We start from the raw sequence: 288358 nt of genomic DNA on the forward strand, positions 1-288358 counted from the left end.
TAATTACATCATCATAGAGAACCCACAAATGAAAGATCACACTTCTAGTCACGGTACAGTTATATGGGTGCAAAACCACTTTCATAAAACCGTCTAAAACTAATGCCTGTTTCAGCTATACTAAAAACAAAAACAACCCACAGTATGAAGCCAGCCTTTCCAAACTTGTATAACTAGCTTTAGAATAAAAAATTATGAGAAAAATTCGTTCTTTGTCATATCCCTCTTGTCTATGTAAAACAGGCATATTCTGACAGATACTGTTAAAATGTATCACTTCTTCCTGTGGCACCAAACATGTTTGAAAAGGAGTCCAGCACTGACCTTCAGCTTTCTCCAGAGTGGAATTTAAAGTGAAAGGACATGTGGCCCATTTTACCATCAGCTGTGAAATTCTGACCTTTCATTGTTTTCTACTAACTATAATCTTCTCTTTATGTTGTTTTCCATTAAATATTTTCATCCATGACTCTGAGGAATTTATGCAGTTCCTAAAGCTTCTAGATTGTAAACTTGAAACACAACACATTATGAAGAGTAAATATGTTTCTGTCTATCAGCCAAAACGTTGTGACTGAGCAAAAAGTACTACGAACCTCCCTTACAGTGTAGCACCAACAGACAGCTAGGATAAGCCCAAAATAATATGCTGCAAACAGTAAGCAAAAGCCAAGGGGAAAGAGAAGATCTGTTGGGCTTTAGTAGCCTCCAACTGTATGATTTTTGGGGAGGCTAAGTGAAAGATAAAGTAACTATTATTATGCTGAAATCAAAGTCAGAATGTGGGTATGCAAAGAGATGAATTCTGGCAGATCAATCAGACCTGCAACACAGGTAATCATATTGCCACATGAAGCTGAACTAAGCAGTTAAATTCGTTTTACACTCAGAAATATAGTTTCGTATCTCACCTTTACAACAGACAGACCATAAACTTCAGACCAAAATTGCCCATGCTTCAAAACAAATTCAGCAGATAAATCCCCTCTGGCAACACGCTGAAATGGCAAATCTCAGAAGAGCGACTGATATTGCATAGCAAAATAAAGCTTTGTGGATATGTAGCCCTCAATTTATCTGGCACAGCTGCATTCAATTTGCCAACTACTCTAAGAAAAAATGACACTCCAGAATACACACATACAAACAAGGCTGCCCTTGAATGACTTCCTCATTTTGTCTATTCATTTAAGAAAGTATGGGGCACTCAGCCCTCTCACCATTTTCAAATAATGTTGATCTTTTTATCTGCTCTAAGAACCATGTAACTTTTTTTGTTTGTATGATTCTAGGGACATGTATTTATTGGAAGAAATCCTGTCACGAGACACCATTTGTCTATTATTATTTCACATGTTGTGACAGAAGCCCATGTTGTAATGCAGTGGGAATTTACTAGCAGACACTTTTGAAGAAAAACACGGTGCCAGAGTCTCAAGAGGTTCATAAAGTATTTGTAGAGCAAATCATCCCTCCAAAGAGCAAAGGGCAAAAGCATTACTAATGCACACTTGAGACTCCTGTTCTAATGCTGTGGTTTAAAGTGCTGAGGGCGTTCCTGCACTTAAGAGATTACTTTTGCTCTCTTCACCCCAGACACCCCCAAGGTAAACTCCCTCTGCCACTGGCTGATTTGTTATATATTACAGGGCCTGGCAACAAAGCATATGGGGATGAACACAGTGTTGGTCCTGAAAGGCGAGCAAATCCCCTAATACCCAAGAAAGCTAGAAAATGAATGTCTCGAAGACACTCCCAACTCACTCACACTCAGTGACTCATGCTCATTTGCTGTAACACAGCTTTGCTGGCAGAGGGATTAAAGCAACTGGCCTTATTTGCAATGTACGTCACACTCAGGCAGTTGCTGATCAGAGATATCACTAGTGCCAAAAGCAGTTGGGTGGCAGAGTACAATTGTGCTCCAGGGTAAAGGAGGAGGGAAGCTGTCCTGCATAGCAGAAATAACCTGCTACTTTTTGCATGAAGACTGTAGGAGAGTTGAAAAATTGAAAGCATCAGATGTGGATAACTGCTCTCCCCATCGCTTCTACTTATGTCAGAGATGGGGCATTGCTTACTAGATTCATCCTATGTCAAAAAAGACTCACGATATGTAAATAACTTGGGGGAGGAGGAACTGTTGCCACACTCCAGTGGACTTGGACTGAAATAAAGAATGTCACTTTTTTCTGACTAACAGGAATATTTCTCACTGTATTGAAATAAAAAGCATATAGACATTAACGTCCCAAGGTGTAGGCTAACTATTGAAGGAACATTTACAATATGCAGTAACATACAGCAGTATTTTTGAAGGAAGCAAAGGAAAAAAGAATATACACATTCCCTTTCTCTGCAAGGTCTCTTTCTGGCTAGGTTCATACAGCATACTGAAGCAGATGGCTCCAATCCAGTGTGGCAATTCCCGTTTCGCAAGCAGCACAGCCTCTTTTTTCTCTCTGATTACAGAGGATATACAAATACACTACACTGTTATACAGCCTTTACAGCGAGACAAAGGCTCTTCACTCCTTTTACAAAGTACAGCTTATGTGTAGTAAATGATAGCCCTCTATGGAAGGAAAGTGTTCCATTCCTTTCTCCCCAGATCAGGGCGTGGGTGGACTGCTGAGAGAACACACGTCGGCGTTTTTCTTGCACGTTTCCCATTTACCAGAACGAAGGGAAAAATCTTGCCTTTGCAGTTAGAGCAGGTGGAGATTTTGGTGTCTATCCCTAAACCCGTGGGAGGAGAAACACGGGGCAAGGGACGAACACAATGTTTTCCCTTCAGGAGAGAAGGGACAGGGCAGAGCAGTACTGTTTCTCCCCCCCCACCAGCGGGAACTTCACGAGTGTTTGTGGCTCTAGGGTGGGGAAGAACGGCCCATTTCTCTCTCACCGTCTGGGGAAGGGCTGATCCCACACCCGCCAAACGCACGGCACGCAGGTGACCGAAACGCTCGCAGGACTGAGCCCCGGCTCTGGCCCGACATACGGGCTCCTCCCTCGCCCCTCCGCCCACAGTCTCAGCCGAGAAAGGCCGCGGGGAGCCGGGCGCAGCGCTGAGGCCGGACACGGCCACGCGTGTCCCGGCGGCTGCAGGCGGGCCCGCGCCAGGAGCGCCCATCGCGTGTCAGAGCACGCTCCGCCCCCGCCCCTCTATTAATAGCGCCCTGGCGGCGGCGGGCGAGGCGCGCGGGGCACCCGAGGACAGCGGCGGCGCCCGCTTAAACGGGCAACGGCGCCTCGCCGCCCCGGGCCACCTCCTCGCGCCTGCCCGCCGGCCGCACCCGCTCCGGCCCTCAGCCGAGACGCACACCGACTGCGGGCCCCTCTCGCTGCGGCGGTGTGGCCACCGCGCTCCCCTCTGGCCGGGGAGGCCGCCTCGCCGCCGCGAGCTCCGGCGCTTTCGGAGCCTCCCCGGCGCTGCTGCTGGCGGGGGGTTTTGGGGTTTTCTCCCGCACGTCCTCCCCTCCCCTGCCGGTGAGGCTGGGCTGCCTCTGCTAGACTCCCACATTGCTTGCCCCTTGAGTCCTCGTGTTTTAATTGCTTTAACGTTAAATATATCCCAGGCAATCTGGTAAGACTGTGCCTAGTAAACAAGGTTATACTGGAAATGGATATCAAAAGCACCCACAATTCACATACTCCCTCATTTCTAGCAGTGACAAATGTAAAAAGGAATGTATCTGAAGACCAAGAAGCAAAAGTTTCTGTGGTTTGATCTTCTCTATACCAGTACTTCTGCAGAAACTTGCCTAGAGTTAGGCCTGAGTACCACTTGTAGTGAGGTATATACATCAGTGGAAATTTCCACTTGGTTGGAGCCCAAACAAATTCAGAGGTAAACTAAGCCCCTACTTTGGGATAACATAATTTTTTTGATTAGTAAACTTATTTAGCCGTGTGTGTATGAATGGGTAACGGTAACAGAAAAAGAGGGGAAGAATCCTTAAATGGGAAGCAAAACGGGCTAAATTCTGTAGATCGTGAGACAGAATGTGACCAAAGGAGGATTGGGACAGTACAGAGACAGGTGATACCAAGGCCTGTCCTTCCACATGGCTGCTGATGGCCACTTGCCACCACGTACTGCTAGACTTCTCAGATGTCCGGGTCTGGCAAGAGCTGTCCAGATTACGGTGCTACCTGGACTGTTACAGGGCTGCAGACAAGCAAGCTGAGTCAGTCTACACACTGAACATTCTTTACATGGGGGTTTAAACATACTTCACTCAGTGTTGTCCCATTCAGAAATAGAAGGTTGTGCCTGGCAGCACCACATTCATCATTCTAGCCAAGACTCAGGAAGGCAAAGGTGCTGTTTGCACATCTGGATATGGTCCAGATCAGACCTCAGCTTTGGTCCGGGATACTCTGGGAGGTAATATACACACATTTTGCTTTAGGATCTAGACAACTCTGGCAAACGCGTGTACTTTTGGAAACAGTTGCTCCTCCTGTCAACAACAGCAGTTAGCCCATACAGAGCATGGGGTGCACCCAGGCCCATACCACCCCCTGGGTAACTAAGCCTTAAATAGCTTCCTCCTGGGCCTATACAGATGGTATTCTTGGCTAGATTGTAAAAGAAAGAAGCCTTGGGGACTCCTATGGGGAACTGTATATGCAGACCACGTGAACCATGGAGCACTCACTCATTCACTTGATTACCTGTACAACCCTGCACTCCATCTGTTGTAGTGCAAAGTTATTCCAAGGAGCATCTACTCACTGACCATGACTAAACAATGAAAAATTATGGGAGAAGACAAAAGCCAGAACATATGCTTAATAAAAATGAGCGGTCCTCCTTCTTTTCATCTTGACATAAATGAAAATGTTGGAGAGACAGAGGGGGAGCTTTACAGTGCTGAACCTCCCTCACTATACTTTTGCAAGATAGAAAGCATTGCACTTTTATGATCTTCCATCACCTTTCCCCTAGCTCAGCTATAGCTGCTATTACTGGTGACATTCTGATTCCATATGACACATACATCCAAATCTCTCAAAATTTCACATATTTGTGGAAGGCAGGATTGTACACACTGGATCTAGCCAACTCTCACACCATTTTGTCCTTGTAAGCCTCCAGACATGCAAAAGACATGCATTACTCTTCCTCATTGCAAGTTATTTTCACTTCTTAAATTCGTGAATTTAAGAAATTCGTGAATACGGAGAAAGCCAACATACCATGCTTTCCTTGTCCATGGTGGGTCCCTTCCAAGACCAACACCATGCAACCTGCTTAACTCTGTGACATTTCCAAAACATGCCAAACCCATAGTGCTAAAGGAGAAATCTTAGTTCAGTTGTGCTTACTGAAAACCCAAACAAACAATCAAAACACACACACACAAAAACAAACCTGAAAAAATAATAAAAAAGCCAAGGCAGTTTAGCAAGAAAAAAGACAAGATACCTGTGTGTATAGCTATAAAAAAATAAATAAAATGAGCTACGTGAGCTTTTTGGAGTCTGTCAAACTGATAAGAAATGGCTGACACTGAATGGAAATTCAGCAAGAGAACTTAATTCCTTAAAGTATTAAAGAATGTACACAACATTCTTTGTTCTTCTTGGTTTTGATATCTATAAATAGTAGTTTGAACTGCAGTAACACCAAATTCAAATACCTCTCCATCTAATAAAGACTAGTACTCAATATAGTATGGCATTATGTGGCAGCATGGTTAGAAATGGTGACATTACCATCTTGTTGTAGGTGAGGCTGTAGCAGTTGGGATGAAAAGCCCAACATTTACCAGAGTGCTCTTTAGTTTTAGATTTCACAATTTTGGGAATAGGATATACAGACCACCACAAGCCCAGGTGGAAGCTATTAAAGTTTTGTACTTCATTTAGCAGTCTCCAACTGGCCACCCAAAGTTAAAAGTCAAAAATGAATTAAAAGTTTTGAAATAGTTGAGATTAATGACTTGGCAAAGGCCAAACAGGAGATTTGGCATCTAGTGGTTTTACTACCACCTTACTGGGAAAAGCACATACAGCAGGCGTAATCTTCAGTGGGACTTAACTGTTTCAGTGGTGCATTTCCTGGATTCAAATAACATAATGGACAAGATATGTCTATAAGCAAAAAGATGAATGGAAATAATCTTTTAAGCTTACATGCTTTTAAGAATGTTTCTTAAGAAGGAAATAGTTTTTACCATCCTAAAAACATTATCTGTGAGGCACCATAAGGGCATGCTGCTGAATGCAAGAGTTTCACAGCTTTCAACTTCTCCAATTTCATACCAAAGCAGTCTGTTGATCTTCCAATGTTAAGTTCATTTAAAATAGAAATTGAACATCCAAAACCAAACTTGCAATTTCCTTACTGTTCTGACAGTACTGTCACAGCTTTCATGCCAGGCAGGAGGGTTGGCCACTTCTTCCTGAACTACACCAAAGCAACAAGTAAGTGATCCTGCAGACAGGCTGCTGACAAAGCCTGCAGTGAGGATATGCACAATCAAGCCTCCAGCAACTACCACCTGGAATTGGAACAGTTATCCTCATGGAAATATCTGGGCAGAACAACTTAAAAACAAACCTCTCACTGTATTAACACACTGCCTGGCTAGATAGGTATGGGCTAGGAAGAAATCACTGTTTGCAACACAGGAAGCAATGCATCAACCAAATTCATACTTGCGCCCCAAAACTGAATCCCAAAGAAAAGTAAAATGCCACTTGGAGATATTGAAAACACTTAGAAGACATTTTTTGCCATGAATGCTAATTCCCAGCTCCCACAGATGAGATATGCTGTTAGGATTCTGCATAGCAGAGGTTGAGCCACTAGAGAGCTATATAGTTGCTAACTTTAAATAGAATTGGATTGTTTTACTTGCAACTTTTTGTTTCCAGTCTTGTACCTCAAATGTCTGATTTAAATACCTCTCCAGCATTCTTTGGAATTTGGGACAAAGTGAACCAAGGTGAACTACACAGTAATATGACGAGTTCAAGTAGTTTGGTTCATAGGAATCCCCAGGGGATCTGTAGCACCAAACATATTCAAGCAATCCAAGGCCTGAAAATTGTTTACTTTTGCACTGTACAGGGACATTGCACAGACTGATACTACTGAGGGAAAGAATTCCCATAACAAGCCCAAACCCATACCTGTCCTGTGAGGAAAATGCTTTGGAGTTGTGGGCAAATCCTGAATCATCAGCATTAACTCAAGTTATGTATTTTGCCTAGCCATAGCATAGGTAGAGAGATCAGACAGACACATGACACTCTTACTAAAGATTTCTTAATCAGTTCATATTACAGCAATGCATATTACCAAGATGTGATCCTAATTAGGGTTTCTGTGTGTCCTGTGCTATGAAACGCTTGGAGGAGTATGTAGATCAACCAACATATTTTTTGTAATATGCCGCTTCTTTCCCACAAACTCCATATCCCACAGGGGTTAAATGGTAAAGTAACAGAGTTAAAATAGGCACAGGAAAGAGCACGAGACTTAAAAATAGATGAGCAATCCAGGAGGCAAAGATACAGGAAGAGGTCTCTGAGACAGGCTGCAACAAGACCATGGAGGGCTTTGAAAAAAACAAAACTTGAGATTCTTTACCTCATTTAAGTCAGTATGGGTTTTGCCATTGCCCTTTTACTGAGGCAGTACTTCATCTAGAGAGATCAACCTTGGATTTGATTATCAAGTGAATTAAAAGCCAGTGTAGTAGGAGACAGTGACAGTCACAATCACAAACATTTCACTGTTTATGTGGAGTGCAGAGTGCAGTGGCCCTTGAAAGACACAGTTTGGCTTCAAGTCTGCCTTTATGCAAGCAAGTCTGACAGCTTTTAAATAAAAATATTAGAACAAGATATACTTTCATTCTGCATGGGTATGATTCTCTCCCCCTTGTGTTTTTAAGGAAAAGCAAGGCTGGAGGAAGTCTCACTAGGTTTGAAACCATGAAAGCTATTACTTTACGTATCTTTAGTCTTAATGCAACACTGCAGCTGACTGCTTAAGGGCTAAGGTAGTAAGTACAATGCATGCTTAGACACAAAGAACAACAAGACTAAATACTTCAAGCTGAATTTGCATACATTTTGCAGTTAAATTCTTCAGGCTCTTTTACCTACAAGTGACTGAACTTAAACCCCACAAACTGTAACCATTAGTTACTGTACCAGTAATTCCTCAAACACATAGTTGCATGTGTTGACACTGCTGAAAGGAAGGCTGTTGAGTAGTTGTGCTGGGAAATGAACATTGCCTAACCCTGAAGAGTAACCACAAAAACAGAAAAACAAGTGTTACTGAAGCTGGTGTCTTCCTTCCACAGCACTAGTCTCTGACTACTGAAATAAAAGGATTAAAAGTCACCTGAGGGTCTACCTGATATTTAAGTAACTTTCTTGTAACTATATAAAGCTTGCAGTTCAAGACTCACTTTCACCCCATAACCCTCACCCCTCCAAAAAGTCTGGCTACTGGCAAAACAAAATGTTTTCTCTCAAAACCTTTTCTACTAGCTAAACTGCAAGTTTAGCCCTGATCCTGGCTGATGAAGACATGAGGGACAGCATAAGTTACTTGTCCTCAAGCAAAGGAATGACTTCTTGCACATTTTGGACAAGGAAGGAGAGGAGGAAATCTATTACAAGAGATGGTCTTCCTCCTCATGCCCCTGTTTGTGTCATGTACTAGGACATGCACATGCAAAGGCTGAATTACTGTGCTACTGGTGCCTAGTCTCCTTCACGAATGAAGCTGCATCTGACTTTGCAGGCTAGTTTACTTTTCAAGAAGCAGGTTAATTCAGCCTGCTCTCCATTACAGTTGCTACCTCCACACTAACTAAAGAGCTTCTTGTGCAGACTATATTTACAGTCACCAAGTGATCACTGCCCATTTTACACTCTGATATTTAGTCAGTTGGATGAGAAAGTTAGTCTAACCCAATGAGTCTTAAAATATGTGTATTATCTCATCAGAGTCAAGCTGAAATAACTGCTTATTCTAATATTTGGGTTCATGAGCCTGGTAGATACAAGTGTGTGGCCCAAAATGGAATGCAGCTGGAATCAATTTAGAAAACTCTGATGAAGAATTTTGAAATGTTTTCTCAGAGAAAACCATGAAGTCTTCTACCAGTTAATATCCATTACTATTAGAATGTTATGCTGGAGGATACATGGTGTTGGCTCAACGGGAGTGGAGATGGCCAGAAATCAATAGAATCTCTCTTTGCCCTGATTATTTTTCAAGGGTTGGGTTCAGTTTATCTTTTCACTTTGAACTTGGTGAATAATCTTGAAAGAATCACCTGAAACATCATGAAAGGATCTCATCTGCCATATGTAGATGAATGATCCATGAACCGTATGTGACAATTTGCAGAAACACTGGGCTTACAGCAAATGTGTGACAGTGCCTCAGAACATTTCTGTTTGAAATTTGGAACTGGAAATAAACAGCAAATATAACAAAAGAGCATCCCAGGAACTTACTTCCACATGAGTATTACGCAAGCATTTCAGAGGTTAATATTGTCTTTCCCTCAAGCTATAGAATGAGATGGTAAGAATGAGATTCACCAGCAGATCTAGCTTTTGGCAATAAAAAAGGAAGAAAACACGTCAGGGGTTGAGCATGTCTTCTTTCAGTTGTGGCTCTACATTGCAGATTGGGGAGAAGAATCATGTCCCAAATACTACCCACAATTTAAATCCCAGGTCCCTTCTGGATGAGAAAATGTCCATGAACATTCTCCCTCCCCACCATGTTTTCAGGGGTCAGATTCCCTAAAATCACTATTGTATTGTAGTGGCTGGAACAGAAGAAACAAATTTCTGCAGTGGGAAATAAAGTTTGTGAAGTACAACACAGTAGTATGCTCCTCCACTCATCCAAAGTCTCATGTAACAGAAGCAGCCCCAAGCTGACAATTCAGCCTTTATTAACAGGTAACGATTTCCATTGTTTATAGCTCATACATACATGAGATGTAAGCATCATAAGTGCAACTGACTAGCACACTTCCAAAATTCAGCACAACAAAAGATTACCAGATGTTAATCCAGTGGTGAATATGATCCTACATAATGAGACTGGCCCATGGGAGAAAAAGAAATGCGAAAAAGAAAAGCTGTGCCGTATGTTCCACTTTTAGCCAAGAGTAAAACTGAAGCAAATGGCAGGAATTATATGCTTGCTATGAGGCATGAAGCCAGAGCTAAAAGAACTGCTTCTATTCAGTGTCTCAGCTTTAGAAACAAGGAGTGGATAAACAATTAGACAATGGGTTTGGTGTACAATTTCATTGCACTGAGTCAGAAGTGGTGGAGATGTATAGACTAATACTCTTGGAGAACCAATACTTGCATGAGGATGAGCTGCACCACCCATCTCTTCTGATCCATGAGAAACAAAGAAACCTGGCAGAGATTGAAAAGCACCCCTTCCCCACGCCATGGGTACCACTTACTTCCAAAGCATTCAGAGAGCTCAGAATGCCTGCTACAGCTCTGCAATGCCAGCATTAGACTAAACTGCATAGTGTATTAAACACAGGGAAAACACATTACAAAGCCCTTTGACTGGAGGGGCAGGATTTCCATACTTTAAAGCCTTTGGCAAGTACAGTCTTCAGCCAGGCCTTATTGCAATCATGACTGGCTACTTTATTCACCTATTTCTGTAGACACTGGCCTTTCTCCAGGTACTGCTAATGCTTTCAAAGCACACTGTGCTTTCCAGCAATTCCCCTCATGTGCCTCCAGCAGCCATCCTGGGCCTCTGCAACAGCACACTGCCTGGGCCATGAATGGGCTTGCTGCCTGGCCTGTCACAGCACTGCCAGCTGAGCACTCTTGTTTTATCAAAATTCTGCAACTTTGGCCAAAGTTTTCAGTTGCTCCTTAAACAAACTCTGAGGTTCAGGTCTCATACCTGCAGTAGCACATGCTATAGAAGATAATGTTCCTTAAAGCTGGGGTTTTCAGTACCTGTGAGTTAATCTTTTGTTCTCCAGTTTCTAGCTGTTCTTCAATGCATTTAATGGGAAAAGCCTTGTGTAGGTACCATCTACGTCCTTATGTCAGCACCTCTTGGAAGAACAAGTTCTGGTTCAAAGCTGCTTTCTACCAGCAGACAACCAGCAATAGTGGATATCCAACTGCATTATCTAATCTACTTCCCAGTTACTAAGGTCAGCCTACTATTTCTTTCCACTGGCTAAGTGTTCTTAAAACTAGATACAAATAGTCTTGTATAATCCGGAGCTTACTTGAGATGCTGTTGCTGAGCAGTGTTACACAAGAGGATTTCATGCAAGATTTCACAATTTCCTAAATTAGACTGTGCTGGGAGTGGAAGTAGAAGATGGGGAGAGAAGAATGCAATAGTTGATAGAATTAATTCAGTGTGACACACAGTCACATGCATCTCAACATCTGATTCAATTACAAACTTGAAAACAAGGATTTGAAACTTATTTTGCTTATTTTACACCCCTATTAGATATTTGTCACTAGATATATTTGCCACCTACTGCTATCCACTTGGGGGAAAGAGAGAGAAAGAAAGGGCCATATATTCTGTGAATACTGAAAAACTCAAGCAATAATCTCCAAAATCCTTCTCTTTACATGCCATTTCCTGCTCCTTATGTCTTACCTTTGCTCTGCTACATGTACTCTCAGTTCTTCATTCACCTTTTATTTTATTCCTTTAACATCCTCCACTTAGAAGGCCCTTCACTGAACAGTAACCTAGCAAGCATTCATAAGGGCCTCTCTGCAATCATACTGACTAGAAGAGCCAAACTTACTCCTGGTGAAGCATGTCACAAATGATGAAAGTACAGCCCTTCAGGATCAGATGGCCCGAAATGCATCGCACAAAGCTGCTACACTATTCTGACTGCCAGCCCCTCTTAGAATGTCTCATCCTTCTTTTTCATCTTACTGCATATGCCGCTTGTTAGATAATGATAAAGATTACTTATTTTCACTTGTAGCAAGGGAAACAAAATGCATCACAACCTATACGCAGGAAGTTACTCAGAGATAACTGTTCTTGTTTTTTTTGTTCCTCTGAGGTCTATGAATCCTAAAACTAATGTCTTCCTTTTATCAGACAAATGGCTAGCTGCAAGCATTCCCTGCCTGTGCGCTGCCTAGGCACTACCCACACATCTGGGTAGACATGGAGTCACCAGGTTTTAAGGAGGGGCCACAAGAGGGATGTCCAAGCACAAATCCTGTCCTAAGATGACAGGTTTCTTTCCCCCTCCCAAACATTTTTCTCTATCTGTACTGAAGTTACAGAGACCCCCATGTTCATTTGCCAGATACAGTCTGCAAAGTAGCTCCTAATCTTCCTCCAGGGCCCTAAAATCTGACAGAATAACCACAGCTTTTATGTTTTAACCCTGCCGTAAAATACAGACCTGACCCTTCTGTCACCTATGGCTGGGAGCTGGCATGGGCAGGAAAGGGGCGGGGGGGGTGGAAACAACAACAGCAGCAGCATTGGGGGAAGATGTCATGGCAACAAGCAGCCACAACAAAGTGATTTCCACTTCCGCTACCCTGATAAACGTCCATTTTCCTCTCCCTGACAGAGCTACCAGCTAATTAGGTAATGGGCAATTTCCATGAGGTTAATAAAAATCAAAGACATTTGTTCAGCCTTTCTGAGCCCTTGACTCACTCGACCTCTCACTGCAGATAAGCAAAGCACCAGATGCTCTCCCTCCTCTCTTTGCCAAGAGCCCTGCTCTAAGAGCAACAAGCCTTCTTCCATGCCAGCACTCACATAGCCAAACTACTACACTTGCCTCAACAGAAAGCCAGATGCTGCCTTCCTGCTCCTTCTCTTCCTCCAAACCCACCACAGTCACACCGAGCTCTTTACAAGGCAATTGTTTTCCATTACCTTCTCTCCTGTCTGTCTCTCAGCCTCTGCCTCAGCACCTGCTGAACTAGGAATTGCCTGTGTCTCCTGCTCATTTTAATAGGAAGATCTGGAATAGATGGGACTTTCCCCCAGACCATGAAGACTACCAGCAGTGCACTGATTCCAGACCTAAATGCAGGGGAAGCGTTAACTCATGATAGTTGCAAAGACCTAGAGACTCCAAATTGCATGGCATAGTAGAGAAAGGAGATACTAAGTGTTAAATGGGTCATTGATGTATGTTATGGAAATGTTTTCTCAACATCTTTATCAGATAATTAAATGGGCAGTCTTAGTTTATTTGTGGATATCCTACATAACGGATACAACAGCAGGATAAAACTCCACTGTGCTAAGTGTTCTTCTTCTGTCTCTGACCCACAGCTCTGGGTTTTGCAGCAGCTTGCTGGAAAAGTGACTTCTGCAAATATTTATCAGACCAAAGTTAAACAGAATTATGGCAGAAAGGCAAGGAGGGTGTTAAAAAATAAATTGGAGAATTAAGGAAAGGTGACATGGTGAGCCCATTCCAGATGGCAGGAAATGATAGAAAGGAGACTCATAACAGTTTGCCCACTGAATGCAAAACTGTAGGACTTCCCTATTCTCAATACTGCATAAGCTATGCACAGGAAATATTCATACAAGGTAAACTGCAGTATTTGCTTAAGCAAAATTTACAGTCAAGTTTTCACAGCCCTCCCTCATCTTGAGTGTCAAAGCATTTTTATTTACAACATGGAACATGCTAGTTAACAGTGTGATGCTTTATTGCTCAAATTCTGAGACACATTCCATAGTCTTTGTCTGTAGTTGTGCCACTTACTACTTCTCCAAACCCCCTCTGTTCTCCTCCTGCCAAACACCTGCAATGGAAACCACAGCATCTCTGCAATTAATTCTCTCTTTACCTGTGAGGAAAGATAGATTTTCCCTTAGTAACATTCTGTCACAGTTTAACCCCAGCCAGCAACTATGCACCACACAGCCACCCACTCACTCCTCCCCTGGTGAGCACAGATTTACATTTATTTTCTGGGTTTTAGTGTGCTTAACTAATAATACCTAGACACTGCAACAGTTGCTTGTCTAATTTATAATGTTATCTCCATTGTGGTTATTCTGTTTTCAGTATCTTTCTTCTTATCAGATAGCTTGATGTTAGGAATGAGGGTTGCGAGTGCTCTGCATGGCAGGTGCTCGCTAATTGCATGTGTTCATCTCACAGCTGCCAGTTTTCTTCTGTCCAGCTGAGCACATCAGGGTTCATCTGAACCATGACTGTGGTCAACAACAGCCCAGAACAAGGGACTGCTTGTGCCACTGTGGTGACAGAAAAACGCCACGGGGCAGTGTTGGCTGTTTATCAATTCTTGATGATTTTGCGTAGCACAAGTGCTGAACAAAGCACAGTGAATGAGTGACATGATGTAATGCAGTTTCCAAGAAACTTAGATAAAAGAAAATAATAATAAATCTCTTCAGTAAGTGCTTTTTGGGGAACTAAGTGGGCTGTACTCTGCAGCCTCCAGCAGCAAGGGTGCTGCCTTTCTGATAATAATGTACTTATTCCATAGTGCAGAACTGCCATGCTGTGTCTAAGAATAAGAGCAATAAACTCATGATATAATCCTGTTCAGTTACTTATGATGTGTTTGTGTCCTTCTTCGGTAACTGCCTATTTTTTCAGTTGCAATGTGAAGGCTGATGCTTGTGACAGAAACGTTATACTGGCAAAATAAGGATACAGGCTTAATTACTCGTTGCACTAATTAGTACACTGCCATGACAGCACTTGTTTGTAAATTAGAAACCTGCATTTAAAAACTAAGTTAGATTTTATTTTTATTCTGTATGTTTTGAATGTTGTAACCTGCAATACCTTTCAGAAATAATCCCGTATGGGTAGTTCAGGTTAGAATGTGGTGGTGCTTAATAGCACATGGAAATGCCTTAGTGATTATATGACAAAAATGTTTAAAAAATGTTAAATAAGACACTTAATGCCATTGTTTGGATGAAAAGCGTTAATGTGTGTATTATGAGTCAGAGTACACACACTCTAGCTCCACCTCACAGAAGTGGAGGAGATGCCTTTGTATTTGAAAGTAGCTGCATAGAGAGGGCTGACTCCCTAACTCATCTTTGAACAGCAGGTTTTCTTTGGGCTAAGGGATTTCACAGCTGAGAAGCCCTGCAGATCAGGAAGCAACAAGCATGCTGATGCAGAGGCAGTTAACAGCAACTGACCCTTAGTGAAAGGGCAGGTGAGCTGTGGTTTTCTCCGTGCAGGAAGGAATCGAGGTTCAGCATCTGACAGCTTCTGATCAAACAACTGCCTTCGGAGTAAGGAAGGAGCTGAGCTGCATCTCTGGGAAGCTAATTTTCCAAGTCAAGCAGCGACCACCTGTGTCTGTTTATAACAAGGAAAAAACGCCAGGTTTCTACTCTTCATTCCAGTCTATTCTTTTCCACCAGATGCTTGTCTTAAATGGGGCCCTGCTTTCCACCTTTTCTGCCTGCCACCAGTGAGGCTTTTTTACTTCTCACATCTGGCTTTATTCCTTGAAGCTGTCTTCCTAGCAGTGTTCCTGGTTTGGAAACACAGCTGTATTCAGTAAGGGCTCGCTAATTGCTTCCTAAAGGTCCACCAAAATCAGCAGTGTTTTTCTGAACTAGGACCTTGAAGTTTCTCACCCAGGCAGGGAGTAGAGCCAGTGGCATGACTCTGCACTGCCCAGGTACAGCATCCCGAAAACAAAAATATTTAATAAGAGTAAATGAAACAAGTAAATTCAAATAGGGAGAAAATACAAGGAAACAAAGGGGACAGAGAAGGCTAAGTATGTAAAAAATAACAACAGCAGCAAAGAGTCATTTTAAGATAGGCCAAGCACTGTCTTGAGTTTGGAGAACCCTCTTCTATCCCAGCTCTCTGAATTTCCCAAAGCTGTCTTCAGGGGATACATTATATATGTTATGGACTTTGCTCCATCTTTTATGGAGGTTACTAGAAGGACTTTCTGCCAATAGCATATGACACAATTAAAAATGCAACAAGCATTTTTAATGTGTTTTGGAGGCTTGGTGTGAACCATGGGGCAGGGATACAAGGTTCTAAGAGGGCCTTTTCCTAACTTTGGAGCTCACTGCTCATAACCCAAAGGATTAGCTCCAACATACAAAGTGCCCATTGTATTCTGCACACATACTGTTCATGTATATTTCAAGAGATGTAATGCACTGTAGTAAGTGGCACAACTACAGACAAAGACTATGGAATGTGTCTCAGAATTTGAGCAATAAAGCATCACACTGTTGACTAGCATGTTCCATGTTGCAAATAAAAATGCTCTGACGTGCAAGATGAGGGTTGCTTTTAGAGATAAAGTTGGTCCTGCCTTAAAACCAAGCAGGAGCCTTTAAAAACCCACAAACCTCTCATTCGCATCAGGCAGACCAGAAACTTGGTACTTCTGCAAATGAAGGGTTTAATTCATCATTCTGAGACTTAATGACCAAGTACAACAATAGAAATAGGGGATTAAATGCTGAACTCTTTACTGGTTATCATTTTCACAAACTACAGCTAGTTGACCTTTTTATTGCCTTTCTAAGAGGTTCTTGCCCTGCTTCTGCCCCCTGCCTCCTGGCCACAGGTGTCTGCCCTCTCATTTTTGCCAGAAACTGAATCAGCGATCTTTTTATGGCCTGTCTCTAACAAAAGTCTCCTTCCCTTGTGGGTTGGTGGGAAAGGATGATAACTGGCAGTTACTGTTTGTGCCTAATGCATTACTGCCCAAGTGGCATTTACAAAAGTAACAGCACTCTCTGAAGCTAAAGCAGGATGCAGCTAGGAGTCACGAAAGTCCTGTCATTATAGAAGTATATTAAGAAGTTGGTGTCAATTTTGTTGTCTCTTGGTGGCACAAAAGACCCAGTGCTAAAAGAAAGACAATAAAAGCTGCCATATGTTACTTTGCTGATTATAAGCTCTGATTTACTCCCTTGTTTAGCAATTTGCAAAAGAAGGTCTGCTGTGCCATTCAGAGGATGTATGGAGGCTTTGGTACCTGTCCAGGTTGGTCCTAGGGGATAAGGTCTGATCCTGCCCCTTAATCTGACCCATGCTAGCTTTCCCTTCCCTATCTCAGCAGCTTAGGTGTCCATGCCATTCTCCTGCCCCTTGCTATTGCAGCTCCTCTCCACCGTATAAACAAAAGAGAGGTTCACACTCCCTCAGATGTGAATGGAGCTGGGACCATTGGCTGGAAACCCTCAAATCTGAAGAATGATCCAAACTGATGGTTCCAGCCAGAGGCCCCAGCACTGTTGGGGGACAGATGTTCAAAAGCTGCATTTGGGCTGGGAGGGGATTAGCATCCTGCTCCATGCCCACAGTATTTGCCTTACAAAATAGTCACGTATTTGGGTTATTTTCTGCTACTAACTAGAAGATGCTTATTTTTAGAAGAAACTACTCACAAACAGTAGGTTTTCCTGGTCATATCTGCTGATAGAATTGTCTGTATTGCAAATGGCAGTATGTCTAATCCCCATGAGACAAATTTCCTGGAACTGAATAGAAGACAAAATGCAAATGTCACAGCATCGTTTAAGTAACTGTGCTTGTTTAGTAAAAAATCAGTCAGAAATACAAAACAAGAATTTTAAAAAGCAGTGTCTTGGACATCCATTTTAAGTTGTAAATAAACAGCTCAATCTTTCTCAAGCTAGTTGTGGCTGCAGAACCAAAACAGGGTAATGAAAACATAGGTTTGTACTGGGAATTAATGAACAAATTACTTGCTAATCACAGAGATGTTTCTTCACTGACACAGCTAGATGCCCTCTGGATTCTTTTCCTTCTTGAACCACTATAGTGATGAAACAAAATAAAAGTCATTACTTGTGGGAGAATTACTAGCTCAGAGCTAGATTGCAAGCCAGCAGAACAGGGTCTCGAAGGGTCTCTCCTGTCAGCTTTCTCCTTATTCAGGCTGAGTGGACCAGCTACTAGCTTTCACAGACAGGCAATCAACAACCAGATAGAAACACTACAGCTCTAATAAGACATACTTACTAGCAAAAGGCAATGCCTGATGAATCAGTGTCTTTCAGATTAGCCATAGCTACATCAGAATATTGTAGAACAAAATATATTCTATAAATGGGTTGAAAAAAAAAGTCAGAGAAAGAAAACTGAGGTTTTGGCTGTCCTAAGAGATCAGGACTATAATGCTGGTGTAAAAGGGTTTCTTATTTATCTTTTAACATTGCTTGATAACTGGGAACTCAGGAAGAGTATGAGTCGGTGTTCTAAAACTTGTGAGACCTGTATTTTATGGGATGCTAGGATCTCCATCCTGTGGAGCCTTCTACTCAAAAAAGGCACAAATAAGAAAAAAAAAAAGCACATGTGAAAACAAAACATAAAAACAAAAATAGGAAACAAAACCCCCTAGAAAGACTTCTTTCATCAGGAAGTACCACAAATCGTCACAAAAAACCAAAACACGAGTACCTCCTGAACGAGATGCTAGGACCTCTCCCTCTCAGAAGACAATCCCTCTCCAGAACTATATGTCGACTCTGGAATCCAGTCTAGAACCTTCAAGTGAGTTAGAACACAATCTAGAACCCTCAAGTGACCCAGAACATGCTCTAGAACCTTCAAGCGATCCAGAACCCAAACTAGAACACACTCTGTAAACCTCAAGTGAGCCAGAACCTTATCTAGACACACACCCGCTCCCACCAAACCAAACCAAACAGCTCCAGAATTCATACCTGCTCTAAAAACAACTGCATCAACACCACTCTAGCTCTACAACCAACCAACCCCCCAAAACCAGCCTCTGGAATGGACTCAGACTCTGGGGCCCGCCCAGATACCACTCAGAGCCAGGAAAAGACTTTTCATCTTCAGTCATGAAAACACTTGAACTATGGATGCACTGTCTTCATTGGCATACTCTTCCACGTTTAGCTTGTTGCCTTGCTTTAGAGGACAGAGGGATTTTTTTCAGTGAATGGGTTTCTGACATTTTTGGCAGCAGAGCTGCCTGGGACAGTGGAGGGGAGTGTGTGTTTTACTGCAATCTCTTATCTGATTTTGAATTTTATTTAAATTAACTTCATTTTTTAAGGTACTTATTTTGTCTACACATCCGTCTCACTGAGACTGTCCTGAGGTCTCTAGCTTTTGAGTCATTCATAACAACATTTTCAGGCAGCTTTTCACGGCTATTGTAGTGTTAAGCTTTATAGTACCAGACTTAGAAATGTTGGGATATGACTTAGCTGGGCACGTGCTGAGTGGCCCTGGTACCTTTTTTCAGAAGCCAGCAGAAGACCAAGTCTGTAATGATAGCCGACATAGCACTCTTAGATAGGACTGGTTTAAGGCTTTATTTTATTGGAAATGTAGCTACTATTTTCATTTTGTACCTAGGATGGGCATTAAATTAAAAAGCGTGGCTGCTTTCAATTATACATTAATGTTCGGTATCAAGATAGCTTTAATTTTTCATGGCATTTCGCAGTTGCCCTGCGCCCTATCCTGCTGGCTTCTGCAGTGAGAGCTTCTAAGCAGTTGGGAATTACATAGGGATGGAAATTAATACATGTTATTCATTTGCCACCTCTTATGCTTTGGTAGTAAAATCCTGGCATTGTAGAATCATTTGAGTCAGCGGCGAGCAACAAGCACAGCAGCGACTACAGAGCAACTGTGGGAGATTTAAACACGGTGAACCAATGTGCACAGCAGCGGCTACAGTAAGAGCTGAGGCTGGGCACAAACTGGGGAGGCAAGGGGGAACATTTTGGTAGTTTTGAAGACACATTTCTGCCACTGTCCTCTGCTTTAGAGATATGATCTATCTTCTGCATCAGGAACGGACTCAGGGGAAGAGAGAATTCTGTCACATTAAATGATGCCATTGTCACCTAGTGTCCCTGAAAAACAAGACAACTTTCTGAAGTCTCTCTGCATATGACACATAACAAAATGTCCAGCACTGAATCCATTTAATGGAATAAACTATGCCATTAAAAAGTGCTTACTTTTCAGGTGTCAGCAAAACTTGTGCCCAGTGCCCCGTGGCTGGACATTTCTGAAAATGCAAGGATCAGATTTTCTACCTATACACAAAGGTATCACAGTTCTCATCCTAGAGTGTTGCTTGGCTGGGCTTCAGAGTACCTTTTTCTAGTTTATATTAGCTTCCAACATGGATTAAGTTTGGGCATCTGTGAACTGCTATGGGGTAACTCATCCTATCTCAGTCAGAATAATCTGGGTTTTAGACATCTGTAGGGCTGGTAGTCAGGCTTCAGTGTGCAGATATCAGGGTTATTGTAAAGATTAAGAGAAGTCATAACACTGTCATGAAAGTGAGCTATGCCAGCACAGTGGCTGTGGAGCAGGACACATGGACCAAATGCAGGTCTTGTACTGATAATCTGGATATAGTGCAAAGATGGGCAATAAACAAGAAGAAAATAAAAGCAGAACACAGCTTCATAAGTGACTTACATTCATAAGGAATTATACAAACACCGCATTTAAGAGAGTACATGTGTTAAATGCATAGGAGACAATGAATCATGGACTTCACAGTAATATAAGGCAGTGGAGCTGCATACATTCACAGATGAGAAAGAAAGCTTGGCTTAGCTTCTCAGGCCCTGTTTCAGGGAGCAGGGTTATCTGCTGGATTAATCTCCTTTGCAGAAGTGGCAATAAAAGTTCTTGGCTACATAAGAACTGATAGTGGTGCCAGAGAAAAAAACCCATCAAATCTCATAAAGTGAGGCAAATCTCCCATTGCTGCCAAGAAATCCACAGCAGAGCAGGAGTTACCAAAAGCCCTGGGTTGGAACAGCCAAAATAGAGCACCAGGACACTGCCCAGTGGAGAGAGGATAAGGAAAAGAGACTGGTTGTGGTTAACACCAGTAGGCAACTAAGCCCCACATAGACACTCCTTCACTCCCCCCACAGTGGGATGGGGGAGAGAACTAGAAGTGCAAAAGTGAGAAAATGTGTGGTTTGAGATAAAGACAGTTTAACAGGGAGGGAGAAAAACAAAGAAAAACAAGTAACGCGAAAGCAATCACTTACCACCAGCTACACCAACACCCAGCCAGTCCCCAAGCAACAGCAACCCCTGGAAAATTCCCCCCAGTCTTATTGTTGAACATGATATTGTACAGTATGGAATATCTTTTTGGTCAGTTGGGATCAGCTGTCCTGTCTGAGCCCGTCCCAGCCTCTTGCCCAACCCCAGCCCATACACTGCAGAGGCAAAGTGAGAAATAGAGAAAGCCTTGATGCTGTGTAAGCACTGTTCAGCAATGATGAAAACATCCGTGTGGTATCAACACTGTTTTGTTCACAAATCCAAAGCATAGCACTATACAGCTGCTGTGAAGTAAACTGACCCAATTTCAGGCAGACCCAGTACAGTGACCCACTTGCAGACCATTAAAGCTGACTGAACCCTTTCAACAGTCACTATCCCATGGCACATTCAGCCCCCAGCTGCACTTATGTAATGGTTTCCAGGGGAGGGGAACTCAGGCTTGGGTGCTTCATTCTGCTTTAACGAATCAATGAGAGACGGATTTACTTATTTTACAGGAAACTCAGTGAGCTGACTTGCACAGCTTACACAGAAGGCTGTGTGGATGATGGATAGACTATGTAGCTGGTATAGTGACCTCGATACGAACACAGTCTAAAGATGGGAATTAAAGGAAAATTCACAGCACAAAGGTCAGTAAAGTTGAAATCTGTGCTGATAAACTTCTAAACATAGGGCACCCACTTAAGCACTCTGTATTTCTGCCACAGCCCTGGGTAGCACCCCCTCAGTTGGACATTTTGCAAACTCTGGTGGATTTGGACTTTGCCACAGCGGTGCCACATGCTCTTGACAGGAACAGGTGGCCAGGGCTCTCCTACCCTTGGGAACACACTTTACAGAGGTGGGATCTCACAGCCCCATTACTTTCAGTGTTTTGAAATAGGTCAAAGTTTTCCAGCTAAGTGCACATTTTGGGTCAAAAGTTTGCTTCTTCAACTGCAGTCTTTAGGGAAAGCAAGCAAATATACAGGTCACATGAGACTGCTGAAAATCAATTAGTTTTACTTTAGATATCACAAGTTATAGGCATAACTAGACATGACAACAACCACCCGCATGCATTTGGTCACTTTTTCAGCAACCTCACAACAGCTCTCTAACATCAGTGGTCTCTGAGCTACCTAGGTCAGTGACATTGTCTCTTTCTCTCTTCAGTTGACCTTTGAATCAAGCAGCAACAAAATGGATTTTTCTCTCTCCTGCCTGTCCTATCTTTCCTCTACTGGTAATATGCTTATACTCATCTTAAAAGGAAAGAAAAGGGCTATTTAGAGATGCTTTTATGTATTATAACTTGCAGTTACTTTGCTAAGCAGTTCACTCATCAGCCTCATCATGTGATCACCTATTGTAAATCCCCATTACACCCTCACCCTTATGTCCAGGTTCAGATTATAAACAATGGTTGGCCATGGAAAGTAGCCATTTTCTTTACCCATGCATTCTGCGCTGGGATGCACAGCTATCAACATTTTACCACCTCATTATGCTATCTGAATTAATTTCTTTTGTTCCTTGCACTGACTCAATTCAGAGGCAGGAGAAATTTGATAAAACACCCTACTCCAAATTTAGTTTGCAGTCTAACACAAACATGCACACCAAGCGCCCAACAGCAAGCATTATACGTCAACTGTACCCAAACATCAGATCTCTTCATAATGATTTTATAAATATAAAATGCCAATTTTCAAGCATTGACCAGTTCAGTAAGCCAAACATATTACTGATCTGACACTATAATATCTGCTTGAGATAGCACATTGGAAAAATATTTAGCCGAATATTTTGCAATGGTATTTGCACCTGCAATTCATTCCTTGCTTGCAAGCATGTACGTGAATAAATGTTACACAACATTTATTGAATAAGCTACTAGATCAATTCACTCGTCTGAGAGCTTCCTGGTGACATGTCAGTATTTTCTGTGGTTTTGAATGAAAAGCTTAGCAAAAGTGGTAACATACAGTAGTCACATTGTAAAAAGCACACGAGTGTGGAATTTGGAATTATAAGTGGGTAAATTGTAAGAGACCAAAATCAACACTAAAATGACTTAAACAGAGCTCAAAATAATGATTATGTGAATCAAATTGAGTGGAAGTGACTATTCTCAATGCATGGCTTCTGATTTCATCACTTTCTGCTTTATAGCTGGCAAAATCTGACAGAAGTCTCAGGCTTCTGTTACAGGGACTGAAAATAGAGAAATCGATAATTTTATCCTTTACCTTCCCATGTTCGCTTTACGTTAATCTGAACATTCTCCTTTTCCCTGGTATCGTTATTCAACTTGCTGTTGCGTTTAAAATAACTTATTTTCTTCTTTTTTTTTGACCCAATTCCTCACAAATATGCACCAGATTAAAAACTGGATTTTATCATTACAAGTTCCATGGTCTTTTTATGGCAGGAAAGTTACATTCCATCAACAGTTAAAAGACCATTTACTGGTATAGCTGCTAACTTGTTATGACTGGATGTCTCAGAACCACTGGCCACCAGATATTACTCCTTCACTTGGAAGTTTTTTCATAGAGTGTTACAGACCACTGACCTACAGCTTTACTCTCATTGAATTGCTTTTCTGTAATGTATGATGAACAGCAACCTTATGAAAATTAGGAGACAGAAAGGTAAAAAGGAAGATGAAAAAGAAAATTAAAAGCAAAAAACCCTGAATGTTTACCTGTGGGTCACCAGTTCAGAGGTCTGACCACAGCAGAAAGGCATGCCTGTACCTGGAAGTGAACCAAGACACTCTCATGCCTCAACTGCAGAGGTCAGGCACACTATGGAACAGTCCTGCTTGGTATATTCAACAATCTTGATCAGCATGAAGGCTTTTAGGATGCCCTGCTGATCACTATTGCTAGAAACAGCATTATCATCTTAAAAAAGGCCTCTCTGCCTGCTTCATGGCTGAAAGAAACCAGAGAAACAACTGTACACAGCCTTGGGTATGATATTTCTTTGGTCACAGCTTTCTTAGAGATTATGTGTAAAAAAAGAACACCATTAGCATAGCAACTGCAGATGTCTCCTGTGCTCTGCCCAGTATCTGATGTCTGAGAGCTAAAGCAGAAAATGAATTTCATTAATCAGTTTGCTGCTCACAAAGTGCTCTACTTCTGCATCTGGGCTTTCCAGTATGGAAAGGGCCTTGCCCAGAAGCCACTGAACCTTACAAGCATAGAATCCCTGTGCAGCTAAGAGGCACGGGGATCCTGGCAGTGATGCCAGCCCCCATATGCAGAGGTGAAGAGAGCTGTGCTATGGAGAGAGAAGCTGGAGGAGTCCACATGCACCACTCTATAGGTTTGTTCAGAAAAGTCAGAGGCAAGTCTATCTTTGCTATACAGCCAGTTCATTACAGAACACCAAGAAAGGCTAATAAAGGGGGGAGAAAAAAGAAAATTAAAAAATAAATCAACATTTCAAAACACATCTGTCTGTTTACAACATTGTGGTAAGTGGTATCTGAGAAATAAAAATGGAGAAAATTATTGAGGAAGCGAAGAACCAGGGCTGGATTCCAAAATAAAAGCACCAAAATAAAACATTTCCCCATACAAGAAGGTTTCACTGAGCCTTCCTCCCCATCTTTCTCCTCTCAAGAGGATGTAAAAATATATAAATAAAAAAATAAAATAAATCAAGCCCTTCTCCACACCCTACAGCCCCCATTCAGTTTTGCTGCCTAGAAATACACAGGTATTATTTGCACACAGAGCGGCTGTGATGATTATGTGGATAGTCTCACAAAGAGTCCTTGCAAGAAATCCCTTTAAATGGATACAGTTTGCATACAATATCATTGATGCTCATTTGTAACATCTAAACTATTATTTCATGCTCTGTTGCAGAAAAGGACTAAGTATTGAACAACAACTGTGCTTTAGTTTCTCAGCTTTTATAATTTTTCACAAAGACACAACATTATACAATAAATAATACTTCACTCAGTGGGAGGGAGTCCAGTTAATCCTCTCCATTTCCATGTCCCTTACATTGCCATACTGATCACATCAGTCTCCTACCGTAAAAACAAACTGATGCAAAAAAAAAGTACTTAAATAACTATGTTTAATGCAAGAACATTTTCACACATATATTATACTCTCTTTTCCACAGCACACAATAGCCCAAACCACTATAGTACAGTAAAGAGAACACAGTCATTTTAGTGTCCCATCTTCCAAAAGTATCAAAACAAGTCTCAAGTGTGAGGGTTTTTTGCCTTCAGAATTTACTTTCCTAACTACTCATTTATCTGTGCCATGCCAATACTGCCTTCTGCCATTTTGCATCCAATCATTAATTACAATAACACTTCCATAGTTTTAGCATAAAGGAAGAACAATACTCAAGAATTTAGACATCTCTGTCCATCAACAGAAGCCATCAAATTACACTGAAAATCAAACAGGATAGTTTGCAAAAGCAATTTCATGAAATTTCCAACAGGCTTGGATTCAACCAAGCTAGCAAGATGGCCAGACCATTGATTTGGACACTGTTCTGTCATTTTTTATTGCTCTCACAGCCAGTCCAGGAAGCTCAGTGACACAGCACATGGCTGTCACTATAGCTTACAGTGCTTTCTCAGCCCTCCAAAACAGCTTGCAGTATTTCTGAAATGTCAAAGTTGTTGACTCTTAGACACCATGTGTAAATGGCTTCTTGATTTTTTAAATATGCAAGCCTTACCTCCACTCTTTGCAGAAGTATTGTCAAGCTTAAGCCACTAGATGGTTGTTTTTTGGTTTTTTAACAGGCCGAGTCTAATAGCAAGAGACTTACCGGTGATGCTGATACGCATTCAAGCGATTACTTGCTATAATACAGCCATTTCTCCAAAGTAAAATGAGCTAAAGTGATTTTGAAGATGAGGGTGAACATGTGATACTTACTCTTTTATTAGGTCACTGGAAGCCGTAGCAAAAACAGCACCGTGCAAACATTCACCGGAGAGCGTGGCCCATCACTTCCTCCCTCTCTTCCCATCTTCTACCAGTTCTGCATTATTGTTAACCTGATACCAACAAGAGAGGTATCATTAGGCATGCTTATCTTTGAGAGAGCTACAAGCCATGGGCTTCACAATTCTGTCCCCTTTTATTCCTATGGCTATGGACTACAAGGACACAGAGGTGCTGCAACATGTTCAAAGAGCAACAAAACTGGTGAGGGGCCTGGAGCACAAGTCTGATAAGGAATGGCTGAGGGAACTGGGGCTGTTTAACTGGGAGAGAAGGTGGCTGAGGGGGGACCTTGTTGCTCCTTAGAATGATCTGAAAGGAGGCTGTAGCATGGAGGGTGTTGGTCTCTCCTCCCAAGTAACAAGTGACAGGAGAAGAGCCTCAAGTTGTGCCAGGGGAGGGTTACATTGGATATGAGGAAAAAAATTGTTCACTTAAAAGGTTGTCAGGCATTGGAACAGGCTGCCCAGGGAAGTGGTGGAGTCACCATCCCTGAAGATATTTAAAAGACGTGTAGATGTGGTGCTTTAGGGACATGGTTTAGTGGTGGGACTTTGCAGTGTCGATAGTTGGACTTGATGATATCGAAGGTCTTTTCCAACCTAAATGGTTTTATGATTCCATTCTATGACTCAAACAACCACTCTTATACAGCTCTTTCCAGAGTCCCCCTCAAACCATGGAACCATTAAGGAACAACCACAGGAAAGCACCAGTAAAAACTAATATTCTACCAAAATATAGGATTGCGAATACAGGTACTGTAAGAAGGCAGGCAGAGATGTCTGCTGTTTTCTCAGTTTCGTTTTTTTCCCCTTGTTTCTTCAGTTTTATTGGACAGTGAACTTTTTACATAGACAAAAGAAAAGGGGACTATGTCTTTTCAGCTTATAGCTGCTGTGTAGGAACTGAAACAGGGAGGGAGACTACACGGCCTTTTACCTTTTCCGTTTTTAAAAGAGCTTCCTGAGGTGAAGTAAAATCACGTAACTGCACTGAAATCCATAGCACTCCCATTGACTGAATCACACACACAAAAAGTGTAAAAAATCTAAAGCAGAAGTGTATGAAAACAGAAGAAATTATTAAGCAAACTCATGCAGGAAAAGTGCTGATGAAGTGTCTGCTACTATAAAACCGCATGTTTAGATCTTATGCTCTTGGGAATAGTACACTCATTTTTCTCAGATGAAATTCCTCGTATCTTCCCCTCATAAAATTCCTGCTTCAGATTGCCCAATTCTGCATGCTGCAGACTTCCACTACTATTTGTTTTAAAAGGATGTAATACTACAACATCTTTTTACCTGAAAAAGCATTTTTATGCCCATTATGAAAAACGTTGCTGTAGCTCCTCCCCCCCCCATTATTTTGGCCATGCAAAACGAAACATCAACTGATTTTGAAGTCTGGCACTTGTATAAGGACTTTGTACTATTCTGTTTAAAGTTCTTGTTAATAGAGTTCATAAAACTATTTTCATTTCACAAAGCATTTTAGAGCTTCTTATTCCTGTAATTTTAGAAAATGAGCTGTTTTGGGAGGGGCAGAACAAGGTGGATTCGATTTTAAATTATCCACTGCTATGTACTTGTAGCTAAACAGAACTCTATGTGTTAAGAAAACACTAAATATTAAAAATGCTTGCCAAAACCCAGGGTGTATTACTTGAGTGGATGGAAAAATAGTGCCATAATAGAGAGACAAAAATCTCACCGAAGTCTGTGGGACAAATGCCTGCAGGTGAGAACACATCAACAACATAAAGAGGGAGGTAGGATATATTTTTATTAAATGTTTTTGGTAATCTCAGTTTCCAAATTCAGCTCATTTGGTGAGAACAAGTTAACAGTTGCAGGACATTCAACAGAGGTGAATGTAATATTTACTGTGTACTTACAGAAATTCACTTTTACACTTGCTCAGAGAAAATAAATATGCAACAAATAATAACAATGAACAAACAGGCAAGTAAATATATTATCACTATGGAGATGATAAATGGGCGCCATATTTGGACTAGTGATTTTCTATAAAATCCTTTTGTACTATTGATCTAATGACTGAAATTTCTTACAAAGACTCTTCACTGCTGCTTGCAGGGAGGCTATTTGCTATTGTTAGTTCACACAGAAGCATTTAATATTTGCAATCCTGCACTAAAAGCCAAACCTGCTTTCATTGGGCTGCTGGAATTTTCATATCCAGATGACAAACACACTTACTACACATCGCTCTTGTACATGCAAAGAGATAGTAACTGTATCATAGTGATAATGTGCAAGACAGGGCAATTTTTTACTTCTAGTCAGCTCTTAGAAAGTCAGAGGCATATTTCCATTCATAGACATAATTTAAAAGAGAGCAATACATGAAACTGGGCTGCATATACACCTACCAAGTATGAGGTAAATGCTCTGCTGCATTAAAACCCCTTCCTGTTACAAGTAACCTTCACAACACTGCTCTGCCCCAAATGAAGAAGTCACACCCAAAGCATTCATCCAACCAAAAAAGGAGTAAGTTCTCATCAAAACAAACCTCCCCTGAGCCACCCTGCCCCAGCAGCCTGCCCTTCAGCAGGCAGAGCACAGCCAGTGCAACACTTCCAGCCTCGTATCGAAACAAGCATTCAACCACAAAATTGCAGAAGTACTAGAGAGTTCACGAGGTCCACTAGGGACTTGGTCACGGCTCTTAATTCTATATGAAACGCACACCTACGTAACAGGAGGACAAGGCTTTAACCTAATAGATCTGCTGAAAGAGAAAGTTAGGACTTCTCCTGGCCATCAGCTATAGCCAGCCATTACCTCCTCTCAGCACACCGGCTGCAGACAGGCCCAGCTGTGTGCATGATGCGGTGCCTCTCTCCTCTGGCCAAAAACTCCAGGATCAGGGTGAACTGTGTCCTACCTGCTCACCTAACGAAGGCAAAACACACGCAGCCTCAGAGATCCAGACACCAGCATGGTGCCCGCAGAACCCTCCACTGAGGAAAACCCCGCACCTCAGGCGAGGTCCCTTCCTGATTGGCTTGCCTGCTCTGGAAGGTTCCAGAAGGCAGTGGAGCAGCCAATCATAGCTCTCAGAAGGGCTCTCTCCTCACAGCAGGCAGACAGGCAGCCATGATGGGGGGAGCTCTCAGCACTTGCTGGACTTGCTGTTGGCCTCTGGCAGCACCTCTCTTGTAGCCAGGACCAGGCCACCCCAGCCCTTCTGAGCCACTGGAGTCCTGGAGCAGCTGCTGCTACACAGCAGGGCTGGCAACAGGCCCAGGACAGGCTGCGGAGGAACATCGCAGGATGAGACGGTGGTGAGGAGAGGTGGTAGGAGAGGGGCATTGCTGGGGGGGCATGGGGTGGGGGCACAGAGACATCAGGGTGCCTCTGGAGCCCCCTGTCAGTGCTGAGACAAAGCCTGCTGGTGGTTGGCAACCAGGATAGCCCAGGTGTCCCTTTTCTTGTCCATTTACTGATAATGGTCCTTGACACTGTGGTAAGTACTGAGAGCTTGGGCACAAGCTCTGTCCTTTCCTTACTCCCCTGAAAATGGCCCATGTTTCTGCTCAAATTGGAGACCTGCAGGGTTTCTGCTCTCAGTCTACAACTAATTCTAAAGAACTGCCAGGCAGGTCTATTTAAGCAATCATCCTTTGAGGAGGAGGTTGAGCTTGACCTCAAATAAGATTACTTATAAAAAAGTTTTCCCCAGAATTCCTTTTTCATCTAGGAACAAATAGGTAAGTCCCAAACTTAAACTTTTTATTTGGAAATGTGTAAACACTTCCTGTAGATATGCTCAGCATGGTATGTTATGCCTGCATCAAAACGATCTGGCTCGATTCAGCATTAAACCACATCCTCCCGCGCTGGCTGTGTGCCGTGTTCCTCCCTTGCGCAGTGAGTCCAGCCCCACGTAGCGCTGCAGGCTGCACGAGCAAGAGAACAGACACGGAGCACTGTGGTAGACACAGGTGACCAATGAGCCGGACCCAGGGGGGATGTATGGCATGAGAACCTAAAGCATGTTTTTCATAAAGAGCACTGGTAGCATAAGCAGATGTTGCCATTGAATAAGGCATTTTCATGTGAGTTAAACCAACTTTTTACTCAGCCTAACGCCAAAACTATTTGAGTTTCTGCAACAGATGTTCACTTCCTCTCACACCCCCTCAAACTCCAAAACTTTCCATCCAGAAAGAAAGGCTTCCAAGGAAGCCCTCCTGCTTTCTGACAACCCCTGTCTCAGAGAAAAGGTCCATCTGTACTAAAGATGGGGATTTCACAGGAATTAGTCTGGAAAACATGCTCCAACAAAGGTAAGGAGCACCACAGACCTGCCGCTCTCAGGTCTGAATTCAGATGCGTTTCTTTTGCTTGGTAAGTTAGTCACACATGCAACCCTTTTCATTCTGGCATTAATCTCTATAAAACTGGCTGAGCTGTATGTTTTGCAAGCTGAGGATAACAATGAAGTTATTTTCATTTGTACTTTTAAATAATTTAGAGGCAGCAGAGTGCTGTAGTGAGGAAAGTGTTGACAGAAAAGAAGGTCTACTTCAAGTGTATTCCCTGGCAGGCAGTTAAATCTGTCACAGCCTATTAAAATCCACACACGATCCATCTGTATAGCTGGAGACCAACGGTGTAGTCTCGCTCTTTCTTGTCACTTATATCAGTTCCAATTTTACAACCTTTTACTTAATCCATCTCCTCCTTTTAACAGTTCGGCGCCTGTTAGATTGTCCCTAGCAGTACAAGCTCTACTATGGCACGCCCCGAATCGGTAACACCCGTCAGAGGGAAGGGCCTTTGCAAAGGGCCGGCAGCTTAACGATCGCACAGCCGCGGCTGCCGGCGAGGCTGCGCGTCCTTTCCCGCCGGCGGAGGGGTCCGCGACCGCCGCTGTGCGCGCTGCGGCTGTGTGGCGCGGGGTGGCTCCGGGACACGGCGCGGGGGGCGATTGGGACGCGCGGCGCGCCCCCGCGCGCCCCCCCTCTCCCCCGCCAGCCAATCGGCCGCGTCCTTTCATTTGCGGCCGGGTGCTCCGCGCGCAGGCCGCGCTGGCGGGCACAGCCCCGCTCGCGCGCCGCCAACCTGATCGGCGCAGGATGTGGCTTCGCGGTGACGTCAGGGCCAGATGTTTTCCCAGGCCACGCCCCCGCAGGCGTCCGGGCGACTCCGAGGAGCGATAACGGGGAAAGCTTATTCTACTGTCACCGCGCAATGGGAGGACTGGGGAAACCGCACCTTTATTTTGTGGCTTTCTCGAAAAAACAGCATTAATTCATACCGCAAGCAACAAGCTGCCAGTGCCAGGATCTATCTGCTCCTCTTCTTCTCATGAATTGGACTTCCAGCGCTTTTTTGATTTAGGGACAAGCTGGGTGTGATCGTCACGAACAAAGTGTTGTTTTGATGGCTGCTAAATCAGCCTTTACTTCTACAAAGAGATCTTAAGAAATAAGAGGGGAAAAGCTGATCACATAATCTTTTTAAAAAGAAAAAAAACAGTGGGGTTTTTTATTTGTTCTTTTTGTTGTTGTTGGTTGTTTTGTTTTCCTGCTCTCTCCTGTTTGGATCTCTTTAAACTTGTGAAAAATGGCAACAGCAGCATTCGTGGATCATTTTGCAGCAGAATGCCTTGTTTCTATGTCCAGTCGTGCTATTATCCATAGTCCCAAAGGGGAGCCTGATCCCCAACCTGATGCAGCAATAACTCCTTCATCGAATGGAGAAGATAAGCGGGAAGTCAGAGAAACCGGGAAAGACAATGGATCATCATTACTTGTGGTAGCTAGCATTTTAGCAGATCTGAACCAGCATGTACCAAACTCACACACTCTAAAGATGGAAAAAAATGAGACCTTTGGTATCGCAGAAAAAATACACATTTCTATTGCTCCTAAGGAGTTTGGGGAAGAAAGTGTGTCTTCGGCTGGTAAGCGTGGAGGAGGAAGAGCGGCCACACCTACTAGCCTGGCTGCAGTAACTGAGCCAAGCCCCAGACAAAAGAACAAACGCACGAGAAGCTGGACTGACCCTGGATCACCCCAGAAAAAGCACAAGTGCCCCTATGGGGGGTGTGAAAAAGTTTATGGCAAATCTTCCCACCTTAAAGCTCATCTAAGGACCCACACAGGTTAGTTACAATCCAGCCAGAGATTTATTTGTTACAGCTTGGTAATTAAAATGAGTGTTGAAAAAACAAAAGCAAACAAACTTATATTTGGCCACAATTATGGTTTCACCTCTCAGAACTCAGGCTCAGGAATACCAAACAACAACAACAAAAAAACCCTCTGGGAAGAAACCTTTACTAGGCATAGATTCAAAGCTAATGTTGCCCTTTTTTATTACTTAACGTCACAGGGAGTGGTGTGTGGGTCATCTGTGTGAATCGTACCAAGCTGTAATTTTTAGCTGCTAGCCTTCTTGTTCGGTGTATCTTCTACTTCCCTTTCCGATGCTTATTACCCTCCCCCATCTACTTTTTCCTACCCCATGCTCCTGTCACTACCTTTACACCAGCTTATCACTTCCCATACATCAGTACTCTTTATATTTTAAAATTAAATGTTCTAGAGGCACCTGAATGACTGTGTGTCTGTTTCTTTCTTTAGCAGACACTTGTGTGAAAGCTAGAGTAGGCATGAAGGCAGTTGGGAGGAGACATTTATCGTAAGCATAGAGAGGGAACATGGGCAGTCTCAAAAAAGCTTTTAGTAGCTGGGTGAAACCAATTTTGAAACAAAAAATCACTTGAATGCAAACACTAACTTTTTCTGATGGGTATTCAGTGTTTGCTTCTTTGGTGAAGCCTTATCTGACCACATCTTTTCTTGCTATTATAATTTATGAGATACACACATAAAAGAGTGGAACTCTTTCAAGCACTATGAAAATTATGTACTGAGAATATTAGGAAGGCCATCTTGTAACAGACCCCATGACTTGCCAGACCTCATGCCTCTGGCTGGTGCTGGGGAACAGGATGGCTTCCAGTCAGACAGGGAGCACCAAAAATTGAGGAGACCGATCTCTGCTGAAGGCACTGATCATAGCACATGTGGTGAGGCACCACACGGACTACACCAGGCTTGTACAAGCTGTTCCACTGAGTAATTTCAGACAACAAATTAGTTTACTAAGATCTATGGTCAGTTCACTGAGCACATTAACACAAAGATCCTTAGAACTAAACATGACCTAATGGCTCTTGAACAGTTTTAGCTCAGAGGTGGCAGCCTCACCCACACCTCTTCAGTATGCCTTCAGCTTTTCCTGCTGCCTTCCTGAAATAAAGCAAGAGCCCTTCTAAATTGAAGGTGTGTTTTGCTCTCTGTGGAAGAAAATAAAACCCCATCCAATCTGAGCATATGGCTGGATAATTCACTGTGCTGACAGCCAAAGGAATAGCGTGTTCCTGGCACCCCAGGCAGCCTGCCCTGCTTTGCACTGTGTAACTGCTTTTTGCCTCCTTGGCAGTTACACAGAAAAGGTACTTCCACTTGGCTTGCAGGGAATTGTCTCCACTAATTTTCAGTTCTCTTGCTTTCTTATTTCTGGCATTTGCTGCTATCCTAGAAGTGAAAGATAAATTTAGCAGTGTTTCTGGGCTCCCAAACCAACTAGAGCGCAAAAAGGGGAACTCCTGTCCTTGATAAAGAGCAGAGGGCTGGGCCATGCCCGCCCTGCGGGGAGAGGAGAGGGAGGGCCGGCCGGGTGGGGAGTGTCGCTCCGGGCTGCCGGCTGAACCGAGTCATTCGAGGACGCTGGCTTGTCTCCAAGTTCTCTGTTTTTTTTTAACTCTTCATTTCCTGTATTTTTTCCAGGTCTACAGGACTTAATTGGTTATTACTGTAGCTAATGTAACTGAGAGAAGAGGGTGCGTGCATGTGTGTGAGAGCTAGAGGAAAAGCAGGGAAGGAACGGGCTTTGCCCTGGGAGTGGCAGGACCCTCGGGGACTAAAGCTGCTTTGTTTTCTTGCATCTCCAGTGTCTGTGTGAGAAGCTTTAAACAAAGCTGCCAAGTTTCCCTCTTCACTGGCAACAGGTCTACTGAGTTTTAAACAGGCTTAAAATGCCTCGTCTTGCAGAATGTTTTCCAACGTGTTTGAATTTTTTTATTTCTTTAAAAGAAATTGTGACAGGCTTGAAAAAAGTTTATATGACACTAGGAGTTAAGCTAACAGAACAATCGTGACTTCCAGGACTGGCAAATGTTTGTTTTTATGAAACACGTAGTGGGTTTTACTGATTTAGAACAAGGGTTTGGGTCTCCTCTGCTCTCCAGTGGTCCTGAACTAGTTAAGTAACATGTACACATCAGTCTGTCCATCTGTTGAATGGACAGGGTGATGGCTATCCACTCCACCAAGCAGTAGTAAAAGTACTCCAGGCAGACATGGCAAGGTGCTTTAAACAGCTACCCCACTGACTTCCAAACCTGTTTACTAAGAAACAATCAAAAACTTCTGCTATGGAGTGGAACTTTTTCCATGTGCCGTATGACCAGATGAGCTGGTATTTAAGGGTGAACTGAAGGCCAAGAAGATACTGCAGGCTAGAAGATACTGATAATAGTGCTAGAGATATTTTAATGGTGTAGTTTATGACCTGCTTTAGAAACTTGCTTGCCTTTGTATGCTACTATGCTCAGAAACTAAAGGCTTTGCTCTTCATGCTTGCAGGGAGGACAGATTAGATCATTTGGCTTATGGTGTGGCAAAGAGATACAGAGCCTTCCAAGTACTATTGGGCCAAATCCAGTCCACATTGGTAGGGACCGAAAACTGATATGATTTTCCAGCTGTTTGGTGCCCTGTGTGGAATCCTGATAGTTACAGCTAGAATTCAGTGCTCAAACACCGAAAGCAAAAACCATAGTGCAGAGGATAATAATTATCCTATTTAAACCAGAAGAAACAAGATGGAACCACTACGGAAGCAGCATCTGCCTTTTGTCCTTAGGCCCTTGTTCCAAGTACTGTGTTTTAGAATTAAGTTCTCTATTACAACATAATGTGCTAGAACAATCCATAGTTTCTTGTGTTTGGTACACTAGCAGTTAATCTATCTCAGCCTTATGAATGCATCGTCTTTATGAAATCAACAAATCCTTGAACCAGGCAGAAAACATTAAGTCACCAAAATCTTTGCCGTTCTCTCCACCAGCTTTCAAATCCTTCCCCTCCCCCTAGGTTTCTTTTCATGTTTATGTTTTCCACCCTGCTCTCTCACTGGATGTCCTGGTGTTCAACGTGATCGTCAGCCACAAAGCCCTTGAAGTTTTAATGTTTACCAGAAGGTTATATTTAGTGTCAGTGGGTAGATGTCAAGTCCAAATTCTTTTCCACTGCGGTCCATGTGGACCTCAGAAGCTGTGTTGTGATCCAAAGACATTGCACCCTGTTTATCCTGAGCTATATTGATCCCATTGATACAAAAATTTCACTGGCACACCGGTTTTAAAAAATCCTCTCCACTCCTGAGAAAATTCCTAAACACAAAAGACTTTCAGAAAATCAGATAAACCGTTTACATGACAAAGTTCTCCTTTCTCTAAGCAGGTCTTTCAGCATGGGGTCACTAGGAAGGTTTGGAAATTCTCCGGAGTCACTGGAAAGCAGTTTGTCTCTTTTGATGCACCAGTGGAAAGAGTGCAGAGCATAATAGCCATCTACAGGCTACAACGTCATAAAGCATTGTCCACACCTACTATGTTCTCAGAGGCTATAGAGAGCCCCAACTTATTGTGCTTACTACGTGTTTATATGCAGAGAAAAACTGATTGGATTTTGGGCAGGGATCACGAGAATCCTACATACTGCAGCCCCCCCCACCAATCGCTGCAACCTTGCAAGCTTTTAGCCATCCTCATTAGCATGCCATCATGAATGCAGAGAAAGCATAAAAGAAACCTTCATTTAATTCCATTGAAATGTCCTTCTAAACTTACTAGTTCTGCTTGCCAAGCAGTACATCATAATGCAGAAACAGCTTTTCAGTCATCAGAACTAAATGCGTTTGTACAAATTAGCAAAAGCTAAGGAGGTGTGGCCACCAGTCTCGGTCTGGAGTCTTACTATGGTAAAGTCTTGCAGTGAAACAAACTTGGGGGCTGGGTGGCTTAACAGCAGCTCCTCTGTACTACTGCTAAACTAGGTGACTTCTATATGGCTGTCAGGCCATCCTAATTGTATTATCCTTGCTCACAGATATCAGGACTCATCCAAGAGAAAGTGGTCAAGACCTTTTGTTGCTCTCTAGCTGGCAGAGTGAGCTTGGGCAGCTGCATATTCAGCCTGCTTAACCTTGCAGTTATGGAGAATATGTTAATTGTTATCTGTTGTTCTTTTTAGTCTAACCCTTATTAATGAAATATTAGCAGAATTGAAATAGGTAGAAAAGACTGACTCACTTCCATTCACCTGTAAAGAAATTTCAATTTCTTTACATTAAATCTCTCTAATTGCATTTTTGAGGACAACGCTAATGAACCCATACAAAAAAAAAAAAAAAGCTTTTAACTTATTTACCCTTTTTTCACCCTCAATTATTATATCTTGTTTCCCTAAGCAAATTTTTTCTGTTGACTTTGTAACTGGGCTATGGGTACCATTGGTTCAATCCATCCTCTGAGCCTCCAGCTAGGCTGCTCCAGATGCTGGGACTGAATGGGAAGCTGTGCTTCCTCTGAACAAGATGCCACAAGGAATTAGAAAGGCCTTTCCCAAATGCTCATTTCCCATGGGCAACAGTACAGACTACGTAAATTTGGCCCTCTGCAGGTTGCTTAGCAATTTCAGTTTTAGTGGCTAGGCCTCCTGGTTTTGACTTCTTGTGTTAAAAGTTAGAAACAGCTAGCTGGCTCTGCATGCCTATGACACTGTCATACACCCAGATTATCAGAAGGCTCCAGGGTGCCTCTAGGCCACTCTGTCCCATAATGTTCTTCTACTGCCTTCCACCTCCTCTCTTTACTGAGTGCATCAAAATCTTTCTCTAAGGTTTTTCTCTGAGATGGGCTCATGTGGTAGCATCAGGACAGCTTCAAATGCCAGCCTCGTGAAACAGCTGTCTTTCCAGCCTAAGCCACAAACATTCTTTCTCAGTGTTAAATAGTTCAGCAGCCTGCTCCTGCACTTTTCTGAAAACTGATGGTCTTAAATGTCTTTTAATAAGCCTGCTTTTTTAAAAACAATACAAAACTGCAAAGCATTGTTTTTGTTTGCTCTGAAAAAGCAACTCTTTTCTTAGTTCCTCTAAGAAAGTTTCAACACATTAAAAAAATTAGTCAGTTGAAAACAAAACAACTTCACTTACAGCCCTGCCTAAGTCCTCACCCGAACACACAATTCCAAAGAATAAAGTTATTAGTTAAAAGTTTAGATCCTAAGCCTAGAACAAACAGTCTGTGTTCATTGAAGATACCAAATAAAAAGCACATATGCTGAAATAAGTACAGGCCATAAATTTCTTTAAAAAGTACGCAAGTTTTAAAACTTACCTTTTTCAGAAGGAGCTCAAGTCAGGAAGAAAGCCAGAACTACTCCTACTCACTCCTTTTACCTGACTAGTTCAGGATTGAATAATAGGATTCAGTTAATTCAGCTGCAAAAGAGTGAGGATTACATTGGTTGCATGGAGAATCCAATTGGCTGACACACACCTGAGTAGTATTAGCTACTAGAGAGAACTAAATCACCTGATAATCGTACAGGTTTTTCTGTGAAAGGCTTCCTTTCTCTCCCCTCTCTCCCCAGTCTTTATGGAGATCTTAATAATGCAGAAATCACAGAAATAAAGCTTCTGGTAACAATTAACAGAGTTTAGGTAGTGTAGCTAAAAAGCCTCTAAAGAAACGCTGTACTTATAGTTGTCATAACTGTAATGGAGAAAGGGTCTACTATTAAAAATACTCTCTTCTTTTTCTCTCTTCGCCATTGTCTTTGAAACAGATATATTCAGCATAGCTACATATTTTCTTTCCATAGTTTTTCACCACTTTTCCACTCCTTGCTTTTTGGTGAGTGAGGAGGGAAGAAGATTATAACAATCTGTTTAAAGGACAAATGAGCATTGCTTTGAATTTGAGAGGACACACAAGGTCGTGTTTGGACCGAAACATGCTCAGTAAACCAGAAGCAAAAACATTGAAAGAAAATGAATCAATTTGTGACTTCCTTAATTCTTTGGCAATCACCGTTTGCTGAGACTAAGACAGTTATTGAGACGAGTCTAGCTCAGGCAGTGACTTGCCAACTTGTGTGACCTGTGATCTTACTGTAATCGAGCAGAGGGTAATTAACAAAAAAATATCCCATCTACTACAGCTGTTGCAGTCAACATCATTAACAGTGTTCAGAGACTGCCTTTTCTATACTGTGAAAACTTTGGGTATCTAGTGAAAAATCAGAAGCTTCATAGAATTCTCTTTCCACAAGCTGTCTGCCTTTTAGCATGGAGGTGGTATTTGGGTCCAGTGTAATGAGACCTATTAATATTGCAAGTGGTGAGGATGGATCACCTTCCAGTTGTTTTCCTCATCTGAGACACTGGTAGCAGCACTTTTCTTCTCAGTAGCAAGACCAGCAAACAAACTTTTTAATGAATGGATTATTGCAATTGATAGCTTTGTTTGTATTGGAAACTAATCACAACCTTATGGAAAAAGTATTCTAAATGATCTGTAGAATATTTTTCTGCAGTAGCACATACTTCTTTGCAGGACACTATAAAGTATTTATATGTGGCATGAGTTGTGCATAAACAAATGTTTTGCTAAACTGGAGTTCTTTATGAAACAAACTCACAATTGGATTCCATCTGAAAAGAAAGCACCTTTAACCATTTAAAATACAACTGTTGCATTGTGTTATTGCCTGGCTGAACATGGTTATGGCACGTCCAAGAGCAGAAACCTGGAACTTGTTTATATTGGACATGTGGTTTCTAGTTCTGTTTTATAAGTTAAGCCTGTTCCACCTTCTTCCCTACCCCCTTTCAGTCTTGGATCAGCTGTTTGGAAGTCAGTGCTGACAGAGCCAAAAAAATACTCTGCTGTTCAAATGCAGGACAACCTTTGAAGGGTCCTTTCTCTAGAATTTCTATAGGTATACTTTTTTTCCTTTGTTACCCACTTGGCTTTTATTAGGTAGATTCGAATGGGCAGTGAGATCATTATCTTGCTGTGTTCAGTTTAACAATAGCTAGACAATGTGGGTTATTTAAGTACAGGCACTGAAGTCAGACACACATATCCTGTATTTTTCAGGTCTTGCAGATTCAGCAGATCTTACAGGGCCTCCACTTAATATAAACGAAAAGTTTTTAAAAGTTCAGAGTGCCACTGTTGTAATTACTGGTAGAAAAATGACCTCAGAAGCTTTTTTGCAGCCCTAACATAAAAAAGCATTTGCTAACCAGGAACTTGGCACAAGTCAAATAGTATTAAAGTGAGCATATCCTGAAATGACCTCCAGTGCAAAAAAATATTTTCTGTAATCAGTTACAGCACTTTCATAGTGCTTTCAGGAATTACAGGCAAAGTATTTGTAGCTGCGTATCTGTTGATATTGCCGGCGATGGATCAAGAAGATATCTTTGATTTATTGCACACTTTATTTCTACCAGACTGCTCTATATGATTTGGTTTTAAGTTATATGAGGTTTTGGAATAGAAGCACCTGAAAAATTCTCATGAGAGAGCATTGTGTTGCTGCTACGTGTTTTGCACCTTTCTGTCTGCTTTGGTCCTGCAGCCAGCTAGAGGATCCCTGGACAGCAAATACACAAGCAGAATGGGTGTGCTGGTTACGTAGCCTGCACTGCCTTCAACAGCAGCTTTTAAACCTGGTCAAGGAGAGAGGCAGAAATGCTAACTACTTACTTCCAGCGTAAGATCAGCTGAGGTGCAACAGCCCAAAAGGATGTATTGAGCTTTTAAAACTAAACAGCTGTCAGTATTTCTACCAGAAGAACTTACAGTGGAGCTGGGTGAGAAGGGTTAGAACATGATAGCCTAGTCCATCTTCAGATGTTTCCTGTGAAATTTTGCTGAAATAATGAGCTGTTTGTTAATAGATCAAGGAAATATTTGGTTTGCATTTTGAGGGTAAATAAATGAAATTACATTAATGCAAATTTGCATACTAGACCGGGCTTTATAGATCCTTGCAACACATCACAGTGCATATGAACTTTTTGCTTTCTTAATCTGGTAGTTTAGGATCCTGCTATAACAAATACGAACAGGGATGCAGCTAAAATCTCACTGAACCACAGACATATTCTTGTTATATATTGTGGGGACTTACTGAATTTAAATTTGCAATTTATTTTGAATGCCAGCAGAAAGACTGCAGACTAGCATTAATACATCATTGCCTTCACAGTTTTTGATTGTTCTGGCAACTGATATATTTTCTAAAATCAATGTGAAGTGTATACAGCTTTCTTACGCGTACATGTGAAAGTCTGATAGAGTACTGAGAGCCCCTCTAAGTCAATGGAAATTTCCATTTGGTGTATACATGTCCATACAAGCAGTGCCAATAGTATGTTGGCAGATGGCTAGTCTTATTGTATAATAAATCCAGGGTATATTCACAAAGAACGTGGCCAAACCAAAACTGAATTTCTTAGATACCCCAAAGGTTTACATCTCCGTCAGGATTCTCATTGATACATTTTCCCTGCTTTGTGCAGAGATGTACAGTATTTGCAGCTTCCATTACTCCAACTTCCATCATTCTTCGAAACAACTGAATTCTTCTCATTAAGATTTTAGATATAGTCTTTCTCAGATTGGCAACAACCAAATTCCAACTGAAATAGAAATATATGAGCAAAATTATGAGCAATCAGAAACGCAAATGCTTTGGAATTTATAGATGCCCCTATATACTATTATTAGCATAAATACAACTGTAAGAAATGGATTTAAAAGCTCATTTTTTCAACAAATGGCTGAAAAGATGTAAAATTTGGTCACAGGATAAAGTAATTCTATACCATGGGTTTCATAGATGCTATGGTGTGGATTTAGTAGAATCAGTTTTACTTCAAGATCTATGATATGAAAGACAAGACTATCTCTAGCTAATCACCTATACGTTGTCTTAAAAAAAAAAAAAATCTGTCACTGTCCCTAATAAGGAACATTTATTTAGTTATTTATTTATTTAAGCACAGAATTTTGTGTTTCATTTGGAAAGCACTTCCTCTGCCCACCACCTGCACATATAGTAATATATGTGTTGATAATATACATAAAAATACTTTTGCACAGAGTTAAAGATCACTTATTGTGAACCCTAACTCTGATTCTGTCCCTCCTTCATGTGCTGATAAGACTTTGAAGGGGGAATAGGGCTGTAGATTAGACAGGTAGATAACTCAGCATTGCTCAAATACTGGGACATGCTGCCTGGAGGGAGGATTCTTCCTCTCTTCACTATCTCTAGCTCTTTCCTGCTCTGCAAGAGTAGGTGATACTGTTGAAAATACAAGCTTTAAAATGGCAGACAGGTATGATGGCTGCCAGAGCTTGTACAGGGCCTGAAACAGTACCTTTAAGAGGAAAAATGTCTCAATTCATAACAGCGAGTTTTAACAGATGCTACTGAAGGTATGTTAGAGGTTTGGCATCTATCTATGGTATTCAGTCCCACTACTTTCCGGTCAGTTTCATCTATGATATAGATCCCACATAATCTGCACACTTTCAAGTCCAGAGGACTGAAGAGAATTGTGATATTTGCACCGTAAAAATCTGTTTAAAACTGGTAAAGTAAAAGGAAACTGTACACATGTATCACAACTCCTCTGTAATCCTGATAATCATGATTTATGAAAGATCTGTAGAAGCACAGATACACGAGCGGGAGTGTAGCTGAATGTTGCAGGAACACAATGGCACTCACAATTCATTCTACTACAGTTATATTCTATGCCTTTCTTAACACCTCATCTGCAAGTAAGTTCAGGCATCACACAAGACCGGGGTAATTATCCATGCTGAAAGACTCTTTCACCATTTTTCTACATTTTCCTTCCAGCTTAAGTGAGTTTTGCTGTGTTGGTATCTCCTTTCATTCTGTGGGACAGTATCATTAATGGCACCATCTCATTGACCAAATCGGACATGATTTAAAGCAGCATCTGTTGGAGTATGTGAAAGCCTAACTTCTGGAGAGATATTTTAATTAACAACTCTCATGGGTAGCTTTCAGAGGATGACATGGTTGGGCAGGTTACAATATCATCTTTGCTGTGCTCTTGAAGTAAGCAAACATTGTACAACAGCTGGCACAAATGCTTTACCATGGACCTTGTCCCAGACTTCTACAGCTGGGAGAAGTACAGATGAAATGTGTTTAGGAACATGATTGTCAGACACCTTATACTGTATAAGGTGATAATTTATGAAGCTCTCATTATATAACGCAGAGCCAAAGCTGCAATGAGAAGCAGGTTTTAAACGCTGCTTGTCAAAGTACAAATGTTCAGCACCAGAATCTTCTAAGCAAAGTTTCAGGCAGTCCCCAAAGGGGAGGTTTTGTTTGTTTGTTTTTAATTGTAATTCTGTTTCTTACCCTAGTTTCAGTATATGGAATTGATGAATGCTTCTGGTAAGCAGTGTAGACTTAACAAACATATTTTCACTCCAAGTGTAAACTCTCTACTGATTCACACCACAGGATCCTAGATGATGAAGGGCTATTCATTTTTAAAGACTTTTTTGCTAACATTGCTTAATGGTGAAAACCCATGTAGAACTCACCTGTTTTCGCTGCATTTCTGCATGTGATATTTTTAAGTAGAGTTGCCTCTGGAGAAAACAATATCACTGACATTACTAAACCAAAATAATTTATGTAATAATACACTATTTTAAACCTACATCTTTGACTCTATACTTCCTTTCCCCTATAATTTAATAGAATAATAATAAAGATTTGAGTACTTTCCCACCTGTCAGTCTAACACCACACTTTTCAGTGAAACAATCCTTCTCTTCATTTGTCCTTATGTTCATTGGTGTTCTTATAGACTGTTTGGAGGAACATAATTCAATTTTTATATGCGATAGACTACTCCCTTTTGAATATACAAACCACTATATTATTTTTTGTCACTAAGGCAAAACTTACTAAAATTCAATTTTTGTCACAAAGAATGTAATAGGTTATGAAAAAGGTCTGAGAATGCTATCTGGCTGGTGCTTTACTTTTGTGATGAGTTCTTGGGAAAACAGCTGTACTTTCTTAGGATGTATCATCAATAGCCTGCTTTGTGCTGCTAAGTCTAGTGCTGTGGGCAAGTTACAGGCTAATTCTTTTGGAAAAGCATATGACACCTGTGCTGAACTTCTGAGCATGTTTGCTTAAAGCTTCTTTCCATGAGCCAACCCTGGTTTTGTGTATAGTGTACCCTTGAATGTTTCCAAGTTTCTGGATTACATTTCTGTGTTATACACCATAAACTAGGTATGATGACTGTTGTTTGCAAGAGACTAAGACTCATTTGGTATAAGGTGTGTTTTTCTGGTGTTTACATTAAAATTGTTGCTTAAATGTTTAGACTAATTTCTTGCAGTAAAGCAAGGAACTGATATGATTGATACACTTGATAGTTTTTCTCCTTGAATGCAGTGGAGGAAATGAGCTCCATTTACTTGCAAAGAAATCCAAGTTACTATGGAACTATTTTCTTGCCCAAGTAATGGTAAAGAGTCTGTAACATTCTCATGGGTGCTCTGCAAGTTCTGTGGTATTCCCTTTATGCAGAAGTGATTGTGCTAGCACACTTCATTTGAGTATGTTCATGGCAGTTTCAAGGACAAATACAATAAGAACAGCAATTAACTCCCATTGCACAACTGTTTTTCACTTGGAAATCAGACTTTGTTTTTTTTTATTATCTAATTAAAAAAAAAAAAAGGTCCTAAGTCAAGCTTGTGTTTGACTCTTCTAAGACACAGTTGCAGCTCCTTCTGTACCTTCTGTACAGAACTCCACTGACTCATCAGTAGTCAGTGAGTAATCAACTCTAAACTGTCCAGCTTCTCTGTTAGTTTCTGTGTGGATGTTCCTTGTGTCTAGTTCCTTCTCCCATCTATTAAAGCATGGGAACAGGCCCTAGCCACCTCTCCCAGAGTGGTGAATTTATTCTCTTAACAGCATTTACAGCCTTAAGTAATAGAACCAAGGGGTTACTCTGAAAGGTGATTTACAGATGTGCATCTATGAGCATGTAGGCAGCTCTGTGTATATAGCTTTACAGTGCTGAGGTTATGTATCTTCTGCAAAAAATAGTAAACACATACCCATTTGTGTGCAGTATTTGTGTGATGTATCATTTTTCCTAAGACTAAGATTTTCTCTTGTCCTGTATTCACAAAGAGTAACAATCTGGAATTTGAGCTGTAAAAACTTTTCTTTTTAAAAAGTAGTAGAAACAGGTTTCAAAGACATGAGTTACATTCGAGGTCAAAGTACTTTGTGCATCACGTCTTTTGTAGGAATAATAATGTGTCCTGTTTTGCACTGTCAAGCTGCAACAGTAGTAGTCGGATCATCTCAATCCCCCAAAGCTAATTCAGGATACAACACAGCTCATGAAGCTGCAATTCCTGATTGCTTTTATTTAGTCAGTCTGTTGTAACAGAACCTCCTGATCACTCAAGTTTATGAGCCTTGCAGCTCTGCATACTGCAAAGGAAGTCAGGTTCAAATGGTTTTGTAGTTCCCAGATTTAGGACTAAATTGACTGGGAGTCCAAATGGACATAAGAACAGCTGGGAACTTCTATAATATTTTTCAAAGTAAAAATTATGTCCCCTGCATAAGGTTTTAGAGCTAGCCTGCAGACTTACATGGCAGGGATATCTTTTAGAATTTTTATTTTAAAATAATGTGCATTTCCTATTATGTTTCACAGAACTTTTCCATCACAGGAAGCTTCTGAAAAGTCTTTGGCCACAGTAAAATCCTGTGTATTGCTGAGTATTTCATTAACCCCTCTGATTTGGGCATACAAAATGTGGTCAACTAATTTCCTGCATAAGCAAGAAACAGGTGAACCATCTCAAAAAGGCAGAAAGGCCAGCAGGTTTCCTCTCCCCACCCCAAAAAGCAGGCCTATTAGAGAGCAGACCTGCTCACTTCTTAAATGAAGCAGAGCAGAGCATGAATAAATGTGCCTCAGGCACTAGTAATTTATGTTTTGGTAAGTAACAGGGATCTTTCTACTAGAGCTTGTCTACCTTTACAGCAACTGCATTTTTACATGATATGTATGACCCGTACAATTCAGAATCTCTGCTAAGGAATCACTCACACAGTAAAACATCAAGAGGCTTTTCAGGTGCTTATAGAGAAAATGGTGGCTGCTGGCCAGCCTTTCTAGCATAATTCAAATGTATAAACCACATTCTGTAGTTAGATATTACAGAACAGTCTAGCGTTAAAACCAGTTAAGGCAAGCAATGAAGACATGAGCATGGCATGCAAGGCAAAACAGAGTTCTAGTTGATAGAGAGGCCATTCTTCTATATAATTTGGTAAAAATCAAAATAGTAAAGGTGTTCCTTTCAATACTACTTTGAAACAGGAAAGTATTGAAAGTAGTACTTTTCTTTTGAACAAAAGGAATCCAGTTGATTTCTGTATGATGAGATAGTTGCCTCAATAGTAGTGGTGTTTTCAAAGTTATATATACCAAGATGCCCTTGACAAAGCTGTCTTTGAAATATGTCCATGTTCTATTTAAGATCTTAGCTTTTCAGTTATGTTTCATATTCAGAGTCACACTCAGATGACTGTCTCCTCACTTGTACTCCTCTGCAATCACATAGTTCATTCATTCATTTCCAGCACTCACCATGGCCTCTCTCCTACGCCATGACCCCACACGTCACACACAGCTGGTGAGGCCAGTCTCCCTAGTGACCCTGCAACCTGCTATCCTACAAAATTATTGTAAAGCATGGAGAGATAGTGGAAGCTAAGCTGCATATAGGGTGCGCTATACTGTGGGTCTCAGTGCTCAGATAAATGGTGCATTAGCAGTGGTGCTCCTCTTTGCAGTCTAATAAAACAGCCTTCTCTCCTGTCACATGATGTACCCCCCTCCATGGGACTTGTTGATGCCTGAAGTCTTGCAGGCTTAGTGAGGAGTTGCTTGGCAAGTCTGTGTAAGGAGGAATGCTAAGGGAATTTCATTGCAACATCTCATTAATAGCCATTTCTTTCTGTTTTGTATAGAATATGACCAAGGTGATAACACATGCTCTCAGAAATTATTTGAGACATTGGATAGGAGCCTGATTTTTCAGAGAACTGCCTGTTTATCCCTACGGGTTAATTCCAGTGATTAAAACATTAAGACAGCCAAAATTAAAAGACAACCTGATCAGTGATAATTGTTGAAAACCTTCTGCAATTTATTTTCTGCTTATATATGAGAATGAGGCCTAGATGTGTGTGTGCTTACACACATTTGTAGTTTTAAAGCACTAACACATAGAAAAGATGGGAAAACAAGATGAAACTAGAAAAGGCCAGGTAACTGATGCTGTTTTTTTCTTTCCATACAGCTGTGGTTGAAGGAGACTGCTAGATGGGGAGATGCAAAATAAATGGGGAAGGTATTGTCAGAATAGAACATTTGAGACTTCCAAGAGTTGACTGTTCAACTGCAAATATTATATTTTCTAAAAAGCTGACCTGCTTTAACAGTGAGCGTATTAGAATATCTGTTATCATAGAATCAGATTCCTTTATTAAAAACAAAAACCTGAATCCTGGTTTAAACAGAAGTGTGGCTTTACAATCTACGCAGAAGATTTTCTGAAGTGTATGCAATGGGTTTATACATACCTTGAATGGTAGCTGCCTGGCGTCAAGCAGCAGACTTACTATTTGATTACTAACCCATAAAACTACTTTGCAGAGCTGCCCCTTCCCTGAAGCTGGATGCTCTGTATTGTCATCGGCTGATGCTGCTCATAAACTACTTCAGCACTGCCTTGCTCTCTGGCACAACAATCCATTCAGAATGAGAATAAAAGGAAATTCTGACTCCTTCCTCCATACAGTTGCAATAAACTCTCAGTATCAGATTTTTCACTGAGCTTTACAGCTTTAGCTGTACTCATAAATGCTGAAGTCTCATGTTTCATGCATGCTGTGTTACTGTGAGGTTGTTGATTAAACAGTTGAAAAGTTCACAAACATTTCACAGTTACAGGCCAAAGGCAACTTCACTAACTTCTGTTTGCTTGGCTTCTAGCAAAATGAAATCTCATCCTGTCCCCAAATCCTGGTAGATGCTGTGCACATAAAATGTCGTAACTTACCTGCAATGTCTATTCATGCCAAAGTACGTGGACTTCAGTTGGAGGCAGATGACATTGTACATCTTCCAGAATTCAGATAAATGAAATACAGGTTTCAGTTTAGATGAAAAATCCTGTAGTATTTTATATTACATAGCAGGACAACCCTTCGTTAATTTGATAAGACTTGCCTTTACAGGTGCTTTTCTGCTTTTAGTAGAATAATAAAAAATTTCTTGATATGTCAACAGAGAAAAGACTGATTTATGGGGCTATAAGATTCCTTCTTTGCAGTTATTCACACAAGTACTGGGTAAAGCTCATGGAGCCAAAGTTTCACAGTTTCATTATTAATTCATCCACAATTCACACCAGATCAATATAATTTGTCATTACCTATTTAATTGCTCTCCCACTTAAAACGTTTAAATTGTTACAGCAGAGATGAGGAACATTACCATGCAATTTTTTATGAAAGCCACCACAAAAATTTTTTGTGAGAAAGCAGTCTAAGCCACTACAGAGGTTGTTTCTGTGTTCATCATACAGACAGGGCTGTTTTGTGATGTTTCAGTTTGATTTCAAACATCATTGCAATACAAGCATATTTGGGTTCAGGCTTTTAGGTTTGAACTAGCTTTTAAGTTCCTACCACCCACAGTGATCAGAACTCAGATAAATTAAAACTCAAGACCATCTAAGTAAGCTAACCAGTATTTTCCAACAAGGACTAGAAAACAGAATTTTCAGGTAGAGAGAGGAGACCCTTGGGTTGGTAGAAGAGCAAGGAATAACCTGTGTCCCACATTGAAGGCTGAGGAAAGATAGGTCATCACATTGATCAAAAAAGGAGCACAGTTATCTGTGGATATATGTTCACAAGGGAATCTCCAAAGCAGCAGTTATAACATTTAGAAGTCACTATGTTGCATTTTTGGTTCCTGCCATTCAACCCATGTATACCTACTGGTTAATTCTGCCATGCGTGTAATTTTCTGTGTAAAGACCACACGATTGGGAATGAATGGCTTGACAGGCTGTCAGCTCTGTTGGGATGTAATCCTAGGTTTCAATAAAAGGTAGCACAGATTGAAAGAAGAGAGGGAAGTGTTCTATAGTAAGCATGGCATCTTTTTTTCCACTGTAAGAGTGGGCTGGAGAAAGGCAGGATGCCAAGGAGTGTAATACTGTTTAGAGCTCCCATGGAGCTGCTAACAGATGTCTGATCTGGAGCTGGTCGGAGTCTGCAGAGTGGGCTGGGTAACAGAGTGAGCAAAGTGGCACAGGAAAGATCCAGACAGCAGTTTGTAATGGAAACCTTGTGTTTCTCTTGGTACCTTAACTATACATTCCCTGTAGATGCATTTGGTTCACTTATACCAGCTATGGTTAAGATTTTTTTCCCTCCTGGAGGAGGGAGAATCAAGTCTGGGGAGTTTTATTTCTTGGCTTCAATTGCTGTCTGCATAACATTTTCATTAATCACTTTATTTGCTTTAACAGAGGGTGAGTGATCCAGCTGAAATCATCAGCTTATAGCAGACAACAAATGAGCATGCTAGCATGCTAGAACAGAAGTAACATGAGACTGCAAATGACTAAACAAGATCTCAGTCCAGCATATATATTCATCAAGGTCTATATTATTATTTTCCTTTTCAATTTTAACTGGACACATTTGTTAAAAACACTGTGTTCGTTATTACGTACATTTGGAGAGCTCTTCTCTAGTCCCTTTTCACTTTAAAAGGTTTGAATTGGGTCATCAACATGACAGAAAAAGAAAAACAAAATCTCATATATCTTCACTGATGTTTGTCTGTTAGTTTTTAAGAGGCCAGACTTCTCTGACCTACCTGATGACACAAGCTTTGTACGCAGGAATGAAGAAAACCCCTTAAACAACAAGTTTTTGGCTCAAGGCAAGAATTCTAGGCTGAAGTTCCTTTGCTGGAGTGATGCAAGAGGTCAGATTTGCTGATTAGCACTTACATTTTTTGGTTTTGCAACCCCAGTATTTTTTTGAGATATATTTATTAAAAAGTATAATTGAAAATGGAAAAAGAAAAAAATGCTCCATCTTTTAGTTTTGTCATTCAGTAATACCCAGATGTGTTTAGAGGCTCTATTTATAGTGTTTCTTTCATTTATTTACTATTCACAATAGAGGTTTTAATGATCATCTTCCTTTCTTGCATTTATAGATCTGAGTAGAACAAATTAGAGTAATAGTTATAGAAGGGCTACTGTATTAAGCTCCAGAGTCCCCTTCTTTGCAAAGAGTCTGATAATTCAGTGTGTTTTGTAAATGACACAAAGCTAAGACACATATTCCTCTCCCCAGAATTCATCACTTCATCATCTCAATGTAACACATTTAATTATCTTGCATTTAAGTGTGAAGTCAAAGGGTCAGCTATTGATCTCCATTCTTGGAACAAGCCACAGGAGAGACAAAATCAAGTGGAAGTTACTGCTCTTTTAGATAGTGGCATTTCAGCTGTTTTACTGAGAACTAGTCTAGGATTTAATGCCTCAGAGATCAGGAGACCCAGTAAGACTTTTAGGCTTACTGAACAGAAATTACATACAGCAATTGCAGGTGCCTAACTTTGACAGAAAACCCAACATTTAGTTTGCATTAAAATATAAGCTCTCTGACACTGAGGCTGTTGCCTTTCATTTTTCAAGAGTTAGGCCCGTCATTGGTACTCAGTAAAAGCGCATTGTTTACTCATAGATTCCAGCAGCAAAAGGAAAAATTGCTAGGTTTACATTAGGAGGTGGCAAAGGTCCATGTAAACAAAGCCACTGCACTTAATGGAAGCACGATCGATGGAAGTTATTCCTGTGGGGCCCAGTCTGCACTCTCACCTAGACATGGAAGTTGTCCCTGCTAGGTAGGTTAAGTTTCTGACCTCATGGGTATCCTAATGGCTCAGATGTTCCTCTTTTTTAAGATGGGTGGTCTCCATTTTGGTTGTGCGTCAGAACTTTTGGGAAAGAGAGTGAAATGGTGAACGTTAAGCTTTAAAAATAAGAGCAGCATTAGATAACAATAATAAATCCATATAGAACTGTAAGGAGATTTATATCTTAGCTCTGAAATGGCATGCATGGTAAACACCATCTCATGTAATTGTGTAGCATTATGATTTTTCTGGTTGACGGATTCCTACCTTTGTCAGAGATAACTGAACTTTTTATTACTCACAATTTTGGAGACTAAGAGGTATCGCTGTACTGATAGTGCATTTAAACTTTACATGCTATCAGTGCAGTCACATAGCAAGACTACAGCAAATAAGACAGAAAAGAGTCACTGCGTATATAGTTTTTGACAAGGCTATCTAGAAGATCTAGCACTAACACAGATACTACCATGGAGTTGTGCATTGTCTTTTCTAGCCATAAAAAGAAAACTTCACTTGCCCTCTGAGACACAGGAAACATCTTCCATGCATATTATACTATGTGAAGAGAAAACATACATATGCATCTCTTTCTTCCCTGACATGGCTTACCCAAGGTATTAATGAGCAAATTTACATTGGAAAATAATGCTCTTACTGCATTTGCATATGATCAGTAACTCCTGGGAAACACTTTGCTAAAAACATCACAAAAAGTGAAGAAGAAAACACCACACCAAATGTCCAGCTCAGTGAGGCATCCTGGCCTTCAAGTGTCCAACACAAGCACTACATAGGGTCAGGAAATGGAAGATTTGTGTTCTAGCTGTTCACTGATCTAGGCTAGAGAGGATTCTTCCTTCATCTCTCCTGTAAGATCTGTGAAGCCAAGTGGCATTTACAGCAGCTAATCCATACATACTAAAGACACAGTATAAATGGTACAAGTGATATTGAGTTCCTAATTTAAACTTAACAGTATTTGTTCCAGGAGAGTTTTCACCGAGACTGCTATGGTGCATAGTTCTAGAAGTGGACAGGGGCATACTTTGCAACCAGATGGGCTGACTTCACTGTAAGGCCACAGAATTTCACCTGCAAGCCCTTTCCTCTTGTCTCTCTCACTCTTCTCCGATTTTCTCCTGTTCCTTTTAACTATGCCACATTTCAGACTAGCGAGAAAAAGATGACTGGAATGGTGACGTTTGTCTGACACCATACTTCACTGCCATGTATTTCCTCTCTACTTTGCAACTAACCTTATCTACAACCTCAAACACAACACAGCTCTGACTACAGAAAGCAATGCATTAATTGCTGATGATTAACATATTCAATGATATCACTTGTACAAAGAAGAGAAAAGAGAATCAGGTATAATGCATTAGATATTTTCATGGAATTTCAGCAGCATTCATATACAGATATTATTTAGAGCTGTTTTGCTATATGTAGTGTTTTGGATACCAACAAGAATATTGTTTATTCTTGTCATGGCTAGAAACAGTTTTGTGATGGGAAGCTAGGGAAGACACCAAGACAAGAATGCCTGATCTTTCTTCACTGAATGAATTCCCTTCATTTTGCTAGTAGTTGCAGACAGCCTGTGACCCTTGGTTAGAAAAATGATGAGGACTCTCTAAGCCATAGGAGTGGTTTACAAATTACGCATATCTCTCGTTCCCTCACTTTGTTAGCCTTTAGTTTCAGAGTTGTCTTTCTGCTGGCTTTTCTATTCCACTGGATTCTACTGATGCATGAAATTGAATCATCATATACACACATTTTGACCCAGGTGGTAAGCATATGACCAGGTTAATTAATTATTCAGAAAGTTATAAAAGTGCCTTTGGTTCAATGATTTATTCAGTATCTTTGCTAAAGTAGCTTTAAATACTCCTGTTAATTCTAGTAGGGAGCATGTATTTCAAAGATTTGTCTCTATATATCTAGACCCCATCATAAAAGGAAGGAATCTTGAAGGCTAAACTGACCTTAGCGATTTTCTGTGTTTCAAAAGAAAAAAACTCTTTAACATATTTAACACACACAAATGTAACTATTTTTATAGAGTCCCAGTTTTGATGTAGTCCGTATAATTGACTTCAGAGCTTCAGAAGCCCCTGGCCTAGTGCAACAGATCTGGTGTAGTTTCAAAAGAGGAAGGAACATACAGGACAGGGAGGGGTTGTGTAAGGAAAGGAGAAGAGATAAAGCGGGAACTCTTCAGAAACCAGGAAGTAACAAACTGCAGAGGAGAAAGCCTAATATTAGCAATGACAAACATTGTGCATCATAGTACAAAGATGCAATAAAACAAGTAGCATCAGACTCTTCAGTGCCCAGGTCTACAGACACAAATGTGAATTTCAAATGGTGGAATTCCTGAAGGGTTTTTTAAGAAGTTTTATGGTCTTAAATTGATGGGAGAGAATTTCTCAGATTTTTGAGTACTCTCTAGCAGAGAGAGACTACAATGTAAACGTAGCTAGAAAGAAGAAAACCACATAGAGTTCCCAGTCTTGTACTTAAGATGCTGTAGGGAATCACCTAAGACTCCTTGGGCCATATTGCAATGCTAGAGAGGCATATTTTCAGTCACACTCTTAGCATAGATCTGAAATCTATTCCAAGATTTCTCTGTGAAGGGGAGAATAGACTTTCATGGTCCTTACCCTTGTTGGCTGTCTTTGAAAATCCCTGTGGTAAAAATGTGGGGAAATCTGGTGGAAGTTGAAAACACACATGACATTGTTCCCTTAGAAAACCAGATCTTCAGCTACTCACCTAATAAAAATATCAGGCATTTAATCCTCAAGGACGGAAAGCTACCAAGAAATGTAAGTGGACAATAGTAATAACTTTTTATTTCTTTATTAGCGAGAACTATTGAAACTATATTTTTGGTGAGCAATTGTTCACTGATGGGTAGTCTTTTATGAAAACAGGTATGTATGTCAGTTAAATTCAGCAAATAGCTTAGGCCGACGTCTTTTATTTTAGAAAAGCCCTGATAGTGTGTTTCGTTGATTAATTTCAGATTAACATCACCATTGTGTTGAAAATTGCCACCAAAGCTAAATGAAATAAAAAAGTGTTACAAAAAAACACCCCAAAAGAAGTAAAACATTTTGGCCAACCAAAAATAGAATTACTATGGGCTTCTTGGTTTGTTCAATTCTTCTGCAATTCAGAGGTTTTTTTTAATTTTTCAACTGAGCAGAAAATAAGCTATCCACAGAGCTCTAGCCTTTATTTCACTCTTTCAATCAAAACCTTAGCAAAAGATGTAGCAATATTTCTTTTTAGTAAATTCATGGCCATTTCATTTTAAAGCCAATTTGCTTGAAGATTTATTTTCCAGATCCTGGAACATAACTTTCAGCTACTTACTGGTTGTTTGTGTGAAGTGGTCTGGAACTAGGCTTTAGCTGGGAGTGGAACACGGAGCTTAATGTACTGAACACACAACGATGCACTTCAGCAGAGAGAAAGTGAGAACTAAATGGAAGTCAAACAGGGGTTAACACAGTAGGCAAAAAATGACTTGGTAAAGATAACAGGTTCAAATTTCAGGTTCTTAATTCATTGTGCAAAAATACAGGATAAAAACCATGGGTATTTTAAAAGTGCTAAGCTATAGAAACTCACACAGACAGAGCAGATCAGGCTTGGACATCCCAGTTTGAAAAGGGATTCAGTAAAGCCATGGAATGCATTTTTTAGACAACAGAAAGATTATGTGATTGAGTGTCCTGGGGGAAAAAAAAAAAAAAAGACAAAAAAGGCTAGAATTATTCTGTCTTGACAAAAGAGAAGCAAATATTGCTGATAAAATACAGTAAACTAGCTAAAATTATTATAAACGGAGATCTAAGATCTGGCTGACATTACTGAACAAGTTTGAAATAAAAGCCTAGAATATAACTGATTGAACATAATCTGTTAAAAAAAAAATTAAAAATTGTTTCCATTATAGTAAAAGTGAGTGGTAATATTTTTAAGAAGGACCAGATAGCTGCATGGAACATACCAAATCACTTATTTTATTTTTGGGCAGACCTGACTGTGGTTAAGGCTAGAGGAGGAATTTTAACGCTACTTACATTTCTCTGGCATTGTAGCTATTATCATTATAGTAACTGAATGTATGTTCATCATATACTATTTGAGTTGCTATAGTTAGCTGTGGTTATATAGGTAAGTCCCGTGGTGGAACCTGTGCTCCCAGATGGAACAATACAAGCACTTTCAGAGCAAACAGCAACATACATTCACTTAAAAAGTAAACTTGCTGCTTGGAAATTCCCTTTTCAATAAATATTCATATATGTCTAGATAACTCAATGAAAATGTTAAGGTACAGAAAATAAACCAAGGATTGAAATAATGGATGTTATGGTAGCTGTTGCAGCTCCAGTTCAGTAGTAGTTTCCTGTGCATACAGTAAACATAAGATCCAATAATTTATCAATGTAATCACTAGATTTGTTAAGATTAAAATAAAGATGCCCACACTTTGAAATGGGGTTGTACTTGATGCCTGAGTCCCTGCCTGCTGGAAATCTGAGAACTCCAGTTCCTAAAAAAAGGCCACATCACAGATAATGGAAATAGCAGGAACAGGCCTGCTTCTGTCAGCAGGTACTAATCCAGCCTAGCTCCTTGTTGCTGTGTGTCCCAGGGGCTTGGAGGAGTCTTGTGTCCCAGTGTCTAATAACGTGTGAACTCTGACCAAAGCTTTCCTTGGATTTGGGCATTCATACCACACTCCCACACTGGGTTTCTGGTGTCTAGTGACTGTCAAATTCAGCCTATAATGTTTCTTTTCACTGAGAACATTACTAAAACTTCCTTATTTTCCTGGAACTAGTCAAGCTTAATATTACTGAATTCACTGCCTCTGTTAGATAGCTGTTGAAGGTAGCTGAGACATTCAAAAGCTGTTGGAGAGGCACACAAAAGTGGATGCAAAAATATGATTGCATTTGGCTTGTTTGGTTATGAAATGTCACTCCCCAAATCATTAATTTAAAACTAACTGGTTTCAATTTATAGGAACTTGGAATTGCGAGCCTTTGGAATTTTTTGATCCCTTTAAAAATACTTGATAAAGAAACCACCATTCCTCTAACATCAAAGTTAATAAAATATTCATACATACATATAAGTGCTGTTGAAGGATTACTTTTTTTTTTTTTTTAAATAATAGGCAGTCTCGAGAAACAGTCTGCTTGGCTGAATGTTTTTTCCCAGGATAGTATTTCCTCTCTTGGAGGAAAGCTGCTTCAGTCACATCTCTATTTAACTGTCTGCCCCTCATCCTCCCCACCCAGCCTGCTGATCTGTGTTTCCAAATATACCCTTAATTATGTATATGAAAAAGTAGAAATATAAAAATAGCACACAGTGGCATGTTCAGGTTTCTTGTCTGTTTTCATAACAACACTCAATACTGTTTTGCGAAGCAGCAGAACAGATTAAAGATCACAGAAAATTGTTTCTGGCTTACTGTTTCTGGTTTTGCAGCCACTCGTGGAATTCCCAGGATACAAATTACTGCATAGCCTTGGCATATGCTTGAAAATGTCGTCTGGGGTTAAACCACGACAAGTAGTTGGGTCTGTGCCACTAGAATGAATTCAGGTGTCAGCACACCTGCAGATCTCACGTACTTTTACTCAGTGAGCACTGCAAGTTACTTAATGCACTTTTACTGACATGTTTTCTTTGGACTGGGTGGAGTTCAGGAAGAAGCCAAAACTGTTCTTTCTTGTGTAATTTTCAGTCACGATCAGTTGAATTTGATTCTCGAATGTGATGTTTTTCTGTCATCTTGTGTAACTCTAAACACAAGTTATGTGATGTCATGCTCTGGCAGAGGAGCTACAAAGGTTACAGTTTAGTGGGATTTGGAACATGAAAATCCAAACCTATTTGAAATGGTTTAAAAGAAAAATTACAATATTCCTTACTTTTCAAGGCATATCTTGCCTGCCTCTCTGAAGAGTAAAGAAGCCTGACCTACTTTTTGATTCCTTTATTTTCAAGCATCTTTATCTTTTGGAGCCTTACCTCTCTTTGAGACCTGCTAGTAATGTTCATAATCCACAAAAATACTGCCGCTGCCTAGGCCTTAAGACTCTCAACATGTTCCCTGCAATATCTAAGATATTTGATAACATTTCCACATTAATTTATGGAATCAAATTCTGTAGCCATTGTATAAAGGTAAAATTCTGACTTGAGCATTGCCTAAGTGGAGTTGAAAGTCTCTATTGTGTTGTGTACAGCAACTTCAATGGTGAAAGCTGTTTGTTGAGTATCACATGTCCATGGGTTATTGCTTATGCAAGAAGGTTGTACTGTGGCTGCATGTTCCCTAACGAGATTAGGCAATCAATTCATATAATCTCTCATTCTGTTGATTGCTTTACTGCTGGTAAGAGGACATCTATGTAACTTACCTGCACAGAAAACCACATCCCTTCTGCTTGAGAGATGAGACTGATGACAGGCTGTGAATTTCCATGTGTGGTTTTGGAGCAGCCGCTAGGTCTTGTCTTAATTAATACCCTGCAGCAACTTTGTTCCAGACTGTGTACTGATTTTTTATGAACAGTAATGACTCTGATATCTTCACACAAGGCATCCAGCATTTCCTCACAATACAGCCTTTCTTTAAGGAGGTATTGCTAAACCTCAGTAAAGCCGAGAATCACTCTAGAGAACTTACTATCACTATAGAGTGATGCCAGCTGTCAGAGAGTGTGTGCAGGGGAAAACCACTTAGCCAAGAACTTAGAGGCACCTACCAAGAAGGTATCAAATCAAGACTAGTGAGGACTGAGGGGAAAAAAATATTTCCTAGGAAGGAGGAGAACAGGAGACAGTAGAGAAATAGTGGAAGAAAGGCCACATTTTTTTTGGCTCAGCACCTAAATCATCACCACCATCATCAACAAAACCAAATCAAGCAGGTGAGTAGGAACCTGAAAGTTCTCATCCAGATCTGATGTGCAGTGAGGAAAGGGGGAAGTAAGTTGTGAAATGCCTTCATCACCTGTTAGTGCTGGGTAACACAGATCTTACACAATCCTGCTCTAGAACTTCTCTCATTAGGAACTGGACTGTTATGCCTACTGCTGGCTACCAAATACTAGACATAGAAAACAGCAGCTGATGCCATGCTAAGTAATCAGCAGAAAAGGTACCATTTTTTGAGCTTACTGGTCCTGCCTTAAGCATAGCAGGTCAGGAGTTTTACATTAGCTGTTGATAGAAGGCTGCTGCCTTTAATGTGGCACATTTACCTAGCTGAAATACAGGACTCCCTGCCTCACTTCTAAATGAGACATAAGGCAGTGAGCAGGAGAAACCACAGTAGCTTGTAACAAATGCAGAAAACACAGGTATGGCTGTGGAGAATACAAAGTGAGAGCCTCACATCCAGTGCCTCAAAACTGCTGTTTTGCATTTTCACCATAATTTTTTTTTAAATAGCTGAAGAGAGAGCCTTCATCACACCTTCTGAACTGCAACATTGAGTCAGACAGACATAAGGACAGCTTGGAAGAATAAATGAATAGTCTATAGAGCTCAGTACAGATACAGATATGTCCAAGTCCAGAAGTAAAATCCGGTGAACTATGAGAGATATGAAAAGTTACATCCAGGAGCCCATCATCCCTGAAGATCTAGTTATCAAATAAGGTACCATTAGTATGATTTACGGTGCTTTCTAATGGGTTGGAATACCACAGTGCCCTCCTCTCTGGCAGAGCGTAACACCTGCTCCATCCAGTTAGTGCCAAGTGGCATCTACCTTGCTCCTGATCTTTAAAATCTACCATTTGAATAAAAGAAAAAACATGGAAGACATTACTATCCCTTCTAATCATGCCATGTTTGCTTCCTGCAGGTGAACGGCCTTTTGAATGCAGCTGGCAAGGATGTAACAAGAAGTTTGCTCGCTCCGATGAGCTGGCCCGCCATTACCGCACTCACACTGGAGAAAAGAAGTTCAGCTGTCCTCTCTGTGAGAAACGCTTCATGCGTAGCGACCATCTGACAAAGCATGCCCGTCGCCACGCCAACTTCCACCCAAGCATGCTCAAGAGGCGAAGTGGTAGCAGCTCAAGAACAGGGTCTGTCAGTGACTACAGCCGCTCAGATGCCTCAAGTCCAACAATCAGCCCTGCCAGTTCCCCGTAGACCTACCTGCACTGGATGACAGCACTTTGCCTCTAACACCTAACATGGAGTTTTGTTTGTGTTGCACACATTTTAAAAACTCTGTTGCTTCCCCTCCTCAGTTCCCCTCCCCGCCTGTTTTTTTTTTTCCCAAATCAGTAAATAGCTGCCTCCCACTGCAATTTTCAGTCAAATTTTCTTTACCCAACCACTCCAGTGGCTATTCTAACCTCATGGACAGACAAACATATGTGTTCCACTTAGTGATTCCTGCTGTCTCAATATTTCATACATTTTGCAACCATTTACATATCCTCTTGATAATTCTTTAGAAGAAAATGAGGAAATCTAAAAAAAAGAAAAAAGCCCCACTTAATTCACCTCAGGTGTCAAAGTAGTTTTGTAAGACCAGATTGCACAACATGAGCATACATACATTTACAAGTCAACTGTGTTGGATTATGTCCCCCTTCTCCTTTCTCAGGGATGGATATTTATGTTACACAATAATTACAATGAAGACACACCCTAACCGCAGCCTTACTCTGTAAATATATTTGCACTCAGAAGCTCTTTGTTAGATTCTTTCACACACTGGGGAAAAAATAAAAACCAAACAATACAAAACCCAAACCAGTACTGGAACATAGTACCTGACTCTTCCATTGTGTGTTTTCCTGGTTAAATACCTACATTGGGGAGCGTCCGAACAGGAATCTTGCCTTTCTTCAAGCTGCCCTCTGCTTTTGGTAGCAAGCCATCTTTTCACGTCATGCTGAAGAGGCTCCAAAACCAACTTCCTATTGCAAAAATCTCTGTGCGGTTGATAAACTTGTTTGTTTGTTTCATGCTAGATAAAATTCTGAGAAAAACAATCTAAACGAGATGCCTTAAGTAAATAACATAAATCACAAGGAAACATATTTACACTGGGTAACATTTTATTGCAGGGTGGCATGGAATCTCAGAGACATTCTGTCATCACTCTCTCCAAGTTGTTAAGCTCTCTGCACTGCTTGGTCAGCTTGGGACCAACAGAATATTCAAATCAAACCACACTGGCTTGAACAGTTTTCTTTAATATTTTTTCCCTGTTTAAAAAAAGAATGAACTATGGAAATAGCATAGCTGAACCAATGCCCACCAAAACTTTTATAAAGGTACTTACCTACTGTACAGCTGTAACTGAGCAAGAAAAAGCTAAGACATAGTTTCTGTATTCCTGTTGCATCACAGTTGTGGTCACTGATAAAAGGAAGCAAAAATCATGAGATGTCTTCTGACTGGAAAAATAAAATATGCATTTTTAAGTTTTAAAATAAAATGTCATTTTAGCTCAGCACTACTACGAGTTTCTCAAAAATACACATACCAGCATAAAGTAAGGTGCTCTCATTTCTGAATAACTGCTTAATAACAAAAAAGGAGTGTTGGCTAGTTTTCAATAATCTGACACTAGGTAGAGCACTAGGAGGTAGATTTTTATGTTTTATATGGTAGAAAATATAGCAAAAGACCAGAAGCATTTTGATGTACTGGAGACCTCACTGGCAACAAATACACTTTCCTTGGTTTGGCTGGGTCTGATGGTGCATATTATAAATTCAGGTCCTTTTGATTCTGGAATTTTTGGGGTTTTCTTGTTTTAACTGTAAGGTATACATGCAATTAAGTGTAGTATGGTGGAGAGAAACTATGCCAAACCTGCAGTTTGCTATCAAGTGAATGCCTCCACATTTCAAATGAACCTGTATCTTACTTGCTGCTTTGCATTGATTCAATTTTGCAAGTTTTTATTGTACTGTATATTAACTGTGAGGCTAATATAGTTTTCCAAGTATTTTCATGGGTACTTCCATAATATTTGCATTATTCCTAATACTCTGCATTCTGTTAGTTGTATGGATAAATACTTAAAGACAGTTCAAAATGCAGGTATTTCAGGTTTTTTTCATGTTCATTTCCTTCAGATTTCACCGCTATAAAAATCACAATTTTCCCCTTTTGAATCGGAAGTCATGTGAGGCACAATTCTACTGTTTCATTTCACAGAAAATGAAAGAACATTGTAAGGTTTTTTTTGCAAGACCACAAATATTACTGAGTTTGTGTGATGAGCTGCCTAACCATTGTTAGTTAGGGAAAACCCAGATCTGTTTGCCTCCATAGATTTCCTCTTTCCTTTCTTTTTAAAATCTCATATACAAAGATACACAGTTTTAACAACTTGATACAATTCAGGTAACAGGAATTCACATTCCAATCATTTCTGTGACTGCTGAAAGTGCTCTTGTGCTGTAGTTAGTAAAGAGGCATTTAAGATATCTAGCTAAAGGAATTCTACAGGTCAGCTATGTCTGTGCACGTACTTCGAAACAAGTCATAAACACATTTCTCTTTATTGTTATACCTTAATAGAGGGATATGGGGGTGGGGGCTGAGGGTTGGAATCAAAAGGAGAACTAAGCATCAGCAAAAATCACAGGCTTCATGTTCTAAGTTCAGTTTGTTGTAAAAATCATCTTTTCCAAGAAGAGCGTCGTTTGATCTTTAGCAAAGGAGAAACCACTCCAGCTCATTTATTTAGGGCTTAATAATTGAGCATGAATCAGTAGGTGCATTGGCAAGCAAGTTGTTTGAATAGCCTGGAGAAAGAATATTCGCACTAGATTTTATTAGTACTGAGATTATGTGATATAGAGATTATGGGACAACCTATTCTGAGTGACATGAGAACTATGTAATCTTTAACTTAAACGGTAAACTAAGCATTATATATTGCTCCTAGAGATTGCTAAGAGTTCTCCAAGGTTAAGAAGAAAAAAAAATAAATTGGTTCAAAGTCAAATTTCCAGCTCAGCCAGTTCACCTAATGAGATGGCTATCAGACTACGTATAGGCAACATAGCTACACGTTCAGAAAATTCTCTGGAATTCAGCACAGAAACTTTTTTTAACATCTTAGGTGAAAATACCTCGGAGTGTGTTAGCCTGACAGTCAAATGACTGAGTTTTAAAACCCTAACTAGAGTTTCAAATATCGCCATTAAATGTTTAATACATGCTAGCTTTAGGATAAAATTATTAATTCCAAACCACTAGTACTTTCCAAAACCAAATGTGAACAAAACTTCTCTTGATATTTTCATACGGAAAAAGAGTGTTCGGGGTTTTCTAGTATCTGCTACAGGCTAGAAAAGAAGCAGAAGCACCAGCAAAGTCATAAGACTCCATTCTCATGATTATTGAGTTTTGCAGATATGAGAAGTCTGAACAGCTCCAATTCTGTTTTGAAATTGGGTGCTTATCCAAACTAACCTCAGACTTTTACCCTTTTGTCGTTTCACCCAGCAGTGTAACCTAAACCAGTTCCCTGGCATAGCAACAAACATTGCATGCTCAGGAAATGCTGCTCTGGCAAGGTGCGGATGTCTTCAGTCATCCATCTAGAGCAGCACGCATCTCTCCTTCTGCCTCCTCCCTTCCCCATGCAATCTCTTGAGGTGAATCCCCACACAATCTACAAAATTGCCCTAATTTTCTTTTAATTTCAGAATATAATAAAAGGTTTATTATAAATATTAAGAACACTCTGAAACTTTGCTTTTCTCCAGCCGCAATTCCAGCTTCTCTAGGAGTTAGGCTTAACTGCACTGCTATAGTAAAAGCATGCAAGTTAAAAATCCTCACTTCACTACCACCACTCCACTCTAAAGATGCTCTTAGAAGCCCTTTAACCCCAACCCATGGCAAAGGCCTGAAGTGCATTAATGGACACACAAAGTTTTATCCTGCTTCTTAGCAGTCCTGGTAAACTCCTGGCAGCTAGATTTTATTGTGAGAGTTTTTTATATCTGCAAATTAGTTGTTCCTTGCTTTTATAATATATGCATAGTATCTGTTTACATTACGTAACTGCAAAGATATCTATTTATAACAAGTCATCAGAAGCCTCTGTTTGATGGTAATACCTAAGGTATCCTGTATGTATCCTACCCTCTTTACTGCATTAACGCTTCCAGTAACTTAGCTATGAGAGTCTCTGTACACCTTTAAAACCTTATTCCCTTCTACCCAGACATTCAGCGCTTTCTGTGTTCCATGCAGCCAGGCAGTAAAAGGCTGTGTGAGGAGCTTACTCATTTCACATTCACAACTGCTTTTCTCCAGTTCTTTGCCATGAGTTCTAGAATTTGCACTGTGTGAAGTGCGATGTTGTTTTGGGTGAAGAAAGAATAAGGAAAATGAACTCAGCATACTTAAAGCTTGCCTTTCCGTTGCCATTTGATTTACTGATTTCATCAGGCAATGCCTACAAACTGACTTTCAGGTGCTCTTTTACTCCATTACACCATCTGTTTGTACATTGGGTGCTAACATGTAGTCTATGTCAGTGAATGGTATGATGAACGTCTGTATTTTTAACTCTTTTGGGGATAAAACTATAGCCTTAGGCAGAAGAACATAACAGAATTATACTTGTTTACCCCATAAGTCAGAATATAGAATGCAAAAGCCCATCCACTGGTATAGGTTTTATATATATATAAAAATATTTATATATATACAGATTTATATAAGCATATGCACATATATAAAAATAAGTATATATGTGTATATTGTGTAGTACATATGTGTAGACATAAATACACAACTTTGTGTACATACTACACACCAAATAATGAAGGGATGTCTACAGAGCAAAAATAGGTATCCATTTCATTATAACCCCTGATGAGTCTGAACCAAAATCCTAGATCCACGTGCCATTGCATTTGGAAAGTTTGAACCTAGTTTTTGAGATTTGTGGTTGAGTTTCATCTCTGGTTACAGCTGCAGTTCCTTGTGTCTCTGTGCAGTCTGGAGGACGTGTCTGTGTGCACACGTGCTTTTTCACGGGTGCATGCCTATGTGGGGGACAGAGGATGTGTGTGCCAGTAAGTGTGCATGTGTTTACATATATACTTCCAGCTTTGGTGAACTATAATGTTACTGGTGTCATCTTCACTTGTACAGTTTTATCAGCATCACATGAATGCTTCCATGGGTCACTTTTCAACTCTTTAAATCACTACATTGAAGTATTACAGTTGTACAGTTTTATGTTCATCTATTCTTGCTCTGCTGTAACTTTTTATGTATTTTGTACTGCATAGATTATATATTGTGATAACGTCCTATGCAACAACAATAAGAAAGGAAAGGAAAAAAAAAAGAAAAATTAAAATTAACAACTGTAAGATACCGTCTTAACTTGTATGCATGGTTAGTGACGTTTACATTTTCCAAAATAAAACTTATAACTCTGAAACACTGGTATTCTCTTAATTTCCTTCTCTATGTATCAGTTAAAAAGCATCAATTGTTAGTATTTCTGCTGTTCATTTGAGACTTGATATCTTGTTTGCTATCTTTGAATTTCACCCAGTGCTGTTGTTTAAAAAGGGATTTTTTTTCAAATCATTGAAAGTTTCTGTGATGTTTGTTTTGTACTCTTTTCTGCTTTAACTGGTATTTTATAGTTGCATAGTGAAATTCCTTTCTCAAAGCTGGTATATACTGTGTCTTACTTTACAAGATGTTTATGGGATTAATGTGCATGATTTAAAGGTCAGAGAGTCAACCATCCTTTCTTTCAAAGCCCAGTTCTTTACAAATTTCTGAAATAATCTCTGCGAGTAGCAATGTCCTATGAAAACAGTAGTAATTTAACCTCACAGGACCCTAAAATGTTCTTTCCTGATTTTAAAGATGAGGAAATCGAAACACAGGAGGTTTGAGTGACTTTCTCAAATATATGAGGCAATGGCAGATGTATGAATTTATCTTCCTTTGAAAGCAACACCACACACCCAGGAAAACAATTTTGTGCCTATAATGAATATCTGTGTATAGAAAATTATAACCGATTGCAAAAATAATTCAAAACAGTGGGCTACTGTTGAAAGATGAAAGCTAAAATGTCCTTCTGAAGCTAGGGGCAATTGTGGGCATATACTTTAAAATAAGCACATTTTCTTGTGCAGGGGTCATGAAAACTGTTCAGAGCAAATAACTTGGAGAGCCTTTATCTTTAATAGCAGGTTTCCCCATGTATTCATTAGAGTGTTGAACTGTTGGTGCTATTTGTTATCTCTGAACATGCGCTACCACTTAGTTTGTCTGTCTGTTTGTGTCTGTGATCAGCTGCTATTTTATAACTTACACAGAGGAACTAGCTAAATCACATAAATGCTTAACTATGTTAATGCAGTATTTAATGGATTTAATGCATCATCTGAGAAGAAGGTACTCTTTGGGCATGTGGTGGATAGCCCTGACTCTATTAGTGAATCCTCACTGGAACAGGAGACAAAATGCTCCTGTCCGGCAGAAAACCACAGGTTTGTTTCGTTCTCTTCTACTAACTTTAGCATGACGTGGCCTCTCACCGCTTTTTCTCAATGTCTGCGTTATAACTGGGAAATCCCAGGCAGAGGACTCCCTGAAGCATTCAGGTTGTGAGAATCCTCAGGCAAAAATCCTGGTAAACCATCTAATACCCAAGTGCGCTGAAGTTTCCTTGCAGACCTTGTGTATCTTGTCTGTCTGTTGGACTTCTTCCATTTCAGAAGTAATTAACATCACCCTACCCCTGACAATCTTTCCCTTTATGCTTCCTCAGATGTCCTCTCACCCCATTCACAATTCTTAGTTCAACTTTTGCCCTTGAACAGACAGGCTAGGCAGCTGCTTTTTGCTTGTTTGTTCCTACTGAAAGGATGTGACATGTCTAATCTCTGCCACTACCCTGTTTCTCACCACTTGCTCTATCTGAAATCACTGTTTCTACTAGGGGAGAAGGTGGTGAGGGGTCTTTTTTCCCCCAGTGCTGGAGAAAGTTGATACAGACTCTTGTTCCTTTTTTCTGTGAAGGAAGGAGTCTGAAGTTTCTTGAAAATACAGGTTGCACAATAATGCTAGGCACGGTTTCTTTATGAAAATAAGCCCTGAAGAGCAGCATTTCTCAAGTCTTCCTACATGAAGGATCCGCCTCATATTTGATAACAGCAGAAAAGACAAAGATTGTTTTCTAAACTTTCTAGAAGAATGAAATGAGAAACAAATCCTTCTAAAAGAATATGCCTTTTCAGATTAAGCATGGAGTTGTTGCCTTGGTACTGTAATAATATGTACCTCCCCACCCAGACACCCACACTCTGAAATGTGTGTGTTAACACATTCTCATCTGCAAAAGAAACTTTTCCTCTCGGGTTGCTACGTGTCTGGGTTTCTGTCTTGCCTGTGACTTGCCATTTCCCGTGAAATGTTCACAGACATGGTAGTAGTCCATCAGTTCAGAAGAAAAATGATAATACTGCTAGAATTAGGATGGGATTTTCCTATTTACCTGTGTATCATTTCTGGCTTCAAAGTAGTCCACCTCAAGGTTCGTTGCCCCAGCTTTTCAAGGAACCACACCCATGGCCTGCTTTGCTAGTTGACTGCAAGAGATTAAATTGACATAAACAAAAGTACAGAGTCAATAAAAACAGAGAGAAGAGTGAGAGCAGATGGAGTTTGAAACAAAAAAGAGAAAAGGACAACAAGCATTTTTAGCAGCCGCCCAGAAAGGCTCATACGGCACCAGAATACATGTGGGGCTTCCTAAAGAATTCCAGAGCAAGCAAGCTAGCCAGGCTCTCCAAAGATTCAAGCAGGCAAGCACACATGTCTAGTTAGCTACAATTTGTTGCTGGCAACACTAGGAGTGTAAAGGTAGAGGTAGGGATTATTTTAACAGATTTCTCGATCTGTGCACCAGACAAGGGAGGCGAGTCTGGATGCCCAGACATATGAGCAGCAAGAGGGGAAGAGGGATGTATGAATGAATGATGGCTTTGGGGGCCAGACTTGTGCTTTGGGCAACTTGGATAACAAGATTACATTGAACAAGGCAGGAGAGAGAAAAAAATAAAAAGAGTGGAGAAAAGAGATCTGAGAAAACCTGATAGGGTTTTAGGCAAGAACAGGCCCCAAAGGTCTGCTCACAAAACCTAAGTTTAGTAATTACCTCACCAATAAAAAACAGCTCTAGAGTATAATTGCTGCCTCATCATAATTGTAAATAAAGGATCAACCTGTCCGACCTGGCTGGCACTGGCAGGAGTTAGATCTCATCTTTGGCTCCCACTGGCTGGAACAAACAATCAACAGGAAAAGAGGGCTTGGGATCAGGGGCTGGGCTGAGAGAGGCTCTGAGATGCCATTGCTGGCTGGTCCCTGCTGAGCTGACGTGTCTTCTCTGCATCAGGGGCTGAACGTGCCTGCCTGAGCACAGCGCAGCGGGTCTGAGCCTGCTGCCCTCCTGCTTGTGAGCTGCACCCCAAAGGGTCGCAAAGGCTTACCCTGCACAAGCTGGCTTGTACAGAGCTAGCCCACTGTTCTTCTCAAGACCTGCACAGAATGACTGGGACATCTCCCAGAGGGACAGCGCAACACACCAAGCTGGTGGATGGGACAACACCACTGAGAAAAAAGGCCCAGTCGAAGCACAAGAGAGATGGTGCTGGTTAGGGAGAGTTTCAGGAGTACGGCAGCACAGTAAGAGGAATGAGATGGAAAAATGTGGGAAACATTAAAGGTGCAATAAATGGGGAAGGTAAGATAAAAAGAGGGAAAATGAGAAGTACAAGGTAGGGCAATTTTGTGTCATTTTCTAGAGAGAAAAAGGCCTAAGGTGCAAAATCCAAAAGGAGGTTTAGAGGAAGGAGTAAGATAACTCATGTGGTAGCATTTCCAACAGACTAGAAGGTAAGGCATGTCTTTGCGTGATAAACAGGACTGTGTGTCTTTAAGAGACGAATGTTTGTGTTTTCCCATGCTCTCCTATTGTGGAAATAACTTTGAGTCATTTGTCTGATCCTGGAGACAAACTGAACAGACCAAAACATAACTAAACACAATAGCAAGGGGAAGAGAGAAATTCCTCCCTCCCCCTTCCACCACACACGTGTTTTATGTCAGCAATGGGAGTGCACTCAAAGCCTCTGAGTGGAAGAGCAACAAGGCACAGACCAATAGTGTTGTTTGGTACACAGTTTTGGAACCAAATTAATTTTCTCCACCACTGCATAAACAGTTAAAACATGAAAGCCACTCTTCCCCAGTCTGTTACTTTTAAGTATTTTATCCAGTCTCTTTGGTTAAAAGTCTTACCTTCCAGATTTTCCACAGACAGTAAACGGCAACAGGGATTTTTTGAGCTTTTTTAAACTTCAAAGCTTTGCCCTCCAAAGACCCTGCAATTTTTCTCTGGAGCCTCATACCCCACCCTCTGCAAAAAAATATGTCAGTTTGGGACCCTCTCTCAAAATGCCACATTTGGAAGCTCACATACATCCAAAAATCAGCCTCACAACTGTGATCTTCCCAGGGGAGTAAAGAGATGAGCACCACACAAGTGGCTGGCTCCAAACCCAGGCTGTATCAAGACCTCCTGAACCAAAATGCAGAATCACCACTGATCAGAACCGAGATGAGCCCATTTTCTCTGTTTCTTCCATTAGCCTCTAATACTGTCCTGAGAACTCTCTCAAACTCATTGATACTGCTGACTATAAGATCCCATGAAGTTTCACAGGTTTGGTTTAAAATGCAGCCTTTTTGTTGACTTTGGAAGTCGTACAACAAATCCCAAGCTTTCTACCTCTGGGGCTGCCATACGAACTGCTGTTTTCAGCCTGCTGGGAGGAATAGGATGGCTGACAGGAAGAAGGAAGAAGAAAGTTTTGTTCAGGATTGCCGACGTCTCCGGTGCCACGGCAGCGAGCCCTGCCCTCGGCTCGCTGTTCGGGGCCGAGGGAGACGCCTGCGCTCCCGGGCAGCAGGCGTGGGCTGGCTGCAGAGGCAGAGCAGCTTGGCAGATCCCTCAAAACAAATGACCTACTTCTACCTTCCCCCCTGCAGGAGAGGAGTCACGCCCTGGCGCTGAGGGTTTGAGAGCAGCCACAGCACTCTCCAGCCTTCGCAACCTTCCCTACAGACTGGGCAAGGGATGGTTTCTCCTTCATGTGCCCTCATAAGCAGCTGTACTGAATAACCCGGGTGAGCAAACAAGAGGCAAGCCCAGGAAACAGGAAGATTGTGGAGGGTGGGAACACACAAACAACAAAACTGGATTAATAAATCAGGCCTGGATATTTTTGGACTCCACCTGTCTATTTTTAGGAGGGATAATTAATGCTGAAGGAAATGAGGAAAAAACAAAGCTTGATGTCCAAGAATGGAAAAACGGGGATCCTCCACAAAATCACTATGATTAAGGAGGACTAAAAAGGAAGGGTTACGTTTCAGGAGTAAAAATATGCTACAAGACACTGTAAAAATTGTATGTTACATGGTGTTTGCTAGGAGAGGGGAAGCATTTCCAGAAGACAGTGCTTCACCACTTAACAGTTATTAAATAGGAGTGAAGGCACAGCTGAATGCCCAGCTTTAAGGCGCAGCTGTAGTCTGGCTGTGGTTTTGTTCAGCTCTCCGCTGTGCTGCGGCTCCCAGCTTCCCTGCGTGTTGTGAGCCGGCTCTGGGAGGGGCTGCCGGGGACCTCGAGAACAACTGGCACAGGCTCTGCCCAGTTCTGTGCATGAAGTTACACAGTCAGAGGAAAGTCACAGCCAAGCTATGCAGCACTCTCACCAGGCCCTTAAAATAATCTGCCTGAAGTACAGGGATATTATAAGGCTAGAAAATCTGTTTGATGAATTAAGATGGGAAGTTCTCAGGGGGGAAAAAAAAAAAAAAAGGCCTCTTGGCTATGGAGCCAAAACATGATGGAACAATGTGTGCAATGCTTTCAAAATTCAGCTATTGTTTTTACTGATAGCAGTGGTTTAGATTCACATCCCTCAGTCTTACCACACAGCCTTCTATCAGTGTTAATGTTAACATAATCCTGTAGAAGAAAAACCCCTTTCCTTTCCTCACTCATCTTCTGTTCCTGTGTTCACATCCCAGCTGACTTTGACGAGCAGCTGTTCAGAGCAGGGCCTCCTTGCTTGCCTGCCCAGCATCTGCAGCACAGCACCTTGCACTCAACACAGACACGAAGCATCTTCGCCCTCCTCCAAGGGAAAACACTCTGATTCTCTACTATCCAACCACAATCCACATTCACCATTACATACACAAATTTTTATACTGAGGGGTCACCTCATGTTAGACCAAGCCCAGATTGTAAATTCCTGACATCACAGGAAACATTTGTGTGGAACACGTCAGGAGGCAGCAGTCACTATTAAAGCAATGTCTCCCTTTTAGGTGCCTCTAAAACGTTGCCTCTGCTTTGGGGAGTATCACAGAAAAATCATCTTTTTAACTTAGAACTGCCATTTCCTGTAAGGATGACTGTGGTATGGGAAGGGTTGTTGCTAGGAAAAATCCCTGGGAATTATTCAGTACAATATCCTAATCATACCTTTCCTGCCTGGCAAACACTTGCCTCAGTGTCTCTAATTACATAGAACCTCTTTGCAAACCTGCTGGGTGAAGCTCTGTTTATTTTTAAGCTCAGAGAGGTAAGTGTCATCTCCTGTGAATGATAAAACAATTGGAAGAATAATGACATGCTACAGAGTGTCTTTTCTAATGAATAGCATTTCTATTTTTTAAGAAGTGTGACAGGATAATTATCATTTTAACTACTTGGTGTTAGGCACATTTTAATGATATGAAGCACTATACAGTAAAACTGATGCAGAAGCGTTTACATTTTCTATTTGCTTTCCATTACTTTTGATAATAAAATGTTACAGCAGTGTTGTCCACAAATCTTAGAAGCCCAGATTCGTATTTATGTACAGTTAATGAGCTCCTGGCTTCTCTGATAATTTCCTCAAAAAACAAGAGTCATTGTCTGAACAGCAGAAGCCAAAGGCAAAGCAGAGTGGCTGCAGTACAGGTTTTATCAGTTATAAAAATACACAGCCCCCCCCTTGACTGTCCACATCTAAGCCACAGGCACAGCAAATACCTCAAAGGCCATCAGTCAGCAATAGATTTAATTGCCACATGGAAAATGATCTGAGTTCATCCAGCTCTGGGGTGACAAGTACCTGATGACAGCCACTGCCATCGGCACCTGTGGGCACCTCACAGACACCCGCATGGAGCTGCACGACCACAGGGTGGGCACCTTCCTCCTCAGCCAGGTTCTGCTCCGGATAAAAGATCTGGGTGCTGGAGCAGAATTAGCACGGCCCTGCCTTACAGCTGCCTGCCTTCCCTCATGGGTGTCCCCACTCCCTCAGCCCTACGAATTATGTACTTCTCATGGCAAATTTATAACATGCTTGGTAACATATTAACCGGCCTTCTGCAAAGTGTTGGTTCCTATATTAAAAGCCAGCTAGAATGTGGAAGGTCTGGAAAACAATCAACACAGGTGATGTGTCAGCTTTTTGAAAAGAAAGGGCTACAGAGCTGTTGAAATTCTGTTGAAAAATTCAGAGAGTCATTGGTTATTTGACGTAGTCACACATCCAGGATTTGAGTTCATGTCTGGAAACAACTTCCTCTTTTCCTTGTCATTTCTTAAGCTAAAAAGTTTTCTTCAAAGAAGAAACTTTGTACACAAACCTTCTGCTAACATTAAAAATCCCCTAAATGGTACATTTGCCAATTTCATATTTTCCTGGAATACTGTACAGAATGCAAGAAGTAAATAATGGATTTTGCAACCAACTCTGATACCAAATTAAACTCATGATTCTTCTGTGTTCACATAAATTATGCCCTTTGGAGAACTTTACCCATAAGCACTGCAAAAAGAAATAGAGGAATTTCCCCCTGCAGTTACATTCCTATCACTTACGCTTTTGCAACAACCTAGTAATTCCAATGTTTTGTACTTAATTTCAAATCAAGTTTGATTCTAGAGCAGAGAAATCAAAACTCCTCCCAATTGTCTAGGCAGGATTTTGGACTTCAAATCTAACAACAGGACTCTCGCATGATGTTTGCCAGAGTGCCAAAACCACTGTGCTGGGGACACGCAGCACGACAGAAAGGGTATAGCACATGGCAGTGGTGAAGATGTGTCTTCCTGCGCCGTGGCACTCACTGTGGGGCAGGAGGAGCTGGGGACACCCTGGGGCAGCTCACCCAGCTGAAGAGTGGCCAGGCCAGAGCGGTGACAGACACTGAGCTGGCAGCAGCATCTGCCTGGCAGGAATGAGGCTTGGTCCAACGCAGTCTCACACGGCACGGATACCGACTTGAGGGAGCGAGGGTCACCTGGGAGCTTTACCAACACATTTCACCGGGCCAGGCTGGGTACTCGCTCTCTCTGGGCCAAAGAGCTTACTTGATGCTCCTACCCATCTTACATAGGCAGGACCTTATCTAGGCAGCTTGCTCTGGTCTACCTATGGTAAATATATTCATATACTGACTAATTAAAATGTATTAATAACTGGGTCCTACACTAGCAACTGTCTTTTGCTCCACTTCCCTCCTACTCACTTCAATTCCATGATCAGGGTTTTTTATTATAATTGGCAGATAAGTCTAATGTGTGGTATTTTACATTTTGAGAAAACTTGACTATACCATGACTTACATGCTGTTGAATCTTGTGTAAGAGGTATGGATCCTTGGGTCTGCCTTGCTTTTATTCCAGTCACTCCAACAGTTTTCAGCCTTTGTGGGGATCCTGAAGATGATTCCCTCTAGAATGAAGAAAGTAAATCCAGTATTATTCTGCACAGCACCGAGACACATTGCTTTTCTGTTCAGATGGTTCTGTGGCCGCCTTGAATGAACAGAGTGACTTAACATTTTTTTTTTGTGCAGAAAGACAGTATTTTCATCTTGCAAATGTAAAATGGAGCATAACAGAGGGAGGCCAGGAATCCTTTAGGAATTTCTCCAGCCCCAGCAGCTCCTGTAACTGCTGTGGCATTATTATCAGCTCCCAGGGTAGCCCTGTAAAGTCTTTCTCCATCATCCTTCCTAGGAGACATGCAGCTGGCATGCCAGCCACATTTGCTACTTCTGTTTCAGGATCCCTATGCCTGAGTTCTCCACGCTACCTGCTTCTGGCCTTCTGGTTTGATTTTACATTATTGACCCTGAGGGGCAATACCTGCAATGCACTCTCCATGTACAGCGCGTCCCTGATCTGCGATTTGTTCTTCCCACGTGGTAACTGTGATACAGATGCTTTTTGATGGGGCAATTCCATTGATGTCATTTCCGACGTACACTGAAATCAGACAAGGGAGAATCAGCCCCTCCAACAAGGAGAAATTAACTTTTTCCCACGTGCCTGGTACTTGCTCTCGATTAGAGTTTTATAGCTCTGTTAGGTTGCCCGAGCTACTTTCATTTTGCTTCCTCTGAGTTAACAATATTAACAGCTCTTTTTTTTCAGCAAGGCATCCAAGTGAGGAGGACTTTTGGGGAAAGGTACTGGATTTGTTCTTTAAAGTGCTCTTTTTTCTTGCAAATGTAATTACATGAAGAAAAGCATTGCAATTGTCAGTAGAGGGAGTCTTTCAAATGTGGTGACAGCTCAGAGGTATACATAGATTTATTTAAGGAGACCACAGGAAGTAGAACACAACTCTATAAAGTAAAATGAAGTGTGCAATGACATATGGTTAATTTTGTAAAACCTTTTTGTTTTCAAGCTAGTTACTTACTGAACTATATGAAGTATTAAAATCCAGTCATAACCCATATATGATACACTTTTTAACAGTTCTGGCTACAGAGCTGTCCTCTGGTTCTAGGGTGAAGTTTACTCAGTAATATTTCTCAAAATGTATTGATCTTATAAATAGCAAGGTTTAGAAATCTGACTCACATGGGGGGCTACAAAAAATGCTGCTTTTTTAGAACTATTTTCTAGATACACATGGAATTTAAGTGAGCTGTTTGCACAGAAATCAAACAAATGAAAATGAAAACAAAACTTTTTCCCGTAGAAACGATGACAATATTAGGAGTAAATCATATAACTTTTTAATAGATTTGAAGTTACCAGAAATCAACTGGAAATGCTACTTAGTTTGGTGAGGAAAAACATGCCACAGAAGAAAATTGGACTCACTTATGAGAAAGGCGGCAGGCTGGGGAGAATTCCTTTTTATCAGCTCTCTGCAGATGGGGGCCGTTTCCTCTCTTTTCATTAAGAAATCAAATTTTTACTGTATGCCATTAAAAATCGGCATCTATCACCAGTTTTCTGGAGCCTTTTCAGAGGTTGACCCAAAGGAAGTCATTATTTGCTAACACTGGTCTTCCTCTTTAAAACTTTTTATAAGAGGCATTAGCAACAAAAAGCATAAATTAAAATGCTATTTTCCAAACTTCTGGATTCCCTAAACACTCATCCATGATGGTTCTGAGCACACAGTGAAAAGGAAACAAATCTCTCAAACAAGCAGAGGGAATTCAAATGTTTAGATTTTGGTTGGGATGCCAGTCAGAGAGGCTGACCCATGCTACATTTCAGCAAGCAAAGCCTTATGTTACTGTAATGTCCTTCCCCCAGGGAAGCTGCAAAGTGTTTCATGAGTGTAAATTGCAGTTCTGCAAGCAAGTCTGCGCTGCATTTTTCTGAAGGTTTACTGGAGCTGATAAAGCTCTAGAAGGATTCAGGAGAGTGGATCATATTGAAAAATCACATGATTGTGGCCTTTAAGTCAATACAAAAGGAGTACACAAGAAACATTTCACATACCACTGCAATAAAGGTAAAATAATTCCAGTATCAATCAGCCAGGCAGATAAATTTAATATTACGATATCCTTATATTTAAAAACCATATGCCCATAAACTAGCCATGCCAGTGAGTTAAATTCTTCAGCAAATGCATGGATTTGAGCAACTCTGTAGCCTCTACTGAGTGACGTATGTTGACTCTTAGCTTCTCTTCTGTCTTTAGGTAGAGTATGTTTGCACCAGGAAGACAGGACATCGCAATGGCAGGTTGGCCTATCAGTAGCTGGAAATCTTTGCGATCTGCAGAACAGGTAGGCATGTTCAAAGATTGTTTTTTATCTTCCTCCTCGCCCCCACTATTTTACTATCTGGTTTATCCCAATTCAAATTAAAGATTATGTCAAACAGCAACTATCAAAGGTAAACACACAGCATGAACACAGGCAAAATAATAAAATGGTTAATATGAAACTTGAATCAAGAATGCAAGAAGAGTAAAATAAAAAAGTCAGTATTATGTTCTAAAAAATAGGCCCTTTCAGACCTTTTAAAACTGCCTGAAAAGATTAGAAGTTTAACTGATAAATAATTAATCACCAATCCACTGTCTCAAGAGAGGTCCAGCCCAATCCTATACTAATGGTTTTATCAATCGCCATGGGAAAGTGCTTAAAATAATTATTAATAATATTAGGAGATTGATTAGATGCTAACACAGAGTAATCTAGATTGCTCAGTAAACTGGTACAAACAAACCAAGTGTGTTTCATACAATCAAATGTAACTCAGACATCTAGGACAAAAACCAACTTGGCTCATACTCACCAGATGGAGGACTCTAGCTCGGGAAGAAAGGACTCTGAAAAATACTAGGACAAAGAGCAGCTGAGTAAGAGTTCCTTGTACATTTTATGACCAGAAAGACTGAATATATCTTTGTGAATAAATATACAGTAATTTCAATTAGGAAATAAACTTGTACTGAAATGCAGACACTATCAATCCTCATATGGAATCAGAGACTCATTCAGAAGAGAGGATGCCTAATGCAGAATGCAGCAGAGTCTGCTTGAATTAATTCATGTTGAAGCTGGAGTGCATTTCATAAGAAGCTTTCAGTCTAATTTAGTTATCTGCAGATCAAGGGAGATGTTAAAAGGCTGAAGGAGACTTGAAACACAGGCATGAGAAAGATTACATTCCAGGAACTGGAAATATGCCTTTGTAACAGCCTTGAAAAACACTATTTGCTTAGCGTGGCACAGGGAAGGTGAAGGGAGGGCCCGGTCAGAGGGTACAAGCAATTCAAGGGCAACAGACAGACAGGAGTGATATGAGACCCAGAGGCAGAAACTGAAGTTGGGCAAATTTAAGTTAGAAACAACAGCTTTTTTAAAAATGGGTAATTAACTGTTGGAACAACTTACCACATTAGTATGACTACTTCAGCACTGGGGATTTCTCTAAAGAAACACTGTAGTTCCAAAAGAAGAATTTGACAAATATCCCGTCTGCCGCCTGATGCCACAGGCACAGATTTCCTCAGGATGCTATCAGGGACAGTCACAGCCCAGCCTGTCACTGTCACAGCCCAGCCTGTCACTGGCACAGCCCAGGGGCAGCACTGCCCCTCCTCACACTGGGAGCTTGTGCCTCTGGAGCCCCAGAACTAGAAATGCCCTGTAAAAACCAAAGCTGAGCAGGCCTGGCAGGGGCTGATTTTTGGCTTTTGCCTCAGATTGTCACAGTTATCCAAATTATGCAAATCAATAATGCAATCGAACTGAGTGAACTTTATAGCAGAACAAGGAAAGCTTGCGATGAGCCAAGCCGCTCCCCCGGCCCGGTGTGCGCCATGCCCCTTGCCCCTGGCTCCTTTTCTAGGCTCCAGGGATTCCCCAGCACCACACTAAGTAGAGTGCACAAAAAGCACAAACAAGAATTCAAGCAAACAGCTACTTTAGAAATAAGTTGATTTTATTGAATAGGCATTATAGCTTCTCTCAGTTTCAAATAATGGAGAAGCGAATTCACACAGATTACAGAGCTATCAGTTACTTTGAGTAATCTTTCCTAAAAGAAAGAAATTAAATACAGTTCTGCTATAAAAAGTGCGACAGTTATAACTGGAAGTTTTTCAAAACAAAAGCAAGTTTTACTACCTATTGCAAAAATTGGTTTAGTGCTTTAATACTTTACAAAGTAACAATCCAACTGCTAAAAACAGCTCTTACACATCATCTTTGTCAAAGTATGGATCAGATTAAAAATGACATTTAAATTGAATTTGAATGAAAACTGCATGTAGAAAAGGTTCTCAAGAACTCACACTTTTCACAACAAAAAATATTCATTATCCTTTAATGTTAATTAACGCTTCTGTTCCTTTTGAACAATGGATTTAAACATGATATGGCAGTCAGCTTAAAAATGATCAACAGTTTTGTTTGCAGACAAGAGCGACTGCAGCCAATCACATCTTTAAATTATGAATAGGGGAAGGAAATGGTAAAAGATAAATTCACTACTTTCATACTGGATAAAAGTTTTGCATGAAAATGGTCAAACACAAAGAAACTGGGAAAGTCACTTCAGCTTTAAATAAATGTCTGATATATCTGTTATATTGTTTATTGAAATCCTAAATCAGTTTTGCTAAAATAGTATAAATTTATAGAAGCCAAGAAACTCAAACTCAGGCTCTGAAAAATGAGAAGGATGGTATTACTACCAAGAAGTTGAATTCTTAGCCAACAAAATTGAGTGAGATTTGCTTTATTCCTTATTAACATTTACTTGAGCCTCCTTGACAGGCAACTACTATCTTCCTTTGAAATACGGACTTCAAGTACAAATACATTTATTGTACATTTCTATGGGTTTAAAAATGCCGAGTTTGCCAGGTTATTAGACATAGTCACATTACCTGTCCTGATTTTTTAAAGTTTCTATAATTAGCCTTGGTTATAATTGAACAGACATCCTCAATTAATGAGTAAATGAACTTCTATAAACTAAGGGTGTGACACCTGTGTTAATTCTTGTTTCAGGAGACAAGCCACTCCACACGCAAACTCAACAGAGAAAGCCAATCTTCTTTATGGGAACATCTACCACAGGCTTTAAGGACAAAGAGCTTTAGAATTTGTCTAAAGAAGTAGAAGATGAAAGAAAAAGTGTTAGCAATAGCAAAAAAAGATGTACAGTTTGGGAAGGGCATATTATGCAACAGTAAAATTAAAATAAATTAGCTACATACGTCTTTTGTGTATAATAATTCAGACTGTCCTTCAAGATTTGCCCGTATCTGACAGGCATTGGGCTTTAACAACACAGAGTCATGTAACAAAAAAGATAAACTATAATGAATGGCAGAAATATGTAAACAGCATTGATATTTTCAATGTTTCATTCAACTTTTTCCATACCAAAACATTTGTCACAAGAATCAATGAAGAACAACAAGGTCTTCCAAGGAGAACAAAGTCTTTCAGCCACACAACAGTCAACTTCAAGGCATTATGAAAAGTTTGTAACAGTATTTTATGCCTTAAAATGGAATGCAAAATAAAGCTCTAGACAGATTCCGATAAGAAAACAGGAGCTCTATGCAGATTTGAAAAACTGCTTCATACCTGAATCATGATACAAGTGGCACATTGCAAATGCAACGATGAGTAAGCAGGGCAAGAGCAATGGACTTGGAAAAGACACAGAAGTAATTGCTCCTCCCCAGGAAAGAGCAGAAACCTAATGTAGATCACCGGGATAGATCACTGCCAAAGCCGGCCTAGAATACTATGGGTGGGAACTCCTCACTGCTTAGGTCTACGTGGCTAATTCCATTCATTATTTAATCTAGGCTTAAATCCCATTTGTTCTCCTTGGCTTCTGGTGAATGAACAGAGATTGGTATCATGTGCATGCAAAGCTCTTTGAGCAGATCCAAGGGAAAAGCAGTTTTTGTATTGTACACAAACTATGTGCATTATACAAAGACCTTATTTACAGTATGCAGAATCTTGAGCACATAAACAATAAAATCATTGCTTAATTTCTGTTAGTATTAAAACGTAAGTGCACACAATTTGCAAGGTTGAGACACGAGAGCGTTTTTATCACGCCCACATGGCTGTTTCAATTCATACCTGATTGCAAGCACTTTATAAGGAGACGCAGGGTATTCTCTGAGCCTGAGCTGGCACGTTTTGGTGCTGTATCTCCTGCATGTTTTAACCAAAAGCATGGGGAAGAGGCTTTGTGTTACTTAAGCCTGTAGGCAAATGACAACAAGGCAATGTTCCACTTCATCTTTACTGCAAAGATACTGTTCTGACACCACAGGCCAGGACAAGCTGTGTCTGTTTCAAAGGCAAGAATGACCAGACTTGATCTGTTCTGGCAAGGCTGGCCATGGCTCTCGGGCTCCAGACATAGTCAGGCTTCATCAGGCAAAGTTTCTGTGCCAAGGAGTTCTAATTTTATTCTGTGGCAAAGCAGTTACATGGCATCTACCTAAAAAGGTGGCTTTTACCTCTCAGCTTGCCTGAGAGGGAAAGTGCAACTCCAATGTAACTGTTTTCATGTTTATATTGATTTCACACGTGAACAAATGAAGAACTGGGTCACTATGATACAAGCTTGTTCTTTAAACTCTCCCCCCCACCCTGCCCTTTTTTTTTTTTAACATAATTTGAAAGGGGTAAAATGAAACTGACATACACAAGTCACACATAGGAGTTAGGCACTGTTTAGTTCTAACATTGGATTACATTTTTGCAATCACAGATGATTCTGTCACTAGAGTAGAATTTGCTTTAAGAAGCAAACTTCTCTCCCTTCTTCCCCAATAGCAGTGCACCAGCAGTGCACCTCTGCAATAAAGAGACTAGGTTAGGTACAGAGATGAGTAGCAAAACTACATTTCTCTGTTTTCCCAGAATACAGGAAGATGTACAAAACTTCCAGTCTTGACAGGAAATAGTTTTTGATAACTATTTTACCTCTTTTGAGTATTTTGGTGCCATGGTTACTCCACTAGCTACCCTTGTCTCTCTATTTTTACCCCATCTCCTCTTTTGACTAAGCTTTCCTGACATGCTGACAACTATCAAAGAATGACAACTTTTTAAAGAAAGATTTCTTTTAAGAGTACAGGTTATTCAGCTGAATATGCACACAGTTCCAGAGCCGACAGCAGGCTGGAGTGGCTTCCCGTCGTGGTTACATGAGGAAGTGGGACAGAGGCTGCATCCAGTTAAGTGACTCTCAGTCCCCAGAGAGTCATCATTTTAAGGCTGTTTGGAACATGGTGGCTTTTACCCATATCGCGTGTTCCAAAGTGCAAATGTGCATCAGCCATTTTAATTCTCTTAGTACAGTACATGCATTCAGGTAATGGGAGATAAAACAGCAAGCAGAACAGCTTATTCACTTGAGAGGAAACTAAACCCACAAACAAACAAAACAGAGTGTTCATGATAACCAAGAAAAAAAGGTCTTATATCCTCCCCGAAATCCGTGGAATACACTAGCCCCATTAAGAATGTAACAGTTAAATGGGCAATTATATGGTGTTTTGGGACAAGGCAAGTCTCTCCATATTCAAGCAATCAGTTTATGAATAAGCCCAAATATTTGTTCACACATGGAAAATCACTAAAGAGAAAAAGTAAATTCCATTGACTGAAAAGAAGCATAGACTAATAACGAAAAGGCCTCAATATGTGCTGGACTAGTGCTCACTTGATTTTCTGAAACCAAGAGCGAGCTTTTCCTCCCACAGAAATTGATGCTCAGTACATCTTAAAACCAGTCTGTTTATTAGGAGAAACCTAGATGCAGAATCTTAACATTAAGCATCCAGATTTGGCAATTTTGGTTGCAGTACATACCTTAATAGTAATTCTTAAACAAACAAACCAAACCACAAATGTTATGGAATTTTAAAAGCTACACTGCCTCCTAACTTAACATATGCATTAGTTTGCAGAGTCTTTTTTGCACAATTCACCAGTAATTGATACGCACAGTATGAAGAAATAAAATCTGAACACTTTAATCTCCAAGAAGCTAACGCATTTGATAAAAATATTAAGACACAATGTATCTGCCAGAGGATGATATTTCTAGGATCTAGAATGATTTTCTTCCCACAGATGCTAAATGATTGCACTGGTTATTAATTCTTGATTTTAATTTTGAAACGATTCTGATCCTGCTTTTAAAAAATGCAAAGTAATCCTGCTCCAATGGATTCAGGGTATATTATGAATGTCCCAAGTCAATCAAGATCTGTGCAGAAATGTTTCACTTGGTAAGAAAACTTTCCAGATGAATGTTGTTTTCAGAAGCTGCTTATAAAAGTGGCTGTTGGTAGGGACAGTGTTGTACCAAAAGATATAAAGAAAAAATTAAAGCTTTTCAATTAAAAAAAAAAAATTGTATATTCATCTCACATTAGATATAGATGTGCACAACAGACACAGCAGTTAGAAACAACATGGACATTTACAAAGCGTTCTTTTCATGGTTCTTTTCTACCAGCATTTCTGAAGGTAACCTATGAAAACAATGACCCTGTTTATAATAAAGGTGCAAAATATTGCTCTGTAGCATATTTTGAAAATAATATAAAAATAATTTCTATATTACAATTTAAACTTGGCTTGTAAAATTCCAACATAATACAGCCTTAAGTCTACAAACAGAACATACTTACAAACACCTTTTGTTGTTTTCCTCTCATTTTTAACAATATAGCATTTTTAGTCATATACACTGGAAATTAACATTCAAATTAAAATAGGTATTAGTGTCTGTTACTGAAATAATTTAAATTCTATACTATATATACTGTTTGGTGATCCTCTCCGTAAGCTGCCATACCCTAAAACAAATAGTCTTCAAATACACTGACAGAGACTAAAATACACTGAACTGAAAAGCCATCTACAACCAGCATCAGTGTTATTATTTTGCTTCTCTGGACCGATGTTTGAGATTATTGTGGTTTCTATTAACTTACGGGTTTTCACCTGTGCAAGACCTCATCCCTTACTCGCTCCTACTTCACTTTCACATCCAGCTTGCAAGTATTTTGTGTGTCCATGAAGCACCTGATTTAAGGCCCCCACTACTGACAGGATTGCATCCACAGATCCCAGAGGATGGCAGATTGTGCCCAAAGAGGCCTAAGGCTTTGCTCTACTCCTCAGACAAAACTGTCATCGATTCTCTCTTTGGAAGAGTAACGTCAGGCAGCCTGAGGGGAACAAACACTGGTAAAGGCTCAGGCCTTGATCCCACAAACTTTTATGCTGTTTCTTAAGTTTCTGAAAATAAGCAGTTTCCTGATGTCAGAGAGACTATTAATATTGGTGAAGTTAAGCACCAGTGTAACTGTTTGCAGAATCAGAGCATTAGAGGGCAGTATTTTGTCAGATCTGTGCTGTGCATTTTTGATATCTACACATTCATCACAGGAGAAGTAGATTACCCTGAATATGCCTATAAGTACAAGGACTGATATTGCCTTGGCAGACTGCGTTGATCTGCAGTCAAACGCTGTGCAAATCCACATTCAGCGTCCCTTCACAATGCTTCCTCTATCAGGTAATACTGCTCACATAATGAGTTTTGCCATTTTAGAAAAGATGACTCTGAAGACTTCACTTAATCTATTTAGACTTAAGAAATGAGCAACACGAAACTTCCCAAGTACAGCATCTTTCTTTTCCTGATGTCTTTCATGTCACCTTTGACTCAGGAAGAAGGGATTAATTGCTAAAGAAAGCTGGGTCACACACTATATTTCCATTGCATTTTTAAAGCTTAATGGACCATAATAACTAAAGGTTAAGCAATTGCTTTAAAAGCCAAAATATCTGAAGTTACTTTTGATAATCTACACGACCTCCTTCTGAATGAGCTGCTTGTTAGCCAGATGCCACAACTGATACCCGCATCTCAAAAAATACTTCTAAAGTGTAGCAGTTGTTTATTAACTGTTTATAAAGCATTTCAGATGGAACTTTAATATAAAGTGTGGCTAAAACCCACGTGTATTACAAGCGTTGTCTGTTATGAACAGACCGTTGTATCAGAGTTTATGGACTAGGTAAAAAAAAGTTGCATATTAGGTTTAAGCCTTTTTTAAATAAGAAAAATAGCACATTCACACATAAACAAACAAACAAACAAAAACCAAAACAAACAAACCAAATAAATAAAAACAAAAACAAAACCCCCAACATTTTCCTCCACCATAAATATCTCTTGGCGATTTTTGGATCTGTTCTGGGGAGGTGAAGCCTACCAGGATTTAGTCTGTACTTTTGAAATCTGGACAACAGTGATAATAATTGAATCACTATCAAGAAAAGAGGGGGAAAAAAGCACATATCAAATGCATAAATATGCATGTTTGTTGCAGCTACTTGAGCTAACAGGAGAAATTAATATGGTTCTCCAAACTGATTTCTGTACAGCTGGGACTAAGTGATAACTAAGAAGCCCTGGGAGGCAGCGAGCGCTCTCCACCTGATCTGGCACAGGCAACTTGCTGGCCTGTGGGCTACATGTGCTTTCAACGTAAGGAAATACAAACAGAAGAGCAGTCAAAGCTTAGCCGCTTAGTGTAACAGAAAAATACATTCCAAAATTATTCCCTCTCACACCTAGCTAAGGAATGACACAATTTCTTCCAGTGCTGGTGAATGCAACTCATGACCAGTTGGAATTCTCTCTCAAAAAAATTGGTAGAAAATTTCCCCTTAGAGTTGGACTCCTCTTTTAACGAGACAATCCCTTCTTCAGGAGCAGGCACTGTTTCTGCATGTTTGGACTATTTAATACCAACTATGGTATCCCCTTGAGACAACTGCCACAAAACACGCTATTACTTAGCCAGAGCAAAGGATAACTACTAGGAAAAGATGGGTAGATTTTAAGCGGCAAATGGCATTGTGGGCCTGCAACTTCTTTTCAATATCAAATGTTAACAGACAACAGAATAATGGGATATTTGAAGAGAGTTCTAAAACAAAACCGCAATATTAAGAAAATTATTCAAAGATGTACCAAGAGAAGGATTCTTAGGAAATGGGCACAACTAAAAACTGTTCAGTCTGTATTTCATGTAACAGATATTTTAAAATGAACAATCCAGTAGTGGCAAATATTTGTAGAAATATCTGAGTGACTGAACACTGAAGTTTGGTATCCTACAGAGAAAAGCGTATTATTATTCAGAAGACCAATTAACTTTTGGAAATAATCTAACATAGAGGTACAAGCTATTCAATAATTTAGAGCAGAGTCATTTATCTAAATACTGACCAGCTGTAATTCTCTTTTTTTTCTGTGAGCAGTAGATCTTAAAAACGTGCTATAGAAACAACTGATTTGAAAAATGGGAAGCAGCAAATTCTTGTGGTAATTGCGTATTTTTACACATGCGCTGTAACTCTTTTCCTCATTCATAAAGTATACAACTGATTTTAATACATGGGATGGTGTAGTTTACTGCTAATGTAATATTTCTTAAGCACAACTTTACATAGAAGCAATTGTCAGAGTATCAAATACAACTGCTACTCTAATGCTCTATGAATTCTTAAGTATTTCTTTTTTTTAATGAAGTTTTATCCTGTCAGTTTTCTCAGTCTCAGCAACAAATACAATCAAGTCTGATATTTGATTTGTTTTAACATGACCTGGCTTGTTTTAGCATAATCTGCAATCACAGATTTCTTTGGCAATGAGAACCTGCAGGTAATGACACGAGTTAACCCCAAAAGGACAAGGCTTCCCCACACACACCACCACAGACACGGGCTTTAGAACGTGCTTACCTCAAGGATAGACGTCATGTGGAGTTTTAGCCTCTTGTTCTGCATACCAATACCTCCCTTTTATCAAGGAATGCAAATTCAGTAGCATTCTCTGTATGCTCAGGATATGGCAAGAAATATGATGTACAGGTCTGGCGTCATGGAACAGCTAACATAGCAAAGACTGGAACTTGTTAGGAGTGGCTAATGGACTTATTCTGAAACCATTCTTTAAACCTCCCATTCAGCAGAAAACCTAAACATATGGTCCATTTTAAATATGTGCTCAGTTCCGCAAATTTCTGTGGGACATGAACAAAAGCTTATGTGCTTTTCCTGAAAGCCAGTCTGTGTCAGCGGAACTTTGTGTATCTTGTTTCTCAGACTATTTTATGCTTGGTTTCAAGGCTAACCAGGATTAACTGTACACAAGTGAAATGGTGCCACCCATGTCAGCAGTAAAAATTGGGGTACAGCAGAAAGAAATCAGAAATAAAGACCTTTAGCAAAGGATCTTTCCTGTACAGGCCAGAAAAGAGCTATTCCATAATGAGTAAGGCAGAACTCATGTTCTGCACCTTTAGATGACAGAGTAAGCAGCCTTGATGACAGTACTACACCTATTTGTGGAAAATAAGCTTCTTTAAAAAGAATAATATAGGCAGACAGGAAATGAGTAATTGCTTACAAGTGGAACAACACTGAAGATCTGATCTTACTACATCATGCCATTTGATGGTGTGGGAGCGCTAAACCAGCAAGTACTACATACAAGAAAACTTCCTAATGTCATCCCCCTACTTAAGCAGTATTTGTGGTGTCGGCTTTCCAGAAATGTTTCTATGAGCAAAGTTCTATTTTCAAAAGTATTGCAAATCCTTATGTAAATACTTGGATACCAGACTTGTGCAAATCTGTGCTAGGAGTTGCCTTTCATACTGCAGGTATTTTATAGGCATCTTGGGTATGCAACTCTAGGAGAAGACTCAAAAATAGGTGGAGCCAACACTCTTCAAGAAAGGCTGAGAAGTAGTTATGTGTGCAATAACTATCACTCCGTAATGCTGAGAAAGGAATAAATAAACACTGATTAAATTCATGCAATGGCTAAGGGAATCCATTGATGCAATACATTTGTTTTGACAAGCAGTTCATTCAGCTAAATTTCCTAGCTGGTCATCAAATTTTCCAAATCAAATACAATTTTTATATTTTCATTTGATTTTAACATTTCTCTTAGTTTTAATAGCAATGAAAATACTACTGAAATTCAGGTGCCCAAAACTATGTGGGAGTTTTTTATGACGTGAAGTCTTGCAAGTCATAATGTATTTTTTATAAAACCTGTTTCAAATTTCAGTACAAATAAAAGTGGCTCAAATCTACTTTTTTATGGAAGTGTAGAAATAACTGAAAAGAACTTAAAATTAAGAAGAGCTACAGCCCTCATGAATTCAGACCTTTCCCCCCCATTTTCCCAGAATTGTTGAATTTCAGAGTAAAGCGAGCACAAACATCAACAGTAACGCAATATGCTACCACGTTAAAAATGTGCAGTATGTAAAATCACTACCCTCCTGAAAAAAAAGGCTATGAAAAATTTAGGTTTTACCGAAGGAAAAAATACTCTCATAATAGCTATAGAATTTCCAATGTCTGCAAGGCAGATACTACCCTACCACAACACCACACCTCCGGTATTAGGACTTTCCCCTGTCATTCTACTACCTGAGTGATGTCAGTGTAAATTCAGGCACCATTAGTAAATTTTTGACCAAACATATACACAGCACTGACAAAGGAGTAAACAATCCTTCAGCTTACCAGTATATGTAAAAAAGACACTGACAAAATGGAAAATAATATTTTTTTTATGATAAATTAATCCTATTATTTCCTCATTGCCCCGGAAAAGCGAAAAGCTAGACACTATCTACTAATCAATCCTTTATTCTTTTTTTTCAAGGATTCCTTTTACTGCAATGCAACACTGTTTACTTTGTAAGTAAGAAAACGGTAAAACTTAGTCACGGAAGAACCCTCAATGCCTGTGTCCCTTGCTTTCTCTCTCCCTGCGCTTTAACTCCTCTTTGTAGCAGTAGGAACAGTAATTTTCGGTCTCAGGACGACCATAAAAGGAACAGTTCTCCTTCTTACAGCGGTTCTGCTGGATAGAATATATTGGGCAAACTGTGCTTCTGCCTTGATTTTTATCATTGTTCAACCAGGTCTGAGGAGCATCCTCATCAGCATATTCTAAGCAGTCTCTAATATCGCCAGTATTGAAGCCATTTGTGTATGTCTGAGACTTGTGTTCCGTAGGCATGGCATAGCTGAGCGATTCCACCGTGTTCACTGTGCGGATACCGGATATCCGGGCTGGGCTGTAACTCTGAGAAGACAGGGATCGGTTTTGTTGGGGATAGGTGGCACAGGTCTTTAAGGTGCCAACCACTGGCTTGTAGGTATCATCTTGGAAGCTCGATGGCTTGGAGTTGACATCATGCAGATGGATGACACTTTGCCGTTGAACGGGTGGCGTATGGCTATAGTGGGCAGATACCGGAATGGGTCCACTTTTCTTAGCACCATTACTAGGTGAAGAAAATGACCCAGGAGTGGGACTAGTGCGATCTTTAAATTTTAAAACCAGTTGAGTTGTATGGCTTTGAGGCAAGACGGGTGATGCCCTATCCTGAGGAGATGTTTCTGGTTTTTCTTTTGAATATGCTTCCGGCTCCAGTTTCCTACTAGATGACCCATTCAGTGCAGCCTTTTTCTCAGCATCCTTTCTTTTCTGTTCCTGTTCTGCGTTGAAACGCTCCTGTGCACTGGTCAGGTAATAGCCTATCATCTCCTCGTGGAACTGATGCCTGTGACTGGTCAAAAGAAGGCCAGCAAAAATAAACTTCCGTTCACCCTGCATGGCAGCTCTCAAAATATTTAGGCTGAGTTTCACGTCAGTGCTGTACTTCCATGGGTCAGACTGCTTGTCAGAGAAGGACTTAGTGTTCATCTTTTCCGTGGGCGAGTTGCTAGCTCTGTCAGTCGGAGATGGAGTGGTCTTTTCAGATGGGGAAGTGCTCGCAGACTGTCCAGATTCCTCTTTGCTTCCTTTTCGAGACTTAGACTTCTTCTCTTTGACTTTCTCTACAGCATCACCATTTTTTCCGTTCCCTGAATTGGCTCTGCTCATTTTGCCATGCACCAGGCCTCCAAGACCACCCATATTCTTTTTCAGTTTAATTCCCAGGGTTTTACTGAGGCTTCCTATTTTATTGGCTACTGAATCCGTCCTATTTTTGTCTTTCTCTTTCCTCTGTTTGTCCTTTTCTTTCTCTTTACTGCTTTTGCCATTATTGCCATTGGAATTACTACAGATGGAATCTCGGTCCGAGTCCATTGAGTCAGCCAGAGACTGAACGTCTTCCCCGGCTGAAGCTGTAGGGGATTCTGGTTGAGCCAAAGGGGCCTGCTATGGAAAAGTAATTATAATTAGATACAGCAAAATCACTTGCATACAGAGACTTGGTGCAAAAAAAAAGAAACCCCAAATCCAATACAGATTTTGACATCAAGTTAAAATGTACTTTTCAATCTATGCACTGACGTTTTAGACTGTTTTCTTCACCAAATAAAGCTTATTTGGCTGTGCTGACTATGCATCTTGCCTGTGCCTACAGTAGCTTTTGGCTCATTTCAAGCACAATTGTAGAACAGAGGTCAGTCATTCGGAGGTTCTGTGAAAATCAGGTTCTGAATAGTGGAGAGATGCAGGTTAGCGCTCCTGCCGAGGGGACGGCTGCAGCACAAGCGCCTTGCTGGTGCTGAGCAGCTGAGGGCCTGACCGGAGCCAGGGATCAGCTGCTCCGCAGGGAGCACCTGCAGGACAGGCTGCCCCTCGGCTGGGGGCAGACAGGAGCACAGAAAGAACCTGAATATTGTGATGGAAGGGAAATGAGGCTCTGCTGAAAGCTGTGAGGGGGGTGCACCACCCAAACCTGTACATAGCAATATTTCAAAATTCATTCTGTTCAAAACCCAGCTTATTTAAATTGATTTCTTCAGGTCTCTTGTGCCTGAAAATCAGCAGCACAGTGCACCAGAGCTAAACATCTTGCCTGAAATATTAAACATTAAACTTAAGCAAGGAGATTGAGGAATACAATGAGATGTATTAATTCTTATTGGAAACACAAGGCAGATAAAACTGGTGTCAGAATTCAGAGTTCCAATTTATATTTTAGGTAAAGTGATAAAACATGTGTCTTGAAAATGCAATAATGAGGATCCTAGGATACTTTAAAATGTGACTCTGTTCATTTACTTCTGCAAAACTTAGTATTGCTTTCAGGTACCATGAATCTAAAATCTGCTAGAGAGAAATATGAAACATTTAACTAACCATAATGATTCAGAGAAAAAAAAAAAAAAAAAAAAGCAAAAACCGATGGAGATGTATATACTTCCAGTATAGAAATGTATGCCTGCTTCTTGTCCCGGGCTACTTAAATATCCTCCCTCTGTCTGGAATCCCTAAGCGCGCACCACCCCATCGGGAGCAGAGCTGTTACCCCCCGCTGGCCAAGGGAGATGATTGCTGCAGTGACCTGCCCATGCTCATGGGCCAAGTGTGAAGCAGGGAGGGGTAACCCAGGTCCCACAAGTTTCAGGCTCACAGCTTACAACTACAGGACCATTTTGCCTCTCCTTTTTCTGATGTAGCAGCTACCACCGTGGAAACTGCAGAAAAATGGATTTTTCCCCTCTTGCAGCTTGTTAAATGCTTTCTCCTTTTGTGTTCTGTTCCTTCTTTCAAATCCCATCTGTGTAGGCTTTCTAAATCTCCTCCATCCTCTCCTAGCAACCTTTTGCCTACAGACTAACCCCTGTATCTATTTAATGTAATTTGCAGAGAAATTTGTAGCTGACTAAGTGCCAGCTGGGCGTGGTTCTAAAATAGCTTTCTGAAAGTATCGGGGCTCCAGTTCAGCACCAGTGTGTCCTTTTGTCAGCCACTCCAAACTGGGAGCTCTCCAGAGGTGCAAATGTGTTCTCAGAAAGGACTTGGGATTGGTGACCATTAGGAGAGCAAGCCAAAGTTCTGAGAAAACTATGGCAAAGAGACGTCTATATTAAGGTTTTTCTGAACTACACAGACTACTGAAATAAGTAACAGAAAGATTAAGCTAGAAAATATATTTCAGAATGGAGTACAAGTTGCAAAAATATGCAAGCAACTGTGCTATTAAAACAGATAACTAGAAAAATCTGTAAGCCCACTTGCAATGACAGTGAGCTGTGAGTGACTTGTCCCTGCTGGTGGGACACTCGAGTGTTTCCAGGCAGCTGGCCAGTTGGGGCAGCCCTCCCCTCCACACTACCCTGCTGTGCCTCCTGTCTCTCGTCTTGTTTAGACCGCGGGGGAAGTGTACCTTACCCGTGTCTCAGATGGTATGCGTATCCACGTTACATTCATATAGCTGTGTAGTAGATTAAGCTTTGCCTCAAGAGACAGAATCAAACTAAGGATGAAAAAAGAAGGGAACAGTCAAAAGCAGCCTGAGAGAAAAAACAAAACTTCTTAACAGGGAGAGATGTAACAGCAGCCTGAATAGTGACCGTCAGCTGGGACCCACTCATGTCTTCTCTCGTGAAACCAGAGAACATGAACAAAGCCCTCCCTGTTAGCAGTTCTCCCAATACTTCAATCAAGCATGGCTCAAGACATTTTACTGCTTACACTAAAGTTACAGAAAGGTCTTACTTGGCCAGTCTGGTGTTATCATTGTCATCTTTTCCCCACTCCCAGTCTTTCCCAGGATCGACCGCAAAGTGCAAAGGCAGTAACTTGTGTTCCGAGTCAGTCAGGGGGATCACCGCTGAAGGAGAGAAGAAACAAGGAGTGGGGTGGGGAGAACAAAAACAACAAAAAAATGATTTAGCTGTGAAAAGCAGCATAACTGGTTGAAGGAAGAGGGCAGAATTCGAGCATACTGCAGAATTGTCTCATCCAGAGCACCACAAATGGTTTATACTGGGCTCCATTTCCCTAGCTTGATGTTTGTACAACAGGAGAAGGAGAGATTAATACAAAGATTGCTCCTAGAATGAAATATAGTTGCCTCTGGAGGAGAGGACACCTCTGGGAGAACATCATGGCCATTTTGTAATGCATGATAAACATTTCCTGGAGACAGAGCCATTAGAATAGCAGAAAGAAACAGAAAGTTGAAATATTCCTGCCTGTCTCTCACACAGATGCACATACTTGTTAATTATTTTGTCTCTTCACTTTAGTACCTTTTTGTTTTCCACTATCAAGGAAAAAAAATTTATTGCTAACAGCATTAAGAAACAAAGCAAAACACAGTTACAGTGATTTTGGACGCAAACTGTGGATTAATGTAATTGAGAAGCACAGCTCAACCTATATATGGGTTAAGAGGTCAATCTGAGGCACATCTTGAGTGCAGTGAAAAGACCATTACTGCTGGTGTATCCCACAATTGCTGTCAAGCTGTTTTGGCTCTTCTGTCGTTTCCCCTCCCTGCTAGAGCTCTGCCTTCTGACACATTTCTTAATGACTCTGCTTTACACTCAGCTTGCAGGGACCGCACTCTGATTTTACACAGTGCCTGTCATTCATCACCAGCAAGAAACCAAGAGACAAAACACTGTCAGCTTTAATTAAAGCCAGCAATTTGCTTCCATTTCATTAGAAAAAAAAAAGTAAAAGCCATTGAGGGACTGGGTGGGATCCTCAGCATGGCAGAGGTCACTGCTGCTCCTCTGACAACCAATCCAGGAATTTCATTTTCTATACTAGAACCCTGGAGGACTTTGCCCTGGTATTCATACCAGCAAAGCCAAGCACCAACGAAACCTGGAGAAATCACCCAAACATCATGGCACTGAATTACTGAAAACTGATTGCACTTGTTTATTTGCTGTTTATGATCTTTTCTGCAGTTCAGAAAACATGTTCTCAAAACAAAGGTACAGCATTTTTGGTTAAATATTGTTCTCCACCTAGCAGAATGCAGGAAATTTAATCTGCATTGTAGATGAACACAGTGAAAGCAGTATTTGGTTCAGACAGTTTGACAACAACTGCAGAAAGTATATATATATATTCATCTTTGCAGACTGGAAATTAAAAGGTCAAACCTCTACAAATTTCATGGAAATGTTGCCCCCTACTGCTTATAGTAGGTAATTATTGAAATATTTTTTACGTATTAACTGCAAATGTAGTATATAACAGCTGGAGATTAATCAACTTGAGTTGCACATACTGCTGTAAGATGCAAGCACAGAAATTAATATTATAAGAAAATTTAGCTCCTTAAAGAAACTCAATGTGGAAAAAGTAGCAGAGAGTCAAACTCAGTCTGGTAGCAGCTGAGCTTACAGGTACAGCCTGGCACAGAACTGGGACTGTCATCCTGAGGCAGGTGATACTGGGAAGCCTGGACCAAAGAACTGTCAGAAAGGTGAATCAGTCTCTTTGGGATGTAAAGCTCCAAAAGTCAACTTGAGTTTCTTTTCTAAGGACAACTTGAAACTAACTAGGTTTTGGGTAGTTCAATAAATAATCATTTTCACAGACAAATTTAAAGGAATCCTTTTTAAAGCTGGCTGTTTCTACTGATACTGAAAATATTCCTATTAACAATGTTCAGTGATAATTTTGTTAAAATCTTAGTATCTAAGAACAAAACAAACCTTAGAGCTGATTTTCTATAGCATGTCACTGTTGTCTTAACTGATCTACACATTATGACATGTACAGTCTCCATCTTCACACAGAAATTTATTAACTATTATTTTTCAACTCAAAGTTGAATGAGTACTCCTCCTACGGGATATTCTGGTATGAAGCACTGCCATCTTCACACAAAAAGTATCTCCTAAAGTAACAGCGTTTTAAAATTCTCTCTTTACTGCAAGAGATTTCTTCTCTCAGGGAATTCTGTTTGATAGCTGGGGTTTCTCATAGGATTTCCCCACATTCTAGACAGAGAAGTTTTTTAATGTTAGGCCTGTCAGCAGGATCCATCACATTCATTTTGAAAGCAAACCCCACAGCTTGTGGCACCTTCCTGACACTCAGCCACATCAGAGTTCACAGCTTTGGTGCGGTAGTTTGGTTACACTTGGTTTTGGATGCTCTAGCTGAAACCACACTGTTTGAAACACAGTCTACAAATCCTAATGCCAACAGATGGGATACGCCAAAAAGAACAGCGGCTGTTTAGCCCGTGGCAGTTTCAAGACACACAGTGAGGACTTTCATGCCATCTCTCAGCTGGGCACGTTCCCTTCTGTGCTGTGAAGTCACAGTGCTTCCCAGCACTCATCTTCATGCTTCACGTGTCTTTATAAATCTTTTATAAAGAAGAACACTTTAACTATTTCTGAAAATACTGGTAAAATAAAATGCTGACAGAGATACTGACATATTGCTGTCAAAAACCACTGCCACACCTCTCACACTTGTCACTGCCAAGGGATTGTGGGCAGGCACGTCACTGCTGACTGGCGGCCAAAGCACGGGAGTGTGCAAAGCTCTGAGTTCAGTGAAGCAGTCCTAGGGGCAGCTGAGAAATGGTCCTTATTTTCTATAAACAAAGATACAAAACATCTCCATAAGTATAGTATTTATAGGCTTTTAATCAGATGTTGTGGATTTCAAAACAAGAGAGACTTTGGTGACCATCAGAATTGCCAGCTGGTAGAGAGAAGACATGTCAAAACATCTTTTAAATCCTCTCCAGACAAGAGGATGTTAGTATGTTTTCTCTCTTCAGATGCATTTATAGTAGTGCTCAAAATAATGTGATGAACAACTATATGCCAAAGCAGAACTCAGGCATTCAAATCAGCATGTATTTGACCATACATATTTCACAAATATAGGATATTCTGTCTCCTCTACAAGACAGCTTCTCAGCAGCTTTAACGTATGTACGTACATGCAGTAGTTCAGAGAGCTTCAGATGCTGCTCTTGACATCTGGTTACAAGGTTAGACTATGAATACTGCAAGTTACGAACAGCCTGGCTATCAGAGATGCTCCTTTTAAGAAGCTGTAGCTCTAAGCTCTCAGCTACATTCTGATGGTTCAAAATCTGGCCACATACTGTGGTACCTGTGCCATTGTTTTGTAACTCTTAACAATTGTGGCTCTCTCTGTGCCAAAGCTGCCAACATCTCTATGCTGACAAGGTACAAAAACCAGGCATTATTAGAGCATCCTTGTGCCAACCTATTTCCTGTCACAGCATTTGAAGAACAATAGCAATGCTGTGTTAGCTGTTCGACTGCTGCAGGCTCTAACAGCAACCAGCTTGGCAGCTGAAACCTAAAGCATTCCCTTCATCCCAGAATTAATGCCCAGTGCTCTCTGCTGCTCCACAGAATTGAAGACGGTGTATTCAAGGCCCTGGAGTAAAACACATAAAAATGGATCATACAAAACAAATACTAGTTTGATTCAACAGCCCTTGTATTTCACCTGGTTTCACAGGTTTGGTGGGTGGCAGTTATCTTATCTGCAATGTTATGGCAGAGATAGTTAAGTTCTCTGCATTCAATCAGGTTATTTATGCACATAGGCTCTTGTAAGACCTGTGATAATGAAGTACTGTATGAAGGCAAGCATTTATTTCATGCCTGAAATAAATGAGGTTACTGTCAGTCTACTGATACTGTTCTGGTCCCAATTGTTAGGAAGGAAGAAATGGACTCTGCCTACTCCAGAAACTGTCTTGTTTCACCAGCAACAGAACTCAGACCTAAAAAGGATCAAGACTAAAGACATGGAGGTACATTCTACAAGGCAAGTCTACAATTTGTAACACAGACATACATGCAGGAGCTGCTAACTTAATAGCAATGCTGACATCACAGCCCTGGCTGCAACGCATCAGTAACCACCAACAGTGAAACAGTGTCCTTTAAAAGGCTCTCCAAAACTCCGTCGTATTCATTCCACATTATTGCATTAAAATGGTATGAATTTGCTTTGCAGACTTTTGTTTCTCACAAGGTATTTCACATCATACCTCAGCGTTCTGCTTTGGAAATGGTTCCTGTGTGAAAAGCATTTTCCTGGAGGCTGCTCTTCTACAAATTGAGGCCTGGAAGGCAGCTGCAATGTCCCACCGTATAACGCAAAGGCCAGAACTATTGCCAAGCACCTACCTACAAAACCTTGAAACAGCTACATGCCACTGAAGGCTGAATACCTGGATTGGACAGATTTCACCATTGAATATCTGACATATAGATCAACCTTTTTTTTTTCCCATTACTGTCTTATGATTCAGTCTCCTCTTCACCAGCACAAAGTTTGCCAAAACCACTTTCTAGAGTGTTCCCCATCTCACACAACCTCATGTAAAACCTCTCCTCTCCTTCCACGAAGGATGACTTAACTGGACGTCAAATTCTTGCATGAAGATGTCTACAACAAAATCTGTTGTTCAAGAGTTTATTTCCTCCTTTGCATCGTTTTAATGGATGACTCTCTCTCTACTTTGCACAGCTGCAGCATACTGGCTGTCTCATAAGCATGGAAAATGGCCAACACATCTAAAATCAGATTAAATGCACACAGGGTTAGGGAATTAAATGAAGGATATTTAGTTGTCTCTAAACTACTGTCTAGGAAGGAGGACTAAAGGAAATTCACACTCAATAACCAGCACACATTTCATGTTTACTTTACAGGTATATGCATGCATAAAGGATTTAAAATACCCCTGCAGTGTCATGAGAAAAAAGAAAAAAACCCAACAAAACCAACCAACCAACAAACCCCAAACAAACAAACAAACAAACCCCAACAACCAAAAAACCACAACAAAACAAACCAACCAGAAACAGGAGGACTTGTACCTAACAGCAACACTCCACTGAATTTTTTTAAAGCCTCACCAAATTTTTGGCAAAACACTTTTCCCCTCCCCACAAAAGGAGCAGACAGATAGGGGTTCATCTCACAGCTTTCTGTTACTAAGCAAATAGGTCTCTCAAATAAGGGCAGTTTTAGGCAGCTCCTAGGCTACTGATGCAGGAACAAATCCAGTCCTGAAGCTCTTGTCACTCCTAATCCCATATCCAGGAAGCTCAAACTTGACACAGAAATATCTGGTCAGGTTTTGTTGTCACTGTTCCGAAGTAAAACAGAAGACAGCAAGATGATAAGATAAAAACATTTCAACTAAATGCTTTTAAATGAGAAAAGCGCATTGAGTGCACTAGGAGAGAGACTTTTCCATTACATGAGTTTTCAGCAGTAATCTGGCTCACACTTAATCTTCTAAACACTTCACTAACCCAAATTAACAAAGGCCTTCAAGAACCCAGAAGCACAGTAGGTAACTATGAATATACCTATTTACACATATGGAACTGACAGAAAAGGTTTAAGTGGCAAAGACAGACAGTGACAGCACGAGGATTAAGACTGAAGAGTTCCTGGCTCCCAGCCTTGTGATTAGACCACGCAGGCTTCTAAAAGGGCAGCAACAGAACTTGGTGGATATCGTTTTCTTTCTGATAAATACACCTAGAGGTAGAAGAAAGTACTTTGTGCATTGTATTCAACATATACCCTTGGGCTACTGTGTTGATAGCATACCTTGTTCTCTCTGTTGATCTTTTTGTTCCATGGAAACAAGAGCAGAGAAATGGGCCTGATCATAGGCTAGCACAAGAGGTGAGCAATGGCATCTGTTAGGTAGAACTTCAAGTGGCAAATAAATTCCTCCAAATGGTATCGGTGCAAATGCTGCAAAGAAAACAGAGATTTTTGTTTTCTTAACTATGTCAAAGAACAGACAATGTTGGTTCTACTGTATGTATCAATTGTGCTGCAACATTTTCAGAGCTCCAGGGGAACAGCATAAAGTGGAGTAATCAGTGCAGAAAACAGTCATAACAACAGGTAAAGTTTCATTATAAAAGTGTCAGAAAATATACTAAGAAAAATGAGGAAAACATTGTGCTTCTATGTATGTTTTCCTTGATCTAATTGTTGACTAGTAAAGATATTAAGGTCTTATAAGAAAATCTTGACAACTAACACATATGTATGCAGATTTGCACCTTCCTGTAATACTGCTAGGCAGAAGAATATTTTCTAATAATCAGCAGTAAATACAATATCGGTTCACTTGGTAACATGCTCTGCTCATGCCTTGCATTAACGAATTTGTATAAGAAACACTCCAAATATGTTTATAGTCCATACACACATCATCACACACATCACATATGTATGAATGTATATATAATAATGATAAGGAAAGATTAAGAAAATTCTACAAGTACAGTTTGAATGGGATGCTGCATCTCTAAGGGGAAAGCTCTTTCTTTTAAAAGACTCTACAAGTGTATATACATAATTATGGGAAACAGCAAATTCAGGCAGAAAAGTTCTCCCAACATACTTGCTTCTGACCAATTATTTTTCCTTTGCTGTGAAAATATGAATCCTTATTGCTGAAATATTTCAAAAATGAGCATAGGGAAGAAGTAAACCCAAACAATGCCATTTCTACTAGAGACCTTTTCTTTGAAGAGGTCTGCTGTGTCCAGACTTTGAGACAATGAACGGTATTGTTTTTGAGGCATAAATCTACATTTTGATGAGTCTCTCCAAACCTGACCAAGTTATTAGTCTTTTTGAAAACCTGTACTTTGTACACACAACAAACTGGGGTAACTGGATCATTCTGATCCAGCAGTGAGAAAAACACTGGGATCATTGTGACAGAATAAGATTGGGTCAAGGAGAAGAAATTGTGGGGGAGGATAATTTGGGCTAGGAAAGGTTATGGGGAAATGAAGCAACAGTGATGGAGTCTGTGAGAGCAGACAGCAATCATACAACCGTTACTTGTGGTTCACCCTTTGAATGGAAACTGAAATTACCCAGCATTTTCCTGTGGAAGTTAATTTCTGTAAACTCCAGCAGGTGTTTAACATCCCCCTTAAATGACCCAAGCATGCTCCTTTAGTTAAGTAGCATACTATCATTAATTAGTATTCCATTAGTTCATGGTAAAAAGTGAGAGAGATTAATTTACTCATCCAAGTCCTGCCCAGCCAGCTCTCCAGCTGCCTTCGCACAGGGATCTGACATATTTGTGCTACATGTGCAAACTGAATAAAACATTCTGGAAACTTTAGAATGAGAGGCTGCAAAGGAGTTAGTAAAAAAAAAAAAGACAAGATATACATATTCAAAATTCAATTTTTCAAAGTCGGATTAGATTGATTTAGGCAGAGTTTTATGGGTTACCAAAATAATACAGTAAAATTAGAACCTTGTTAACCTAGACCAGAAAGAAATGTATTGTGTTCTGTAATTCGGAGGTTATTATGTTAATTGTAAATATCTAGGATAAACAGATTTTCAGTGAGACTTACATAATTATCCTGTATGTTTTACTTTTATGTAATAGAAATGGATTATCATTCTGCTCCTCCCTTCTATTTTTACTTGTTTTTTCCCAGATAAAAGCTGCAGCTATCCCATAACACTCTGATAAGCTACAGCTGCCTCTTTTGTTTGTCATAGTTTACAACTGATTCAATTTCCATAGGTGCATAAATTCCTAATGAAAAACTCTTACCTTCTCCCCCTGAGTCTCGTAACATTGTGTCTGCTACTACAACAATAGGTCTTCTCAAAATATGGGCTAAGACAAAAACATGGAACTCTTCTAAGCTCTCATACACAGGATCTTCTGAATTATCGACTCTGGAAGACACAGCATTGAAACTTTTTGAACCAACTTGAAGCAACCATTGAGATTTTAGTGAAACGACGCATCGCAGCAGCTATTTCTTCTTTCTTGTCACTCATATTCCCTCTTTTCTGAAACACATGTTCTGATTATTGAAATAGGTAACATGAGAAATTGGAAAGGAGAATACATTTTTGGAAATGAAATGTTTTCCCTTGCAGACTCCACACTAGTTTAGTCTGCAAAATTCATTTACTGTCTGATACTCTTTGGTAGCCTAGCGGGAGTACAAAATATAATTCTTAGCCAAGCTCCTGGTGTAAATCTGCTTTTGTCACAAACATCATTTCATGTAACACCCTTGGCACATACACTCTAGAATGAGAGCTAAGTGTTCTAGTTCCTCTAAACAAAATACAGGTGAGTTTACCTTGGTAATGTAGGAAACACTGATACCAGCTTGAGTAGGAGGAATTGAACTTACAAAGGTGTCAAGTTTTTCTTATTACCAAAACATATTTTTTTAAGATGAGGAGGGGTTTTCCTATTAGATTTTCCAACGAGATGAATGTCACCTGCTTTCAGACATCTAAAATCAGAAGTCTAAGCATTTCACCTTCACTGCCTCTACAGTAACTTTAAAGAGTTATTTCTTCCTTTCAAATTGTTGATACCGTTATGAATATACATATTGGAAAAATAAAGTGTTAAATTCATTATCTGTATTTGGTGAAAATACCTTTCAACATCTAGTTCTCCAAAACATGGGTATTAAATAGTAATATGCTGACGGTAAGGTGGTTTGTGTCAAAACCATGATAATTAGTCTTGACTTTGAAAGGCGGCCAAAATGAATAAATTACCTACTGAAAGAATTTGACAAAGAGGAGTGTACACTATATGAATAAAAAACCAAAACCAAACTGAGCCATCCAAGACATATGTGGGATGATTTGGGCAGTTTCTGTTTTATTCATAATCTGATGTCTGAGAGGCATAAGCAATGACAGAAGACAAAGAAAAGCTGAACAACAGGATGTCTATTACAAAAAGAGAACTGGTTGTGACAGGAATATCAGAGAAAACTCGTGTTAGATTACATAATTACTACTACCTGGAAGAACATAAAGACAAGACATTTAGGAAAGCCAAAAATGTGTACAGAACATAGAGCAAGACTTGCAATTTTTTTCATGTCAGTACTGAAGAGTTATAAAGCACCAAGGGAACCAATCCCTGTCAGATTTATCTGCAGCATATACATCTACTCTCAATAACATCAAGTGTCAGAAATTCAAATTTAAGAACACGAATCAATAGCATTAAACTGCCACATATAGAGAGGCAAATCCTTAGAATATAATTTATGGACTAAAGTCATTAAAATTCCTTAAAATATACCTGTGCTATCCTGTTCATCTAACTACATTACTCTTATTTTCCCAACACATACAAATTTCAAAAAACATTTTTATTCATATATGAATGGACAAACACAATTGCACATTCCAGATGCAACAGTATCAGAAGGACCTTTATCCCTTTGGCCAGCTGATGTCCAGCCTGACTGCACACAAAGTCCAAAATTCCACTGAGCTTTTTTACTCTTCACTATCACATCACCAAGTTGCCCAATTCACTATTATCATATTCACACATTTCAAATCCTTCTCTTCTATTGCACATGTGTTTTCCATTGCTCATTTTCACAGAATCACAGAGCGGTTGAGGTTGGTAGGGACCTCTGGAGGTCACCTTGTCCACCGCCCCTGTTCAAGCATGGACACCTAGAGCCAATTGCCCAGGACCATGTCAGCCAGCTTTGGAGTATCTCCAAGGGGAAGACTTCACAGCCTCTCTGGGAAACCTCTCCAATGTTCAATTCTATTTCATCATTGCCATTAATTCATGCGGACTATCTTATATTATTTCAGTGCTGCTGCTAAGGATTCAGTATGAATCTTCCTAAAAATTAATGAGAATGAAAAATCATCATTAACAAGTATCCATAGCAACCTGTCACATCCTTTGATCCACTTATTTTTTTTTCCATGAACCTTTATTTATCCTAACTACATGGCTATGAAAATTGTGGGCAAAATAATTTTATCAGTGTAAAATGGAAGCAAAGGAAAATTAAGAAAATAAAATTGATTTATCCGTTCAGGTAAAGTTAATTTTTAAATAATTAAATCCACATATGTAAAAGTATATAAATCTGCAGTGCAGTAACCTGCTTAACCTATTTAACCAATTGAATCTAAACAAGGGTGACACCTATTCAACACTCCAAAGAGATTCTCTCTCCAACGGAAAAATCCAATTTGTACTGCAGCCAGTAAAGAAGAAAAATCTTCAAAAAGCTTTGATGGGAAAATCACTTACCCTGCTGTTTCACCTGGCTGTCTGTGCTCTGTTCTTCTCTTTTGCCTGTAAATTCTGAGCAAGATCTGTTTTCACCTCTTAGATTTCCTTCTAACCAGCTCCCTATTGTAACCTTGCTTTTCTTTCCCATACATACGCTCCAGGTTCTCAGTTGGTTCCACAGACTTGTAAGAGCAATTCCAAGTTTAGATGAAGTTTCAGGACTCGCAAAGAGTAAGAAATCAGTGCCTGCAGACACTTGAAATGTACTCAAACAACATGACAAGTATCAAGTCCTTCAACCTGGTGATTAGGTACAAGCATGAGACCAGAATGAAACATGATGTCGTATCTCAATCTGCCACCATTCTGCTTCTGAAACCTCTTATTTCCCTGCTTAAGAATCCCCAAATTACAACCAACATCCACCACAGCTGCAGCTCACTACTAAGTACAAATTTCTGCTGTAGGTAGATGCAGGAACCTATCAGCTGATTTCCTTACACAGTATTTTAGCAAAGAGCTTCAAACACAAAAAACTGCACAGTAGTGTGGCATTTTTCTTCTTTTCTTCAGGAAAAAAACCTGGTATACTGCATTGACTAAAGGAGATACAGAATGTGAACACTTCGAATACTGATTTTTATTTCTTAGTCTTTAAAAATACCAAAACTTTTTTCCTCTCGGGCAAAAACAATATATAGGAAGCTCTTTTCAAGGCACATAATAAATGAGAAAACCTAAATCAGCTTTTCCTAGATTAATTTGGGTTGAATGTTATTTTGTATTTACTTATGTGGGAACACACGCTTTTACGTAAAACATCTTCTGTGGCATATGAGATGCAACCATCTGTCAAATAGGAAACATTCTGAATTCAACAAAAACATCTTAAATACGGAAAACCCAATCACTATGTAGGTACTAGTTCTTTATTTTAATATGACAAAAGTCTGATCCCTCCTTTGCCTTGAATTTATTCTCTTTTCTGGAGTCTGTGGGATAGCCACTGTTTTCAGATTGAAAGAACTGTCTTAACTGGCATCTTTGAATCACCACAGCAATTCGATTATTTCCGGAATGTGTCTGACTTAAGTACAATTTACATTAACTGAGAATAAGCCAGATGAAAAGATTTATTAGGCATCAGAAATTTCAGCTAATAAGGATATACTGTTATAATGAACCTTTTTCTGTCTGCACCCATATACGGAACAGTTAAAAAGGAACAGCACTCCTACAATGGACAAACCCATCAAATAAAAATTATTTTAAAGCAATGTCTTTGTTAAATGATCTAAAGACATTCTCTACAAGATGAGGGTCTTTGATAGATGCCGCAGTTTTGTGTGAAGAATTGTATGCTGAAATACTCTGAATACATAACCAAGTCCGAAACCTCAGGGATTACATGCATATGAGAGGTATATCCTGTTTACATATTCTGCTTTCTTGTCTTAAACTCTAATGGTACACAGGAAGAATACAGCAACATTCTCTCCCTTCTTCCCCATCTAAAAACCACTTGACTTATTCATAAGCTAATACCAACAGCATAAGAAACGGCCAGCTACAGGGTGACAGTTAATTCTAAAGAAGAATACCATCCACTTTCAAAAAGTGTATTAGCTCTCACCACGACACGACACCTAGTTTTCAGCACTACTAGGCTTCAAGAAGTGAATAACAGCAGTGATATTCAATCCAGCACTAGAACGGGGTTGGAAATCTCTGACTGACAATGGTCTGCAAAATGAAGGAATGGGTTGGAATTTTCTCCTTAGCAGGATTGCAATAGTTAGGTTCTTAAAAAAACACAACACAAAACCAAAACAGAGCGTTGAAGACATTCTCTTTGTTTTTAAAGCAGTTGCTTTAATTCAGTATCCTTGGTTCCTTGTGGGTATCAGTATCCTTGTTCCTAAGTGGGTATAAATGAAAACATTATGTTAAGCTGAAATTTATTTTTTCCATTTACAGAAAGATGTGCAAATCTGTTTAGCAACAAGAATCCGATTCATAGTTAATTAGTTTGCCCTGCTTTAGTCCTTGAAGGATTTTACATGTTGGAAACAAGAACTTAAGAGCCAGATTCTTCTGTGTTCCCTTTATCTTCATTTTTTTCCCCCCAACTTATAAGCCTCAGAATGAGAGTGCTCTCAAAGATGAAATCTTTGGAGATTCAGTGATAATTGCTGATCTCCTTTACATGTAGTTCACTCTGAAAAATACCTAAAAGGAACTTGCAGGTGAATGAGGCAGCATAATTCCAGAATTAGGCTTGTCACTGAGTTCTTTTGAAGCAGAAACAGCTTCTGATGCTTTAGCTAATTCTGACACCAAAGGAGAAATTCCTCATCTCCAGTTCAAAGACTAATTTGCAAGCTTTCTTAATACAGTACCTAACTAGAGAACATTATATACCCCATCTCTAAAATACTATTTTGATATTCCTTTTCCTTCTCAAGGGCTCTATTTTGAACATGAGTACATCAAACTGAGAAATTAATTCATTCTGTCACATTCATTCTGTCTTTGGAGTGATTGTAAAGAGAATTACAAATTCACATGTTTAATGGGCTAAGTTTCTTGCCTGATTCCCCCTTCACTATTTTACAAGAAAAATTAACTGTTGTCTATTTATACTTACTTTATTTTGATTGGCAAAAAGATAAATGCAAACCATGATGAGAACATTTAAACCAATTTAAATGGATTCTTTATGTAATAGTGATATCCCTGATTAAGTATCTGGGATCTAAAGGTAAAGATGGTTGATTGGCTGACAAATGCAACGCTTGAGGACATCTCTGACTGGTGTATACTGAAGATGCATAGTACACGACACAGACAGAATAAGGCCAGAGAAAATTGCTGGTGAATGGCCAGATTTAATAGAAATATGAATTGAACTGCCATTAGAAGACTAAAGTGTATTAACAAGAAAATACCTACAAAAAGAGGAAACAAACTACAGAGTAAAATGAAAACCAGTCTAATTTTTTAGCCTCAAAATAGGAGGAAATGACACATTATGGCTGACAATTTTCTGAACAATTTCTTCCTGCATTGGTAGAATTACCTACCCTTGACATCACAGGGTTAAAAGGAAATGATAATATTCTTTCAAAGCCCAGAGAATATATGCTAAAGTTTGTATTATTCTCATTGTGTTGCATGCCCTATTTTGTCAATTTACTTATCACCACATGCAGTTTTCTCTAGGGGAACCAGTAGCTAAGCACCGAGTAAACCACCACTAAATATTTTTAGTGATAAACACTTCACACAAAAACTAAAGCTTCTGAATTCTTAAGGCTGGTCAATAATCCTCTACTTTGAGAAGAACTGCACTGAAAGTGAGGGATGGTTTATCATACCAGCTATTTAAAGCAGATTCTTTATGTGCATCAGGGGTATTTACATGTTGTAGATACTATTTCATCCCAAACTTTTTCACAAATATGTCACTACCCACTTTTTCCAATAGGTTCTACGCATCTAAATGCATGCTGGCAGTAAAGTAGACAGTACTGGGTTTTTCCCTGCGACCATCAAATTTTGTGGTACTGTTTATAATACGTTAATTGACTAAAATGCTACTAATTGAGTATTATACAAAGATTAAACAAACACACTAAGTTGGTCTTCAAGAAAACATACTCCTTCCTTGCGTGCCTGTTAGTATTGGGTAGTAAGTGGCAAACATTGCAGCTTTGCAGAGTGTAATCAAAGAAGCTGCAATCAGCCATAATCTCACAGAATTCATCTAGATAGACAGATATGAAACTAGATAAGAAAATAATCTGGTGTGGTTTGTAGAAATACAGCCATACCCTATGCAGAACCTTCCAGCAACATTAAACTTTACTATGATGAGGGTGAATCAGTTTAATATGAAATAAAACCCCCTACAATCTTCTAATAATTCTTGTGTTCAAGAGTACTATTTATGTCACATGGGTTTAATAAATGCTTAAAGGGCAACTGTTTCTATCAGTGCAATATTAATTATAATCATTTTTATTTAAAGTTTTCTGTAAGTGTTCAAAGATTAAAGTAGCATAGTGATTTTTCAGAAGAGTTTCATGAGACTACAAAGTATAACCTGATATTCTACTTATTCTGCTGACAAAGACACTGCATCCAAATATTTAATCTTTAATACCAAAAACGTTACTTTTTTCCCCACTGTATGGTTCAGTTTAACAGCATTTTTAAAGTAGAAAATGTGAAAAGGTACTTGATGACTTGCCCTCAAAAAAGATCTCTCTGAAGATTTTCTGTTTGAACTACAAAGCAAAAAAGGACTGAAATGAATGTATGAATATGAGAAGATGGCATTAAAGCTGTACCAAACCACAGAAAAGGTGATATCTGGGCACAAACTACATTCTTCTCGACTGCTATTAGACGATATCATGTAGATCCTGTTTAAATGTTCTGGTTTTCTGCCTTAAATAAAACTCTAATGACACACAGGAAGATTACAGTAATATTCTCTCCCTGTTTTAGTGAAAATATCTGAGCAGTGGCTCTTTCTGCTAAGGCAGGGGTATCAAACTCATTTTCACTGGGGCCACACCAGCCTCATGGTTGCCTTCAAAGGGCCAAATGTAATTTTAGGACTCTATAAATGTAACTGCTCCTATACTTATGTGCTAAGTCTTCCTCAAACAAAAAGTTACATATCTTCAGTAGACGAGGCACTTCATCTTGAAGAGAAATGCTACTGCCAACATGCTTGTTCCAGAAACGAAGAAATCAGGATTTATGAAATCCAGACTCTTTCAGATGCAAATTAACCCCAATTTCCTGTGGTAACTCTATAAAGAAATTTAATAAAAATGATAAATATTGTAAGAGGGTGTTTAGATACTTATAGTCTACCATGCAAAAAAATCACAACCAGTTGAAAAAGCAGTTTGACGGTCCTATAAAGATCTTCCTTCATCTGTACTATATTGCTTTCCTACTGAGAACAAAAACTCAAAGATTCTGTCATACTCTGAACTTACCCACCACCAGTGCCTCCGTTTTTGCTGAAATGTGTACGAGGCTCACTTGATGCCAGTTTAAGCAGTTCATTCCACTCCCGTTCCCATTCTTCTTCTGTATACACCAAACCTGACTATGGGAGAGAATGAAATACCTTTACGATTGTGCTGGTACAAAATGGAAGCAGAGATCTTTAGTATTATTTACAACTTACTTTCTCTGAGCTTCATACATGATATGGTTTAATATCCTGGACCATTAATGGTTCGACATTTTTAAATAAATTAATATTCTTTCACCTGAATAGAAAAGACCCAAACCTCTAACAGCATGCTGGATTACATTTCTAGCTGAGGGTCTGCTGCTGCTCACACAGTGCTCCACTATTGCAGATCCAGTTACTCATGCCCATGTGAATTCCTTGCAACCACAGTCACATGCTTTACTGCCCATTTCTGGAGGTTTGCTTTCTTCCTCAATACACAGAACTACTACGAATGCCCCTTGGCTGACAGGCAATGCTTTCTCCCTCTTTTAAAGGGCAGAAAGGGTACAGGAGTGCTTCTGTGTTCCTGTGTTTCCAGGTAGCCTGAAGCAGCTGAGTCAGTCACAGCTCAGCTGTGTTCTCACTGTCTGCTGCCAACAAAAAGCAGATTACAAATAAGTCACAAACATTTAAGCATATTCACTGGATTGCATTCAGGATTACTCCTGAAATGGGCTTTTCTAGCCACTCTTCAGGCACAGACATCTTCAGAAGATAATACAGCTTTTAATCAAAAGTCAAACCAAATCTACAGATGATTTTAATTAAGAAACATCCACTCAATATTTGGTCACAGATCTAAGAACTGTACCATTCTGCGGAATCTTTCCTAATTGGGGTTTTCTTTCTTTTGTAGATTTCATTCATTCATTTTATAATGCCTGTGATAGCTAAATTATGCATTTAATTTTGCAGCCCAAAATTTTCTACACGTTCCAAATCCATCTTAGACCTTTGTAGGCACAAAACTGTACATATTTATGCCCACAAAGCTACAAACACATTTTCATTCTGATACAAAAATTCTAAATACAAGTAAAATGGAAGCACAAGGAATTTGACAGCAATTAATACTTTCACACCAAACTTCAGAAGAACACATTTGACCCTAAATGGTATTCACAAGACTGTCCTTAGGCCACACAAACCTCCTTATTCTGCTGGGTCTGTTGCCATCTCCATCTTCTTTTCAGTGCTTCCCTTTCAGCTCCACTTCTCATCATAGTATAGAGGGCTTTGCGTAAAACAAGGTCCCGGTCATGAAATCCCCACATCCCTAAAGCAGCACAAAATGACATTCAGCTATAAAAAAGCTACAGCCAAACAGAAAGTAATTAATATTGCTCTATTAACAAAAGAAGGAATGCTTGTACGTTATTTAAGAGTCTCCTTTGCAAATAATTCACTCATTATTCTTGAGGTTTCCTAAAGAAACACTCAATATAGATAAGCTAATAAGCAACAAGAGGCAATTCTAACAAAATTTATACTTGAAGGAATGACTAAGGATTTGACTGGTTTCAGTATTTGCTTGTAGACAACTTCAACTTTGCTGCAAGCGATGGCATATTCCACGCACAGGTCGATTTCAGCTGTGGCTGCCAACAGAGCTTGCAGCCACAAGGATGCTAATGACAACTGCTGGCACTGCTGTGAATTGCATATGATACCAATACCCAAAGGCCTCGAACTCTTACACAGCATGATGGTAAACTGCCTTTGGCTTCAACATCCAAGTAAAGAGATGAGCATTTAAGATCATTGGAAGTCTAAAAATACAACCAGCCACAGGCTTTCAAGCTCATTTTAAGATAATAAAACATCTTCATGCAGTTGAGAAGAGTAATTTGCAAGAGAAGAGAGCAGAGCTCTCACCAAGACGTGCCCATAGACAGCCACCTTTCAATTAACATTGTCAGCTGTTGGCATTAAATGTCTATTTAAGACTCTGCAAGTCAAAATACTCCAAACATTTGCTGGACAAAATATACAGTTCCTCCTAATTAAAAATGAAGTGAACAAATATAAAAGGATCCTTGGAAACAGCAAAAGCTTTTTTCTTACTATGTCTTTCTCAAAGAAGAGACTCTTAAAAATATTTTAAATCCCAGATTTTTAAAAAGTCACCTTTAGAGTTCTATTGGTGGAAGGTTTCAGCAACTACAACAATAACAAGTTTTCTTATAACAGGTTAGGATACAGAAGGCATATCAAAAACTTTAAGCTTCACAGGTTTCTATTTATTTGAATGAAGAAAGACTTCAAAAATTTTGTATTAACAATTAATTAATCAATTGGAAATTATTTTAATTCACCCAAACTCTGTTTCCCATACACTTAAGCACCACCAGGAACCAAAAGAGATAAAAGCTACATACTGCATTCTTGAAGACAGCAAGACAACTGTTTAACAAAAGCCAGAGAACTAATGCGATTCCTTGCTCACAATGAGGACAATCCTGCAGAAGCACCTGGGATTTGCCTGTTCCAGAGCTGTTAGATTTGGCTGGGTGAGGAAAATACAAATCACTGGTGTTTATGATATATGGTTTTTGATATTGTTGCAATTATACTTATTTTATAATTTGATAAATCTTTTACCTTCATCCGTCAAACATGGCAAAAGCAAACAATACTCAAGCAAAACTAGAATAATATATTGCTCCAGAACCAGGCTTTTAATGACAGTCTTTGCATCCCACGTGTTTCTGAGCTTTTGCGGGTGACAGAGAAAAGCAGTCAATATTTTTGGCAGAAGGTTTCATGTACACACTCTCCCTTACCTAAAGATGCAGCATGCAAGAGGCAGTTTCCATCACCTGTTGTAGCCAAGGGAAGAAGACGTTTGCAGCTTGTACACACCGTGGACCACCAGTTCAGTCGTCCTGAAAAATAAGCATCTATAAAAATGGTGGAGGGGATACTAAAGCAAGATACATGCTGTGTACAGGCATTCAGCAATGATGTGGAATGTTGAAGGTTAATTATTAATGTCCTTTCTGCCAAATAAACTTAATGTCAGAAGTCAAAACTTAAAAGACTAGAAATAAGATGCAGATAAATGTAACTATTCTCTAAATGTATTTGGAATAAGAACGGAGCACCTTTAATTAATTTGCATCTTCCATTCTCATATGTTGCATTTGAGGATGGATTTCCAAAGAGGTCATTGCCTAAATGCCATTACAAGTCTTAGTATCAGTTCCAAAACATAATCGACATTGGCCTCCCGTACACAGATATGACAGATTACACTACAGTAATGAAGTCTCAAAAGACAATATGTAATATGTATACGTTAATCCAAATACGTTACTGGTAAGTTTGTTAAGCAAAGAACTGTTGTTTCAACCAGGTGGATTGTTTCAACAGCAGATTCTCATTTACCATACTGTAAGTCATGATTAGACCTACTAAAAACAACAGCTACACTACCAAAGAATTAAAATGAGACCAAATGCATAGCCTAAGACCTAGGATAGCATCTCTGAGAACATTTAGAGAACCACTTGTCCATCATGAAGCATGTTTTATAGACTATAAAACAGGGAAAGCATTATGAAAAAGAGTGACAAGAGGACGGATATTTGATGTATCTACGTGAAGCAAATAAAGTCGTGAAGAGTACCAGTGCCTAAGCCAGCACTGGAAGCACATAAATCCTGGCACACAGGGTGCCGTGTGGTGGCTTCCTGGAGTGTTCAGTCCAGGTTAAATAGTCACCTGAACATTCTTTAGATTAGAAATTTGGCTAATTGTATAACATCTTTGGGGATAATGAAGAGCAGATGATTAACAATGATGAGTAGAGCTGCTGTATTTCCTGAGACTTTTGGAAAGTCTGTGGGTAATGCACAATGGAATAATTGAATGAATAATGCAATGGGCAGCCTGTGGTGACTCCATTTCTTTGTTTGTCCTCTTCTGCAGACTTTACTTGCAAGCTGAGAGGAAATAGTATCTATATTGTACAGTCTGTCTTGCATTTAAGGTTAAAACTCCAAACCAGAAATAAGTCCAAGCACTGAAAAAACCCTCTTCTCCATTAATATATTTTCATTACAAAATTATACTGAAGTGTATTTGTAATGGCAGGTAATACGTATTGTGCAAAAACAGTATCACGATATTTTAACATGCAGCCCCAATTACTTGTTCTGGGAACTAAGAACTATTTAATTAAATTTCAACTATTCAGTATGGCTTAAGAGTTACTATACTGTAAAGGTAAAGATGCATATAAGATCAATAATTATGAAGACTTGGTAATCCTCATATGATTTTAGCAGCTAGCTTGTAAATGCCCAACATCTCAGATGAGGCTCATAGAGTTCTAAATTAAATTTGCATTAAAGAAGCTTAATTTAAACTGCTATTGGACAGCCTTTGGGAAAGATAAATCTGAAATAACAAGTTATTGTTTTTAGCAACTCCTGTGTCTGTGGGCTGTGAAATAACAACTTGCAACCTGTTTTTTGCAGATTGTTTTGGTGGTATCGTATTCAGTAATAAGTTACACCAAGGTGCTGCTTAAAGTACAGTTACAAGACCTAAAACAGACTTTAGGATTTAAGGGAATAATAAGTAGTATTGTTTTGCAGATTAACTACCAGCTATTGGTAATAAATGTCAAAGTCTGGTGTTTATGAATCTTTTCAATAACAGGAGCCTTCTACAAAAGTATTCTGCTCTCAAGTAGTTTATGCAAAAAAATGTTTGTGGGCTTGGTTAACATCACAAAGCTTATGGCTCACTAAAAATCAGCAGAAATGCACTGGATTATAAGGAAAAAAGCAATGCATTTTCATTTTTCAATTTACTGGTTATAGTGGATCCCTTTAGGGAAACAACAGGAAAGCGGAGCTTAAATGAAAACTGGAAACAGTTCTTCCTCAGGCTTATTTCTGTCTGTTTTGATAAGACAATATTTATGGACAAACTAGACCCATGTCTCACTCTCCCCCTGTTGGTCTACTTGATCTCGTTTCTTATTTTCTCACAAAATCTATTTAATCTCCAAAAACATTATTTCAAGAAATGTATCTGTTGTTTTACAGCAAAAATACTCTGAGAATTAATATAGCCATATTCCAGTACACTAAAATTTTATTCTCATTTTCAATCAAGATTTAAAGTCCTATCCACAACACAATCAGAGAGACAGACACAAGCACACACTATTCTTCGCATGATATTTAACACCTCAGGGGCAAACTCCAAAGAAATGTCGACAGACTCCAGTATCCCTCATGCCTAATGACTGCCAACTATTTGTGTGTTCTGGTATTATCCCAGTCCTGCACTACTCAGTGTGTATCAGATTTCACGCATTACAAACCATATATTGTCTCCCCGTGCTCCCCTACTTGGAGTGGCTAACAAGAATCAATTGTTCTGATACAGAACCAGGTAAATATCTTGTATTCCATGCAAAGAAGGTATGTTGAATCTCAGAGGAAGTTTTGAACACTTTAGAAAACAGACAACATTGCTACATTAAAATATAGTATCTGATGACCCCTAGAACAAGATGCAAACATCAAAAGCTACCCTGTTGTAAACCCACTACAACTGTAGGCATGGATAGAAGACGGCCTTATGCAACTGTTAGGTTGAAAAAGTCAGTATCTGAGGAAAAGGAAATAAGTATTTTAAAACCAGTCTTAGGTCAAGTCCTCAAAACCACTGACAGAGCAGACATCTCACTGAGTGGGACACAAAGTCCGGTTTCCTGTGTTAGTTGTACATGTGGTTACACAGGTAAGAGTTCTGATGGCTTTTATTTGTGGTTGGGCATTCTGGAGGTCTTTCCCATGTGGATTCTGTAGCATTTAATAAACAATATTCATGTTGCAAGTTTTTCTCCTATGGAAATACTAAAAGTAAGCTATCTGCTTATTATCATGAAACCTGTAAAACCTTACTCACAAATACGTTTGAAGTTGGCAGAGTTAAATTTAAAAAATAAACAGCGGTACAATACTAAGAGAGAGCTTGGTGATACAAGCTCAGTTTCCTGGAAAAACTAGGCTAAAACAAGCCTTTCTTTCATTTCTCCAGTACATTGTATTCCCAGAAATCCACCTCTCATCCATCCCCCAAGACAAGCAAGTCACAAAACATTTTCAACTGCAAAGGAAGTCTAATTCTAGACACTCCATATATTCTCAAAAGCAAAGGTTCACTCTAAACACTCACCAACTCCCCCCTGGAATCCAACAGCAATAACTGCTCTGGGACGTGCACAGGACTGAGCAGTTAAGTCAACAGAGATCACTCTGCCCACACAGAACAGTCAGGCAGTTAGTGAGGGATGCAGGAACCTCAAATCCAGATTTCAGAGAGCTGCTTCTGTGCTTTACATGTTTCTTAAATGAGTAGCCAAGAAGATTTGTTTGTTTCATTTTAGTTTTAGTCCTTTCATACAATGAATGTGTATTTGCAACTATTGACTCAAAGAAAATTACAAGAACGGATTTTCTACATGGGCTTATTTTTATCATTCAGTGACTGCTTACTTTTTTAAAAAAGTGAATTATTACAGTGTTCACCAATACATTTTCTGTATTTCAAAGAAAGGACCTTCTTTGTAGGAGCTCTCTGTATTAGTCTAGATGATGAAATCAGCTTCGCAGCAGCATCTGCAAGGCTATTCATATTTAGTGATGTCCTTGAAATGTAATGTTGAGCTGTGCATGTAGAAATAAGTAAAAATGAGCAATCAAGTAAACGCTTCTCTTTTAGCCCAATGCATAAGCAACACAGACTGTCACAGAAGCTACTGACTAGAATGCAGATCAAAGATCATAAAATAAGATAGCACAGAAATATACGGTGAGGCCTACTGGCTGCAGATAACTGATACTGAGTTCAGTTACCTGCAGGGAACTGCAAACCCAGGATTACCAGTTTTCTTCTCTTGTTTCTTTCATAAGCTGAGACAGATGGTTTTCTATGACATTATTGCATTTCTTCCTACTCTGTGATAAAATATTTGTCATTCATATTAGAACTGAATTACACAAGCATGCATTTCAAAGCTTGGAAATCAGGAAATTAATGCAGCTCTCTTGTAAATATAATGGTTGCTATCCCAGCACCCTGCATGTACTGTGTGGAAATCTGCTAAAAAATCTAGGATAAGAAAATGTTTCTACAAATTGAAAAGGCATCAATTTTTCTTTAATGAAGCTTAATTTTTAATAGTTTAAAATCAAACTTCTCCAGAATTTTGGTGGACTTGTGTTTGGAGATGTGAAACCCAGACTTAACAAGGGGTTATCATTTATTTTACCTGTAGCTGTATAAAATGCTTCATATAAAACACCTGAACACAGAAAGAAAAGTGTAGGAAAGCAATATCCTTGTAGCTTCATACAAGTTTACTTTCAATTTTTGCATTGAATTATATTTCAGCACTGCAATAGAAACTTTTCTTTCTTTTCATTAAAAACACTGTGTAAAACCAGCCATTCTTCTGTCTATGTTATTGAACTCATCAGTCCAGTTCGGGCAATAATGAACAGCTGAGTTTATCAGATGCACAAAACCCAAAATGCCTTTATGAATGGGCTGAATTCTATGCTCTAAGAGAAATATTCAGAAAGCAGTCACACACTGAGTAGAGGATACAGTGCAGCAGCAGAGAGGAAGTAAATAATTCTGCCTTTATCTGGGCCTGTCATTTATAACCTCACACAGCATTTCTGAGTAAATCAGGAATTTTGCTTTGAGTTTCTATACAGGTAGGATGTAACCTGAACATCCTTCCACACACAGATGTAATGGTAGCAAGCACCTAAGCATATAAAAGAGAACAGAAAAACCTTACAGGGTTTTATAGACCTCCAGCTCACACCGTCACTTCAGACAACACGTGCGACAGTCTGTTAAAAGTAATTTTGCTCTCCCAGTCTGTGCTTTGTGAGTAGTAAGCTGCTTTATGCTCCCAGCAAAGTTCGTACTCCTTTTGCCTAATCAGCAGGTTTTCTTCCTTTCTCTTGAAATTCATGCCCTTAAACCCGAGCATCCACCTCTCTCTCTTCCGCCTAAAATATCCCCAGCCTCAGCTACAGAAGCTACTGTCCTTCATGGGGTTTGGTTTGGTTTAAAACATTTTAGGCCCCTGGTTGGGAATGCACCTTATCTGTCAATTTCCTTTATGTCATTGACCAAACCACAGTCAAACCGGGCCCTGTTGGTAGGAGACAGTAAAATGTCTAGTGCTAAGGGACTTTCCTATTAAGTCACTCTCTGCATTTCAGACAAAAATATGTCTAAAATAGACAGGAAATAAAAGGAAACTGAATGTCTAAAAGTCTTCAATAGAGATAAAAGGTGAGTTTACATGAACTCTTACGTGATTTTCTTAAACATTCACTGTTTGATCTATTTAACCTACTTGAAGTGAAGCACTGTTTCCCAAGAAATTCTAGTTTATTTGAACGAAATGTTCACCTAAGTAAACTAAGTCTACACAGGCTACAAGAATACCTGCGATCAAAACCACAAGCACCTCAAGAGGTCAAAACACCCTCCTTTCTGGCATGTAAGAGGCTCTGGGGAGGAAGGGACTTTTCCAGTGTGAGTCAAGTTATTGCCCTAATTAATGTGAAGAAAATAATAAATGATTTATTCTATTTTCAGAGAGATTTGAGAGAGGAATGCTAATAGGCAGAAAAATCAGTAGTTTCTGCAGCCCTATTTCAAGTTCAAAGCCAGCCAGCTCTGCATCAATTACAAGATGTCAGCTCTAAATTCACATTTTCCCTGATTTTAAGGTCAGAAAAACACTGATCCTCTAGTTTGTACTCTTGCATTAACTGACTCTAAAAGCTGTAATTTCACTGTAGTGGGTAGGTTAGTGGGTAGGTCAACAATGATACTGAAGCAAGGTATTTTTTGAAAGCCCTGTGGAATTTTGAGTGTTTGGCAGAGCTGTCAGAGGAAGAGCCATGCTGTTCTATCCCCCTCCTGCTTGCATTAGCTGGTACCTAGAGAGACTAGATATGCTTTTTTGACAGGTGAAATGACCATTTTCATGCTTCACAGTTGCCTGGTAGCATTCCTGCATTATTTTATACTGCTATTTTTTCCAGAAGAAGGCCTTCCGAATACTGTTTGTTGTTTTTTGTGGGGTTTTGTTTGTTGGTTTAAGTATTTACTGTTTGATGCTATTATCTAAGTATGTCTTGCTTTTCAAATACCAAAGCCAAAAAGTGAGCACATGACAATACATGATAAGTACTCAGTGTGATGCCAGATTGGCAGAGGTCCTGCCTAAATATTGTGATACTTCCCATGCAGGATGCACAATCTCCAGAAATGAAGCAGGACTAGAAATGTCAACCAAAGTGTCAGATTGCCCAGCTGCTGATGTCTAAAGCATTTACCCACCTGCTTGCTCCAAAGCAACCATTGTTGCCTGCTCAATTAAGTCTCGTTCAATGAAGCTTCTGAAATCTTCACTGTACACACTCAGGTCTGGTAGTTGGAATGTGTAGATGGGCATCTCCAAAGGGAACTGTTCGTTGCTGCACTCGTTTGCTACATGTGATCGAGCAAGGGAGACTATAGCTGAGCTGGCATGAGAAATACCCCTGGAAAGACGCTTTTCTGGAGAGAAACCAAAGAGATAGCCTATAAGACTACGTAAACCACCCATCAACACAAAGTTGGCAAATTTTACCGCACTTAGGCATTTATTCCACTTCTTGTTTGTTACCTTTTTTGGGTTATTTCCCTACTGTAAAATATTGCTTAGTTCTTACTATGGATCCCTATGGCAAGTCACAGAAACTTCAATCTCCTTCTAGCAAAATAGATAAACAGTAAAAGTAACAGGATATGAAAGACAAGTATTTCTATTAAACAAACAAACAAAGTATCTTAACTTTTCAAAGATGCATTGGAAGAAACATTTACTGGCAGACAGATGATAATCAGTTAATGTTCAGATTAATATTCAGCAAGAAGTTTCTCTCTGCACAGGTGCAGTGGCACTTTTTAGAACATGGTACAACTGCTGTCCTGTGCTTCAACCAGACCCACCGCAGGTCTCCTTTCAAGCTGTTCTCTCTCAGCCATCCTTCGCAATGGAGGTTACTTTAATACTACAAAGTCTCCTGGGCATTTTGCTGAGTTTTATTAGTGAGTTGACACCAGGTTTATGGAGTGTCCTACATTTCTGAATATGCAGAAAGCTTCCTGTTGGGATTTATGTAAAGTTAGATAATATTTTCATTGATTTTTCCTTAGAAATTGGTACCTTATCGTACTGGAAGCTTTTGTAAAAAATCTACTTGGTGCAAATACACCTCTGTAGCTTTATAAATACTACCATAAACTAGCCTTTAGAGATCAACTCTCAAACATGTACAATGCTATATTAAAATAAAAGGAGTTCCTGTACTGCTGTGTCTCCAGAAATTAACAGGAAGCTTCCTTAAATGCATCTTATCACTTAAGCTAACAGTGTTTTAAAACATCTCAAACTGATGGTTATTAAAAATTAATTTTCCTGGAGTTTGTGAACTTTTGTTTCTCTAATGGATCCAAGTTTTCTAATTTTAAGAGCCAAATTGCACTCCCTGAATTGGGAGGAGGGGTAGGAGATTTAATTACATTTGCATTTCTTTCTTCTCCCTGTACACCTGAGCTATATCACTTTTAAACAGGGGAACTGAAGCATGTGCTCTCTGTTTGACATGTCCTTGCTACCACTCCTCCATCACTCCCTCCCACCATGGTCCAGCCCTCACCTGTTGGCTGCATCCTCCTCTCCCAGTATGCAGCAAGACCCTCCTTTCCCTTCTCTGCTCCTCCCTGAACATCCTCCTCACTCCAGGCTCACATTTTGGTCAGAGATGGCTCTCTCATCATAAGGTTGTCACTCGAGCATTGAATTGGTAACAAACTGACTGTCAGTGCAGGCGTTTAAAGCCAGATTCACCCCACACTCCCTACTACACCCAGTAAAATATCAAATGGCTATTTGAGTGCAAACTGGGCAGTTTAATAACAGAATTTAGAGTGAGCTATATCCTAACAAGCATGAAGGGACACAGTTTTATCAACTCCCTTTATTTGTATACAGTGCTTTTAAGAGTCACAAGCAGCACTACAGTTCCTTTTCTACTAATGAAAGTTATCAGTTTTAAAAAAGCTTTACTGACACTCATAAGTACTGATGCTGTTTCCTGTTTAGTAGGAGGGAAGAGCCAACAGGAGAAGGGGAGACTTTCTGCTCCTTCTAATGTCTGCACAGAAAGCCATCACCCAGCTAGCGCAGTTCCCTCCCTACATGACAAGCTGTCGGACTTGTAGATTTATTTTGGTGCAAACTACCGTTCCTTGATAAAGTAATATTAAACAGTCAGAGACACAGAGATCTGAAATGAAATCTGTAAAAGCTCTGCAAACAAAGAAGTACATTCTAATGCTTATCATCCTGTACTGGAAATCAGCTGACTCATTTTTCTGAAGGTTTCAATTTCTGTTTGGCAGGGGATAGCAGGTTGTCCTTTCTTCTGCAGAACCATAAAAGAACAAAATTTTAAAGCTCAAAGTTATTCATAGATTTCATTCATCCTAATTACATACAGTGAGTAAGAATGTGAAGGCTGAAATATGGCACTTTTTTTAACCTTCTTTTTGGACTTAATAAGCATAGAAAACTACATACAATAGTGGTCTCTGACACCCTCTAATTAATTCCTTTTACACGTACCAGAGGACTGCCTGGGGACAATTTTTTTGTACTTTAATCGCACAATAAAAAAACAAACTTGCAGAACTGAAGCAAAGCTCATGACAACTGAGACATATGAAATGCAGGGTCCCGCAGCAAGCTCTGTGGATCCCATCCCAACGACACAGTTCACAGGTGGATGGCAAATGATTTCCAGCCCCCTGCAGACAAGCACAACTTGCAAGCGGGCAAGCTAGAAAGCTGCTTGTCCACAAAAGCCCTGGAGAAGAGCTCTTACCTTGAGCAATGTCATCCTGCCTCTGCAGGCAAGGCCGCTCAGCCTTTGTCACCTGGGGAGGCTGCTCTGGCTCCTGTGGCTTGTAGTATTTGCCCTCGTTGAACACCTGGGGCAAGTTAGCTGTGTGCACCTGCCGGAGCTGCTCATAGTCACTCAAAGCTGCTGTCAAGTCCCAATTTTTGCCTGCCAAACAGCAAAAGGACATTCTGATCACATTGTGTCTGACAAATTGATAACCTGGAAACCATATTCATATGCACTTTAAAGATACATTTGAGTAGAGAAAACCACTCTTTCTTACAAGCAACAGCACGGGAACTGAGGTTCTTTGGATAAAATATTTTACAGCCACTCCTCCCTCAACAAAATGCACAGTTCATAAACACCTTGAAAGTGCACAGCAAATGGACAAAGAGAGGGAAAAATAAAATAAACCTTTTTTTTTTTTTTACGTTTATATGTATTTATTTTTTTTTTTACATTTATATTGGAGAAGATCTCGGGTAAGCTCTTGTCCAACCTCCTGCTCAAAGCAGGGTCAGCTGTAAGATAACACTAGAATGCTCAGGGTTTTATTCAGTTCAGTCTTCAAAATGACAAGGATGGAGACTGTACAACCTCTCTGGGAAAACTGTTCCCACATTTGACCTTCTTCATGGAACTTACGTCCACTCTGAACCTTTCGTTTCATCTTATACCCATTGTCCCTTGTCCTCCTGTCACACGCCACTGTGAAGAGACAGGCTCCAACTCCTTGATAACCTTCTTACTGGCCCTGGAAGCTGCTCTTATTAGAAATGCCCTCAAAGCCCCCCCACATCCAGCCCCTACAAGCCCTGCTCCCCCAGTCTCTCCTCACTGAAGTTGTGCTCCAGCCCCCAACAACCTTTGTAGCCTTCCCCTGAACTCAATCCAATTCGTTACTGCCTTCTTGGGACTGGAGGCAAGGGGCAAAATCAGACACATTATTATAGATGTCTAGTAAGTGCTGAGAGGTATCATTCACTTTCCTGAGCTTGACCATCAAAAACCAGTTATTTTCTCATCCATCCAGACTGCCCATCCCAGTTAGTTGTCCATTCATCCAGACTGCAACATCCTAACTGGAATATAGCAATACTGCGGGAAATGTATCAAAAGCGTTGCTGAAGTTGAGGTAAATGGTATTCACTGCTCTCCCCTCAACCACAAACCAGACATTTTATTATTTAAGGACTTCTCTTGCTCCGATTCTGATCAAATGGCTCCAGAAGCCGGGAATGTAAGATGAACACTAAATACCACAGAACTGAACATAAAATAATGAGAGGCAGTAATAATTCACATCTGTACAGTTGTATTAATAATAAATAATAATTGGCAGCAATGATGGAAAGATGTGACTGTTAGTGTGCTATAGCACAGAAGAAAGAGTGAGAAACTTTCTTCTCTTTCCATTCGCAGAGCAGCTAGAATGCAAAATGCTTCAGGTTCCTTTATCCTATGTATCAGAGAGAGCTTGCTCTCTCGGAGATCTTTTGGAAAGCTGATCTAGGAGAGTGTTTTATAACAAAACATGCAGTGAAAGGATTCAGTCAATGTGGTTCCACGTCTGTGTGAGCTGCTGATGGAACCTGTCAACAGACTTTTCTACAAGATTTGCTTCCAAGCTCCCACTTCATCCTGGTGCTCTGACCAGCAATAAGAGAACACAGGCTAATATCCCAAGATAAAGGGTTTGTTTAGTACACATGGTGAAACAGTACTGGTCACTCTCAAAAAATGATGATGAAAAAAAATGTTGAGATGTTTGTACGTTATTTTGAAAACAATCCTGCTAAGTTAAAATATATCCATGTCCTAGCATTCTCCAAGTACTCGTTTTTAATTGGAAAATAACAAATACTTAATAGCAAGATAAAAGTCCCCACTAATTATATGAGACTTTCACAGCATTCCATGAGCACTTTTTCTGGGAATTCCAAAGTAACCTGAATCTGATTAGTACAGGATTTATTACACACTATAAAAGGTTGTCACTTTATGTACTTTGAAAGCTACATTACCTGAGTAGCAGTTAAATATAACTTATTTGCTTACACAAAGGAGAATAAGCTAAAAATAGCACAAAGCAGCTTTATACAGTTAAAAGAAAGTCTTTCCTGTTACAGTCATTACTGTGAAAAACATAAACCTAACTCAAGTAAGAAAAAAACATTACAAACAGCTGTTACTGACAGAGTTGAACTAAACTATCTCAGGTTCCAAAGTACTAAAAAGAAATGTGAAAGGAGCATTAATATCACCAAGCAAGAATGTTCTACACATCCTGAGTAGTCCAAAACATAAACCACCATGTCAATCAGATGAAATAGTTTTATAAGTTACGCTGTAATCTTCTATTAGAAAGCCTGTAGGACAAAAATGCATATTCAGGGAAAATTGTCAGAGATCCTAGAACAAGCACTTGAATTATTGCCAGAACTTTTTTTTTCTAAAAATCCCATGTAAATGCAACAGCTACAATCCAGTCAGGGCTCTGCTCTAACTATATTTATTATATGAATCAAATTGCCCAAGCCAAACATGGAAGAATCATGAGTGTGTTCCCAAGACTGATGTGATCACATACCAATGTCTGGAGTAGGGATTGCTTTTCTTTGGTTCTGCTTTTAGGAGGCACTAACAATATGTTTTTAAATCGTCTTCTCACCCAAGAGGACACTAAAGTAAAACTTTAGGAAAAAAAGTGAAAGTGACAATAAAATATAATTATATGAAATGTAGGTTTAAACAAAATAGCATTATCCAAGTATTGGCAATGTTAGTATTCCAGCACAATGTGACTCCCAGCAACAACCTGGGTTTATTCAGTACAGAGCCTCGAGAAACAGACCCATAGTAATGGAACTCAGGCAGCATTTCTCTAGTGTCAGGGCATTCCTTACAGGTCACCTGCTCAATATATTTTCATGTTTAAGTTCTGAAATCAAACACAAATCACTACGCACATGCTGTAGATGACTGCTGTGTGACAGGGCTTTGATGTATGTCATATGGAAGCAGAAAATCAGTAGACTAACAGAAATGCTGCTGTCCTTAGTTTTAGGCCAAACGCAATCATTTTGTGTAAAGGCTCTATTAAAAGGTATTTCACAGACATAACAATATTATTTTGGGACACACCATCACATCAGATGACAAATCACTGGTAGCACCGTATACTTAGTAGCAATTGAATTGCTCCAAGGCAGCGCTGACAATACTAAGTTTACATGAAAGGCTTTGAGTCTCTAATGGTCATAGAATATGAGGCAGCAAAAAGCTGGAGCAGCACAAAGCTGGTTAGAAAACACAGGTAGTGAATCATGATCAGGATATGGGAATCAAATTAATTCACTAACTCAACTGAAAGAATACTTTTACTGAACAATTATTTCAAGAACAGCTGCACGTGCTAAGTCTGCAGGTGTAAAATTTAACAGGACTGAAAGGTTTCTGCTTTGAAACCAAGTGTTTCTATTATGGAAGAAAAACAAGGAAACAAACAAAAAAGTGCAGCTGAGTAAAGAATGGAAGATGTACTCTGAGGGCTGGTACTGATGTTTTAGAGCCAGAGACAGCAGGCATCTACATGAAAGGGGAATTCAAAAATGAACTCAGTTGCACTGTGAAGTTTCTGTCCTGAATTATAGTTGCTTGAATAACAACAGGAGGCATTGCCAGCCTGAAGTAAAAACAAAGACTTAGATAAACAATATATAATTTAAGAAGCCACTTATTCATTTTTGCCTTACCATCTCAAGCTGAATTAGGAAAGGGTTAAAAAAAAATATGCTAAAGAACAGCAAGGGTAGGACTACTCACCTCAGAAGGATTCCAGGTGATTCAGTTATTCCTGATGATCAGAGAGGACTGCTTCCCCCCACCTCTGCCCTAGTTAGACAACCTGAGGACTCTAAGAAGTGTTCAGAAGGGAGTTTCCCAGTGATCTGCTGCTCTGAGACTTTGTTGAGTTTTAAATAAAATAATATACAGCACAGACAAAAAAAAAAAAAAAAAAAAAAAAAAAAACCAAAACAACAGCACTATATAGTGCTCTCTATTGGAAGCTCTCTTGGAAAAGTTTCAGAGTGACCTGACAAAGTCATGGTTTCTCTCTTTAATAGTTCTGTTTCCAACACCACATTTTAATAAGCTGATAACTTGAAACCTGAAATCTGAATGCAGAAGAGGACTAGAAACTGGACTTTTGCTTTAAACCATTTAGTTCAAGTTTATCACTTACTGTGATTTTTAACATGAGAAATACTCTGCCTTCATAAAGGTAACATGGTTAGCGCCACCCAGGCTTTACAACAGTTTTCACAGAGCTTAGGCAGCTGCATTCCCCTTTGTTTTTCCGGAGAGCAAGGGTCCACCTTTTTTTTATCCTAGCCTTTAACTTGATGGTGCTGTGAGAATAAAGGGACTTTTTAATGCTCTGCAGCACATGAGTAATCCCTGCTTGTGTAATGTTAAGCACATGCTTCGTCAGATCACAACTCATACTTGCTAATAACAAAAATCAAGCACCCATTAAGCAGCCTATGCTTGTTGTACCAATACTAGATTTTATGTTTTTCAGCCAGATAATATTCAGGCAGCAAGATCCAAGCAACATGCTGTTATTCAGTCACTGGATTTTTTGCTTTTTATTGTTTTGGCTAAAACAGCACAGCTTAGCAGGGTTGTAATAGTTAATAAATCTATTGTCTTTCACTTCTTAAAACAGATATAATAAAAGTAGAGGACATTTATCATTAATTAGTAGGAATAACAAACATGCAACTATAAAGCACTCCCCCCAGCCAAGCTGTCAAATATCCACCTACTCCAATATGTTAAAAAGAACATTTGAAAGGTCACTAGCAATTCTTGATGTAATGCTAAACAAAATGCTAGAAAGGAAGCAATTTGAGATGGGGAACTAAACAGTAAGGACCATTATGAAGGGCAACTTGCAGCAACAGCATGTACACAGGACTTCAGCAAAGGAAATTTTAAAAGTGGTGCAAAATGCTGCCTAAAGCTAAACAGGATGAAAAACGTAAGAAAAACAGTGCAGAAGGGTAAAGTTAGACAGAATTAAACTAATTACGATGCCGCCTGTGTTGACAGTTCATGAGCTGCTGGTGCATATTGTCTAAGAAGCAGAGGTGATAAAAATATACTGTAAGAAAATGTGAAACGTTTGCAAAACAAAAAGAGAAAAAAAAAATAGAAGAAGCCAAAAAGCTACACGGCTCACAGAGAGAGCAACATGAACAAGATTACAGAATGATGTATTTCAGAACATAAAAACAAGGCCCAGAGAACCTCAAAAAGACAACGGAGCTGACCAAGAAAGTAAGCTGGAAGGAAGAGAGAGCATCATTTTTCAATGTGACAAATATAAGGAAGTAAAAAAGGTATTTTGGTGAGATGGCTGTAAAATTAAAATGCACACACCTTTTGAAATTTTTAATCATTCTAATTGGCTGCAATATCTCCCCATGCACTTCATATTTAATGCTCTTTTTGTTGTTAATGAAATTCACACTCGAATGAAGTACTATTTAGAAAACATTTAAAAAAAAGAAAAAGAGACTACTGAAGAACCAGTAGCAGCAATGAAGCTTTCAAGGTTTTAGCCACCATTTCCTAAATATTTTACTATCACCGTCTGTATTTTTTACTAGCAAGTTGGAACAAAATTACAATCCCACTCTTACTGAAGCTAATGCAAAGATCTCACAGAAAACAACAACCAAACAAAACAACTCCACAAAACAAAAAAAACCCCAAACCTCCCTGTGGAAAAACAAGAACAAAAACAAACAAACAACACTCCAAATCTCCCTATTAAAACCAACCAACCAACCAACACCAAAACACAACAACAAAAAAAAACAAAACAAACCTCCCTATAATAAAAAATCTAAACAACAAAACAAACCCAAAACCCAACCAAATGTCCCTGCCCAAAGAACAGGAAAAGCAGACAAAAATTTTGTTCTCAATACCATCCCAGTCATTGTAACTCCTTCGAATCTCCTGCAGAGAACACACCTCTGTGACCCACATAGCCCATGGCAGTTTAGAGAAAGGTGTTCTTGGCATAGCAGCAGAGAACACAAAGGATCAGCTGTTAGGTGGGAGGTACATCAGCTTCCCTTTCAGCCCAATTAATGGAACCAGCATTTTATGTGACACTATATTGTGTATCAGTAAAAAACAATTACACAGGTACAGGCATTTTCAGCAGGAAAAGGTAGCCCTTCCCCTTAGGATGGTGTAAACTACCTGTAAAGTTACACAATTCGAGATGTTCACAAATGACAAGGCACAAATCCAGGAATTGGCAGGCTAAAAACAAAATCCAGAGCTCTTATTCCATCTATGTTCTTCTGTGTCATCTGTCAGTTTGGATTTTGAGCAGTTAAAAGGTAAAACAATACGAATCTACATCATGACATTTTCCTTCCAAGAACACAGGAAAGGGTTCTCAGCTGGAAGCGTTGGCTGCAAGGCTGAGGGAAACAAGAAACACTCAGCGTTCTACAGTGAGGTCTGAACAAGACAAATCCTCACAGCGTTTCATGGCACAAATCTAGTATGAGTATGAGTGTTATCATCTTGACTTACAAGTCATCAGTTTGACCCAATGGAATACAGGATTATGGGACAACATAAACAGAGAGGGCAATAAACTAACTTTCAGACTGGGAAGAATAACCAGCCTGAGGGGGACAGTGAATATGAAGACACGATCTATGAAATGGACCTGTAAGTTCATTTTGAACTCAACACAGAGAGTTAACACTCCAGACTAATGCATTTATGATGATCTCTTGCTAACCTACTGGGATTCACACTTCTCTGTAATTCGACACTTAGATGAAATCAGTTGAAATAATCAGGTCCCCAAGAATTCTACATTAAGGGCTCCTCATTAACAAGGATGTGCCTAAGTCAGACCAACTTATGTCCAACTGCAGCAAAAGAAGAATTTTTATTCCTGGGGTTACATGGGTATTCAATTGAACAGGAGAATTCAAAAAGGCCTGAGGGTTGTGGACCTCCCAAAACAGAGGAAAGCCTTTGAAATTTTTCCTTTTCCTATCAACCTCAATTCTGTCCTGCCTAGGTTTAAAGTTAGTTTCTGTACTCCTGATGCCCTGTATAATTGAGAAATGAAAACGTTCACATTTGCCACAACAGGAAGAAATTAAAAGCTGAACATGGTTAATGTATTTTGTCATTAAGAGGAATTCTCTGCATACTTGTGTAGCTGGGAGGATGATGTTTTGTGAGATGCCATTGGTTAAGAGGATTAATAATTACCAGTAATTATATTAAATCTTGAATTTTATTTAGGACCATGAGGCAATATTATCTTTAGACAACTAGGGACATTGTTCAATCATTCTAATATCTTGTTCAAAACTTCACAGGAGCCTTTACTGTCTTAGCTGAACCTAACTTCTATACTTCTGTCTTCTCAATGCAACCCCCGTTTATAGCTCTACATGCTGTTGAAGTTACAATTACCTGTTCTGAACTAGAAGAGTACTGCCATTTTACCCTCACAATTTCATAGGACTTTTTTTTCCTATAGGACTCTCTCTAAATATTTAAAATTATGATTACAGGCACAAGACACAGCTATCAACTAACTACCTAAGTAACAAAATAAATAGTAATTCCAACTTCAACTGCAAAAGCTCTTTTGCTTCTTCAGTTATTACTAACATTGATAATTCTAGGAGCTTTTTTTACTGGATTCAGGCTATTTATTAAACCCAGGAGCATGAGGTGACCATGCTAGAAGGGCATTTCAAGAAATACTAAGCAGCTTCTGTCTTTCAAGATTATTGATTTCACCAATATAAAATGATCCTCATTTTGTGCCACTAGGCCAGTGCACAATTATTATTATTTTTAAATATTTATACACACACACACACATATATATATATATATAAAAATTCAATCCCCCAAACTTCACAATCTGTTAAGACTGGAATTCTACCGTCAGCTTCTTTCCCACGTAAGGAAGTCCGTTCTTACAAACCAACTGCTAATAAAGCAACCCACAAGTTCATTTGAAATGCAGTCACTTCTTCCTATTTGGTATGAAGTAGATTAACAAATATGAACAGGCATAAGATGAGGAACTCAAGACTAGCTTTATCCCCTCTGAAAAATTTATATGCAAAACTAGGATAAAATTCGAGCATAGGTTTTAAAACAAGATTTAATTCTGTTCCACGTTCTCAAAGGAAAATAATGTAGCAACAACATTTTGTTAACATTGTCCTCGGCTGCTAGAATGCGAAGTCACTCAAAGCTGAACAGACAGCTGGAAATGACAATTTTGATCTGTGTATAACGAGCCATCGGTGGCAGTTCAGCTTCCTCTTCCCTTTGCCAAGCCTTCCACAAGAGAACTAAAAAAGGAACTGTCTGAGGGAGAGGAGAATAAGAGACTATTTTGGGGGAGTTAGGGTTGTACACTCAATCACATGACAGTACTGTAAATTTCTCTCTCCCTCTCCCTTAATTACATGCTTTTCTTTAAATTCTGCTTATATACGCTATTCTTTGAGGAGATATCTATCTACTGCATCTCTCTCATTTGCCAATGGATCAGTTTCCTTTACTGCATCCATTTCATGACTGGAAAACCAGCCTCCTGATTTCTGAATTAATGGTGAACTATGTATACCTCAATTAAGCACAATATAAAGCTGAAAATAGACAGCAATCACTTTTATATAACAGTGAAACACTACATCATTTATATAAATAAATGAAACCACATATACAAGAGCAGTTTTTCCAGTTAAATATATTACTTTTTATGCAGTTTGGATTTTTTTTTATGTTTTTATTATTATTTTATTATTACTATTGCCAGTGAATTTCACAGATGCTCCAGTTCCTGATGGCTGTCTATACTGTTGGCATTTTTAAATATTTCATCCTACCTCTTCCTGCTCTTGTTCACGTGGTCATTGCCTGCATACCTGCTGCTTCCTGAAGACTAAGCTGTTTCCAAACCGATTTACTGGTAAACTCCCAGTGCATCCAAACCTATGGCCCTGGGGCTGTAAAGCATAACTTGTTTTAAAGATTAAACTATTTCCTTTAACAGTTTTCTTTCTGTCTTAGGCCACATTTTAAGTAGGTTATCCCTAACAACTCAAGCATTTCTGCTATTCTGTGCATGAGAGATTCAAGGTGCCAGCCTAGACTATCCAGAGGAAAAGGAACATGTTCTCCTCATTCCTGGATATTGGGGAAGTGGAAGATCAAACACAACTAAAGAGGAATTAATTCTCTGACATAAAGACCTACCTGCTTATGCTTAAGAATCTTCCCAAAGCCTAGTGAGGCAAAGGAGTCTCTACACTGGCTCTGAGGTGCCGTTGGGTCCAGCTGCCATTAATGAGCATGACTGAGAGGACACTCAAGAGAGTCTTGCAGCTGATGTCATGTTTTCCTGTGACACTAATCTAATATGTATCCTAATTTAATTCTGCACAAAGCACCGATACACATGCCTACCACCATGGGCTGCTTTTCAAACTGTTTTGCTGAGAATGTTGTTTCTGTCATTTGGGTCACATTTATTGTCAAATCGCTCTGTCAATATTAACTGCTTGAGCATGGGCTTTTATTTTAGGCTGGTTTTAAAGTAAAATTAGGATTTTTTTGTGTGCTTGCTTCCCCCCTCCCCATTATCTTCAAAACTGAGGGCTGAAATCCAAATCTCTGGGTAATGAATGGAAATCTTGTAGCATCTAGATGACCCTAACCTAGCACACTTTCATTCCATCAAACTAAAAGGAAGCTAAAGGCAATACTAAACCTTCCATTCAGCTCTCCCCACCTTTTGCTGTGTTTGCCTAGCTCTCATGTCTGAAACCTCTCAAGCTTTCCCATTACATCTGGGGGAAAAGAGGTTTGGGGTTTGGCATATCATTTATGATGATAATACATTACTCTTCTTTCAGTTCTTTTGCACAGCAATTGATAGGTTAGCTTTAAAGTGAAAAATTAAATTACCTTTAAAAGTTTGGAAATGGGCTCATTTTAGACTCCCTTTCAATGCTTTAAATTGCAAAATTTATGATCTGTTCACCTTCTTGAAAACTGAGCACTGACATCAGCAAACAAGAGAATAATGACAAACGCTTCCTAGAACAATCAGGCCTGATCTCAGCAGAAGCATTTACTGAATGCCTGGCATAAAAACGTACTTAAAAACACCATATAAGTGGCATATACGGCACTCAAGAAGTCAGGTCACAATGAGTAAATGAAGTAACAGTTTCAGGTCCTCCCGCAGAATTGCAGAGGTTCATGCTGCCTTTATTTCCATGAGGAGACTGAAGAACAATTGTCCCAGCCACTGATTTCTCAAGAACTGGCAATCAGAGCCAAAACAATAGGTACCTACATCCCTTAGACTTGACTATGCGGATTCAATTCATTTGTAGTATGAAAAACTACTGGTTTTTTGAGCTTCGTTTGATAATTTATAATACACCAGTTCAACGAAATTGGAACTGATTTCATTTAAAGCACAACAGTAGTAAAGACCAGCAAAGGTTGAGAGATATGGAATGCCAACTTGTTCAGTAAAGGAACAGTTTAAACAAATACATTTGAAATAGTACCTTGATCCATCATCAGCTTAGGAAAAATAAGTAAACTTGAAAGAACATGTATTAGCGAACGGGAAAAAGGTCAGCAGAGAATCTGAAAAGTTGTTTAGCAGTCATGCAGAACGAAAATAATCTTAAAATAGAGATGCAGTAAAGCTTCACAAAACATAACGCCTACTCTACACAATCTCACATTCAGAATTATGGCTTTCAGTTCTCGGGAGCCCACAAACAAGGTAAAAACCTCAGAAAGTGGTGAACAATATCTCAGAGAGATATGAAATGAACTAGATGAAAGCTCAGGAAGCAATCATTCAAAAATGAAAGTGAAGCTGGAAAATAATGTTTCTAAGAAACAAATGTTTTAGCAAACATGTATAATCCACTAAGCTATAGCTGGTAGAACTAGCGATACATTGTTGAAATTTGTTAAAATTAATTTAAAATAGTTGTAAGCAGCTTGGTAAATGTAGAAGTCCAGTATTAGAGTTTTATATCAGATAGCCAGGAAAATGTTTTAAGTTGATTTTTTTTTCAGAAACGTAACAGCACAAGAGCATGCTCTTGGACTTTATTGGAAGTAAAAAGATTTCAGATTACTGATTTCTACTGTTTTTCACTGGAATCAAGGGCGAACAAGGGGGAAATTTGAAAGTATTATAAAATTCTTCACACACTTTTTATTGTCTCTTTTTTTCTTTTAATCCATTCATACATCCACATTAAATTGTACCACAAATTATTCCCATGCTGTGTATCTGATTCCTGATCCATCACACTGTGTAATGACAGATCCAGTTTCCATGTCCCCTGAGTCAAATGATACTCAGAGAGCCAAGCAACTGTCACAGTCACTCTCTCTACTCTATAATTTGCTGCTTATGTGGTGCTCATATATTCTCCCCAACCTGCAATTTTATTTATTATCTGGTACAATCAGCAAACAGCTTTAGGTGTCCTTCTATTTGCATTGGACATACTCATAATTCTTTTGCTGACTCGTAATTATTAACATAAAAATATCAGGATTTATGATGTCTTGGAGATGCCACAAATTTGAGGATACTTATCTGTAGATGTGCAGGTTCTCAAAAGGTAATTCCTGCTGGGTGTTTACATTAAAGTCTCTGCAAGATCAGAGACGAAGGTGTGAATAGCTATCAAGCAAGTGTCCTCCCTGGAGTACAAAACAACAAGGATGAACACCACAAAGTCTTGTAAGCATAACCAAGCTGAAAGAACTGTGCTTCCCTTTTTAATAATTCAGCTGTAATAGGAGCTAAGAATTTTGGCAGTGCTGGTAGAAAGCTGTTCTTTCAACTCAAAAGAATGATGGAAGTAGTCTGGGTGGTCCAGGACAAAGAAAGCAAGGAGTGCTGACTAGAGGAAGGAAAAGCCCTTCAGTATAAAAAGTACAAAAAGGTACCAGTAAGAACAAGCAACCAAAACTAAGCATGAAGTGTTCTATGTGAAAGACACTGCCAGCAACTAACAGAGCGGACAAAGTGTACTGCAGCTTCTGATGGTGGACAGATTCTGATGTGGAGGCAGATCATCTGGAGAATTCAGCCCAGAAATAGCTCACTCAGCTATTGCTCAGGCATGCAGGCACACTGCAGGCACAAAAAAAAAAATTGTACTGGTACAGAGAAGGGTAGATGAGAGACTGCAGAACTGCGAGAGATAAGATGCTATTTGGTTTAGCCTCACATAATCCCCATGACAGAATTCCTCTCATGATCTCAGCTACATTGGGTTCTCATCCTGGAAGTGGGCATGCAGTTATAGGGGTGTTCAAAAGCAAGAAAAAAGACAAGCTGGGGACAGGAAGGGAAGAGAAGAGTATTCTCACTTTAAAGCTACAAAGTCATTCTAAGCTCTCATTAAACTGAGTTATTAAGCATCCATAGCACATCAGAGAGTGGAATCAAATTTGATTACTCATATGATTGTAGATCTTTAATAGATGCACATGAGTAATACGGTAAATGATTTCATGCTATCAGAAACCTCTGCTTGAACACGATGGATAATCTATACTTTACAATATCCCAGTTATGTAGCTCCACATGACTATAAATCTAACATTCTTTGCTATGTTTAATTATTATTTAACATAAATGGTGTACATTTACAAAATACACCCAGTCATAAATATCGCAACTGTTACAATGAACAGTTGGGAAAAGGTCTTAGTTTTGAAATATTTATACACAGTTTAATGAAAAAAAAAACGAACACACTGATTCAATCATAACCCATAGGTCTATGACGTATCAGCTCGTAATCTAAAGTTTCAAAAGTTTTCTTCAACAGCAAAAATTGACTGTTTACAAATTTATCAAGTTATCAGAATAAACTGCAATGGAAGGAAGGTTCTTTATAATACTCAAGAAAACTCAATAAAACCTACAGAAAACTCAGTGAGGCAGATGACTTACTAAAGTGTAGATCTAGTGCTGTTAAGTGCTAAGCTCTTTCTGCCTCCACATACCTTTCCTTATACTTTCTCCACGTCTGCATGTCTAAGTTCCCATAGCTGTACCACATAAATAGCAAGTAACCTACAGCTGGACTTTCAGACTCTCCAAGTAGTATTTGAAAAATAGGAATGAAACAAATTCCATATTGGACAAACACAAACTAACTAATTTCTAATGCAATATTATCCACCAATGAATGGCTGATTAGACAGATATAAGGCTTTCATAAATGTAGACAAAGCAATGTCATAAAACCAAAATTAATTTCTTAGGCAGAACTAAGAAAACCTCATTTTTAATTTTGGTGCAGCTTTAAAAGTCTGCATTCACATCCATCTGCAGATGTGCATGACAAAGTTCTCATACCACTAAAATAACGTCTTTAAGATTGCAAGTCCATGAAATCTGACCTCCTTAACACTTAAGCAATTGCACAGAATTCTAGAATTGGTAGCTCCAAAGCATCAAACTGAGAATAGACTTGACCACAAACTCCCTGTGCAATACTAAATCAAACTTGGCCAAAGATACAAACACCAGCATATGCAATATAATTGCAAAAAGGCAATCTTTGCACTAAAAAGATAGCTACCAAAATAGCCAAAACATTTCTGTAATCACTCTTTTGAATGATAGAGAAAATACAGAGACAGAAAGTAAGACTTGGAGCTCAACATGTTTAGCTTATCAAAATTACATAAAGAAGCAATTGGTTTATAGTCTTATTTATGTTAGGATACTAATAGCTGGCAAAAAGAGCCAGACACAAATGCATGTAGATATATATATTGGGTTTTTAATCTCTTTAAATCTTCATTTAAAATCAAGAATGGACATTTTCTGGAAGATACGTGTCAAGCATAATAAGCAGAATATTTTAGTGAGACAAGTAGCTGTGCTCAATACAAAGTTCAACAGAAAAAAAAAAGCAGGGATTGTACCAGCAGGACAGCCAGAGTATAAAAACATCAGCAGAGCCAATATTTAGGACAGCTTCTGGCAATTTAGAAAAATCTATATGCAATGTATAGATTTTTTTAGCTATTTGTACAACAGTCAGTATATATTTAACTCCCCTATTTGTTGCCAAGGAGAATACCAGATATTGTGCACAATGCTGTCCTGATACATCCACAGGACAATCAAAGCAAAACAATTAATATATTAAAATAACTGGATAAGGAAGCAAAGAGCTTTCCTTCATTGTTTACAGGATAGTGAAATTCAAGGAATTTCCCCCAAAAGATGAACAAAGGAAACAGTATTAGAAATGGCTCTAAAAAAAAGATGTGTATACTTGATAGAAGCATGATCTGAACATTCAGTCTCAGCAATTTATAAAAACAGAACCTGTGAGCAGATCAGAAAGAGAGAAGAGCTACTGGACCCTGGAATAACTGACCAAAACTTGTGATTACATGGAAAAAAGGGTCTATATAAGCAAGGATTTTTGGCCTAAAGTCCTTCATGACAGCCATTTTGGGGCTGCAAACTACAATCAAATACTGAAATTTCTCAAAAGTATTTGTGTACGCCTGTTTTCAAATTTTGAATTGAAAATATTATGCAGACATCATCATTCCAAGACCAGGTGCAAAACATTTGCTATAGCCTTGTGCAGCGTTATATGGGGAGTTCCTCTTCTGAATGTAGCTTCTCTTTAAGAAGTTACTCCATGGGTTTCAAGTGCCCAGAGCCCAGAGCTCTCAGAGCCCAGAGCATCTACACACTGTGACAAGTATGAAAGACAGGCATCACAGTGTAGGGGTGGTAGCCCCTTCTGTGTCTTTTCTAGACAAATGAGAAACCACTGGATCAATTACTGTCCCCCAGCACAAGATATGGCCAGTGTTAGAAGCTGTTACACCAAATGCAGCCACAAGTACATGTGCTGAAATGTTCCTGTGAGCACATCTTGTCCAGAACTAGCAACAATCCCTTTTACTTTGATAAATTCCTGTGTAGGAGGAAATAATTTGGGCTAGATGCATGTGTCTATTAGTCTGTTCAGAATAATTACATTGCTTATTGGTTATTTCTTTGTCAGTATGCCTGGTATGAATTTATTCATTTACAGAAATTAGAAGTACAACACAGAAAAATACTACCCTATGTTTCTTTAGAAGCATAGCAATAAAAAGAAAAGATACGCAACTCTTCTGAACTACCTCTGATATGTAGGAACACTTTCTCAAGTTTGGGCAATGCTTTGTCAGCACAATAACTGACAATCTGTCCTGATATTGCTGAGAAAAACCTTCTCATATTCTTTTTCAAAAAGACCAACAGCCCAAGACAGACTCTAGGCCAGGGCAACAGGCCAATTAAATCAGTCAGACAAAACAGAAGTGAACCAAACACTGTGAACCAATGATGATACTCATAGGTATTCTAACGTTTTATTTCATGTAACACAGATTACTTGGGAAATGCTGCAAAATTGTGTGCACCTCTGTGTTAACAATATTTCTTTTTTACTGAAAACCCAGAGTAAAAAAAGAACTTAGAGCAAAATTTAAAACTTTCAGCATACATACAATAAAGTGAAATTACTCCTGCAAAAAGGAGCTATATGCCCTGATGCATACATTTAAGTCTGTTGTAGCTGTTCAGTAGTTACTTTGATTTAAAACACAATTTCTTAAAGCATATTAGGATTAAAAAAACTTTCTGATCAAAAGTCCAGTGTGCATGTATCAAGCCACAGAACCACCTTGAAACTTACGTACACATCACCTACTCATTTCTAACTTCCTATCTTCACACTTGTTGTCAGCCCCCCTCAGAAGAAATGAACAAAAACAACTATTACAAAATTACTTCAGATATCAAAGGTGTCTTTCCACTATTAAGCTTATAAACTTAAACCAACTACAATAAAATACATAAAAAACACCAGATAGCTTCCTGATATGGCCTTACATGTTTTGCAACCCAGCCATTTGACTCCTGCACCATGAAGTTCTGATATGCAATGCATACTAATCACTGGGCCCCCCAAAAATCTCTGGTTTCTCTATCACTTTACAGTAAGCCCATTTCAGACAAAACTCAGCTGCTTTGCACAGTGAGCCTAAACATTTACAACTACTTTCTAGTCAGCTGAAAATGACAAAATTCAGCTAAAGCTCCCTCCCCTCTACCCCAGCACATATACTTTTAAGGCATGACTGTTAATAACCTAAAAATATGGCAATCTAACACTAAGAACTTTTTAAGGCTTTTGCTTAAAACACCTACCTTAGTATAATCTACGGTCAGCTTATTACAAGACTTGACTTAGTAGTGAAAATACTAAGAAATTACCGTTTCCGTAGACCAACTCTCTCTTTTTATGACAGGTTCTTGCTTTAAGCCAGCAGTGAACATAGGAAATAGTTGTGTGCTAAACCTTACCTTCCAGTAAGTCTCTTGCCAGACCCGGTTCTGCCCCTGTGGACCGAACAAAGTCTGACAGGACTGCATCCATATCAAGAGTCATGTGATCATTCAGAGATGCTGCCACACATGCAGCAGTAGCAGGACTCGCTGGTTGGCTAGAAGGCATCCATCTGCCCAGGAGAAAAAGAAACAGGACTTTAGGACACACTCCTAAGTGACAAAAACCACATTATTCCTCTCTTCCCCAAACAAGGTTGTTAAGAATGCTAAAACGTTAAAGTTACAGCATATTAAACAGCATTTGCCATGCATTTCTGCCTTCGTCTGGAAGCTGGTGATTGCTCACAACAGAAGGTTTTTTCTCTTTCTTAATGTTTCCTATTTTTATTGATTTTTCTTATGTGCAGCTTGTAAATCTGCAGCCTGAAGACTCCAATCTAGCTAAACACAGGCACTATTCGTTCAAAGCACAATCATCATATCATTGTCACTGCTCATACACTGAAGTTTAGCAAGTGGTTAAGGTTTGGTTAGCCTAGAACACTTTTGCCTGACTTACTAACATACACACAACAGAGCTTAATATTTGTTCTTTTATTTGCCTTGTCAATACTACTTCTGTAATTTATAGTTTCTCCACTGCACTGAATCTGACTGGGATGGAGTTATTTTTCTTCATTCATTTTCTAGAACTGTGGCAGTTGCAGAAATAATGCAAAGCAAAGAAAACAACATGAAGTTCAATGATACACAACAAAACAGGACAGAACTACTGAGGAGGCTAATTAAAAAGGACTGCAGACACTTTAGGACAAGAACTACCTTAGTGGATTATGGGCAAATTTGGCATCCTAGCTTTGTCACAACTGAATCTGTTTCAATGCAAATGCAGGACAAGGGGTAATGGGATCAAGCTGGAACACAAGAGGTTTCACTTAATTTTGAGAAAAAACTTCTCAGTGAGGGTGACAGACACTGGAACAGGCTGCCCAGGGAGGTTGTGGAGTCTCCTCCTCTGGAGACATTCAAAACTCACCTGGACATGTTCCTGCACGACCTCACTTAGGCGTTCCTGCTCCAGCAGGGGGATTGGACTAGATGATCTTTTGAAGTCCCTTCCAATCCCAAACATACTGTGATACTGTGATACTGTGATAAGCAAAAGTTTATGTCTTACTTTCATGCTTGTTATTGCTCAAAGTTTACCTTTGATCATGAATTAGATTTTTCTTGTTAAATCCTCCTCACAGGTTCAGCTGCAATTTCACCTCCTGCCAAGGGTAAGGAATAGCATGGGTATTTCCTACTGGTAGCAGATGATATTGGTTGGCTCTTTCTTGTACCACAGCTACAAAGAAATAAACTGTGAAAGAAATTGGAAACCAGTTGATTTCACTGTTCCCCAAATGAAACACAGTCCTTTCCAGTCCCTGTGCAATCACCTGGTTATATTTAACTGTAAAATTGAATGCCTTTGCTTTTTTAAAAATTGCCTCATTCTGCAAGTCCATATCCCAGGTAGAATACAGACACCATTTGCACTCTGTCCCAGGAGAGTGGGGTCCTGCTCAGCCTCATCCATGGGGACTGCCTGCAAAACCCAACTTACCCCAACAAATTGAAAGTGTGTAGGATGTGGTTATACATTTACATGTTCTTCAGTATCAAAGCAGACTATGGTGTTGCTAATCCTACCCACCTCACAGTCTTCTGGCCCCTATGCTGTGACATTTTATATCACACTTTTACATTTATGCTTTTATACTATTTATACAACTGTATTATGTTGGGGCTGCTTTAGGACAGCAGAGGAGGTGATCCTTTCCCCTTTATTCAGCCCTGGTGAGACTCATCTGGAGTGTTATGTCCATTTCTGGCTCCCCAGTACAAGAAAGACATGGACATACTGGAACAAGTCCAGTGAAGAGCAGCACACTGCACATCTTGATCACCACTGGACAAGGGAAACACTTCTAAAATGTAACATAATGAAGATGTAGTAACAGAAGGAAAGCTGGAACTACTGAGGAGGCTAATTAAAAAGGACTGCAGGCACTTTAGGACAAGAACTACCTTAGTGGATTATGGGCAAATTTGGCATCCTAGCTTTGTCACAACTGAATCTGTTTCAATGCAAATGCAGGACAAAAATGCTACTTTTAAAAAATAAATACTCATCCATAGGTCAACTGTACTAAACAGCACTAACATCCATACAAAAAGATCACAATAAAGTGAATACAACTATTTTATTTAGTGATTAGGAGAAAGAATGAAATAAATCTAACCAGTAGGATAGAAACATGAACCAAGCTGAAAGAACTTGCCACAGGTGAATGATACAAAGCATTAGCAAATTGCAGGTAACAATCAAAAGTGCCTCAGCACCAGATGGGCACTCAAGTACAGTCACTATGTGTGGGGGCTAGACTGCTCATAAATTTGGAAAACAGAAGTGCATGTAAGTCTGAAGAAGTCAATTCATTAATTTTCTCAGTATCAGCATTAGTTCAGTATTTTCAAGAGTAGTACTGAAAAGATACCCTTTTCACAGCAAAAGATCAGTCTTTTTCTGCATTTATGACATCACACGTGACCTCAAAATTGCCTCTCGATTACATGAACAGACACATTTTGTTCTTAACTCATCCCAGCGAAGGTTGTGTAAGCTGCCTATGAAGATCTTTCCTACAGAAGTGGTTCTTTCTCACAATGCAGAAAGTTCTCTGTCTACATATAGAAAGCAGGTAATATCTGTGCATTGACAGCTGATGAAAACACAGCTCACATGCAACAGAGCCAGAGATAAGGCTAACAGTTGTTTTACTGAAAAATAATAATTTAAAATGAAATATTATCCAGGTTCCATTATGTAATGATGAATAGCTATACACGTAGAAAACACCTGCCTTGTGTGGGTGCCAAGAAAGCACACCCAATGCACACCTTCCAAATCCATGAGGGTGCAAATGTTTTCTAGCCAAAAGCCCCCTCTATACCTGTGCATTATGCTCTATAATTCTGTGGACTCTGGGTCCTGTAGGTATGCTTGGAACACCTGCATAAAAATATCCATGCTATTTAATCCTTCCTGTTACTCATCAGACCTAAATTAACAGCACAGATTAATAGTGTTTACAGGGACAGATCTGCCTGAAAAGATGGAAGAATCAATGATGAAACAGGTTAACGAATGTTAAAAACGAAAGAAAACAGAACAAACCCAGCACTGATTACCTGGAGTGCACTGTGTTGGATTACTTAAAAATTAAATACGGTCTACAGGACTGTCCTGACTGCAGTTGGACTCCTGCAGTTTCCACGCAAACCCACTTCAAATGTCAGATACTAGGTTTCCTACTGTAGCAGTATTTTGCCAATTGTTAGTACTAACTACTAACCATGTATTATTTTTGCCTTTTTCATGCAGCAAACATCACCCCTCTACCCCATTTTCTAGTTCTAACTATCAGAGGTGGCAGACAGTCTGGCTGTTACTTGTACTACCTCACCATGAAGAAAAACCTTTACAAAAAGCCTGAAGTCTGCATGCTCTGCACTCTGAAAGCAAGGAGCAGACTTGGTAGGATCCTCTCTGTACACATGTGAACCAGCACTATTTTTTTTCCTCAGCTCTCTAGAATTTAGAAGGGAGCATCTCACCAGCTGAACAGTCTCGCCTCACCCACAAAACCACTTCCGCTACCTTTGCTCTGGGTGGCTCCTCAAAGCGTTAGCACAACTTACACTGTAAAAAGACACACTTGGAGGAGATCTAACACAATGATCCATATTGTACCCACCTGTCAATAAACATCACTCCTCTCGTGGTTAATAGTATAGACACATGCATGTACTTGCACTTTTCCTCTCAAATGTGCCACACGATACACAAGCAGCACTCTGAACTAAATGTAAATGGAAACGTCTTGACCCTCAAAACACAAGGAAGACCTTGGTTTTCACTCACTTTCTAGACAATTTTCTTCCCTAAATAATTTCTTATTTATACAATGCAAATACAGGAGGCAGTGAAAGGGGATAATTTGTTGTATAATGTAAGAAAAAGCATTTTAAAATATTTAAGAATAGAAACTGATTGCCTCAGGAAACATATCTGTACGAAGTGTACCATTTAAGCTATTGTACACTTCAGCAAAATGTTCCTTAAAGCCTCTGTACCGAGCTAGGAAGAGCGGCTCCTAAGTCATACAAGTACCTTTAATCTGACTCCATTCAAATTAGCTGTACTTGACTGAGTCCTACCAGCAAATCACTCCATTAAGAGGCACTGCATAATTACATTATAGAAGGGACATGTGGTCACAACTTATTTGCAATAATAATCACCCTGTTCTGCAAAACTGTAAAAAATGCTTTAAACAGTTGCTGGGGAATTAAAAGGCCTTATCTGAAGCAGTAAAAATGATGATAACAGCCTAACAAAAGGTAACATGCACTAGGCTTGGTGGCGAAGTGGGGTACTTATGTGTTAATTATAAAAGGTGGACTCTCAAAACATGTAAGACAATGAGGCAACATTTAGTGTCTAGTACAATTATGGGTCATGTACCCTCTCAAGTATAAAATATCAGAGTTATAGCAACAAAAGGTGAAGAACAAAAAAGAAGAAAAAGAAAAGCTGCAATCAGGCATTTTTACTAAGGTTTTGTCTACATAATGGAACTTGAGAAAATTAACTCAAATTAACTGAATTTGTCCATGTCCATTAAATTCCTTTGCAAACACTTTCATCTGGGAATAATATGTGGCCTTAATTTGGTTTGGCTCATCTTGCCTTCGAAGTGAATTAAACTAAATTCACTGGAGGCCACTTTAATTATGAATGGGAGAGTGCACAGAGACTTGGTGGGATTTAAGCTGCCCTCTTTAAATTCCTACATTTACTTGACTTGCATTAATTTTCCTCAGCATCTTGTGTAGACAAGCCCTGAACATTAGATGGAGAAGTAAAAAAATCGAGAATGAGAGAAGCTATGCTGAAGAACCCACACTGAACACACTAAATCCCCGTGGGAACAGTCGAAGAAGAACTGTTATCAAAGAGAAGAGATTTGTTCAACTATTTCAAGTTCAGTTCTAGGCAGACACCACCAAAGTTCAGAGAACTAATGGGAAGTATTTTAAAAATGCAGCTACATTTGAGTTTTCAGAAATGCTATTTAAAACCTCTACTATTTGCTTATTTATTTGAATTATTTGAAGCTAGAACTATTGATAGAGGACACCACTAAATCATCTTTTGAGGTGATTTGTTTGAGAATTAGAGGTTATAAGCTATCATTGGAAAAGAAAAGAGTAGAAAAGAACAATTTAATAAATCATGCTGAGTTTAAAAGCTATGACATACTTCCAGTGAAGAAACATTATGGGAAGGTAGAGAAACCTTAAAATACCTGAGGCCCCATATAATGTTCAGAAACACCTACAGTCACTGATGACACTGATAACAACTGAGAGGTCCTTCACTTGCCCTCCAGCACTGACCACAGGCTGGCAGAACGCACAGCACCAGCCCCACGTCAGGTGCACAGGCAAAAGGATTAATTCATCTGCTCAGATGTTCTACTGGAACATTTTCACAACTGTGTTTTCATAGAGCTTCAGAGAGTTTTTGTAACACCATTGTTCTTACTCAAGAACCATTATGTTCTCATAGGAAAAAACCATTCTAGATAAATAAGAAGTCCACAGCAATAGGTGTCCAGACGTAAAATAAACTGACAAGCAGAAGACAGAGCCTTTCCAGGTAAGGATCCTCTACATATCTTCACCAGTATTTTTTCAGGATAAAATATCACCATTGCTATAATGTTTTTGCTTTCATACAAGATGACAGGTAAGAGAATGCAGGTAAATCAGTTACGGTCTTTCTCTTATTTTATCTACAAGGGCCCTCACAGTGTGTTCATTGTGTTCTGGCAGAAAGCAGCAGTGCAAGAGATAAATGTAATGTCCCTAATGAAACTGGAATTTCCCGAAAACAAAGACCTTCATTTTAAATCAAATTCAAGCATCAATTGTTCTTTATCTGGAAGAGTAATAAAGAAGTAGGTAGGATTATACTATACTATACTGGAAATAGAAGAAATAGGGTTTCAAATGTTAATATGAGGTCTTTTATTAAACACAGATTTTCATTAAGTAACATGCATCTCTTCCACTAAAATGTATCTCTACAGAAGCAATACGAACAAGCTAAATTATTTCCTCATTCCGAATTTTTCCGCTCATTTTCCCCATTTAATTTTTTTTCCTGACACTGCAATAAGATATTATTTTCAAAAATTGAACATATTCCTCCAAATGTCATCCTTCTTTCAAATAAAGAAGGTATGCTGGCCATAACTCTAATCTTAACATAGTTTTCTCTCATAAAAACACATATCATACTCTGCATGCATAAAACTTACATCAGCATGTAAAAAGCAAGATGTCTGAATAACCATTATTGGATACATGTAATGTGGACTTTAGTATTTTCAAGTTTGCATTACATTAAATATGAAACACTTGAGCCTACAGACACCATGAAATGCACACTGCTCAACAACACCACACTGAAGACCAGCTTAACCGCTTGCTGTTCCTTACATTTTGAGTTACTTAGCCTCCTATTTCTACATTGCAAATTCTAAAATTGTCATAGCAACAGGAGTTAAAGCTTCATTTACAACACAGACAATCTTTCCCATTGTGTTATTCATGCATAACCCTACAGCTTTTGATTTGCCTTGTCTCGCAGTCAAGCTTTACCGGAGGATGTGGGGAGAGGAGCAGAGCACACAGGTAGGACACACGGGCACACAGTGGTCAGGCAGCTGCTCAACCTCAACCTCTGCTTTACACCAAGTTACTTCCTCCTATATTTTCATTTAGGAACAAATGCTGCTGCTAAGAAGCCAGGCTGCTAAGATTAGTTCTTTTAAGGCTGCTTATTCTTAAGCTGTAAATAGATAGCTGATTAAAACTACCTTTAAGCAAATTTTTAATTTGACTTACTTACAGACTTTAAATAAGAGTTCCTTGAGGCATGTGTCAGATGGGCGTTATGCTGCTGGTTTTTGGTGAGGAAAATAATCCATTTTTGCCACAGTAGAAGGTATGAATAAGCAAAATTTTGTCCCCTGAGAAATCTGGAAAAAAAGAAGTGGTATATTAATAACTCTTCTTATTCCATGCTATTTGAATAATAATAATGATAACTGCCAAAATCAACTTTACCTTTGACCTTAGGAGCCTAATAGATACTACTCTCAATGCGGATAAATTACCATATACAGTAGTTAGCATTAAGAAGATTACTTGGGCATAACCCAGACAATTAAGGAAAAAAAATTTATGAATGTACTAAAATATCTTTATGGCTACCTTATGTGAAAATAGTCATTCCCACTTAAAAATTCATCTAACAGTTCTCTTTAAGCTTCATCAAATACACCTTCAGAAATTTTTCTTCTTATAAGCTTTCAAAATCGAAGGCAACGAAGTACTGAAGAGTTATCCAGGAGAAGAATCAACCAGGATAGCCACTTTTTTTTTTCATGGAAAAAAGGGACAAACACATGAAGAAAGAAGGAACACTACTTTATTTCATGGGATTTATTTTCAAAATCAACGCTATTTCCCTTCGCATATAATCTAATCCTGTCTCTTACGTATAAATCCTGCTGTTTGCAAATATATGATCTAATTACTATAAGCTCCACCTTATTATTTTAAAAGGCACTTACAATCAGTTTTACTGTTTCTGGCTTTTTAATCCATTCACAAAACTCATACGCTTGTAACTGAGCCCAGCGTTATCAAAATCAGGATTTAACAGATATGTATCCAAATCCTTTCATCATGGAAAATATTCCTTCCAATAATGCTTCTAAAACAGGCAGAAATGTAACAAGGTCAACATTTTTCATTAATTTGTGAGAATTACGGTATGAAAACAGAATAGTGTATTATTTCTCATTAGTTCCTAGAATACCACATTTCCTAGAAATAACCCAATCGCAGTAGATAATAGTCCTTATGCAAAAAATCCCAGTCGTCTGTGTCAACTCTAACGTGAAGTGTTTGTGAGCTAATACACAATACTTAATGAGATTCCTATATATTTTATTTTCCTTCACCATTATGTATTTTTATGCAAGAATCATATATCTGACCACAGAATTATCTTCAATTCTTTTTCGGGGATTGCTCGTGAATGAACCATATCACAGATATCCTCATACAGAAGATTATAAAGTTCAGAATAACATAAAAAGAATCATTTCATACATTGGAAAGGAAATATAAGTAGCAGTCACCCCACATTTCCCTATGACCCTCATCTTTGTCACATTCACAGAACTTTAAAAAATACCAACTGTAAAACCTCATCAACTTACCAAAGTAACTTTTAATAGATCTAACACTTTCAAATACACTTGAACTGCAAGGGATAGAAATAACCATCAAGTGTGAATATGCCTCAACATTTCCATCTATCCTATGAAATTCCTAATAGCTGTGGGAAAATAACTAAAAACTCTAATGCAGCCTTCAAAATCAAATGATTATGTTTCTGCTAAGGAGATTTAACTTTTATCCCCATCCCAAATAATCAAGCGGTCAATGCATATTCCTTTTTTCAGCTACATATTAACAAAGAATGAATGAAGCATTTTTATAGTCTTGTTCAACGCATCAGCTGCACAGAAAAATAAACCCTTTCCATCCAACAATCAACCCACATCAGTTGAAAGTGGACTTAATGCATGTGCTTGCAGTACATACACTTTTTAGCAAATCACAATGTACCACTTAAACTATGCTAAAAATTATTCCATTTAGTTTGCTGTCATAAACAAGTGACCTAAAAGATTACCGTGGCTACTATGATTGTTAGGGTACGAGGAAATGCATGTAGCTCAGCCCTTTTTGGCACTTCTCATGCATGCACTGCAGCTTCAATAATTTATTTGGTTTTCTGTTCACTCTTTTTAGTTTTTACCTGTTTCACTGGACATTATCTTTACCCTGGTAAGTACAGTGTGCAAAAACTGAAGCTTATACATAACTTGCAGTGAGATTTATAGCAGTTATTGCTACCCTTGCAAATAATTTCTGCAGTCATTCTGTGAAACACAAGTTCTTCTTTACAAATGGCATTTCACCTGACTAGCATATGGGAGATTATAATCATAACCTGTGCAGGAATCCCACATTAAGGCTAACTTCACACCTTAAGAACTTAATTTTGTTATTATGAAAGGTCCTTCTGAGGGAGCGTTCTCCCTTGTATGTATTTCAAAACAAAGAACCTGATCTCAAACAGGTCTTTTGAGGATAAGGAGGAGTCTTAGTAAAATCCACTGAGATTCTGCATTAAGAATTAATACTCATAGTAACCTTCTAATTTTTTCCCCTATTTTAGTCTGACATTTCAAAGTAATCATTGACAAAGAGCTGAAGAAGCTTCCTCTACTGAGGTTTTAGAAGTACCTCACTTTTCTTTTGAGACTGCCATGCAGTCCTTGTGCTAAACTCAAAACGTGTCCCGTTTTCCACTCCTATTTCTAACAGAGTCTTCTTCAGGACCAGCTGTACAGTGCTGAAAACCTTCTCTGCTAATATCCTGTTGAACCTAGATCAGCATATCCCCACAAAGTCTCAAGCATGTACTCGCTTCCATTATTTTTTTTCATGTGTGAAGTCTCAAGTAGTTTTAGTACAAGACACCAGCTTTGTGCTTAGTTTCTTTTAACACTAGGCTTCTTCAGTGTAAATTCTACATTCAGAACAAGGCCTTACATGAATCAGTGGTTCTCTGTGAAGATTTCATTTAGCTCAAGCAACACATGAAGGAAAAGTTGCCTCTAACAATACGAAAGCAGTAGTATTTTAGAAGATATATTATATAATTATTATTATTTATTAAGTGCTAGCACAAGCGGATTTTCTTTTTGTACTGAACCTTCATCACATGAAATCTCTTCAAATCCACTGCAGGAGAAATATCTAGCACTTTATCTCTTTCTTAAGTCTCTATAGTTCCTCAGTAGTTACTGATGAAGGAAAAGATCTCTCCTCTAGGTAGCAAAATTCTTATTTACCCTGACTAGTGGTTCTTCATGTGAGAAACGGAACACATTTCTCCTCTCCTTGGCTTATTACTAGTTTGACTCAGAAAACGCGTGCAGTGGATTGAGGTGACAGGGACATGAAGGCAGAAGCTTAAAGAACATCCAAAGTGTTAGCATTATGAGCTTTGTATAAATAGCCTTATTGATCCAATTCTGTGAGCATCATTTATCTTCTTGCACATGGAGGCTGGAGAAAGGCTCAAATGCTGTACATTAAATGCACAGGCAACAAGTTAAGAGTTCAGTATAGTCTTTTAAAATGGAGCCTTCAGCATATTCATGCCTTAAGGTAGACAATTCAGCTGCTATTTTAAACACAAGGTTTGACTATCTGTTACTCTTTGCATTATTTCTCAAATCAAGGCAAAACACATAATGGTGATTTTTTCCATGTTTGTAGTTCATCCCACAGCTTCAGTGACAGACTGATGGGAAAGTTCCCTCTCTTACAAGTACACAAAAAATAACAGCAGAATTGAATTTCGGAGATTCAGATTATGTACAAAAAGCAAGTCCTTGTAAGTCCTTAGATGCATATAATGTAGAAAGAATAGCACATTACTAACTTGCCAAACAATATAATGTGCTGGAATTCAACAGTAAGTATATCAACTCAATGTATACAGCAGTTAAATAAGCTACAGCAGGAAAAGAGCTCACACAGACACATGGAGCAAAACAGAACTGGTAATTTCCCTCAGCTCTGTGACTCCCATCCTCATTTCTGTGAAACATGAAGCTCTTCATTTATTGCATTTACGTTAGAAAACCAAACTAAGGAGAACAGAAGGCTTAATTATTTTTCCTAGTAAAAACTTCAAATGCTTTGATGTAATCTCCAAGATTTTTAGAACAACTAGAGATACAAAGGAGAAAATAATGATATAAGACATGGAATCTGGAATGACTCATTTCACAACATTTTGAAGATACATAATTTAAGCATAGAAAATGTGTGTTTCACTTAAACTACATAAGTAATTGACAGTCTGTGAAGAAATCATTAGGAAAACTGAAAACCATGCATCAGACGAATGTAGAGAGAAAGCACTTGTCCTCTCATTTGAATAGTACAGAACAATACATCACAGATGTGGTATTAAAGGCCATTAAACAACTCAAAAGCTATGCTGGTGACTGAGCTGTCACAGCTTGTCATGTAGCTGATCAGAACTAGAATCTTGAACTCTTCCTCAGCTCAGGGTGTCAAACTGTAGGAAAGTCATGCAGTGAAGGTCACACATAGCATTTTATACTGAGAAAGAATTGAAATGTGACTCTCATCAATTATAAGGGACACTGACCTGTTTTTAGTGCTCTGAAGACACTTATTCCAATAGTCACTACAGCAGGACTAATGCACAATTATTATAAATCATGTTCAATTGGTGGAATCTTTGCTCATCTTAAAAATCTGAGAGTTAGTATTGGGGTTAGGAAAAAAAAAATCATGTTTTTTCAGTTGTGGGTTATTTCTAAAACTTTCTGCCAGGGTAGGGGAGGACAGGAAGATGTAAGCACACTAGTTTCAATGCCAACTCAACAGATCACTTTGCGTGGTGGAAAGGGAAAAATGGCAAGTTTCGTTCCATTATTTAAGCAGAAAAGTACCTACTCTTAATTAAATCTTGAAGAAATTGCTGAGACATTCTACCGCAGTTGTAAAGATCTTTCAAGTCCTAGGGAAAGAAATAGTAGATACCTCTACAACGTGACAAGCAATGTCAAAGGAACACCTTGCAACAGGCTGAGTGCCTCAGGTTTGGCCTACATGAAAGGCTTCTATTGATACATAAAATGTTTCTTAAACATGAGGGAGGAATTTTCTTTGACCAACAATCCCATGCAGCTACAGTTGCACTGGGTAAAAAGTGTGCCTGATGGTATAAATTAATTTGTTTGGAGGATTGCTGTAATTGATAAAAATCAAATCAAGGTTGACTTACAAATCAGTACCTACAGAAGGTGGATTTGCAGCACTATCTCTGACAGCAAACTTCTAACAGAGGCAAAGCTTCAGACTGTCTGATTCTGGACATTTTTTTCAGCTAAAAGTGCTGTTGAGGAACTGGTCTTGATAGGAGGAAATGGAGTCCCCCATTGCCAGGCCATGTGCCACACCACCTCTGGTTTTACTTCCATGTCACTGACGATCTGTTCTAAAACTGACTGAAACTCAACCAAGTGGTGTTTGCCAGCCTCTGAGCATGTCAGCACTATTATTCTAGTTCATGTGAGGAGTATGTATTAAATTATATGCTGCTGTGAAATACCAGTGTAGAAATGATTACAGAATACAAGACATGGGGCTAAATGTCTTTTTCAAAATCTGTGAGAGACCTCTCATACTCCATTTAGAGATATCCTGGGGGACAATAGAAAGGTGTGACAACAATTTTCTTTAGGGAAATAATGGAAGAGTAAGCTTGGTCATTTGTGCCTTTGTCCTGGCTTATTAAAGGTGGTGGTGGTGTATTTTTTTTCACAGAATCACAGAATGTCAGGGATTGGAAGGGACAAAAGCTCATCCAGTCCAATCCCCCGACCAGAGCAGGAACACCCAGATGAGGCTACACAGGAATGTGTGCAGGTGGGTTTTGAATGTCTCCAGGGTAGGAGACTCCACAACCTCCCTGGGCAGTCTAGTCTAGTGTTCTGTCACCCTTGCTGAGAAGAAGTTTCTTCTCAAGTTTAAGTGGAACCTCTTGTGTTCCAGTTTGCACCCATTACCCCTTGCCCTACCATTGGTTGTCACCAAGAAGAGCCTGGCTCCATCCTTGTGACACTCACCCGTTACATGTTTATAAACATTAATAAGGTTATCCCTTGGTCTCCTCTTCTCCAAACTAAAGAGACCCAGCCTTTCCTCATAAGGAAGATGCTCCTCTCCCTTCAGCATCTTTGTTGCCCTGCGCTGGACTCTCTCCAGCAGTTCCCTGTCCTTCTGGAACTGAGGGGCCCAGAACTGGACACAATATTCCAGGTGTGGTCTCACCAGGGCAGAGTAGAGGGGAAGGAGAGCCTCTCTAAACTACTGTTCCACTCCCCTTGTAATACACCCCAGGATGCCATTGGCCTTCCTGGCCACAAGGGCACAGTGCTGGCTCATGGTCATCCTGCTGTCCACCAGGACCCCCAGGTCCCTTTCCCCTACACTGCTCTCTAATAGGCCATTCCCCAGCTTATACTGGAACCTGGGGTTGTTCCTGCCCAGATACAAGACTCTACACTTGCCCTTGTTATATTTCATTCAATTTTTCCCTGCCCAACTCTCCAGCCTGTCCAGGTCTCTGGATGGCAGCACAGCCTTCTGGCGTGTCAGCCACTCCTCCCAGCTTGGTGTCATCAGCAAACTTGCTGATAGTACATTCTGTTCCCTCAAATGACAACACAAACCATGCAGATCTTTTTCAAAAATAAAGGCAGAAGTAGTACTGTACCACTGTAATTCTCTGTAGTTTTCTTGGAATCTGTTTATTTTTTGTGTTGCAACTCCTTTTTAGACTTCAGCTTAAATATACTAACAAACTATAAATTTGACTTCATTTTCAAGAAATATGTCCAGCAACTAGTGTGAAATTATCTGGTGTTAAGAATGGCTGTTCATCAAAACTTAAAGAAAATATAAGAGGCCCTAAGCAGCAAGAAAAACCCTCTTTCTGTTAGCCAAATCAATTCTGTAACATTGTTTAAGTTTCTTCTCCCTACAAATAAGCTATAGCTGCCTCTAATCATAAAAATGGATTACTACTTTGCATTTACAATTTTTCCTGTAATTCAGGCAATATAAAAAAAGAAATAATTAACAGGATATACTCAGGCTCAATGAAGAGAACTGGAAGCTGATGAATCAAGGAAAGTGTTATAAGGAAACATGCAGAAGAACTGTACACAAAAGAAAGGCATTAGCAACTAACAGATATTCAAAGTTTGCTGTTAAAATAGAGCAGCCTGATTTTTGAGAGCTTTTGAACAGTTCTAACCAACTGCAACAGGATTAATGGACATTCCGCATCTCTGAGAAGTAGACCATTAGTTCTAATTGCCACTGTCGTCACCATCTATTATAATGTTCTATGAAAAGCAGGACACAGTTGGAGTTAAATATCAGTGTGTGAAACAGGAAATTTAGGAAGCCAGAAAAAAAAAAATGGAAATTGCTATTGATTGCAAAATAAGCCTGGGGGTCGGGGAATAAAACCCTTCACCACAGTGAATATTGTTGTCTACAGGCAACAGCTAAAGAAAATAACACCAGTGCCTGTTTTTTTCACTTATGTACCAAATTCACATATTAAAACAGCACCTGTAAATGAAATGAAGAACAATCTCTCCCGAAACAAACTGCTCATCATAGACTACTAGAGAGAAAAAAAGAGTGGAAAATACAAAAGCATTTATATTCTCCTTAGTCAACAAACATGATGCAAACATCACTCTAAGGAATTAGAACATGTTTTGTAGAGCTCAGTGCAAGCTTCAGCATGTAAACAGCTTTTAGTTCAACCTACCGCAGAAGGAATTATTTTTATATATATATGTTTAAAGATCTCAGACATGTGGATTTCAGAAATACCTGCATTTTTTGCTGTTTTTCATAACAAAAAAAGCCCTGGAAAGTAGAGAGTTCTATAAAACAAAAATTCCTTGAAGCTATCAGAAGTGACATTCTCTTTCACACATTTAATTTTTTTTGCCTTTATTTTAAATATATATTGATCCAAATTCTCTGCTTTGCTGCTGATCTGAAGATAAATGCACAGCAAAACTGATTGGGAATTTCTGACTATTTTTAGGAACAATGTATCATCACTTTGGACAATATACATTGTCAATTGATTGGAAATTTTTCAAAGAAACATGGCAGAAAATTGCTCTTCCTGACTAGCAGGTCTGCTTATTAGCCAGAAAAGCCAGGAAAAAAGAACTAATCCTGTTTGTGTTGGTTCAAAATAATAAGATGTGGATGTGGAACAGAAGTGATTTCAATGATGATCTATGGGGAGAGGGGAGGGAGAGAGAGAAAATCTATTACTTGATGTGGGGAGTTGGTCCCACAACAGATCAGTAGTGCTTGATAAGACAGATGCTTAACAAACAGGCAAGACTATAGACCCCTTAAAAGGAATAAACTAGCAAACACCACCCAAAACACAACACTACAAGCAAACAAAATCTTTTGCATGAAACCATGTTCTATCATCATCTGCAAGAAAGCAACTAAGACAGCAGATCAAAATGGTGGCTTAAGCAGAAGCAGCAGAGGAAAAGGGCTACTCTCATTTCCCTGACAATTTTTGCAGAAACCTGTTTGAAAAATTATGTTTTTATCGTTTATGTCAGTCACTTCCCACTAAATCAGTCAGTTTGCCAGACAGTGAATACGTGCAATATTTGCTCATCTGAGTCAGCTCTTCTCTTATTTACAAATGTTTTGGAAAACCTCTTACTTTTCAGTTTGCTGAACCAGTCAATCAACCAGCAGTATTCTCCATTTCTTGACAGACAGAATGAACTACTTTCTTGAAGCTGCAGTCAGCAGACATGGAAAAGCAAATAATCTATGGGGAGTTCATAGTAGTTTAAAATGTAAAACGGTACCAGCTGAATTTTATCTCATTGATAATAATTTGATTTTGTCAAGCATTAGCATCAAAGTAAAAGTGGTGGTGTCAGGAAAAGAAGAAATTCACAACCATAACTTGTATCCGAACTAAGCTAATGACACCAGTATTTATGTTTAATTCATTTAGAAGCAGATCTGGTTATGTGCAACATAATATTAATCTATGCAACCCAGAAACTACTCAGCTACTATTTTCTTATGTACAACATCAATGTTTTCTATTATGATCTCTAAAGACTAGAGGTTTTCACTAAAAGGATGAAAAAACAGCACTTTCACGAATAGATTTCCTTCAAAAGAGATTCAGCTGCAAAAAACTTCTCAGGCAACTCCAAATGGTACTGAATCTGACCTATGATTTTTACACAGCTGATGTGAATGAATATCTAGCCCACATACAAATATCCACACCTGCTGGATTAAATTAGACTGCCAGTCTCCTAAAGTAAAGCAAAAGACCCAAAATCATGTAGGCAACCTCGGGTAGGTGGTTCAAAATCTAGCTCTGTATTTTCTCTATAATTCAACTGATATAATTAAAAGCTCTGAGTAGCATGCTCTCAGACAGAAGACATTCAGAGAATTTATATTCTTATTGCCAATGCTACTTACAGATAAGCGGTAAACTTTCTCATAATACTTTACCTCTTGAAAGCCAAATACTTCATAGAACGTCACCCCAGCCTGTGTCGCCTCTGAAAGCTGACATTAGAAGTCTTCTTGTCTTACCAGTCCTTCTCCAAACCACTACAAGAACTTACTAAGTGACAGATGTCCTCACACTGTTCTCTGTTCTTTCCATTAACTAATCCATCCATTAAACACTACTGAGATGAAAACACATGCATCTGTGGAAGCAGCAACTTCAGCAAGTGTCTTTTTTTCCATACGGAGACAAAAAGTTAAGGACTAGCAAAGCTGAAATATATTAAGTTTCTTACTGCAGAAACCTGGCTGATGAAAGGACCTGAACTGCTAGAATTACACCACTTTGCCTTCCTATATGGAAAAGAAGTAACAAAGTGATGTTCATGATGAAAGGATTGCAGATAGGTCAATACACTCACCTTGCCTTGGCTAGATGCAGGAAAAATGCAGAATATGTATTGCCCTAAGAGTGCTAATGAGGGTATGGAAGAGCAGGGAGGAACTGCAGTTGTTTTTCTTCTCCCAATTCTGTATTTCGAGGAATCTGAAAAAATACTTAAATCTTTTTCAGCTGCCTTCCTTATTGTATGTAGAGGCATAAAGATGAAATTAGGGGTTTAGTTTTTATAGCAATTTTGCTCTTACTTCCAGTTTTGGCAGCTTTCTACTGAACATGACTAAGCTGACTATAATAACAAACAGCACAACACATACTATTTATTCTGAAGAGAAATACTTTTTATCCATCATTTGCAATTTGCTGCACAACTTCAGTGAAGGAAGAATATACAGTATTCTTGCACAAGGACACTAGGCCTTAAAAACCAGCATTTTGATTGTGAAAGCGAGGAATAAAGTTCATTGTAAGAGCACAACAGAAGGTGCACTAACAAGCAGCCGTATGATAAGCAACATCAGTCCTGTGTCCTTCCAGATTTACAAATAGCTCCAGCATTTTTCAGAAACAGGAGGCAGCTCTCAATGCTGCAGGTGCCCATCTCTTCAGTTTTGTCTGGAACCCTCTATCTACCTTTAGTTAATAACACACAACTATCAGCATGCTTTGAGACACAGTTAACATATCTGAATTCACAGAATCAATAAATCAATTTCACATGTAGAAAGCTTATTTGGAAAATCCTACCAGCTTTGCAGGAAAAAAGCGCCTTGTTTTCTTTGGATTTTTGTTTTTTAATACCCTAAACTTCTACAGCCACCAGCATACCCCAGAGTTAGTCCAGAACCATGTATGCACTAGACTGTCCAGACAAGTGCTGTCAAACATTGTAGAAAAAAGTATGGTTCTAGCTTCAGTCTTTCTCCACAAGTCACCGACTTTCACCAATTTTGTAAGAATTTTATTGACAACGTAACTATTTTTCAAACTGTACAATGGTTTCAGGGGAACTGGGAAGAATGATACATGGATGGGTGGGCACAAGTCTCATTAGAGAGACTGTTAGAAAAGCAGGCTAAAAATGCATTCCACTTTTCATGACGCTTGATATCAGTTCAACACTGCATGCCTGTGAGTTTACTAACATGACATCATCCAGTGATGTCTGATTTCTAAACTTAATTTCCAGCTCATTATAACCCTGATTTGTAGACCCTAATGGCAGAGTTGAAGGTTTACCCATCTAATTAGACCTTCTTCCTATGAAGAGATGGAAGAAACACGGTGCAAGAATTTCAGAACCCCTGGTCTGTAGCCAAACAAGTCAATTTGAAAACAGAGATCTGAAGTTCTCCCTGGACAGTTAACTGACGTAGACTGGCTCTACTAAGTTGTTCTAGTTACGCTTTGGAGTCTCCCTTAACTATGTTGGGAGTCCAGGTTCTTAATTCCATGAAGACAGTTAAAAACCACATCACCTAAATACTCTGTTACATATATTGCTTTAAAATTGCAATCAAATTTTCAACATGTTGGATGAATTTAGACATTACAAGAAATGGTAGTGTAGTATTTAGATATCTGTACCAAAAAGTAAATACTAAATATACATATATTAGTGTTTTCACATACTGCAGGACAGGTAGATACCTTTTTTTTATCCTGTGCAGAAGTTACTTTATCACTTTTATTTCTTTGAATAAGCTGACTGTTATATCTATTTATCAGTAACTGCAAGAGAAATTTTTGTCTCACTAGTCCAAGTACATGGCCTAGAAATTGACAGGCACAGCAAATTTCAGTTCTCACTATAACACTCTTTACCAAAACAATTTAATCACTTATGATTTTTTTTTTTTTTTAATTGCTGTGCTTTTAGAAGCTGAACTTTTAGGAAGAAGAAAGCTATTCTGCATACAGGTCTGCTTAGCTCCAGATTTCAAATAAAAGTCATCTGCATAAATACTAGAATGTGTTATGCCCTTTTCCTATTTATTTCTAATGATTAAGACATATTTCTCTACTATTTTAGAGACACACTGGGTATTCCCCCAGTGCTTGTCTTTCCTATACCTCAAAAGATTTGATACAACAGATGAAGTAACTGGATAGTCATCTACTTTGTTATTTTTGCTGCTCTCATGAGTGGCTCCAACCTCACCAGTTTCACAAGTACTGTACATAAGTCAGATGGCATTCAAGAACACCAAAGCATCCCTTAGTATTTTTACTTAGGTCCTTAGGTCCTGACATTTCCTACTACAAAAGCTGTTTTGTTTTGTTTTGTAAAGGGTGCTAGTGGCCAGTATGACTTCACCAAGTAAGAGATACAGAGAAGAGACAACTGGTTTCCTCTTGAGTGGCATCACCCCATAGTGATGCTTTAATCATCACAAGAATCACAAATGTATTTAACAAATTATCTTGTTCCATCATAGTATTGAGCAATTCAGCAGATGCTTTCAGAATCAATAAAAAACCGATTGCAATTATTTCTTTTTATGTATTAAAGTTTCTGTACTGAAAAGAGTGCAAATCTTTCTTAATTTCTGCATAAAGAGAAAGATCATTCCCTCACAAAATAAAATACCTCACCGTAAAAATTTATCCAACCACTTATGCAACTTTTCAACCAAGATATTTTAATAAGCCATCCTTTTAATCCCTGCCTATAAGACCAATAAGACGTTTCTTACTTTATTATACCACCAGTGCTCTATTCATTTTTATGATACAGCAACAATAAATAACTTAAGAACACAAATGAAAAATTCAAATCTCATGGCCTCCAGTAAAACAATATATGGAACATAATTACATGCAGTATACATTTTGCAAAGGATGTTGACTCAATTCCAAATTTAGCAAAATGTAACCACCAGGAAATAAGTGTCTGGAACTTAACCACAGTGCATGTTTGACCCTTTTCAGTCTTGAAACCTACCATTTGCCAAACATCATTTCAGCTTGTAAGAGTGTTAAGGATCCTTCACTTCTCTGTAAAGAAATAACTGCTCCATGAAGAGTTTTCTTTAGAATCTTACTGGTCTAATTTACACTGAAACTTACTTTGGTTACCCAAAAGGATTTTATTCTCTCTGGATAAAGTTTCCAAAGATTTTTAGCAGCCATGTGAAACCAACAGTGCCAGCTTTTCATGCCCAAAACATATGGAGGTAGTTCAAGAAGAAATGTGAGAGATGATTTTCTTGGAAAGGAGTTACTCCCTGTCTTCTCTATCAACATACCAACTGGCTCCGTCTTCTTTTACCTATAGAAACAGTACCAACTTCTCCATCCATATGCTCTCTGTCCTTATACACATTAATAAAACTGAGAGATCAGGGATGGATAGTTTTTGACTAATTTTACTGAAATTCATTTTGTCTTTGCAAGAGAGGTAAGTCAAAGCTACATTAATTTACTTTAAGTTTGTGAATCTATAGGTCAGCCTATAGTTCGGTTCTGCAATGCTAACGATTTATTACAGTGCCCATGTATTCTTACGGACTTGATGCTAAGTAACTATAAAAGAAGTGTTTAAGTACTATGGAAGTCTCTATACTGCATTAAATGTTTAAAATGCATCCTTCTATTGCTCTATATTGATTATTTTTATGTTACAATGTATTAAGGCCTTAGATTAATATGGATTATTATTTTTTAAAGTACACATTTAATTAATACATTAAAATGTATTAATTTTAAGTTTAAAAAATAATTTTAAAAATACATTAAGAATTAATACATCCAGGTCTAGAACTACCTATTTTGGAAAAACACAGCTTTACTGAAAAAATAGGAAGCTTCGACACAAACAAAAATTTCCTGGAATTCCACTAGAACCTACCTTGCACAGAACTGACTAAGCCATGAATTTTTGTTTGGATACACTGGCCTGAAAAGCTGTGTGAAGTTACAGCCTTACAGCTTCTTTCACTGGTGACATGATTTATGTGTTTGGTACAAAAGAGGATGAATCTCATACCTCATTATGGAATAGGGCTTAGAAATATTTTACTTATGGTAACTAGCAGAAGTATTTTGATTTTGTGAGGACTAAGTAAATTAGTCTAGTTCACACTGAAAAAATACGTAATGAAACCTGTAAAGGGATATACCAGAGTTAAAGAGCATGAACTAGAATGTTCATGTTTTCTACATTTGAAAAAGCAAAGCTAGATGTTTGTACTCCCTGGTATGTACCTCTATAATAGCAACACTGTTGTTAGTATGTAACAAAATTGTCTCATAATGGACAGTTATTAAAATAACCAAACCAACTAGCAATTAAATCTCGAAATGATGGAGCGTTGCCTGTAATTAAAACACACTTTTACTTCCACCCACATTAGGCAGAGCAGCCTGAGTATCCTAATACAGCAGTTAGTCTTTATTAATTGTATCTTAATGAGGATCCCCAAGACAAATTCAATATTGAATTTCGGATAGACTAAAATCGAATGGTACATAGTCTTAAATTAGCTTAAAATTAACAGTAACTGCCAAATGATAAATTCAGGAGTAATCTGCCTGTAGTGACAGGTAATGCGTCCCAGTTACTTGCAAAACCAAATGCCTCTGTTCTCTAATAAGCCAACATACTTCTGTAAAAATACTACCACAGCAATAGCAAAGATGACACTGTCTTATCACTCTGACTACAAATTGTGTGAACTGCATCAGAAGATTTAAAATTAGATTTGTTTTATATTGATAACCACCTCCTCATCACCAGAAAGCTCTGGACATTGCTTACATCCCAAAGAGGGCAGCTTCCTAAAAATCTTGTGAGCAGCAGCTTGTTATACTTTGGATGGTACCATCGCTAGCGCGGCAGGAGACAGCAGATGTCTGCTGCAGATGTGTAAAACAAACGAGAAGCTATCAGAACTCTTGGAGGAGAATGAGCCCAGGGCAGGCATGGGCAGGGAGGGTGACAGACACTTGGTCTTATGTACAACCCAGAAAACCACCTTGTCAAAGCAGACATTGAGCTTAGCAGGAACTGAAGGGCTTACACAGCACAACCTCCAGCCTCAAGACAGCAACACAACCGCATCTGTGACTTTAAGCTTTAGCCAGCTAAGCTACGGTTTTCTTTTTCAAGTCATGCATCAGGGAACACACAGAGAAATAACTTCTGTAAAGCTGGTAAAAGGAATACCCAAGAAGGATCTATTTTTGCAACAAATAACTAAATGCTCAGATGTGAATTTTGCCATCAAAAGATACTTAGATTGGCAATGTAAGGTGGAATAATAGATCATTTCATTCCCTCCTCTTTCTTCAGATAAGCAGGCTCCCTGGCATACTCTAATTGCCTGCTCCTCTAGTCCTTGAAAAGCAAAATCTAACAAAAATACACTGTAGAATTAGGTACTTCAGATGTACAGGTGAGACACATCAGATAGATTTGGTTGAGATTAGATACATAACAGCATATAGAATGCTAACAGGTCTTACCTGAAACCAAGGTTGGAGAAGGTAAAGCACATAAGTCACACAATGTTACGACTCTGGAGAACCAAATTTATAATTTCTCCGTTAAATTAGGCACGAAACGTGGAAAGATCAGGGTCTAACTTGTCTTACGCAGACACTGCTTATCTCTGTTTGACCACTATCACTAGCAAGAGACTGGAATTGGCTGGAGTTCCTGCCCCAAATAAAATAATCACTTTTAAAATATTAAAGAAATCATCAATGTGGATTGACTTTGCCGAAGCAGAACAGAGCAATGCAATCTGTTCTGGCAAGGACAAATAAAATTAGTCTGACACCTGAGTAGAAAGACAGGGACTTGCAGATGCTGAGTGCAGTGTCCAAACTGACAAGGACTTTTAAAGTGACAACAATTCCAGAGGAAACCTTCCATCTACAACACTTGGATACAGCTTTTTCTCCATGATCAAACTGGATAGTTATAAAATTCACAGCAAGAATCCCAAAGGTTTTACTAATATAATTTTTAATCTTCAATAGCTTAAATAAAAAACAGTTCCCACAGAAGAAGGTGTACTGAAAAAAAAATATGCATCAGCTATAGAGAGAACTGATGAGCCCAGCAATAGTTAGGAGCCTTAAGATAGTCTGGTACATCAAGTCCCACTTCTGAAAGGGAGGGACAGACAAATAGTCTGCATTCAAGAACAGACCTTTACTAGTCAGAGGAAAAAAGATGAAAACAAACAAACAAACAAACAAAAAGAAGCAGGATCAGGATACATTCTATGATTCTATGATCACAAATCCATACAACTCTTGAAGGAGGCTCTGCAGATTTGCCTTATGACCAGCTGGTGATCAGAAATACCAGGGTAACAAGCATTATTACTCTGAGTGGCTCCATAACACATGCCTCCTACCACGTTGTAGACTTTAACAAAAACTGAATTGCACACCTTTTTGTAGATTTTACACTCCACTTCTTCTGCTCAACAATGTGTTCCTTGTTGTCACAACATCACTGCATTCCCATAATATTCCCAGAAGCCTTCTATATCCTCCTCACAACTAACCAGTTTATGAATAAAAACATTTAGATATCTTTAAACGTTGTTTCTCCTCCTTACAGCCCAAGCCCAGTTCTAACTGGTTGTAAACCACCTCATATATTTCATAACTTTCATCTGCTTTAGGTGCATACACTAGAGCAGGAAGGGTGCTTTAGTCCACTTAATATTAAATAAGGCTTTCTTCATTGCCCCAGCTCAAGGAATACATGGTTAAAAATGCCCAAATAGTCAAATCATTGTTTATATTAACACCTTTTGTAAGGCTGATATAGCTTGCCAACACTGGATAGGCTTGGTCTTGCAGTGGATCCAACACAATTAGTAAGTCCTAAGTACTGAATCATCTTGCAAGGTGCTACAAACCACTATAGAGAAAGTGTTTCACGGAAATTGGTCATGAAAAAGTTATCAAATTTCATACTGATGAAGGTTAAGAACGATTTTCCTTACAGTTCCAGGAATCATTCCTAGATTTTACAACAATAATAAAGTTATTGTATTTGCTTTTGTTTAAATTAATTCTGAATTAACTCAAACCCATCGTATCTGTAGATGCACAAGTGCTCAGGCCTATTTCTGTGTGCAGTTATGTGGGAGGCCTTGGCCCAGAAGCTGGACTTTGTGCATCCTTACAAGGCACTGGGAATACACATGTGAGAACTCGGATAAGACAGAAGTGAGAGTCTAGAAGACCCTGAAGAAATGAAGGCAACGTGGAAGGGAAACCATGAGAGAGAGTATTGTTGTCATGAGGACTGGGAATAAAGGCAATGCACCTATAGGAAACTATAGGCTTCATTAGTCCCCATGGCTGTTGAAAAAGTTTTTTACAATGAATTTCAAACCCAAGGTTACGCTCCAAAGTTAGAAACAAATTAATGCATCAAATGAAGACACCAAGGCAGATACATTTTCCATGCTGCAGTGCTACGGACTGTTAGAATTCTGTTACAAATTCTCCACAATCACAGTGAACAATGACAGGAAACATATATTTGCAGTAATGGAAAATTGATCTCTTCTAGGTATTTTGTTATCCTGACATCCATCACCATTAAACTTTTGTTTTATGATTAAAAAACTATTAGGATTCATAGCAGTGAAAAAGAAAAACCAAACAAGACCCAGCCTCCAAGGTGTAAAAACATTATAGAACACTTCAAGCATGTCAAGTATAAAAACAACAGACCACAAAAAAATTATAGCTTCCAAAGTCACAAATATGCACAGAAGTCTTCTGTATCTATATGAGGACGTTATAACACATTGTTTGCTCTAGCAAAAAAAAAGTAGGCAGACTTTAAATCTGAACACTGCCTGGCCTCGAGGCCATGCTTCCAATGGTATGCACACTCAAAAGGGTTAGAAGAATATCCTGGCCCTAACTCTCTACAGGTCAAATTTCATAATGCAATAACACAGAATTTTCATTCCATTCTCTTCTGTGTTAGCATTAAAATACCATCTTTAATTATATCCTCAATCTGGTATTTTCATTCAAGATCCTGTTCTTAAGCATTTTGCAGAATCAACAGGGCTCAATCAGCAGCTTTTTCAAATGTTCAGCAGAACTCGCCCATGCAAGTGTGACCCCAGAAATCTGACTTTAACTATTTGAACCTCTTGAAGGGAAGTTTATGATTTTCTTCTTTCCTTCCACGCTCATCTGTTCAGTACATGCATGACTCAAAGAACATTAATGAGCTTAGTTAAGAAGGTGCCTGTAAGGTGTGTACTTGCTACACTACTTTAAAAAGTGGAGCCAAGTAAGATTGATTAGTTTAAAAAGCATTATTAATTTCGAGTCCCTGCATTTTATTACAATTTTAGAGGCTATATAGCAACTTGAAATTAAAAATCTGGCTTCTGTGTACTTAATTTTCAGTATAATGTTCAAGACAGACCCCTTGGTGTCAAATCAAGAATACAGACCACAGTTTCTCATACTTTTCTCGTGTACATTGTAGAAAGTAATTGTTTTCAGCTCCATTTAGTTTGCTGCTTTAATTTACTGAAGGTCTCCTCAAGCCATTCTGTGGACCTAATGTGGCAGAGGAGGAAAAAGCAGTCAGGAAGAACTTCTCAATCCAGCACTGCTGTCAAGGAAGTGTTATACATAACATAATTCCAGAGAAGAAGAAACATTTGTGTGAAAAGTTTGGTTCAAGTAACGTATTTAGCACCTCAGAGAAATTCTGCAACAGAAGTAGGGACAAAATCCAACTCACCATGGTAGGTTCTACTTGCAAAAATCTCCCCTCTCTCCTGCATGCTTTATCTCATATTGGTGAAGCAAATGATGCAGGCATCCACACCAGTAAACCCACTTTCTCCCTAGAAAAAAGACAGAGAAGTCAGCAAGTAAATGGCAATTTACAGCAGCTGATAATCACGTAAACACCACTTATTTAGCCAATGTATAGTTCAGTTCACTGGCCTTAGCAAGGTTATTACTACAGGGATCTTCAGTTTAAGTCTCAAAATGGGTTACATCATGTAATTACAGAATGAACTGTTAAGGAATATGAAAGTAAAGAGCTAAGCCCAAAACAGAGCTTTTGCAGCAACATACCAACTGTTGCAGCAGTTTAACATGGTAATGATATGGATGGTTTTAGGAACTTATTCAGCATCCAAGCTTTAGGAAGCACAGATAAAGATTCATTTAATGAGTAACACTGCATCATTCATCAGCTCTATGTTGCCACAGGCAATAGGCATGCTGTTAGCTTGTTAATAATTTCAGTTGGTTTCTTTGGTTGGCTACACTTAATTGTTGTCAACCGGAAAACAAATTAAATCCTTGTTTTCTTTGCAAAACCCTTATGCTCAGTATTTCAAACCACCCAAATGACAGATGCTAATTTGAGGGGTGGAGGGGTTGTTTATTGCTACTTACAGGAATGAGGTAGGTAGGCCCCTGTTTCTGTTTCTAATATGCTTACCTATTTAGGAAGGCAGGAGGCAACTGTCCAGCTAATTTCACTCCTGATTTTGAGGCTCTGCAGTTATCATGTGCCTGTGAGAATGAAGAGAAGATCAGAACATGCTTTTACTGTTTCACTCTAAAAGCAATACTATAAAGTACTGTTCTGCATCCATTCACCATTCCCTCTACACACACTGACCCTGGAATCAATTTGCAGCACTATTATGGAGAAAGAATTGCTTCCTTCCAGCTTTTACCATTCCCAAGATTGTTATAAGCACTTCAGTATGTCACTGTCAAGATCACAATAGTTTTTCCATCAAGAACTTCAGCCAGAGCCCAATCCAATTCAGAGTAAACAAAAAAACATTCATTATCAAACACAGAAACAGAAAGGAAGCTTTTGGAGGGAAACAGAGTCTGACCATGACACATATCAATGTAGACATAAGGCTTCTCAAAGGTAACTTGATAATCCCAAATGGTACTCCTTAAGACAGAGATCGCTTTGACTGGATACGTATGTTGTAGTTTATCTAGCTTTTTATCTGGTTTACCTGTTAAGAAAGCAAAACCGATCAGTATATAGTCTTTTAAAGCCTGTTTAGTGACACTCTGCTCAAATATCATTCTTTCTGACCCTGACTAACGTCTGCTTCTCTGTTAGTCTATGTACTGTTAATCAAGGTCTTAAAACAACTCTTGTAGAGTTTTTAGGGCTATCCTTCTTATACTTGCTTTCTCCCAATTATTTGCATTTTTTGTTCCTCCTAGTTGCCACATAGTAAACTTTCTTCTCTATGTACAATTCACTTTTTCTTAACAAATTCATATGTGCATTTACATTTACTTGCATATTTATTTAAGCAAATCCACATATTTGTTAAATATATTTGCTTCAGAAAACAGATTAGCAAACTCTCTTTTCTATGTTCCTTTTCCACTCTCTAAGCTCTATTTTTCCCAGTCTGTGTTGTCGCATAGAATTATTTCAGTATAACACACCTTCACTGGTCATTTTTAAAGCCATAAGATTTTGCCTGCTTTTCAGGTTCATTTGAATTTTTCCCTAGTTAACTGATGTTAGCCACCTAGAACACTAAGTTCACTTTTCAGTGAAATTCTACTGAAATGGGAAAACAGCTATGGTAACCTGACTGTAAAGAACTGGCTACCTTCCATATTCATACACAGAGTACTTGGAAGTGGTGGCAGTCACGAAAATAACACATTCAAGGTGTGGAAAAAGGACATGCAACTCCATGCAGTTAGGAACTTAGATGTACATTTTTACAAATATCTACTGAAGTCCACATGCAAAACTGTAGTTACATTTTTGACTAAATATATCACGCCTTTGATTCCCAGCATTATAAGAAACAATGCAAATTGCCAAATTAAGAGAGGTTTTTAAGAGATTGTCCAGACACTTTTTTTCACTCCTGCTGAGGTCTTTATTTCAGACTTCTAGATAGAAATGTTATCCAAACTTTACTTCAATTGCACTGTAGTCTTTATATTGTTATATGCAGACTGTACAAGTACACAAAATTAAGCTAAAATTCTAGTAGCCAAAGAATGGGGCTCAAGATCTTTGAGTTCACCTGATTCCTTTCCACCAGCAACATTTCATTCACAACACACGTTACAGTCACACACACAAATCATTGAGAGCAAGTGGTGCGTCAGTAATGCTGTTGATGGAAACAAAGAGAGCCCAAGCCTGTGGTGCTGTTCTGATGCCCTCACATCCTGCCGAAACACTTGACATTCACTAAACTCAATTAACATGTCCAGAAACAGCACACATGGAAGAACCACTCAGAATATCACTGTCCATCAAAGTACCTATTTGTTTCTCTGAAGTGCCATTAAAAACAGCTGTTTTAATTGCAGAAGTTCAAAAATAACCAGAACAAAGCTGTTTCTAGGTAGCAAAAACGTGAAGTAAAAAAAGGAAAATATAAGAGACTGCAGAGAAAAGTCTCTCCTGATTACTTTCCCTCCTGCTAAAACAATCCCTTGACACTTGTATGGATCCATTGGATCGCAAAAGAGGTTAGGAGGAGAAGAAGTAGAGTGGTCTTGTCTCAACTGGGTGAAATTTGTGTAACAGCACAGGCAATGGACAAGGAGACGCAAAACTTGTCCTTCCATGCAGAGGCCATAGCAAAAGCCATTGTTATCTATGATTGTGAGCTACAGATTCAAATGAAATTGTAATTGCCAATACAAGGAATGAACTTGACCTCAGTATTCAATTCTATATTCAGTTATTTGGTAAGTCTATCAAAATGATTCATACCTAATGAAAGAAAACCAAAAGACACTACATTCAAATTGAAACAATCACAAGAAAGGTTTTATGGAAAGAACTTAAACCTCTCCCGTAAGTTCCTACAAAGGTACTTATTGCTTTCAAAATCCAATCAGTGTCTTGTTTACACCATAACCAAAACGTGACAGTCTCTCACTAATGATACATTAAGGTTTTGGTGCAGTAATACCTTTGCATGGTAAGACTCTAATAAGTACTGTATGTTGTCACATTTGATTACATGATACACATTATCAATATATTTATTATATCAATATTTAAGCTAAGATTTAGAATCCTATCTCTGAAAATAAAATACAGACACTTCTAGTTATGTAGATGACAGTTACATGTGTTTTTTCATTAGCCCCAAGAAACATACATACCAAAGAATTCCAACTTCAAAATGCAAAGAAGGACCTTTGCAAACAATTTCATTCTGATCAGTTCCCAGTTCCATCAGGAAAGGCTGTAATGGGACAGCACAGGTATACTGGAAGTGCCCGTGTTTAAGGTTTAGGGCAGACGTCAGATTTTGTCATTATTAGATACTAAAGGAGTTTTTGCTAAAGCTACTGTATCTGAACACTGGCAGTAACAAGTATCACCAAGATCCTGGAAAGTTTTCTGTACATTCCCTTTAGCTCTCAGTAGTGTGTGTCACTTTGAGGCAGCAGTCATTTTGTCCAAAGCTCTAACCTAAAACGTGAAAAACCTCTGTTACGTTCATTGCTGCTTTCAGCATCTGTAGCAACAGCATGAAGTCAGAGAAAACACATTAATTGTTTGACAAGTCAAAAGCTAAAAACACCTTATTACAATGGAAAATTCTCTTTTAAATTGAAGACCTTATATAAAACACATACTTCTTTATCACAACAAAACTGGATTGGAACATCTTTTTCTTCAGTAGCCAAGGAACATTTTACCAAGAGTAAGAAAGACTAAATTATTAGACTGTGTAGCTACACATCATTAAATTAATCTGACTCTTCTGTGCTGTCAGAAATGCAGCCAGGTACTCTCATCAAGTTTCTGTAAACAGGACTGAGAAAGGGAAGATCATAAAACTTGTTTTTATCTCCCCAATACTCTGAACACCTACACTTTGTTGTACATATTATTTTTTTAAGACGCCATCAAATAACTAGCTCTTTTTTTCTTAGACATTGAAAGCTCAGAATTCTCAACTTAATGGGTTCTAAAGGTTTTTTTGCAAGTTAAAAATAGTATGGATCTAAATTGAACTCCAGAAGTTGATCTGAACTACATAACTAACTACACAATTGCACTAAAACAGCTTAAGAAATAGGAACCAGAGGAACTCCAATACTGGGAAAATACCTTGGAAAAGGGGGTTACATTTTATGCTTGAAGTGCCTAGCCTGATAAACTTGCACCACTTCTGTTTAATGTTATGAAGAAAATGGTTTTTTGTTTTGGTTTTTAAATACAAAGTTATCCAATTTCACCTGCTAACTCAATAAAAGGTGGATCTGTAGCCCTCTTTCATTAAAGCAATAAGTTTCACAGAATACAAATTATGTCGCATTTCCACACATACAAAAACCCTGAGACATGTAATTGAAATCTTGATTATTTTGCCTTACGCAAACCAGAAACAGGACTTCCAAATTACTTTTTGAAAAAAATGCTTTTTTTCTCTTTTATAGTCAGAAAATTGAAATAAAAAAAACACGTAAAATGAGCAAATAGAGATTATCTGTAAACAAAAATACGAATCTTGTAAAGAATGTTTAGTATGGTGTTCTGGCTTTTTGTCAGCATGTGAATTCACTTTTCTTACAAACTCTCACAAATTGTACTGTACCCTAAATCACAAACATTCAATTCCAATTCTAAGGTGTTTTCTTTTCTCTCTCACATTACCATCAGTACTTACGAACTATTAATTTTCTTTCTGCATGATATGAAGTTAGCAACTGCATCGATGTAGGTTTTAAAATAATTATCATTTGGCTTAACATGTGAAAAGGCTACTTTTATAATCACATTTTCATTTATTTTGCCCTGAATTTAGAAGAGTTTAAACTCATACAAATCTACTGGCGTGATTAGTTTTAGTGACATCATTCTATTGTTCACAGGAAAGTGAACACCTAGTCACCAACATGACAGGGGTTTTCTGAGATCTTTTGGAACACAGAGGAAGAAATCCTAACATCAGTGAGGTCAGAGAAAGTTTTCCATGAACTTCACCTATACACATAATTTAAATACTGTGAACTCTGTTACTAAGCAAACAAACGAAAATCCCAAGGCAAGATCAATCAATACAACTCATCTATAAACAGTGGTAACAGTAACTGACTTTTATCTGTGGATTCTGATTTTTTTGCAGTTTGCACGCTTTCATATTTGAATGTGTTTCAGTTTAAAATAAATATATAAAATACATTTCTATATAGGTGTGTATGTGCATATATAGATATATAAAATCTGCTTTGCTCGTTCATTATAATGTCTGTCAGACTAATTAACTTATCTGCAATAAATTTCTCAGAAAAAGCTATTTCTAAATTTTATACATACACAAAAAACCCACAACAGTATCCAAACAAAGCCACATTATGAACTTTCTCTGAAGGCTATCAGCAAAGTCATTTACAAGCATGCAGACACTTCAGTGGTGGACTACATTAGGAAAACTTGTTGCTAGAGAGCTGTACAAACTTTAGCAAATAAATAGAGTGCATTGTAATTGCAAACTGACCTACCCTCTTCTAAAAGAATATAAAATGCGAGCAATTCAAGTTATTCTTCTGCACTCTACACCAACCACTCAGTTTTCTGACTTTGCATGAAAAACAGAGCTATAATTTTACCCTTCAAGGCTTCTTCACAACACTTCATCAACTTCATAGGGACAGCTTCACCTTTACAAATAATAAATTCAATTTCATTTTTAAAAGAATCATGCTTTATTAGCTATAAAACACACCTCTAGATACAAAACACTAATGAAGGGTAGTACTATACTATATTTCAAAGTACCTGGTCAGGTGTGATAGGACCTTTCTGGTCACTAATGGATGAGAAACTATAATGCAAAACTAGAGCCCGCAATACGTACTGATGCCCAAAGACTCACAGTGCAAAGCACAGTCTCTTATTGATTTTAGCTTCATCTCATGAGACCTATTATATTTTCCTTTAAACCTTACTTCGCCAAATAAAGCCATTTTCCAGTTGCCACTTTCCCAATAACACAAAAAATGGATTGACTTGGAGGTTGGTGAGAGCTTCCCATAAAAGCAGGGAAGCTGCCCCTGCTTTATATAACCATGGAAGCATTGTTTCTCCTCAATCAGCTTCTTAGAACTGAGGACAGAGAGAAGAAAGGTGGACTGTGACCTGCCTGATCACCACTATCTGGCTGAGCCACGGGAATTTCAGCGGGCTGTGTTCAGAGAGCTGCTTGGTTTGCCACCCATCTGTGCTTCTCATCGGCAGCTTCTCAAGGGTGAGGGGTGGGCAGGAAATAGAATAAAGAGCATCAAAGACACTGAAACATGCAGAAGTCTGTGCTTTGGTAAGTGATAGCTTCTGCATCGTGAAATGTCAGCAGAGCAAATTCAAACTCTGTACAAGATAAAGGAAAAGAAAAGAGACTGGGGAAAATCTCCGTGTGATTTAATGAGGTGGGGAGGGAAAATATATTTTGAACCATAGACCATAACTCTTCTATCACTCAAAATATATATCTATAGCACAGATGTCAATGAAGGTTTTCCAAAAAATAATTACTCAAAAATCTCTTGTTAGAGGAAGACAAAGAAGAATTAAACCATCTTTCTTGTTTTTCAGAGATGCTCTAAGTGGAAAACATGATGATTATATGATGAGCTGTCACTCAGCTACAACCCACTCAGTTCTATTACTGCTCACTATAGCTGCTTTAACATTCAGTCAGCTCAGTTATCTTTTATATTCATTATATGCAGAAATTCTCAAATGACCTTTATCACACAGGGCAATCCCTGCCCTCTGAGTCCAAACTGATTTGATCTCTTTTTGCTTTATTAGAATGTAGGACTGAATTGTGAAAGGAAGTAGGAACCCTGTTTCCATATCATTTGAATTCCTGCACCACACACATTTTTCTCTGCCCTTCCTTTTGCTCTCTAGAAGACTGAGGTTATACAGCACAGTGCACCATTTGCATATCAAAAGCAACAGCACTTTACACAAAAATGAAAAGCAGCCACTTCTCTGGTTTCACTGACTAAGAGTTTAAGACATGAAAAGAATTTCCTTCCCCTGAATCTGTAAGTCCAAATTCAGGTGTAACTCAGTTCATCAAGACTGGTTCAGATAAATATCAAAAATGAAGCAGCTCTCCAACTGCCACTGTTACCTGATAGTAATTTGCCAGAGTTCATTTTCTTTCCAGACCCTTTCCTTATGGAGCAGTTAGAGACTTCACTGTCTGAACATAATTAAGAAAAACATGCAAATCAGTTCATAAAGAAATGATTCTTATTTATCTCCAGTTGTATATAACTTGTCTGAATGGCACTACCCTGCTTAACTGGAGTATTTCAGTGTCTTTTTTCAGCTGGCCACCATGGCCTCAGAAGTGTCAGATTTTGTTATTAAATAAGCAAGTTGACTCTCTGCTCTGCCTTATACAATCTAACAAAAGAACACACGCAGAGAACACTATTCCAGGTTACCATAACTTCATGCTAACGTAGCAAACTTGCTCTAAGTTTCTACATGGAAATGCCTCTTCCCAAGCAAAATATCCAACACTGGTATTAAGAACATACACACAAGGTATTAGTGCAGGATAGCTAGCACACCATGAACACTGAGCTAACCTGTGACCTTCATCAATCTCCAAGAGACTCAGCTGGGATACAATATAATTGCACCCTGTTTTTCTCAACAGGATGCAGAAGTGATTCAAGCACAAGGTGTATTACCTGCTAAAGTTCAAAATGCCCCAACTCTATCACACCTAACCTTTATGCCCTCAATGCATCAAATCAACCTCCATTAACCTAAAACCAGCATCTCCCCTCCAGAAAGCAGACAGGCAAATAAATAACATAAACACAAAGACACTCACAGCTCTGTTTCTGGGAAAGACCCTTCCTGCACATTAAGATGGGTGCGTAGCCTAGTGCTTGGCATACGAACAGACAGGTGACACTAAGGATACAAGCTGTTGTATCCTTGTGAGACACCATAACTGGCCATCTAGATGTTGCTCCCCTACCATTTTCATCAGGTAGATGAGTGCATAAAGGCTTTAAAAGCAGTAGGAGAGGGATACAACCATGTGTCCTCTCCCCCATAGCAGGACTGTGATTTGTGACATCAGTTTTAATGCCTTCCCTACCTGGCCACCCACGCTCTCTAGACAGAGCGATGAGGTGGGAACAGCAGAATGAATGACTCAGAGAAATACCAGCTGTTTACCGCAGCGTCTCACTACTCCCAATACCAACCTTGGTAGGTGGTGGTTGAGCTGTCCTTGACCCTGCCAAATCCCTCTTCGACTACTTCCCACTGTTAGAAATGTTGGCGTGTTTCCAAGTCCTACCATGAAGGCACTACCGATTTCATGAAGAAGATCTGTCTGCTTCAGATGGTTTAAAAGAAACATAGCTAGCAGACAATTCTTACGCTCAAGAGAAGCATGCCATACAATGATATTAGATTACACATTCATTTGACTTGTACCAGCCAATCAAGCTTGTTTATAATTCATGAGTCACCTACACCCCTTCTTAAATCCTCAGAGGTATCTGATCTATTTCCCTATGTCTTCAGCTAGAGCTGGATCATTTAAAGAAATTGCACTAGATCAGAAACAAGAACCAAGATTTAAAATCAGTTTCAGCAAATTTCCTTCCATTTTTCATCTATTTCTTACTTAATAAAGCACATAATGCAATAGCATGCTCCTTTAACATAAGAAAAAAGAGTTTATGAGTGATTCTGTGATACATTGCTATTTGCACAGGAATCTTTATGGTAATCCATTTTCATTTTAAAATAAATTTTATCAAATTCTCAAACACATCTCTGTGCCCCACATGAAGCCACTACCATGTTTTTCCACATAATCCATAGAAGACTAAGATCTCAAATGCAGAGTAATATTATTGCCACCATTCTTTGTAACCCTTATAGGATTACAACTCATCTGGAACACAATATCCCTTTATTACACTTCAGGTGATAAAAAGGAGAAACTCCCAAAAGCGTTAGGTGGACTTAGCTGCCAAAGTCACATATTTTACGGTGAATACATAGAAGGGCAGTCTACTACTCTCTGGCAGTCTACATCAATCGCCAATAAAGGAACAGGATCTTTCTATAAAATTTCATAAACCAGTAAGGGACAAAAGGCAGACAGAACATAAATAGGTGTTAACACATGGCAAAGACCAATGTGATCTAAGGTAGCTTAGCTAACCACTGACACATTCAAAAGATCAAATTCAAACCAAGGCTGACTGGATATGCAAGTGTTAGAAGCAAACATTTTTCATAGCTTTACTTCTCATGAAGCATGGAGAAGAAACTTTAAATTTCCAATTCAAACAGCATATACAAACCTCTTCAAAAAGATCAGAAGTGATATGTCAAAACTATATTTTATGCCCTGCACCATCTTCAGTCCAATCCTGCCTTTCTGCCTGGCTGATGTATTCAGAGGTTGCTGCTGGAGTCACTCTTGTCCGTCCTATTTAACTGATGTAATTCAACAGAATAGAATAAACTATTTCTGCAATAGCAGGAAGGCACATAGTGAACTGCGGAATACCAAATATACCAATTCACTTTATTCAGTGGTTACAAATTTTACCCAGAACACTTCACTGTAACTGACTGACACTAAAACACAACAAATAATTCAGTAATCACACCTGCACCCGGAACAGTCTGTCTTGTTCAGCACTGAGGTCATCCAGAGAGGGGAGTTCGCAGCGCAGCTGCTGCGCTTTACATAAACACTGAGCTTCCAAGGAAATTTGAATGCTCGCTTCTTCCCCTGCCCCTCCCCCCCTTTCTAAAATATAACTTTCCTATATGCTTTGGAAAACTATAAATTTGTAACTCCAACTGTCTTTTGTGGGCAGCATTTATTTGGGTTTGTTTTGTTTTGTTTTCTCATTCCAGAATGAACTACATCACAAAATTATTTCCTATTGTAAACAACAGAACTCTCTTATGATTTTAGAACGATATTAACATAAGGTTCTTAACTGTTTATATAGCATAAGAAACAATTTTTAACAGCCTAATTCTACTTTTTCAACAGCAGGCAAGACAGGGTTTTAAAGGAAAAATGCCAAACAATTCAGATAAGTGTGACAAACTGATGTTTTATGCTTCCATGGCTATAGCCTTTGGTGGTAAAACGACCCAGCGTGCACTCGCTTCTTCACAACGCTAAGGTTCCTCTCCAAGACTGACCCTCTTCCTTCACTTTTGTCATTTTACTAAACAAATCGCTTACAATAATGGAGAATAGTTACCACCATTTCTCATGTGCTAAACGTATATTCTCTTCACAACATCCTTAATGGCTCACTTTTATTACAAACATTACTCAGTATATACCTTCTCAGTACTCGTCAAAACTGCATTCTAAACATTTCCCAAACTATGGTGGTAAAGTATGAAATTCAGATTTAACGTACAGGATAATCCATCTTCTATTGATAGCTACCATTTAACAGACAGTCTAAAATTTTGCAACACAGATGTTTTGTAAACCCCAAGATAACTTAATTATAATATATATATTAATGCATCATTAACCTACACCAAAACAGATTCAAGCTCTCATTTTTTTAAAGAGCTCTGCAGGAATGCACCTTGTTTTACCCATGTTCCTGAATCAAGATGCAAAAGACAAATATCAGATGTTTCAGTATCGGCCAGTCTAGGTGTCCTAATTGAGCCAAAGCTCCTCACTGAAGCAATCTGGGAATCCCACTTCAACAAGCATTCTTAATGGGACCCATTCAAATTCTCATATACACTGGCAGGATAAGCAGGAAGTTCAACAACAACAAAAAAAGAAATATATTTGCACATTTCAATGCATCAAAATACTGCAGAGCTTCTATTCTTCTGTATTCAAGTTCCTGTGCATACATAAAAGAGAATAAAGTGAAATTTCCCATTTCAACTACAGATTGTGCTAGAAGCAGCATCAAAGATGGACACGTGTCTCTGTCAGTCCAACTGAATGTCATCTAGTCAAATGCTACTAAAGGTACTTACTGAAATAAGTGGCCAAGTTACCATTGCCTTCAATAACAAGGAACCCCCTCTGAAGCTAAAAAAATACAACATGGTTGTTCTGCACTTTTCCAGTGTGCTTGCATTACATCAGCTTTTGCATCAAAGCTGGTAGTGCAGAGAGAAGCAAAGCCAATTTTATGAACTGATGTAATCAAGCCTCCCATCTCTGTGGGGGGGTTGTTCCTATGGTCACAATGACATCAGACTACTCTGCCGACTCAGTAGTGGAGGGCAATGACAGCTCTTCACCTCTGCTCACACACCTCTCTGTGTCAGTCAGCTTGCATTGCAGTGGGACACAAAACAACACTTGCCACGAACCTCTCCCTCTTTTTTCTCCCCCTTCCTTTCTCTCAGTGTTTCCAGCTATCGCAGGCAAAGGCAAAACATAAGAAAGTGGAAAGGGGATAAGGAGAATACTCAAGAATTTAACAAAGCACATCTGAACACTGTAAAGCGGGTCATGAATTGACACACTGGAGCACATGCTGTTCAAATAAGAGCTGTATTTTAAGTGCAGCAGATAGTTATCCACACCTAGAACTGACCTGGAAAGATTATGAAGCTGTTTGTCTGCCTGATGGCACAGGAAGATGCTTAATTGCACTCCAGCCCCATAGACACCCACACAGCAGTTAAATTAACAAGCTTAGTACTCTAAGTTTTCTAGTTTGTATGGGTCCGTACATGTGTTTCAAAAGGTTCCTACAAACTTTACTTTTCTGTAGCAGTTTCTACACCTGTAAAATGGGAATAATTACAATAATCTTATAAGAACTTAACACATCTACTGAAGAGAAGCTGATTCCCTTTCTGTTCACATAATCCAGCCCTGGAATTCCCCGTCTAATTAAATCTCTCATCTGAGACACAACATCTAGGCCAAATAAATCTACACTCTGCCCTGACACTTGGTATAGCTATCTCAGAATGCAAAACACACAAACATACTGTAATACCTCTAAAAAGTATATTTTGCAGTACTCATTTGTACTGTAGAGCTTTTGTGAGCAACTTTCACATTCTACCACTAGGGGACAAACAAAAAATCCACAAAGTGAGTTTTTACACAGCCTTATCATCTAGAAACAAACTTCAACAGAATATATGAAATAAAATGTATTTACATATGGAAAATACTGTAAAAGCTTACCGAAATCTACCAATATAAATATATTTTGTAATCTGACCTGCTGTACAGCACAGAAACATGCACCAGCACAAAAATCTACCATCAAACCAACAAACCTATTAATGGCCTCCCTATCTCCCCCCCCACCTCCATGTCTTAAACTATTGGGAGAAATTAATAAAGAGAAAATAGGATTATATTCCATGCTCTGACGATTACTTTTTTTTTTGTTTCCTTCATTGAAATATATCTTTTGCAAGGCTTAAGGAAGCACCTGAACTACAATAAAAGTAACCTTGCCATAGACTGTAAAAAATTGAATGTCATGCTACACAGCTATGTATAAGATTATCACATATTTCTTTTGTTATCTATCTCATATATTTTTCAGCTAAAGTCAGATAAATATTTTCCCTATATACTTTTTTTTATAAAATGTAGACAATAAGTAAAAATATTGTCTATAGCTGAACTGCCTACTTCAATCCCTAAAACTGATTATTTGCCAGCTGTCCTTCCCATTAATAAAAAGAGGACAATCCCCTCATATCTGCTATTATTTTTGAGCAGCTTACCAAGTAACATGCAAAGAAATGAAAAAATACTGCAATAACTAGAAGTCAAATGCACTAGAAAAGAGGTATTAAAATATAACACATATAAAATATGTGTTTTTATGGACAGAAAGAAAATGTTATGTACATGTTGAAATGTATATAGGCATTATCCATTTACATAATCTATATGTAATATATAGGTATATCTACACTGCATCTATGCTATCTATATGTCTGTATATTACTGATATAAATGTACATACTCTTATCTATAGGTAGTATAGATATCAACTAATATCACTACCACCACTTATTTTAATTGGGATAAGCTGCCAATTCAAAATACGGGACTTGATACACAATCAGTCATTAACCCCACTGTGAGTCATGCGGTTACAGCCTAAAGGATTTATTTAATATTTTTCTTACCAGCAGTTGACAGACATCTGACAATGCAGAAATGCAACATTTCATTTAACTTATCCACAGGCTTATTCCCCAGATGTTCTAGCAAAAGAAATAGAAAAAGTTCCACAATTTTAGGGTGGGGAATGGGAAACCTGTTTTGCTTGGTTGTTTGTTTTGTTTGTTTGTTTTTACAGACAGAAAGACAAACCATACTGTGACAGGTGTGGAGGTGACAAAAGGCAAGGGTTTCTAACATGAAGTCACATCTTCTCCTACTCTTCGAAGTAGTTCAGATGAATCTGTTGCATATCCCTTTACCTTGACTACAAGTCACTGGATTTTGCTCAAGGATAAAATATTCTCAGAGATTACTTAGCAAAATTTCATCAACTCTGCCTTTTCATTGAAAGAAAACCAATCTTGTACGTTACAAGACTAACCTTTCACGTTGTCCTCTGACTAATGAAGAATTACATACACGGCAACTCATTCATCATTTATAAACCTCAGCAAAATGTATCTTCCTTCCACAAAAGACAAAGGGGTTCCATAAAGACAATGGCAAAGCATCTTTACATATGAATAAAATGAAAAAACATCCACAGTGCACACAGCCTAACATTCAACAGAAAAACTGTCAACTGCAGAAGTAAAAAGCTGTTAAAGTCAAAAATAGAACAGAGTCTCTGCCTAAAATCCTCAACTGAGCAACTGTGTTACTGCATAGAACACCGGACAGAAGAGGAAAAAACAGACCCAATTTTAGCAGTCAGAAAATATAATGGGGCTTGCAACTGGAAGTGAATTAAACTATGGGCTCAGGTCAAAACAGTGCAATTGACCATAAATAGGGTTTCCTATAGGCTGGAGTCAAAACAGTGGAATTGACCATAAACAGACTTTCAAGTATTACAGAGTTACAGTAGTATTATATCAAATAGCACAAGAGAGCCTGCAAAGCTGTTTTAAAAAAACCTTTCCATATAACAAAACAATAACAGTACCAGGCAACATCAGCACCCATCTTCAACTTGATACATCTGTGATATAAGTTAATTGTAATATTTCCTGCTCACACACAAACTGAAACAGAAAACAGATCAGAAAACAAAATCTAGTTGTTGTCTCTCACTGTCTCTTTTCGGATGTTCATCTTTCAAATGTGTCAAACAGATAACATGCCCAGGGATACCACATCCTAACTTCCTGCTTTGTAACTCTGCTTTACATATGAGACATCCTAAGGATTGAATTACAGTTCAAACTTTAAACTGAACAGAAAAGCTTTTAACATACTACCCAGAACAATAAACCAATTAACACTGAAGCAGACTTCAAGGCACGCCGTGTATCATCATTGGGGTACCATTTACAAAAGTCATCAGTAGCTTCAGCAAAGCCCTAGCCAAAGACCCCATCTCCATTATTTCTAGTTAGGTGCTCTAGAAGCTGCTGCATTGGAAATCGAATATGGGAAGAAACCTTTGATTATGTCTCACAGGGGGATTTCATATTTTCCTGACATAAAACCAAACTCAGTATTTTGGTCAGATGGGACACAAAGTTCTCCATCTCATGCAAGCTGGATTTATCAGCCATGTGCAAATCCCTCCTATTGCACACACATGGTACATCTGACCTGGATGTATGCTGTCAAAACATCTAGGATTTCTATGCAAATGTAGCTCCAGAGGAGCTCTGACTCCAACTGAATGTCCCATGGACTGATTAGAGCCACTACAGAAATTCCCAGGCAATCATCCAAAGGGCTCACAAGGCACCCAGACAAGAACCAACCTCACACAACTGCCAGACACACAAGCCCACAGCACCCCAGGCAACAAATCGCTGCAACACGACAGAAAGCCCTTTTCAGGTAGAAGCTGAACTTCATGAGAACTTGCCATTCTGGCATTGGCTTCAGGACAGAATTGTCTCTGTAGGGACTTCAAATTCTTCAGAACACAGATGGCAAAATTTGATACATCATAATGCTTTTACTGGGTTTTCATTTAGCTAAAACTTCAAAGCCTTTGTGTGTTCTTTGTGTGTGTTTACTAAAGAGCAGAAAATAAAACCACTATTCCTGCACAGCTATATCCTCAAAAATAAATGATGCAACGCAGCGAATATTCTCATGATCCTTTGGAAATTCTCACTCTAAATAAATGGGTTTTATTGCTCAAGCAGATATTAACCAGTACATTCCAATAAAGAGTGATCTCCCTGTTCAGATTATATCCACCACCCTTGCAAGAATAGTTTGTGACCACAGGAAGGAAAAAAACAACCAAACAAAAAACACCTCTACCACCTTTCATGAGGAATTTCTTGTCTAGATTTGCTTTAGGGTTTTGTGTGTACCACAGACTGTGAATGCTGTCAATGTCACAGTAAAAAGAAAACACAATTCCAATTCTATGACCTGTTTATAGGTGCTAAACAAACATTATGAATCACATTAAACAAGGAGAGACACCAAACCACCGACTCCCACTGCTGTAACCTGATCAGAGCCAGGGTCCCATCTTATGAACAAACACTGAAGAGATGTCTGGGGAGAATGGTAACTGAACTGTAATCAGTTCTTCCCTAGAATATATTAATGTCTCCAGATGACCAGAAAGAAACTTTAAAAACATAACCTGAAATAAGATTTTTGCTAAATTATTGTGTGAAGACTTACAGACTTCCACCAGAGCAGCCATCTAAGCAAGGTTCTTACAACCCACCCCCACACACGGTCCTTCATTTAGCATCTCTGCTTGCTTTTCTAACAAGTAAGGGTTTTAAAATTATTTCCAAACATGAAATTGCAGAGCATCACCCTGCAGCTCAATGAAGACATTTGCCCCTGAATGAATACAGATAGCAAATATTAAGAACATAAATATTTCTACTAGGAGAAGGCCAGGATTTATTCCATTGGTAATCCTGACCCCCACGGACTATTCCAAATGCACAGACAGTCAGAGCCAAACAGAACAGCTTGCAAACTCAGAATCTGCGTGAGCAATGCTGCTCTTGACCTTGCAGGCGCTTGTCAGACCCAGTTGTGGGCTGTGAGCACCCACAGCCACACACACTGCAGCGCTACCCACCTTGGACAGGCCATCTAAAGGATGTTGCTGAAAATTGCCGATCAATCACTAGGTGGTTAAGCTAAAGCCACTATTAAAGAAATGTACGTGCTTCAACAAGGAAAACAACTCATTGTGAACATCTAAGTAGAAAAGAACAGAAATGAAAAAATTAGAATGGAATTTCCCTCAACTCTGCATTTCCTTCCTTCTGTTGGCTTAGGATACCACATGAAAACATAAGAAAAAAAGATGGAGTTTTTATCTAAATGGATTATGAAGTTCCTCAGGCAGGTAATAGGAAGTTGCACTGCCTGCCTGTGAACGTAGTAAAATTTCCTATGGAGGAGTCATGCTGGAGTAAGATGATGATCTCAGCTAAATCCTTGCACTATTGTTTAAAACCAGATAATTAGCACAACATAGATACTTTTTTGTAGCTATATCTAACCTATATATTCTCTACATTTTTATATTAATTTCTCAGATTTTCTTTCTCGAATCTCTAGAGTGTCTACATTCCTTAAATACAGTTTAAAACTATGTTTAGTTATTGCAACAGACTTAAAGAACTAATACATCATCAAATGAAAAAAGGGTTGAAAGATACTTAGCAAGTCTAGGAGCACCTGATGCCATCCTGCAGATCAGAAAACCACCATCATCTACTGTATGCTGTTCATACTTTACCAGAATTTTCCCCTATTATTGTACTTATGCTGTGTGCCAGTGGACAGATGGTAGCAAGGTGCAAAATACGTAACGGACATACATCAGTTGCATGATAGGGAACTTGGCTATTTTTCCATTGTATCCAGTTTTATGCCAAGAATTTAGGAACAGCCAATCACATTATCCCAGAACCATGATCACTTAGGAAAGGTAATTATATTTGCAAGCATGTATATATAAAGCAAATATGTATTAGTATATTCCCATATACTTCTGTAATTTAATGTTTTTAAATGCACAGGAGGAGAAAGATTTTTCTCTTTTTTTTTTTTTTGGTCTTCAGCCATAATTGGCCATATTGAAAAATGAAGGTGAAACACACAAGTGGTGAAACATATTTATACCATGTTATACAAAAATGAAGTAAAAAATAGAGCATGAACAATTCCCAGAGATGCACACAACAAAAAGCTGTAATATGTCCTGCAATAGGCCTACAGTGGCCATAGGTCTTTATTCAGAGGTATTGCCTTGAAGGACTGGGGCCTTCTGATTTACATGAGCAAATTCATACCATAAAATACTTCCTCTGAAAAAATGTCCACAAATTTCCTTATTCAGCCAATTAGTCACACTGAATGATGTGAATACTGAGAAAGCTTTTGTTCTTAATTATTCTTAGTTTTTCATTAAATGTAATGACCACAGGAGTACTGAGTTCCTATAAAACAGCAAAACTTTTTTTCAACTGTCAATATCTGTAATGCTCAAAATCGTAAGTAGGGAGCTGCATTGAATCCATACTGAAAACTTGGTCACATCGTTGTTTTTTTTTAACCTGAACTGACAATGAATTGTTATTTTGAAATTTCACTGAAGATGAACCAGAACAATTAAAGTTAGAGCTGAACTCACATCAAAAATAAACTGAAATATTTACTCTTTTTTCAGCTCCCTGGACTGTTAAAAAAAACGCAACAGGTGTTCACTGGTGTTGGGGTTTGGGGTTTTTTTTCCTCACCTTTTGTTGCATTTTTCTTACATCAAACAAGGCATTTTTAAAGTAAGAGTTTCCACCAATTAAATTTGTCCTGACTACCTAATTATAAAAAGTGCTATTTTATCCACTTATAAATTTCAGAATAGTATTTAATTAATTTATAGAAGTAATTTAGAGGACAGTAGTGTCATTCAAGGACTTTGATCCTCTAGCTCCCGTACAAGACAAATCAGAGAAATTCATTCTGTCATCTCTGTATCAAGCCCATAACTTTCATTTGAGCTACATAATTCATTTTTTAATTAATGTGATAAATAGTCCACAAATACGAATATGTTAACGATTGCAAGGAAAACCAGTTCTAACAAAATTTGCATCAGTAATCAAGCACCTCTCGTCAGTAAAGAACAAGTGCAGTGTACACGGAGAAGGCTCTGTACACATACACATGGGACAGTGGGAAAGGAATAATCAAAGACTCTTCTAGCTACTCAAACACATAATTTGATCCTTTGTTCAAAACCTTGGAAAGCATTAGTTACTTAGCCCCTCAACAGAAGCCTTTTTCCCGCCTCAATTTCAGGAAGCAAACCTGTCAAAAGCTGTTTGGACTTTGATATTCCACAAAATAATTAATCATGCTACAGCAATGTTCTTTGCCATGTTCCAATTTTTGCTGCTCCTTCATTTAGAGAGATATTAACTGCCAAAATATGCTTAGAGCTCAAAGCTAAGAACACACCTTCTAAAATTAACATTAAAATAACTACAGAAACAAAGTTGCTGCTTTGGTGAACTAGTAACTCATACAGAATCAGTCAGAGATATATTGCCAGAGGTGTAAATATTACTAGAAGATAAGCTGGCAAACCAAGTCATCAACATACAGTCCCAAAAGCCTCTTGGCCTTTGCTCAAACAATCGAATTATTGAGAAGACAGATAATCTGAGATACTGAAAACAAAAGAGCAGGGAAGGGGAGAAGAAAATGACAAATTACATTAAAGTTATCAGAAATATCATGATTATTTACAGGAAGTCCTCCATCCAACTCCTGGAAAGACAAACAAATAGAAAAACTTCTTGAAACACAACAGATACTAAATCAGTTTAATAAAACAAATTAATAGCTACTGCAGTAACATAAATATTTCGTTCAGTAGTATGTTGCTAAATCCCTTTCCCTGCTAAAAGATCACATTCTAAAGTCTCCAAAGCTCAGTATTTTTGCTTTTGTATTAGTTGCATCTTTCACTGACCACAGCTGTAGCTCAGCGTTTGGAGAGAGACAATGACAAGTGCAGACCCAGCAGTGGAAAGCTGGCTGGTTTTTCAACAACAGCTCCCGAGCAAAGCAAACCCTTTTGTCAGAGAGCAGGAGCGCTGGGGGAGCAGAATCTCTCTCCGCCTCTCTCTTCAGGAACAGCAGTTTCTAGAGGATTGCATCAATAGTTATTTGCTTCAGTACCTGAAAAAAGAGCTTAGCTCACCAATCAAAACCACAGTCTCGGACACCCACAGCAACACCGCCCCCAAGCACTGTAGGCAAAATGGGTATGCGTACCAAGAGAAAAAAAATAAAATCTGACAGATGAGCAATCCTTTTAGCAAAATAAGCCTGCTATCATTTAATGATCAGATTTGTACACCATTTACTGCTTTTTCAGTCTCAAACTCCCAACCTAAACTGTCACGTTAAAATATGATTCTTGTTTGATTAATAAAATCAATTTTAAAATTAACTGGACATACCAAGCAAGAACCTATTTTCAAAACCTATGAGAGGTTTTGAAACCTATAGAAAAGCAGACAGTAAAGTATTCAACCCCACATCTATACTTCTAGATTTGAAGTATCTGTTCCCCACTATTACAAATATATTTTACTACTCTTCTTGTATGGCATCTTCTCAGAAAGCTAGCGTACAAAATACGGTAGTTGGGTTCACACTTTGTAGTTCCTTCGATTTAGAGATTTTTCACTTAGAGCTATCTGTTGAATTTGATTCTCATTTTAGCCCACAGCATGTTAAACTCTGAGCCTTAACTATCGGATTTCATTCTCCATGGCATGGAGTCTCCTATACGAAAGTTGATTGTTCTTCAGAAAGACATCTCAAACTCAATAGCTGTTCCTAAAGTAAAAATACACCAATCAATTAAAAAACCTTATGTTCTCAGTATTTGAAATTCTTTCATATTGTATAATCTGGCCTACTGAAAAAGATAAGCTATTCAAACCTAGTGTTAATGTATCCACTCAAACAGAGAAATATATAAGAAATGTACATCCTGAACTTTTTTTATCTTGTCCTCAACAATCTTCTGCATGATTTATTTATTCCGTTATCCGGACTACAACCCAAACTGGATATTGCACCTGGCATCTAATAACTGCAGCCATTCCCAGTATTTCTGATTAGACAGAAGTACATATTCCTCAGATAAACGGTTATATCCAGTCATGTAAGTCAGGCTCCTTAGGACTTGCTAAAAGGTAGAAAAGTGAAATATTTTTCTGAAAATAAAATATTAATCAGAGCTATGATAAAATAAAAATGGTGGGAGAGACAGCAAGCTGGAACTTTTAACAACTCTTCTGCTTCTCATATTGTAGAAGAAATGAAAATTATACCAGTGATTAAAAAAAAGAGAAAGCTTTCATTCCTCATGAACTGTGAGCATGTTTTTTACTGTCTTACTTCTCTAAGGATTTGGGAAATACATAGTGATTGTGTTCATCAGAACATGCCTACAGGCCTGCAGTGATACACTTACACTTTCATTTTTCTGATACAAAATTGCTGCTTCATTTTGGGGCCCTTGCCCATGAGAAGGCTTGTGAAACCTCACACACTTTTATCTCTGTATTTTATGCTTAGTGACTATGCAGAGTTGTTGTAAAGCCTTTGATACGTACTATTTAAAAAATTAAAAAAAAAAAAAAAAGACTGTATTAGTAACAGACATTTCTGAGAGAACTGGGACTCTTGAGCTTATTTATGGCTTCAAGGAGGTGGAGGATGACAGATTTTGCTGACATTTGCTCTTGGATAGCATTGAAACATGAAACAGAAATGGTTTGTGAAATGTATATTACTTTCTCCATGGCACTGGAAAATAATGCTATCCTCTTCCCAAATTGCACATAAAAATAAAAGAATGCTTCATGATCGCTGCTTTCTGCAAAGCCCATATAAATGGTCTCTAGCTGTCAATCTCTGGCCCAAAGATTAATTCTACTGAGCTGCTCAGAATAAAGGATAGTGATTAAAGGAATATGGTGCCACTTCAATCACTCCTTTTGTGGTATACTAGGAACAATATCATAGATTAGCATCTCTAATGTATTTTGGAAGTTCAGTATGTGGCTGCAGTATACCCCAACCCAGATATCTGGCTGGTAGACTGCAGGCTACATTTGTCTATATGGTTGAGGACTGCTGGTTTCATATAAAGCTGGACTGATCTGATTTTAATACCTTCCAGCAGAGAATGCGCTGGATCTGATTTCCAATGCTGAATTGCAGTAACAGGTTGAATACACAAATGTGCTAAGCTATCAGGTAAATGTGAGTATATCAACAACTATTTTGCCTTCCAAAACACAAGTATCTCTGCCAGTCAGTCTCTCCTCTGGATAGATGTAGTAACTCCCTCTTTTATTTGAAGATATTTTCTTCATTATGATATCTAAAAGATTCATGACATACTGTAACTTTTACTTTACAATCCAGGCAATGATGGGGACACACAAGTTAACTCCAAAACAAATGTAATGAGCAATCTTTCCTTGCATAAATTCAAAATTTTGGAGAACAATACCAATAACACATGTAATATTAAATTTTTAATTTTTATTAACCATGTTCTTTTGGATACAAAAATCTTCACATGTTACTTCTCTCAGACATTATTCAGACTTTTATTTTGAATTCCCTTCAGTAACATCCTGCTAGGTATATACCTACTAAACTGCACCATCTAAAGAGATTTATCAGTTCACTTTTACAGTTTAGTTGACTTTTGAAGACTTGAATGGCTTTTCTGCAGTGTCCCCTCAGACCCAGTGGCAGCACTTTGACCAATTTCCTTCCAAGATCGGGCAACGGTCATCACACAATAAATCTGTTAGTCAGGACTTAGATTTCATAAACGAGATCCACAAACGAACATCTTTCTTGGGATAGTAACTTTTCAAATTAAAATGAGCAAAGCAAATAAATGGTTTTAGTTTACCTCAACTAAAAGGAGGTAACCTTTCCCATTTCCCCCATAAGCTTTATCTATTAATCCATTTATAATTTAAATTTTTGGCACAGCTACATAAAGAGACCCACATTAAGCTTCACCTACAGCAGCCAGTTGTAAATTTCTGATTATAAGAGAGGAAACGCCCTGGGTTTCTTATCTGATTCAGATTTTGCTTTTAGTAACAGGAACTGCAAAATATATACTTTCTGAAGCCAAATAAGTGAAAAATGAATAAAGCGATTCAAGAAGATCTCAAGACAGAGGGAAGTGCTATTAATTTCACAGGAAGGGAGAGGCTCAGAGAGATGACAGTAATGTAAGTAGGGACAGGGTGAAGCTCTTGGGTTCCAGTCAAAATCTTACAAACCCAGTGCTCTGAGAGTCCGAAGTCTAAATTTAGGTGTCTAAAATTAAAATGGCCTATCTAAGGGGTCAACCATCTGTATATTCCATTAATTTAAGAGACAGTATAGCTACTCAGTTATGTGAAAAAAGAAATCAATAAGTGTTTACATAAACAACTCATATCTTAAGTTTAAGAGCACAGATTTAACATATAATCATTTTCTAGACTCCATGCATCAGTTTTCCCCAAAGATAAAAATTTTGCCTCAGACACAGGAGTCTTCTTGCTCATAGTATTCTCAACATGAAAAACCTCCTTCCAGAAATAACAGGACATGCTTATTCAGGCTAATTAAGTTAGAATTTTCATTTACCATGGACAGTATTACCACTGATTAACATATGTAGTACACAACTGTTCTCTTCCAGTCTTATAAGCAAGGAAATTATCCCTTAAATGCTTCCTTACACCCCAGTTAAGTGATCTATCAAGGGAAGAATAAGGTACAATTCCGAATCCTCCAAATATTCAGTAAACTGCACTTGAGAATGACTGGAAGTTGTAGAACCTCTGCTGGAAGATGCAAAGACAAGTTAATAGGATGCAGACATTTACAAAACATCTAGTTCCAAAGGGTTGAAAAAAGAAGCTTTTAAAATTATTTTTTAACCTTCCTCTCTTGTCAGTATTTTGAGGAATTTTTAATAGAACCACAAAATTAAAAGTATTTTCTTCCCTTTCTCAAGCAAGAATGAAACAGCCTCAGAGAGAGAGTAGAAAGATTACATCCATGATCAGGTGAGAAATCTATTGGGGAGTTCACTTCTACCCTGTTGCTGTTACACACATCAAAACACAATCCATTGGCTCACTGTGTGTTTTACCTGCTTTTAGAAGATGTGGAGCTATTACATATCCTGGCTACAGCACTTGACTCTTTAGCTAAAGCTGATGAGAAACATGCTGTTAGAATTCCATGGCTGCACTTCAGCACCTGATGTATCAGTCAAGATGGTGATTATCATAATATCATTTTACAAATACTCTTTATGAGGCAGGAAACATTTTAATAAAAAGAGCTCTTAGATGATAAGCCAATAACCACATAGCTACTCAGCAGGAACCTAATTCCCCTTCCAGTCCTACGTTTGCTACAAAAGACATCACATAGTTTTGTATATGACATTCACTGCCTTGTAAATACAAAGACTATCTATGACAGTTCAGTCACATCTTGCTGCTGTGAGGTTATTTTCGTCCCAGGTTGTACATATGAACAAAGTGATGAGGTGGGGTTTTTTGGTCAATTAAATTGCCAATTTGTGCTGCTAATGAGCTTTATATTAAACAGCACATTTCCCTATTCAAGAAATGCACAATTCGTCTTTGTAATAACACGGTTTCTGTAATGTCAACAGTTTTCCTGGTTCTCAAGAAATTTCTTTCCCTCATAAAGCAAAAACACAAAAAAAACCAACAACAAAACCAAAAAAAACACCACCACAAACCGCCACCACCACAAAACACCAACACTCAAGGGGGAAAGGACAAAAAAGGCACCTTGAGTGCACATGCTTGTATGGAGACAAACGCCAGGGCATGGCCAGGGACCCTGGCTGGTGATGTCAAAGATTGGTAACTACAAAGAGATTCACAGCACGAACCAGCACAACTTCCTACCCAGCCTTCCCAACCTGTGAGGGATTGCCCTGCTGGGAAGGGAAGTCAAGACCTAGTGCATGTAGTGCTGGCAGCAGAGTAGGTGAGTGAGTACACAAAAATGAATCGAGAGTGATGAAAGCTTAAGTCTTGTTGGTTCTTAAATAAACCCCAGTACATAGTTCCACTACGCACTGGTTTTAGCTCACCTTTGACAGCTATAATAGTTTCCTGTTAGTTCTCCTCAGCATGCTGTGGCCTACCTTATGAAGAGTATCGCCTATTTACATAGGTTTAAGCACATTTTATACAGCATTTACAAAACAAAAACATAAAAAGAGAAGAAGAAATCAAACTCCCCCAAAGCAGAAAACATTTACACAATTCAACTTTATAACTGCAGGTCTCAAATTGAAGTTTTACATTGTAACCTCAAAGGCGTTTAGGTAGAAAATGGCAAACACATTCTTTCAAAAAAAAGAATGAATTTCATACTGCTCGTTGCTGCTACCTCATGGAAAAATGCAGCCTACCAAGTCAAAACACGAAACACTAATCTAAAACTGAAGCTCACAATTAATAACAAAAAGGTTATGAATCCATGCAAGGGTATCGAAGAACTGCATTTTAGTTCATTATTTCTATTTCATGTATCCTGAAAAGAAGCAGGCAGAAGTGTAAAAGCTTGGGCAAAAAAAAAGGAGCATCTTAGTCTCTTGAGAGTTCATTTTATGCTTTAATTGGTGAAAAGCCTCTCTAAAAAAGGTTATAAACGCCATATTAATTTCATTAGGAAAGCTCTCATGGCACATTAATTTAGTTTTTGGCACTGTTATTGCATCTTTTCAGACAGACAAAATCTTAGAAGGTAATTTCATTAACAGTAAAGATCTGAGAAAGGCAACTATTTTAAACAGCCTAGTGACAATTCAGCTTGGAAGCATGCATGTTTATTAATATACCATCATTTTTCCTGATTAATAACTAGCAGGCTCTGCTATTAAAATTATGTTATCCTCAAGGCCTCTGCATTTGCAAAGACTGCACGAACAGCTCTCATAAGATTAAAGACCTACTCCTTTATTTAAGGCAGATACTCATCTTCAGTGATCGTGTATAAACTCTGAAGCTGAGCATGAAATTTAACAACTGTCTTAACTTACAATGCTGAGAAAAAATATATTTTTCCCCAAACACTTCCTAGACTGGACACTGTAGGTAATTTGGGACATAAAACTACTTTAAGTGCCAGTTTGTACAACAGCATAAGCATTTTCTCCATCCTGGCCTTGATTCTGTAATCACACATGCAGGCATCCAAAGCTACCTGTGGGTCTCAGGAGTTAGTAGAGGCCAACGGGAGCTTTTTATCATAGGATAGTTTTATAAAATGCAAATAGAAAGCAAGTGCTATCAAAATAAATATGTAGAAATTTCTATACTCTATGATCACTTTATCAAATATAGTAAGTATATTTTCTATGGTTTAGGTCATGATAATTCTAAAACCTGCATACATTTACTGATTAACTGAGACATTCTGAGCCCAGCTACCATATAAAAGCAAATTATTTTCTCTTAGTCATTTTTTAAACCCAGGCTATTCATTCAATTTCACTCTTAGTCATGAAAAAGGCAATAACGAAGAGTTTCTTTACACCACGAAGGTACAACCTGTGTGACCAAAGCTGCTACTTTTTATGCATCCATGATATTCAGGAGTGTCTTTCTGAAAGAGGATGTTATAGTTCAACTAGACCTATATTTTTTTAAGCAGAAACTCTACCACCAAGTTCTATAGCTTGAATAACACCATCAGACCGGACCATAAAACCTCATAAATAACCCACCAGACTCAGAAATCTAATGAGTCATATCCTAGGCATCTCTTCATGAAAACACTAAATCCCCACTGTAGTCAACAACAGAAGCAAAGTCTCTGCAGAACTTACCCATTAGTACATAGAAACTACACTCTGGGATTAAAAAAAAAAAAACAAAAACAAAAACCAAAAAAAACCCACACAACAAAAAACCCCAATAACTTTTAAGCCGTACTCCCCTGAACACTAAAGCAAATTTTATTGTTCTTAGTACATTTGCCCATTCTTTGGGCAGTTTCATTTCAAATTTTTTTTGAGGTACTGAAAATAATTTTTTTAAAAAATTTGTTTCATGATTGATTGTTATTCACAGATCAGCGTAAGCCCTATGACTGGCAAGCATGGGATTCATAAGACAACATATATTTAGAGCAGTTCTACAATATATTTAGATCCCCAGCTATAAAAATGAAGTGTAACTAGTTAGTAATCAAATGCTTCTGTTATTTTCAGGAAAAAAAAGAATCTGACATTAAATTACTTTAATCTAGGATTGAATCTGGAAATAAACTTACTAAGCAAGGTAGGCATTACCAAACTAAAACACTTTTAAACCCCAAAGGGTAGAAACACACAGAAGTGAAAGGCACACCGTATGTATGAGTACACTGGATTCTTTGACAAGCGTGGACAGAAACCATGGCAGGCATGGAAGTTTCCTTTCAATACGTATTCTTCTGCATGAAATTAAGACCAGGGATGGCACAGTATCACATATGATCAGCTAGCTCTCTCAGACTAGGAACCTGTGGACTGAAAATACTCACAGACTTTCACTATTTTTACTAAGGTGTAATAGTTATTGAATTACACAGTGCTTATTTTAGATTACACATTCAGTTTGTCATGGACACACTTCCTTCTATTCCTACCCTCCAAATTTCTGGCAACATCTCCTATCTTGTTTTCAGTGATAAATAATACAGGTAATGTATTGGTCAGTAATAAAAATATTAACTAATGCCAGATTCAGAACATTTTTGGATTTCTGCAGAACCCCAATTGTTTTTTTTCAAAGCTAGTAAAGACATACGGAACCCTACCCAGGAAAAATAAACAAACAAAGAAAACCCCCACAAAACAAAACACCAAACCTCAACCACACACCAACACACACAAAAAGAGCACCTGAGCCCCCAGTTAACAACAACAACAAAGCGGCTTGTTTTTTAGGCTACCATCTGAGCCAATATGAACTATCTTCCAGCTTATGAATTCTCTCCAAAAATACAGCATTTATGAACAGCAATGATTGCTTGAATGCTTTAAAATCAACAAGTATTTTCTCACATATTCAATTCCTATTGTTGCAGCAAAAAAGCAGTGGAAGGAATGCCTAGCAGAGATGTGACAGTACAAAATGTTATTTGCCATAGCTTAGGAAGGACTACACAACTGCAGGTTCGGTTTTAAATAGACATACATCAGGGCTACGAAACCGTTTGTTTTTACCAGTTACAGAAGAACAGAGAAAACACAAGGGTTTGGGGCAGATATGCAGCTCCACTTTTTCAGGTATGGAATCAATGTTTTGAATTGGGGTTTTACAGCTTGACTATTAATGAAGTTACCACTTTATCTGGCAGTTTAATCATCAGGACAAGAATAAACTTTTAAAAACTAGTTTATATGACCTAGAAGCCGAACTCCCATTATAAGAAGTTAGGTGACCTCTTAAGGACCTGTAGGCAGCTTTTCTAGAGAGTCAAGGAGCTCTGCAAACTTTAAAAACAAATCTCTCTGCACAGGCTACCGATACTATAAAATAATTCACTTTAGTGTCTCTGCCTCTCTCTCAAAAAAAAGTAGAATTATCTCAACTATTAACACAGAAGACATAAATCTTCTGTTGCAAAACACTAATCAAGCATGTACCAAGCCACTGATCCTCAGAACTACAGTCTGCTTTCTGCTACATTCGGTCAACTTTATGGAATGCTGTGACACTTACATACATAGGAAGATGTATTCCAGAAGAACATGTTACTTTGTTTGTGAACTGCTACTAATGTATATAAAAGAAATGTTTATTCTTAACTTTAATATATGTTTCCTGTAACACTATGAAATCCTGCTACTAACTTGTTCTGTAAATATAACAAATCCTCTTGTCTTATTTAACATGCATTATATGCAGTGACCCATTTTAAAAGTGCAAGGCTTGAAGAAGAGCTGTTAGATCTACAAATATATGTATAACACCACTACATTCCAGCCAAACAAACAGCGGGAACATGCAGAAACAACACAGAAGGAACACTGCATGTTATTAGCAGCTCTCTCCATCCACGTATTTTATTAAACGGGTGATAACTTTTGTCTCATCTGGCTCCTTGGGAATTTAAAAATAAATAAACAAACACACTTTTTCTGGCAAACTACTGCAGGATTAGCTACTTCCCTACTTCAAAATTGTACAGGGTTTAGGGATTTCTACTGGGTTTTTTAATAAATATTTTTGCTGTTTTTCAATAACTCATTCCTCTAGAATACATGCCTGTAAATCTTCAGCTACATTTTCAACAACCTTTTCTTTTTCTTTCAAAAGCCCTGGTAGCCCCCTATAACTATATACATATATATAGTTTTATATATACACCTACTGCATTTGATTTGCTTTGTAACTTACGCTCGAAAATCAAATCAAGGTCACATTTTGCACAAACATCTGTACAGAAAGTTCTGTTTTGGCATTTTTATCTTTATAACACTAGCAAACTCCATTCTTACTGTTGCATTTAAAGAAAAAAACTAAACTGATTGTTTGTAGTGCTCATTATCTCAAATTATACAATTATAATTAACAATACATTTTTCATGGTATGGTGACAAAAACAAATAAGATAACCACAAACTACCACAGTTAGTGTTTCACTTATTAGAATTTTTTTCATCTAGATCTCAGGATTTTACTGTACAGTATTGAGCCAGTTATAATATGAGGCCATTAAGACCATTAAATATACTGTACAATACTGGGAGAGTACAGGCTTCCTGGAATTTTTTTTTTAAATCTCTCTAAACACAAAGCATTTTCCACAGCCATATCCAAGAAAGACATGACTTGTGCATAAAACATCGCCAAGAAATCACACCTATATAGCAAACTATTTTGTACAGTTATATTTTGCCCCACTTCAAAAGTGAATATACTGACATGGCATCATTTCAAGCAGCATTTTTCCACAGTCTTGAGAAGTGTTGTAAAACATCTCGGATTTAATCAGAAGTTCTCCAGCAGCAAAAGATTTTGTTTTCCAGGTGTGAACACAACAGTGGTAGTAGAAGTGAGGTAAACCCACTTGTTGGCCATTCACTGTTCCAGCATTTCAGCCTAAAAGGTGTTCCACTGCCACAACTCTTCCTTCTGAGGTCATATTCTGCCAAAGATGCTCAGAACTCCACAACTCAAAGGCTATTTTCTGGCAGTATTTTACTAGGAAAGAAGGTTCATTTCAGTGGTTTAGGTGAGGTGGACTGTTTGGTTTTATATTTTTAAAGCTCCGGACCTCTTTTTCTCCAGTTTCCAAGGCCTGTGGCAGCATGATTCTCAAGGAATTTGTTACATACAGAATCATTTTCTCCTCAATTGATAAGTCTCAGATTCGTAGAAGAAAAATGGTTCACTGAAAACATATGTATATGTATGGTATTATAACTTCTATAAGATAATAATTGGGGTAAAAGCAGTCATAGGCTTATTTCTATCCACAATGACATACAGCATGCAGAGTAAAATTATGTGCTCTACCAACCTTTTCCTCACAAAAATAAAGCATCATTTTATGGAGGTAAATTTTATTCATAAAGAAGGGTATTTCATATTTCTCTTTGATAGATGTAAATATACATTTAATGACAAACAACTGGCTTCAGAGAGATCTTCTCTCATGAGTACATATCCCTCTATTTATACTGGATAGAAAAAGATTTTATATTAAATATGAGAGGCATGTGCAATGAAAGCTAACAACTGAAAGCTCTTGAAGGAACTATTTCTCCTGTTTTCATCTAAAGCATATTTTAGGAGACAAAACTGGAGGAAAGAAAATTGTAATGGCTCTATTTCTCAAATTCTATATGAAAGAAAGTCAAGAGATTTCAGCTAGATGCAACCATCTCATCAACTCCAGATACTTACAACTGAGCTGCTCAGGCATGAATATTCATCTCCTGTGGTAGCAAAAGGCAATGATTTATATTTCCATGTTAATTGAGGTCTACACTTCACTAGTGCAATATTTCGTGCTCATAAGGGCCTATCTCAAGCACCTGATCTGCATTAGCACTGAGGCAGAGCAGCCAAGCTAGCGATACCTCAACTGGATGCACATTCATCAGGTTTTCCAGTATGACTACACATTGCTTATCTGCTGAAATGAGCATATCGTCTTTTTGAGGCCAGAGCGCTACCAGCCCTGCAGATAAGCAATACATCATATCAGCAAGGCACATGTGCCAGTAAATCAGCTGGCTTCAAAGAAGATTTCCCCATGTGTAATAAGTAATGAATAGTTTGTAGCATATGTTTATTATCACAAACAAAGCCAATTCAAATAGACTTGGACCCCACTGCAAAATTGTTTTTAATTCTCCCAGTTGCAGCTCCAAGATTCAGTTTCCAACCTGCTAGCCGCTGTCTGACCCATCCTCCTTTGCCTCCCTTTGAAGGATAAAGGAACTGAGAAAAGTATTTGAGATGGATTTAGCAATAGAAAACAGGTACGCCCTGTTATGGAGATGACATAGCCCAGAGAAAGTCAACATAATTATTATTGTTACAAAAAACACAACTCTAGGCTTCATGGTGCTACTCTTTCTTCTGCACATGCTTTTATCTATCAATGTCAGAAGAAATTTTGAAGAATTCAGAACGATAATAATGTAAACTGTGTTGCCCAGGAGACATTACAGACATCTACATGGGGCTTCATCAAAAGAGCCTTCTTTATTGAAGGATGAGAAAAACTGTGTAAACTTCACATAATATTTTTTTTCACAGCCTTTAGTTTCTTCCTATTCTTGCCAAAATAGGCATCTTTTTATTAATCCTGATTAAACTCTGCTTTGAGCATTTACAGTCTGCCTATACACTAATGAATATCTATCTTTGTATTTCCTGCCCAAAACTCTTACACAGTCCTTACCTATTAAGCACCCTCAGTTTTGAATGTCAGAGCAGAGAGATGCAAGTATGATTACAGACAGAGAAGAATACGAGAGAAAAATCAGTAAAGCACTTACGGGTGCCTCCCAGAAGAAGAAGATGATTATTTGAGTGCAAACAACTTTTCCGAGATTATTTGCAACTCTGCCTCCAACTATTTAACAACGGACAGAACACAGAACTCTACTATAACAGAAACGTGCGAGAAAATGTCAATTATAAACAGATAGATGCAAGCTCTGTATATCTGAGGTCCTAAAATATTGCAATCAGATAAGGGAGCCTGAAGGAACAAACAGTGTATTACTAAGAAACACTTAGCCTCTGCAGGACCTGTCATTCCAAGTGTTCCTCATCCACTAAAAGTCATCTCCAACGACGTGGCTCAAAAATTCACTTCTTTGCCCTGGTCCTTTGACATTGTATAAAGCCCCATATTAGAAGATCTGGTTCCCCACCTGCCCCCTGGGATATCAAAACTCTGCATGATAAGAAGCTGTAAGAATAACTCATAGGATCTTAAATCCTTGTGGCAAACGGTCACTCAGACCTGGAGCTTCACCCTAAATGACTTGGCATTGACTTGCCCCCCTATGGTTTGGGTTTTTTTGAAGTTTTGCTTTTATGATTATTGAAAAATTAAACATGAAACACTCACTGAGAGAAACCAAAATTGACATAAAGCATCTCAGCTGTTGTGATTTTTGTTTTAAATTCCAAATTTTCAGGTTAACTTTACAGTTTCTGAATTTAATTCTCAGCTTCTAATGCTTAGGCATCCCAGTACTCACGGTTAATGAAAACGTTACTGCTTTTGAATGGCAATCTCTTAACAGCAAACAGCCTCAACTTGTCAAACTGCAGACACTGTAGCAACCTGACTTTATTTAATGTTATCCTTATGGCCTTCTCTGGGCGACTACTACATTATGTTACTTCTGTTAATTTGTGCTGAAGGGAAGTTTCTCCCCAGCTCTTACTGTACTGGTAGAACCGATGAACATATGATACTCCCTGAATCTTTTCCACATGTGAACTTTATCCACAGGTTGTATATTCTGACATTATTTCTGTTGGAATTACATAAAACTGCCTTCCCTTTATAGTCTACCTTTAATTCATCCATACTCTTCCTGAGACAAAGATGGAAAGAGTTATTTAGAGAGACATGGGAGGTGATTTCATTGCTTCACACTTAATTATAGCTTGCTAAATCAATGCATTCTTTACACTAAAGTGATCTTTCTCTATTACCATAATGTTATTTAATACACCTGTACATCCTCCTTTTCTCTGCAATTGACGAGGTAACAGCTCCTAAACTTAAAATAGAAGCTACTGGGACATAAAATATTCTCAGGTGAGAGACAAATTTCTGATAAGGGATGGCAGATCTGAGACTAAATGTTCCTGACATATCCATCTGCAACACTTTGGTCTGGGTTCTGTCTTCAGATAAGTATGTTTTCTGATTAGAGCAAGTGTGCTGTCACATCTGTATCTAAGTGTAGGGTTCGATAGCTTGTGTTTATTTCTGCCGTTTGCTGCTTAGTACAGACTGATTCTAACTAACAAACTCAAGTTTTCCACCATCAAGAATCTAACCTCTCCACTGATCTCAGTACTAACAGGGAAAACTATTTAACATAGGACAAAAGCTCCTTTGCAGTATCTTGGAAACTCTGAAGGCAATATAAGTGTTTGTGTGGAAATCTAATGACTATATACCTAAACAAATGTATTTGGGATCACTCCTTCCATGTTCTTGCTTAGCAATTTCCAATAGGGTACAAGTCACCAGTAATAGAGAAATGACTCATTCTAACCAAGAGACAGAGCAATCCAAGTCAGGGAGTGTTTCTCACAGTTGGTTTCTTGTTGCAATAGATTTCAAAAGAGACAAAACTAATCAAGTAAAGGTATTACCTGCTATATGATTTTACTTTGCACTCTTGTATTCATGATTTACATAGTTAAATACAGACAAAATCCTTTACAATGTCAGCCTCCCAAATTAAAGTTCTGTCATAACTATGCTTTGAGTGTCTATGTGGACACCAACTATGGGACATAGTTGTAGCCCTTCTTTGCTGGAAGAGTGCTTTTGAAGAAAATGATACTTACTGCACTATTTAGAAAGTAATTATAGTAGAAGAGAATAAAGTGACTTAACAACAAAGATCAAAGACCAAAGACCTCTACTCCAATGCCCTTGTTCTCGAGCCTAGAGGTGTCCTGTGGAATGACTGAATTGTCAGTCACTCACACATTGAATGTTTCCACAGTACCAATACAATAACCTTAACCTGGTCTGCTGCGTAGCATAGAACAAAGGAACTTGTCCAAGAAATTTTTCAATCAGGAATATAACATCAGCAGAGTCTTTCCTGCTATGGTGCTGAAACATAAAAGATAGAAAAACAGAGAAAATTTTTTCATTCATGTTTTCTAATAGGCAATGATTATTTTACCGGTTTCTATGGTATCGTCACCATGGCAGCTAGCCATTTTAATCACAGGCATTACAACATGTTTCTCATAACATCATAGCAATAGCTTAGAAACACATTACACCTCCTGGTCATACACAGCAGTAACAACAGGTCACTAACGGCAACAGCAGACATCAGGATTAGAGACCTGATATTTCAAGCATCTAATTAAAGAGCAATTTCTCAGTGTTCCTTACCCTAATTCTGAAAACAAGAGTGGAAACATAACCATTGTGACAAAAATGAGAATCAAAATAATTTCACATCTTGCTCAGTTTCTACACGGGTTTTGACCCTTCTTTGATTAACTAGTCAATACATACGATTACTCAGCAGATGCTAAGAGAATGCGCAGGTGAAAAAAAAAAATCACTGTAGAGCACTGACTATCTGCAAAACACTGACAGATAACATTACCTACTTTATCCTTGTATTAAAAAAAAAAAAAAAATTAAAAAGACAAAAAACACACACACACACACACAAAACCCCCTACACCACGACCACATAATTTGTTCTCTGTACATTTTAAATGGTATTGAAGCATTGCATAGAAGATTGAAATCATGATCAGAGAGCATAACTCAGTGTTTCAACTGATTAAATTTTCAACATACAATGTGAAACACACTGATTTTACTAAACGTATCATGAAATATTTGCAGACATGCTCATTCTGGAAAAAACTGGAAGTATTCAAATCGCTTTCAACAATAGCAATCCTCCATTTCTTCGATACATTACATGATAAATTACATTTGCAAACTATCTTGGAGCAAATTCACACTCTTTTCCTGGGATTTCTTTGTTTGTTTGGGGTTGGTTTGTTTGTTTGTTTGCTTGCTTGTTTTTCAAATTCAAATGTATTTCAAAAGTCTGAGAGACTTTAAAATATTAAATGAATTTATAAACCTTTTTAATAAAAACTAACAATGAAGTTTGACAATTTCTTCGTTTCAAGCCTAAAGCTTTGCCAAGGGTCCATCAAAGAGATACTAAATAAGTGCAGATAATGTCAATAATATTCTGCAGTAAAGCACTACAGCAAAACCCTATGACTGAAAATCACTGGTATAACCATTTCCTAAAATAAATGGCACTGACCTCAAATAGAACAAGAACAAAAATTTGAAGTAAACTGAGAATGAGACTTGAAACACATCACAACTAGCTTTGTCTCTTCAAACTACCTAAAGTCAGAAATACTTATCACAGAAGCAGTTATGCTAGGAAAACAATATGAAACCAGAGCTATAAGACAAGTCTTTCCTATCTCCAGTATTTCCATGCTGTTAGATTTACAGTTTTACTCCCTTGGGTCAGTAGTTGTGGAATGACAGCTAAACAAAAAGACTAGAAAATATTTCATGGTGAAATAGTTGTATTGTTACATTTACATGCACACACTAATTAATCTGACTTTAAAATTAAACCAATTAATTACTATCAAGGATTTGAGGACAATTCTGCTATCTTATCTGGGGACACTCAAATTGCTCAGTTTTGTGTCATGCTTTGTCTTAGGAAACCAACAATACAGAAATACAGAGAGCTGCAGTGTAACATCTGTGCAACATTTGAACTGGTAAACTCGTGCATAAAACTACACTGCTGAATTTTGAGACCATTTAAGCAGCCAGGTTCATCTCCCAGTTTTTCACTAGGGCAGCACTGATCAATTTGTTCAGAAGGTCCCCATACCATTCAGCTCAATGCTTTGGACTAACTATCTATGAAGGCATTTGCATGGCTGTGCATATCAACTACAAATGAACCGCTAGACTACAAATCTTCAACAACAACAAAAGCCTTTTCTGCTTCTTTCAGTCATCAATTTAATAACAGTTGCACTTGATATTTTAAAGGCTTGCCATTTGCTTAATGAAAAGTATATGTTTAATTTTTCGCTACCACGAGTCTCAAGATATTTTATGAAATTCAAGTCAAAAGGAAATTCAGATTTCATTATATTTTTTAGGAATACAGAATATATTAAACAGAATGAGACTTCTTTAAACACCGTGAGATCTGAGGTCTAGACTATTTGATGACAAATATTCTGCTAGTTCCCTTAGTCCTTTCCCTCTTTTAACTCCAACTTGCTCTCCAGCAACATAAAACTATCTGGTAATGCCTTGCCAGTGTTGCTCTCCTACTAAGAATATAGAAGTTATCTGAAATATCTAAATGCAATAATAACCTAAATAACAGTATGTGACAACAAAATGATACACACATTTTTAAAAGTATTTATATGTCTATGTAGTAAATAAAAAATTAATAAAATACCATTTTTTTCCTCAAATAACGAAGATATGATAGCAAGGAACTCATATAAGACTCTAAATGACATGAAAACATCACAGTGATTAGATTAAAAAGGTATAGTTTTAAATTAAAACCAGATGTCCTACATTTAGTATTTTGGCTACTTAAAACATAGACTCCCTAATACTTTAAATAAGTAACACAAAGGGCAACTACAGAGATGATTAGCACATGGGTTACATTGGTAAGATCTGAGTCGATGTTCATACGCCCGCGTGCATCCAGCTCTATAAAATTCCTGACCTGAAGCATCATTCACTGAAAATCTCTTCACTCCCTGCCCTTTCTGCTGAACCTGCCAACATGACTCTAAGGGAGGTGAGGTGGGCAATGAAAGGTACAGAAGTAGGCTTACTATGAAGGCACTAAGCACTTTCCCATCTGCTCAGTCCACACTTAACTGAAGTCTATAGCATCCAGACATCAACACTTTTATTTTAATTTGTATTGGTAAACCAGCACCAAAATCTTCTAGATCCCATTTGCAAAAAACTTACCTTTTCCAAAAACAGATACATTATGATTAAGCAAATGATCAGTTATTTTTGCACTATACATATAGCAAATTACTAGTCTACTAGACGTGATCCCTACTCAGCCTCATACTCTTAAGTGTTATTATATTATATATTAATTAAGCTGTCATGAAGATGACTGGACTTCTTGTAAACTACAAACATAAAAACATAATATCACAAAAGAGCAAGATTCACAAAAACGTCATTTCTATTCCACATCATACCAACATTTCTCCTGTGTGCCCACACAGCCCATTTCTCCATAGCCCACATTGGTTCTATACTCCACATCACAACCAATATTACAGCTTTATCAAAAGCACATAGACTTGTCATAGAAAGCATCCCAGAGGAAGGTAGGCATCAATATTCAGCTATATTCCAGATTCAAATGGGGAAACTCTAGCTTGCCTCTGAGTGAGCAGTACATGAATACCTGGGTGAAATCTGGCCTTCATCCATAGAAGGGAGACCCTTTAGTCAATTCACACCAACAGCAGCAAACAGAGCCAGATCCAGGCTTCACAGCCATCACACTCGTATTTAAATAGCAGATTATAAATAACAAAACAACACTCTTCCTACCAACAGCACTTTCAATTCCAGAAGCTTAATATACTTTGCTTTAAATCTGTGCCATAGCAACCTTTTTTAAAGTCAATGTCATCTGTAAAGACTGAGTTAAAATGTGGGCCGAATTTTCAGACCTTTGTTTCGTTTGGATACAGAGCTCAGAACACAGTTTGTGTGCCACCCTAGATGTTATTTGAGTTGTATTAGGCTGCATCCATCAACTTATTTTAAACCAGTCCACTGCAAAATACTTGCCCTGATCATCAGTTTCAAGTATTTGTCTGAGATGTTGAAGGTCAAATGAAAAATGTGAAAGGTTTCTTTCTGTTTACGTTAAATTTATATCTGTATGCTAGAAACTGTAGCACTATTCAGGCCTAGGGAGAGAAGCCTCAAGAGTTTGTTAAAATATGACAGCATTATAGTTGGTCAATTTAAAGGCGGATCAAAGAGATAACAGAAGAGACCATTCCCTCTTGCAGCATGGAGCTATATATGTCCACATAGCCATGAGTATCACTGTGTGCATGATACTGACCAATGATGAGGAACTTACTGTGACAGAATGACAGAAAAAGTAGTCAACAATTTATTCTTTTATTTTCAGCACTGGCTCACAAGGGGCTCTGCATCTTTATGTCACATAGATACTTAACAAGGCTCTAGAAAGAGCTTCGAACAGACATATTCCTACAACCTCCAGGGTAAGCGTAGGGGTAGTGAGCTTTTTAAATTTAGATTATGTAAGGTCGTGTGCCTTGCTGCATTATGTTTTAAATGCACATTATATCTCATGGCACTGTATGGCACCCTGTGAACTCCAAATGATTATTATTCACACAGATTCCGACAGATTTCCTCTTGTAGCTCTTTCAGAGAAAGAATGAATATCATATGCATGCTTGTATTTATCAGAATGAGGTCAATCCCTCAAACGTCCTGACAGGGTCCAAAAACCATAGAAGGAGATATCACCTGCCCCAGTCGGCCTCTTGCTCGAACAGCACTAGCCCACCGGCCAGGGAGCAAGCTCATTTCATCAGATAAAGCCGCGAATGCAAGAGCGAAGCGAGGGCCAGAGTCTGCAATGCAGAAGCCTTTCCCGGAGCTCATCAATGAGCTGGGGGAGTCGGGGCGGGGGCAAAGCCAGCAGACCTGCCCGCATCCCCACCGCAAAAAAAGCGAGGCACGGAGCGGGAGGTGTTTCTAAACGCCCGGCTTTACCCTTACCGGCTACGGCCGAGGGCTTTGCCCTCCGGTCGTCCGCAGCTCCGCACAGCGGGAACTTCTGCTGCCGGGGCGGAGCGGGCAGCCCGCAGCCAAGGACATCGCTGCGGGCCGGGCCCACCTGTCCCACCTGCCGCTCAATGACACCGGCCCGGCCGCCGCGCTGACCTGCCCCTGCCATGCTCCCGGCCAGGGGAGAGGAGGAGGGAGAAGCAGCTCTTACCTGCTCCCGCTGCTCCTCCCGCAAGCCCTTACTAACCGAGCTCCATCTTCCTGCGGCCGGGGAGGGGGGAAAGGGGGGGGAGTCAACCCAGCCGCTGCCGTCCCCCCCAGCTGCCGCTTTCCGTCACCGCTGTGCCCCCCCCCGCGCCGCCCGGCGGAGCGGCCGCCTCTCGCCCGCCCTGCAGACGGCACCAGGAGACGGAAAGCGAGACCCACCTCCCGCCGCCGCCTCCTTCCCATGAAGTCAGCGGCCGCAGGGCCCTCCCCTCGGCTGCTCGCAGCCGCCCGGAGAGCCGCGCTCCGCCCTGCGCCCGCCCCCGCGGCAGCGGGCCCTGCTGCGCCGCGCCCGCCGGCAGCGCCGCGGAGCCGTCCCCGTCGTCCCTCGCATGCCCTTTTTGCAAGCTCGGCCTCAAAGTCCCCAGCCGGAGAAAGGGATGGGAGAAGTAGGCGGCAGCGCACGGCCCGAGAAGAGAGGCCGCAGCCGCCCCTGCAACACGAGCGCTCCTCCGCCCCAGGTCTCTGGGGAGCGGAAGATGGAAAGAGTTCCTTTTCTGTGTCCATCCTCGCTCTCGACATGACTGTACCTAGTTTTGCCCACTGCAAAGAGGGTATGTTATTCTAAGTAACTGCTTTTCATATGACTTTTGTTTTGATCCTTCGTGTATTTGCACAAGGGAGAACAGTAAAATTAACGTCAGCCTACCGCACCTTCTCCCAGAACTTAGTTCCAGCTACTTCAGTACGCACTCAGGTGTATTCTATCTCAGTTAAGACTACCTTCCCCACACCAAAGCAGTCTTTCACTCCCACTCTTCCAGTAACACTAGAAATGAAAAGGAAATGGATTAAGGAATACACCTCTAGAACTGAGCATTCTTTTTTTCCACTTACTATGACAAAAACAGAAAAATGCAAGACTAAGAACTAGGCAAATTTGTGGGATGGAAGGAAAAAAAAAACCCAACCCAACACACAGCTACAGAAATATCTGTCCAAGAAGAGCCTCATTCTCTAGCAACACTAAGAATTCTCACCTGAAATCAGCCTACTACAGATGGACCCACCATCAGTGACAGATCTAGCAACACTAAATCTTTAAGGAAAAAAACATGTAAACAAAATGTCATAATACGTTTTGCACAAACACAGCACATCTGGAGAAGTACACCTGGTGATGTGTGAAGAGAGTTTTGCAGATATGCATTTTCATATCATAAGCAAGTGAAGTTTGCTGGTTAGGGAAGAAAAACAGATCAGTTACATTCTGGTTCTCTGCTAGAACCCTGACATCAGTTTAGAACATTGTTGAAATCCCCAAAAGAATCTCACCTTATCATCGAAAAATATTTCCTTTTGCATCTATTGAGGAGGACAGAATTGAAATCATTTGGAAAAGTTCCTGGCTGTTCCATGTATAACCTTTTGCTGCAAATGCAATGAGCTACCAGCTTCTGGCACAAACCATGACAGGCAAAAAACACAACAGTTTTGTCCAATACTGTTTTAGGCCTGCATAAAATGAACTCTCATTGTTTGAAATGAGTTCATAAAATGAACTCTCATCCTCTACTCTCCTGAGAGAAATTTTTTATGCTCATGACTGGGGATTTGTTGGGCAAGCAGAGTTCTCTGCTGTGCTCTCAAGTTCCTCCCAAAAGCAAAAAGTCACAAGCAGAACAGTTTCTTAGTTTCTTCACCAATGTGATATCCAGCATTGTTTAAGTGTGGCAAAGAAAAATAAATTATGAAATGTGTGGATAACACACTCAAAAGAACCATAATTACAGAAAGAGATACTTTTTTTTAATGTGATTGTCTGTACGGATTGTCCTCCAGGTAATTCCCAGAGTCAGAGTTCTATAAAATATAGAACAGTTCAGCAGTTTTGCCAGAAGAGCTCTAGACTATTTGCCTTGCAAAGGAAATCCATTTATGAATATGTGAAGAGACCCTCAGGTGGCTATGTCAGAGCTCTCAGGAGTGAAGAGAGTGTGAAAATACTCACAGAGGCTGTATAGGCCCAGGGCTCAAACCACGGTTTGATAAGAAGGCTCAAAGTTGGCCAAATGGTGATATAGAGTCAGAGATTCATTTAGATGGCTGCTGCAAAAGAACTGGCCAGTTCTCTTTCAGGCAAAGCCAGATAGAATCTTAGCAAAAGTCCAAAAGGCTTAGCAAAGGAAAGGGCAGCTAGACCCAGGCATGGAGAGGTTCTCCTATTGAGGTCTGAAGTTTCCTCATTCTTCATCTTCTCTTGCCACTAGCAAAACTTTCTTTTATGCCACCATTGTGGGAAAACAAACATGTTTCTAATAGTCAAAGTCCCAGATGAAGTGTGAAAATGCAGAGGGGCTGGATCTAGGTTAAGTGTTTTCATACTTTGGAGTTTACACAGATACACTATTTTGGTATAATATCCTCTAAAGCACATAAACCACACATCCAGTTTCCATGAATGTTAAGGCAGTAAAACTCCATTTTCTTTCATGGAAACAATATCTGGGCTGCATGTTTAGTTTACTTTTCAGTTGCATTGTTGCTGGCATTATGGGATAATGAGTTGACAGTTCAATAATGGCATGTATTTACCTGTGATCAAAATTACTGCTAAAGAGATTTTTGTTAATCATTAGAATGAGATGACAAATTATATTTTTAGTAGCCACACTCACACTAAAATAAGAGCAGGACAGTAACTGAAAGAAAAATAGTTTAAAAGGAGCAGCCTCTCTATAATAGCAAATTTTTACTACACAAATGTGCTGACATGAATAATTGCAAACCATTTGAGAACATTTTATATATTCCAATTCATAAACTTGGATTTATTTTTAAGTATATTGCAGTCATAAAATAAATAGATAACAATTTATGAACCCTGTAGTTTTCACTTTTTTATGTTTGCCTTTTTATATTTTTTAAATGTGTATAATATATATACTTTTATATATATATATATTCTGAACTTAAATATTATATATACATAGTAATGGTGCTGGCTATATCTCTACCCCCCAAAAAAAACACAACAAAAATTAATAATTACTCAAGAATTATGCATGTGCTTAAAGAGGAAAAAAAGAGTCTGGGCAACATTTAAATTAGAAATAGGGCTAAAATCACCAATGCGTAGGTGTAAAGAAAGTTCATTTTACTAGTTTATTTCCAGATTCTCTTGCCTTGCTTTATTCCCTTCTTCAGGCATAGTTGTTTTATCTTGGCTACATATTTCTTGCCCTCAAAATATAAGTCATAGAGAGGGACAGGTGCTTGTTTTCCCTTGTATTAACAGGATGCCATTGAACAAGCCTTCAGGTTGCTTTTTCTCAGCAGGGCTTCTTTATAGTACAGCATTTGCTTTCCCACAGTACTGCAACAGTAACAGCAACCATATGTATGCAGACTGTATTCCACAGAGCCCTGAAATGCTTGTTTTATAAATGCAGCAATTACGCAGAGGTTAAATAATTTGAACAAGACGACATTCATTACCAGTCTGTGTAAAGAAGACATGGCCTCTAACCTCAGGTCTGCTCATTATTCTTAAGAAGTTTTGGAGCAAAATATTGAAAATGTTAGCATTTAAATGTAAACTTGTAAATATCATGATCTAGCATTTCCTTACCTCTAAGATGTTCTGCTGTTGGTATTGACAGGCAAAAAGGTCTCTGTCACAGTTAGTATGATCTGCCTAGAGTTTAAAAAAAAAAAAGGTCAGAGAGTAAGGTATTAACAGCTACTTCAGCTGCTTGCTACCTTATAGCCATTAGAGACACTAGCTGCATAAAACCATCAAGTTTGCTTGCCCAGATCCACAGCCTCTCTGGAGGATTCTCATCACCCTCACAGCCCCACTCAAGTCCTTCTTTCCTTCTCTCCTACCATCTGTCATGCTTCTGCCTTCCTATGGCATAAAGCTATTTATAAAGAGAAAACAACACATATTGTAGGCATCTACAATGCACATTATCCTCTCTAATTTCAGTTCTAACACTTATATCCATTCTGAGCCTGCAACGAGTTACAGAGATTCCAGAAGGGACATTAGGTGAGTTCTGAGTGGACTGCTTACACAGCAGAGTGAAGGTAAGCTTGCAGTTATATTCCCCAAAAGATAAGAACAGTAGGTTTTATTCTTCTGGACCTTTTTTAAGAGTTCTAGATAAACAACTTTGGCAGATGAAACTCTAATATTTCTCTCTCTTATACAGTAAATATGCAGAAAATTATCTTCTATGAGACTCCGTAGAAGAGTGTCAGACTATAGTGGAGTTTTTTGTTTGGTTGGAGGATGGGAGGGGCGAGGGAGTGGTTGGGTTTTTTTTTAATGCTTTGATGAAAAGATTCACAGAAGTATCATGTGATGCCTATGACTTTGTAGAGATATCTAAAGCTTCCAAACTTCCGTTTGGTCCTCAAAGTTCTATAACAGAAAGCCTATAAGAGACAACGACAATTAAACAGCAAATTAAATTCTACAAAACAAAAATAAATTCTACAAGACGATCTGCAGTCCAAGTCATCCTTAGGAAGTTCATGAAGGGTGCAAGAACTTGATGCAGTTAATTAGCAATTGAAGGAATGATGTACCAAACTCTCAAGCCTGTCATTTTCATTCTAATTGTATGAAGAGCTAGTAATAGATTATTGAATAAAAGAAGGTTCTAGGTTACATTTCCTAATGAATCCCCACCACACACTCGATCAGTTTCTTCTGATGTTTTCTCTATCTGCTGTCTCTTTACAGGTGCTCTGTACAGAATAATACACAGTTCTTTCTCATGTCTGGTCACATGAATCTGGCCCAAATAACATACTTCCAAATTTTGATGGAAAAGAGCTATTTTGTAGAGAATGATCAAACCACAGAATTAATACAATTTAGTGGACAAAATGAGCTTAAATGACAATCTGCCGAATCCTTAACTTTGGGAATTAATAGTTTCCCGTGCAACATTTGCTCTATGTACATCTCCTTGAATTAATTTGATGTTTTCTTCATCCATCACACTTTTTTCCTTCAGCCTATCCACATTTCTACACCTCACTGATTGCAGGAAGTTCGTTAGAGGACCACAGACATTCTGAAGCTTAACAAGAAGAGAGATAGATATAGGTGTATATATAGAGAGATACACATGACAAAACAAATTGTGGAATTTATAATCAGGCTTCATTCATCTATGTTGGATATATTACTTTTATAAAACAACTTTATTTCACTCCATGTCTTTTGACTTTAATATAACAAAGCATCCACTTGAAACTCCCACTTCACAAAATATGGAAACCGGGGCAAAGCTGTTAAAGGCCAGTTGTATACTACAACTTGAACTACATCCAATAGAAGTGCAAATTGCATTCCTTCTAATATAAGTAATTTAGAAAAAAAATTACTTATCTTGAATATAAATGGTAAGCACAACTTTCAGTGTTCTTATTACTGCTAATATCAGGCTGCAAGATCATTAGAGACCAGGTACGAAAGGACAAGACAACAGCGAGTTGCATCTTACATACAAATGCAATAAGACATTTATGCTTATAGATCAATAGAAAGTTTTTCAGAAACTCTATCTTTGTCTAGTGAAGTAAGTGAAGACACAGTCAATTATCTCTAAGAAGAAAAAGTCCTCTAGTCATCTTTTAAGATTGCTACATGAGCCCTTAACGATACTTTGATGGTAGCTCTGCAGCACCTAGAAGAGTTTCTCATTAAAAAACCCTTTTTATTATTCTATTTGGACAAAGTAATTTAACATATGGTATCCACAGAAAAACATTTTGTCAAAGGCCTAGGAAAGTCTTGTTTAACTCTAGATGTAAAAAAAAAAGCTTAAAATATATAAATAAAGCCACACACACCGAAGTCAGTTGAAAAGGCAAGAAGGACATATTTGAGTTATGAATACCTCAGAAGATTTAACTTGAACTAGAAATGAGGGGAAATAACTTTTCTTTTTAAACTGGTTTTGAATAATTGTAGCTAACTACTTAAAATTAAGGGGTTTGTGAGTTGTTGCTTCTCTGTCTTCTGTTCATACAGATCAGATCATCAGCATTTTAGCCACTGTTTGAAGCACATAGGCTGCAGGCCAGGACAAAACGGGTGGGGGGAAGAAATCAGGCTGGTTGCCTGCTCCTCCTCCTGACCTGGGAGACTGGGAGCCAGAAGGGGTTTGTTATTACCTAGTTAATTTGATTTTTAAAGTTGTTTTTATTATTGTCATTGAAATCAGTAGCATTTCTTGCCAGCCAATTGCTTTTATTACTTGCTAACTCTGGAAATATCTGATCAACAAGAACACATTTTTCTATCAAGTCAGCTGGGAAGTTTATTTCTCCTGTCATTACATCAGATTCTTATTTTACAGCTACAGACAGATTGTTATCAGCCTTCAGAGGCTTTAAAAATACAATATGGTTCCTGGCACTCCCAAGCAGACGGAGAAATGCCACCCACACAATTAGCAACACATTTTTTTTGACACAGCAAGCAAGTTTTGTTCTACAGATGTTTTGGAGTTAATTCTGCAGTAAAATCTGGCACAGAACAGAATCCCTAGTGCTCTAATGCATGCCACTTCTATACTGAACTTTACAGCAAATCTGCAATGCCTTTGCTGCTTCCTGGTGAGAAACAGGATCACTTCAAATATCCCTCAGTATATCAAACTTACGCCACTTCACTAGTACATGCCTATATCTGTACTTCACTAACTAAAGGCTCTCAGTATGAACAAGGTTAGCCATCACAGAATATTGCAAAGGCAATACCTTGCTGATGAAAAGCCTAGACCTATAAGCACTTGGTGTTACCGATACAGTTGCACATGCTTCATACATCTCTATTTACAGACCTGTGATAAGGAGCAAAATATCCCACTTCTAAATAACCCTCCTGGCATGTATGGAAGGTCTGGAAGTTCTTAGTGACAGATGAAGGTGACATGACTTTTCAGTTATTTTCTTTTTCCAAATCAACTTGAGTGGTTAAAGAGTCAGCACTATTATGCCTAAGGAACACAGTAACCATTCCTGATTTAGAAATAGTCAGGATTCCTAGAGAAAAAGCTTTGCTTTTCAACACTGACCATACTTTTGGCTGACATTTGAGGAGCTGTCTGATTTGCAGAGTAATTGTTTTTTGTTTTTTTATTTTACAGATCTAGGCAAAGGCATAATAATACTGTTTCAAAAAACACAGAACCAATTAGCAGACTTGGGACATTTCAACTGGTTTGAAAAAGAAATAAAATACTACTGTTAATAACTAAAAGCTTTTGCAAAGTCATAAGAATTAAAAGTGGGAGATATATTCTGCTCAGTTTGCAGGACCCTTTGAAGTAGCAAACAAAACCTTGTCTTTGAAAGGCAGTGGTGATGACAAATATTTTACTACTGAAAAGTAAATTTTCTTCTGCATTATTGTGTTCAGCCCGAGAATGCTATCTAAGGGCAGAAGCTGAAGAGACTCAGAAACATGGAAAGACATGGAAAGACTTGAGGCGGCACTACAAGATATGTAGTTAGTAAAAAAAGAGTTGTGGGCTTCTATTATTATATCCTCACAGTGGAAATCCAAAGGAACATGAGGTTAAACCGAACCCCAGTGACTGAAATTACAATACTTCCCCCTCTCTTTCAATGCACTGGAACTCCCTTTCAACGGCCACTGGAATTCAAGTTCACAACACATCTGAGACCAAGAGATTAAAACAAAGACTGGACAGCCAGACAGCTCTGGAATTTTCAAAATTGCTTAATGACACTAAGTGTCAAATTCTCATAAAAAATATACATAGAAAGAAAATTATCAACATTTTAATCTATTTGCTCCTAAGAGAAATTATTTTACTCATCCTTAAAAGAAAAACACTATGAAGTGGTAAAAGACTTACTATGGTTATTCCTGCCAAGCAAAAGTTTCCTACTCCCATCTCGCCAGCACACCAAAGTTATATGTCTAATAAAAGGTGTGGCCTTCTCTATGATACAACATTGAAAAAAGATGTAAGTTTTAATTGCTAAGAATTCTTCAAAGGTCTTCATCAGCCTTTAGTCATGAAAGATCTTTAGTTGTTTTAGTTAAGATTAACATACTCAGTTCACACATTCAGTTCTAGCAAATAGAACATGAATCTGAACAGTTTATTACTACCATTTTTTTTATTTTATTTTTTTTTTAATTCTTAAACAATTAAATGCAATCCTGCTAAAATTCTTACATCATTATTTGAATTGGCAACAAAGCAAATCCTGAACATAGCTGTAAGACTAACTTAATGGTCCAAAGATTGTGGCAGACTTGAAGCAGAAATTATACATCAGTCACAGTGAATTAGCAGTTGTCATAGGGATATTGGAGACCATTATTCCCTGTGTGCACATGTAACTCCTACTAACATTTACAGGGTTACCAAACACATTGAGAGAAAAGCTGGCCCAATTATGTGAACATTGTTGAAAAAGATTAACTGATTTCTCATGTAGATGGATAGAATGGAAGTTTTCAACACTGACTCATTGAAGAATATATGAGCACACACTGCTATTAAATGAATGCATGGAAAAGGATTGAAATCCTGCCTTCGGAAACAAGGCACTTACAAAGGTCAATATCAAACCCCAGGAATCCTCTCCTTCAGAGTCTGGACAAACTACAGGTCTGGGAATGAGGCCATGGATGCATGCCATGGATGCAGGCATGATTAGCCACACACACAACCTAATCTCTTCAGGGAATACTAGTGACATCCAACATAGGAGCCACCTAAAACAGGTGTCCAAATTAGAAGCCTTCAACACCTCATATAGTCAATGGAGCCTTCAGAGGGCTCACAAACGTAACTCTACCACTCTCCATTGAATATTAAAGAGGACCAGACTGCTGCTGCAGCTACTTAAATAGAAATTTCCACCATTTCCACCAGCAGTAAAACACAAACTAATTTTTCAAATCCACAGGAGGAAAATAACACTAAGGAAGGCATTAAATGAAAAACCATAGAATACCTCTCATTTAAGCAATGGCACAACAGCACAGTACATGCAGATGTCAAGGCTACCCAGGCTACCTGATGAACAGAACTGAAAGAACAGGTCCCTGAAAAAATATTACCTGCAGAGAGATATTACCTCTAGCTTTTGCAGCAAAGAGTTAAAGCAAGGTCATGAGATTGAGAAGTCTGACGAACTGAGTGCCAAAAGACATACATATGCACTCTCCCTTCCTGGAACATCTGCCACACATCTCATCAACACCCACGGGCACATTTAAAAGGCAGAATGTGACCACTTAGAAGCACTGCAGTCACATGGCACGGCAGAAGAACCCAAGAAGCACAGTACACTGTGTGTGATGCAAGTAGGTCAGAAGACTATGGAAGAAGATGGTATTTCTGAAAGAGCCTTCTAAGGACCAGCCAATGCATGGCATAGAAAACCTGTCCTATGCGAGTTTGTGACAAATCTAGTGACTGAGACTTTTCTGTGAAATATCACAGCCCCATGTCATGTGAACAATATGAACAGCAGTGACTTTTACAGTAACTATAAAAATGAGAGGACAGAAAAAAAAAATTAAATACAATTTTCCCCCTTAAATAATTTTGACTTGTCACAAGGGAGAAAACAAACAAACACCAACCACCCAACCTACTCTGGTCAAGCTCCTTTGTGAGCTCTAACTTTTTTGATACCTGGTCTTCCCTTCTGTCTGGCTAAGACTAATCAAGCAATACCTCTGATTTTTCTTTGACAATTGCTTGGCTACCCTTCTGGATTACCATTGCCTAACAGTGTGTAATTTTTGCTAAAGAATTTTAAGAGATGTGATACTGGCTAGATGAGATTTAATATTCACTGTCAGTCATAACAGCTCTTTTTCCCATCCAAACAGGCAGTCTTGTTGGGATGACCGAATGCTTGAACTGCCTCTGTTAATCTTGAGGACCACACCGTTAGTGGCTATCATAAATGAGTAGACATTGAAAAGATATGCAAAAAGCCTGGACCATCATGTTATGCTGTTTTGAGGGCAGCCATGAATTTCACCATGCATGATGCTTTTTGCATATATATTCATTTAACAGGATTATAATCCACATGTTGATACAGCATTTAGGTACCTGGGAAGGGGCAATAATAGTACTTCTTTTTCCTGGATTCACAATATTGCTGTAAAATAAAGATTGGAGTATGCTTCAAAATGTGCATAACTGAAGGAAAGTGCTCTAATAACAACATTGTTTTCTTTGGTTAAGAGCTTTTTCATATAAATGCATACAGTACAATGTAAAAGCACATAAATATCTGACAAGAGGCAAAAATAAGTCTATGTAATGATACAAGATTTTTTACTTACATGAAGAACTTCTATCCACATGAACTTGGAGAGAGAAAATACCCGAGTTTAAATATGCAATATTTTTCAGGGGTTTTCTATTTTCCTGTTGCTTCCTGAAAGAAGCTCCAAGCCACTGGCATGAGGGGAAAATATTCCATATCCACAGAGAGATAAAAGTTCTTTACCAAGCATATCGATCAGAAATTCAGGTCCTACAGCAGCCATGGTAGCCTAAGAAGCACAAAATTAGGTGGACATAGAGCTAGTTTTGCGACTGATAGCTCCAGGGCCAGGAACATTGCAGAACACTATGTATTTCAAGACCAGTTCACGAAGGTAGAGTGTTTCTTCCTTTCCATCCCCCCGCTTCCAAAAGGCAATTAGAAGTAGCAACTCAAAACTACAAAAAATAATATTTCTCTAATTCAGACAAGAGATGCTATAAAACCACTGTTTAGTGGTAATCAGTCCCTAAATCAGTCTTTATCTTCATTACTTAGTTTTAATAGTTCATTTAATCTCATATAATAATAACTTGGGTAATAAGGACCTAGCCAAGTTTGGAATCCTACCACAATAATTAAAGGGCTAATTAACACATATGAGGCTATCTGGAAAACAAACAAAGCAAAACAACAACAACAACAAAAAACAACAACAACAACAAAAACCAACCAAACCAAACAAAAAAAGAAACAAAAGCAAAAAAACCCACCAAACAACACAACAACAAAAAAACCCACCACAAACACCAAAAACAAACAAAAACCCCACCTGATTCCTAAATTCAACGATTTATACATGAAAAGAGAGAACTTAGGCCTAGGATTCAAAATCTGAGGATTTTCAAGCAAATTGGTCTTCATGTTTTCAGATTTTACTATACCTCAGCTCACAAATCAATTATCTTTGAAAAAAAACAACCAACCAATCAACCACAACCAAAACACCACACACAAAACCAAACACAATTACCAAAGCAGCCAAAAGGAACAAATGCACTAAGCTTAGCGCCAGTGAAGTATTTCTTTTCAAGTTTAGCGTTCTTTGGATATGGTTGGATTTGGTTAAATTGGGCATATCTAAAGAGAAAACATTTTCAATGTGAGGACACTGTACCTGTTCTTCATCTAACTTGCTGTTCTCTGCCACATCCAGCTGCTGTCTAGAACAGAAATACTTGTACCTTCAGCAGGATATGGAACTAAAGAACAGTGGGACTTTTTTTTCTGGTTCCCACCATCTTTTTCCTCTTCACAGTTTGACAGAAAACAACAGATCAACTTAATTTATATCCTAAATTAGAAACAAAGTGTCTGGTATTTTGGTTTGCTTCTTTGTTCTTTTTTTATCATCACATTGAGCAGAAATGCCCTGAAAACCAAAAGTTATCCCTAAAAAGAACCTGGACAAGTCTATTACCTCCCTGCTGCCCAGAGAGGCAGGGGCAAGAGAACTCCCATTTGGCAATGCACATTCTCATGTTTTGGGTGCTCTAGCCTGTCTTTTTGTCCAGTTATAGACTATTGGAAGGGTCACTGTCCTAACCCAAATTCCTGCTCAATCCTCTCCCCAATATATAACAGAAAATAAAAATCATCACTCCACTGCTGCTGCCAAATATTTTAAAATAAAAAAATTACAAACAACTTAGCACTAACAGGCAGTTAATACACCAGTATTTAGTTCCTGTCAGCTCCTTGATTACAATTCTATGCTTTACTAAACAACATCTTCCCCTTTGACTCAGCACAGGGCTATTACTGGCCTCTGGAGAGGAAAGGAACGATTTAAGGACAGAAACAGCAAGCAGGAAGTGCTTTATATCAAAGGAGGCAAAACTGTTTTTTCTAAAAACACTGACACGCATCTCAGAACACAAAAGGGCAGGATGCTTTCTAATGCCAGTCTTTACTGTAAGGTTTAGTCACGGCTAAAAAATTAACTACTCATCTATCTAGTTCTCTGCTTGAGTTCAGAAACTGGACAGTAAGTGGGAAAATCCTTAGTCTTTATTGTTTTTCCTATATTTCTCGGTCTTTATCCTTTCTCCTGAAGCAGTAACAGGCTATATGCTGACTAAAAGCAATCCCAGAGAACATTGGAACTAAAGATTCTACAGCCCTAGCCGTAAACCCTAGCTCAGGCTGGTTTCCCACACTGTCCAATACAGCCACAGCCAGCAGAACTCAGCCCCCATGTATAGACTGTGAAAAGAGGGCGGCTTTTGCCAACAGAATTTACTGGAAGTGTTACCTAGACAAAAGTCTCAGAAAAAAAATTCAGCTTTGGCTGACACTACAGGAGACCTAATTAAATAGTTGATTTTTTTTTTTCTTTCTCTCTCTAGGCAAAGAGCTGAGTTAGGTCCCATCAGAGGTTTGTTGATAGGCTGTTTAATGATAATACCATAGAACTCATCTAGTTTCCTTATATCCATAATGCAGACATTCTTAACTAAGAGCACTAGATGGTCTGTGAATCTGAGATAAGATTTTATCCTGTAAAGCCTCTGAAGAAATTACTTTTCAATAGTTACCCATTTACGCAGCTGCTTTTGGATTGTTGCTTTTTCAATTTGAAGGGAGCACAGAGTACACTGTACAGCCTGAATTTACCCTAGGACATTTAGCTATGACTCATCCCAGTACTTTTGCTGCACTTACTTGTGAGCAAACAAGTACTCCCGGGCCAGATGGGTAGATGCCACATGTCAGTCCAGGATTTAGTGACAGGAGGAAAAACTTGCATGCAGCAGTTTAAGCGTTTGCAATGCATGGGACTTTTTCCAAGCAGATATTCAGTAGGCTAGGTGCTTCTTGGAGCCACTGCTCTCAAAGCCATAGGCCTTACTTGCACATGGTATTTCCTCCCCCAGTATCATGTAAGGATGCTATTTTCTGACACACATATGCAGCAGTGCATAGCTGTGATCAGCTCTGCTCCTGGACGTGCATTCTGGACACCAGTGGCAGGAAGGAAGAGAGCACTTCGGAGCTCTACACTGATTCATTAGAAAAGTGCTTCTCCATGATACTGGATTCTGCAGTTGAATATCCTTAAAATTAGTTTGGGTAGCACCAGTTTTTTGGGGGAGGGGGCATGTGTGTTTTTGTTTGTTTGTGCATTTTTGTTTGTTTTATTTTGTTTTGTTTGTTGGGTTTTTTTCCATATTAAATACTACCACCCAAAATAAAACAAGACTAAGCCAACTTGCTCTGTCAACATCTAGGGTGGACACAGTCCCCAGTGCTGTATTTCATGCTGTGTGATTGTCTGCATTATCTCCAGACTACCCTGGACGTAAGCCGAAAGTTATTTTTGTTGCTCACTCCATTATTTTCTTCAGTCTACGACAAAATATGAAGATGAGACTCAGTTTCACCAATTTTAAATACGGAGAGATTACTATCAGCAAATACTAAACATTTCACATTACAAATACACTGGTTTGCCCCTGTTTTCTCAAATATACCAATGTTTTTACCTACCACTAGAGCAGCCTGCGCGATATCCTGCTATCTTGATGCAAAGCACACTACGAACTCCACCATGAGGAATGGCATTTAGTTCATGCTGGCTGTCAGAGGGGGCTGCAGTTCTGAGCCCATTACAGGACAGTCGGGCTAAGGTTATGCCTCTCAGTTTTATTGGAGAGAGACTGCAGCTTCCACATGGTGCCCTTGCAGGTTTCTACAGTGACTCCATGAAAGACAAATCACTAATGTTTAAAGGTTTCACTCTGGGTCCTAAAATTCTATTGCCTTAGAGATACAAACAAATCCCAGAACACGTACAGCACAACATTAAGCCACAATGCTACACATCTATTCCATCTATTCCAAACATATCATTCTCATGTACACAGATCTGTAGATGTAGGTCATAGCTGTCCACAGGGACACAATTATTTTCCAAGATCATTATTCTGCTACAGTTAACATACAAAAGAATAGAATGAAATCAACCTGCTGTATAGTTTGCCTTTCCTGAACTTGGCTTTTCTGGTTCTAGGATTCCTACCGTTACTCCTCTGAGAATTACAAGCACATTGGTCATAGCCTAAAGAGCAATAGACACATGGCACAGGAGAAACAACCACGCTTTATACATTTTTTCTAGCAGATGGATCAGAGGCCCTCTTGCCTTGCTTTAAAACAAAGGGAAATAAAACAGAGGGGCTTACAACTAGTTCTAAAATCAAAATGCCCCTTTCTTATCAAGTGGAAAGCCTGCAGGAAGACTGACATCAGCCCATGAGATACAGTCATTACACACCACTACCTTCAACAAAAGTTTTATTTTTGAACCAGCATACAAGACTTTAAGGCTTTCTTGTAAAGAAAGAAAAAACAACCTGTACAATTACGATGTTCTCTAATTTTCACAGAAATCTATAGAAAGTGTTCCATTGGCCTTAAGGCCTTAGAAATTGGGCCCATAATAAGAGGTGCCCTTCTCACTTTACTCCAAATTGCCTCAAATGGCCTAATTAAACATATGCAGCAAGTGTCATGAGGTCTGTCTCTTTGACTGTTGCACCTCAGAGGTGAAAAAGAAAGCATGAGCATCAAGGCCTACAGAAGGAATACAAGCAATCTGTTCCATAGAGCTGATGCACTGAACAGAAACAACCTATAGTTCATCACTTTGATGCTGACAATTAAGTGTAAATTGCTTCTTACTAAACCAGAATCTCTTAAGGCTACTAAGGTTAAGATAACCAGAATATTAAAAAATAATAATAATAATAAATATATATTTCAATCAATTTTGCCTATATTCTTATGTTTATAGCAGTAGCAATGGAAATACCATTCATGTATATTTAACATGTTTAAAACAGCTATTTCCCTAAATAAGAGAAAGTTATTTGGCTTGGTTGAACCATCCCTGTTAAAATGACAGAACTTAACCCTTCCAACTCAAACACTCCGTAGAGTTGACTCACATTAATTCTCCATCCTCCTCCTGCCTCTAAAAAAGCATTCCAAAAAATCATACTCATTTCCCTCTGAGTCTATAAATGTTATAATATCAAAGGTGAATGTGCACTTTCCTCCTATCTTTTTCTTTTTTTTTTTTTTATTACCAGCCATGTGCTGGTAATAGCTAAAAAAAAATCTGTATTTGACCATACTACTTTTAGCCTGTGGTAAGGTAAAGATGTTCCTAGGCACCTCTCAGGCCTCCGCTATGGAATAATAGCCATTCAGTAATGCAAAAACTGATGGCAGATTAAAATCTCCGTTTTATATTTTTACATGAGTACTTGATCTGAATTTCCTTAAGAAGAAGAGGCATATCTTACTAGAAGAAGTATCGCACAGCTTCAGATAAACATTGGCCCTTCTAGCAGCAGGTTCACAACTGTCTTTGCCAAAAACTATGTTCCTCCATGACACTAAAATTAAAACCTAACTGGACATACAGATAAGTGCTTCTGTCATCCTTAGTCCATTTTACACATGCCAACTCATAGATAATGTTCTAGAAATCACAGAAGAATGTAGGTTGGAAGAAGGGTTGCTAGTCCAGCTTGCTCATCAAAGCAGGTCTAATTTTGAAGTTACCACAATATAGCTTTATCTTATAATAAGGTGGCCAGACATCTTAAGGCCACTGAAGCACATGCTTACATCCACGCTTTTCACATCTTATGCAAAACCACAAAGTGAGATGTTTACATTGGCAATAATTCCTGTGGAAGTTTATAAGGTAACGTCACAGGTGGAGAAAGGGCTTATATACTTCTCCGAGCTTATAATATTCCAAATCAAAAGCATTCCCTGATGACAGCTGTGGGTTCTGGCTTGAAACCATCTCAGTCTCCAGTCAATACTATGAGTTGAAATTATGCTTATGGATGTACCACTGACTTAGGGCATTTTAGCCTTGGTTGTGTCAGAAGATACACTTTGTTTTTCTCAGCTGAAAATGCTCAAAATCAGTCTAGCTGATAGACAACCCCAAATGCTTGATTTTACCTTTACCCTTTGCCTCTTGGCAAAATGTTACAGCGAAGTAAATTAGTAGAATAGAAAATTGCTAAAAGGTCTTCAAGTTGTTTCTTTGAAACCGGATGGCCATGAGAACCCTTACAAATGAAATTATACTAACTTTCAGGAATGCCACAATCAAGACAGAATAAAAAACAGGTATTATTTGCAAAAAGAGAAGTAGCTTATGATTGATAGGCATCCAAGGGAATGCCCTCTCAAAGAAAAGAAGTTTAAAGAGTATGTTCTTCGGGAAGGGAAATACAGCTACAAGCTTTCCCTGTCCTGAAGATAAATGCAGCATTAAATCATCAAAAGTTTTTCCAAACTACATTTAAAATTTATTTAGTGGGTAAAGCTTAATTGACCCAACTTAGTTCTCTGCAATTCAATGATACTGAGAACAGAAGACTGGAATGGCTGTAAAACACCAGACGGTAAAGGTCAAAACAGCACATTTCACTATCAGTTTTCATTGGCATTATGTAACTTCTCTGAAATTCTACTCTCAAAGCAAAATGACTACAATGGTGTTGTATGAAGTGTGCCCCCTCCTTCTCTGACAATTACTAAAAGAGCAAGGGAGAAATCAGACTTGCACGGAATTAGTTCTTACTCATTATTGAAGGTTTTTAAGAGTCAATGAAACAGTATTCACCTATTACAGCTCATCATCTCAAAGAATGTAATCTCCTGGGTATGGCAGCTGCGCTGTTTCTCAAAAACCTCCCTCTGCACTCACAGAGATCATCACTGCTAACTCCATCTCACACATTTTATAAGCCGTCATTCAAAGCAAAGCATTAGGAAGCAATAATATTTTAGAGCAACCTGTTTCCTACTATCCACACTACATTTCTCTATGTAACATGAACCTTTCTGAGTGAGAAAGACTGAACTTTCATTAGTCAAATAACCTACCTCACAATTTTCAAGCAAAATAGAATTGTCAGCTAGTTTTGGACTATGTATGTACTTGGGAAGATAAAACAGATGCACTAATTATTTCTATCGGATCCTCTGCAAGCTTTCTATAGACACCCATTTTCCGTATCTCATACCCATAAACCAGAAGCCGTGCGATATCCCTTCAGGGATTTTGTTCTCTGCAGTGAATCATAAAGGAGTAAAATTTAGATAATAGCTCTTTTCATCACTATTTCGACCTGAAATAGATCCTAATAATGAATTTATTGCAGCAATTTATGTTATTTTTATATTTTTAGATGCAACTTCCTAGTGAGATATTCAAATTGTGCCAAGATAAACATTTACTTCAGCAGGGCTAATGAGGTTCAGTTTACAAGCAGATAATCAGACCCGTATATATGATCAGTTTGGATTGCTTCAGACACATTCTGTTCCATAGCAAACCAACAACTGGATATTCATCTGTGGGGAGAATCCTGTGTCATCTTTAAGGATGGTTCAGCTGAAAACACTACAAGGGAACCTATTATTATTGTAGCAATAAGAAACCAAAGAGCCACTGGTGTTGAAGAGAAATATTTTAAAAGGTACATGGCTTTTGACTATTTTCACAATGAGGGATCATGATTGCTGCATTTTGTAGAACCAAAAGATTACAGCCAGTGTTGATTAGAACAAAGGATGCCAGCAGATGCCCAATATGTGTGACATTTGAAGCCACAAACACCCTTACCAGACATAAGTTTTACTGCAGGCCTCCTCCACATCTGTTGATACTTCAACAGACCTGCTCTGCTTCACATGCACAGAACTACATGAAGTAAAATAAAGACTTGATCTGCTTTCCTTGGAAACAGGTGAGCTCTGTTACCCAGATATTTATCATTATTTTTTTTAATTGTATTTCATCCTCAAGAAGAAGAGTTTTAAAGAATTTACAATACAGATCTTAATTGGATACTATGCCATCTTCTTAAGCATGATTTGCAAGAGAACATCAAACAACTGGCTAGAGCAACTGCATTGAAGAAAAGAAAATGAAAGAGAAATCTTTATCCAAAGGAAGTTTCTAAAATGATATTTTCTGTACTTCACATGAGAAACTTGTGTTACAACTTACAAGGACAGGCTAAAGTGTCATCTGAACTTTAACTCAATCTAACACGATTCATTATAGACCTTTTCATTTATTTTTATTTTTACAAAGTAGCCTGCAACAGCAAAAACTTAGCAGAACTTTTAGAAGCAATTATTGCAACATTTGGGGTGAAAAATTAAAATCGCATCTCTCAATTAAAAAGAAAGTTCACAGAATTTTTTGTAATCTTATTTCACATGCACACACATAATTACAGTTCTAATATTTTCTAATAGAAATTTTAATGAATGGATAGATGCTTATTTATAAGTATGACCAGAGAGTTCATCTCACGCCTGCAGAAATCTCAACTATAGCACTTAATCATTTTGTATAAGTACCAGTCATACTTCTCCCATAAGAATTTTTTCATAAGCACTTAAAATTGTATCATACTATTTAAATCAGAAGCATAAAAATGTGATATAAAATGTAAAATAGTATTAGGAAGTGGCTGGAGAACAGTTGCTTTGCTCTGTATCTTATACCTTCAAAACAGAAATCTAAAGCAGAGGAAGACTTATAATAGCAGTTAATGAATATATAAGTAGGCTGCAATGAATTCAGCAGATATGTTCCTTTTTAAAACTTTCCTTCTGTATTATAGTCTTCCTTTTTATCTCATTTTGCTCAGTCCAACTCTTCTGACAGCTATCAACAGCAATAGCTAAAAATACCACAGGTTTTCCTACAGAAAACCCTACCAATACTGACTGCTAAATCCAGTAGTGCATTTCAATTTGATGACTCATATCTCTTATTTCATTTTAATCTCCCTTCCTTTCATGTTGAGGACCTGAAGTTTTACAGTTTCATTACAGCGAGCTCCTTTGCCTTCTGTCATATACCTAAAACTAAGTAGGACAAAAAGGAAAAGCCTACGGTGGCTGTCACTAGCACAGTTGTGCTGTTTTGGTAGCAGGCTTTAGCAATTTACAGTTTCTCTAAAGCCTAAACAAAAAGAGCAGAGACAGGAAGAAGAATTCTTAGTAATGTCACTCTGCTTGCCACAGAGTAGGAAGGTTTAAGAAGGAAGTATCCGTTTTCTCTTTCCTCTTCCTTCCCTAGAATGCTCAAGCCTGTAGAAACTAGAAGAACAGCCACACTCTGATTTTAAGCTGTGCATTAAACAGAACCAAAATAGATGTTCAAATATAAGACTTAAGTGTTTGTTATTGTGGGTTTTTACTGTTCTGCTCAAACAGAATGACTACACTTACATGTGGCTATGATTAAGGTTGCGCTGTCACTTGTTATTTAAGATAACCAGTTTGGTTTTTGATTAGTCATTTCAAGGTCAGACCAGTCCATCTTGTCATGTGTTTTGGTAGAGACTGGGACTCAACTTGGACAGATAAAAGACATTTCTATCATACATTTCCGTTAAACATCCGCAGCTGCTTCTGACTCAGATTTGGTTTAGATACGTAAGCATAGGCATGTGAAACTGCAGCATACAGGCAGGCCCTCAAAACATCTAGTCTTCTTTAAAAAACAAAACAAACCAGAAAGTTTCTAGAAAGTTTGGTACTCCTTTCAGGACAAGTAGTGCTAAATCAATGACCATGAACAGTTACAGTTATAAGAGATGGTGGGATCAAAATATTTACCCTCATGCTGGTTGGTGTTCTTCGACATTTGTGAACTTATACCTACAAATATGCAAGTCCACAGTTGTAACATGAACCCAGGTCTCATTCATCCAAATAAATGTGAGAGGGGAAAACTGAGTATACGATCTACTAGCATATGGTATGTGTTTTCCAAAAGCAAACCAAAGCTAGTTGCTCAAGGCACTCTGACATTATGAATATAGTATACTCCCTATTCTAAGTCCTTAACTCAATGATCTATATCATACAGCTGCCTGCAGTCACCAGGCCATCAGTGAACTTGAGAGATAAGAGCAGCATTTCTTCACAGAAAGTTTGAGGTTTTGATTTTGCAAAAGATTAGTTAAAATATAATTAGCTTCTGACGGTCAAATTAATTCCAGATTTGTTTTTTCCTATGTTGCAATGAAAAATAGCTTAAACTCTGAAAATGTCAGTTAGCTGTCAAGCTATTATATATTTAACTACCACACTGCACTTAGGCGGAAACGACATTTGAATAAACAGATGGTGTTGCTATGGGGTTATCATCATTAGTAGAAGCTGTAGAAGCACACATTTGACTCTGGAAATGGCAGATATGAAGGACAAGAAAACAATGTGTTATACTGGGCATTTCCAGCAGCAAAACCATGATTATACTAAATTTTTGTTTCATTCTTCCGCTTAATAACATAGTTTTACTGTCAGGGTTGCTTGAATTCCTGAGAACTAAATAAGAACTGAATCTTGCTAGCTAATTCTCAATTAATTTCAGGAGTATTTACTTGCATTCCTGTCTCCTTTGCTCCCTCCTCTGAAATCCCTGGAAAAGTTAATGTGTGATTTTGGTTACTTCATCCAATCATTGATGTAGCTGGGAGACTATTGAGAATAGATTGTCATGCTGTTTTAGGAACATGATCACCAGTAGGCAGCTAACACATTTAGTCAATGTTATTTAAACAGCTAGTGTGGAATAATAATAATTTTAAGAGCTATGAAAATAAAGAACTAGAGTATTCCAATTCATCCAAAGAAATGCAAATAGAAGGACCGTAAAGATTTTCATGACACATGTCATTACTTGTATTAGGAGTTGAACTTCACTGAAAATGGACATCACACTAGGAGAGAGGCACTGTCTTATTTCAAAGAATTGCTTTAAAAATGCAACATCTAGAAATTTTCCAAACTATGACATAATTTTCATCTGCTTAAGCACTGAAGAAAATAGCATTTCAAATTAGTAACAAGAGGGAATGAAACGGTAATCATGGACAATTTTTCATCAGCTGGTTTTGTAAGTGAATAATAATTCAAGAACGCTGGATATAATTTTGACACTATACTTGTGGATTACTTTGAGATTTAAAAAGTGACTGGTTAGATTTCATTTTGACCTGCTTGTATTTCAGTCATGTACATATAGAAAAATAACAACCATTAACCAATCAGTTCAGCAACACTTAGAAAAGCACTTCCACAAAAGTAATTCTGATATGCAGCAGGGACTGTGACTATTACTTCAAAATTCCTCTGTGTACTAATACAAGGATGAACCTGCAGGAAAAACCTTAAGCTTTCTTGAAAACCTTACCACTAATATGCTGCTGCACTACAAAAATCTAGCAAAGTCATATCAGTTGCTGGCAAAGATTAAAATATGGCAAACAGGATAATCCCATTACTTATATAATGGTCTAATAATAGTTCAGTGTCAGAATCTTACTGAACTTTTAGACAAATGATAGCATTTTATGTACAGCCATCTTCAGGGCAGTGGGAGTATGGAGGTACTGAGCAAAATGAGGGCACGAAAGAAAAACAGTAACATGTTAAACTGAACAAAAAACAGACCATAAAAATATCAGTGAGAACCATTTTTCAGGCGTAATACAGTAAAATAAGAATGTGAAAGATCATATTACAGTGGACAGAAGTAAATATGCTTATTTTGTTAACAACAAAATTATACATTAAGGACACTTACCTACCTTTTTATAGACACCACACAAATCACTCTTCAAAGAACTTAAATTCTGAGGGGTTTTTCTGCTGTTGTAACAGTCCTGGTTTTGATCTGGATCATAATAAAACATTCCAATTCACAAATAAAAAGGACTTTGCACAGTCCTTAGCTTTACACATCTCAGGTCCCTGAGAACAAATCCCCAAACCAAGCTGCTGGGCAAATTTGTTTCCATATCTTCTTTCACGTTGTTCTGTAGAATGATGAGCACCCCATGCCCTCCTTCCTTCAAAGTGGGATGTAACTGCATTTTATTTGCAGTATACCTGGCAGTGATGATAAAGCTTTCATACTCTACTGATAATGAAAAAGTGCAGTATAGATAGCTGCCTTTAAGTAGAACCTTCTTGCCACGTACAAAGCCAGTATTCTCTACGCAGATGTACTATTATAGCATCTTTTAAAGCCATTGCTATTTACAATGGTGACCAAGTAGCACAATCATTAATTTCATTTATATCATTGTGCCTAGCATGCAGATATCTTTCCAACACACCCCAGATCATTACCTCTAACCAGAGATTAGAACCCCTGACATTTTACCCCCCAAAATAAGCATGCAAACAGTTTCAGTCTACCTGCAAAAACAAAGCCATCCAGGAAATTATAAACAATCTGAATTACATGTTAGATCTGCAATAATTAATTGTAAATAAGATATTGTAATGATTATAAACTACCTCAGAGCATTCAGCCAGGAGTTGGTTTGTGAACAGTTTTTATAATTCTTTCAGCAATGAAGAAGCAGCACCCCAGGAAAAGAAGTTTAACTTCACAAGCCAAGATAATGAATGCATACAAATTGAGATTCCTCCCCACTCCTCTCAGAGGCAACACTTCCTGCTCTCACAATTTTATCATGACTCACACTATTTTTAGTGCTTTTCTTAGAGTCTCTGCTGCTGGAATCATGCCTGAGAGTCTTAGCATTAATTTTAAGAGATTTCCACTCCCCTGCATCCTGAGAAAAGCTTGAAAATGTGAAACCAGTGCAGCCTACAGGCTAAAAAAAATAGAATGAACACAAAAAAATTCAAGGTGGGTTTAATTTTATTTGAAAAAAACCTCATGATTTCTAAGCTGATTCCTTGAGTAGCAGAAGCGAGATAATGCATCAGCTCCTCACAGCTGAGTGTCTGCTGGAATCTCTCCAGAGCAAATGTAAGGCACATCAGCAGTTTTCCATGGAAAAAAATATGCAATGCCATTTTAACTGCTCTTTCTATGCAGTAGATATTCTTACTCTTCACAATACTAATCCATCTTCTCTTAAAAGTCGTAATTTTAAAGAGAATACTTGACCTTTTGAACTAAGAATTAATATTATTTCACGCACACACTATTTCTTGTTTACAACAAGATAATTTTCTTTCTCTTCTCTGAAAAACTAACTCTTCTGCAACTAAGAGCATCTTCCAGGAGCAGATAAAACTAAGAGTTAGATTACCTGCAAGAAAGGTGTAAATACATGTTAAGAAGGAATATAAAATCAGGCTTCCTTAAGGGAAAGATGATGCTTTTACATTTGCCTTAATATAGCTACTTGCTTTTAATTATATGTGCAGTTGGAATTTAAAAGTGAACGTTAAATAGTTTATCTGCTTTTATTTTATTATTGAGCAGTTTTTAAAAGCTACCACTAGATGGTGCAACATCTTCAATAATTCATAAATCTACAGCACTTCCGTGTGCATCTTCCTTCCTCAACCCCGAAATGCATTCAGCAAAAGCAGGAGACACCACACAACTGCAAAGCAAACTTATCTTCTATAATTTCTGTTCATAAGCAGTCAGAACTAGCTTTCCCCTAGGCATAATAATTCACTCCCTTCTTTGGCATTCTTTTAAACAAGAGGGAAAATGAAACTGCTATGATTCTCTATGGCTCTGAGAGCTACAGGAGGAGGACAGTGATAAACCACTGCAGATCAGGGTATCCAGAATGCTGTTCTTGGACTTGAGAAACACAAATTCAGCTCCCTCTTCTGCTGCACAGTCTAACTCAGCAAACCCAAAACCAAGTCTCTTAACCTCATTGCACCTCAGCATCTGGAGGTAAAAATTATGGAGCTGTTTATTAGTACTTGCAACCTCAGACGGATGCTGAAAGGACAAATACATTTCAAAATTATGCCATATTCCAGAACTGTAAAGTATTTTAGTATAGGTATGAGAAGCATATAACGGCTTGGGCATTCACTTTCCCTTGGCCTATAGTACTTTAAACACATGACTTTTGATTAGTTTTAAAATGAGCTATGATGACTTTCAGAAGTCTCCTACCTGCTACTGCAGAGGATCAAACCCAGTTACTCAGGAAATGCCTCTACTGTAACCTTACTTATTCTTTTAGGGCCTCCTATTTCATCTTCTGAAGCTCTAGATTTTGTAGAAAGCATGGTGGGTCAAATGTATTACCATGCAGCTAAAATGGTTAGTTATGCCTACCCTGGTAAACAGCATGGCTGGATTTTTATTTTAGTAATTTTGTTTAAACATTTATCGAGAGTATCAGCAACCATTTATTACAAATTAAGTTAAACTGATAAATAAAACAAAATGTCTTCTCCAGTTCTAGATGCACAGATAGGAAGTTCTGAGCTTACTTTGTTCACAACCAGCAGAACAAGAAGCCTAAAGTCTGTTACTCCAAAACACATTTTTTAACGATCATCAGTAAACAGATTATAACCAAAGTTATGAGTAATGTGCATTTACGCCTATAAGAAAAAGGAAAGTGTTGGATAGATAGCATTAGAAAATTACCTTGTCTACATAATTGACTTTTATCAGCTCGTAGACGTCAAACAGCCTGTTCAATTAATCAGGTATGTATGATAACACACGGAAAGCACACCCCTTCATTCCACAGGGAAGAAACCTCCACCCAGCCATAGCTACCCTCCACATGAATATTAGGGGAAAAAAAAGAAATGCTGAGTAGCCCATACACCTATAAGATAGACCAGGAACTGCTACAGGAACTGAGAAATTCCCTATAGCACATGCAACTGGGAGGAAGAACATCAGCTTAGAAAACAGATTTGAAAAAGAAAGGAGACTGTGCCTAATGCATTAACAACTAAGACCTGAAAACCAAGATGCAGGAGAAGACTCTTCTCACTCTGGATGGATCATGGGATAAAATTCCACCAGAAGATGACAGGACCTCCTCTAAGCTAAGCTAAAACTTTGGTGAAAGCATCACCATGGTGCTCACATGGCATAGAAGAGATTCAAGCTTGTGGCTTTTGCTACAGGAAAGAACATTTATTGGATACAGACAATACATTCAGCTGTTAAGCCTTTTACTGCTCTGAAAACATTTACTCTGCTTTAAAAAAAAAAAAAAAGAAAAGAAAAAAAAAAAGGCAAACAAACAAACCCACCAAAGTAACAAACAAAAAACCCAAACAAAACAAACAAACAAAAAAACCCACCACCAAAAACAGGAACAATCATCAAGTCTGTAAATCTTTGCCAGATTGTCAAAGGGAAATGGAACTGGCAACCTTACAAGCTCAGAAATGTACCACAGGATTTATCAGGATCTAAACTGCCCAAAAGGGAAAGCAAGTGTGCCCTTTTCTCCCTGGGCTGCACTAAACAGAAGTGTGTGATAAATATGTCAAGAATATAAACAACAGACATGAATACAGTTGCAAAAAGAGAGAATCAAAGTCCAACAATAATCCAATAGCTTGATTATTAATGGGGGGAAATGTACAATAATAATAATTCAGTTACAGTCAATTTCTTTTCATATACAAGTCCTTTATAAAATGGAGTAATGCAGCCATATAGTTACTAAAGAGCTTCACTGTGTAAAGTTCAGAAATAGTGATGTAGCCTTTTTCAGTTGGTACTATTCCCATAGAAAGTAGAAGAGAATCTCCTTTTCATTTAAGGATGACCAGAAAACAATATAAATAAATACTGAGGGCACATCTACACTACAAGGCCCTTTACTAGCATAGCAAGTGATCTACATCACTACTGTTATATAAAAATGGCCTATATCAGTAAATCAGAATAGCTTTTGGCCAACCCATGAACTGAGAGGCATCTTATCCCAAAATGAAATATTATGCCATCTCCTTAAGTACCATAAGGAGAGCTGATCTAATCACATACTTCTATGCTGGCAAAATTGTTTTTACACTGGAAGGTTTGCTATGATGGGGTTTTTGTCAGTCCAAGCCTCAACTTACATTCACACAAGTACAACTACCTGCTATGGTGAAGGAAGTGCCACCTTCAGTGTCTTCATCCCACAGTACTGCTAGAGCACCTACCTAGCTCACTACATCTCACTTCCTCTGAAATGGAGGATGAAGCCATTTTAGCAAGGTCTGTCCTTTGTAAGATGGTAGATACTATTAACACCTAAACTGGATGAGAATCCTGTCCTACCTTCCTGCCTTTTCTGTTCCTAACAAAGCTCCTGCCACTTGGTTGCAGATTTGGCCTCCATCCTCTTTGTTCAAATGCTGCTTCACACACGGCAATATAGTCCTACTGCAGACAGGGCCACTACAGAGTAGGGAACCAGCTGAAGAGAAACAAGGCACAGCGGACTCCAGACCACTCTGAATCCCGGCCTCAGATAACCCCTACAGCTGCTGTGGGAAAATGGTCTTTGTTGCCCCAGGAGCATGACTGCTGGCAGTTCTCTTTTGAGGCCAGGCTGTCGCTTTCAAGTTCAGCCTCCAGCTGACAGAACTTTAGCTTGAGTGCCCCACCGCAAGCAGGATGACACGGCCACTCTGCAGAGCAGGAGAGATCCAGGTGTGAACCAGTCTTGCAACCTAAGAGAAGCTGTATCAGAAAGCATTTCACAACCTGCACCCCAGGTCAGCCCACAAGAAATCACATACAGTACATTGGAATAAGTAAAGGTGGTACTTGTGTTCTTGCTGGACCCACCTCATCCTTGCAGCACACACAAGATAGCAGAAAATTTAGTTGTCAGCTTCCTTTCTAGTAAGCCACTTCTGAGAAATCTGCTGGCTGATTAGCATGGAAGTCTATTCTTTGCATAAGACTGAAAAGAGTGGAGTCATAACAGAGACTACAAGGGGTTCTGAAGGAGACAGAAAATTTGAAATCCTGTACTGTATATCTAGTGTTCTGATTAAGTTAATAGGTCCTAGTCAGGAAAGATACTGCTGCACATTTTCCAGTAGATCTCTTACATTTGCAGGCCTGATCTCTCTGGGTGCCCAAGAATATTCATGAGCCAAAATGCCAATGTAAATTAGGCAGATTATCTTAACGATTAAGGCTTAGGTACTGACATGGCACCTCATACCATAAAAGAGGTTACATAGTGAAAATATTTAACTTAAATAATATTTAACAGAAAGCTCTGTGAGACATGGCAGATCAATTCCACAAAAGGAGTATAAAAATGAAGTATCAAAAAATAAAATGACATTGCTTTTCACCATGGCAAAGTCAGCCACTAAACATGAATCTTACTCTCCAAAGTCCCAGGTTAGCACTCTGAACATCCTTGTCTTCTCTGAGGCTGAAATAGTCTCTTTTCTTTTTGCTTACCTTATGTCTTCATTGTTAGAGAGAGTAATAGAACTGGAAGGAATACCGAAATATACATAGATTGTACGCAAGCTGCACCTTTTCTCAAAATACTGGCTTCCAGAATGGTATTCTGTGAAATCTGTAGGATACCTAATTGAAGGATGGCATGACCAAAATTTATGTCAGTTGTTAATTAGGATAGAGCAAGGTCAGACAACATAGCTATAAAAAGAAATCAGAAAATAATTTTCACTATTAACTGAAAAATATACAACTTTCAGACTGTTAGAAGTTCAGACTTCAGCCCAGTATGTGTGCAAACCTGTGTTTTACTAGTCATAAATATGGACTTGTAACTGCTATCTAAACAGACGTCAAAAGAGGCAACTGATTTACCTTGTCTCTCACATAATTTTTTTTCTTTTTAATCCAAAAGTTTTCTATTTTCTAACAAAAAGCACCACAAAGTATAACAAAAGGTGGAAAGAACTGAAGGAAAGTGTAATCTGTCTGAAAAATAATTTTAGTTAAACTAAAACTTTAAAAGAGAGATTTTCTAAGTGAGTATAGGCACGAACTGAAAGAAAGCATTTCTAGTGCATTACTTTCTGGAGTTCCTTTAAATCCTTGTGAGAGAAAGCATGTGGACTGCAGAGAAAAAACAGCCTATTGGCCCTGTCCCTCCCCTGGCAAAAAAAGGCTTATGTAACTCTGACTGCTAGGTCACTGAAATAATATGATACAGATAAGTGAAGATATGAAGAATACAGTCTGCAATTTCTGACTGATTTCTTCATCAAGTTGAAATTGTGACTCCTTTTCTGGTATGACTGCATTACAGTCATCTTTTCCACTGCTAGCATAGACAAGAGAACACAGAACAAACAGATCTACCCCCTTCCTTTAACCAACAAGTGGGCTTATTTCATCCAGGTAAGTGCTATGTTAAAAGCCACGGCGTTCTTTAGAAAAAAAGAGGCATTAGCTTATTCTTGCATTACTAAGTAGGCACTTACTCAAGAACATTGCATTCACATATTTGAAAAGTACAAAACTCGTTCTGCAGTAATTTATGTTACTGCAAGGTGACAAAAACTAATTAACTTTGTTTACCCATTTAATAGAATGATCTGGAAACCTGCAAGAGAAAACACACCTGGTTTTGCTTGAACCACATGTACAGAGCCAACAAAAGGTTTTTATTTAAGAAGATAAAGTTAGCCAGATGACTTCATTATTTGATTCAAAAAAAGATCCGCACAAATAAAATAAATCCATACAGAATCTGTAATGTTTCTGAAGAGTTTTGACACAAAGCTTTTCTTCCTTTCGAACCAGCAGTACTGGTCTTGCTGATTATCCTAGTCAGGGATTAATTTTTTTCCCCTTGAAGAAAATAACTTCCTTTTCCTTTTGGTTCCAGTAAGACTAACTCAAACTTAGAAATTACCCCACACTAAAAGGAAGCTAGAGTCCTGTGTCTCAGTAGGATACAAATTTGGACAGACAGGAGTGCATGTATACAAAAAAAAAAAAAAAAAAAAGTAATACCTAGTTGAGGGAGAATATTCAAGGATATACACTGAGAACACAAAAGTTAACAGGCAACATGCTATACATAACTTCAGTGTTAGAGGCAGTGTCTGGTTCAAATATTCATTGACAGACAGACAGGATTTGTTGCCTATGGATGAAAGTTCTCTCTCATAACACTTTTGTATTAATGCTAGTTAACTGCATGTTGGAAACCCCTTACAGGCTACAAAGGAATGTAGGGATTAACTAGATTACATTTATATTAACTAATAAGACATATGCAGCTTTTTCATCATAAGAGTGTAGTACTATCAACTATCAAATCTGACACTGCTTAGAAGAGGCATATTATATTTAAGTATATTTATATGTACACAATATAAAAGTTATTTAATTGAAGTTCAGAATTAGCAACTGGCAGAATGTCTCACACTCATTATTTGAATCATCTGCTGGAAACAATGGAAGAATTTCAACTACAGTTGAACTCTTCACCTACAATTGAAGAACAGGGCTAGTTGAGGGAACGTAGCCAGCTCCCTGAGCTGTAAATTAGCTTCAGTTTGGCAAGAAAGATGAGTTGACAGTGGAACAGTATTAGAAGCTGATCCTGCAATATATAGTATATTCAACAGAACAAACAAACAAAACAGGACTTGCTTCTTCTCTCTTACATACTTGTAGTTGTACACTGCAAGCAAACACCAATTAATGTTATAAAATACACAGAAACTGTGAAGGGGAAGCTGGACAAGACTACAGAACTAGAAGAGTACTGCGAATTCACTGTGAGTCAAGGAGGACTCCCTCCTCAAAAGCTCAGTTGTGTGTTGCATATTGCCCATACTATTTTGATGTTTTTCTGAAATCACTAATGCAAATTTTCCTGATTACTACTAGCCTACAGATTAAGCACTGTCTCCTTTACGAAGGGACACATGGTTCTCAAGCATCATTACCAGGTGACAGTTTCAAAACTATGAAAATATGACATCTCATAACACACTCTGCTGTGACACTCTGCACACACATCCAGCCATTTTCTGTGGTCCATTCCCGCACACACCCCCAGCATTCACAACTCTAAAACCATTATAAATATGGCAATCACAAAGGAGAAAGTACATCACCATCACCTATTATTCTCTGCCAGTGTACGGTGAAAACACACATATAAAAAACTTGTAATTCCTTAGGGCCTGGAGGCATGCACTATCATTTACTTTCTAGCAAAAACCTTTCCATTCAGACACACAAAACCATTTCCAAACCCTGTGTGTGGTTTTGCTGCATTTATATCTTAGACATTAACAAGCAATTGCTTTAACGTTACATTGGATCACTTCTTCACATTCACGTTACATTGGATCACTTCAAAAAATGGGAGAGTCAGCTCCCACTGACTGATAGAACAGTGTCATTTTAGTTCCTGTTAGAGTCAACTCTGTTTTCAATGTGATGAAATAATGGCAAAACTACCCAGAAGCAAAGACCATGGCTTATATCCTCCTGTGTGTGAAAAGACAGGTTTTCCTCTTCTTTGGTGAAGAGTTCAGTCTGTGATGTGTATTTTTTTTTATTCAAATGAACGCTACCACAAACACCACATTTACTGATCCAATTTTCTGATATGTGCTAAATATTCACACTAGTAAGTACAAATATTTACTGTCTCAGCAGTAAAACCATGAGAATATCGCTAGTCAGACTGATCGTTTCAATTACACTAATACCCTTACAAGAAACAATATAAAGGTGTATTAAAAAAGCAAACCAAAACAAAAAAAACACAACACAACAAACCACCAAACTATTCACTACAGATACCTTCTACTTCCTCCTGTCCATGAAGCTTTAGCACACAGCTAGCACTGTGTGTCAAAAGCAGATGGACACTGCTACCAGTATTTTAGCAGTTCTGTCCTTCCGTGGCATGGGAGAGGGCATCATGCCACAGCATCAGTCAGTAGTTATACATCAGTGCTACCATCTCACCATTTAAAATACAGAACACTGTAGTCCTTTTTACTGTACTATTTTCAAGCAGTTTCTAGAAGATCACGAACCATAACCTTCCTGAAATAAAGGAGCTAGTACTCTTAAAGAACACATTGTTTCAGTATGTAATCTATTGTTTGTTAAAATATACCCTTGCAAAGTGTGGTGGTTTTTTTGTTGTTATTGTTTTTTGTAAGTCTAAATGGGGAAGGGGAGGAAGGAACAGTTCAAGCTTACCACCTTGCTTGAACCCAGCCTTTATTGCCTATGAATTGCTCTACAGTTAAACAGACATTTTCCAAACATTCTCATCTTTTATGTGCTTAAATATGGCAAAATGTTTCTAGCCTAAACTTCTTGACATAAATACCTCACATATCCTGATGGAGGAAGCGGGGGTATGGTTTTAGTGATGATTCCAGCAGCTCTTCCCTGAAACAACCTGCAGTGTTTTGTGACTAAGAAAATGGCCTTATTAAGCTAGCTCGCTTAAATAATGTTAATCGATTGTTAACTGAAAATACATTTTATAGTACCATCTCAGTCTTCTGCATGCTGGCTAATAAGCAGAGCTGTAAATACCTATTGCAATGCATATTTTTATTGCATAAACTTAAGGACTTTGGCTCTATGACTTTCAGTTGCTGTGACAGAGATAAAGTGATTTATTGCTACTCATGACAACAGCACAATTGTTTTAAATAGGTGGGTGAAATGACCTGGAAACACTGTTCATTGCTGGCATTAAACAATGTTAAAGTCATGTAAAAACCATCAGAAACGGATAATCATTTAAACTCTCATTCATATGGACTATTCCAACAAAAGAAATCATACACTGCACATTTTTAAGCTAACTAATGACTGAGCAAGCTCGAACTAAAAGGTTCAGGTGTAAACTACTGAAATGATCCCTGTTTGAAATAAAACGCAAACCAACTTCTCAGTCCTTCCTCTCCCCTCTCTGCCTGTCTTCAATGAAAAAGAGTTCTTACGTTCATGTACCTCAATTCAGATTTACTGTCACTGCTTTATATATTGGTCTCTAACGCCATTGCTACTGAACACGGGAAGCAAAAAAGACTTCATTGAAGCTTAAAACTAAAAAGAATATGAAGACGGGGCATGCCAGTGTTGTATCTTTTAAAGAATGAACTACTGCTCTGCTCCCACCCTTGAATTCACAATTAAGGTGTTTCCCATAGAGCTACACTTCTGTACTCCTGGAGGGCTAGCTGTTGACTTAAATCAAGTGCCAAAATCATGAAAAAGGGCATTTTGTTATAAGCAGAAAATAAACGTTAGAAGTTGTGGGGTTCTTTTGTTTAGTTAGTTTTGGGGTTTTTTGGGGCTGGTTGGTTTCGTTCTTTGGAGTTTTGTTTGTTTCTTGTTTGGTTTGGTTTTGTTTGGGGTTTGTTTTTTATAAGCTTACTAAATAAAAATACATATGCTGTTCTTTGATTTATAAGACGGGAAATACTGATATCTAGCACGATCAGAAATACTTTGTTCACATATATTCAATCATGCACATCTTGAAGCACCAACAAACACAACCTTTGGTCAGCAGTCACCAGCATTTCAGTCTTTCAACAGTAAGCTCTCCTCATAAAACGTTTCACCTTGGGCCTTCTCTGTAGGGGCAGGACACACTAGCACATAATCGATGCCAGAAGAAAAATGAAATTGCTTCTGTCCTAGTACTACTACATGTACAGAACTGTTCTACAATCCAGGTCCATGTACTCAGGCACTTATTATTTTCAAGTGAGATGCTCAAATACCTTAGTGGTTCTAGAATCATAGAATCATTTCTGTTGGAAGACACCCTGAGGACTGTCGAGTCCAACCATAACCTCACTTAACTCTAGCACTAAACCATGTGCCTAAGAGACCTCAATTGCTTATGTACTGTACAGAGAGTTTATCTTTCACTTTTGTTATCTTTGTTGCTGGAATTATTTCCCAGCATTGTGGTACAATGTCCAGGGACAGAGAAATACTATGAACATGGAAGGAATGAAATAATAACCAGTAAAAAACTTAAAGATTTTCTCTGACATGAAACACGCACAGCTAACATTTCTTCTAGCTTTGCATGAGAGGAAAGAAACACATTACACAGAAGCTTTGGACACAATTCATATGTTGCCTTCGCTCTGTGCATAGATACCATGATGGCAGACTCTTTATTTATGACCAAAACAAACAGCACAGAACATTGATAAACTAATACAATTCTGCAGCAGAAACACCTCAAGTTCAAAGTACTATTTAGACAGCTGCCAACAAGGCAAGAAACATGCTTTTAGGGTTATTTTTTGTGCAGATAAAAACTACTTAAGGAAGTCCTTCATTTATTAAGAAACCGTCTATTCAATAGGTTAATCATGGGTTCTCCATTGTGAGAAATGTATGAAGTTAATTTCATTCTTTTTGGTTCTTTATTCCTATGGCCCTGAACTCCTCTATTGTCTATCTAAAAGAGCTTTCTTTGTTGTTTTGTTTATATTTCCCATGAGGTATGAAGCAATCCTTTTCTAGAAACAATGAGACATGAGCTAATGTATTATTCCCAGTATCACTGTGTTTTCTTTGTGTTACATTCTTCAAGAAAAAAACAAGTTATTTTCTTCCCCCAGGACACAGTCCAGTTTCCACTGTTGGGGTACCACAGACAGAAAGAGTGCCAGTTTTAAGAGTGCTTAAAAGGATTTTTTTAAACACCTTTACCAGCATCATCCCACTTACTTGCCTGTCTCTTCAGCAATCTGCATTAGGTAAGTAATGCCTTATCCCCCTATTTTGCTGTATTATACAAAAAGTTATTTAGGAAACTCGTTATATCTTATCAGCAATATTCAACTTTTGTGTAAGACATCAGGTAATTAACATCGTGATGACTATATGTCAATGATGACTATCACCTTCAGCTTTCTTCAAATCCTTACTCACTGTTCCTCCATACAGTCCAGCTATTTTGCTGGGTAAAACCAGAAATCCTTCTCCCCTCCAGTAAGATTTCCACAGAGGTCCCAAAACAGCAGAGCGATGAGCCTGCAACTGTAAGGTGATTAGCATCAAGCAGTGCTCAGTTACAAAATGGGAACTGGTATGCATGCTACAAAAATGACTGGGTTTTGATTTTTTTACTTACTGTATGTTGCCTTTTCATGTTTTTTCTGAATCATGCCCATGTAGTGACAGACCCAGAGGTACCGCATACACATAGTGCTTTCAAACCATTTGTCACAAACAGGCAATGAAGTAGAACACTAAAAAGAAAACTGACATCCCACATTTTCCTCAAAGATTGACATAATCCCTAATTAGTCATCAAAAGAACCAAAGATCATGCTAGTATGGAGACAGGGTTAGTAGCTTGTACAGATAGAGGTCAATCTGTTGGTCAATCTGTATAGGGCTGAGCCCCATAATCCTGTTAAAATTAAATGGAAATAAGCTAAAGTCTGTATTTACGTGGTTTTCAATTTCAAAAAGTAAAGCTTGCATAAAACCGTATTCATCATGTTAAAGTTTTACAGATAAAGTGTACATATATAATACATACATATTTGCATAAGGTTTATTGTATTTCTTTTGAAACCTCTAGACTTCCTTGTTCACTTCCCCCTACCAAGTCACAGAAAAGCAAGATGTGTCAAAGATTCCATACAAAAAGAATACTGAACTTTTGGTCTCTGAAGATACATAATGGGAAGGTTATCACAATGCTTTCCAAATGTTTGTCAGTAATTTTAAAACTATACATCTTAAAAATATAAGCCAAATATGATTCTCCCCCTCTAATCTGCTCTGGTGAGACCTTCACCTGGAGTACTGTGTACAGCTCTGGAGCCCTCAGCACAGAATGATATGAACCTGTTGGAGAGTTCAGGGTTGTTCAGTCTGGAGAAGAGAAGGCTCCGGGGAGACCTTATTGCAGCCTTTCAGTACTTTAAAGGGGCCTATAGGAAAGATGGGGACAGACTTTTTAGCAGGGCCTGTTGCGATAAGACAAGGGGTGATGGTTTTAAACTAAAAGAAGGGAGATTTATACTAGATATATGGAAGAACTTTTTTTTTTTTTCCATGAGGGTGGTGAGGCACTGGCATGGGTTGCCCAGAGAGGTGGTATATGCCCCATCCCTGGAAACATTCAAGGTCAGGTTGGACAGGCTCCAAGCAACCTGATCTAGTTGAAAATGCCCCTGCTCATTGCAGGGAGGTTGGACTAGATCACCTTTAAAGGTCTTTCCAACCCAAACTATTCTGTGATCTTCCCTTCCTAATGAGCCCTCCATTGCAACACTCCAGGCATGGGAGCCAACCCACCAGACCTCTGTGACAACAAGATTGTAGCCCTGCAACTGCATACATATCACTAGCTCATCATGTTTATTCCCCATACTGCGTGCATTGGTGTACAGGCACTTCAGAGAAGCACCCCGGCATGTTGAGATCCTGGAAAGGGTTTGGGGGACTTCCCCACAATTACGTCTTTTAGGCACTTCCTTGTTAACATGCAAGTGCTGGAGGTGTCCTAACTTAAGCCCCATGTTGTTGGTTCTGTGATCCCTTCCTGTCATGTCACCCCATGCCCTTTTCTCATCTTGACATAAGAAATAAATTATTCTACAGTGAGAACGATAATTCACTGGAACAATCTTCCCATGAATGTGATGGAGTCCCCATCACTTGAGGTTCCCAAAATGCAACTGGATAGGGACTAAACAATCTCATTGAGGCTCCATTTTCCACAAAAGGCTGGACCAGATGATCTTTCAAGGTCCCTTTCAACCTGGGCTGCTCTATGATTTTGTAGATAAGTATCACAATACCAGCACAGTCAATAAAAAAGGCCTGAACAGCCAAGAAAATAGAAATCTAATCTCTCGTCAGCATAGTTCAAAGGAATTATTAAAAAAAGAACAGTTATTTTGGAAAATATCCAGTAAAAGGCCAGTAAAGAAGGCAAGGGCCAAGGAGGGGGATGTGCCCTGAAAGAAGCTGTGTCCAGCAGAGAGAAGCCCACACACGAACAGGTTTATCCTGAAGGGCCTGCAGAGATGACCCACACTAGAAGAGTTTGCAAAGGAAAATGCATTGCTTTCTGTTCACAATTATGCCTTATGCACATACTTCCTTCTATTTTAACATTTCACTATCTAGATGACACCTAAAGAACAAACAACTATCAAACACAAAGGTTAAATGAGACTCATTGTGCTGTGAATACAAAATTCTTCCTGTTCTCCTGTTTCTGGAGAACACAGAAGTTAGCTGTGACCTAGTAATGCCTACAAAGCAGTTAGCCAACACAGAAAAAGCCACATCACTATGCACACTTTGCCTCCAAATGAATCAGCAGGAAATAAGGCTGTCTTCTGGAAACTAAGAGGATATAAAATACAAAAGCAGCAGAATGATAAAGTCAGCAATGCCCTGATAGCTTAAAAGTGTTATTACAGCTTAGAGGTGGAGCCCTTCAAAATCCGTACAGGATGGTCTGTAACAAACTGCACAGATTCTAACCTTAAAAAACAAACAAACAAACAAAACTAAAAGCAAAACAACCCCCCACCACCACAAAAACCCCACAACTATCCAACCATTTGTGACCAAGAAGCTAAATCCAAAATTCTCAGCTCGCCCAAGCAATAGAATATAACAGATGAGATTTTTTGGTAGCATGTACGAGCCTCGTTTCAGATGTTTACTTGATTAGGTTAACAAAACTTACTACTTCCATATATTTCTTTAAAGTCATGCTAAAAAAGCTGACAGTGTATCTATACGTATAAAAAATCCTTTCCTTAAATGTATTAGCAACTAACACCTCATGCTGATTCCTTCAAGTGAGTTCTGTTTGCCCCTCTTAATTAACGCTGCTTTCCCAGGGAAAATTCTACTCCTTCTCCAAGCTAACTGTGAGCAGGTGAACCCACTGAGACATGAGCCTTGGAATCACAATGTAAATTTCTACCAGGTGCTTCACCAGGTGTGGCACCATCAGCAGTCACAGTATTTTGTTTCCTTTTGGAGAAGCAAGCAGGATATGTTTCTTCTCCACTCACCCATGCATTGATCTGAACCACAACCTAAAAATTGTGCAATTAGGCAAGTAGGCAACAGGTCACCTTGTGATGATTCTTTTTATCCCTTAACAGGAAAGCTTCATATGGCTTACTAAAATGGAAGTAAGTAAAAAAGGCACTTGAGATGTGGCACTTAGACTTATCAAAATTGTTTCAACTCAAAGTCTTCATAATGATAAGGAACCCTTCATTCTTTGATATCAACAGAGGAATTCTGGAAATTAATAGAAACACCAGTCTGTCTTACGACAGCACAGTCATCTTTATGCTACGGCCATCACTGCCAAACACCTGAACTCTTCTCTATGCCATTCCTTCACCCTTTCAAATACAAACAACTTTAGAGGGTTGCAGCCTGTTCTATGTTTCTGCAAAAAGCATACCACGAGAATCTTACATTATGTAACTTCTCACAGATAATGTTTTGCAAGATTTATTATCTAAATATTATTAAATCATCCTCCTCTGACATTGTCATCCACTGTCATATCTCCAGGCTGATTTATTTATGTAAGCAAGCAAGTGACTGCTGGTTACCCTGTAGACAGTGTTTATATTATAGTATCCTTAGGGTAGGACAGTTGTTTTCCACTCACTTTTAAACAGAGTTACTTTTGTATTCACTGAGACGTGTATCATCATTAAACAAAGTCAAAACCAATTATTTGAGTACGCTGTTTAAAATTAAGTATTTTGGAAGTTAGTTACATATAAGAATATCAATATTAGCAGTTTTTAATCCCTACTTAGTATTAAGACAAATTCTCAAGTCTTGGACTTTGCCAAGAAAATATTATTTATGTAGGCTAACATTTCTGTCATGGAAAAAAAATACCTTTGCAGAAAGCACACTGTCAATTCCATTTTCATGTGTCTTTAAGGATTAAGTTTTTTCATCATGAATATGCAACAGAAAAAAAAGCATCTTTATGTATGGTGAGATGTTAGCATCTGTATTCTGTTGCATAACTGAAATATCAAGTATTTATCTAAACCATCACTAAAGACACAAATTCATTTTCATTAGGTTTTTAAAATGTATATATCTTGTCTGTAATACACACCACTCATACCACACAAATTAGATACCAGGCTTCACAGAAATTGTAAAGTTCGCAGTCATAACCATACTTCATCTGCTGTGGTTATGCAGCAGACCGGCTTCGCAGAGAATGAAGCAAATGTTTGCCTGTGTTGATAATGTGGATTACCCCCTGCTCTTAAGAGAATGCATGAAGAATAATCCCAAAGCACAGAAAAAATTTGCACGTTCAAGAACAAAGAAGTCATTCAGATAGGGTTGGTCAGTACATATAGCATGATCAACTTAGTGATCAACTGAGAACTATTATGGAGGTTTTTCAGATTTTCAGCTAAGTGTTTAGCTGGACATTTACATTTCATACTTTCCAAATGAGACAGTTTTAAAAATTCACCCTGAAGGTAGGTGAGGAAGATATTTCAGTCAGGAGAGGCATAAGCACTTCAGATTAATTGGGTTTGTTGTGCTTCTTTTAACTTGAGATAAGAGTCTATATATGATGAACTACATACCACGGAGTGGATGATGCGTGGTCCTATGGCCACACTGCTAACCCTAGAAGACTTTGAAAGTTTCAGGTTTCTTGCACTGAACAAGTTCAAGATGTTAGCACAAAGCAACAAACTTCTGCCAAAGAAGTCTCATACTGATGAACCTGTGACTAAATTTACAGAATGTTGACAAATTTTCTTACTCAGTCTTGGGCTTTCCTTGAAAAAACATTTACTGTCAGATAAAGTTATCAATAAAGATAACTTTCCAAAAATAATTTTCCATGTGACATATTTGTTAATGTGCACGAGAGCATTTCCAGGCAGTGTATCACACCTACAGCCTACTCTCTATATGTCCATGCATGTAATTTCAGGCGTTGGCTGACATAAAATTAAATACTACAGCATTTGCTGTCATCTCACACACCGTTTAGGGGTGTGTCTGTGGTTGGGTTTTGGTCAGTTGGTTAGTTTTGGGGTTTTTTTTTTTAGCTTTTGGCACTGTTCAGAGACTGAATACACTGTTGGTTTTAAGAGTGTAGCTGAGAACACTGAATACACTTTTTTCATGTCTCAGGTTAGACTTAGAAATTGTTGATTCTTAACAGAGAATTATGGATGGTAAAAATGTGATTAAAGAGTTACAGTTTCTTTTCTAATTCCTGAAAAACACCTTTGGGAAAAACACCACTGCATTTCTGAATCACACACCATAATTTTAAATAAATTACTCAAAAAGACACACAACTGGAAATAACGATAGCCCATTTAAGAGCTCTCATGTGGAGTCATTTTCAGCATTTCTTGTGTGATCAAGAATTTGAGGATTTCTTCCACCACACCATTACAAAGCACAACACACACAGAGCAGCTAGAACCGTAAAGTAGAAACTATTGTTTACAATGCTATACAATATCTAAAATGTGCTCTTGTTTTCCTAGTCCACAAGCAGTGGCTGCATGAAAGAGAACATCTCCATATTGAAATCAGAGTATAGGATCAATATAAAGACATTGCTTCAGAAAAAGAAAATCCCAAGACTACAAGAACTTGCCATCCCTCCATAAAATACTGCAAGGATACAGTCTAGCAGAGGTGACCCAGAAGACAAGAGCTGCTTGGAAGTGCAAAAGAAGCACCAAGAGGATTATTATTGTCCTATTCCAAGAGTTTCTTGGAAAGTACTTTTCCTCAGATGCTTTGAAATTGTCCAGGTGAATGAACCCTCTAGTGCAAGCTGAACATAGTTTAGCAAAAAATTTCAGGAGTGAAGTACACCTATAAATGGTACAAATGTCTTCCTTGCACTGAGAAAGCAGCTGGGCCATCTAGCATCTTGTTTACATTTCCCAAGTCTTTTTTTCCCTCCATGTTTCTCCCAAGCACATTCACTTTGGTACTTAGCACAGGCAAACTGACAGTTGTGCATATGAGAAATACTACATGTATCACATCATTGCTTTTCAAAACACCCATTAGAATTTCTGTACCACAGATGTCTAAGACAATTATTTACTGAATTGGATAAAGCTAATAATTTAACAGATAATCTCAGTTTTTAAATTGAGCAAGTAACTGTTGCTGTTTTCTAGAACCTATGCAGAACTACACTTACACCAACTGTCCTCAGGTCAGCTGCATGTTCCATGAGTTTGGTTCCTTGATCCATCTGGAGAAAGAAAAAAAAAAATTAATAAAAGAAATACACCTTTGCTTATATCTTAGAAAATTCATCTTCAAATTTTTATTCTTAATTGAAACTGTTGAAACTGGCCCTTTTTTACAAACATGGTACCAAATACCATGTTTGGTTCAAAACACAAAGTGGTTTGGGATGACTGCAAAATCTAGGGGACATGATTTTCTGCATCACAGCACTAGGGACATTTCAGTCACTCACATTTATCTCACTTTTTCTATTCAATTATACTTAACCAGGATGTGCATGTAGGTGCATACAGGAGGTCCTGACAACTCTCCACCAATATTCCCTCTTTCCTTCCTTTAAGCAGACACTTTGTGGCAAATTATTTACAAACCATGGCTTCTGCCTTCATCCTCTGCTTCCACTGTAGAAGCAGAGATTTTGCTTTGTCTATTTATCTGACATCTTTTGCAGTAGTCCTTCACTAAAGCTCAGAATGCTCCAGGCCAGCAGAAAGCTTGCTGCAGCTGGGCTTCCACACTACAGTGCTATTGTTGTCACTCCCTTGACCTGTAAGTTGGAGTGATCTGAACACTAGAAAAGCAGGTTAGATCCCAAAGTCACCTAATAAAGTCTTTGTTAAAAGTTTGTTAGATGGGGTTGCATTGTAGAGGAATTTCCCTTGTGTTACAGAGAGGACAGAAGAAAGACAAAATATCTTAAACAAACATACAAGATATACAACCACCCCCAGCGTGACAAAACCAAACTCAGCTACGCCACGAGGAGGGAGGAGATTTCCATTAATACACCTGTTATGCACCTGCGGTTACGCTGAGATCGCCCTGCCACTATTTCATCACTCCCCAGGAAGCCGGCACTCAGATCGCACAGCACCGGCTCCCGCGCCCTCAGAGTCCACCCCGCAGACGAGAGCCGCCCGGCCGAAGCAAAGCGGCAAAGCGGCCAAGCAGCCGCGGGCGGGGGGTCGGGCAGCGCTCGGCTCCCGGGCGGCGGGGCGGGCGGGCTGCACGTGGCGGAGCGGCGCACGAAGCCGCCGGCAGTGCCCGCCGCCGCGGGGCATGCGGCTATGCGAGCGGAAGCCCCTACCGGCGCGGCGGCGCTGCGCGGCTCTGCTGGGGTCTCTGCTGCTGGCCGCCGCCGTAGCGCTGCGCGGCATCGCCCGGCCCTGCCCCGACGCCCGCCCCCGCTGCCGCCAGCGGCTCTACCAGGCGCTGGAGCTCTCCCCCAGCAGGAGGATCAACTGCTCGGGGATCGTCCGCGGGGATGAGAAAGCCATCCAGGAGGCCCGGCTCAGCAACCTGGAGGCTGCAAACAAAAGGGTTTCCCTGACGCCCGGCGAGTACCTCAATATGACAAAAGACTGCAGCAAGTTCAAGGAGACCCGACGGTTCATCGAGTTCCCGCTGAGCCAGGAGGAGGCAGACTTTCCCATCGCCTACTCCATGGTCATCCACGACAAAATAGAGATGTTTGAGCGGCTCTTGCGGTCCCTCTACGCTCCCCAGAACGTCTACTGCGTTCACATTGACAGCAAGTCCCCGGCCGCGTTCCAGGAGGCCGTGCGGGCCATCGCAGCCTGCTTCCCCAATGTCTTTGTGGCTAGCCGCCTGGAAAATGTGGTCTATGCCTCCTGGTCCCGGCTGCAGGCTGACCTCAACTGCATGCAGGACCTGCTGCAGAGCCCTGTGCCGTGGCAATACTTCCTCAACACCTGTGGCACCGATTTCCCCATCAAGACCAACGCCGAGATCGTCCGTGCCCTGAAAGTGCTGCAGGGGCAGAACAGCATGGAGTCTGAGAAGCCCTCAGCTGCCAAGCAGCAGCGCTGGCGGTACCACCACAAAGTGGGAAAGTTCATCTCCCGGACAACCACAGAGAAACCGCCACCACCCCACAACTCTCCCATGTTCACGGGCAGCGCATACATTGTGGTCACGCGGGCCTTTGTGCAGCACGTTTTCGAGAACCCCACAGTGCAACAGTTCCTCGAGTGGGCCAAGGACACCTACAGCCCTGACGAGCATGTCTGGGCCACCCTCAACCGCATGCCCGGTGTGCCAGGCGCCATGCCGCAGAGTGACAAGTTCCAGCTCTCGGACATGAACGCTCTGCCCCGCCTGGTCAAGTGGCAGTACATGGAGGGCGACACCAGCAAGGGTGCGCCCTACCCGCCCTGCACCGGCCAGCACCGGCGCGCCGTCTGCATCTACGGGGCGGGCGACGTGCCCTGGATGCTCCAGCAGCACCATCTCTTGGCCAACAAGTTCGACCCCCTCGTGGACGATGCCGCCATCCAGTGCCTCGAGGAGTACCTGCGACACAGGGCCCTCTACGGCCGGGGACTCTGAGGGGAAGCCGCAGAGACCCTCGCCAGCACCTGCCTCCTTCCGTAGGCGGAGTCCCGCCGGCGGCGCCTGGGGGACTGTGGGAGCGGCTGGAGCCCCGTGTCGTGAGGGGCTGGAGCCCTGAGTCGTGAGGCGAGATGCGCGCGGCCGGGTGGATCTGCGCTCTCCTGAGGAGAGGCAGCCGCGCGCGCGCAGAGCCGCCGGGCGCGCGAGGTAACTAACGGTCAGAACGGCTGCGCGGCCCGCGGGGAGCGGAGCGGCCGCCGGGGCGGGAAGGCTCGGCCCTCTCTGCCCTGCCTCCTGCCCTCCGACCCGCGGGCTTCTCCTCCGACACGGCGCGGGGCGCGATCTTCCGCCCGGCCCCCACGCAGCTTTCTCACAGACCGTCTGAAGGGGAGGTAGTGTCTTTCCATTCTCCTAACACAGTCTGTTCGCAAAAGTGACCCCAGGACTTCTTGTTGTGGACGGGCAGGGCCAGGTTATGGTCCATGGTGACTCTACGTTCTGGTACAAGCAGAGCTGAAACTATAATAAATTGGCTTTTGGACAAAGCACCTGGCAGGCCACCCACTCCTGGCACCTGCTGCACCGCCTAGCTTAACATCTGACTGCTGCTTTCACATAACTTTAATTTCTGTCAATAACCACTAGCCAAAAAAAAAAAATCTTCAACAAAATAAAATATACTAAAATAGATGGTCTTTGGTGTTCTGTATCTTATCTCTGAGGAGAATGGGTTGTGCTCCTAAGCAGAGCCATTAAACCAAGAACCCCCTCTACACCCCACATCTCCTTCTGTAACACAGGGAGAGGGAGGCTTCTGTAGTTAATGGTGTGCAAACCTACATTTTTCTAACATCTTCCTCTTTCCCTACACCTGTGTGGAGTGCTCTTGGTAATATAATTGCCACATCCAGTACTGTACCTGGCCTTTTAGAAGAACAAAACAATCATCCAACAGTTTTATTTTCTTAAGTTTCTAGAAGCCAAAAGAATGATTTGTGAACTCTTGTATTTCACCCTCATGTATTTTTCCCACCTTCTTACATTAAAGCCAGCTATTATAGATCCAACAGTTTTCACTACCTATAATGCTGACAGATTAATTCAGTTGTCTTTGTACCACCAAAAAAGGCTTCAAGTAATTTTTTTGTCAGTAAATACTCTCCCCTTTATAAATTTGAGGTATCCAGTGCAGAATTACCATCATACAAAGAATATCTGAAGTAATTCCATAGCACCAGGCTATGGATGAAGTTATGACTGCAACCACACAGGTCTTTGAAATATTGATTTAAATAGGATGAGATTAAATAATTGACTTGAAAATGTGTGTCACTACAATTTTGTTAGACTTTTTTTAAACAAGCTTGGTTGTAAAATGCTGATTTTTAAAATGCCATGGTGATTTCACAGTAAATATAGGCAAAAACCCTGACTACTGGCAAGAAAAGCTCTTAAACATAAATACCCAACATATCATTGTGCGTTTGCTTATTCAAAGAGAGCAAATAAAGTAACAGGATTGCTGGTCCCAGTGGGAAACTTTCCAACTTCTGTAAAAGGATATTTGCTACAACAGAGATAAAAGCATAAATGCTAACCTGATAGTAAGATAGAAAATTTAGAAATGGTTTCAGCAGAAAATTCAACATTAAATGGCGAAGTCCATGTCTAGTAAATTCTTTTAGAACAAACAAAACCACTAAGGGTAAGCAAAGTCTCTCAACATAAAAAACTGCATCTAACCACTGTAACCTAATCTTATTTTGCTTGTTGAAGCTCTTTCATTTACTTTAAATATGTACATGTTAGTCCCAAATGGTAAACTACTTCCAGTGGTTCATTGGGGGATGGGGATATATTAAAGTTTCTGGACTAAATCAGGCAGAGCAGGGTCAGTGTGTTTCTATGGCAAGGTGTTATCTTTTTCCCTTGGAAAAAGGAGAAAAAAAGGTGCACATTCATGGAGGGAAAAAACAACCCGTACTTCTCTGTTCTAAGGAATCACATCAAAACTAAACTCATCCGTCAAATGAATGTCCGTTAAGAAGATCCAAATAATTTCTTTCTCGAAGAACCTTCTGAGCACCTGCAAAGGTGTTTGGGGGGTAGGAGGAACCCCAGCCTGAAATAGTGAAAGACTATTGAATGAGGGAGCCCTCTACTATTTTGCAAATCTACCTTAAAGAAATATATATACTTGCAGGTTACTTACAGATTTGTTAACAGTAATTTTTATCCCCTTTACTCTGCAAATATGTTTAACTTCTTCAGCTGTTTCTTCTCTCAGAAATAGGAAGTATTGCTTGCACACACTATTTAAATAACAGTGTTTCATCTATTCTTGACAGACAATGCCCTGACAAAAAATGTTACAAATGGAAAGACAGAGACAAGTATTTAAATCTGGAAGGGAAAAAAGCACCACTTCAAATCTGTTCCATGGTAAGTCTTTTACCAAAGTCAAAATAATTTCTCTTTTAGTGTTACTTGTTGCAATCTATGTTCTTCCTGGTTAGACCTGGAGACAGAGAATCTCAGCATTTATCCACATTTGAAAGAGCTTGCCCATAGAATATGAAGGCCTCAAGTGAAACCAGCATACCAAAAAACCAGCTTGGCGACATACTAAGAGGGACAGCAGTTACCTGACAACATACCTTACATGGCCTTCTCCATTCAAAAAGATCACTGATTTGTTTGAAAACAAATCTTCTGGCATTACTATCTGTATATGTAATCAACTTGTAAACTTCCACATCCACATTTTCTTGATTCAAAGAAAACGTTCAGTTTCTATTACTCACAATTTATCTCACATGATTTGGTTCCAAAACCAAAGGCATATCTTGTGTAAATTTATTTTCAACTCACCCTCTTCTTTTGATAGCAACTTAACTTCTTCTGAGAGAAGGAGACTATGCCCAAATTCAGAAGACAAAAGAAGACAAAAAGATTCTTACAAAAGAATGTTCTCAGCATTTCCTCTTCCAAGGACATTAGAAATATCAGATTTATGAGTGCAGTCACATGCCAAAGCACTGATACACAAAGAAAAAAAGAAAATATTTATGTCTACTTACATTACAGATGACAATTAAAAATATCACTCTAATTTAGAACTTTGTATGCCAGAAATCTCAAAGTATCTTAGAAATAAGATAGCTAGCACATTAGAAAACTGTCAACGGGACACAAACAGAAGACTTAACTTGCCAAGGTCAGTAGCAAAACTGAAAAAAGAATAAACTTCAAATAGAGTAGGAAAAGCTCTAGCGCAAAGTAGCATTGGCATATCAGAATATAGGATCACCTCCAAAAAATAGGTTAAACCCTATTTGAACTTCATCAGTAAAATCTTGGGCTATCCAAATTGGAAATGTAGTCCGATCAGAAATATTAGTGTTAACTTTGTGTAGTGAGAGGATGAAAATCTACTTCTGACACTCCTGTCTGAAATTTTTAACTAACAACCTGAACTTTAAATAAACCATCAGTTGTTTAAGGAGAAAATAAACATGCTGTAAATTGCCATTTTACCTTTCAAGATATGCACAGGAGGAAGGTAAAACTATAATTCTGAAATCTAATAACAGATTTTTTTTTTAATCTCACCTGTCTTTAATTTATATTTAATTTCTAAGAACAACCTAATGTGAGTTGAAACTGGCATAAATACAGACATACACACAGAGTCCATGAACAGCTCTTCTTAACTCTAGTTGGGAGGGTCTGTTTCCTTCTTGCTTTGCATTTCTTTCGTACTGTATATGATCATCTCTGAAATGTTCTATAATAAAGAGATGGGTCAATTGAAATTAATTCAGAGGAAACCAGGGAATAAATTTTGAACTAGAAGCAAACATGACTTATAGGAACAAAATACTGGTGAAGTATTTGCAGTCATGAGTAAAATTGATTCAGGAAACAGGGTTGGGGTGTCCTTTTTCTTCTGACTGCAACAGCTGTGACCACGAAACATTAACTAGACTCTCAGTGAACTATTTCCTACTTCCTTGGAGGGTGCAGGCTCTTTTAGTGCAAGATGAAAGCCAAAATATTAATACACCTGTGACTTGCTACCTACTAAGCCATAATGGCTAATTTATACAGTAAATTTATCTTTGAGCAAAGCTATTTTCCTAGCAAAGACCACCATTTAAGTTACAATGAAGGAAAAATCCACATCTCCCAGTACAGTCCTATTAAGGTTAAAATGCTTTTTAACCGTGCTCCTACTTTACTTTCCCCGCCCCCAGGAACATATAGAGTACAGAGAAGCAAAACCAAGTCACTAATACCTTAACTGAAATACTATCTCCCAAGCCGCTGAGATCCTTAAAAGCAAATATCTGTGTTTTGTGTAACTCATCTACCTCATTGTACCTAGTCATTGTGTAAAAGTTCATAATGATCCTGATTAAACTTGTCTTCTGGGAATTCAACATAAGTTATTCATGCTCTCCACTTTAATTTGTGTCTCTCTGATAACATTTGAAGTCAGATATTGACATCCCTGACTGAGCAAACAGCTTATTTCAGATAACATCCTGTTGCATGTACTTACGGAATTCACAAAATCCTTTTTCTCTAAGCCATGTTTAAACACAGGCTGTCACCCACAGCCGCTTCTGTCTTGGTCTTTATTCTTTTTCTTTACTTTCTTTTAGTTAATTTACTTTCTAAATAGAAACATCCGTTCCAGGTCAAGGTGCAAAGGTATCTTTTACTTTCTCTCTGCTACTGATAGGTAGATGGAAGCAACTGTGACCTTTCTGAAGAAAATTACCAAAAAAGGCCAAATCAATTAATCAATCTGTGACACTACAGGCAGGGAAAAAACAAACAAACAAACAAAAAACCCCAAATAGCATCAAGTATGCTGATGCTGTAGCAAGTGAGAGAGTTTGTCTTCCACTGGGTATTAAAATAGCTTAGTATAACAAAAGTGCAATTAACACTTTCAGGTGTAAGTTCTGCAAAACCCTCAAGACCACAAAGCACATTAATCATATGAACATGGGGGGATTCGCTGAAATTCAAACACACAACCTAAGAAGTGGCAAGAAAGTTATGGAGAATAAAGCTGTAAAAAGCAGAATACTGGCACCAGATCCCCTTACCTTCTCTTTGCTTCCTTCTCCTTCAGTGAACTAACCAAAAAAGCCTCCACAGAAGTAGTAGATCCAGAGCCTGGACAAATGCCATCCCAGAAATGCGGTTAGAGCCAAAAAGAATGTGCTGCCAAGCTAGTGTCAGAGCTTGTGTTGACAGTTGTGAGGCATAATAATCATAATCATTGTGCCCAGGAACAGATTGCTTCCTGTCCCCAACCACTGCAGTTGCTCCAAAAGTGTTTGAAGTCTATTGTGCATTTCTTTTAAGACTACATTGCTATTAACAAAAGGAAAGTCTTGGAACACTTAAGCAGCATCTGTAACATTTAATATATTTTTTCACCTATGTCACTTTTTCCCACTCACTTAACTCAGGCTAAACAAGCTAATAGAGAACATCAGTGTCACTTAAACAGTTGCACATTTTTTTCAGTGCAGTAGGAGTTAGGTACAGAACATTTCAACTAATTTCAGAATGTCCATCTCCTTTTCAAATGCTTCTTTACATGGCAAGGCGATAGTCAAATTTCAGTTTTCATGCTGAATAGGAATCACCAGATAAGTAGTGTATACAGTTCAAAATATTACTGTTACACATCAGCACAGTGAGTAACTCCTCATTTTTTCCTTCCAAATGGACCAAGTGTAGAGCTTCAATGGGACTATTACTACTGCGTTTTTTAAGCAAGTCAGTAAAGTTGTCCTGAACTATGAACATAGTAATTTCTGGTTCCTGCTCACATTTATTTGAATTTCACTGATTACTAAGAAGCAGACATCTTTGTCAACAGAATTATTTCTCCTTTCATTTGCAATTTTTCTTAACATATCTATTAATTACATTATTTTTGCAGTCAAACATTGCATTTCCTTTCAATTAAAGGCTAAGGTAGCACTAAGCCTGCAAGTATCAAAGTAGTAATACACAACTGTTGAAACACAACAGAAGCCTAATAGAGGAGTATCAATTAAATTTAAATATAAATCTATTCCCCACAATAACCTAACATCATAATTGTGCTTCTCTATTAAATTTGTTTTTATGGAAAAATGCTATAGTAAATACGCTAATGCACACTTAACTAGAACAAAAGCAGATATATCATTGTTTGCATTAGGAGGGAGTCCAAAGGCTACAGAGAACTGGAGACTGAGAAGCCTCTGTCCAGAGACAGGAGGAGACTGCAAAGAACTGAAGGTAAGAACAGCCAACTTTTATACTTGTAAGGGGCAAAATTCAGTTTATCACAGGATATTAGAGAACAAAAATGTTTAAACCTAGAAGACTGAGTCTGATGTAGAAAAAGAGAAAACCACAGTACAGATATACATCTGCATCTTTTAAGATAATGATCTCAACAGATACTTCTTGTGCTGTTCGAATGATGGCAACAGTCTGTTCTCCTGGTTTCAAAAACTGTTACTTACCGATCTGCCATTTGCAGCAAAGGACATTTAGCATACATACAAGACAAAAAAATTAATGGTAAACATAATACTTGAAACAGTCTAGCAAGCAAGTTTGTCAACTCCTTTCTCACTTGAAGTGAGGGAAACAGAAGTTAACCAGACCTCATATATCCTTTGATGTCCAAAGGTAGGACTTAAAGATCCATAACTTATCAGTCTGGAAAGGTATTAGAAGAGATACTAAAGCTTTTACTTCAATTAGTAGACTGGGCCACTGACATGTAGAGAAAAATTTCAGTATGTAAATTACGCTCCAGTTTTGGTACAAACTAAAGATTTAGACTGATCTGAAGTTACTCCCTGACTTTTCTTCTCTATGGTTTCCATTTTCCAGTGGTCTTTAAGTAGCCTACTGTCAAAAGCAAATGAATTTGACACTGCTGAGGCAGCTAGCATTGCTATGACCACACTGGAACAGTCACTGCCAAGTCAGACAAATGAGTTGTCAGTATATTGTACTCCCAGCAAAGAAACTATTTTAAGGGTTTCTCAATAGTTTAGTGAAATGCACAAGTCTAAAAAAATGAAGTTACCCATTTGATATCTCAGAATTCATAGCTCAGCTCTTTCACTGAAACCCTGTTGGCCAGGAATCAAATTAAATGTATTCCACATAAACTGAAAACAAGCAGCACTAACATTTCTTCAGAATGTAGTGCAATCTTACGAGACTCAATTTCATTATTTCAGTTTGATGAGCTGTACAATAACTTTGATACTTGCGCCAGTGTGTTATTAGCAGAAGGTACCAAAAGGACAAATTTATATATAGAAAGATGCAGTAACAAAGGCAAATATATTGGCCAGCACGATATATATTGGCTGCTACGCTTTCGTTGGTATCCTCCTCCATCACTCTAAAACAGCCATTTCTTGCAGTACTGATCAGTACAACCATACTCAGAACTCTGTAACTGAAAGACCTTTGCATTTGCAGAATTACTCTAAACATGCTTAAACAATTTTGGGAGAATAGATATTAATGACTGCTTTTAAACAAAGTTTCCAATGATCACTCATTCACAAGTTTTTAAATAAAAATTTATTACAGAAATTATTTTGAACAAAAAAGGCAACAGTATCTGTTGTAAATTAAAAAACAAAAAAAGGTAACATTGTATTCGTGCCTTAGAAGGCAGACTGAAGAAATGCTACAAGTATTTCTTCCGCTCTCATTGGGAGGCTTTCTAGCACGGACTAACTCGCATCCGCATCACAGGAATTAAGTATCAATACAGTCCCTTTCCTCACTTCTCTCCAGGAAGTGCTGCATATTAGCAGAAAACATGGCAGACAAACCACAGTTCTATTCATTCTGCAGTATTGGAACCAGTGTCTAGGGAAGGAAAAAAAAAAAAAAAGAAGTGTGAGTAATACATACCCCCACTACAGTTGAACATAAAGAAAACCAATATCATTCTCTAATAGCTTCCCCAAGCTCCAAAGCATTCCTCAAGCATTTCAGAACGTGTTCTGTACCTACCCAATTCCCCCCACTGCCATCAGTGCTATGCATGAACGGCTTGTGCTGCTTCACTTCAGTTATCAACATCAAAAAGAGCCAGCACAAAACTTGAAGACTGTGCACACACATCATTTCCTATTAAGGCATTAAAAATAGAAGCAGCTTTGCTCTAACTCATAGTGATACACATTTTAAGCATATCTGGCTAAATCACAACCTACTAATGAGAAAGGGGTTTGCACATCCAGCAGCATAAGCTCCTATGAAGTGTGGGCTATCGTTATTATGCACTTTAAAACAGATGCAAGAATGAGCATGATCTTCATAAAACAACTGAGAGCAATTATCTGTTCTGAACTTTTGTCAGAAGCACCAATTAAGACCAGTGCAATTTCTGGTATTACTACCGTCACTGCTTTCTTGTTCTTAGATCCATGGAAAAAAATATCTAACTTGGCTACAGAGAAAGACAAGTCGGTGTTCACTACCTTCTTTTAGCTCGTGGGGAAAAAAAGGCTGCAATGTTAACAGCAACTTTAAGTCACCCAGTTCTTTAAATCTTATCTGTATACTTTATCAAGAGTGAAAGTGATTAATACTTGGAAAGTAAGGTTTCCTCTATTAGCTATAACACATAAAAAATAAACAGGGTAAGATTATATGCTTGGCTAATACCAGAAATTGAGCAAACAATAAATCCTCTCAAGTCCATAGAACTACAACTTGGACTGACCACTGTAATCATGCCAGCATCAGGAAGCCATGGAGAACCTGTTTCGGAGGTCTAGGGTATATTTATAATAAATAAAGCCTTTTCCATTCTCAGTACTTCTTTTTAGCATCACTCTGCAGGGATGAAACAACTGGCACCACTTCACAAATCTTCATTGATATTCTGCCACATTGAGGGTTTTAAAAGTTATAAACCAGCTTGCCACAAGTCACCAAACGACTTTTTTCTTTCAGTAAAGAATTTCAAGGAACATTGACAAAAGTAATCCAGTCAAGCAGATATGGAACATAAACTCCCATAAGCAGTGTACATACAGTGGCCCTATTAAGCAATATATAAATCTTATAATATGATTTGCAAATGCTAGCATAAGCTTTTAATGTGCTTGCGTCACCTGCTATCAAATACAGCAAACAATTGCTTAGACATTTTTCTCAGACAATTGCTCAGGCCAGTGCAGCACTCCTTGAACACAATAAAACATAGTGGTGTTCTAACAAACGGGTTAATACTAGAAAAATCACCACACAGAAATTCAATTAAGATTACTTCAAACTTTCCCCAACAACAGGTGTGCAGCAGCCTGTAACACATTCCCATTTCAGTGCTTATGAGTGAGGGAAGCATGTAGCTTGTTTTTGTTTCATTTCTCATCATACGTGAAAGAGAATGTAGAACCCTACTTTTGTCTGACTAATACAATCAATCTAGCTTTAATCACACATTTGGGCAAAGCTTTCTATAAATTATCAAGTCTTGTGTCTCAGCTTCTTTATATCGTATCCCATACTTACTTTTTCCATCACATGCTACAATTTTCACTTTATCCACTTTCACAAGTTCAGTGACCTCCCTGAATTCAACATCATTCAGTACAAATGTCCATACGTTGTCACAGAACCTGTATGTATTCAGAGACCCCTTTAAAAAGACAAGAGATATTATCTATAGGATACAGCCCAAAAGTAACAGAAAATATGTTTACTATCTACTGGACTACATACCTTATACAACTAGGGTTGCCATAAAGCCAAGTGTGAACCTGAATGCATATAAACTTGGCAAGAAAGCAGTTCTAAGGAAAACTGTAGTTTAAATGCCCTCCAGTGGCTGAAATTGTCAAGACCATGTAGTGATACGGTCTATCCAAGGGGAAGCTTCACAGGTACGCTAGGAAGTTTTATAGCTTTCCTAACACGTACAAAGGATCAGTATTGGAAAAGATTTCTTAAAACATGGGGCATAAGAATAAACAGTTACAGGAGCGATCATAACAAGATGTGAATTCTGCAATTGTTTAAATAAAGCAACCCTTTAAATTAAGAAATCGTGACAAAACTGACCTATGTGACATAAAGAGGTATCCCTCACTTTTGATTTGTTACTGAGGATGTTGATATGCAGACCTTTTAGCCTTCAACCTCACATCTTTTAAACTGATAGTCTTGAACTTAGGCTCTGAGTATATTTTTTTATTTCTCCACGGAACACATTCTGAACAGTTTTCTATACCATGTTACATACACAAAGCAAGTTAAGTGTGCTAGAGAAAAGAAGTTAGGCTCTTTTTAACATATCTATATGGTTTAAAAGTCTAAAATTTTAACATGTCGCTTCATTAATGTGCTCTGCAGAGACTGAAGAAGTATTAGGACATAAGTTAACAGGAGAACCAACTTTTTTTTTCTTCAAAATTAGAATCAAGTCGACATTTAACAATTTGCTGGCTATTGACATTAATTAGGGTGGCTGTCTGGGAAAACAAACAATTTTTTTCTATCATACCTACAGAAAATAGTTACGAAATGATCCAATGACTTGCATAAGCGTAGATCTACAACTCTCTAGTGTCTCTTCACATCACAGATGTGGCTGAAAATCTGGCCTCATCTCACTTCTGCTAGGTACAACTAAGAGAAGCAGAAGTCTCCCTCCCCATCTGCATGACACTGAGGATGGCAAGGTTACCCACCAAAGCATTTCCCTCTTCCCCTTCCCTGGTTTTCATCCATCCACCAAATCTCTTTCTGATTTTTGCATTCCTTAAAAAAAAAAAATCCTTGGCAGAATAAGATAACAAGCCTTACAATTGCATACAGAATATACACATACACAGTCATTATTTCAGAGTCAAAATGAAGCTTCATTTTGTTTAGAGCACACAGCTTTTAACAACATTCCGCATTGATGCGTAGCTACTGTTCCTCATAAAGAACTTTTATATATTGTTATCTTACCCTGAAATTGACTCTGTTCCTGACTCGTTGTGCCAGTGCCGAATTTATAGCTTTATCAAACTGAAGTAGCACCTGAAGGGCCAACTGAGGCGTGATTTGCTGTGACTAAAGTAGTTTAAAAAAAAAGTTTTGAGTTGTTTCAAAGTAAACTCAAAAATGCAGTAAACATTAAAAACATCAAAACAAAGTTCATGTGAGGCAGATGTCTAGAAGAACAATTTACAGAAGTATTAAGTTCCTGTGTTTACTTCTTTTCCTGGTTTAGCTCTGAGACAAGAAACCATGTGCTAATACGATATTTTGTGCTATGGACATTTTTTTGCTGATAAATATTCATTGGAAACAAACGAGGAGATCGATTACAGTGTTCTACATTAATCTGGCTCTTTATTTACTGGGTCATAGAGAATTATGCCACTTACATAAAACATTTTCCTTCATCTAAGATGTTAGCAAAAAGACTTCTCATGTGAAGAAATTATCAGTAGCTTTCGATTTCAAACAGTAAGTTTTCCAAATGTTGGTCCTAACTACCCCAATACAGCAGCCACAAAGCCGTTTTAATAACTAACCTCTTTTTTTATAAGCTGACTGCCGGGCCCCAACCCCCCCCACACCTGTATGAGCTCATCCAGACTCTCCTGAAGACTGTTCCCCAGTGTGGTGTTCCTGTAGAGCTGATAGGCCATGGTTTATCGAGACGGGCTGGACACGCTCCGATCATCCAGTGCTCTGGACGCCCGTTATGGCCTCGCTCTAATTAAAAGAAAAAAAAAATTAAAAACCACAACAGAACCCTGAATGTACAACACAAAGCATGGGGAAACAGAATTTTAAAAATCGCTCCGCAAACGCAGACCGACAACGACGAGTGCCCAAGAGCACCAAGCTGTACGGAGCGGCACACGGGCCCGCCGAGAAGGCCGCAGGGGCGGGGAAGCCGCCGGCCGCTACCGACCGGCCTTCAACCCCGGCGGGCAGGGAAGCGGCGCGCCGGGCCGGGGCCGTCTTTGTTCGCCGCCCGTTCGGCTTCCAAACCCGTCTCCGTCCCCTCGCGCTCAGGAAGCCGATGCGGGAGCTCAGACCAGCGCTGAGGACCGAGCGGCCTCGCGTCCCGCCCGCGCCGTCCCCGGGCTGGGCTGGGCCGGGCCCCCTCGCCCCGCTCCGGCTGCCTGCGGCCCCGGAGACCCCGGCGGCCGCAACCCAGCGGCGGGCGGCTCCGACCCGCCATCCCCGCCGGCGCCGCAGGAAGGGGCAGCCGCGCAGGCAGCGCCGTCCCCCCGGGTGCACCCCGGGGCTCCCTCCCGCTGCTGCAGACCCCGCCAGCGGCCCCAGCCTCACCCGCTCCGAGCGGCCGGAACAGCTGGGGGCCCCTCCTCGGCCGCCCCGTGACCCGGAAGCGGAACGGCGCGGGCGGGGGCTGGGCCCCGCCTCATCCTGCGCGCAGCGCGGAGGCCCCGCCCCGCAGCGGAGTGCCTGGGTGCGGGCGGCGGCTGCTGCAGGAACACCGCTCTGCCCAGCAACGCCTCCGTCACACACCGAGGTAATGCTGCAGGGGGCTGGGGTTAACGTTCTAATGTTATATAATAACAGCCAGTTACAGTGTATTTCCGGGTTTAGGTTTATTTTACCTATTCAAATGACTGAAGTCCATGCCCTCCTTAAGCTAAACAACCCATTTCCCTCTAACAGTATACACGAACCTGTACAAACTGCCAAAAGCCATCAAAATATTCCACTCCAAAAATATCTTCAAAATAATTGTTACATTTCACTGCAACTAGTGAACCTACAATGCTTTGGAAACCAAATTTCACGTTTTTGAGAGGGAGTTGGTAGTGCATACAATCACAAAAGCCTCAATTATTGCTATATTCCTAGGTAGTAAAATAAAACATTCAGACCTTTTCCAATGGTATTTATTTCATATAGCATTTATTTTATTCCTACTTAAAAAGTTTCCCATAAGCTAGCACATCCAGAAATGTGTTTATCACATTACTCCATGACACCTTGGAACACAAACAGAAAACAAGCTCATTTAAAAAGAAAGGATCATAACATTCTTAAGAGGTAGGTGAAGAGTCTTGCACATACATAGTTCTATATCAAAGGGGCAAAGGAAAATTGTTGCATCTGTCAAGAAAAGTAATAGTCAATTTAAGCCAGTTGTATCATCTACAATTCACCACCCATATTTTTGCATGACTGCTGCAGCATTATTTTGTCAATCAGTGCAAATTGCCCATATTACACATACTAAAGCTTACTAATAGACAATGTCTTAACCCTTCTATCTTACTATTCAACTAACTAGCAGAGCACCCTACTACTCAGGCTTTTCTTTTTAATAAAAAGGCTTTGTTCAGACGATTAAGAAACACGGCAGAGCCACTGGGAAAGTAACCACCTGTCTTCTATGAATAGTTTTTGTAATTATTAACCTGGAATTCCATGTCATAAATATTAACTAGCAGCTGAGCAAGCTACAGTAAGGAGCATGGTAAGGTAAGGACTTCCTGAAAATGCTCCGGTAGCTTTTCCTCAGATAATTTTCAATTAAAAAAAAAATCACCAGTATATTTAAATCAGGGTGATCTGGGCAGTCCAAAATGCAAAACTGAAAAAAGATCTAGTTGAGCAAAGAGTGGCTTTAATTTCACTGATCTCAGAATCATGCTTGAGGGAACGATGAAAAACTTATCATGACTGCATCCTCTTCATTCACAAATGACCTTTTTTCCTGTTTGCTCAATATAGAGAACAAGATGTGATAAGGGAAACAATGTAGTTCAACTTACAATTTTGAAGCTAGGAAACCTGCAAAATCTGTCTTTCAGAATATGAATATTTAAATATTCCTTATATTTCAGAGTGCTACTCTGACTAAAACTTAAAAAGTATAATTAAAGCACTTATTTCAAGCATCTCTGACAACCAGTCAGTGAAACAAATCCTCTAGAGAATGACCTGCATCCACAAGGACTGAGTAAGAATTTTCACTGAAAACTTTGTAAGACTTCTGTAGTTACAAAAAGCACACAAGCTCTTATCGCTCTCCCTTCTGATCCTCATATGAGACTTTTCTGAGGGAGAATGGAAAAACTTGAGAATTAAAGTCATCTCCAAATACAACAGTTTTTTATAAGAGATACATTTAAGCCATCTTCTACATAATAAATACTGTATAAATCCATAGAATACACAGCCAAAAACTTGGCACTTGAAGAAATATGCTTTTCACCAAGAAACTTATTTGTGACAGATTTAGTTTGGAAAGTGCCCACTCACATTATTTTCTATTAACTACAGACATGTAAGTAGATGACATCAGTGAAACTGACATATGACTAGGCACCAATGCCATCCTCTCCTCCCTATGACACACTTCAAGGTCATTTCCTAAAAGGTTCCATCACCACCTACATGTAATCTAATCCTGAAGCCTGACACAAGTGCTGAGAGGTTTCAAGCTTTCATTACAGCATTGAAGTGCATGATGCAACAAACTTGCTGAAACATGCTAACAAATACAGGCAATTGTGTGCAATTCAGAACATAACTATTGTTTCTCAGTACAAAGTTCCTCACAGTAAAAAGTACTATTCTTCACTATTTCACTAAAAAAAAAAAAATAAATGCTAAACTGCATTGTTATGAACCAGGTTACATATTACTCTAACGAGTTCTAAGCTTTTTGGAACCAAAAACTCCTCCATTTTAACATCCTAGAGTCTAAGACTTCAGTCTGCTTCAGCACTAAATCCTTATACATTCTTCTCCACTACTTTCCAACAGAACATGGCTTTGCCATGCTACACAGAACATCAAGAACCTTCAAGCAATATAGAGTCTACCCACATCAGCTTTCAATGACACTTTCTCCAAAGTATCTTTGCCACTTCTGTACTTACTCTGTTGTAGAAATCAATTTATACAATGTCACATCTACGCACAGAAAGGCCACTCAAACATCTCCATTTCAGTTGCACACAGTAATAACAGAAGGTAACTAATGAATTATTACCACACATATGTATACATGTATCACAGAATGTTAGGGATTGGAAGAGACCTCAAAAGATCATCTAGTCCAATCCCCCAATGTGTGTATAAACAAACTCACGAGATCTTCAAATCAAAGGTATATTAGTGACTTAGGAAATTATATTTTCTTGTCAGGGCCCTAACTGTATTCTGGCAACATAAGTTTTACTTCTAGAATGAAGAATCACTGAAAGGTGAATTCTGTACAATACTGTATCTTATCACTAAGTGATCCAGGTTTCGAAATAACATTTATTTAATTAAGACATTCCAACTTTTCATGTTTTTAAATATTAAAATATATTAAATTATTTTACAGATTTAAAAAATAAGTGTGACACAAAAAGCTACCCATTTGTGTCCAAGATAACCTCAGGACCTTTTCTCTTTTTGTAAACATCCACCTCACCATTAAATGATGGGTTGCAAAAGGTCAGAGGGGAATAATTCTGTACTGAAACTGTTTCTCAAGTTGCTATCCTTAGGGACAGAAAATCTATCATGCTGTATGTTCATTCAGAAAAACAAACCCTACAGAAATCACTAGGTAAGCACATATACATTTCCAAAAAGAAATAGTGCTACTGCAGCATGGAACTGTAGAATCACTCAGCCACCATGAGAGACAACAATAACAATCCCATCATTTGGTAATATGGCCTATGCAGAGGACTGGCTACTTTATACTGCACTATACACACAGGAAGCAACAGGACATATAGAACTATCCTTCCACTAAGAATATGATTTTACTGAGCAGAATACTTTTTTAATCAGGAAAATTTTGAAATTAGATGATCACAATGCTTAGTATCTAGCTTAGGAGCCACACAGAATCAGTCAAAATCAGGAAGGTTTACAGGTTTGCATGTTCATGCACAACCACCTCTGCAAGTATCAGGAGTAAACAGGCTGTGTCAAATTCACCAAGTGGAACTTTACATTAAGCCAGGTCAACAATGAAATTGAAGCAGGAGATAAGACAGCCCCAAGAAACTGCTCACATTTGTGTTCTGCTTTCAAAGCAAGATCCAAACCTGATTAAATGGATGCAAGGCAACTTGAAATTAGAGAAAGAGAACAAACCTGCATATTAATCTCTTTGAAACTATGATACAGAAGCTACTGTAACAAAATTACCTCTATCTTGAGATGAAAGTCTCTGAATTGCAGACGTAAACTCCTAGAGACATAAGCAATTTGCCCTCATCTAACATGAGTATACTCTACACATGTATCATTTGAGACAACAGATTAATTGGTAATAAGTCTTAACCATAGAACTCTCTTTTGATTAGCAGCGTCAGGTAGCAACAGAGTTGAATGCAACTTTTTTTTTTTAATAACTGTACAACAGTAACCTTTCATATAATTGAGAACCGATATTTTCGGAATTAAGACAAAATTGTCAACACAATAAAAAACAAAAGTGAAGATTTAATATATTTGCTACAATATTATATTGCTTAACTCCTCAGTGGATTTTTTTTTTTGCATACACCTGTTCTTACAGGGAAATAGCAATAATTATCAAAAGATGTTACAAACTTTTTCATCATATCAACCAGTGCATTATCATTGTCCCAATAAAACTATGAACAATAGTTATGTGTCCAAGAACAAGGTTTACACAGGTTTACTACCATTGTGGGGAGAAAAAAAAAAACCCTCAACCTTTAAATATGATTTTTTTAAGTGACATTAGTGCTGGTATCATATGTCAAAGTAAGAGCTTTAGAAACGGATGTTTCATCTACAAGCATGACACAGGTAGCATAAGACTCCCCATACCTCTGCAAACAATTGATATTATGGCTAGAGTATGTATGCAACTCCCAAGCTCTACTGAGTATGACTGGAGTTCCTACTGGTGACAACCAATATTCTCCCAGGAAGAACTGCAGTGAACTCATTTCCTACTAGTAGCTGAGATAACCTTGATTTACTGAAGCACAACCTAAATTTGCAACTTAAATTGAGAAAGGTCCAATATCAATACCTTACCAGTTATTCAAACAGTTCAGCTTCTATTGTGGCTTAGGTTTAAGCCCTTTGGCCAGACTGAAGTGCACAGAACTGCAGTTCTGCATTCTGAAAAATGGACTAAAAGACACCAAAGCTCAAGCTCATTCTGGTGAGGTAAATGAGTACTGCTTGTATTAGCTCTGTGAACAAAACCTTCACATTTTTGAAATAATACATTATGTGATTGTTAATATCCAAACAAATTAAAGTTCCTGTGACAACAAAGAAATGCACTTGACCATTTACAGCAAGACAAATTTATACAATAACAACAAGTAACTTATGGCCTTGTCTACCTGCAAACAAATTTCTTCAGCAGGTACACACAATATATTGCTCAGTCATATAAATATATATTATCTCTTTCCTTTAACTTCTAGGTATATAAATATTTAACTGAAGAACATGCATCATTTAGATTAACAATTGCAAGAACATCCTCTGAAAACATACGGTTCTTTGACATCTAGCAATACAAAATGGTTACATAAACATAGCTGTTAAAGTCAAGACAAACCAATACAGCAGTAAGCAGTCCATTGTGTGCTAGTCCAAAGAAATCAAGCACCTTTTGCAACAGCTTATATAATATATACACAGAAAGAATGCATTGTAATAGAGCAAAAATAGCATCATTCCATCTGCATATTCTTCAGTCTTGTCTGGACTCCAGACTTACTGTTCACTTTTCTGCTCTTGTTTTCCATTCAGCTCTTGGTCAACTCTGCTTAGCAAAGAAAGCAGTAAAATTAAAACTCTGTTAAGAAGTAGTTTAGTTTGACAACCCATATATTAAGCAAAACCTATTCATCTTAACATGAAAACAAAGCTTGTATATGGAAAAGGTTTTAGTAAATAAATATTAACACTTCCATTAAATGCAGTTGCAACATTTTTAAAAATTTTCCTACCTCCCCCTAGGAATTTAATCAAATTGTTAAGTAACCATTTAAATAACTACAGCATTCAAAAGGAAGCTTTTGAAAAGTGTAAGTGAAAAGTGAAGTTCGACTACAGAAGAAAAAAAGCAGGTTCTGTGCTTTTATTAATGAATGCAAGCAGGATTACAAGTTTACAGGTAACATGACAATACCATCAAGCACTTTGATGAATTAATACACTGCAGAATAAGCACAGAATTACCTTTCATGTTATAGCAATTAAGCCAAGGATGTAACAGCTCTAGTAAAATCAAGAAAAGTGGCTCCTTAACTGCTACTAAAACTGGGGTGTTTTTTTTTGCTTGTGGGTGTTTTTTTTGTTTGTGTTGTTGTTTTTAAATATCTGTCTTGGGAATTGCAAATAAAATACTGCTTTGCAGAAACCATTGGATGGTTGACAGTCCTGCACAAGATGTACTTTTCCTAGGCCACGGACCCATAACAAGTAGAGGCAAGTTTTGGGTCTTTTTTTGCAGCTGTAAGAACTGAACATGGTACATATGGATACAATAGGTTGGGAGCAGTGTCATCTAAAAGCAACAGTCTTAGTTAAAGACCTGTTCACCTGCACTGTACACAGCTGCAACTCATCCCTGTCCTCACTGCTGTATCTTAGAAAAGCAAGTTTTGACATGACTTAAAGGACTAATCACAGAAAGTGTAAGAAAATATGGTAAGTTAATGCAAACAAGCTATGCATAAACATACATCATGACAACAGAAATCCATAGAAGTATATCAAATTCCAACTTCTGAAGTGTCTCTTACACATAGCCAAAGAATTCCTACTGCCATCCACAACAAATTCAGTAACTAAACTTCAACACATCTCCTTTCCCCCATTATAATAAATAATGCCCCCAATCGCTTTAAACCTGATTAACATCTCAGTCTCCAATAGCGCCTGTGACCTCTATACATGTTTCACTTAGGAATGTACCACTTTTTACACAAGCGATGGTAGTTATGAGCGACAATATCAACAGGGACACTAAAAAGTGCTTGTTGCATTGGAGTAGTTATGCACACACAGGAAGAGTAAATTAAAAAAAAGCAAAGTCAGTAGCAAAACCTTTCAGTACATTTGTTAGTGACATGGTGGAAAAAAAAAATTCAAAAAATTTCATCAGCTGCTGGAATAGCTTGAATAGTTAGCAGGAGACTAAAAATTAACAAAATGAAAATCCAATGTTTATTAGCAAGGAACATAGGCACTGCAAATACAAACAGCACTAAAAACACTAGTCTAGATTGCATCTGTGCAAGTTAATTACTAAAAAGGTAGAGAATGCCAAGAAACACATAACACAAGATTCAATATTAGAACCTCTCCCAGAGTTGCATCCCTGCTGATGCACAGCTATAGGTTAGCACCTGAAATAAGCTCTTCCTTCAGACATCACTTCGTGTTAGAAACAGGGAAACTTGATCTAAGTGATTCATATAGAAACACTACTTTTGCCTCTTGAAGATTCAGTTGAGAATCCATGTATCCCCTTAAAAGTGAGCATCTTGTGTAATAGAGACTATTCACAAATATCTGTTTGAACATCCAGGGTGAGTTCTTTAGATGATATGCTGTACTTGCAGGCACTATAGTTACTTTAATGCATGAAAACTTAGTCACTAGTGCATGTTTATATTTACAAATGCTTATTCCTTTATGCAAGCCAATCAACTGGGAGTTAGTTGCAGTGCAAATCATCTTATCTAGATGCAACCCTAATCAAAATATGAATATACCTTTTCTGTTTCTTTCTAAACTTTTCTTCTTCATACCTTGGTGAGGAAAAGTTTGATTTCAGTAAATATAACATATTAAGGCCAAATTCAACACAAGCTGCAAACTGATTAGTGTCAATACAGTTTGTAAAAACATACCAAGTTTTGAAACTGATATAATTAAGAAAAAATATATTGTACCTCCAACATATATAAGCATTAAACAAGCAGCATTAAGATTTAGTTATGACATATGAATTCAATACAACTTATTGTACAGTACCAACATCCATCACTAAAATTTTAAGTCTACATTCACAACAGGTTGAAGCCAGATATAATCCTCCACAGAAGTCTGAGAATTAACTCCATCAGTCAAACAACTTCAGCCTTTGCAAAATAGTTAAAGGTTCATCAATACAGAAAGGAGTCTTTCAAGACTTGGAATTTCAGTCTGAATATTCATAACACATCCTTCAAAAGCCCCAGTAAAAAAAAAATATATATATATTTGAAAGATAGCACAAGGCTGCTTCAGTATTGTCATGTCTTTCCTACCCACTGTGTTTTTTCTATTTTAAATTTTTGCAACTGATATCAGCTGAATGTTTACTGCAATAACCAGTCATTTGAAGAGGGTATATTTGTGGACTTTTGAAAATGGTAGTGCCCTTCTGTCCACACAGTGAGACTATTAGACTATGCCATCTCTCCTTATGGAGTTCCCAGTTTATGATCACCTACAGCAATGCTTACTCCACAGGTCTGGTATCTTAGACCCTCTAATAGGTTGATCAATTTATCATCAGAATTGCCAATATTTTCATCTTTAAGACATAAGTTTATGGTTTTTACTCTATTATTGCACCCACAAATGCTATTGATAAAAGCATCATCGTCATATTTGAGAGCAGAGTTTTGCTGACATTAAATGGTATTTATATCTGGAGGGAAAGAGGAGAAAACCAAGGACATTGATGCTGCCTTCACTTCTTCAAAGTAGTTTTAGAACTGTTATGGGTAGGGATTTAGCATTTTTCCACCCCAGCTCTTTTAAATGAAATCCCAACCCAAGTGATATTTTACCACTTAACTTGTTCCACATTTTAGCATGAACACTGAAGATACTATAAATATAACTTCAGTATCAACATGCCCAAAGTTTCTCACTCACAAGCCAACTTAGTATACTAAGGCGTAGAGCAACTGGAATGAGGTTTTCTCTAGAAGACTAATTCACACACCATGACTTGGTAATTACATGAGGCACTATCTGTGAAACCCCTACACATTAGCATTTTGACTATCCGAGCTATTGCATGCCAAACTGTAGCTAGTAATGTGGTCAACCATGGATACTCCTCCTAGAGACAGCAATGATCTGAGTTAAATTAAATTTTATTAAATGCAAAGTATTACATTCAAACCAATCTTTGAATAAGATCTATACCAGTTCTAAAACATGATCAGTGCAGAACATGTTTGAATAATAAAACGTACTGTTTTATGCATTCTGGGATGCCAACGTATTCCATGGGGATGAGTTCAGCTAGTTCTGCCAGGGTAAAGACATACCTAATTTTTTGGCTGAATTTTGAGCTGTGGAAGAACAAATGCAGGGTACAGTTACAACTTTAAAATTTTTCAGTAGGTCAATATTAAAACAGTTTTTGAAGTTTAAAGTAAAAAGTTGCTAGGATTATTTTTTTTAAAAAAGGAAATAGCTTCCAGAGTATTACCTAATAAAAGGCTTTGTGATGGCCAGAAGTGTCCTGATGAACCAGGAAGGATGAACTATGATTAATGATTTCAGATTTTTCTTTAACCTGAAGAATCCAAACAGTGGACATAATTACTAGAACAAAAAGGTAGCCTGACAACAAGGGTTTTTTCATATATATAAAAGTTTTAGCAAGCAGAACTGTTGCATAAATCTAGTATTCTGACATTCCATTATTAGAAATTACCATCTGCCAGAAGAAAAAATACCACACAGCTGTATAACAAATTTAAGATGTAGTATCAGTTTGACAGCAATGACAAGGAAATAACATTCCAAAGAAGTTTATTTCAATCTTTTTACACAACTAATGATTAAGTGGTTCACAAAGGACCCCTCTCATTACCTTATCATATTAATACATGAAGTTTAAATGATATTCTACATGGTAACACTAATCAGTATTCTAACACTATTTTCACCAAAAAAAAAATTGCAAACAAATCAACAAAAGAAAACCCCAAAACACAAGAAAACCTAGGCATGCCTGTAGCATTATTCCACATTGTCTAGCTTACTAAGAGGTTTTCAATACACCAAGCAATTTGGTTAATTAAATCTTAACCAGTAGGTACCAGACACCGCATTAAACAGCAGGTTTTCCTAAATAAGTACATCACTGAGCATGTGAATATTGTAAGAAAACACTGCAGAGTTTCTTACCTTCTATCAATTTGTTGGTAACATTTCCTAAGCCAGCCTAAACTTGGCATTTTTCTCCGTGTTGTTGCACCATTCAGGTAAACTATCATATAGTTCTCTGCTACTAATAGTTCTAAAGTGCCAATTACATATCTGCAGAGACAAGCAAAGAAAACTTTCAAGCTAATGTCTTGAACATTAAAGTAATTTCTAGTAATGCTCAAATACATTTAAAAAAATATAGAGTTGCCTACAGTGTTGAGCAACATCTAATAATTTTTTTCCTTCCCCTGGAAGCAGATGTACTTGCTTTTCCCTTTGTTACCTTTTCCTCATGTGAAATATAAAAAGCTTCATTAAAAAAACCAGAAGTAATTGCCCTTACATCAAAATACTAAGTTTCACAATGTGATATTAAGACAGTATTCAGAGGCAGATGATGACTTACTTAAATAGATTGTCCATTAGATATCTGTAGTTAGGCTGGCTGCTTTCAGGCATAAAGCAAACTGCAAACACAACAATGGCATTTAACCCATCACCATAATAACCTAAAAACAAAGAAAAAAGCAGCAGTAGTGACAAAGGCGAATATATGTTGACTACATTTACAAAGTCAAGCATGTAAGTGCTTGTAAGGGGTTTTTTATTATTTACCTAAAAGAAACTCACAAACATCTATTCTATACAGACATTCATATAGTTAAAAAACCTCAAGATTTATTTTTCAAGTTTGTCTGCTTCTAAAGAAATGGCTTAATTTGATGTAAATCAAATGCTGTACCTACAATCAACATCTCAGTACATTTAATGACGTTTTATATAGTTAACATTTTCCAACCTAAACTCCACAGACTGTTGGAAAGAGTCATTAAATTGATTATGCCTTAGTAGGCCTACAGTTAATGCTTTCAACACTCTTAAAACCAAAGAATTATACTGGTAGAACACTGTAGAACAGATAAGTACATCTTAACACATATGTGCATGTTAGTAGTTTCATTTGAACACGTGTATTTTGCAACTTTAATTTAATAGGGGGGGACACATTAAATCAACTATATGCCTTAATACTGCAACTAATGAATCATCATGAGTCTTTATACCCAAAGCTCTTCCTGTGCCACAACTCAGCTTCAAGAAGTAGTTTCTCAACAGTTCCCCCTCAGCACATCACTAATCCTTACCACCATGACTGATAACTTTTTTATATGGTTCAATTGCCTTCATGTCCACCCTATGGTCCTGTTCTCCAATCCTAAACATTCGCCAGCGTCGACCATCATCCTTCTCCTCTGCCACAGTGTATTCAGTAAGTGATCCTTTCCTAATCACATCAGTAGTTTTTGGTTTTGGAAGATCATCTGTCAAAGTTAAAACATGTTCAAGATCCATTATGAATACTACGTGTAGTGACAATCAGTTACAACACCAGTTAACCACTTTGCTATCTAATCTGTTTTAATATTCTTTATCCAGTCAGACATATCAGCTGACTTCCTTCAGTCATTACAAAATAGCATCTCATGGGTGTCAGATATACTTTATCAAAACACTGTGTTGGCTGTTATCCACTGACTGTAATTTCCTATGTTAAAGTACATGTCAAATTTACATTCATATAGGTAGCCTATTTAATTGTAGGCTTTCAGAACACAGACCTTGATGAATCTCAAAATACTAATAGACAAAGTGGTTAACTCCAATGATAATTACACAGGTTGCTTGATCACAGATTTACATAAAAGCATGATTTAAAACATTGACAGTACCTTGCAAGCAGACATGCAAGCAAATCTGTTGGAAATTAAATTAATGTGTGTGATCAACATATATGAAATTTATGCTGACAGCAATCTCTAAAACAATTTGCTCCAATTAAATTATGATTCTTTACTTTGTTGCATAGACCTTACCCAAAGCGAGAAAAACCTACTGCAAGTTAGTTGTCTGTTCCCAAGACAAAGCTGTTAATTGAAACTATCCTTCCAGGAAAATGAAGGCAGCAGCATTAAAGGAAGAAAAGACAGAAACCCTTTTCAGCCACTTTTAAAAACAAGGCACAAACATCTGGAACATTTCCTCCGCATCATTGTAAAAATAACCCTAAATACCAATTCTTCTTCACTAAATAATGAAAATCCTTTTACATAGGTAAACCCACAGTCTCTGTTACAAAAAACTTCACCTGCAATATGTCTTTACATATTAAAAACAAACAAACTTGTTCTAAAGAGTGTTCATTTCTCCATTTATAAGCTATCTTGGAATGAAGAACACGTAGTGTTTCATATATAACAGTGAAAAGAAAGCTTCCCGTTTACTCAGGAATTAAAATTATTTTATTTCCAGCATAAAATATAATAGCATTTACATATTTATTTATTAGAGATATTCTTAAGTCATGAAGTTTACACTCCAAATGTTTGACCTACACAACAGTTCTTGGCTTACGTAAGAGGGCCTAAAAACATAATTAAATGGCAAGTTTAAAACTTGTGCTTGAACACCTACACTGAATTTTTAACCTCAAATGAAACTGGGTAGAATCTCAAGGTCCTGCATATAAGAATAAGATGAAGTCTCTGTTTCTTAAAATTAAGCTATAGCCATGCTAACAATGACCTAAGTTAACTTCCTATTACGTCACTTCAGAATTCCTTGACACAAAATAGAGGTTCTTCTCCCACTTCCAGCCAATCCAAAAAGCACGTACACTCGAAAGGTACTGATCTTTCACCATTCTCACCAGAGTAAGATATGAAAACAGGTGTTAGTATTGTCAAAAACACCGTTCAGTCCTCAAATACAAAGGCTTGCAATTTATCAAATTTTATCTGATCTATATTCCTTTATATGGTTCGCCTCCATTTAAAACTTATCTATAATACCTGTAAAACGCCTTTGATTTTTTTTAACCCAGGTTTGTTTCTAAAAATGTGATGTAATGGAGAGGATTTTCCATAACTTTGAGTCTTGCAGGCGTTTCATAACATTCACCTAAGTTTATTTGGAATTACAGCTATTATTATGTTGCCTGTTTACTAACCAGTCGAGGTCTGATTTGCTCTTTAAAAATTCATTGTGCCTATTTCCAATTTCTAATCTAATCACTCCCTTTATAATTTCCTCTTGTAATATTAAATGATAGTTATCTTCCACCTGAAAAACTGTTGACCTGCACATAAGAAAACAAATATTTTAGGGCATCAGACAAAAGAAACAAAATACTTACCCTCCCATTCAAACTCATTGCTGTTTTCTGAAGGAGTATCTAAATCATCCAAATCAATCTCCCCACTCTCATCCAAGTCATCAGACAAAACAGATTCCTCACTGTGATCCAAAGTTAAGCTGATATCTGGAGCCGTTAGCTTCTTCCTTGCTTTGGTTACGTTGACCCCTGTATTTAAAAAGGCAAATTATTTATTTCCAAAGCTAAAGTGAGTTTAGATAAGCATATTGGCAAGACAGAAGAGCACAGTGCATTCTCAGAATGCATTGCAAGTTAATGCTCGTAATTTAAATAATGCATCTTTGCAATAAACACAAGATGAAGTGAACAGCACTTGGAAGCTAAAGTTCTCAAGTCCTCAAGGCCCTAAGCTTACCTGACTGCACACACATGAACCACAGTAGTAGACCACCATACTCCCTCTACAGAAGAAAAACCGGAAGTGCTGTCACCACCCAAGCAATTATTACCCATGCTAGCAATAGCAAAGTGTACCACAAGTTGTGCTAGGTATTATACTAAATAAGTCTTGTAAATAATGCAATAGATTCATGTCCCTCGCCCTTTTTAGGTTAGGTATTGGTAACATCATAACCACCTTTGATGAAATAAAAAATAATATACAACTGCAGAAACAAGGCTGACAGACAACAGTGAGGACAGAAAATCAAAGAACCTGTTAGGTTTGAGACACAAGGCAAATACTTGTGTGATTTAGACAGCAGTTGAAAGCAGGAATAAAACAAAATGACTGAGCCAACACTGGAAATGTCACAACTAAAGCAGACAAACAAGATCCACAAACTTTAAACATATTAAAAAAAAAAAAACAAACCCACACCACCCTGTCTGTATTATTTTCCCTCTGACCATTTGGACAGGCAACACTCTTAAAAGGTCACAAAGGTCTGAAATTTGGGGCAAAGCTAAGGTAGGCCCTAACTGATGCACAGGGGCCAAACAATGAAGCAAGATTTTTCAACAGGCCAGAAAGTGAGTGCAATAATTCATTTTCATCCAGTATTACCTTGACAGCTCTGTTCACAGGGAGGATGAAGAGCCTCCTATTTTATTCCAAAACACTTTTCTTTCTAGATAAGATGTTTATAATACCCTTCACATACAAAAAATGTCATTTAGAATGCTGTTTCCTCAGGCCTGGTTCAAAACAAAAAACAATCCCAAAACCACTCTAAAACAAAGTGGAGCTTTAAAACAGCCATCTAAGAAGGAAGCGGTCAGCTTGGCTGGAGCAGAATGTTCTTACCAGCTTCACTTTCTGTTCCAGCTGCAGCCAATATATCTGACTCAACAGGATCATCCTCTGGCAGGGGTCTAAGGGACAAAGTAGAAGCTATTGTTACATAACTTGAACTATTTTGACTTGCACATTGCTAACAAAACCACTGTGGGATGGTACTGAACTAAATTTACTTATAGTCTAAGCTCAAGCTTCCAGTAAACAAAATAAAATAGCAGAAAATTCCTTTACAGTGTTCAACTAACTATCAATTGACATGACAAATGCCAAAATACTGGTTGCTACTAGTGTGTGTCATCCTTAAGAAAACTTGTCATGTTCTTGCTTCAGAAATAAGTAGTTTAGTCATGTTATCATAGACTGCCCTCTGAAGTCAGCTGTTTTGGTTTCTTTGTAGGCCAAAACATTAGTAGCAGTTGTAATTGTTAAAACTCTTGCTCAGAAACATTGCTTAATGAAATATTTGGGCCTTCAGACACGGGTAATAATATGCAAACAATGTAGTTGCAACAGATTAGCACAGAAAACAAAGCCAAACTTACAAGTTTTCACTCTAGTAACACTGGAACCTTCAACAGTCATATTCCTGTATTAACCACACATGAACATGAAGTGATCCCTCTCCAGACCATGACACCTCAAAACCTTTGAGACTACTATTTTAATGGAAATTCACTTCAAGATTATTAATGAGTGTTAGTTCACCAGAAAGCTGAAGAGGTAGCTTATTCTAGATGTTATGTATTTGCTTTGAATTACTTTAAAAAAAATCTAAAACCTTGGAAAATCTTCATCTTGCCATTCTTCCTTAAACTCAACACCTTCCATTCTCCAGCCAACTTGAGTTGCTAGTAGAGACTCCTGATCAGCCAGAACCTGTTGTCTTCAGGACAGTGGGCTAAAGAGGAGCTGCAGGAACAGAACAGAAAATGCTAGTTCTGTACTTTTGTCATTCCTATGCTTGCAACATACCCTTTCATGTTATGCCAAGTGAAGGTATTATGCAGAAAAAAAAACCAACAACAAACAAAACACAAAAAAACAAACACAAACCACCACCAAACAGGCAAAAGTTTATGGTATGTTTCAATTATTTTATTTTTTCCTTACAAAAATGCTTATGGAATGGTTTATCATACAAAAATTTACATTGGAAAGGATCTCATGTAGTCCAATGTCCTGCTCAAGCAGTACCAGCCTCTCTGCTAAAAATCAATGCCCCGAGCAACCTTATCCATCCTTTAGGATTACACCAGTTTACTTCAAAGTATAAGAAACACGACAGCTCTCAAGATTCTTTAGGAGATCTTGAATAAGTGTGTATCTTGAGAAAAAAAAAAAATCACCCAAAGGTTAGATCTAAAATACAACCCTGTTCTTAAAAACAAACCACCATCACCCATGCAAACACTTTTCAGAAAGGGTTTCAGAGAACTCACCCTGTGATGTGCAAGTCAAGCTGTGTTTTTTCAGGCTCACCCATCACCAGTAACAAGGAATCCTCAACAATGGAACACAAAAAGCCATTCTGCTGACATACGAGTCCAAGCCAGTTGAAACTCTGGGCTGTGTTGGCCTAAAGATTGATAGGAACAGGTAAACTTATCAGTGAAGATGTTAAGAAAATCAACACTAATCAAAATAGGAAAACTGAATGTTACTTTTAAATGTAAAGGAGAAATCAACACAGAACACTGGTAAGCACCAAGTTTGAATGCAATCATACTTCTAATTAAGCCAGAGAGACAATTTATTTTTTACATGGCTAAAGACAAACAAGCTACATCTACTGTTCTGTAGGATCACCTTTCATGACAAATCTCAATTTCTGTTCTGACCTGATAACAACCACAGACTGATTTTAAAACATCCTGTAATGCTTAAAGTTACACTACATAAGCTGATTAATAAAAAAAGTTAAAAGACTGATTTTGTTGTAAAACTGCACCATCAGGGACAAATTAAATACTAATAACCAAAATTTAAGTTTATTTTTCTGACATGCCACTGCTTCCCTCACACAGAAAATGGAAATAACATTTCTAGAAGGCAGCGATCTAGTTCCTCTTAAAGGTCAGACTCTCCTTGTTTGAATTGTTGAGCCGCAGCACCGCTCGGTTGCTGGCAGGATGTGCCTGGGCACACGATCTCCAAGAAGTTGCCCCCAGCAATATTCCTCCCAGCTCTCCCTCTTTCTATTTGTACTTTTTGACTAATATGCTGTTTGGAGTAACTTCTTGTTTCATGAGCAAAGTCATGTGATTCAAGCAGCATGTCCTCCCTTTCATTAAGATGTTGATATTCTCAGCATACAGTTTCTCCTGGGTACTGAGCTGCTGAGCATTTGCAACAATGACTTTTAAGTATTTGCTTGAAGATGAGATCATATTTTGACCAGTAGTAACAGTGACTATGAGCATAGTCCTTTAGGCATTTGTTTTGGGACACTGAAATCAAGCACAAGAAACTTCACAAGGTACCCTACACCGCCAAGAGAATACAGTGGTTACAGTTGGTACAGAACACACCATCTGATGCAAACATGCAGTTCACTGCAAGCTAACAGACACTGAACCTAGAAAAAACCTAAACTGATGACTTCATTCTTAAGGAACAGATGAAGAAATGAACAAAACACTGACAGGAAGAAAAAAACAAAACCAAAAGCCGCACAACACACTGAAAACCAACCCTACGACTGCACTGGTGGCTGTAAGATGCTATTCCTGCACTCACCTGCACTGCATTCACAACACAGTTCCCTCAAGACAGTTTAAAATTGGGTTTTCTCCAAGACCTTAGTAGTTTTCTGACCACACTTTTGAAGAAAACTAAACACCAAGTAACATCTATTGATTTCAGACGTACAACATTTCAGTGCAAAAGCAATTCCGACCTCCATGTATTCCATTACTCTGAGATACAGCTGATACACTAAGACAGGCACAGAGTTTAAAAGTCACTCGTGCTCTAATCGAAGTTTAAGACAAAACACTTCCCACATTACTTACAGAATTCTCATCAGCAACTTCTCGTTAAGGTAGATTTGAAAGCAATTATTCACTAAATACCAGGTGGTACAATTGCAAACAACTTAGAAGGCAAGTTCCAAGATCAACATCAGATAGGCTGAATTCAGGTTTTCAGTATCTTACTGAACATGCAGACTAAGTAGTTGTTTTGGATACTTCAACTTAAAGTCTCAGGCATGAAAGCACTATCATTTGTCACCTAGAAGAATGAGAAATTAAGAAGGAAGGGTAACCTCAGGAAAGTTAGAAAAGTGTTGACTTTAAAGTTAACTACTAAATAATTTTACATCACTATAATAAATGCATACAAAGCGGGGGGGGGGGTAAATCTACTATTTCTGCTTATAGAAACTGTAGCAGAGTTTAGAACAGTCTTTCTAAAGCTGTTATGGTAGTGCTGACATCTTCTGGTTTTACTATGAAAAGTCTCCATAACCGAAGACAAACTGCCACCCTCATTAATGAAAATGAGGCTGAAGTTTGTGCTGCTCCCGCGTGGGGCAAGGAAAACGACTTTCAAGTTTAACATTTACGTGTTCAAACCTCTTCCCTGCGCCGCGCCCAGCACCGACCAGACACCGCACACCGTAACAGCGACTCCGGCTGAGTGGGGCCTCAACGAGCCCGTTCCGCTCCCCGCGAAGGCCGCCCCAGCTCGCCGCGTGCCCCGCGCCCCGGCAGCTGCTCTGACGCTCGAGCCAGCGCCGCCGAGCGGGGCGCCGGGGGCTCCTGACTGGGCCCTACCGCCTCTCGCACACCGGCGGGCGGCCGGGCCGCAGCCCCGTTCTGCGCCCCACAGCCCGGCCGGGCGGCGGCCACGGCTCCAGGCTCCCAGCTCGCCGCTACGGTCCCCTCCGCGGCCGTACCTGGCGGGAGGTGGGACGGGACGGACCGCGGCCTCACCCGCGCCGCGGAAAGGGCCCTCTGCGCGGCGCCGCCGCCCTGCCACCCGGAAGCGCATAGGCCGCCACACTCACGTGACAGCCTCTCCCCGTTGGGGATTGGCGCACTCACGCACATGCGTTAAATAGCGCCGCTGCCGCCCGCCTCCGGGCAGCTGGTGCATGCGCACTCCGCTTACACGCGCGCGGGGCGGGGCCGGCGCCGCTGTGAGGGCGGCCGGGGCCGGTGACGTTGCGGCCGGGTGGTGTCTGAGCCCCTGGCCCGGGGCCGATCCGCGCTGCCCGCCCCTGGATCGGGCAGGATTAGTCCCGCGGCCCGGGCAGCCTCAGCTGCAGCTAATGAGCGGCACCTTGGCCGTCCCTGGGCACCGACAGCTGCCTGCCCGCTGCCCGGCACAGCCGCCTGGCGCACAGCGTTCACCGCGGGGCGGGGAGTCCTGGACCGCGGTAAACGGTACAAAAATGGAAAATAAAGAGCCCACTCATCGAGTTGTGTGCACTAGACCAGTGTGCTGTGCCTGATGGTTCAGGTGCTCAGGGATCTATGAGGTGGATATCAGAAAAAGGAGTGCAACCTTCTCCATGAGGGAAAACAGAACAGAGAATAACAGTTTTACACACTGGCGAGGGAGCAGAGAAACAATATGAACCTCCACAGAAGAGGAGACTGAGGGGTGACCTCATTAATGTTTACAGATGTATAAAGGGTGAGTGTCAGGAGGATGGAGCCAGGCTCTTCTCGGTGACAACCAGTGATAGGACAAGGAGTAATGGGTTCAAACTGGAACACAAGAGGTTCCACTTAAATTTGAGAAGAAACTTCTCAGTGAGGGTGACAGACACTGGCCCAGGCTGCCCAGGGAGGCTGTGGAGTCTCCTACTCTGGAGACATTGAAACCCGCCTGGATGCCTTCTGTGTAACCTCATCTGGGTGTTCCTGCTCCGGCAGGGGCATCGGACTACATGATCTTTCAATCCCTAACTTTCTGTGATTCTGTGATCATTTGAAATTACAGCTTCATTTGTATAAATATGGCATCCAAAATGCAGTCCTCCATAACGTAGTGGTATTATACATGCAGAATAAAAGTGCAGGAAGTTAGATAAATCTCATTTCTATCTTTTTTACATACCTGAGAATGGTAACGGTAGTCAACGTCACTAGGAGATCAAGATAGGTTTTAGCTAAGGTTTAGAACATGCCACTAACACGTTGTTATAATGGACAGACAGCTACTAAACTTACCGCAGCTAATTGCTCACAGCTAATCTGTTGCCCAATGGTGAACAATGTTTGTTTCATTGTAGGGTACTGAAAGAACTTGTAATAAATGTGACAGATGTGGAGAAGAAGTGTAGAAAGAAAGAAAAAGTGAAATAAGGAGGCCCAAAATGAATGCAGGAAAACAGGAGAAAAAAAAAATACCACTAAAGAAGAACAGAAAGCACAGACACCCCCAACCAGCAAAAATAAATATCGACAAATAGCAGGAAGAAACAGCGATTATTAAGGTAAATTAATTAGAGCATTGAAAATACATTTATAAATAATTAGTATAATTCACTCCAAATGGCCTGAGGCCTGTAGGCTTTATTGTAACGTAAGTTTATCAGATAATAGTTAGAAATGTAAAGCAAGAGCTAGCTTAAGTATAAGGCAAGGCTGTGGAATTAGTGGTATGAGAGATATACAGTAAAACACCAAAAGGGAAACATCCTGTAACCTGCTCCCTTTGTTATGTCACTTCTTCTTTGTGGAAGCAATGCAAGAGAAGATGACCAAATACTCCATGCTTAAGGACATTATATTTTTCTGTCTGCTCTCAGCCACACACCACACTTATTGTTACTAGCGTACCTACGCTGGCACTTCCTGTGCCTGTAGCATCCCAGCTTTTAATAGTGAAGATCTGGTCATGTGACTTTTGTGATCAGGTTGAAAGGTATTGAAGACTGAGCGGCAAGAGATCTCAGCCTGTTCATTTGGAGTATCTGTGAGCAGCTGGAATTATTCCAGAATTAGCTGGGTCTAACTGAGCTCTAAAGATCAAGGGTGTCTGTGATTGCTAGAGGGGCACATAGCATCACAGAAAAAAGAAATGCCCTTTTTTGGGCTGCTCTGTTAAAACTTATCTATTGCTCTGACACCTGAATGCCCCTTATTTTATCAGCAAACTTAAGCTCGCAAAGTGTCAGAGTACAGATTTGGAATCAGTACTGTTCAATTCCAGTTTCAATTGGAAAATGAGATTTAATTAGGGTGTAGAGAACCATTTTGTTACCCAGTAGATTATCCTCCTTGTCTTTCAAGAGAGCAGCAATGAATGAAGGGCCTCCATGACTTATAAAGTCAAAAGTTTGAAAGTTTTCCAGCAAATTAATGTTTTAAGAAAAATTAGTCTCGAATACTTCTAGTGCTTTTCTATATGTGCTTCAGTTGTTGATAAACTCAAAAATGTCTTCAAAATGGACAAATGACATCTGCAGGACACCAACGCCAAACTCGTCATGATGGTCAGCAGAGCTGTGTAATTTCCCATCTCTCCACGGGGTGGCACAGTATAGCTGGAAATGTATCAAGTGTTCAAATGGAACCTAGAAAACAAGCAAACAGGAGGTCAGAGCCAACTACTAGGGACTGTTGAATAATTCTATTTTTAAACATCAGACAATTGCAAATATAAGCAGATTCTCACATGAAAGCTTTGCCAAAGAGATCAGGCTTGAAGGAATAATGCTCTGTTGTATGAATTCTGTCCTGTACATGGGAAAAATCAACAGTTACACAATTTTGGGTGTAAAATAATTCACAATTAACCTTTAAATAGAAAAGAGTCATCAAAAGCAACAGAATACCAAAACATTCGTCTTTCTCACAGTCTTTTCCCATTTTACTTATCAGGTAAATATTTTCTAGTAATCTAAAAAAAAAAAACAAAACCACAAAACCCCACATAGATAAAAATTTTCCCTGCCCGCCTTTCAAGTGGTTCAAACAAGAGCTCAAAAATGCTGGAATTTTAAAACACTAGTTTGAAAGTCTGCCTCTGTAGGGTTGTATGTAGAGGCTACATTTGAACAGAATCCCCCCTTGCCATTTTTCCCTATACAGAAAGTACGAATACTGGGTTTTTTTTCCAACTTTATTTTGCCCTTTTTTGATGATAAGGGCTTTGGACTGTAGTTTGCCTCTGCTTTTGTAGTCCGTGCACATAATTTGGCTCCCGTCTTAGACACCCGTGATACAAAATGATAAGAAAAATGCATTAGAGAGTAGCTGCTTCCAGATATGTGGACAGGAGCTAGGTAGTGTATAATATCGTGCATCACTTCTGATACTCCTGCCAGGTACATCACCTCTTAAAAGCCATTCTGTTGTAATCAGTTGTCTCACTACTGTAGCAAGCTGAGTTTCATAGCTGCATCTCTTTGCATATCATGGGGTAAATTATTGATCATAAAGTGACCCTCACCACAATCCTGTGCATGTCCCTGTGTTCCTTCTTCCAAACCTCCCTGAGCTCCTTTAGGTACAACCCATGATGCTGTAGTGGACTAGTTCTTCTTAAGCAGACTTGCGCTTCACATCTCCTAGCACTCCTACCTGAAGTTTTGCCTTTTTCTGTCATACCTTGTTGCTGAAAAAAAGTCAAGGTCTAAGTGAAGATCTTGTGTTTGGAATTCAGCCAGGGAAGTACAAAAGTAAAAAGAATGCACATCCTTCATGACAGTCAAACCAAACCCCAGACCTTTGCCATTTCAATGACATGACTATTGCCTACATAAAAAAGATAATCTCTCCATCCTCTATGTGCATGATTTTTAGTGGTTTTAATCTATTTTTGTTATCGAAGAGCATCACAGTTTGTTGGATACAAACAGCCATATTGGTTATGAGAGAAAGCAAGAGCCAGCTTGCTAGCTATGAGAATCTTCATGTCTGCATTGGGGGGATATAATGATTATCTTGTTTACAGAAATTCTATATGTTGTTCTTCAGTATTTAAATAAGATGTCTGTATCTGCAAGTTAAAGGTATTAAATACATTGGTATTAACTACTGTGCCCTCAAGAAAAGTAGATATTAATCGTAAATTTCACTTCAGTTGAAAACTGAGCGACCCCTTGACTGTGGGAATAATGCGGAAAAGTAGAAACACTAGGAGACCTCTTGCATCTGCCTTTTCCAGATAAATACCATGAGACAATTCCAGTGCACTGGCAGAATTGCAGACAAACATGTGGCTCTATACTGTTAACTCACATTTCTTAATATGTACTAGAAACCTGCCTATCTCAGAAAAAGGAGATAGTTACGTGTAGGTACAGATAACTGCTGTTTTCTGAGGTTATTTTCCGCATAAGTATTTTTGGCATGGTAAACATCTTACTGTGCTTCATAAAAAATGTCTGATCTTTGCCATTTGCAGTATCAGCTTGATGTCTACCATAATGCTGCGTTAATAATATCATTTTTATCATATTGTGGTCTGAATCCAATATTGAGTGTGGATGAATCACACCAGGAAAATATTTATGCATAATCAAAAACATCTGCAACTTCCTTCACAAGGAACTATTGAGTTCTCAGTTTGCCTTTCTGTGTGTTCTGGTGGTCAGGCTGTTATTCATACTCACATGCAGTGTACTTGGTTCAGCTCACTTCTTACAGTTTCTGAAAAAAACATGAAGTAGCCTGTTACATGGACATAAGATATCTTTGCTGGTTGAGCTTGAGGGGAAAACAGGGTACAATTATATATTCTTTTAATTATTCATGACTTGGGTCTGAAGTGAATGTGTATACGTTTTTCACTTATTCACTTTATAAAATTCAAAACTAAGCCCAGAAGCAGTTTTATTCTTGGCAGCATGACAAGTTTCCTTTCCTCAACGAACCAGTCAAAGGAATTGTTCCTCAGAGAGTTTGTCATCCTCACATATCCCAGAGAGTCGGGAGGGGAGCTGGCATCCATTATACCCCCATCACACGTACGCGTGTGCACTCCCTCCCTCTCGCTCTTTCTCCCTCTCTGTCTGTGACAACAAGCCCATCTCAGAGGACTGTGTTTATATCTAGCGTGTGGTTTCATTTGTGTAGCTGATTTGCAGTTCATTAATCTAGAAAGCATTGCCCAGTTCTGGTAAGGACAACATATCCATCCATATTCTGCTTATTCCGCCTCGTATCCCTGGTGCAACACGGAGTTTAGAGACAGGGAATTTTAGAGAGAGGGAATTTGTTCTGGTTTGTGGAACCACTAGAGCAAAAGCAGCTCAGGAGCCAAAGCTGATGTAAACACACATTAGGAAATTGTTTTGATCTCGCCTATCAGGCTGCTGGCAATGCACTGTGCTTCCTTGGGAGACATGCAAATTTATGGGACACAACTTGACATGATTAAGGCAATGCATACAGAAGAGGTGATTGCCCTTCGGCAAGAGAATGATGTCAAGAATCAATGATTCCTTACATTCTTGGCAGTGCAGGTAGGATCATGAAATAAGGGGCCTCTTGCAGATTCATTGTAATTTAGGTGTTGGGCTAGGTATTTTTTAAACTATGTTTTTCCAGCTTTTATGGTTGTGTTACTATTAGTTGTCTGTCTTGCAGGGGAACCAGAGGACAACAGTCAATTTGTAGTTCTCAAAACTTAAATCTGTATCTACTGATATTGTGGTAGCTTATTATAGCATGTTGAGTCTGGAGAAAACAAAATAAAACAAAACCAACCAACCAAACAAACCACCACCAAAAAAGGAGGAGTTAATGCCACAGGGAGGCATCAACTTTTGCTATTCACTCACAGCTGTGGGGTTCTTCACTTTGAAATTCAGTTACCAGAGACACTGACATTCCTTGTTGGCAGACATGTCCTCAAAACTCATCCACATGCCTGAGTAGAGTCAGATTCATTTCGTGCCAGGGTTAATGAGAAATTACTGATCACTACCTGGGAATTTGGGGGTAAGAATGGCTGAACTTAAGGTGAAAGACTCCATATCCTATTATTACTCCCCTGAGTCAACCTAGCAAATATCTGAAATATCTTAATTACCCATGTGTTAGAGTCAACCTTATTCTCCCTTGCAAGCTGTACACATCGCTAACTACATTAGGTAAGCATACAGGAGCACAAGGGAAGCAGGCATTAGCGCTGTGATGGGGCAGTAGGGTTTCTCCTATACTGTATAGCAGAGCAAGTCTGGTGGCACCGAGGTGATGTTGTTGAAATGGCACCCTTTAATTTAATGCACACATAAGGATAAGGGAAACTGTGTTCTTTGTACGCTGGAGGGCGTTACTCTTGCGACCTCCTGGACCGAATAAGCACAATAGACAAAGGAGCCCATCTTTGGATTCCTTTCCTCTGTTAAGTTTAGCAAAGGAGAAGCTCGTAGGAAGAGCAGCCAGTGTGTAGCTCTGGAAGCTGTCATCTTCCACACGCCACTGTACAGAGAGCTCTGACACACGCGTTCTGCTGCTGCGAATGCTCTTGAGCCCCAGTGTCAGCGCAGCCACGCCATGCGGGGTGCATGGGAGAGGAACTGTGCTTAGAGTGTGTCATATTCTGGCTGTGCACAGCTGGCATACCATTCAGCAGGGACTTGTACCAGCTGGTACAGATGAGAGTCTGTCATGTTACATGCTGTCTTTATCAGAAATAGAGACTTGGAAGAACATCACAAAGCTTTGGTTAGTTTGCTGGTGCAAATTTAACTTTTGAACTACAAACCTCATATGGAAAAGCTAACCACTTCCAAAAATCACATTGTCTAGTTTCTCCAATGCATAGCTGATAAATACTTGATTTTCCAGGTTCTGCTATTTGGATAAAACTTTTTAAAGTTTCTAATTTCTTGTGGTTTTTTTAGATCTAACAAAATACAGTCCCAAGGTCCTTTTTAGAGCTAAAATGCTTCAAATTTATTTTGTTCAATCCTCTCCATCAATACACAGGTTCTTTGACATTTCCTCCACTGGTGCCTATTATGTTCTTTACATTCGTTTTTTTATTCTCTGCTGCTTTATGTATTAAATGCATTTTTGAGGTAATTCCCCTCTAAGCTTATTCTGTCAGTCCCTGGCCTTTCATCTCTAAGCTTTTATTGAGTTAGAATACTTAGATTTTATCCTAACCATTAATTTTAATTTTCAAATAGTATTTTTTGAAGACTAGCTAAATTAAATCATTTTTGCAATTAGTGTCAAATTAATCCATAATGGAATGTAGATAACAGCAGAGATGGAGTCTCTCAGATTTTGACAGATACCCTCATTGGGTTTAATGTTTTGTATAATAACTCCTTAAGTGAGCAAAGAGCTTGCCTTGACGACTTCTTCCCTCACACCTAGGCTGCTGGCCACACAGAAATCATATCTTTGATTATGGGGAATATTGACTCTACTTTTAGATTTCTGAATTCTGAGGGGGAGTGTTGTTAACCCTGATTATATTAAAAACCATTTTTTGCCATTTTCAGGACTTATCTCTGGCACTTGATAGCTGATGGGTTTTGAACCTTCATGCATTGTAACGAACAAAGTTTAACCAGTGGAAATCAAGGAATAGTAATCTCCAGTAGGCAGACTAGTAGAAAGGAAGAGGCTGGAAATGGTGTAAGACCAGTCATTTTCTAAAACTTTTTTTTTTTTTTTCTACAAATACAGACATGGGTGTAATGGTTCATTTATTCTGGCATCATATGGCATCACTTAAATGATTGGTTTAAGACAAAACTTGCTTTTGTGCCTCATCTGGCCTGCCTGACTTCAGTGAGAGTTCTGTTTGAAGTTGTGTGTTAAGAATTACTGTGATTCAGGAATAGATGAAGCACTTACAAAAATAATCCCTGAAGTCTGAGAAGACAAGTAAGCAGTTCTGCTGGTGTAAAATTCTTATTTTTGTCCTGGTTTTAGATGAGCTTTCCTGTGTGCTCTATAAACGTACTTTGGGCTTAGTTATATCCTACTAGTCCAGCAACATTCTCACAGAATACTGGTAGAGCTGGTGAACAAAAAACAAACAAAAAACCCCAGCAAACCAAACACCCCCAAACCCCAAACATAAGCTACTGTCATCACAAGTAAACACACAAACTTTGAGATCCTAGGATTAAACACAGAGGATATGCATCAGTAAAATTAAAGAACTTAAGTCCTTAAAGTAGGGGTAGTGAGACCTTCAGTGAGCAAAAAAGATTTTACCTTTCTTTACCTTTCTTTACCAATTTATGCTGCATCTTGGCTGTTGCTGCACTGGCTGTTGCAGTTACCAAGCCTAGCTGCAGAGGATGCTATGACACATGCTGCAGAACAAAAGAGTTGACTATTTCTTTTCTACTACAGTTTAAGCCTTTCTTACCAGCACAAGTTAAAAGCTATGGCAATTTAAACTAATTAGCACATTATTAGGGTAATGAGTAAAAGCTCTCTTTGCTGGCTCTACCATGGAAGCAGCAACAGAACAAGTGGTCCTGACAACCGTTCCTGAATTGGAGATAATGAATCAAAACCTTTTTGGATGCCTTTGAAATTAAGACTGACATATAGAAAAATCTGTGTGTGATGTTCAGTCTTGGTCTTTTCATGACCTTGGCCAAGGACGATCACAGTCTAAGGCGTGGTTCATATTACCCCAATTCATACACAGACTGTGTAGACTATAAACTCTTCTGAGCAAGGATGATGTTAAGCTTTTAGTTTTGCACACTGAGGCCTTGGCTTTCTCTGTAGCTGCTTAATGTTGCCGTAGCAGAAATCAACAATACTAAACTATTGATTTAGGAATCATTTAAATTAAGTGTTAATGATATTTGTTCAGTTATAGTCCATGTATGAACCTTACGAATGAAGAATACTCCCAAGTCCTTGAAACTCCTTCTGTGAATATTCTCTGTATTATTTAAGCCTCTCAGTTTTCTCAATATTGAGCTGAATCTGTGAGCTCTGCAATGATTAATGAGATCTATGGCAATGGGGATGTCTCCCTCAAATACTGTTGCCTTATAAAGTTCGCGCTTAAATGCTTCCAGACACCTAGTTATAATTTGTGGGTATCAGTCTGTTCTCCCACAGACACACAGATCTCAAGTTCACTAGAAACAGGGGAAAGAAGGGATGGAGATTACAAGCACAGCATTTTGAAGCCAAGTGGTCACACATGAAATTAAATCAGTCCTATTTATTGGCTAAAGCATTGGGAAGGAAGTGATTTTTCCTTAAAACAGAACTGAAAATCCTTCACCTCACTGCTATTCCCTCAAGGTAACCAAAAATCGAAGATTTGGCTAGAGATGGATTTTGTTAGATTCATGGTCAAATAAAATGCGAAAAGCACTGTCACACAGGACAACGTTGGGGCACTGTAGGCACCATAAGAAAATAAAAAGGCAGTAAGAGATGTGTCTGTTGTGTCTCACAATCTTCAGTTTAGTCCCCAAGCATGCAAAATAATTGAACAAACCAGAAAGAGCCTTCTACAGTGGAGCAGTCTAGAATATTGCCCTCAACTTCCAGCACATTTACAAACTGCTATTACTTAATATGACTCATCAAGCTTAAAAAAGAAAAATAATTTAGTCAGAACTGTTGTCAAGTCACTATTTAATGTTACTTTTTTATTTGCTGCGATAAGCACAAAAATTGGCAGAGTCCTTGATAAATCATTGTTTAGCAATGTCTAGAGGGCCCAGTAAATGGTTTGAAATTGCCACAATAAATGGTTATTTGATAATGAATGAAATTGTTTGAAAATACTGTTAAAATGTCAAGTTTTAACATACAGAACATTAGTCAAAAGGAGTGCAAACACGGAAACCATAGTGACACTATAAATATACTGCAACAAATGCATTTATTTGTACAGGGCAAATGGTAGATGCTGTATACAAACCAGTATAAATTGATATATGAAGTTAATTTCAATCTGTAAAAGTAATTGCATTGGTTTAACTTATTTAACTCTCCTTACAATAATATTTATAGCAGAGCAAGAAAGTAAAGAAATAAATGATGATAAATAGATAAAATACATAGGAAATGGGAATTGTTTTCCAGTTTAATTATGCTGTCACATAAAATTATCACTGAAATACACTATGCCGACAAGAAGAATACATTAAAATCCTATTATGCTGTGCAGAGTTGGCTGGCTTCTCTTGCTGTTTATTCCTTAAACAGCTTTTCATCCTTTAAACTATCATGAAACTTAAACTTTGTAAAAAAATATAGTGGTGGTGCAAACAGGACAATACAGGCTGTGCCAGTTTATGGTTAGTCTGCTGGGAAACAAGCATGTCATACTTTTCTCTTCAAGAATATATCTGACCACATAGTAAAATTTGAAGGAAAAATATGCCCAGAATCCACAATTTTAATTATTTTTTTTTTTCTTGGACACAACTCTAACTACAGAGTTTTTGTGTGGCTGTAGTCTATATAACATGTTCATATATTTTGGTGATGGGACACTATTATAACTAAAATAAGAGCAGGACCAACAAGCAGGCAAAACATTATAATAAAAGGGCATTTGTTTTCTTCTTCCAAGCCACACATTTGTAATTTCAGGCTAAAGCTCATCTTATCACTTTTTTCATGAAGAACAGCATTCATATGTGTGGTATTTTCTACCCTTCTTTTTTCTATGTCTTGGGCTAAACACAAAGTGACGGCCTCACCAGAGGCAAAAGATGAATGTACTTCTCTAAGGGGAACTTGATTTTTCTTCTTCTCTGTTTTTTCAGAACAGTTGAAGCTTGGTTTGCTTGTAAATAGCTATCTGCTTAGAATATAGGTAAAGAACACTATAATGGTTTAGTTAGTGCTAATAATATAGCTGCATTATTTTGATCTCTCAATTACATCATAAATCTTCCAGTGTTTTTAAATTTGCAACTTCCAAAGCTGTGTGATTAAGTAGGAGTTGGTGCCTTACTTAATTAAGAAACATTTAAATATTACTCTGTAGGGTTCTAGTAAAAACCTGGAAAATATGATTCTTCAGAGACTTCAAATTCAGAAGAAAATGTTCAATATAGACTTCATTAATTGCAAAAATCTTATTTTTAAAGTTACTTCATAAATCTTTAGCATCTGATTGATGATATTTGATCAATATGGGTAAGCAATACTCTGAGTAGAAAGGAAATCTCTACATTATGAAATACCTGTGAAGAGAATACTATGTGCAGACGGAAATCCCAAAAGAAAAGGCAGCTTTCTGTGTAAAATGAGATTTAGGTCATCAAAGATATTCCGAGTAGTTGTCATATTTGTATAAGTCAAACGAATGGACTTGCTCCAAAACTTTTTTCCAGCTCTTTAAAATCATGCGTATGCTGTAAGAATGATTTTTTAAAGCTGGCTATTGTAACAAAAGAACAGCTAGAACTAAAGTAAGCTATCACTAGACTTTGGAAGGAATCATTTATTATACTCCAAAGTGGCCTGTTATTTACAGTTCTTATTATAAAAATCGAATGTTGAATGCATTGCAATTTCACCAAAGTTGTAATACTGTTAACTTGCCTTCTAACAGTAGCAAATGATACTTTGGCTCACAAGGATGATTTACAGCCTTTATCCTACCACATGAGCATTTCAAAAAACAAACATGGAAAAGATCATCTGAATGTTTATGCAAATCAGAGACAAGCACCTTAATTCTCTTCTTGTTATTTTCGTATCTTAACCCGTAGTACCTTCAGTGACACATGTACAGCTACTTTCTTTTTTAAGGGGCTTCTGATTTTAGCGTTCCAAAAATTAGATAGTGCCTACATTTTAGATATATATATAGCATCTAAACTACACTGAAAGCAAGTGCCTGTCTTCAGTAGCCCTAGGTAACCACCTCAAAGTATTTTCAGAACTGGAGACACAACAGCCATAGCTATCGTTAAAGATCTCACCAATCAACTGCTATAATTGTTGGAGTTTAGACACTATCATTATGAAGACATATGAAAAGATATGTAAAATAAATATTCCTAATGAACATTTATTTTAGGTTTTGCCCTTTATAAATTGTGCCACTATAATTTTTACTTGGAGACATGGGTTTAAACAAATTCAAAACGAAATTTCACCAGAATCAAATCTCATCTTTTCAAGCAAGAACCATGAACTTGGCTTCGATAGCTTTAATTTGGAGGGTGTCTGTGAGATTTGCGTTGTTGTATACATTTCATGCAACAGTGAAAGTAATATCCATTGGGGGGAGGAGGAAATGCTGAGTGATCTTGAGTTATGAAGTGATGTCATGATCTGACGTCTTCATCCTATTCAAGTAATTTTAAATCTTTGAAATTTTATCTTTCTACGAGAGGAGGAGGAAATTCAGAAACTTTGCTTCAGTGTTTTCAGGCTTAAGATTGATGTGCACTTTTACACACTTTTTTTGGAGTATAGTATTGTTCAAGCTATTAATTAATAATAATTAACATTAGAAGTATCACAGTAATGAACAAGTAACAGTGTTTGTTACAAACACCTACACCAGGTAAAAAGAGAACTAATTATGTCCATCAGATTGAGTTATTACTATTTTGATTCATGCAGGACAATGTTTATCATCAAAACTGTGCAGAAATACTCCACAATATTGTCACCAATTCAGAGTTCTCTTGTAGCATCATTTGCATTTCCTTCCTCCTTAATTATGGCTTCTTGGACTCCACTCTGTTGTCAATGGAGTCAATAGAAACATAGCAGGAGCAGAATTCAGGCCCTCTGAAAATCATCACCAGCTTCTAGGAGTAAATGTACATTGAGGTAGTGGCGGTTTTGTGCCTTTTCAATTGAGCAAGCGCCTTGGCATAACACAAATAATGCATATCTTTAAAACTATTCTTTAAGGTCTGCATTTGTCACCCTCTATGGAAGGGTATTAGTGCTTCTTTCTGTCATATTTTACACGCTCATACCTTCAGCAAGAGCATAGAGACCCTCTTGTCTCTGAACATACTTCTCATAAAACACGAAGAACTAAACGGAGGTAAAAATCTGTTTCTCTTGCTAGTTTTTTCATTTTCTAGAAACTTAAACTACATTTGTACAGAATCAAGAATTCCTTAAAAGAAAGGAAAGGCACTGTGATGGCTGGGGTTTTTTTGTTTGTTTCCAAAAAATTGGGAAATTCTTAAATGACAATTATCACTATAACAACAACAAAAATGAAAATGTATCTTGCTATCTTCAGAAGTCGGATACAACACTGAGTCTCTAAAATTGAGGAACTTGTTGTTCCTAAAACAATCCCTCCACACTGTCGTTGAAGCAGAATATGAAATTTCTCTCTGTTTTTTCAGCGCGTACCAGAAGCTGCACTCAGATCTCCAGGGCTGTCTGTTCTGGACTTGAAGGGTTTGAAACCTAGGAGAAAGCAAAACAGCCAAGTGAGTCAGAACGTCTGTCACTGTGTTGTAAAACTGATGGGTTTTACCACCGTTGACTACTCATAACGTGGGACATCTGTTTGGTAAATGGGACCCAAAGCAGTCCCATACGAAGACCTGAGCTCAGGGCAGTATTTGCATGAGTGACGCAGTCAGCAGCAGCAGGGCCACTGCTGTGCGTTAAACCCCCTGCCCACGAGTCCCTCGCTGGGTCCAGGCCAATGCAGCGACGTGAATTTACATGCTGTGCTGTTGCGAAGCCTGTACACGTCACATCAATTGTGCTATCGCTGAGCACTTCCAGTCTTCATTCTCTGTCAAGTCTATGGCTTCCCTGTGCCACAGGCTGGCACAGCATATTGTGCCTATTACGCTGTTTTTGGATTTGTCATCTGTGCATTGATTAAGATACATATGCCAGAGAACTAAGCTGTTAAAGAGATTTTTGGGCAAGTTCAGCTGCGAGGAATTTTACAAGTGTCAGCTCAGAACTTCCTTTGAACTGCATCAGCCATAAATATGGATTACTCCTGTAGGTCCTGCACATAGAGAATTGAATCTGCTTTAAAGGTTCAGCAGCAAAATATGAACATAGTTCTTTCCCAGCTAGATAAATGAGTCACTTTAGTAGAGACGTTTTGATCACATGACTTAGTCAAAGTGCAGAAAAAAAAAAATCCATCCTTTCTGCTTGAAACTTTTGCCATTATATAAATATATACATACATGTATGTCTACATAATATACACATACAAAATACTGCAAATTGTGACAGCTTCACTAGCTCTTCTTTGAATAGCAAAGCAGCAAACAATGGGATAATCCAATTTCATTGCTAAAATCTAAAGTGAATTTATTGCTATAAATATAACTGCTATCTGAAAATATTAATTTATGAATATTACTGAGTGGGTGACCACTCAGTGCTTAATAGGAACTAGCAATTAATATATGTAAATCAACTCAGGCAGTAGCATCTCAATTGCTGTTCTGTGTAGAGGAATAGTTAATTTGCAGGAATACATGTTTCCAAGCCCAGATTTTAAAAAGTCACGTTTTCTGCTGCTGAAAACCTCAATATCAATAATATTTGTTGTGCATTTTATGATTATTCTTAATGCCCTTGCAAACACATGTGATAAAATGCTAACAAACCATCATCCATTACTTAATTATGTTTATCTAGATGGGTAAAGTTGGGGTGGGGGGAGCATGTGGTAAAAAATATTGTTTCCCATTTGGCAAACACAGACTAAATTTACAGCTTAATTATTCCTTGTAGTGCTGTAGAGAGATTTTCGTGTTAATCATACTCAGGGTTCAGAGTTTATTTAAATAAAAAGTTGTGGATTTTTTTTTTGGTAGCGAGGTTTTAAAAGTATGTTGACTCCCAATTAAATCAACTTCCCCTTCAGTAGGGGATTTAAATGTTTGTGAGGCTTCAGTGGGAACTACACAGGGAGCTTTGCTGACAGTGATGAAACACCTGCTATAAGGCAAGACAAATATCTTGGAAAATAATGTTATAGTTGCCTTCAGAAACTTTGCCTATGGAAAATATCAGACTCATTAATCTTAATTAATAAAAATACCTCTATCATTCAGCAACCAAGTGCAAGAAAAATAGAGGTCACTTCTGGAAACCTTTGTTCATGAGAGTATCCCACTAAGTTCCAAAGGATCGCTTGTGTGCACAATGATGTCCACGTGATTAAAAACTGCAGTTTATCTCTAGATGTGCTCTTCAATGCTCCATGAGATCTTTTTAGTTTGGAATCTTTAAATAGTATTTTTTCAAAGCCAAATCCGTGCCAACCACCACAGGACCACCAGACATTAGAAACCAAATCAGAAACTGCATCTTGTACCAGAGCTGACTCTTCTTGCAAAGGTAGCCTAGGAAGTGCCTACTGAGAAAAATCATCCACTAATCTTCATAGTATATTCTTCAGCAGTCACTGGGCACAAGTATTCATTGCAGGGAATACTTTATATTAAAACCAGTCACACTGAACTTGTACAGTATAACCCATGAAAATATCTCCTTCTAATGCTGGAGTTTACCATCTTCAGAGTCACAAGATGGCTTTGTACATCAGCAGTTAGCTGCATTTGAAATGGACAGGTTGGCAAAAAAATGTTTGGCATATCTGTCTTGGCTCTAGCCAGCTATCATTTAACTTCAGTGTTAAGTAGCTAATAAATTGCTTTCCACTAAGTATTTAGAAGTATATACTATGAAGAGTTACTACGTTCCATTCTTCCCAGAGTACCTTCCAAACTTGTCCCAAAGCCTGCCTTTGTTGCATTAACACAAAAACCCCACAGGAACATTTTCAAGGGTGTCTAAATTCTGAACAAGTGCTAATGAAATATTTTCCTGATTTTTTTTTTTCCTGATACAGGAATAAGTTGTAGATTGTTAAGCACAGGTAAGAAAAACAAGAAAAAGATACTTCACTGACAAGGGTTGGAAATCTGTTCAGTGAAGATACAGCATAAGTAGAAAAACTTAATCCAAAACCCTATACACATATATTGCTAAGATGTCACTTATCAGCCTCAGTAAAATGCTGAATTAATCATTTTTGCATAGATTTGAACCTATACTACCAGATCATTTACGTAAACTTATAAATTTACTACTTGACTATTTGCCTGCCATTTTCTGGACATTGGTGTAGTTCTTGGGTAGCCTTTTATAGAATGTTAATTACCCGTATTAGTAGTTCTTGAAGACACCTTTGTGTTGGAACAAATTAAACTTTAAGAAAAAGAGCTGAAAAAGTTTTTGTTTTCTTCTTCAAAAATAATCTGTAAGAAACAGAGCAAATATTTATTTCCATGGTTTTCTACAGATAATCATGTTACAATGAAGAATCTGTAACAGCGCAGGAGTAATAATCAATACTGAACAGTCAGACCAATGTAGTTATAGGAAAGGGTGTGAGTTGGGGTTTTTTTGGTGTTATCATGCCAGCAAAAATTTTGGCATACATGAAGTGCTTTAAAAGCTGCTTTTAAAGACTTTAAGAGACTTGTGTTTCCTTCATGGGAATTAGCTGTAGCAGTGTAAAAAAATTCATACAGATCCCTATCTACATTATGCAAACTTTTTTTAGTTCTCATTAAATCATTATAAAGCAGCAGTTTGTTTGTTTGTTTAAATAAAGAGACATGCCCTAAATGAGGCACGCTTTTTACATCGGAATTGTTTGAATGCATTTTCTTTCAATCAGCAGAAAAAAATACGTGAAAAAAAAATTAAATTAATCTGAAAAGGGAGCTTTTAGGAGAACTGCTTATAACTCTGGATGATAGCGTCCATGTAATTAGGAAAAGGTTAAAAAAGAAGAGGTAAGGAGGCATTGACATTAGAGATGCCATATACGGACTCAAAGCTTTTGACACTCAATACAAGGT

The 288358-nt window shown here is 38.7% G+C and overlaps 5 protein-coding genes across 22 annotated transcripts; 2 read left to right on the forward strand and 3 right to left on the reverse strand.

Annotated features, from left to right (window-relative positions):
* Positions 1-30963: 30963 nt before the first annotated feature.
* KLF13 (KLF transcription factor 13) lies at positions 30964-63997 on the forward strand. The gene is made up of 2 exons (XM_082060837.1): positions 30964-32227; positions 58265-63997. Exons 1-2 carry the CDS (start codon positions 31687-31689, stop codon positions 58555-58557), a joined length of 834 nt encoding a protein of 277 aa, XP_081916963.1. The 5' UTR covers positions 30964-31686; the 3' UTR covers positions 58558-63997.
* Positions 63998-80041: 16044 nt separating this feature from the next.
* On the reverse strand, positions 80042-198356 carry OTUD7A (OTU deubiquitinase 7A). Of its 15 annotated transcripts, XM_082061341.1 has the most exons (17): positions 198161-198355; positions 160050-160123; positions 159333-159438; positions 141525-141667; positions 140798-140927; positions 134977-135133; positions 133786-133940; positions 117234-117416; positions 114643-114861; positions 108030-108131; positions 106395-106522; positions 105221-105333; positions 97725-97852; positions 95726-95875; positions 89843-89957; positions 89516-89600; positions 80042-87550 (listed from the first exon to the last, which is right to left on the reverse strand). In XM_082061341.1, exons 7-17 carry the CDS (start codon positions 133934-133936, stop codon positions 86117-86119), a joined length of 2808 nt encoding a protein of 935 aa, XP_081917467.1. In that variant the 5' UTR covers positions 133937-133940; positions 134977-135133; positions 140798-140927; positions 141525-141667; positions 159333-159438; positions 160050-160123; positions 198161-198355; the 3' UTR covers positions 80042-86116. The 15 variants fall into 15 exon arrangements, with proteins under 15 accessions (XP_081917467.1, XP_081917463.1, XP_081917462.1 ...); XM_082061337.1 differs by lacking the exon at positions 141525-141667 and having other exon boundaries at positions 108066-108131; positions 198161-198356; XM_082061336.1 differs by lacking the exon at positions 141525-141667 and having other exon boundaries at positions 80042-87547; positions 198161-198356.
* A 41279-nt stretch (positions 198357-239635) lies between these two features.
* On the forward strand, positions 239636-240925 carry GCNT3 (glucosaminyl (N-acetyl) transferase 3, mucin type; the record flags this gene model as incomplete). Its single annotated transcript, XM_082061045.1, has 1 exon — positions 239636-240925. The coding sequence occupies one exon, from the start codon at positions 239636-239638 to the stop codon at positions 240923-240925; it is 1290 nt and encodes a 429-aa protein (XP_081917171.1).
* A 7610-nt stretch (positions 240926-248535) lies between these two features.
* On the reverse strand, positions 248536-253392 carry GTF2A2 (general transcription factor IIA subunit 2). The gene is made up of 5 exons (XM_082060862.1): positions 253289-253392; positions 252565-252703; positions 251948-252052; positions 250505-250631; positions 248536-248848 (listed from the first exon to the last, which is right to left on the reverse strand). The coding sequence occupies exons 2-5, from the start codon at positions 252634-252636 to the stop codon at positions 248823-248825; spliced, it is 330 nt and encodes a 109-aa protein (XP_081916988.1). The 5' UTR covers positions 252637-252703; positions 253289-253392; the 3' UTR covers positions 248536-248822.
* Positions 253393-257411: 4019 nt separating this feature from the next.
* BNIP2 (BCL2 interacting protein 2) lies at positions 257412-271610 on the reverse strand. 4 transcript variants are annotated; one of them, XM_082060999.1, is made up of 13 exons: positions 271499-271610; positions 270612-270831; positions 269040-269176; positions 268379-268509; positions 267607-267674; positions 266340-266507; positions 264292-264468; positions 263553-263655; positions 263126-263257; positions 262422-262508; positions 262183-262281; positions 260704-260739; positions 257412-258743 (listed from the first exon to the last, which is right to left on the reverse strand). In XM_082060999.1, the coding sequence occupies exons 4-13, from the start codon at positions 268426-268428 to the stop codon at positions 258695-258697; spliced, it is 969 nt and encodes a 322-aa protein (XP_081917125.1). In that variant the 5' UTR covers positions 268429-268509; positions 269040-269176; positions 270612-270831; positions 271499-271610; the 3' UTR covers positions 257412-258694. The 4 variants fall into 4 exon arrangements, with proteins under 4 accessions (XP_081917125.1, XP_081917127.1, XP_081917126.1 ...); XM_082061001.1 differs by lacking the exon at positions 260704-260739; XM_082061000.1 differs by lacking the exon at positions 270612-270831 and having other exon boundaries at positions 271499-271599.
* Positions 271611-288358: the final 16748 nt, after the last annotated feature.

Source organism: Streptopelia decaocto (genome assembly GCF_964273445.1).
Source record: "Streptopelia decaocto genome assembly, chromosome: 9".
Classification (NCBI taxonomy): domain Eukaryota; kingdom Metazoa; phylum Chordata; class Aves; order Columbiformes; family Columbidae; genus Streptopelia; species Streptopelia decaocto.

Coding starts and splice junctions, on each gene's coding strand:
- KLF13 (XM_082060837.1), top strand. CDS start 31,687: ATGGCAACAGCAGCATTCGTGGATCATTTTGCAGCAGAATGCCTTGTT. Junction 32,228..58,264: donor TCATCTAAGGACCCACACAG/GTTAGTTACAAT, acceptor TGCTTCCTGCAG/GTGAACGGCCTTTTGAATGC.
- OTUD7A (XM_082061335.1), bottom strand. CDS start 133,936: ATGCCTTCTAGCCAACCAGCGAGTCCTGCTACTGCTGCATGTGTGGCA. Junction 105,334..106,394: donor AGACCCAGCAGAATAAGGAG/GTTTGTGTGGCC, acceptor TCTCTCCCATAG/TCAGGTTTGGTGTATACAGA. Junction 89,601..89,842: donor GATAACACCAGACTGGCCAA/GTAAGACCTTTC, acceptor TTTCATCCTTAG/TTTGATTCTGTCTCTTGAGG.
- GTF2A2 (XM_082060862.1), bottom strand. CDS start 252,636: ATGGCCTATCAGCTCTACAGGAACACCACACTGGGGAACAGTCTTCAG. Junction 250,632..251,947: donor GGAACAGAGTCAATTTCAGG/GTAAGATAACAA, acceptor GTCTTTTTAAAG/GGGTCTCTGAATACATACAG. Junction 248,849..250,504: donor TGTAGCATGTGATGGAAAAA/GTAAGTATGGGA, acceptor TTCCTTCCCTAG/ACACTGGTTCCAATACTGCA.
- BNIP2 (XM_082060999.1), bottom strand. CDS start 268,428: ATGGAAGGTGTTGAGTTTAAGGAAGAATGGCAAGATGAAGATTTTCCA. Junction 267,675..268,378: donor CAAGATGAAGATTTTCCAAG/GTTTTAGATTTT, acceptor TTTGTCCCTTAG/ACCCCTGCCAGAGGATGATC. Junction 266,508..267,606: donor TGGAACAGAAAGTGAAGCTG/GTAAGAACATTC, acceptor TTTTAAATACAG/GGGTCAACGTAACCAAAGCA.